This window comes from Papio anubis, chromosome 16 (assembly GCF_008728515.1).
Source record: "Papio anubis isolate 15944 chromosome 16, Panubis1.0, whole genome shotgun sequence".
Classification (NCBI taxonomy): Eukaryota; Metazoa; Chordata; class Mammalia; order Primates; family Cercopithecidae; genus Papio; species Papio anubis.
The window spans coordinates 31,681,639-31,940,699 of NC_044991.1; the positions used below are offsets into that span (position 1 = coordinate 31,681,639).

The 259,061-nt window shown below is 51.1% G+C and overlaps 3 protein-coding genes and 2 long non-coding RNA genes across 27 annotated transcripts in view; 3 read left to right on the forward strand and 2 right to left on the reverse strand.

Moving 5' to 3' along the window:
• The first annotated feature begins 3,341 nt into the window (after positions 1-3,341).
• Positions 3,342-236,566, forward strand: MICAL3 (microtubule associated monooxygenase, calponin and LIM domain containing 3). 20 transcript variants are annotated; one of them, XM_021921345.2, is made up of 39 exons: positions 3,342-4,461; positions 119,958-120,294; positions 121,890-122,097; positions 123,985-124,101; positions 124,754-124,855; positions 125,729-125,884; positions 127,193-127,293; positions 130,064-130,321; positions 130,685-130,800; positions 131,619-131,745; positions 133,156-133,252; positions 135,458-135,605; positions 138,184-138,380; positions 139,992-140,104; positions 140,195-140,257; positions 141,056-141,229; positions 142,775-142,858; positions 145,811-145,909; positions 147,909-147,965; positions 150,773-150,880; positions 153,336-153,443; positions 154,164-154,350; positions 160,033-160,121; positions 161,037-161,124; positions 183,254-183,449; positions 192,974-193,224; positions 196,743-196,880; positions 201,430-201,543; positions 202,318-202,458; positions 202,979-203,061; positions 205,043-206,861; positions 207,356-207,450; positions 212,389-212,439; positions 214,114-214,224; positions 215,788-215,881; positions 230,478-230,543; positions 232,951-233,050; positions 233,169-233,242; positions 233,324-236,566. In XM_021921345.2, exons 2-39 carry the CDS (start codon positions 120,031-120,033, stop codon positions 233,506-233,508), a joined length of 6,579 nt encoding a protein of 2,192 aa, XP_021777037.1. In that variant the 5' UTR covers positions 3,342-4,461; positions 119,958-120,030; the 3' UTR covers positions 233,509-236,566. The 20 variants fall into 20 exon arrangements, 17 of the variants coding, with proteins under 17 accessions (XP_021777037.1, XP_017800600.2, XP_003905245.2 ...); XM_017945111.3 differs by lacking the exon at positions 3,342-4,461 and adding an exon at positions 4,721-5,036; XM_009216746.4 differs by lacking the exons at positions 3,342-4,461; positions 230,478-230,543 and adding exons at positions 28,002-28,581; positions 220,804-220,854.
• On the reverse strand, positions 146,448-159,308 carry LOC116270767. 2 transcript variants are annotated; one of them, XR_004178959.1, is made up of 3 exons: positions 159,218-159,308; positions 159,010-159,083; positions 146,448-146,534 (listed from the first exon to the last, which is right to left on the reverse strand). It is a non-coding gene; the product is annotated as an uncharacterized LOC116270767 (long non-coding RNA). The 2 variants fall into 2 exon arrangements; XR_004178960.1 differs by lacking the exon at positions 146,448-146,534 and adding an exon at positions 158,771-158,841.
• On the forward strand, positions 235,388-236,566 carry LOC103888213. Its single transcript, XM_009216754.3, has one exon. The coding sequence runs from the start codon at positions 235,656-235,658 to the stop codon at positions 236,247-236,249; it is 594 nt and encodes a 197-aa protein (XP_009215018.1). The 5' UTR covers positions 235,388-235,655; the 3' UTR covers positions 236,250-236,566.
• Positions 236,567-250,122: 13,556 nt separating this feature from the next.
• Positions 250,123-251,097, reverse strand: LOC108580691. The gene is made up of 2 exons (XR_002515291.2): positions 250,998-251,097; positions 250,123-250,477 (listed from the first exon to the last, which is right to left on the reverse strand). It is a non-coding gene; the product is annotated as an uncharacterized LOC108580691 (long non-coding RNA).
• Positions 251,098-251,101: 4 nt separating this feature from the next.
• Positions 251,102-259,061, forward strand: part of BID (BH3 interacting domain death agonist) — a 37,524-nt gene continuing 29,564 nt past the window's right edge. The window contains exon 1 of one of the 3 annotated variants that reach the window (XM_031656495.1): positions 251,102-251,230. Coding sequence is in view for 1 of the 3 variants with exons in the window: in XM_003905195.5 (XP_003905244.2) it covers positions 251,930-252,006 (77 nt within the window). In the remaining 2 variants the exon portion in view is untranslated. Of the gene's footprint in view, positions 251,231-251,574; positions 252,007-259,061 lie in introns of those variants that run through there. The other 2 variants (XM_031656496.1, XM_003905195.5) reach the window with 2 other exon arrangements.

The window sequence follows — 259,061 nt, forward strand, 5'->3', positions numbered from 1 at the left end:
GGCAGCCATTCCCATACATAAAGTCAGTAATCATGTCCTTCAGAAAACTCCAGGCTAGACATGCTCAACTGCAGTGGCCCCTCATCCTGCTGAGCAGTGCCCAAGGCCTGCAGCCTCCTCCTCTGGTGGATGAACTCTAGTTTATCAAGGTCCCTCTTGGAACCTTGTGCTACAGAGTGGTACAAATATGACCTGGCCAACACCAAGATTCCTGGGCCAGTTGCTCCCTGAAACATCAGGTTACTCTCTGTCTACTAATAGAGCTCTGAGGTTGCATTAGCTCTTTCACCAGCTGCTTCCCACGTGGGGCTCTTACTGAACCTGTTGGTTGACTTAACTCCCCTATCTTCTGTTTCACATGCACAAGTCAGGCCTCTACTTTGCAATAGATATTTTCAACCAAAAGTGCAGGCCATTATATTTATTCATGTTAAATCTGAACTTATTGGTTTTAGTCTAGCAAAAAGTCCAGGAAGACCTTTCTTTCTCTTTTAGAGACAGGCTCTCACTCCATTGCCCAGGCTGGAGTGCAGTGATGCAGTCATAGCTCAATGTAGCCCCAAACTCCTAGGCTTAAGGGATCCACTCTTGTGCACCACCACAGCTGGCTAATTTCTATTTTTTTTTTTCATAGAGACAGGGTCTCGAGCTGGGAGTCCTAGTGCACACCTGTAATTCTAGCTAATCTCAGGAGGCTGAGATGAAAGGATCCTTTGAGCTAGGAGTTCAAGGCTGCAGAGCTATAATTGCACCACTGCACTCCACTCCAGTCTGGATGACAGAATGAGACCCCTAATTTTAAAAAAACAGGTTCTCGCTTTATGTCAGCCTAGGGCTGATCAAATCCCCACCCGGATCCTTCTGCCTCAGCCTCCGGAGTAGCTGGGATTACAGGCTCATTCTTAATGTTTATCCTATCAACTATAGATTATAACTAAATTTTCATCTATTTTTGATTAGCTGTCTATTCTGTCACTTGCAAATGTAGGCAGCCTGCCTTCAGACTTCAAGATTACTAATGAGATGCAGAGTGACCTTGAACTAGTCAGTTAACCTCTGTAGAGCTCAGTTTCCTCATCTGAGGAAAGCAAGGGAGCAGAGAATGACCTCGTAGGTCCCTAGGAATTTCAGTATACCTTACGCAAATAAAATGGCCAGCTGGTAAAAGACAGGGAAGGGGAAAAAAGCATGGACTGACCCCTTTCACTCATGGCATAAAGTGGTCAAATAAATGTTCTGTGTTCAAATATACGTATTTCAACTTTAAACCTCAGGCATTGTCTTCAGGTAATTAAACTCTGAGAACAACATGGTAGATACCTTCATTCATAATTAAACATTCAATTTTTGCATAGTGCTAGTCTGTGGGGGAGAAAAGCTGTAAAATTTACAGGTATTTTGTCAATTTAATTGCAATACATTCGTTCCTAAATTCAGTTTGTTATCTAAAACTACTTGATGATGAAATATTAGTCTTTTTTTTTTTTTTTAGACAGAGTCTCGCTGTGTCACCCAGGCTGGGGTGCAGTGGTGTGATCTCAGCTCACTGCAGCCTCAGCCTCCCAGGTTCAAGCAGTTCTCCTGCCTCAGCCTCCCGGGTAGCTGGGACTACAGGCGCGCACCACCACGCCTGGCTAATTTTTGTATTTTTAGTAGAGACGGAGTTTCACCATGTTGGCTAGAATGGTCTTGATCTCTTGACCTCGTGATCCACCCGCCTCGGCCTCCCAAAGTGCTGGGATTACAGGTGTGAGCCACTGCGCCTGGCCTGGAATCGCTTTAAACTTTTTCAGCATTTGTTTTTTTCCCCACTGAGAAAGTTAAGTGTGGTGGGAGGGAATCTAGTCCTTTTGACTATTTTAAAATAGTCCGTCTCAAAACAAACCAACGAAAAGGGATTCTAGAGTTGATGTTGCGCCCCCCGCCCCCACCTTCCGCCCTGAGCCCTCCCTCTTTGCTGTCTTCTCTCAAGGAAGAAGACAGCAGCATTAGGCCTCATTTCATCTTGGAGGATGAGATCACACAGCCTTATTGCCGACCTTTGACCCGTCTATTACTCTAGTTGCTTTTCCTGAGGGGTCTCCCCCACTCCACCCATCCGAGCCCAACCCTCTCTGACAACGTTTTTAAATTTATCCAATCATCCATCAGCAGTAAGCCCATCAGCAGATAAAAACGTGAGGATCGGAGGGACCGGGCAGCTTTTCTATAGCAGGGCTGGGGCTGAGGCCATCAGAAGGGTCACTATGAAGTGAGCTCCAAGCTCCAGCATCCCTGGCTTAACCCAGGGCCTTGGAAAGCTCACCCCTTTCTCTTCTTTTCTCTCCCTATTCTTACTTATAGAGGATTTTAAAATAGTAAAGGAGATACTGTGTTTTTCTGAGTAAATCAAAATAATCAACCAAAAAGCTACAAAGAACTAACCCTAGTTTCCCAAAGGGTTTGTGAGCTAAATAATTTAAATGCCACATGCCAGGTGAGAGCACAACAGATGTGTGGAGGGCAGTGGAGTGGGACCGTGCAGGCCCTGTGGGGAGCGGGGCTCAGTGAGTTGGAAATCCCCATTGGAGAGGATTGGAGTGTCTTTAAAATGTTATTACCCTTGGACCAAATATTCCACTTCTGGCACCCAACTGGAAGGAAATTATTCACACACGGGCAAGATTTATGAAGAAAAAATTTTATTGCCATATTTACAATCAATAAAAATTGGAAATATTCAATAAAAGGGAAATTATGAGATACTCATATGATAAAAATATTGTATGACATTTAAACTAATGTTTTTTAAAAGTCCTCAAAGGAGGAGGAATTTCCCACAAAGTTATTTTTAACAAAAAGCAGGATGCAATTTTGTGTGTGTGTGTGTGTGTGTGTGTGTGTGTATGGTTTTATCTCAACTTAGTTTAAAGCTAGAAAGCTAGAAAAAAGACTGGAAAGAAATACGAATATTACACATGGCTTTCTCTAGGTGATAAGATTATGGATGCTTTTATTCCTTTTTGTTTCTCTATTTTTCAGTTTTTCTAAAGTAAACATTTTGGCGGAGTGCAGTGGCTCATGCCTGTTATCCCAGCAGTTTGGGAGGTTGATGAGGGCAGATCGCTTGAGCTCAAGAGTTTGAGACCAGCCTGGGTCATGTGGCAAAACCCCATCTCCAGAAAAATTAGCTGGGCATGGTGGTGCATGCTTGTAGTCCCAGCTATGCAGGAGGCTGAGGCAGGAGAATTGCTTGAACTTGGGAGGCAGAGGTTGCAGTGAGCTGAAATTGCGCCAGTGCACTCCAGCCTGGGCAATAGAGCAAGACTCTGAACTCAAAAAAAAAAAAAAAAAAATCTCCAGGGTCAAAAATAAAATAAAATGAGAGGTAGGAGAAATTATTAGAGATTCTGGACCTTCTAGGACATTTTTCCCTAATATCCACCCAGGCCATGCCCAGAGGGCCTTGCATCTTCAGCTGTGGCATCAAACAAAACTGGGAATTGCAGCTTTACCACTTACTTAACTGTATAACCTTACACAAGCAAGTCACTTACTCTCTGTGCTTTTAGGTTCTTAATATGTAAAACAATGTTTTACATTAAAAATTAAATGAAATAGCTCCTGAAAAGCCCAGGCACATTGTCAGAGCTCAGTAAAATGTGTTCCCTTATTCTAGTACTGGGGCAGAGCACCTGCAGGTTTGTAGGCGGGGAGACATTAGTGGACACAGTGACTGGGTGATGAAGTGGGGCTCCAGAGGATGAGCGGAGATTGCGTCTGAGCCAGCACCCTGGCCTTGTCAGTTCCCCTCCTCACATGATGGACATGAGGGGAACACGAATGAGGAACACGGTGAAGGAAATACCACCTGGGACCAGCGAGAGTCCCTCCCAAGGAGTCACCAGCCCAGAGTCGGCCCTCTTCTGAGCCGGCGGCCGGAGTCAATCTGCTTTGGACAACACAGCTTCAGATGGAGATATACTGAGGTCAATGATCCTTGAAGACAAAATAATCTCTGGGTTACTTTCTGCTCTGATTATAATGTTGCAATTATAATGAGCAGATGCTGATAGGAATGTGGTCAAATCCATTCCGTCTTCCATCTAACTTATTTTAGTGCCTGGTAGATTTCTGTCCAGCTCCACCGGCTGTGGCAATGCCGGGCCTGGCTGGAAGTGTGGAAGAGGCTGACCGGGCTCCAGCAGCAAGAGGTTTTCTCCGGTGGGGAGCCGGTGTGCGACCTGATCATTGGAGCGCTTGCAACTGTAGCTCTCCCCCAGGGCTCTGCGCTTATCTCCAGGGTCAGCATCATAGTAAGAACTTCATTTTATAGCATTTTTCAATCGATAAGACAACGTCGTATCCTTTATACCGTTGAAATTTTACGACTCCTCAGAGGTTACGCGACTTGCTCAGTATCCTACACTTAGTTCCTCCTCTGGCTTCCGGAGACCTGGGTGCCGAAGCCACTGCAAGGAGGTATGTGTTCGATTGTGAGCCCAGCGAACACTGGCTGTGTAGTTAGCAGAATTCGCTGGGGAAGTGGCCTCAGGAGAGTGCTGGAATTTCCACCCTTAGAGGTGCTAGCAACGTGTGTCGAGAGAAGGGGTCGGAGAGGGGTAGAAAATGAAAAGATGGGGAGGAGGAGAAATGGTTCGCTTTTGGTTTTGGCTTGAGCCTCACCCGAGCGTCCCACGCCGCAGCTCTGCGGCCTCTTGGGGGCGCCAGCTCGCGTTGCCATGGCGCTCACGCGGAGCAGCAGCCCGCCCAGCTAGCAGCGCGCGCTCCTGCAGCCCCGGCAGAGTCCCGGCGCGGAGCGCCCGCGTAGGCAGGCGCCCGGGGCAGCCTTGCGTCCTCGCCGCGCGGCTTGAGAACCCCCTGGCCCTGGGCGAGTGGGCTGGGCTGTGCAGCCCCCGAGGCTAACTGGGCGGGATCGCAGCTGCAGGGGTTGTGCGAGCAGCCACGGCGGCACCTGTGTCCTGCGGGCACCCACCCTGCCCCTGCCGAGGCAGGCGCCCACCGCTGGCGGTGATGCGGCTGTGAAGCCCTAGTCGGTGAGTACCCTCCAGTCCCCCTGTGGGCGAGCGAATCTAAATGACAAGGTTAAGCGTTTTGATGGATGCCTTTAAGAATCACTTATTTAGATTGCTTATGACGGGGAAGCGTTTCCTTTGTGACATCTTTGGGTTTCTCGGATCCATTTCGTTTCCCTCTAAATGCTGTCCTCTCTCCCCTAGTGGGAACGACACCCTGTCTCCGTGTCTCGATCACCGCACGACACCCACCAGTGCGGATACCACGTACCACACACTCCCCAGAGCCTGCCGGAGAGCAGAGCTGTCTCCCAGCCACGTCCGCCCCATTTTCATTGTGCTCCTATCCCGCAGTCAAAGGAAGGGCGTCCCCAGGCACCCCCGAGGTAGGCCAGGTGTGTCAGGACAGCCAGCAGGCCCCTGGCGAAGCCAGGTCCGCTCTGGCGAGCTTAGCGCGGTGAGCCCATGAACTCATTAGGAGCAGCGGCTGCTTCGCGCGGGGGACGCCGGTTTCCCTCCCGCAGAGGGGCCCTGCGCCAGCCCGCGGCGCGCGGTGGTGACCCAGGACCAGTGGCGTACCCGCTTGCGCTCCCAGACTGCAGGGCGCGCTGCGCCGGCGCAGCTCCCGGGCGTGTGCAACAAAAGGACCGCCAAGTTCATTCCCTACTGGAAGCAGAGGGAGGGGCCGCATGACTTCTGGAGGCGGCATGTGTCTTAGAATCAAATGGTTATGACTCCATGGCAAATGCTTTCTGTGTGTCAAGTCCTCTCCGTGCCTGCCAACCTCTTCCCTCCTCTCTCCTCCCTAAAATGCTTTCTTATTGGTCTGGCACTGTGATCAACTGTTTAGAATTTTCATTGTTGTAAAGAAATGAAAAAAGAGTGAAACCAAGACAAGCTGTAGGCTGAAACGCTGGACCCAGTGGTGCTATTCATTAGCTCTCCGACCTGGCTGCTGCGGAGATTTTTAAAAATCCTGCTACCTGGGTCCCATCCCCGGGGATTCTGACTTCATTGGTCTGGGATATGGCCCAAACACTGGGATTTTTTAAATTTTCTTTTTGTGGGGAGGTGTGGTGGGGGGAAAATTTGGAGTGCATACTGGATTTTTTTTTTTTTTTTAATTTCCCAGGTGTTTCTAATGAGCTAAGGTGGCCACCCATCATTCTAATCAATCAGGGTGACATTTTTCCAGGTTAACTTGGTAATGGTTTCGTCTCTCAGGCTGCTGTTGGAGGGCAGGGTATGCAACTGTCATAAATGCCTACAAGCTGCAGGCAAAGAGAGCTGGCAGGGCCTTGGGCTGCTCCAAGAAGCTCAGGATGAAGGCAATGTCTCAAACGAGGGAGGGATCATCACTCTCAGAATAAGTCTCTTCACTAAATGAAGTGTTCTGATCTATATTCCAGGGCAAGGGAAAGCAGATGCATACCTTTGCAAGTCTGTAGCGTGAAAGCTGTGGCCCCCTGTACATTTGTGGACTTCATGGCTGCCTAGGTACTAACCAGAGTCACATGTGTGTGTCCCCCCACCATCCACCCACTACAAGGAGAATGGACACTTAGAAGAGGGGGCCGGGCGTGGTAATCCCAGCACTTTGGGAGCCTGAGGTAGGCAGATTACTTGGGGCCAGGAGTTGGAGACCAGCCTGGCCTACAGAGTGAAACTCAGTCTCTACTAAAAATACAAAAATTAGCCAGGTGTGGTGGCGCATGCCTGTAGTCCCAGCTACTTGGGAGGCTGAGGCATGAGAATAGCTTGAGTCGGCCGGGCGCGGTGGCTCAAGCCTGTAATCCCACCACTTTGGGAGGCCGAGACAGGCGGATCACGAGGTCAGGAGATCGAGACCATCCTGGCTAACACGGTGAAACCCCGTCTCTACTAAAAAATACAAAAAACTAGCCGGGCGAGGTGGCGGGCCCCTGTAGTCCCAGCTACTCGGGAGGGTGAGGCAGGAGAATGGCGTAAACCCGGGAGGCGGAGCTTGCAGTGAGCTGAGATCCGGCCACTGCACTCCAGCCTGGGCGACAGAGCAAGACTCCGTCTCAAAAAGAAAAAAAAAAAAAAGAGGGGTTAAGAATGCGGTAGTCACTCTAGAGACAGAAGAGGCAACAAATAAGATCACCTAGAAATTATAAAGTGTTATTCTTCTTAGGCCTAAAATCCTTCCAAATGGCGAGTCCCTCCTAAGCCTATATGGGAAATCCTAGACACTTCCTCTCCCTGAAAATTGGAGCCCCGGGGTAAGATCTTCCCCACAGGTACTGTTGCAGACTGGGGGTCGGGGGCAAAAAGTTTCCTCTAACCCTTGCCTTCTAAAGTTACCGTGAATGCTCATAAATACCAAGGCAGGCGGACGCAGACACTACACTACACAGCGAGTTCACAATGACTAAGGGGCTCAAAGAAATTAGGTAAGGCCTTAAAACTCGGGGCCTGAAATGTTAAAATTTTACATACACTAGAAAATGTGATCTACCCACCCGGTGTCGGAGCTTCACCAGGCACAGCTTCCCAATGCCCTCGCTTTCATTTTGGTTAAGTAGAGAAAGGGTTAAGATCTTCTGGAAGATAGGTATAAATGATGGTACCATATCTTCTGAAACCCTTGGGCATGAGAGGATTAAGATGTTGTTTAAAGCACATACAACCCACCCGATGTGGATGACAAAGCTTGATGTGCCAGGGCCACTGAGGGAGTGGCCGGGAAGGGTGTCCCTACCATAGAATGGCCACAGTCTCCCACGTGGCCTACCAGATTGCTCGTCTCTGCATACTCCTCTCTGCGTTCCCACACATTGACTATATTCCCTCCCTCTCCCGTGCCCCACTCCCTCCAAGCAACCCCAAACAGTTAGAACAACTTCCATCCTTCCCTTTAGTCTTTGCTTTTCTAGTCTGTGCATAGCCATGCACGCATCATTTTGTTCCTTCCTGGAGTCAATCTGACCTCCTGAGACAATGCCTTCATTTCACCTGGGCCTCCCACAGGTTTCCCTAGTACTCACCTGGCTGAGCTGGGCGATGGGCATGCTTCAATCTTTCGCTGAGCCGGAGCTGCCCCTGACTAATTCTGCGTGAAGGATGGCTCACAGAGGCTTCTGCTACTTCCAGCCCAAATGTCCTTTCCTGACAGGTCACCTCAGGGCTGATCCATCTCACGAGACAGGGCAGGCCAGCCATGTGAGGGCTGCCAGCCCAGTAGATGGCTAATCCAGGAATAGCAAAACCATGTCTCATTTCTTTTTTTTTTTTTGAGACGGAGTCTCGCTCTGTCACCCAGGCTGGAGTGCAGTGACCGGATCTCAGCTCACTGCAAGCTCCGCCTCCCGGGTTCACGCCATTCTCCTGCCTCAGCCTCCCGAGTAGCTGGGACTACAGGCGTCCGCCACCTCGCCCGGCTAGTTTTTTTTTTGTATTTTTTAGTAGAGACGGGGTTTCACCATGTTAACCAGGATGGTCTCGATCTCCTGACCTCGTGATCCGCCCGTCTCAGCCTCCCAAAGTGCTGGGATTACAGGCTTGAGCCACCGCGCCCGGCCACCATGTCTCATTTCTATTACCCCTCCCTGCCACGACCACCAATATCTATTCTCTGAAAAGGGCAATTTACTGCACAGGCTACTGGGGGGAAAAGGTCCAGTTGATCCAGCTTAACCCATGTAAATCAGTTCATCTGTAGGGCGCTACCTAAACTCAGAGTGGGACTACTGGAGACGTTGTGTGGCTTTAATAAATTCCCTTTTCACACTTTTTCAAACTGTGGATTGTGACTCATCAGTGAGTCATGAAATCAACTTGGTGGGCCATCTTATTTAATTTAATTAATTTATTTTATTTATTTGAGACAGAGTCTCACCCTGTCTCCCAGGCTGGAGTTCAGAGACCAGATCTCGGCTCACTGCAGCCTCCGCTTCCCAGGTTCAAGTGATTATTGTGCCTCCCAAGTAGCTGGGACCACAGGTGCCCACCACCACACCCGGCTAATTTTTGTATTTTTAGTAGAGATGGGGTTACCATGTTCGCCAGGCTGGTGTCGAACTCCTGCCTCAAGTGATCCGCCCGCCTCAGCCTCCCAAAGTGCTGGGATTACGGGTGTGAGCCACCGCACCCGGCCTATTTATTTATTTATTTATTTATTTTGTACATTTTAAAGGTTTATAGCTGTTTTATTTAAAAGTATACATTTAACACAATAAAATAAACACTGATATATTGAAGCCTGGTTAATAGTAGTGTGACAATATATGTCATTTTGATGATTACATTATTTTAAACAACAAACTACACTGAAAAATTAATGCTGATAAAACTCTTGGTCATAATATTAAGAAATACCATATATAAATTGAAAATATGATTGCTTAAAAATTGAAAGTGGAAGTGCACTCGTTTGGACAGTCAGAGTTTAACATAATCTGAAGGGAGAGGACCTCTGACCCAAAATGTATCTTTCAGGTCAAGAGAAGGAAAAAGAAGCGTAGTTTGTCTGAAAGGATGACAGGAGTTTGTTTCTTCAGGTGGAATATTTTCCCAGTGTCCTCAGGTTTTGCAGTAGAATCATATCACTGAGCACGAAGATTTTCCTTGGGAAGCTGCCCTGTCAATTTTTTTTTTTTTTTTTTTTTTGAGACAGAGTCTCGCTTCTGCCTAGGCTGGAGTGCAGTGGGCTGTGATCTCGCTCACCGTGCCTCCTGCCTCCCTGGACCATTCTCTGCCTCAGCCTCCTGAGTAGCTGGGATCATAGCTCACCACTCCTCGCCCGCTAGTTTTTTGTATTTTAGTAGAGACGGGTTTCTAACTGCATAGCTAGGATGTGTCTCATCTCCTGGACTCGGTGGATCCTCCCTTCCGCCTCGCCTCCCAAAGCACAGGTTGAGCCACCGTGCCCGGCCTGCCCTGTCAATTTTATCTGCCTCCAAAATTGTTCTCTTAAAAACATCAGCAGCAGTCTCATTTTCTCCAGCAGAAAATTCCAAAAAAGCTGCCAAAGCTTCCCTGATTACTCTTTTTTTTTTTTTTTTAAATTTTTGAGACAGACTCTTGTTCTGTCATCCAGGCTGAGGGGTGTTGCTGCATTCTCACCCACTGCAACCTCCGCCTCCCGGGCTCAAGCAATTCTCCTGCCTCAACCTTCTGAGTAGCTGGGATCACAAGCACACGCCACCTTGCCCAGCTAATTTTTGTATTTTTAGTAGAGACAGGGTTTCGCCATGTTGGCCAGCCTGGTCTTGAACTCCTGACCTCAGGTGATCTGCCTGCCTCAGCCTCCCAAAGTGCTGGGATTACAGGCGTGAGCCACTGCGCTCAGCCTGATCACCCTTTTCATATGCAGGTCTTTCTTATTTCCAACCGACGCAAGAGATATTTCCACTTTCCCCACCATATCCAATGATTTGCCATGGATAACTGTAATCACTTCAGAACTTTTCATTGATGTGACTGAATACCCAATAATACAACCATTAATGCCTATGGAGTTTGTCTGAGGAAAAATGGAATAGTTGTCTTGGGTGGGTTCTTTTTTTTTTTTTCTGAGGCAGGGTCTCCCTCTGTTGCCCAAGCTGGAGTGCAGTAGTGTCGAGATCTCAGCTTACTGCAGCCTTGAACTCCCAACTTAAGCAATGCTCCCACCTCATCCTCCTGAGTAGCTGGGACTACAGGCATGCATCACCATGCCCAGCTAATTTTTGTATTTTTTGTAGAGACAGGGTTTCGCCATGTTGCCCAGGCTGGTCTCCAACTCCTGGGCTCGAGTGATCCACCCTCCTCGGCCTCCCAAAGTGCTGGTATTATAGGCGTGAGCCACTGTGTCCGGCCAGGTGGGCCATTTTAAAAAGAAAGAATAGAAAATACCAGAGTGCATACATGTAGTGAAGGGAAGATTTGTGTCCTGAAATTTGTGTTTCAGTTTTTTTTTTTTTTTTTTTTTTTGAGACAGAGTCTCGCTCTGTTGCCCAGGCTGGAGTGCAGTGGCACAATCTTGGCTCACTGCAAGCTCTGCCTCCCGGGTTCACGCCATTCTCCTGCCTCAGCCTCCCGAGTAGCTAGGACTACAGGTGCCCGCCACCACACCCAGCTAATTTTTTGTATTTTTAGTAGAGACGGGGTTTCACTGCGTTAGCCAGATGGTCTCGATCTCCTGACCTCATGATCTGCCCGCCTCGGCCTCGCAAAGTGCTGGGATTACAGGCATGAGCCACTGCACCTGACCTGTGTTTCAGTTTTGTATACTGTGTGTGTGTGTGTGTGTGTGTGTGTATTTTTTTTTTTTTTTTTTGAGACACAGTCTTTGTCGCCCAGGCTGGAGTGCAGTGGTGCAATCTCGACTCACTACAACCTCCGCCTCCCAGGTTCAAATGATTCTCGTGCCTCAGCCTCCCAAGTAGCTGAGACCACAGGCGCCCACCACCATACCCTGCTAATTTTTGTATTTTTAGTAGAGATGGGGTTACCATGTTGGCCAGGCTGGTCTCAAACTCCTGAGCTGGGGTGATCCACCTGCCTTGGCCTCCCAAAGTGCTGGGATTACAGGCGTGAGCCACCGCGCCCAGCCTGTATATGTATTTTTGTGTGTGTGTACTGAATTGTGATGCAAAATATATTTCTTGTTATGAATCATGGTGAAGAAACTTTTAAAGTCGTTACCTTAAGCAAATACTGACAGAAACTGGAGTTGAATCAAAATGAAATATTAAAAGGTCAAATTCTTCAAGAGCTAGCAAAAAAATAGAATTCAATATATTTTAGATTTATGGATAATTTTCAAGTTAGAAGAATCCATGGGGAAAAAATTGTGTTCATTTAAATTTAAAATTTCTATCGGCTGGACGCAGTGGCTCACGCTTGTAATCCCAGCACTTTGGGAGGCTGGACGAAGCAGGCGGATCACGAGGTCAGGAGTTCAAGACCAGCCTGGCCAACATGGTGAAACCCCGTCTCTATTAAAAATACAAAAAATTAGCTGGGTGTGGTGGCGGGTGCCTGAAATCCCAGGTACTCGGGAGGCTGAAGCAGGAGAATTGCTTGAACCTGGGAGGCGGTGGTTGCAGTGAGCCGAGATCGCACCACTGTGCTCCAGCCTGGGTGACAGAGTGACACTCTGTTTCAAGAAAAAAAAAAAAAAATCTATCAAATGAAAAAGGAACAAAGTGGGGGAAATATTTGCATTATATATTACAAATTAAAAGTTAACCTCTGTTAGGCCGGGCACGGTGGCTCATGCCTGTAATCCCAGCACTTTTCAGGGGCGGAGGCAGGTGGATCACAAGGTCATGAGTTCGAGACCAGCCTGGCCAACATGATGAAACCCCATCTCTACTAAAAAAAATACAAAAAATTAGCCAGGCATGGTGGCGGGTGCCTGTAATCCCAGCTACTCGAGAAGCTAAGGCAGGAGAATCACTTGAACCCCGGAGGTAGAGGTTGCAGTGAGCTGAGATCACACCATTGCACGCCAGCCTAGGCAAGGAGGGCAAGACTCCGTCTCAAAAAAAAAAAAAAACAGTTAACCTCTATTAAACCAATAATTTATTTCAGAAAAGGAGAAGGGGCATGGGAGCGTGGACAAGGGAGAGGCAGAGACTCGAGAATTGACTCGGGCCTTTGGAAGGCCGGGTTCTGGAAGGCTTTTTTCCTGAGGGTGGTGGTGCAAGAGAGTTAGTGGTAAACTAGTTACAATTTCTGTTCCCCCGACTACATACTGCTCTTTTTATGTTGAACCACATATTTAATAAAGCATTTTGAATACTGCAGAAAGAAAAGAAACATTTTAAAGAATTTTAAAGCATTACAATTCTATGCATAACTGTCTACTGTATGATTCCATTTATATAACACTCTGGAAAAGTTGAAACTATAGGGAAAGAAAATAGAAGAGTGATTGCCAAGGGCTGTTTGGAGGGAGAATGGGACTACAAAGGCCCAGCAGGAGACTTTTCAGGATCATAGAACCATTCGGTGACCTGTCTATAGTTGTTAAAAGCCATAGAACTGTACACGAAAAAGAATAACTTTTTGATATGTGAATTATACCTGAATAAACCTGATTGGAAGACAAAAAACAACTCCCCAGGGATAAATTCACAGTTCATAAGAAGAAATTCATCTACATGAGGCAATGCAATGAACAATACATTGGTATGTGTTCACTGTTGATAGCAATCAAAAGTGCAAATTACAACACCATTATACTGTTATGCTTCTTGCTAATGGTTAATAATTTTTCAAAACCACAACATAATGCTATTGAGGTTGCAGTAAAATTCCATATTTATTGTGGGTTGCATTATAAATTGATAACATTTGTGGGGAATGCAACATGATAATATATGGGAAAAGTCATAAAATTACTACTACTGTGTAGGAAAAGCCATACAATTACCAGACCCAGGAATTTATCCCAATAAAGTTAGTTAACAAAGATTTTTTAAATTTCAGATGCATAAAAAATACTCTCTACTGTGTTGGCTGTAATAGAAATAAGTAGAAATCACTGAAATGTCTAATATTACAGGGACGGTTTAAAATTTTGTTGGTACGTTGATACAGTGGAATATCTTGCATTCACAACCAAAGCCTAAATCAAAAGGCATGTAGAAAGAAACATGGAAAATACTTCTGATAAAAGGAACAATAGCGAATAGAGCCCAGCAAGCACATCATGTTCGTAACTGTAATAATCTGTATGCATGTGCCATATTTGTGCTGAAGTGATGGATTACAGATGAGTTTTAGGGTCGGGGGTGGTGGGAGGCCATGGCAGGCGGATCACCTGAGGTCAGGAGTTCGAGACCAGCCTGGCCAACATGGTGAAACTCCGTCTCTACTAAAAATACAAAAATTAGCCGAGTGTGCTGGCAGTCACCTGTAATCCCAGCTATTTGGGAGCCTGAGGCAGGAGAATCGCTTGAGCCAAGATCACGCCACTACACTCCAGCCTGGGTGACAGAGCGAGACTCCATTTCAAAACGAAAAAATGAGTCTTAAATCTTAAATTTGCAAAATTATCTTGCTGTTGTTATACTGCCTTTTCAATAACAAAGAACCCTCCAATAAAACCTTCAAGATTGGAAGAAATGAATGTAGAAGAAAAGAGAAATCCCAGAAATTATGATATATTCCAATGTAGAATGTTTTTTCTTAGCCCCAGAAACCGGAAGAATCCCAAGAGTCACAATTATGTTGAATAAATCCAGGCTGTGTGGGTTTTCTTTCACTCTTGCTGTCATTTAACTTTGGTGAAGTCCTTGTTTATGGCAGGTAGCTTGTGAATATCTACTGACTGTTGAATCAATGCCAAGGCCATCTTTTAGTTGTACTTTTCACAATCACAGGCCTGGGAAAACTTGAATTTATCTATGAAAAAGCATCAGAAATCTTAGTACAAGTAACACTTTCTCTCTCTCTCTTTTTTTTTTTTTTTTTGAGACAGAGTCTGACTCTGCCACCCAGGCTGGAGTGCAGTGGCGCGATCTCGGCTCACTGCAAGCTCCGCCTCCCGGGTTCACGCCATTCTCCTGCCTCAGCCTCCTGAGTAGCTGGGACTACAGGCACCCGCCACCGCGCCCGACTAATTTTTTGTATTTTTAGTAGAAATGGGGTCTCACCGTGTTAGGCAGGATGGTCTCGATCTCCTGACCTCGTGATCCGCCCGCCTTGGCCTCCCAAAGTGCTGGGATGACAGGTGTGAGCCACCGCACCCGGCCTAACACTTTCTCTTCAACTGTTTATTTTTAGGACTTTAATTTTTCCAGCATAGGGAACATAGCTTTGGGGACTTTTTCCCCCGTTAAGAGAATTGTAAGAATATTTTAAGTAGGTCACAACTCCTAGGGGAAAGAAGGGTATGTAATGAGCAGAGCTGTGGGGCGGCTTTTTTAGAAGTGTGCCTGATGTGGATGTTTAGGTGATGGAGCTTTTTCTTTGGACGTGGGAAAGAGGGAAGGGGAAGACGGTAAGAGCAGGAACAAAACTAACAACTTGGAAAAGCTGTTCTCTTCCTTCCAGGCTCTGGTATTTTCAGATCGAATGGCCTAATATACAGTTCCTGGGTTCTCCTGAACCTTTGGTTTGCTACATAAACTCGAGATAAACATTTGGTGTCTCAGTGCCTCATTTTCATCATCCTTCAGAGGAATGAAAATTCTTACTCTCTTCCTTCTCCCAGGGCATGTTGGATGGGAGAGTTCGATTGTATTATGCAAACCCTATGCTCTTTTTCCTAAGGGTGTCTGAATTTTCTGGTAGGACTTCCACAGACAAGAAACCAAGAAATGTCTCTGTGTGTGTGTGTGTGTGTGTGTGTGTGTGTGTGTGTGTGTGTGTGTGTAAGAGCGGGAGAGAGAGAGGCCAGGCATGATGGCTCGTGCCTATAATCCCAGCACTTTGGGAGGCTGAGGTGAGTGGATTGCTTGAGCCCAGGAATTTGATACCAGCCTGGGCAACATGGCAAGACCCCGTTTCTACAAGAAATTTGAAAATTAGGTGTGGTGGCACACACCTATAGTTCCGGCTGCTGGGGAGGCTGAGGTGAGAAGATTGCTTGAGCCCAGGCGTTCAAGGGTACAGTGAGCTGTTATTGTACCACTGCATGCCAGCCTGGGCAACATAGCAAGACCTTGTTTCTATTTTTAAAAAAACAGAGGGGGAGGCTGGGCGTGGTGGCTTACGCCTGTAATCCCAGCGCTTTGGGAGGCCAAGGCAGGCAGATCACGAAGTCAGGAGATGGAGGCCGTCCTGGCTAACACAGTGAAACCCTGTCTCTACTAAAAATACAAAAAATTAGCCGGGTGTGGTGGCAGGCACCTGTAGTCCCAGCTACTCAGGAGGCTGAGGCCGAAGAGTGGCGTGAACCCAGGAGGTGGAGCTTGCGGTGAGCCAAAATCGCACCACTACACTCCAGCCTGGGCGACAGAGTGAGACTCCATCCCAAACAAACAAACAAACAAAAAAAATAGAGGGGGAGAGAGACAGAGAGATCGTATTTGGATCAACTCAGAAGCAGTAATCTTTGGACGAAAGATGCCAATTGCTTTGTTTAATTTACTATGCAGATAAAATAATTTCCATTCTTAGGGACGGGTATTTCTGTTTACTAAGCACATACACTAGGCCATGTGCTTTCCTATGCATCACCTATCCATCCTCAACAGCTCTGTGGCTTTGGCATTGCTACACCCATTGTGCATTTGTATGCGGGAAGTGGGGATTTGAAGTCATTTTGCTCTCCCAAGAAAACCCATGCTCTTGTCATGACTCCACATCAGACAGACTTGGGTTCAGATTCTAACTGTGGCACTCATTAGCTGTGTGACGTTGGGCACATCTTTTAACTTCTCTGAAGCTCGGCTGCTTGTACTAAAACAGGGGTAATGACAGAAAATGAGGTTATTAAGAGAATTAAGAGAGTACACCTCGGGTGGGCGCGGTGGCTCATGCCTGTATTCCCAGCACTTTGGGAGGCTGAGGCGGGTGGATCATAAGGTCAGGAGTTCAAGACCAGCCTGACCAATGTGGTGAAACCCCCATCTCTACTAAAAATACAAAAATTAGCCAGGCACAGTGGCAGGTGCCTGTAATCTCAGCTACTCAGGAGGCTGAGGCAGGAGAATCACTTGAACCTGGGCAGCAGAGGTTGGAGTGAGCCGAGATTATGCCACTGCACTCAAGCCTGGGTGACAAAGTGGGACTCTGTCTAAAAAAAAAGAGAGAGAGAGTGAGTATACCTCCAGGGTTTTTTAATTGTAAACAACAGATATATACTCTAGGGCTAACTTTGGAGAGGGATGGAAGAAATTTATTAGAAGGCTATGAATTAGCCAATATAACTGAATGCAAAGCAAACAGCCAGGTCTTGGAAAGGATGAGAGCCAGGCCAGCTGAAAAGATGTCGAGAACAGGGAGGTAACTGCCTTCCTTCTTCAGGGGATTCTTGACTGCATGAAGCAGCTCCGGTTTTCAGTTCTGTGGTTCTCTGCTTGACACTCAACTTCCAGGAAGAGAGGTCAGACTGGACAAGGCTGAGCCATGTGCTGCCTTCCTCATGGATGGAGAGCAAGGTGCCTCCATCCCCATGCCCACCGGGCCTGCATGCAGTGGGGGAAAGGTAGTTTCCACAATAGAAGCTAAGATGTAGGCACTGTTACCAAGCAGGGGGATCTGAATGCCAGGCAGGCAAACGCCACAGTTATCCACCGTGGAGCTGACGCAGTCAGACGTCCCAGCCCAGGACCTGGCATAAGGGAGTGGCTCCATAAATGCTTGGTTTTGCTGGTGGTGTTTTCACATGACCTCCTGCGAGGCAGCAGTTCCAGACCAGTAAATCACCATGTAACAGTGCATCTAGAAATCCTAGCTCAGCGTTCTTTGTAGGCGTGTCATGTTGTGATACACACAGAAGATGGTATTTGAGCAGCGAATATCGGAGGTAAACTGACAAGGTGCTCCTGCAGGAGGAGACTGGCTGGGAGGCTCTGGCCACCCCAGACCTTTCTGGCAGCGCTGGGAGCTGAGGGAATCAATACGGCACTTATGGGCGATGCACTGGTGAAGAAGCCCAATTAGATGATAGAACTTCAGGCCCCCCGCCCACCGCCATCGTTTTGGTCTCAGCTCTGCCTGGCCCTCCCTTACCCCTCCAAAAGTTTGAAAGAGGGTCCCTCCCCATGAGGGCTGAGGCCTGAGGCCTGAGGCCCAGTAGAGTCAGCAGTGGTACCTCTGCCTTTGCCCCACAGATGCGTGCCAGCTGTCTTCTGCCACTCGCTCCTTAGGGCTTTCATTGTCAGGAAGTCAAACTTTTCAGGAAATAAAAAGTAACCTGTCTTCTTATTTATTTATTTTTTTTGAGAGAGTCTTGCTCTGTTGCCCAGGATTGATGCAGTGGCATAATCTCTGCTCACTGCAACCTCCGTCTCCCGGGTTCAAGTGATTCTTCTGCCTCAGCCTCCTGAGAAGCTGGGATTATAGGCTCCTGCCACCATACCCAGCTAATTTTTGTATGTTTAGTAGAGACGGGGTTTCACCCTGTTGCCCAGGCTGGTCTTGAACTCCTGACCTCAGGTGATCGACTCACCTTGACCTTTCAAAGTGCTAGGATTACAGGTGTGAGCCACCAGACCCTGCTGTAAGTTCTTTTTATAATTTTTTAAAAATTATTTTATTTTATTATTATTAATTTTTTGAGACGGAGTCTCGCTGTGTCACCCAGGCTGGAGTGCAGTGGCACTATCTCGGCTCACTGCAAGCTCCGCCTCCCGGGTCCACGCCTTTCTCCTGCCTCAGCCTCCTAAGTAGCTGGGACTACAGGCACCCGCCACCTCGCCCGGCTAATTTTTTTTTGTATATTTAGTAGAGATGGGGTTTCACCATGTTAGCCAGGATGGTTTCGATCTCCTGACCTCGTGATCTGCCCGCCTCGGCCTCCCAAAATGCTGGGATTACAGGCGTGAGCCACTGCGCCTGGCCTTTATTTTATTTTTTTTTTAGATGGAGTCTCACTGTTGTTGCCCAGGCTGGAGTGCAATGACTTGATCTCAGCTCACTGCAACCTCCACCTGCTGGGTTCAAGCCATTCTCCTGCCTCAGCCTCCTGAGTAGCTGGGACTACAGGCATGTGCCACCATGCCCGGCTAGTTTTGTATTTTTTAGTAGAGATGGGATTTCACCATGTTGGTCAGGCTGGTCTCGAACTCTTGACCTCAGGTGATCCGCCTGCCTCAGCCTCCCAAAGTGCTGGGATTACAGGCGTGAGCCACTGTGCCCAGCCAACTTCTCTTCTTGATGAGGCCGGGAACATCTGGCCCAAGGGGCCTAGACGATTTTAGAGCATTTATCTCTCTGCCTACTTGTCAGTGACAGCATTGATTATGAAAATCAATGATTGTGCTGTGATACACTCCCTGGAGGCCGAGCTGCAATTGCTGGTGCTCACATGGGGGTTTCCAAGCAGGGCCAAAAGCAGCAGTGCAGGCCTGTGATCGCTGAGGCTGCCAGAGCACAGAGGAGACATTCAGTCTCAAAGAGATACGCATGTTCTTCTCAATCGCTTTTCTTTTCTTCCTGTTTGTTTTTTTCTTTTGGTTGCCGGGGGAGGGGGGCTGCTGTTTTAAAATTGTGTTTATTTTTTCCCCATATTAGAGTATGTTCCGTGCTCCATTCTCTTCCCAAATGAAAAAGTACAAATAAGCAAAAAGAAGATAATTTCAACACACCCAGCTACCCACCCATCCCTCTATTCACCTGGCTGTGAACATGTTAGTATTTATCCATCTCAATTCTCCTTCTTTCTAACCCTCCAAGCCTCCACCTCCCGGCAGTGAGCTGCTTTGACTGAAAAACCCTGGCTCCAGGTGGAAGGAACTCTGCTCCTTTTCTGCCAGTGGGAACTACGATAAGAAAAAAGGAAGCTCACCTCTCAGAATACCTTTTTCATCTCCCCATGAAATCCTACCATTCTTTTGAGCGACCTCTCAAATACCCGCTCCTCCATGGAACGTTCCCTGCTCTCTTAGATAGAAGCCTTCTCAGTCTGAGACAGCACTTTCCACCTGACAAAGACTCTCTCTATCCAAGTCTCACTTTCCCTGCACTATCATTAGCTCCTTAAGGTCAGACCCTATGTCTAATTGTCCTTGGTACAGCTCTCAGCAACCACACAAGTGCCTTGCCCATCACAGACACCAAGGGATGAATGAAAGAAAAATAATCAGACGCTTAAATCAAACAGGAGTTCACATGATCTCAAATGCGAGTGAAGAGAAGGATTTGGAGTCTGTCCTGTGCACAGGACAAAGGAAGGCTTGACATCTTTCCCTTCCCTACGAGAGGCTCCTCCCCTCAGGTGCGTCTTCTCTGAAATCTGAAAATGCCGATGTGTATACTGGCGGTTTCAAGCTCATTAGTTCCATTCTGAGGCTTTATTAGGGCATCTTCTACCACTATTCCACTTCCTAAATGGAAAGTATGTATGCTTTCTCCCCACTTCCCTCCCTCCCCTCCCCTCCCTTCCCTTCCCTCAGTCCTTTCCCTCTGTCATTTTCTCTTTTACAATTGAAAACAGAGCTGTGTAAAATAAGTCATATTCAGATAGAACCCAACTGGGCTGAATTTGACCACATGTAATTTTGAAGCCAATGTTTTAATTTTATTTTTTATTTTTATTTTTAAAGACAGGGTCCCACTCTGTTACCCAGACTAGAGTGCAGCAGCGGCATCATCATAGCTCACTGCAGCCTCCACCTCCTGGGCTCAGGTGATCCTCCTGCCTCAGCCTCCTGAGTATCTGGGACTACAGGTGTGCACCACCAGGCCCAGATAAGTTTTGTGTTTTTTATAGATAGGGTCTTGCTTTGTTGCCCAGGCTGGTCTCGAACTCCTGGCTTCAACTGATCCTCCTGCCTCGGCCTCCCAAAATTCTGGGATTACAGGCGTGAGCCACTATGTCTAGCCTGCTGTTTTTATCTTTAACAGCAACGTGTCTGAGCAGTGGAGGAAGGCAGGACTAGAAAGGCTTCCCCTCCTCACTGTAAAAGGAACCAATGACAAGGGCAAGTTTACTTGTTTTAGTTCTGCAGAGGTATAGCACTTATTCCTGTCTAGTGCAGAGCACAGAGCCCTAAGGTCAGTGTTCAAAGAATCAAGTCCTACAGAATGTGTGTGTGTATTTTAATATATATTTATGTATATAATATATATATTTATAAGTTTTTCTTGGATGTAGTGCATACGAGAATATAAGTCCAGAAAAACCCTGTTTATAAAATTTGCTGTGTTTCCCAGAGACTTTCAAGAATCCAGCCCGAAATCGCTTAGGGAAGGAGTCTTCCTGCGAGTTACAGAAGGACTCTAGAAATCCCTGTTTTGGTGATATTTGTGATGTGCAATTGCAGACTTTATTTTGCAGTGCCTTAGTAACTAGAGATTTCTTCTGCATATTCCCATCTTGGTTTTGTCTGTTTTCACTACATAGTATTTCTGGTTACTGCTGGTTGGGCGCTGTGGCTCATGCCTGTAATTTCAGCACTTTGGGAGGCCGAGGCGGGCGGATCATGAGGTCGGGAGATAGAGACCATCCTGGCTGACATAGTGATACCCTGCCTCTACTAAAAATAAAAAAAAGCCGGGCGTGGTGGCAGGCGCCTATAATCCCAGGTACTTGGGAGGTTGAGGCAGGAGAATGGCGAACCCGGGAGGTGGAGCTTGCAGTGAGGCGAGATTGCGTCTGGGCGACAGAGCAAGACTCCATCTCAAAAGAAAAAAGAAAAAAAAGAAAAAGAATTTCTGGCTACTGCTGAACATACATATGGCAATCAGTTAGGGGAAAAACCACCCAATTTTTAGCCATTGTATTGTGAGAAATTGATGCAGAAGTAGATTTGCAACTTTGTCAAATTGCATTTTAATTTCCTTTTTTTTGTAGAGACAGCCTCTTGCTGTGTCACCAAGGCTGGAGTGTAGTGGTGCTCACTGCAGCCTCAAACTCCTCAGCTCAAGTGATCCTCCCACCTTGGCCTCCCAAAATGCTGGGACTACGAGTGGAGCCACCACACCCAATCTTAATTTCCTACTTCCTGGCAGGGTGAAAACATGCAAATCAGTCTGGAATTAGTTAAAAAGTAAAAGATATATAATTTTCTTAAACCTCACTATAAGATATTAGCCTAGAAATAAACCCCAGAACCTAGGATGATGTCTTCCAGCTCTAGGACATCCCAATCCATGGATCTCCCTAGCTTTTCTCCAGAACACTGGGTAGGTTCCAAACCAGTCCCTTAGTATAGAAGAGGGGCAAGAACATTGAGCCTTTCATGTCTTCAGTAGGTCCACATGACTATGAATGCAGCCCAGGAATCACATTTGTTCTAAACCACTCTGTTCTTCCTTCTTGACTCTCTTATCCAACGGATAGATGGGTTGGGCTTTTAAGCCAGTTCAGGCATCCTGGGAGCCGTTAGGCTACACATGGCTTGGGATTTCCCTGGAGATTGCCTAAAGCTGAATACCCTTGGGGGTCCTGATAAACTGAACTGGTGGCAGTCACGGGTGTGTTATTTGGAATGCTTGGAAGGGAGGGACTGAGTTCCTATTGACCATGTTTTTTTTTTTTTTTTTTTGAGACAGATTTTCGCTCTTTTTGCCCAGGCTGGACTGCAATGGCACGGTCTCTGCTCACTGCAACCTTGGCTTCCTGGGTTCAAATGATTCTCCTGCCTCAGCCTCCTAAGTAGCTGGGGTTACAGGCATGCGCCGCCATGCCCGGCTAATTTTGTATTTTTAGTAGAGATGGGGTTTCTCCATGTTGGTCAGGCTGGTCTCAAACTCCTGACCAGCTGTAATTCCAGCTACTTGGGAGGCTGAGATGGGAGAATCGCTTGAACCCAGGAGATGGTGGTTGCGGTAAGCCGAGATTGCGCCACTGCACTCCAGCCTGGGTGGCGCAGCGAGACTCTGTCTCAAAAAAAAAAAAAAAAAAAAAAAAGAAAGAAAAAAGAAATCAGAATTTTTTTTTTCCTTTCTTTGAGATGGAGTTTCACTCTTGTTGCCGAGGCTAGAGGGAAATGGCACAATCTCGGCTCACTGCAACCACTGCTTCCCAGATTCAAGCGATTCTCCTGCCTCAGCCTCCCAAGTAGCTGGGATTACAGGCATGCGCCACCACGCCCGGCTAATTTTGTAATTTTAGTAGAGATGGGTTTTCTCCATGTTGGTCAGGCTCGTCTTGAACTCCTGACCTCAAGTGATCTGCCTGCCTTGGCCTCCCAACGTGCTGGATTACAGGCGTGAGCCACTGTGCACCGCCCAGAAAATATTTTTTAAATTGAAAACAAGACAGCGTACTCCACAAATCTTCTACCGGCTCCATTGTGGATTGAATGAGATGATTCTCCCTGTTGTTTGTGATGTGTCCAGTTATTTCTGGGCACCCTCCACCTCCCCAGGACACTGCCCATCTCCCCAACCCAGGGCCATTTCTCTTTTTTTTTTTTTTTTTTGAGACGGAGTCTCGCGCTGTGTCACCCAGGCTGGAGTGCAGTGGCGCGATCTGGGCTCACTGCAAGCTCCGCCTCCCAGGTTCACGCCATTCTCCTGCCTCAGCCTCCGAGTATCTGGGACTACAGGCGCCCACCACCACGCCCGGCTAGTTTTTTGTATTTTTAGTAGAGACGGGGTTTCACCATGTTAGCCAGGATGGTCTCGATCTCCTGACCTCGTGATCCACCCGCCTCGGCCTCCCAAAGTGCTGGGATTACAGGCTTGAGCCACCGCGCCCGGCCGATGGGGCCATTTCTCAACCCAGTGCTCCTTCTCCTACTAGAGGGGTGGACTTTCCAACATGAGCACCTACATTTAGCCGTGGATGGGATCCACTTGCACTCTCTGAGGGGCTCAGGCAGATTCCTTCCTTATGGAAGGGGATCTGACATTTAATCACCCCATGCACTAAGTACACACTTCATGTGCGATCCGTCAGGATAACCCACACAACCTGCCAGTTCTTTGCTTGTAGTGGGTGCCCAATAAATGTTTGAATGCATAAAGAAAGCACTCAGATAAACGGAGACATTTTAGAGCTCTCTGGGGATGAGAAAAGAGAGCACTATGGGAGTGAGAATTAACTTGATTGACTATGGCTGGACCTGGCAAAGAACAACTCAGAAGTATTGGCCTCAGAATTACCTTGTTCAGGCTGCTTAATCCATATTAAAAGTTTGCAGCTCCCACACAATTTTGCTAGGCTCTCCAACCCTGTGAGGATGTCAACAGTTGAAAAAGAAGAAATAATGAGCCCAGCCTGTATTTGCAGGGGAATGTTAAAACTGCCAGCGGAGCAGGATAGTTTGCTAAACAGCCCCTGAGAACTTTCCCAAACTGGTCGGCAGCGGCATTGCACACAGAAGTTCCTTCTTCCTTGACACGGAGCTAATTCTAGCCACCAGCACTCCAGTGCTACGGGGCAGTTTTGTGGCCGTTTGCTATTGAATTTGCCAGATGTATCCGAGACAGTCTCACGGGCAGAATATAAACAACAAACCAGTATAAAGAAGTCCACAGTGATTCTCCCCCTTCACCGAAGTCTTCTTTGGCTTGTTTTCTGACCCCTGTGAGCGCTCCTTGTACCACACTCCCTAAACCCTGCAGCTTCGGTTTTGCTATTTTGTATTTGTTTCCTCTCTGGTTGTTACATGCAAAAAGGTTGTGTTCATGCAGGGAGCAGGAGTTGCAGTGGAAAGAATGCAGTGTGGAAAGCCAGGCTCAGTTACTTACCAGCCTTGCTACCTTAGCCAAACGGTCATGCTCTCTGAGCTGTAGTTTCCTTCCTCATCTGTGAATAGACTCCTACCAACTCTCCTCACATGACTGTTTCGAGACTGAAATGATATTGTAGGTATAGAAATAAATGTAAACGTAATATAAATGTATGAGGCCTGGTGCAGTGGCTCATGCCTGTAATCCCAGCACTTTAGGAGGCTGAGGCAGGTGGATCACCTGAGGTCAGGAGTTCGAGACCAGCCTGGCCAAGATAGTCTCTACTAAAGATATCTCTACTAAAAATACAAAAAATAGCCAGGCGTGGTGGCACAAGCCTGTAATCTCAGCTACTCAGGAGGCCGAGGCACAAGAATCACTTAAACTCAGGAGGCAGAGGTTGCAGTGAGCTGAGATTATGCCACTATACTCTAGCCTGGGTGACAGAGTGTGACCCTGTCTCAAAAAAAAAAAAAAAAAAATTAAAAATGAATAAGTAAATATATGAGATTATCTTTCATCTGGCATGCAGTAGATTCTCAAGAAACTCAAGACAGCATTGTGTTGTGGAGTTATGGCGGGGGGGGCACTAGATGTCAGACCTCTGTGTGCACTTGGGCAGATCAGTTTCACTAAGCTCTCGTGTTTTCCTCAGGAGGGCAAAACGGTACTAATGGGAATAATAATGGAACATCACAGAGTTGATATGAAGGTGAAATGAAATAATGCAGGCAAAGCACTTCCCAACAGTACCTAGCACATAGTGAGCACTTAATAAATGTAAGCTGTGGCTGCTGCTGCTGCAGCCAGCAGGGAGACAGGGAAATTTGTCAATAAGAAATGTATATTGGCCGGGCGTGGTGGCTCCCGCCTATAATCCCAGCACTTTGGGAGGCTGAGGTGGGCAGATCTACCTGAGGTCGGGAGTTCGAGACCAGCCTGACCAACATGGAGAAACCCCCGTCTCTACTAAAAATACAAAATTAGGCGGGTGTAGTGGCGCATGCCTATAATTCCAGCTACTCAGGCGGCTGAGGCAGGAGAATCGCTTGAACCCAGGAGGCGGAGGTTGCGGTGAGCTGAGATCATGCCATTGCACTCTAGCCTGGGCAACAAGAGCGAAACTCAGTCTCAAAAGAAAAAGAAAAAACAAGAAATGTATATTGGGGCAGAGAGCATGGACAGTTGGGTTATGGCAGGGCACAGAGTAGAAATGGGAGCTCTGTAAGCTAGCAGCTTCTGGTAATCAATCTGGAAGGCTTCATGGAGGGATGCACTTTCTGGAACTCTTTCGATTATAGTTGGAAGATTAGTTATCTGGAGCTATTAGAAAGCGTATCCCAGGGGCTGGGCACAGTGACTCATGCCTGTAATCCCAGCACCTTGGGAGGCCGAGGCAGGCAGATCATGAGGTCAAGAGATCGAGACCATCCTGGCCAACATGGTGAAACTCCATCTCTACTAAAATACAAAAATTAGCTGGGTGTGGAGGTGGATGTCTGTAGTCCCAGCTACTCGGGAGGCTGAGGCAGGAGAATCACTTGAACCCAGGAGGCGGAGGTTTCAGTGAGCTGAGATCGCGCCACTGCACTCCAGACTGGCAACAGAGTAAGGCTCCATGTCAAAAAAAAAAAAAAAAAGGAAGGCCAGGCGTGGTAGTTCATGCCTGTAATCCCAGCACTTTGGGAGGCTGAGGTGGGCAGATCATGAGGTCAGGAGATTGAGACCACCCTGGCTAACACGGTGAAATCCCATCTCTACTAAAAAAAACAGAAAAAATTAGCCAGGCGTAGTGGTGGGCGCCTGTAGTCCCAGCTACTCAGGAAGCTGAGGCAGGAGAATGGTGTGAACCTGGAAGGCGGAGCTTGCAGTGAGCCGAGCTGCGCCACTGCACTCCAGCCTGGGCAACAGAGTGAGACTCCATCCAAAAAAAAAAAGAAAGGGCATCCCAGACACCCTACATGATTTGGAAGCTGGTTGAGTGGGGGTGGGGTGACCAGCTGTTGGGAAGTTGTGGGAAGTTGAAAAGTTCTGAAATAAAGAAGGTGGAGCTGAAGCTTGGTAGCCAAACTGTAAGCCTAGCAGGCTGGTGTAAAACTCTAAAACCAAGCAGGCCCCAAGGAATGGTTAGAAAGTCTGAAATTTGGCTTGTAGTGAGCTTGAAAGCACAATTGGCCATGTGTGGTTGAATGGCGTGTCACAGACTGAGTTAGGGACGAGCACTTTGGCAGCTCTCGGAGGGGTGAGCAGTGGGGTTTGTTGCTGAAGGCAGGAATTGTGGATAGCTCATTGGGTGGATGAATTATTAATCGAAGCTCTGATTATGAGAAGGAAGGGAGAAGGAAGAGAAAGGGGTGCCTCTTGGAGAAGTAGAAATTATGAACTACTTGGAGGTGGGCTCCACATATAACAAGAATATTCTTCTCTAAGAGATGAGGGGCCCGGAAAGCAGACTGGCTTCGCCTTTACCAAAGGTGGGGTAGATACTGTCGCTGAAAGTAGGTATCAGAGAGTCTATCCACTTTCAACTAAAGTTCTTTTTTTTTTGAGACAGTCTCGCTCTGTCACCCAGGCTGGAGTACAGTGGCACGCTCTTGGCTCACTGCAAGCTCTGCCTCCCGGGTTCACGCCATTCTCCTGCCTCAGCCACCCGAGTACCTGGGACCACAGGCGCCCGCCACTACGCCTGGCTGATTTTGTTTTTGTATTTTTAGAAGAGATGGGGTTTCACCGTGCTAGCCAGAATGGTCTCGATCTCCTGACCTCGTGATCTGCCTGCCTCGGCCTCCCAAAGTGCTGGGATTACAGGCGTGAGCCACCGCGCCGGGCCTAAAGTTCTTTAAGATGGTGGATTGTGCCCAAAGTTGAAGAATATTTGCAGGTATTGCTATTCCCGTGCAAAGGATGATAGGATCCCACATGAAGTGAGTGAAGGCTGTGAGACACCAAGTGCAGTCCAGTATCCTTACTGGACCAGATGATGAAACTGAGGCCGAGGGTTGGACTTACCTGCTCAAGGTCATACAGATATATTTGGTTCAATTCGCTCTATATTTTCTTTTTCTTTTAGTTTTTTAGACAGAGTCTCGCTCTGTTGTCCAGGCTGGAGTGCAGTGGCACGATCTGCGCTCAGTTCAACCTCTGCCTCCTGGGTTCAAGTGATTCTCCTGCCTCAGCCTCCTAAGAAGTTGAGATTACAGGCGCGTGCCACCATGCCTGGCTATTTTTGTATTTTTAGTAGAGATGGGGTTTCACCACGTTGGTCAGGCTGGCCTCAAACTCCTGACCTTGTGATCCACCCGCCTCGGCCTCCCAAAATGCTGGGATTACAGGCGTGAGCCACCGCACCTGGCCTCTGCTCTGTATTTTCTCTTAGCGCCCTTCTCCAAAAATATGAAATTTCCCCTAACCTCTTTGCTTCCCATCTGTACAGTGTCAGAATGAAAATTCTAGTTTCACTTTGTGGCCGCTAAGAGCAACAAACAAGTCTCCTTTATTATTATTTTTTATTTCTTTAGATGGAGTCTTGTTCTGTTGCCCAGGTTGGAGTGCAGTGGCACCATCTCGGCTCACTGCAACCTCTGCCTCCCTGGTTCAAGTGATTCTCCTGCCTCAGCCTTCAGAGTAGCTGGGACTACAGGCCCATGCAACCGCGCCCGGCTAATTTTTGTATTTTCAGTACAGACAGGGTTTCATCACGTTGGCCAGTCTGGTCTTGAACTCTTGACCTCAAGTCATCCGCCCGCTGCAGGCTCCCCAAAGTGTTGGGATTACAGGCGTGAGCCACCACGCCCGGCCGACAAGTCCCCTTTAAATACATCCTGTCTTCTCTCCGCTGGCAGGCTTTGATATGCCCACCGGGTTTCTCCATTGGCCACTTCATGTGGCTTCTCGCCCCTTTCAAGATTCCCAACCAATCACCTCTTTCCCGTCTCCCGTTGGGCTTTGAGGAATGTACCATATGGACCCTGCGGGGGGACGGAGAGGACGAAGGGCGTGGCGACAGCTTATTTCTTTTCCTTTTGCACATATCCCGTGAGATTCTGGCAAGACCGAGCGTGCAGTTAGCAACAGGGTCCCTCAAGACGGGGGCCGCCTGCCAGTTTTCGAGGTGCGCCGAGATCTCTCGCCCCCGAGGCTGGGGTCCTGTGGTCCGGTCCGAGGGCCGCAACCCCCGCCCTTCCATGTGCCCGCCCATCCCCCGGCTGCGCCGCTGCTCCGGCTGCTGCTTACCGCGCCGGACGCCGGGGCTGCGGGACAGGGCAGCACTGCCCGACCACGGTGACGCCGGCGCTGAGGGACACCGCAGCATGAGGCAGAGGTAAGGACGGGGATTCGGGACTCCAACTGCCCCCGGGGAGCCGCATCGTGCTCGCGCCCGAGCTCGGGGTCTCGGGCCCCGGGCTGGCCCCGGCAGGCGGCTCTGGAGCGGGTGGCCCCGCGAGCTGACGCGCGCCGAGCCTCCCGCCGGGGCAGCGCTGAGACCGGGACCCGCCGCGGCGCGGGCGCCTCCTTCCGGCGGCGCTTATAGCCCTGCGCCCGGCCGGCGGGCCGCGAGGAAGCCCCCGCCCCGCGTTCCCGTGTGGTCGCCTCCCGCCGGAGGATGCGCGGCCAGTTGCGCCGGCGGGTCCCGAGTTCCCGGGCAGCAGACGCGGGGAACCACGGGGACGCTGCCGCGTCAGGCGTGAGGCGGAGGGAGGGGGCTTAGCCCGGCGCTGGATGGGGGGATTTTTGGGGCGGGGGAGGTCTCTGTGTTTACCGGAGTCCGCAGGCTAGGGACCGAGGCTCCGTCGGGTCCTTCCTCCGCGACCCGGCCCCCGGGGCCTCCCCGTCCCGCTGCCCCGGCCTGGCGCTGGCGTGTGCCAAGGGTGGGCTCCTGCGACCCTGGCAGGTAGGTGGCTGAGAGGACCCTGGCGCGCCTTTCGATTTGTGGGGGCGGTGGGTGCGGCCGGGCAATGGCAGCCGCCTGCGCCTCTGGTCTCAGTGACACCCCTTCCCTAGCTGCCTTCCGAGGGGACCGCACTCTTGGAGGTCTCCGGGGCACATTGGAAATTCCCAACTTAAAAACCACCTTGAGGGGCCCTACACGGAGTCGGGCTTGCCTGGCCTAGCAGAAAGCCAGCTGCAGCCAGAGCCTCCGCCTGGCATGGGGCACTCGTGAGCCGCCACCCCACGTGCTCAGTGATTAGCGGGGAAGAAGGGGTCTGGCAGGCCCCTCAGGCAAGGCCTCTGTGCCGCATCCCGTTAAGGGGCGGGGACCAGCCCCATATCTTGGCTGATTTTCCTGACTCTGAATGCAGAGAAAGTATGTCCAAGAGTTCAAACCACATTTGTGTTCTTTTAATGGTGTTTAGTGCAGATGTTAACTGTGATTTATGTGAAACGGGTTGATGCAGAGGAATGAAGGTCAACTGTGGACAGGTGGACAGCTTTTGTTTGTTTGCCTTTTCCCTAAGCTTGTTTTTAGTGGGATGTGCATGGAGAGGATGACATTTGAATATTGGGCCACCAATGTGTATTTGGCCCCATCTGACACTTTGCTCCATAGACAGTCGTTGTACTCCAGGGATGAGGATGAACTAGGTTTTAAGCTGAGAAAGACATCTTCCTACAGTCGCTGCCGCCTGCGGGAAAGCTCCGCCTTCTGGTTCCCTGGCCGCGCACAGGCCAGTTCACTGTGGTTGCCTTCTCCCGTGAGCACATCTCTGCAGCCCTCCCAGGGGATGCCGTTCATTCCGTATGTGATTGCCAGATGTACTTCTCAGGTCAGAAACCCGGCCCCAGATTGTTCGAGTCCTATAGTGAGTTCTTCTTGTGCTCCAGGCTTTAAAAGTTTTAAGTCTTTTTGATAGTGTATTCAATAGCATGAGCCAATTGTATAGTTATAGGAAAGACATGGTTTGGGTGTTCCTCCTGTAAAGGATGTTTCGGAACTTACATCTAGTTCCTCAGTCAAGGCTGTTTATTTGTGTTTACGACGCTAACATTTGAAACGTCTTAAGCTTGACTGCATATTGTGATTCTTCCCCCCACCCCCCGACCTGGGATGATCCTGTTCCGTGATGGTTATTCTATGGTGTTACTAGGTGTGGAAGAGAAAATGGGCTTTGGAAATAATGTGCGTGATGAACTTAGCACAGTCCTTGGCACATAGCAGATGTTCAACAAGGTCATTTTTCCTCTCTTCCTTGGGTTTGAGAGACCTGGGGATGATGACATCGGATGCAGTTTTGGTTGCATGCCTGTTTTTAAATTAGGGAGTTGAGGTGCCCCCCATTCCTCCTCCTACTCAAACTTCCAGCTCTTCAGACATTTCCGTGGTAGATTAAAAATGAAACTCACGTCTTGGACCTAGAAGTAAAAATAAGGAAAAATTGAGCTCTTCCTCCTGGATCATGCGTTGCGCTTTAAAGGAAGGATGGCACATGCCCTGGAAGAGTGGTGCACCATTCAGTACAGAAGAGCAGAGGGTCAAAGTGGACCCTTTCCTGTGTCTGTGGAGTAGTCCTGCAGGTGAGGATTTTGGTTGTCGTTGGTTTCACGTGTCCAGGTGGAACCAGATGAATCACCTAATTTCTCCTGGCACTGGCATCTGAGAAGTGGCCCAGGATGGTCGAAGCCTGACCATTGGCAGAGTGCTAGCTTTGCTGGGCCGTGCCTCTGAACTGGGATCTGCTGGGAGCAGCCATTTGCCTCCTCCAGCTTGTAGCAGATTTCATGTGAACAGACCAAAGGGCCATCAAACCTAATGTTCTAGAAAAAGTAAGAGTCATCACTGACTTATTTTTGTTCCATGATATGGGACCTGGCATTTTAATAATAATTATGCTCTGGGCCCGGCGCAGTGACTCACGCCTGTAATCCCAGCACTTTTGGAAGCCGAGGCGGGCGTATCACAAGGTCAGGAGTTCAAGACTAGCCTGGCCAACATAGTGAAACCCCGTTTCTACTAAAAATACAAAAATTAGCTGGCCGTGATGTTGCGTGCCTGTAACCCCAGCTACTGGGGAGGCTGAGGCAGAACTGCTTAACCGGGAATCGGGAGGTGGAAGTTGCAGTGAGCTGAGATCATGCCACTGCTCTCCAGCCTGGGCTACAGAGTGAGACTTCATCTCAAAAAAAAAATATATATATATATATATAAAATTATTATTATTATTATGCTCTGGATTTACTACTTGTTGCTGTTTATTTGAGGAAGTGAAAACTTTTTCGTGACCTGTTATCTAATTGATTCTTACTCATCTCTGAGGTCGTCAAAGTTTAGTAGGGTCTATTATTCCCATTTTATAGGCAAAGAAATGGAGGTGACATGATTTGCTTTAAGTTGCAAACGAGTTGGTCCCTGAAGTGGGATTTGAATTGGATTTTTCTTCCTTTTTTTTTTTTTTTTTTGAGACAGAGTCTCTTGCTCTGTTGTGCCCAGGCTGGAGTGCGGTGGCGCGATCTTGGCTCGTGTACTCTGCCTCCTGGGTTCAAGCAATTCTCCTGCCTCAGCCTCCCAAGTAGCTGGGACTACAGGCACCTGCCACCACACTCGGCTAATTTTTTGTATTTTTAGTAGAGATAGGGTTTCACCATGTTGGTCAGGCTGGTCTTGAACTCCTGACCTCAGGTGATCCGCCCACCTTGGCCTTCCAAAGTGCTGAGATTACAGGCATGAGCCACTGCGCACGGCCCAGGTTTTCCTTCTTAAGTTTCACTTCACTGGTACCTTTAGGGGGAGAAAAATCCACACATCTTTTTCTTTTTTCTTTTCTTTCTTTTTTTTGGAAGCGGAAGAAGTTAAAGATCCCAGATCATTGTGCTTTTCTGATGACTAGATAGTGGATGATAGTTAACATTTATTGAGTGTTTATCTGCAGGAATCTGTGTTAGGTGCTGCGTAGACATTACCTCATTTATTCCTCACAACAACATTCAAGGTAGAACTTACTATCCCCAGTTTTGCACATGACAAGGTTTTGTGAGGTCCTGAGTCAATGGAGTGATAGTGAGTGACAAAGCCTTGAGACGACTGGGCTCAATCCTGGACTTTCTGATTCCAGAGTGTGTGCTCCTCCTAACCCGTGTGCTAATGGGCCTTAGGGATGACTAATGGGCAAGCCTGAGAGCCCCGATGCCTGCTGCTGCCACCACCTCAGGTCTGATGGGTAGTGGGGGTTGGACGGAGCTTTATGTTATGTTCTATTGCAGTACAGTTTTCACACCCTGGTCTTTTCCTTTGCTAGAAGCATTCGTCTAGCCAGGTGGAGGGTCATTACTTTAGAAAAAATAATCAGAACTGAGAAAACATCTGCATTTGCAGAGAATGAAGTATTTAATAAGACCAGATGGGCCGGCGCAGTGGCTCATACCTGTAATCCCAACAATTTGGGAAGATGAGGTGGGCAGATTGCTTGAGGCCAGTAGTTTGAGAGCAGCCTGGGCAACATAGCTAAACCCTATCTCTACAAAAAGTACGAAAATTAGCTGGGCATGGTGGTGTGCACCTGTGATCCCAGCTATTCTGGAGGCTGAGGTGGGAGGATTGCCTGAGCTCAGGAGGCCGAGGTTGCAGTGAGCTGAGATCACACCACTGCACTTCAGCACTCCAACCTGGTGACAAAACAAGACTGTCTCAAAAACAGACAAACAAACAAAAAACTAGATGGGAGATTAGGGACAGAGAGAATCAGAGAATCAAAGAGAATCAAAGTGGTTTGTGGACAGAGGAAATTAGTGATACTCACACCCAGAGACCATCTTTAGTGTCCAGGCCATTTTGCTTAAGCTGCTGGTGAAATTGTGAAACTGGAGGCACTTGTGCTAAAATCTGTGCAGTAAATAAGGTTCTCGGGTTCTACTTTAGGTGGCAGAGTTGGAAATCTGATTCCTTTTTGGTCTTTAGCTTCTAATGTACTTTAATGCAGTACATTGTGGGCATGGTGGGAATGTGGTTCAGAAATTTACCTAAACTCTGTGGACTTCCCCTTCTCTCCAGCCGCGCACTCTGTCGTCTTTGGTCCCACTCTTCAGATTTCAACTCTGATTCCATGGAGTTGGGGGGTGATGGGTGGTGTCAGACACTCAAGTGCTTGGGTTGCTCCGGTGGGGAGAACAGCATTCTGCCCCCCATGGGCCTCAGTAGTACATGACTTGCTGTTTTCTTGGGGGTGGGCTTTAGTCATCTCTAGCTATAAAGGCACCGCTATCAAGAAACTGGGAGGAATGACCAGGAAACTGTCACCCCAAACCCTGCAGTTGGTTGCATTTTTTTTTTTTTTTTTGTATTTTTTAGTAGAGACGGGGTTTCACCGTGTTAGCCAGGATGGTCTCAATCTCCTGACCTTGTGATCCGCCCGTCTCAGCCTCCCAAAGTGCTGGGATTACAGGCTTGAGCCACCGCGCCCGGCTGCATTTTTTTTTTTTTTTAATTGAGATAGCATTTCACTCTGGCGCCTATGCTGGAGTGCAGTGGTGCGATCATGGTTCACTGCAACCTTGACTGCCTGAGTAGCTGAGACTACAGGCGTGCACCACCAAGCCTGGCTAATTTAAAAAATTTTTTGTACGTGCACCACCAAGCCTGGCTAATTTAAAAAATTTTTTGTAGAGATACGGTTTTGTGACATTGCCCAGGCTGGTCTCGAGCTGCTGGGCTCAAACCGTTTGCCTGCCTCCGCCTCTCAAAGTGCTGGAATTACAGGCGTGAGCTACCACGCCTGGCCCCGTTGACTTTTTCTCATTGACGAGTTCAGCAGAGGAGAGATGATTGCCACAGTTTTAAAAAAGAAAGATGCCAGGTATGGTGGCTCACACCTGTAATCGCAGCACTCTTAGAGGCCGAGGCGGGCAGATCACCTGAGGTCAGGAGTTCCAGACCAACCTGGCCAACATGGTGAAACCCTGTCTCTACAAAAAAAATACAAAAATTACCCGGCTGTGGGTGTTGCACACCTGTAGTGCCAGCTACTCAGGAGGATGAAGTAGGTGGGTCATTTGAGCCTGGGAGGCCAAGGCTGCAGTGAACGGAGATTTACCACTGCATTCCAGCCTTGGTGCCAGAGCAAGACCCTGCTGTCTCAAAAAAAAATTAAAATAAAAGGCTGAGTGCAATGGCTCACGTCTGTAATCCCAGCACTTTGAGAGGCTAAGGTAGGAGTATTGCTTGAGGCCAGGAGTTTGAGACCAGCCTGTGCAACACAGTGAGACCCTATCTCTACAAAAATTTTTTTTTTTTTTTTTTGAGACGGAGTCTCGCTCTGTAGCCCAGGCTGGAGTGCAGTGGCCGGATCTCAGCTCACTGCAAGCTCCGCCTCCCGGGTTCACGCCATTCTCCGGCCTCAGCCTCCCGAGTAGCTGGGACTACAGGCGCCCGCCACCTCGCCCGGCTAGTTTTTTGTATTTCTTAGTAGAGACGGGGTTTCACCGTGTTAGCCAGGATGGTCTCGATCTCCTGACCTCGTGATCCGCCCGTCTCGGCCTCCCAAAGTGCTGGGATTACAGGCTTGAGCCACCGCGCCCGACCAATCTCTACAAAAATTTAAAAAATTAGCCTGGTGTGGTGGTGTACACCTATAGTTCCAGCTGCTCAGAAGACTGAGGTGGGAGGATCACTTGAGGACAGGAGTTCGAAGCTGCAGTGAGCTATAATCACACCACTGCATTCCAGCCTGGGTGACAGTGAGACCCTGTCTCTTGAAAGAAAGAAGAAAGGGAAGACAGAAATCAGATTAAAGAAGAGAGAAGAAGTGAGACTGTTGGCTTGTACCTTGATGAAAGGTGGAAGTGGAAGGGCAAGAACTTCTGCTAAGCAGTGAGTACCTTGGCAAGGACAACAGTATCTTTTTCGTGTTCTGTTAGGCCGTGCCTCTCTAGCGCCCAGCTGAGTGCACGTGTGTTATGTGTGAGGGAATCTAGCAGAGGAGTCTTCCTGCATTAGGCACATCTGCAGGTGTCTGTTGAATTGTTTATCTGCTGAAGGATTCAGTCTGGTTAACTCTGGCAGGAGATTCGGTCTGGTTAACTCTGGCAGGAGAGGGACAGACAGCACAGCCATGTGGTTAACTAGTAGCTTTAATGGACAACAAAGCAGTGTTGGAAGCTTGGGAAGAGAGGAGGAGCAGCTTGGTCGGGGGGAAGATGCAGAGTACTCACTCCTGGCACCTGCAGCCCCTGGGGGAATGGCAGCTACCCTTTAGCATGGACTGTCCCCAGCCCACAGAAAGTCAGCTTACAAAGGTTCTAGCATATTCCTCCCTCCTCCACCAACAAAGCCCCTTGTTGTGGCTGAGAATTGTTGGGCTGTGAGGGGACAGGGACGGGGTGGGAGAGCAGCACCTGGCACTTGATGAGCACTGCAGCGATGGCAGCAGCAGAGATGCTTAGAGACCATCGGCCGTGCCACGCTCTGTCCTGAGTGCCCACGTGTCTTAATGCGCTCAGTCCTCACCACAGCGGACAGGCTGGGTGCTGTTATGATCTCTACTTTTCACACTAGGAAGTGGGGCACAGAAGGCTAAAAAACGTGGTGGCGTCAGGATTTAGATGAAGACATTGGGTTTTGGACTCGTGCTCTCGCAGACCAGTTGAGGGCAACTGACTTGGGCATGTTCCACAGGGTTATCTCCGTCCTGGGGGTCACCCCTTGCTGTCTTCAGACCCCTCCTCCATATTTCCCTCTCTTCACTCTGGAGTTATCTCTGAAATGCCAGGAGAGGTGCATTGAGGTGAATTGGCATATTCCTTGAAATATTCCTGGCCTGTTTCTCAGGGGGTGGAGTCAGGAGGTAATTCTGAAGCACTGGGAGGAGAGCATGGGTGCAGTGGGGCTTCCCAGGGGGGCACTTAGGACACTGTGTGTTCAGGGACCTGGGGCTGAGTGTGCTGAGGGCAGCTCTGCTCCTGGAAAAGGTGAGGAAGCCCTTCCCTTCCTTCTGATTCCCAAGTTGTGGAACCCAAGCAGATCTATTATTGCCCCAGCTAAAGTCCTTTATGTATGGTTCTTTTAAGAGAATGAGCTGGGCCGGAGGTGGAGGAAGGCAAGGGGAGGGAGAGCATTAGGACAAATACTTAATGCATGTGGGGCTTCAAATTTAGATGACAGGTTGATAGGTGCAGCAAACCACCGTGGCACGTGTATACCTGTGTAACAAACCTGCACGTTCTGCACGTGTATCCCGGCACTTAAAGTAAAATTAAAAAAAAAAAAATTTAAAAAAAGAGAAGGAGCCACCTGGGAATCCTCATCACTGTGTGTAATTGGCACGTGAACTTATGGAACAGAACCTTTTACCCAGTTTGGCCATGACTAGTCAGAGTCATCCATTTTCCTGAGAAAAAGGAAAAAGGAAATATTTTAACTAGTGACATGGGCTTGGGTCAGTTTCTTTCCAAAACAGATAGGCTTTCTCAAAACCACCCTTGCAGGGGTAGGAAAAACAAACTTTCTGCTTTTGGTATTCTAAGCACCTTTAGACAGTGGGGTGTGTGGACAATTATATAAGAGAGTCGTAACAGTGACCACTTCACCTTCCCGTGGCCAGACTGCGCACACTTCATTTCTGGTCTTCAGGTAGGGTCCTTTCACCCCGTTTTATGCAGGGAAACTGTTCCAGTGAGGTAAAGGGCCATAAACCCAATAATGTGCATAGCTAATGACTCCAAATCCCATGAGATAAATGTTGAGGGAGCAAAAGGAGAAGGAATGGGGCAGAAAAAGATAATATGAGGCAGGGAAAAAATTCACAGGTGGCAGCTTGAATCGGCTCTCAGGGTGTAGGAGCACTGTGCTAGGCCCTAGCGGAGGGTGGGAACACAAACAAGCCCCTGGGCCTCAACCACCCCCAGGGAGCTAGGGAGCAGAGGGGATTCCTACTTTAGCGATCCTTTACACACTGACTTTTTTCAGCACATTGATTGAGCACCTGTTGTATGTAAGTGCCACGTGGTAAGACAGCCTGTGTCTGCAAGAGGTTGATATTTCTAAGAGGTTAGATGCATTGTCAGCCATGCAAGTGCAGTAACCTGGATGTAACTGGCCAGGAAGCCCTGGACATAGAGTGCTAAGCAAATTTATGCTAACTAGTAAAATATTCTTGATTTGGTTTTGTTTATTTCTTGCACATAAGATTGAGAATTTCTAGAATTTACCTACCCCCTGTGGCTGCTGTTTGTGGAGTGTTTGTGTTTTGCAAACAGGATCATTTTGCAACTCCTTCCTGAGGACCAGCCCTGCACTTTGGCTGCAGGAAAGGCTGGGACCATTTCCCTTGCCTGCAGGCTGCCCTCGGGCCCGTCACCACTTTGGACCTGGTGCTCTCAATGTGCTTGTCCTTGCCCAGCTACTCATCGAGAGGTGTAGGTGCCCCAAGTGGACTGGGCAGCCCTTCCTAGAGGAGCGTTTTTTTTTTTTTTGCGGGCTGTGCCCTTTCCTGGGTGCTGTAGCAGCGGTGGATGGGAGCAGTCCTGGGCATGGAGGCGCCTCATCCATGCTTTGGGCATTAGATTGTCCATGCTGTTTCTAGGGCTCCTTTCTAACCCTAGGACCACGGTGCTGTGTCTACCACGGCCTCGGAGCTGGTTGGAGCCTTGTGATAATGTCATCAGCCAGCATGGTAGCAAGCTTTCCTGAAGTATTTCTTTGTCATGTGCTGTATTTGGAAGCTGATGTATTGTGGGAAAAGGCCTAACAGGACTTCTTACTACTGGATATGATGAGTGAGATACCGTTTTGCTTGAGTCTTAACTTTTATTTTCTAAGACCTTTGGTTCCATTTGATCAGTTCCATTCAAATAGAAATTACGTATATCTTCTAGAAATGAGTTAAACACCTAATCTCTGCTTCCTGCTATATTAATATAGCTGACTGGCTAACATGAAGGACACTTTACATGCTGCTAATGACAAGTTCCCTCTGTGCATGACCACCAGCCCGGGGGAAGGGTTCATGGCTTAAAGGTATCTCTTACCCTTCAGGCAAAGTTAATGTATGGAAACGTGGATTTATCTTCAAAATAAACCAGTGTGTATCTGTACTTCTTGGCTTGAAATTAAATTCTTCACAGTAAAGGAATTTTGCAACAGAGTTCCTTCTGTAGGAATTTAAAAATTTACCTTGCTACAGACAATATTTTAGGCAGTCTGATATCCCACCACTGGTGGGAATGACTGTCACTTTCACCTGCCTGCCCCTCTTTGTCCCCCGACAGCACTTACACACATGCAGGCTCAGAGGCACAGGTGCTCTTGACTGCCTGCAGCCTCCCAGGCCTGTTATCTGGGCCTGTTGGTGCGGCACATGGATCTAGGTGCTGTCACAGGCTGTCAGTTGTGGAGTGTCCTGGCAGGGCCCGGCTGGCCTAGTGTCTGCTCATGCAGTATTCATCTGCACGCCAGGAGCCGTCTGGACCATCTCTGCTGCGCTGCCCCACTCAGCTCCGTGTGCAGGTGCTTTCCTTTCTTGCTTGTCTCCAGGCCATTTTTCTAAGCTTTTATGAGGTCCGGATGCTTAGGCACAGGCAGTAGGCAGGAAAATCCAGCAGGGCATATAGATCATTCCCAGTAGTAAAAGAGGTCAAGGGGTTTGGCTAAAAATCTCGCTTATATTGGGATATGGGAAAAGTGAGAGGGAGCTGATTTCTCAGGAGTCCACTTCATAATATATGTCATGGCATGTTTGCCTTCAATCCTCATGACAGTCTCACAAAGTTACCCATGTGAGGCCCACTTGAAAGATGAGGCACAGTGAGGTTAGATGACTTGCCTGAGATCTGTCACCTGGTAAATGGTGGAGCTAAATCAGAGTAAGACAGTGAAAATGCGTTGTGGTTAAGAGCTTGGACTCTGGAAGCAGATTGTGCTGTACTATACCAGTTACTAGAGTGTGTGACCGGGAGTGTGTTCCTTATCCTCCCGAGACTCAGTTTCCTCATCTGTGCAATGAAGGGCGTAACAGTCCTACTCACCTCGTATGGTCGTAAGCACTAGAATCCTCCCAGGCACGTGGTAAGCACGCAGCGAGCACCCCAAGCATCAGCTGGTACTGTCACTGACTGGTGCTCCTGAAACTTGGAACGGAATTCTGAGGCTTGGGGCTCCCTCTCCTCCAGAGACAGTCTTCAGGGGAGCGTGCTGGGTCCAGACTATCCAGTGATCAGCACAGGTTTCTCTGCAGTGTTTGGATGGGTGAGAATGCACAGTACTACCTCCAAGGGGGAGTTCTTTCCTGTCTTGCTGGTCCTCTCTTCATCCCACTTGCTCTCGCTCTCTAACTGCCTATCTCATCAGTGTGAAAGCATCTGCAGAAGCCTGTTCTCTAGCTCACTCCCGATCCCCTGGGGCTTTGCATTTTTTTAATTAGCCATTCTTTAAACCTCCTGAAATAACTTATTTATTAAAGTTGTGTCCGTTGGTCCCTTCCTCCACGTGTTGTGTTGTCCTGGGTTTTAGGGCAGGGCGGCTTCATGGAAGTGTACTACGACCTTGTCTCTGCTCATGACACACCCGCCTGCTTCAGGAGAGCCAGGAGTAATATACACAACAGTTACGGGGAAGAAAAGGGACGAAATACCCAGATGGCATAGACAGTGTGGTTCGGGAAAACAAGCGTGCTGTTACTTCTTGAAAATCTATTATATGCCAAGCACCAGTTCAGAAGATTTATATGCATCGTCAGCCCTGCAAATTAGGGGATACTGAGTCATTCCCTCTTTACAGATGAGGACCCAGAGACAGAAGCATCTTGTGCAGGGACACCCAGCACATGGGTGAGAGGAGCTGGGGGTTTGAACCTGCGACCGTGTTGACTTCTGTGGGCCTACGGAGGAGATGCAATTTGAACTGTGCCCAGGCCATGGTAGGATTGTCTAAGTGAGATGTGGGGGTGCTGGGGTGAGTGCAGGCTCAGGGCTGAGAGTGAGCAGCATGCGTTCAGGGGCAGCGAAGAGGCCAGCTTGGCCAGGCTCGGTTGCGTTCAGCGTTGGTTCTGTCTGTGTGAGGAGAGGTAAGTAAGATGTGTTCCTTGCCCTCTGGGATCTTGCTGCAGCTGGTGAGACAGACACACAAATAGATGATTTCAGTGCTGTATGGTAAGAGCTGTGATGAGGGTAAGTATGGGGAGCTGTGGGAGCAGAGCAGGGGGAGCCGGGAGCGTTCTCAGAGCCTTGCCCTGACTGCGAGGGCGAGGTAAGGTAGCGGCAGGCTTAGCGGTGGAAGGCAGGAAGGGATTCGAAAGGCAGAGAACAGCATGAGCAAAGGCATGGCCTTGAGGGCTTTTCTTGTTTATTCTCATGGTCGAATGGATGTCAGGGTACAGTGTGGGCTTTATGGACATCGGGGAATCTGTCGGGGGTTTGAACACACAGCGACGGCATGGAAGTCGAGTTTTAGGTCAGTCTTGTGGAGGCGGGAGAACTGAGTCAAGCAAGATCAGCCGGGGAGGAGTCAGCAAACTTTTTTCTGTAAAAGGCCAGAAGGTAAATGTTTTAGGTTCCATGAGCTGGTTGGACTCCGTGGCTGCCTCCGTCTGCTGTTGTGTGAAGGCAGCCACAGAGAGCACAGAAGTGGATGGCTGTGGCTGGATCCCAGTAATGCTTTTATTTGTGGCCTCTGAAATTTAAATTTTATGTCATTTTTACATGTCACAGAATAGCCTCCTTTTCATTTTTTCCCCAGCCCTTTAGAAATGTAAACACCATTCTTGGCCTGCAGGCTGGATCTGGTGCGCAGGCGGTGGTGTGCCCACCCCCGGGTCTGGCGCGTGGGCGGTGGTGTGTCCACCCCTGGCAGGTGGGGATGATTCAGGTGTGACACGACAAGGAACTGGAACAGGAGGTTGGCAGTGGATGTGGAGAGGAAGGGACCTGATGCCAGATACATTTTTGGGAAGAGGACACTGATAAGATAGAAGGGATAAGGAAAGGGCAGCACCCCAGATAATGCTGGGCAGGTGCCTTCCCAGCCCCCTGTTGGTAAAGCTGGCCTTGTTTTCCAAGTGTCAGCAGTATGACTTGGTTCTGAAGAAAAACCCAGAGATGCTGGATGCCGCAGACTTCCCTCAGCATTGTTAGCTGTCCCCATCGTCTCCCTGGGAGCGGTGCTGTGCCAGTTTCTCTGCTGCCTTGGCCTCAGGTGTGCTGGGCAGCAGGTGCCCCCTGCTGTGACTGGGGCAGCATGCCCACCTGTTTTTGGGGCCACAGGTAGTCATCTTTAGGGCAACTCTATTTTGATATAATTTCCTGTTTACAGAGAAGTTGCAGAAGGAGTACTAGGCACTCCCCGTCTATTACCTGGATGTATTAGATTGGATTGTTTGACCTCATTTGCTTTATCATTCTCCCCATGTGTAGACGCATTTTTTTCCCAGACCAATTTGAAAGTTGAAGACATTGTGCCCCTTTACCCTAAATAATTGAGTGTGGGTTTATCAAGAATAAGGATATTCTTGTCCACACCACAGGACAGTGATCAGGAAAGTTCCCAGTGACAGTGCTGTTTCTGTCTTTGAAGCTAGCATCCCTCCAATTGCCCTTGCTCACAGAGTACCTGCCGTAGGTAGTGACGTGGCAGCTGTTCCATACAGGTGGGAAGGTACCTGCCCGTCTCTGCACACACACGTCTGCAGCGGTTCCCCAGCACCCATGCTAGGCTGCCCGGGGGGCAGCAGGCCCAGCAGTTGACTAAAGGGAGAGCAGGCCTAGGGCTCATGGATCACTTGTCTTGATCGTCTGAGCTGCAGAGGGTGGGGACTGTGCTTTCCTTCACATAGCTCCTGCCAGTCCCTGCTGCCTCCAGGAGGAAGGCCATCTTCTGAACGGAACAGCCACTCAGTTACAGTTTCAAACACCTTCTCTTTCAGCTTTCCTCTCCTCCATTGCCTGTCAGTCTATGGAAAATGATTCTTCTTGTTTCTTTTTCTTTTTTCTTTTCTTTTTTTTTCGAAACAGGGTGTTGGTCTATCATCCAGGCCAGAGTGCAGTGGCATGATCATTGCTCTCTGCAGCCTGGAACTCCTGGGCTCAAGCAATCCTCCTTCCTCAGTCTCCTGAGTAGCTGGGACTGCAGGTGTGCACTCCTATGCCTGGCCAATTTTTCTTTTATTATTAGTAGAGATGGGGTCTCGCTGTGTTGCCCAGGCTGGCCTCGAACTCCTAGTCTCAGTGATTCTCCTGCCTCAGCTTCCCAAAGTGTTGGAATTACAGAGGTGAGCCACCACACCCAGTCAAAAATGATTCTTCCAGGATGGATTTTTTGTGTGCTTACTCTTGAAAATAAAATGGAATTAAATTGGTGTAATCTATTTTGGAACTAAATGGGAAAAAGGAGGTATCCTACCATTTCTGACGTAGGACAAAAAGGCATTTTCTTTTGGCTGCTTAAAAGACTGAAACTAGAAATAGGGAAGTGTCTGATGCATATTCCGTAATTCCTTATGAGTAGCCTGCATAGTTCAAGGGGAACCATGGGAAAGAAATCTGGGCATTCTGTGCATGATGAGACAGGGGTAGAGGGATGCATTTTTCTCTGTGTGAAGTGGATGACTCACTGCGTCGAGCTAAATTCTCTGTGACTTAACTAAGTGCTCAGTCTTTGCCTTAAACCTACTTAGATGGGATCAAGACCCTGTACTGTTCAGTCATTACCTACCTCTTTTTTTTTTTTTTTTTTTTTTTTTTGAGACAGAGTCTCACTCTGTTGCCCAGGCTGAAGTGCAGTGGCACCATCTCGGCTCACTGCAGCCTCTGCCTCCCGGGTTCAAGCGATTCTCCTGCCTCAGCCTCCCGAGTAGCTGGGACTACGGGCGTGTGTTACCACGGCTGGCTAATTTTTGTATTTTTAGTAGAGATGGAGTTTTACCATGTTGGCAGTCTGGTTTCGAACGCCTGACCTCAGGTGATCTGCCTGTCTTGGCCTCTCAAAGTGCTGGGATTACCGGCACGAGCCACTGCGCCTGGACCAGTCATTACTGACCTCTTAAGAGTCATTCTTGTGGCTGGGCGAGGTGGCTAACGCTTGTAATCTCAGCACTTTGGGAGGCCGAGGTCAGGAGTTCAAGACCAGACTGGCCAAGATGGTGAAACCCCGTCTCTACTAAAAATACAAAAATTAGCCGGGCGTGGTGGCGGGTGCCTGTAATCCCACCTTCCTGGGAGGCTGAGGCAGATAATTGCTTGAACCTGGGAGGCGGAGCTTGCAGTGAGCTGAGATTGCCGCCACTGCACTCCAGCCTGGGCGACAGAGTGAGACTCTGTCTCAAAAAAAAAAAAAAAAAAAAAAAGAGTGATTCCTGTGTCCCAGCATATCTGAAATTCAAGAGTCATGAGTTCTGCAGGGCCTGGGGCTGGGCCTGAGAGAAGGCGGGTGGGTCCTAAAGGAGGGTGAAGATGCGAGTGGCCTCTGCAGACCCTGATCTCCCAGTCTAGATGAGAAAGCCTCCGTTCTGCTGCTGCGCAGTGAGCTCAGGTGAGTTACCTGATGGTTTCGCCTTTGTCAAGTAGGGTGGAATTGGCTGCCTACCAGTTTAAAGGGGCCTGCTGGGAATAAAATTTGAATATAGAATTGGGCAGGCATGCTTTGAAAATATAGAATACAGCCGGGCGCTGTGGCTCACGCCTGTAATCCCAGCACTTAGGGAGGCTGAGGCAGGTGGATCACGAGGTCAGGAGATCGAGACCATCCTGGCTAACACGGTGAGACCCCGTCTCTACTAAAAATACAAAAAATTAGCCGGGCCTGGTGGCAGGCGCCTGTAGTCCCAGCTACTCGGGAGGCTGAGGCATGCGGATCACGAGGTCAGGAGATTGAGACCATCCTGGCTAACATGGTGAGACCCCGTCTCTACTAAAAATACAAAAAATTAGCTGGGCGAGGTGGCGGGCGCCTGTAGTCCCAGCTACTCGGGAGGCTGAGGCAGGAGAATGGCGTGAACCCGGGAGGCAGAGCTTGCAGTGAGCCGAGATCGCGCCACTGTACTCCAGCCTGGGTGCTGGGTGGCAGAGTGAGACTCCGTCTAAGAATACAAGTGCCATTTACTTACTGCTGCTTCCCCCCCCCCCCCCCGCCCCAGGCAGAGGCTACTGCTCACTACTAGTGTAGGAGGACCAGTGACAGAGGTGTCAGAAGCTTCCCTGGCAGGACCTGCTTATCCTCCTGGACTTTGTAGTTTTGTGGAATCCGCAAGGCAAGGCAGACAGATCCAGCAAACACCAGCTTGAAAGTACCAGGGACAAGTAGAGGGAGTAGATAGAGGTCATGGGCTCTGTTCTCAGAGTTCACAGTTCACTTTGGAAGTCAAGGTGAATACTAAAAGAGCAATGTGGGCACCAGGGAGGCAGGGAATCAGGCATGCAGCACGCGTGGGCATTCTGCTGTGCAAAAGGCAGGGGCTGTTCCCTCCCTCCTGGACCTTCCTCCCATGCTCCAGGCACACCCTGCGTCAGGGCTGTGGGACAGACTCCCCCTCCCTGAAACACTCTTTCCTGCAATATTGCATGCGAACTCCCTCAACCCTTCATGCCTTCGCTCAGATGTTACCTCCTCTGGGAATCCTCATGCCCCCCAGTGTAAAATGTCAGTGTGTCTCCTTCCCTCAGTGCTCCGGATTCCCTGTACTCTGCTTTACTCTCCGTTTTTCCGGAGCACTGACCCTCTAGCATGCTGTGTTGCTCGCTCATGCTTACTGAGAGGTGGCAGGGCCCGGGCTCTGGAGACAGGCTGCCTGGGGTTGATTTGTGGCTTCACCACTTGCTACTCATATGGCTTTGGGTGATTATTTAACCCCTTTGGCCTTGGTTTCCTCATGTGTATGAACAATACCTAACTCAGAAGTTTTGTGAGGATCAAGTGAATTTATATTTATAAAATTCATAGCATTAACACCTGCCATGGAGTCAGAGCTGTATTATGTAAGTGTTTAATAAATACAGCTTTTATTGTCCGTCTTCTTCCACAAAAATAGAAGCTTCATGAAGTCAGAAACCCTGTTTGTTTTGTTCTCTGACAGATCCCTAAGCATTTAGAGCAGGACATGGGGCAGAGCAGCCCATCTGTGTTCACTGAACAAGTGACTGGGTGGGGGGTGGGGGGGTGGTCTGGGAAGGCGTCAGGGAGCGGTGGGGTATGGGTCAGTGCTGTGGATGGCGCAGGCCACTGGGTCCCTGTTCCAGCTCTGCATTGGTGACCGCGTAATCTTGGACCACTGTCTTCATCTCTCGGAGTCTCTGGGGAGGCCCTTCTCGCAGAGGCATACGCAGGATTAGGTGAAACACTGTACAGTATGTGCCGAGTGCAGTCTTGGCCTGGCTGGCAGCAGATGGTTGGGGAATGTTAGTTCCTTTTCCTTTCTCAGCACCCCTGGAATAAATGAGTTGGGAACTGGCTCTCCGGGCAGTGGAGGAAGTGGGTTCAAGGGAGGGACCGGGTAGGCCGGGCGCGGCGGCTCAAGCCTGTAATCCCAGCACTTTGGGAGGCCGAGACGGGCGGATCACGAGGTCAGGAGATCGAGACCATCCTGGCTAACACGGTGAAACCCCGTCTCTACTAAAAAATACAAAAAACTAGCCGGGCGAGGTGGCGGGCGCCTGTAGTCCCAGCTACTCAGGAGGCTGAGGCGGGAGAATGGCGTGAACCCGGGAGGCGGAGCTTGCAGTGAGCTGAGATCCGGCCACTGCACTCCAGCCTGGGCGACAGAGCGAGACTCCGTCTAAAAAAAAAAAAAAAAGGGAGGGACCGGGGAAATCCTGAGTCTAGGTGTTGAGCAGGGGCAGAAACAAGATGTCGGAGAGATGGAACTTGCCTGGCAGGAGTGGTTTCTAAGAAGAGCTGTTGATTGTTGAACTTTGATGCTAAGGTGAGGGTTTGGATTTTGGGGGGATAGCTTTATTTTGATATAGTTTCAGAAAAGTTTGAGAATAGTACATGAGTTCCTATTTACCCTTCACCTAGAGTCACCAGTGGTTTGCGTTTTACCCCATTTGCTTTTTCATATTTTTTTCTTCTCTTTGAATTTTTTTTTCCCAGAACAATTTGTAAATTAGTGAAAATGTCCCTCTTAACTCCTGAATCCTTCAGTATCTGTTTCCTGGGAACAAGAATATTCTCTCGGAGTCTGATAGGGCACCCTAGCATAGGGTGCTTCCACAGAAAGTGGCACAGTGTGAAGGTGTCCAGAGAGGATGAAGGTGTGGCGGGCAGTGTGGAACAGTGTCCACTGAAGGGTGGGGTGGTGAGGACAGGGTAGTGACTGGGCACAGAGAAGAGACATGGACCAAGAGACCTGGAGTGGGACAAGCAGCGCTGTCTTCTGGGGAGGAAAGCTGCGTAGAGACTCTGAGGAGGCAAGTTTAGCTTCAGCCTCGTGCTTGGGAGCATAGAGTCAGAGTTCGGAGGTGCAGCTGAGTCTGAAGGACGCTGCCGGCCTCCATCCTCGGGGGGCACAAGGTTCTGTCATGAGGATAATAGGTAGAGATGAGCGTGCTGTAGTCCCGTGTGGACTTAGGAGTCACTAGTGACAACAGCAGGTGGAATTAAGACCCTTGGTTGTTAAAGAGTGGGAAGGATGGTGGGAAGCCAAGGGCCAAAGCCAGTCTAGGGGGGTGCAGGAAGGGTCCCAGGGAAACGGGGAGGGGTGAAGACCCAAGGAGGTTGAAGGGAAGGTGGTGCAGCAATGTAAGAAGAGACAGAATTGGCCACATGCGGTGGCTCACAGCTGTAATGCCAGCGCTTCGGGAGGCCAAGCCGGGAGAGACCAACCTGGGCAACAAAGAGACCCCTTCTCTAAAAAAGAAAAAACAAGAGAGAGAATGAGAGAGACTTACTGAGCTAGAAGAGACCCATGGGGCCCAGAGGCATTCCCAGGCTGCATCCTCAGCCCAAGGTTCTCTGGGTCTGAGGTACTTTTTGGACTCTGTCCTTTCCAGATCAGGAGCCGAGCTCACAAGCTTTAAGGAATACTCTATGACTGACGCCACCCAGGGTGCTAAACCCAGTCAGACTGTTGAAGGATTTAAAATGCACTTCCCCGCTGCCTAAGTGTTTTTGTAGAAGAAATACCTCAGGGAGAATGTATTAAAGAAAACTTTTAAATTTAATTTTATTTTCTTTTTTGAGACGAAGTCTCATTCTTTCGCCCAGGCTGGAGTGCAGTGGTGCCATCTTGGCTCACTGCAGCCTCTGCCTCCCGGGTTCAAGCGATTCTCCTGCCTCAGCCTCCCGAGTAGCTGGGATTACAGGCGCCTGACACCGCGCCTGCCTAATTTTTGTATTTTTAGTAGAGACAGGGTTTCACCATCTTGGCCAGGCTGGTCTTGAACTCCTTTCCTCTTGATCTACCCACCTCTCCCAAAGTGCTAGGATTACAGGCATGAGCCACCGCGCCTGGCCAAGAAAACGTTTTCTATTTCAGCTTATGCTAAGTTTTAAAAATGGCATTTTCCCCCATTTTTGAAAAGATAGCGTGTTACATGTGTGGTTCCTCCAGTGCCCGGCTGTGGGAAAGCCTGGATTCCCTTTGGAGCACAGACTTCAGGAGTGCAGCCACTGCAGGGCTGCGCTGTGTTTCCACAAGTGCCGTCACCACCTTTCGTGTGTTGAATGCTGGGAATTCAGTAGTGAGCCGTGGACTACCAGAGCCAGCCCATACCCTGTTGTTACTTTTTTTTTATTTTTTGAGACAAGGTCTTGCTCTGTTGCCCAGGCTGGAGTGCAGTGGTGCAGTCTCGGCTCACTGCAACCTTGACCTCCAAGGCTCAAGCAATTCTCTCACCTCAGCCTCCTAAGTAGCTGGGACTACAGGCAGGCACCACTACTTGCTGCTAATTTTGTTAATTTTTTGTAGAGGCAAGGTCTCGCTGTGTTACCAAGGCTGGTCTCCAACTCCTGGGCTCAAGCGATCTGTGTACCTCAGCAGGTGTGGGCCACCTCACCCGTCTCTTAAGGAATTTTGCAAGTGGGTTGTTAACTGCCGCCATTATAATTAAATGAATTATAATAAAGACAAAGGTAATAAATACTCAAAACTCATCACTTCCTCGTGACCTTAGCATCACCTGTGCCATCCCATCTGCGGTGTCTGGTAGAGACATGTAGTGATGTGCCGTACGCATCTCTTCACAACTGTGTCTGCACTCAGATATGTCACGTTGGGGTCTGGACATTAGCCTCGGTGGGAGCATTTACACCATGGACACTCGAAAACATGACACATTAGGGCTGGGTTTATTGTTTTGTTCGTTGTCTAAGAAAGTGATGAAGAAAATGTTGACATTGCAGTTTAAACTTACAGTGTTTTGTGTCTATAGCCATTATATTGTGAATAGTACAAGAAAATTGAGTAAATATTCTTCTGGTATTTGAAACTAGTGTCCAGTTCAGCAGAGAAGTTGTTTATATCATGATTGATCTTTATCTTCTTTCAGTTTTGTTTTATTCCTTAAAGTAGAGTAAATGGCCACAGATGTAACAGTTGGACCAAATTTTAAAAAAAAATCTAGAAAAGCCTTCTGGAAGAATCAGTTGGCTCTGTGGAATTTACAATGAAGAGTATTATAGATTTTATTCCTATGTGCTTTATTATAGTATATAATTGTGTATTTTATATATATTTATTACTATATTGTATATTTTATTACCATTGTGTATGGCATATCTTTTATATCATTAAAATTGAAAATAAATGTCTGTCCATATAAATACATGCACATGTTTTTGGAGACCAGTCTGTTAAGCATTTACTAGCACAGTACCGCAGTGGGTGAAATAAATACTGCCCTCCTGCAGTTCACAGTGTCTGGGGGGGACCGATAGACAGATGAGCACAGACGCCTCCAAGTGTGCAGAGCACTGATGGGGGCCAGGACAGGCCCAGCCAAAGTGCAGGAGCTGGCACTTAGTCGGAGGCGAGGGTGGAGTTGAGCAGGAACGGAAGGTGACTGGCCGGCGCAGCCGCATCTGGGCGAGGCTGAGGCAGCGGAGCAGACGGGCAGATGGTGTGCCGCCGCGGAGTGATAAGGCGGAAACCATGGCGCTCTGGAGAAAGTGGGTGTGGCCGGAGTGCACAGCTGCTCGTTGGAGGTTGCATGAAGGGCACGTTGACAGCCTGAGGATTCTGCCGTCAGGCGGGTTGTCCCCTCCGTTGCCACAGATACTTTTAGGCTTCAGACAAGGGGTGTTAAAGTAATAATTGTTGTGAAGTAAATACTTAAGTTCAGCAAATACAGACTGTCCAATTCCTGTGTTCAAGACTCTGCTGATGGTTTTCCGGGAGCCGAAAGGTGTCCTTGCCCACTAGGAATGTATTCCATGGTAGGGAACCAGACGTATGTGCAGTCTGCTGTGGTAGCAGGCAGATTTGAACAAAGTGCTGTGGAGGAGGCCATTAATTCTGATTGCTGGATGGGAAGGCAGGAAAGTAGTTTGCAGCAATTTCCTTTTGGAAGCTCAGAAGGATATCCTACCTTTCACCAAAGGCCCTTACCGTCTTTATTTCCCAGTTTATCTCCGTTCCCCTGCCCTGAGCTGCTGCTGTTTCAAGAATGCTAATTCTGCCTCTAGCCAGACTGCTAGAGAGGACCACATCCCATGCTTCCTCCTGTTCCTCAAGAGCTCGTATTACGTACTTTCAGAAAGACTTGCTAGGGGCCAGGTGCGGTGGTTCACCCCTGTAATCCTAACCCTTTGGGAGGCCAAGGCGGGAGAATCCCTTGAGCCCAGCAGTTCCAGACCAGTCTGGGCAATATAGCGAGACCCCATCTCTATACAAAATTAAAATATTAGTTGGGTGTGGTGGCATATGCCGGGTGTGGTGGTGGGTGCCTGTAGTCCCAGCTACTTGGGAGACTGAGGAAGGAGAATAGCGTGAACCCGGGAGGCGGAGCTTGCAATGAGCCGAGATTGCGCCACTGCACTCCAGCCTGGGCGACAAAGCAAGACTCAGTCTCAAAAAAAAAAAAAAAAAAGAGTGCTACATGGCTCAAAGCCGGAGCAAATAAGACGGCCAACAGAACATTAGTATGTAAGTTAAATGTTTTATTTCTTTGTAATCTTAACTGAACAATATAGGCAGAGGTGGATTGCCAAAATATGTTGTGGAGATCAGGGTAGAAGGCAGTGTAAGTTTTTCATTCTGGTAACTTGTCCACATAACCCAAATTCACTTCTTGCTGTTAAATTCCATGTCTTATACTAGAGTAAATAAAGCTGAAAATCTAATTAGATAACACAAGGGAGTTAAGGTTACAGTGGGAAACAGCACTGCCCCATTTTCTTGGCTTTTGCTTAAATATAACCTCAACGCACTTGTATCCAGCCTCCAGCTATTCCCAGAAGCCTGGAAGCAATCACTGTGCTCAGCAGTCATCAGTTTATGGCTGGCTTTTTATTTTAAATCAGTGGCATGCTGGATAAAATACATGTATATATAGAGTTTGTTTGTTTGTTTTGAGACGGAGTCTCACTCCGTCACCCAGGCTGGAGTGCACTGGCGCGATCTCGGCTCACTGCAAGCTTTAAAGAGCTTTTGTGACTTAGGCTCTGCTTTCAAAGGATTATAAGTTTCCAAAAGCTAGAACAGTCACCAAACATAAGTTCTGTGTGTTAAAGGTTATGAGAGTGTTACAGACTACTTAGCTGTAGAGACTTCTTTTTTTTTGAGACGGAGTCTCGCTCTGTCGCCCAGGCTGGAGTGCAGTGGCGCGATCTCGGCTCACTGCAAGCTCCGCTCCCCGGGTTCACGCATTCTCTTGCCTCAGCCTCCTGAGTAGCTGAGACTACAGGTGCCCGCCACCACGCCCAGGTAATTTTTTTTGTATTTTTAGTAGACATGGGGTTTCATCGTGTTAGCCAGGATGGTCTCGATCTCCTGGGTGAATCTTCAGTCTTTTCTGTTGTGATAATTAAATAGGAGGAGGAGCTCAGGGGACTTGTCTTTTATTTATTTATCTTAAACATTTTTTAATTTACTTTTTTTTTGAGACAGCTTCTCACTCTTGCTGGAGTGCAGTAGTGCGATCACAGCTCACTGCAGCCTCAACCTCCTAGGTGCAAATGATCCTCCCACCTCAGCCTCCCCAGTAGCTGGGACCACAAGTGCGTGCCACCATGCCTGGCTAATTTTTTGTAGAGATGGCATCTCACCGTGTTGCCCAGACTGGTGTCAAACTCCCGGGCTCAACTCATCTTCCTGCCTCGACCTTCCAAAGTGCAGGGATTTCAGGTATGAGCCATTGCACGTGGCTGGTCTGTCTTTTAGAAAGGGCCCATGAAGGCCGGGCGCGGTGGCTCAAGCCTGTAATCCCAGCACTTTGGGAGGCCGAGGCGGGCGGATCACGAGGTCAGGAGATCGAGACCATCCTGGCTAACATGGTGAAACCCCGTCTCTACTAAAAATACAAAAAAACTAGCCGGGCGTGGTGGCGGGCGCCTGTAGTCCCAGCTACTCGGAGGCTGAGGCAGGAGAATGGCCTGAACCTGGGAGGCGGAGCTTGCAGTGAGCCGAGATCGCGCCACTGCACTCCAGCCTGGGTGACACAGCACGAGACTCTGTGTACGAGACTGGTCTGTCTTTTAGAAAGGGCCCATGATTGCCTGCGTCTAAGCCTGGCTCTGGTTGGTCTCCCTTCTGCACGCAGCAGACACGGAAACTCTGAACTGCTGCCCCGGTTCCACAGTGGGGCTGGAAGGGGTCGGTTGTGGCCATCAGCTTTACGCCCTGTGCTGCCTCCACTGTCACGACCTGTGTGTGGCTCCATCCTGGGCCTCATGATGACCAAGCCTGTGTCCCAGGCCTTCTGGGGAAGAATCATATATATGCTCAGTTATATACCCTACAGAAGTCTCTTACCAGATTTGAGACTGGTAGAAAGTTTCTCCCATTTGGTGAGCCATCTGTTCTGATGTCCTTTGAAGTACAACATTCCCTCCCCAGGCCTCCCCCAACCCTTGTTTTCCCCATGGTGAGGCTTGGCAAGCATTGATGCCACAGGACATGAGTGAAGAGGGTGGCAGCAGGCCCTCTGTCTGCATGCACAGGCCTCTCTTCTCCCGTTTCCTCCCATCTGAGTGGTGAAGGAGGCTTACTCACCCCGCGGAAGAGTCAGGAGTAAAGACACACAGCAGGCAGGCTTGGAGTCACAGGACGCTCCTTAAAGAACTGAGTACTACTGGGCATGGTTGAGGGCCCCCTGTAGCTGGAGGTGGGCAGCCCATGTGGGCCCAACTGGGCAAGGCGTGACATGCCTGACGCACAGGGGCCTGAGGGCAGGTCTGTGTGGGCATTGTCGGGACTGCGGGTGCTTGGGGGCTGGCAGTGCCAAAGGCTACTTATGCTGACGGGTCAGGTTACAGCTGCTGTGGGAACTGTGGCCTCTGAATTTCCTGGCTTATGCGTGGAATTTCAGTTGCACAATACTACAACAACTTGGATTCTTTTTCCTCCCTTTCCTCTCCCTCCTTGGCACTTAATTTTTTATCACAGTGAATAAGATCCATATCTTTCTGCCCTTGCCCTTTTTCCTGGGGCAGACAGTCTTACCCACCTTCCTTCTCCTGCTGCCCCGAAGTGTGTCTGCTGGGAGACCAGCCCAGGGTCCTGACCTGTGGGAATCTTCCTTCTGCCTCCAAGGCCCTGAGGATGGGGGTGAGCTGCCCGGGATGGGCTGTTGTGTGTTGTAGGGGGGGTTCAACCTTTCTGTGTGCTTACACCTCCCCGATGTGCCTTGCTGTCCCTACTCCCGTATGTCTATTCACCTGTTCCGTGTGCCTGGCCCACCCTCCCAGGTGGCTTAGCCCGGTTCGCCCCAGACTTCAGTTTCTACCTGGAGTCCCGCCCTCTTTGGGAAACGCGTCATCACCAGCTTACCTGGGAATTATTTCCCCTTCCAGTGGACCATGTGACTTGAGCATTTCATTTGGTGTTTAATCAGATACTGCCTCAGGATATATATTTTCTTGTCTCAAGATTTTTTGTGTTTTGTTTGAGATGGGATGGGATGGTCTGGTTCCTTTTTTCTACAAACCAAATTATAAAATTTGAGGGCCAAGATTTTAACAGTACCTTGCTTATTAAGTAGCTATTGGTTTGTAACTGATTTGCTGAATGAGCACATGTTCTTAGTATTTGCCTTGAGGAGCACATTGGGCTTGCAGACAATGAAAGATGGAGAAAAAAGCGAGGCCCTTGCATCCAGATTCGTTAAGAGGCCTTGCCTGGCCTTGTGTGGAGTGGCCTGCCTGCCTTGCCATCTCCTCTTCCTCTCTCACTGAGCCCTGAGCCCACTGGCCGGTGGTGCTGGAAGGCCATGTCTGTTGTCACCTGCCTGTGCACCTGTGCTGCTTCTCCTTGCAGCACAGCTTGCAGGAGCACCTGCAGGCTCCTCCTTTCCCTGGGCATCCCCCCTCCCGGGTCGGACTGGATACCACTTCATTACCACCTGAAGGGCCAGGGGGCCCCTTCTGATGTTTTCTCTTACGCCGCTGTTCTTTTTCTCACAGTGTGTCAGTATGGACGTATCTGTGTATTGATGTTTTTACACAAATGGTTGTGTCCACCACTGTGCTTCCATCTCTGGGGCACAGGAGACATAGGAGTTCTGTTCACATTCTGTGCTTAGCCCCAACACAGTGCCTGGTGCCTGGTCGACTCAGTCAGTGCTAGATGAATGACCTGTTGTTTGTTTGTTCGTTTGTTTGTTTTGACATGGAGTCTTGCACTGTCACCCAGGCTGGAGTGCAATGGTGCGATCTCGGCTCACTGCAGCCTCCACCTCCTGGGTTCAAGCGATTCTCCTGCTGAGGCCGAGGAGGCTGAGGCCTCCTGAGTAGCTGAGAATACAGACACGCAACACCATGCCCAGCTAATTTTTTTGTATTTTAGTAGAGGTGGGGTTTCACCATGTTGGCCAGGCTGGTCTCAAACTCCTGACCTCAAGTGATCCACCTGCCTCAGTCTCCCAAAGTGCTAGGATTACAGGCATGAGCACCCAGCCCCCCTTTTTTTCCTGACACAGGGTCTTGCTCTGTTGCCCAAGCTGGAGTGCAGTGGCGTGATCTCGGCTCACTGCAGCCTCCGCCTTTGGAGCTCAAGTGGTCTTCCCACCTCAGCCACCTGAGTAGCTGGGACTTACAGGCATATGCCACTATGGCCAGCTAATTTTTTTGGTATTTTTTTGGTAAAGACGGGGTTTTGCCGTGTTGCCCAGGCTGGTCTCGAACTCCTGAGCTCAAGCAGTCTCTCCACTTCGACCTCCCAAAGTGCTGGGATCACAGGTGTGTGCCACCATGCCCGGCCTCCAGAAGACTTTTTAACAGGTCATGGAACACAGTTTAGAAAATGCTGCCTGCAAGCAGGGTGGGGTGCTGAAATCAAGGACAAGATAAATAGAATAGGAAAGACATAACAGATAAAAAAAAAATTCCACATTAAAAAAAAATCCTGCCCAATTAAATGGCTTGGAAAGACAGTTGGACTTAGTGCCTTTTCCCACCAACCCCAATTCAAGGACCTATTTAAGCCACCTACTGTGTGCCAGGAATTACAGGTGTTAGGGGAGGGAACACAGACAGGAAGTGGTGGGGAATTACTAAATTCTGCTTCCGATTTCGGATTTTTAAAAAATACATACGTATTACTGCTAAAACCTGATGCTTCTTAGGAAATGAGAACTAAAAAGCACAGAAGCCCATCTGCCACATCGTGAGTCGGTCACAGCCGTGACTGCAGAGTTCTGTTATCTGACTCCCAAAGGGGCCTCCGACCAGTGGGCCCTGGGGCAGAACACGAAGATCCTCTGAGCATGGCGCCGCAGCTGGTCAGCCGCTCACTCAAGGACCAGTGGGCCCTGGGGCAGAACACGAAGATCCTCTGAGCATGGCGCCGCAGCTAGTCAGCCGCTCACTCAAGGATGGACGGAACGGCAGATTTAGAACCTGGCGTCCACTCTCAAATCCCATTCAACAGCGTGGGCGGGGGACAGTGGAGGGGAAGCCATCTGTTCTCCCTTCTCACCAGGCTGAGAAAGGTGGATGTTGAAGGCGGGGCCGAGAGAAGAGCCCACAGACCCCGCTCAGGGAGACTTTGCTGAGGACAGTGGCACAGAGCCTACTAACCTGCTGGAGGGGCTGGAGCAACGGCCCGGTCCCTCCACACACTGTGAATCCTGGCAGCCAGGGCAGAGATGTGGACCAAAGGGAAGTCTGATTACCAACTATACTATGACCTCAGAGCACCCTTCTCCTCTGATGAGCTCCCAGTGCTTTCATGGACGTGACCTCACGAGGCCCTCACACTCCTTCCATAGGCATTTTCTCAGGCAAGTCACAGACAGCATCCTAGCACACAGAGCTGAGAGCCGCAGTCCTCTCTAAAACATGCGGAAGCATGCACCCATCCCAGGGTGTCGGCAAAGAGGCCGTCCTAGACGCTGCGCTTCTCCCAGCTGTTCTGGCTGGCAGCATCGGCTGCTTCTCAAAAATGATTCTGAGAGCTTAGGAAAAAGTGAATACCTCCAAAGTCCCAAAATAAGTTTCTAGAATTCCACAGAACAGAGTAACAGTCCTGCCTCACCCTCCTCACAGATCAAGGGCCCGTGTTGCCTTAAATCATTTCTAAGATAAGCCAAAAAAGGAGTAAAGGCAGCAGGGAAGAAGGAAGAAAGAAGGAAAAAAAAAAAGCATGTGTCTTGCCTAGATCAAAGGAGTTCTCATTTTAATCTCAAGACGGACACTGTCATTCCACAATGCCTGTCGGCTCCAGACCAACCCAAGCAGCATGATCTATCTGCAGGCTGCTCGTCATTTTACATTTCTTTTTTTTTTTTTTTTTTTTTTGAGACGAGTCTCGCTCTGTCGCTGTGTCGCCCAGGCTGGAGTGCAGCGGCGCGATCTCAGCTCACTGCAAGCTCCGCCTCCTGGGTTAACAAGCTCCGCCTCCCGGGTTCACGCCATTCTCCTGCCTCAGCCTCCTGAGTAACTGGGACTACAGGCGCCCACCACCATGCTGGCTACTTTTTTGTATTTTTAGTACAGACGGGGTTTCACCATGTTAGCCAGGATGGTCTCGATCTCCTGACCTCATGATCCACCCGCCTCGGCCTCCCAAAGTGCTGGGATTACAGGTGTGAGCCACTGTGCCTGGCCGTCATTTTACATTTCTTTCTTGTCCTTTAGAGAAAAGTACATATATTTTTCCAAGAGTCCTCATTTGGCCAGGAATGTGAATTCTCTCCGTTTCCTTTCTTTCCTCTTCCCACTGGTGAACTTGGTCTCATGCTTCAGGATCTCAGATCCACCCTTTCTTCTGTGAAACTTGCGCATCTATTTACCTACTTTTACAAGCATCATTAAAAATTTTTTTTTTAAATTTTTACTCTTTTTTTTTTTTGAGACGGAGTCTTGCTCTGTCGTCCAGGCTGGAGAGTACAATGACGCGATCTTGGCTCACTGCAACCTCCGCCTCCCGGGTTCAAGCGATTATCCTGCCTCAGCCTCCTGAGTAACTGGGATTACAGGTGCACGTGACCACACCTGGCTAATTTTTGTATTTTTAGTAGAGACAGGGTTTCACCATGTTGCTCAGGCTGGTCTCAAACTCCTGACCTTGTGATCTGCCCACCTCGGCCTCCCAGAGTGCTGGGATTACAGGCGTGAGCCACCATGCCCAGCCAATTTTTACTCATTTTTACAGTAGAGAAGGGGTTTCGCTGTGTTGCCCAGGCTGATCTCAAATTCCTGATCTCAAGTGATCTTCCCATCTTGGTCTCCCGAAGTGCTGGGATTACAGGCATGAGCCCCCACACCTGGTCCTCATTTTTATTATAATATGTACATAAATGTTTATTGAACTGAATCTTTTAGAAGCCTGTCCTTAACCTTTGCCTCTCTTCTGAGCTGTTGTCAGTGGGATCCCCATGCTGTAGGCTTGAGTGTGTATGTGTGTGTGGTTTGCACGCACACTGCCCGGTGGCCAAGACTGTGAATCCATAGGGCAGATTCATCAAATATTGTTGCTTGAGTAAATGCCTCAAATATATGTGTTCCACTTTTTTTGCAGTGTACGTAGATGCCGTTGTGATGAACAGAATACAAATGCACGGGAGAATGTTGAATTCTTAGTAACTTTTTGATTGTTAGGCATTATTTTCAACCAATAGGTCGTATGGAACAGCCTCTATCACATAAAGATAACAAAATCACTGATGGTGAAAAGGAGTCGTCCTGCCAGGATAGACCAGGGACGCTGGCCATCCTGTTCATTTGCATCTGTGCTGCAGGTGTTCTGTTCTTTCAGTGTGTGTTGGTTGACCGCTTAGCTGGATGGTGGCCCTTGTCCGTGGAACCTCTGTCTCACCTACCCTTGATGTCCCTTGGAGTGCGTGCACACATGAGTGCCCAGGAAGTACTTACAGATTTGACTTAGTCCTTGGATCCGATTTCCCCTGTTCCACTACCCATTCCCATCTGCTATTTTACTTTCTTGAAATCCCTCTTACTTTTCTTCCTTTGTCTACTTTTTACAGGTAACCCCTGACCTCCAATAATTTTCTGTCAATTAATTGCAGCTGCTTCCTGAGCTCCTGCTGCACATTTAGTAGGCCTCAGGCTACACTGGGGGCAGAGACATAATCATTGAAATAATTACTCGTGGACCATTTTTGCCAGGTATCATGGAAGGTGCTTTAGAAATGCATTCTGTCATTTACTTCCTGGAAGTACCCTATACAGTTGGTACTGTCTTTATCACCATTGGCAGGGGAGTTAACTAGGAATTGAACAGCCAAGTGTGTGGCAGAGTCAGGATTAATCTCAGTCCAACTCCCAAGCCTGTGCTCTGAAGCCCTCTGCTACCCTCGTCTCCTGAGGATTGGTCATGGTTCTTCCCCTGAGGAATAGTCCGTTGGAGAAACAGAAACAACACAAACAATACTGTCTGGATATGAATAAGGATTGAACTGCGGGCCGGGCGCAGTGGCTCAAGCCTGTAATCCCAGCACTTTGGGAGACCGAGGCGGGTGGCTGATCACGAGGTCAGGAGATCGAGACCATCCTGGCTAACACGGGTGAAACCTCGGCCTCTACTAAAAAAATACAAAACTAGCCGGGCGAGGTGGCGGGCGCCTGTAGTCTCAGCTACCGGGAGGCTGAGGCAGGAGAATGGCGTGAAACCTGAGGCAGAGCTTGCAGTGAGCGTGGAGATCTTGGCCACTGCACTCCAGCCTGGGCGGCAGAGCGAGACTCCGTCTTTTAAAAAAAAAAAAAAAAAAAAAAGGATTGAATTGCTTGGAACTGCAGAGGAGTAAGGGGGTGGAGGGGCTCAGAAAGAACGAGAAGAGATGGAGGCTTCGTGAACAAGGCATGTCTTCTGCGGGGTTCTGGAATAAGGCTGGAGAGGGGAGGAGGAGCGCTCAGGTGTGGGGAGCACACCCAGGCCTGAGGGAGTGGAATGTGCCCACGGGCAGTGAGGCCACCTTGGAGGGCAGTTATTTCAGGGAAAGTGGGATGAAGCTGGGTGACCAGAGTCAGGGACTGGAAATTGGGTGGGAGGCATGAAGCAGTGAATGATAAGGAAATGTGTATGGTTGTCAAGCAGGACGTGGCAGGATGAGGTTTCTGTCTCAGAATGATGAAGCTGGCAGCAGATGGCAGATCCTGCATGGCATGGAGTTGCCTCAGACTCCTCTCTAGTTTGTGTTTCTTGACTCTTCATTGCCTGTGTGCCCCGTGGCCCGGTATTATTTCTTCTGGTCCTGGGAACAGCTGTCTATACGGAAGTTCCACGTTGGTTGGTCAAACTACCCGGGAGTGCAGTGCGGTGAAAAGGCAGAGAACGTGGAGGTTGGAGACCTGGATTTTTGACTGCTGGCTTTATAGCTTACTAGTTGGATAAGTGACCTGACCTTTCTTAATTCTGTTTTCCCCCTTATCTGTAACTTGCAGAGAATTATAACTACTTACAGGGTGGTTTCTGGATTAAGATGATAGCAGATATCACTATGGAGGCTATTAAGTGTGTATGGTTCCAGATTTCCTGGGATCAGGTGTCAGCTCTTACTGTGTGACTTTGGGCAAGTTACTTAGCCTCTCTGTGTCTCCTTTTTCTTGTCTATCACATCAGGCTGATCATTGTATTAAATACTTAACTCACAGTGAGAATCAGTATCTCAGTAGTAAGTGATGAATACATTATAGCTGCAGTTATTCCTGGGAGCCTCATCTTCATCAGCACCAGCACCGCAGTCCCTGGGATGGAGTCAGGGCTTTCTCGAAGGTAGGAGACCAAAGCATGGAGACTGTCTGATGTGTGGTAAGAAATCATCTCTAATCACTGTGTTAGTGACCTTCCTTCAGGGCCTCTCTTAAGCATTGAAATTATAGGTACCCTTGTGCCAGTTCTAGGGTCTTTTAGGGGTTCCAGGTATTATTGCAATCCTGTAAAAAGTCAGTAATTGCTTTCTGATACAGAAGGACTCTCGTAAGCACAGCCATTCTTAGGCACAGAAATAGTTCCTTTCTTTTTTTTTTTTTTGTAGAGACAGAGTCTCACTCTGTTGTCCAGGCTGGTCTCAAACTCCCTTCTTTTTAAATAGAAGGGGAGGGAGGGAAAGGAGAGCAGAGGATGCATGGATTTCCTTTGGCCCAGTTTCCTCCCTCTGTCAGAGGACTTCCTACCGCAGGGAGTGGGAGACACCTGGGCGGGGCAGGGCCAGCTCTGCTGGATCTGCCCTGGGACTGAGTGGTACCAAGCCCCCACTGGGAGCCGCTCACCTGCTCTGTGCCCCTTCAGCGATGGCGTTTCTGTTTGGGAGTGTTTGCTTTCCCCTTTTCCCAGACCTCCACCACGCTTCACTTTAGCGATGCACTTACGGTCCGCAGTGCTGTGCGGCTGCTGCTTCTGAAACCCTCAGCCCCTCGTTCCTGAACCAGCCAGTGCCCCAGCATTTATCTGTGTAGAGCAGTTCGGGTTTTTTGTTTTGCTTTGTTTTTTAAAACAAGAGTCAAAATCATTGGGCTTTATCCCTTGTAGATGAAGTGAGAGTTGCTTTCTGAGGACTGGCTTGTACCAGAATCCAGCTGGTTTTCAGTTGCTGCAGATCTTTAAAGGGACAGCTTATTTGTGGACCAGATTTCTCTACCCACAGAAACGTACTGTCAGCAGGTTCTCGTGTGGAGGTGGGTTACAGATGACAGAAACGCCTGAGTTTGATTTTAAATTTTTAATCTCGCGTAGGGTCAAAGTCCTGTGGAGCTCATCTCTTTGACATCCCACCCTCGCCTGGTTAGGGCTGGTTGGTGATACACTGGACGTGTGTTGTGTGCGGAGATAGTGCCAGGACCCAAAAGAGTCAGGGCTCTTCGCTGAGGCCTCTGGTGTTGGCAGCAGCGTCCTCAGCCAGCAACTACTGTGTACATGGCTGGGAGACGGGCTTTGCACATTTGGCCTCAACCGTATCAGATACGAATGTGAGGGAAGAGCCCGGTGCTGTGGAATGCAGGGACAGAGGGCACCAGCAGGCTGGCCTTCCTCCTCTTGAGCTGAGGAGAGGCAGATTTTTTTGGGTCTTGATCGGCTCTTTTCTTTATTCTTGTTAGAACACGGAATTCCAGCTCCAGTAGTAACACCATTTTGAATCCTTTGTAATGTCGTGGAGACTGGGATTAGGAAGCAAACCAACCTTTGTCTGCCTTTGGGGAAGGCCCAGAAGGAAGTCTTTCTGTTATTACCTTAATGGTACCAATTAGTTGGTAACCAATAATGGTGGTTATTGCCACTGTGTTACAAAATTTGTAAGGGTCTCAGATTATACTATGTATTATAAATGCAACGAGAGTAGGGACCGCGTCCTTAAAATATGTCCCCACGACCTTGTGTCTATTTGAACCTGAGCTGGTAGCCTGATGGGTAAAGCGGCTCCTTGTCTGCACCAGGGCATCTTGCCTTGCAAGGCGATGCTCGTCCTGTGGGATTCATGTGGGTGTGGAGTAGGAGGAGATGCAGAAGCGACCCTTCTGGCTGGATCAGCACCGGTGGCTGTGTCTTCAGTGGAGCCTGACTTTATTATCCACTTGCAAAGTTTATGGTGACTCCTGTGGCTTATGGAGCACTTTGATGGGGGTACGGGCTCAGAGGAAGGGTCTCACCTCAGTGCCAAGGGGTGTCAGAGATGCTCACTGTCCTCCTCCCCTTGGGGTCGCATGGAGGTAGGATGGCGCTTGGCCATGGCAGGATAAGGAACCAGCGACGGAGGCCCATCACGTGTTCACAGCTGTCCTGCCTCAGTGCTTGGGAGATGGGGACTGTCAAGTCCTTCCCCTGCATTTATGTGAAGGCAAGGGGAGGAAAATCATTGTCATTAAAGAATGGAGATGGCTGTCATTTCATCTCACGCCATAGGTGTCCCTGTCTTCCTTTAAACATCCTGTGTCCAGCTTGGGCAACATGTGGAAACTGTCTCTACGAAAATGCAAAAATTAGCCAGGCGTGGTGACACGCCTGTAGTCCCAGCTACTTGGGAGGCTGAGGTGGGAGGACCACTTGAGCCTGGGAGGCGGCAGCTGCAGTGAGCTGAGATCACCCCACTGCACTCCAGCCTGGGTGACAGAGTGAGACCTGTTTCAAAAAAACATGAATAAATCTGTGTCTAGAAAGGTTGTAGCTGAAGTTACATTATTGATTGGAATAGAAGTGTTTCTCACTGTCTAGGTGTGGTGGCTCACACCTCTAATCTCAGCACTTTGGGAGGCTGAGGCAGGAAGATCACTTGAAGGCAGGAGTTTGTGACTGCCTGGGCAGCATAGTGAGACCTTGTCTCTAAAATTAAAAAAAAAAATTTAGCTGCGCATAGTAGTGTGCTCCTGAGGCTAAGGCAGGAGGATTCCTTGAGGCCAGGAGTTCAAAACCAACCTGGGCACCTACAAAACAACAAGTGTTTGTGACCTTCCTGCCCCTTCACAGGATATAGATAAGCAGTGAGTAACACCAGCAGCTGGTGTTTATGCCGCCCTGTGTAGCTCATTTGCTTCCTTTCTCTTCAAAGGGTCTTTGGAAATTGCTTATCCCCAGCACCTAAAACTACACCTGCCATAGTTAGTGCTCCAAATTTGCCGAATGATTCTCCCTTTTTTTTTTTCTTTTTTTCTTCTTTTTTTTTTGAGACGGAGTCTCGCTCTGTGGCCCAGGCTGGAGTGCAGTGGCGTGACCTTGGCTCACTGCAGGCTCCACCTCCCAGGTTCACGCCATTCTCCTGCCTCAGCCTCCTGAGTCCCCAGCTGGGACTACAGGCGCCCGCCACCACGCCTGGCTAATTTTTTGTATTTTTAGTAGAGATGGGCTTTCACCGTGGTCTCGATCTCCTGATCTCATGATCCGCCTGCGTTGGCCTCCCAGAGTGCTGGGATTACAGGCGTGAGCCACCGCGCCCGGCCGACTCTCTCTTTTTAAATTCTGGTTCTCACTACCACAGTTCTAACCTGTCCCCTTTTTTCTTGTGCTCGAGCGCCCCTGGAAGTGGCCTGGCCACAGTTCCATCTTCCTTGATGCCACCCTCCTGGCTGCAGTCGGGCGGTGCTGCTTTGAAGGCTCCTGTCCTCCCCCCAGGTCCCACACCAGCTCTCCTACCTGGCTCTGAGAGCCCTGGGTCAGCTGCCTGCCTGTGCAGTGCCACTTCTTTGCCTCTGCCCAGCCTGCGAGTGCCTGCTGAGTGCGCGCCTCTGGTGGCACTGTGCTTCCTCTCCCTGAGTGGCCCTCTCTGTTCCTTCCCAGAACCCAACCCTGTACCCCGACAGCCCGGCTGTGCAGTTTAGGAAATGTTTGCTTGTTCGCTTTCACACTTACGTTAGTTTTCCCCTTGAGTTCCAGGATCTTGAGCTTCTGGAGGGTTGGAATGATGTCTCGCTTTCCTCTCCCAGCAGTCGTCACATGATATGTACAGTCAGCAAGCACTTGATTGACAGACCTACCCCTCTCTCCAGCCTTGAAAATGATCTGTAAGAGGCACTTTTCTATCTTTGCCTCATTCTGAACCTGTTTTTCTGTAGGTCCTATAGTCTCTCTTAGTTTGAATGTTTAGGAAATAGATTGTATGGATTCGCCTAGGAAAGGAAACCCCAAACAGATATTTTCAAAGGCTAATCTTGTGGTACTGCACAGCCCCGCCGCTTGCCTGTTGGAAGGTGAGGTGGTGGTGAAGAGGAGCACCTGGAGGCAGGCAGGCCGTGGTGCTGGTGGCAGCAGCAGGGTGGGGGTGGGGTGGGCCTGCCTCGGAAGGGGCGCTAATTCTAGAATGGCTAAGGGCAGGCCCCGCCCCAGAGTGGGTTAGGGGTGCAGGCCCTGTTTTCCCACGCACACCCCAAGTCTGGGCCACCTCCTGCCGTGTTGGAGATACAATTGCTTCCTGAAGTGGCACCCAGGAGTGTGTGTGGGAAGGAGACTCCAGGAGCTCTGTGGAGCTGTTCTAGACCTGTTCAGGATTGGCAAGGGGCTCTGGGAGCAGATCCCATGGGTGTGAGACTAGGTGTCCATTTGCTTGGGGAAGGACCATGGGGTGAGAGGGCTGGGGGAAGGAGGCAGGTTTGGAAACTGACCACCCCCCGGGTCAGATCTGAGGGAGAAAGGGGCCTCCACTAGGTGACCATTGCCCGGGGCTGACGCTCCCCCAGTGAGAATGGCCACAGGTTTTTCAGTCCTTTCTGCTGCCTCTAGTAGGACCCAGCGGGAAGGAGATTGATGTTTGTGCTTTGTTAGCTTGTTTTTCACTTATCTCTTCAGTTCTCAGACCAGAAATCTTTGCTTTTCCTTTTGGTTCTCACACCTCTTGTTTTATCCGTTAGCAGGTCCTGTCATTCCTGCCTTCATGTTTGGCTTCTCATTACAACCTACACTGACTCTTAGGCCAGGCCGCCGCCAGCCATCCTCTGGATTTTTGCGGGCACTTCCGGATTGGCTTCCCTATGCCCACCCTGGCATCCCAAGGTGTGCTAGCAGCTGGCAACCAGGAGCCCTGGTAACACACGGTAGCGTCATTCTTCCCTGCTCAGACTCCTACAGTGGTTCCCCTCGCACCCTAGTCAAAGCCAAAGCTGCCAGGTGGCCTACCAGGTCCTGCACATCTGGTTGCCCCGCTTACCTTGTGTCCCAGCACGTCCTGCTGAGCGTGTGCTCTTTCTGTGCCTGGAGGACTCCCAGCGACCCCGTGCCGGCTACTTCCGTCCTTGCTCTGCTCTTGCTCACTTCAGAATCTCCCTGGCACAGCCTAGCACTTCCTGTCCTCCTTCCCTGCTTTGCAGGCCCCCCAGGTCAAATCTGACCTCCTTCCCCCCACCCTCTCACCCCCATGGTCCTTCCCTAAGCGGACGGGCACACAGTCTCACACGCACAGGATCCGCTCCCGGAGCCCCTTGCCAATCCTGAACAGGTCCAGGTCCAGAACAGCTCCGCAGAGCTCCTGGAGTCTCCTTTCCACACACACTCCTGGGCGGGGTGTTCCAGGGCACGTGTTTCCTTCCCATGTGCTGGGTTCACATGTGTGGTACCTGTCCCCTCACTAGAATGAAGCTCCATAAGGACAGGAATGTTTGTTTTGTTCACTCTTCTGCCTTCTGTGCCTGGCACGTAGAGTGAACAGTAAGTATTTGCCGACTTCATTTGTTCTGCATCCATTACGTCCTAGGACCAGGCTTCAGGGCACATGCACATGCATGTACACAGAGGCCTACACACTCAGGGAAGAGGACATGAATCGCTGGCCCCTAGTGAGCTCACTGCCTAGTGCGGAGCACGCAGCAACAGTGTAGGGAGAACAGCACCCGTGAAGAGATGCTGCGGAAGCTGCTGTGGGAATGGGAGCGAGCTAGCCGTGCTGGGGCAGGGAGCCGCAGCCTCACTCAGCCTGGAGGGAGGACGCCTTGCCTGGAACTATGGTGCTGCTTTCTGTGCACACCTTCTCTCCTGTGTCCCCATGAGGCTGAGAGAGAAGCCTCCTTTTGCTCATCAGTTTATCCACAGACTAGTGCCCTTTGCTTACAGAGTCCACTCCTAGGCATTGGAATACTATTGAGTCTTGAAGGTAGGGAAGGTATCATGAGCTTTTCATCTCATGTCAAATGAGTTCAGTTCCTTCAGCCTTGCCTTATAAGGTCTGTCTTCCATTCAGTTAATCTTTTTTTTTCTGTACCCTTTCCAGGTTCTCCCCCGCCCCCGCCTTTATTTGCCTTTATTTTTCTGTCCCAGAAGGATTCTGTTCTTATGGGGAGAATTAACCTACTTAATTCTTTACTAACAAAAACAGTCTTGCCCCCCCTCAATCCCACCCTTTTACACACATAGGCCATCATCTTTGTAAACCTCCACTGGTGCTGGCTGCGTTTAGAATATACTCCATATAAAACAGGCCCTGAGACTGGGTGTGGTGGCTCATGACTGTAATCCCAGCACTTTGGGAGGCTGAGGCAGGCGGATCACCTGAGGTCAGGAGTTCGAGACCAGCCTGGCCAACATGGTGAAACCCTGTCTCTACTAAAAATACAAAAATTAGCCGGGCCTGGTGTCTGTAATCCCAGCTACTTGGGAGGCTGAGGCAGGAGAATCGCTTGAACCTGGGGGGCAGAGGTTGCAGTGAGCTGAGATTGCACCAGTACACTCCAGCCTAGATGACAGAACTAGACTGTTTCAAAAAAATCCAGGCCGATGGCCGGGCGTGGTGCTCACACCTGTAATCCCAGCACTTTGGGAGACCAAGGCGGGCGGATCATGAGGTTGGGAGATCGAGACCATCCTGGCTAACTCAGTGAAACCCTGTCTCTACTAAAAATACAAAAAATTAGCCGGGTGTGGTGGTGGGCGCCTGTAGTCCCAGCTACTTGGGAGGCTGAGGCAAGAGAATGGCGTGAACCCGGGAGGCGGAGCTTGCAGTGAGCCTGGGCTACAAAGCGAGACTCTGTCTCAAAAAAAAGCAACAACAACAAAAAACCAGGCCAGGCGCGCTGGCTCATGCCTGTAATCCCAGCACTTTGCAAGGCCGAGGTGAGTGGATCCCCTGAGGTCAGGACTTCAAGACCAGCCTGGCCAACATGGTGAAACCCTGTCTTTACTAAAAATACAGAAAAAATTAGCTGGGCGTGGTGGCGGGCACCTGTGATCTCAGCTACTCAGGAGGCTGAGGCAGGTGAATTGCCTGAACCCAGGAGGTGGAGGTTGCGGTGAGCCGAGATGACGCCATTGCACTCCAGCCTGGGCAACAAGAGTGAAACTCCGTCTCAAAAAAAAAAAAAAAAAAAAACACACAAGCCCAAAAAACTAAAAAACAACAGGCCCTGAAACTAAAAAACAACAGGCCCTGAGACCGGGCTGCCCCGCTTCAGCCCACTTCTTGTGGTCGGTTCTGTCCCTGCTGGCTGCTGTGTGGTGGTGCTATGGTCCACGCCATGGATGGATGATTCAACTTACCCTGCTGAGGGCTCCCTCTGGTTTTTGGGATAGGGGAGCCAGTTCTCTAACTTTAACAGGGGATGAGGGTGAGATGGGGTGCAGCTGAGGCCCAAGGCCAGTGGAGGGGATGCCTTAGCAGGAAGGCAGATCTGAGCTGTGGCCCCACTGTCTTTTCTTTCTTCCGTAACTGCCTCTGGCCATCTGCCATCATCATCAGTGTGTTGAGTGCATTCAACTCAGTCTCTCTGACCGTTTTTAGGGAACAGAACACAATTAACAACATGGCCTAAGGACCCAAAGTGACCCTAGCAAGGGTGAGTCTTGGCGGATGAGGTAATGGACAGAGATTTGTTGAATTCTACATAGGGAGGGTTTTTCTGCAGGAGGTAGTAGAAGATAAGCTATCCAAAAAGTGTCATAGGTTAATTGTAATGGGGTCCACGTTATTTTAATTGGTGAGGAGAATCTATAGGTTTATACCATCTGGGGTCCACTAAAGAGATCATGTTATTCCAACTCACTGGGTATTTTCCTAAGATTTCAGTTACGGGTAATGTGGAATTTTTAGGTTTTTTGGGATGAATCTTCCTTGGTCTAACTCCCCGAGGAAAGCTCTGCTCTTTTCTTAGTAGCAGGGCTTGCCACTTAAGAAACTCCAGCCACCACAGCTGTCTTCCATATACAGGCACCATTTAACAAGCTGCCGTGGTGGGGTCTCTCTAGGCTCCCTGTGACTCTGTACCATTTCATCTTCTTCAGAGCTTCTCTTAGTAAAGAAAGTCTTTTCTTTCTTTCTCTTTCTCTCTCTCTCTCTTTTTTTTTTTTTTCCTTGATATAGTTTCACGCTTGTTGCCCAGGTTGGAGTGCAGTGGCTTGATCTCGGTTCACTGCAACCTCTGCTTCCTGGTTCAAGTAATTCTCCTGACTCAGCCTCCCGAGTAGCTGGGATTACAGGTGCACGCCACCATGCCCAGCTAATTTTTTGTATTTTTAGTAGAGACGGGGTTTTGCCATGTTGCCCAGACTGGTCTATAATTCCTGGCCTCAAGTGATCCTCCCTCCCAAAGTGCTGGGATTACAGGCGTGAGTCACCGAGCCCAGGCTCTCAGTAAAGAAAGCTTTCTATTCAGATTTTTATATCAGTTGAGATTAGTTTCAGTTGAAAATTGCAAAATGTGGCTTAAGCGTGCAAGAAGATTTTCTTTTTATGTAAAAGGACCCTAGAGGTGGAAAGGCCAGAGCTAGTATAGCCAGCTGCATGGCCATCAGGATTTTGTCTCGTTCCTTCTACCTGGACTTGCCAGCTAAAGTCTGGTGATTGTGTGGTCCACTCTACGGATTGACAGGTAAGAGTTCAACTTGACCTAACTCCACTGCCATGGCACATAGCTTCCTCATCCTTAAGGTTACCTCATGACAAAGCATGGCTGCTGGAGCTCCAGCCATCTTTCTTTTCTTTCTAGGTCAAACACCAAAGGGAGGAAATGGAAAGAAAGACAAAAGGTTTTTCTTTTTTCTTTTTTTGGAGACGGAGTCTCACTCTGTCGCCCAGGCTGGAGTGCAGTGGCACGATCTCAGCTCACTGCAAGCTCCGCCTGCTGGGTTCACGCCATTCTCCTACCTCAGCCTCCTGAGTAACTAGGACTACAGGTGCCCGCCACCACGCCTGGCTAACTTTTATAGTTTTAGTAGAGATGGGGTTTCACTGTGTTAGCCATGATGGTCTCGATCTCCTGACCTTGTGATCTGCCCGCCTCGGCCTCCCAAAGTGCTGGGATTACAGGCGTGAGCCACCGTGCCCGGCCGACAAAAGGTTTTTCTATGCGAGAGACTCCTTTAAAGGAGTCTTTCAGGAAGACCCACACACTTATGCTTATATCTCATTAACCAGAACCTAGAAAACATGGTCACAGCTAGCTTCAAGGAAGGTTGAGAAATGCAGTTTTGTAAACGAGTGCATCACTGGCTCTAGTAAGACTGGGGTACTGTTACTAAGAGAGAAATCTTTCTCCAGTTGGTGTCTGACTTCGTCTCTGTAGTGTCTCACGTGAGCACCTTCTGCTTCATGTGAGTCCACTTCTGCCTGCCCTGTCTCCTGTGGCCATCAAGAGGGGCTGAGCATTGTATGCATGTAGCAGTCCTCCCTCCAGACACAGGCTGGCTGTTCTCGCAGCTCTCCTTTGCTCTTCTTGGAGCTAAGTCGTTGTCACAGTGCAGGAGTTGGTTAGAAGTGAGTGGATTTCTTTTTTCTTTTCTTTCTTTCTTTTTTTTTTTTTTTTGAGACGGAGTTTTGCTCTTGTTGCCCAGGCTGGAGTGCAGTGGTGCGATCTTGGCTCACCACAACCTCTGCCTCCTGGATTACAGCAATTCTCCTGCCTCAGCCTCCCAAGTAGCTGGGATTACAGGCATGCACCACCACGCCCGGCTAATTTTGTGCTTTTAGTAGAGATGGGGTTTCTCCATGTTTGTCAGGCTGGTCTCGAACTCCTGACCTCAGGTGATCCACCCGCCTCGGCCTCCCAAAGTGCTGGGATTACAGGCGTGAGCCACCACGCCTGGCCGGAAGTGCATGGATTTCTGTAGGTACCATAGCAGTGTCAGTGCGAAGCTTGGCATACCTGGGAGGTTGCTGCCTCTGTGTTTCTGGGCTCTTTTCCCCATCCCCTTTCTGAGTCCGGTTCTGTTTGGAAGTTGTGATCTTGACATGTAGCCCTTTTAGCCCCATGTCTTAGCACCGTGGGGCCCCGGAGTAGTGGGCTCTGGATGAGCACGCAGCACCCTTGAACATGTTGGGTCCAGCCAGTGCAGATGTCGGCATGAGATGCTGATACAGGCATGTGTGTGCCCTCTGTGGCTCCCTTCTGCAGCTGCCTCTCCTACGAGACCAGGAATTTCAGAGGACACTCTCTCAAGAGCCCCTCTTCCTGGACATTTTCTTCCCTTGTGCTCGTAAACATTCACAAACACCGTTTAATGGTCCAAGATTTTGGTTTATGACTAAAAATCTGAAATTCCTAAAATCTCTGTGGATTCAAGTCCTAAGGAACCCTGGAGCAAACATTCAGCTGAGTGAGCTAGTCGATCTCTCAGATCTTTTCCAGGTCCAGGGCTCGGCAGCTCTGTGATGCTGGCTGGGGCTTTTCAGGCGTGAGATCTATTTCCACCTCTCGCTCTAGGCTGGAAGTTGTCCAGGAAATTGTCACTGACATATTGAGATGCATAGCAAATGCAGCTGTCAAGAGAAATGTGGGGTTCATCTTAGAAAATGCTGTTCCAAGGATCAGCTTGAGAAAGTGTTAATTTGTAAGAATTAAATGAGCATATTATGGGATGTTGGAAGGTGGGAACAAGTGTGTAAGTGAGTGTAGGCATCTCTTGGCTTTTCAGTGGTTCTCAGCCAGGGCCTTTTCTGGATGCAGTCTGCTTTCCCTGCCACACACAGCTTCCTCCAAGGCCTTGGCTAAGTACGGCCTATTCCTAAGCCTACTGATAGCTACGTCCCCTCCCAACGGGGAGGACACGAGGAAGGTTCCCTGTGGAGAGTGGGATGGAGGAGCATGGATTTTACTGGAACAGAGGGATAAGAGCGGGTGTTGGGGGCAGGGCAGACACACCTGTGGCAGAGGGTTAGGCTGGAACAGGCTGCAGCATCTCTCCCGGACAGATCCTTGGATTCTTTATGGTGCCTGCTTTTCTCTTCTACCCTAAACCAGGGAGATTTTGAAGGCGTGGAGCAGGAGAAAGGAGGTGATCACAGTGAATAGCCACCATTTACTGAGAGCTTGCTGTGTGCTGGACATTCTCAGTAGCTAAATGCATTGTCATTTAATCCTTAACCAGAATTCTGCTGTGTGGGTATTATCAGAGAGGCTGAATAACTTGATTAAAGTCACACAGCTAGTAAGTAATTAAAAGACTTGAAGCTGGGTGCAGTGGCTCACGCCTGTAATCCCAGCACTTTGCGAGACCTAAGTGGGAGGATCACTTGAGGTCAGGAGTTTGAGACCAGCCTAGCCAACATGGTGAAACCCCGTCTCTACTAAAAATACAAAAATTAGCTGGGCGCGGTGATGTGCGCCTGTAATCCCAGCTACTCGGGAGGCCGAGGCAGGAAAATCGCTTGAACCCGGGAGGGCGAGGTTGCATTGAGCTGAGATCACGCCACTGCACTACAGCCTGGGTGACAGAGAGAGACTCCATCTCAAAAAAAAAAAGGGAAAAGACTTGAATCCAGTTTGTTTGACTTGCTTGCCTCTGCCCTTAACCACACTGAGATTCTGCTGCCCTGTTTCATTTGTTCATCAAGTGTTGGCGTGTCCATGGTGTTTGTGGCATGGTTTAACAAGGCTGCCTCTTTGCCTGGCCAAACTTTAGCCAGCCTTTTGAATCTTTCGCTAGGCCCATCTATGTACTTCCTTGTAAAATCAAGTTTTAGCAAAGAACATTGCTGAGTTGGTTTAGCCAGAAACCCTCATCTTCTATATCTGATGTATTCCTTACCCTCCCCATGCCCCAGGGGATGTCCGATCACCCTGGCCCGTCTTCAGCAAGAATCCTGTTAGGTTGGCTGAGCCAGAATCTCCTTCCCCCGATGTTCCTCTTGGTGATTTTCCATGCACTGACCCCACCTGCTCCTTGGCTTTGAATTCCCACTGGTCCATGCAGTGTTAGGAGTTGAATCTGGTCTCTGTCCCCGACTGCAAGGCCCTGTTGCAATGGTCCCTGTACCTGCCATAGTGGTGCTTCCTTACTGTATTCTCACAAGTAGCACCAAATAATTTTTTCTTTAACAGGTTCTAGGTGCTAAGGATGATAGCAGTAAGCCAGACGAGAAAAGCTTCTATACCCATGGAACCTCTATTCTAGCAGGGGGAGTTTCCCATCTTCTTTCACAGTTTCCTGTATTACATCTGTCTCACCTCATATATTTCATATATTTCATTTCATATATTTCACCTCATATATTTCATATATTTCATTTCATATATTTCACCTCATATATTTCATTTCCCCAGAATGCCCCTTACATGACTCTTCCTTTTCTTTTTCTTCCTTTTTTTTTTTTTTGAGATGGAGTTTTACTCTGTCGCCTGGGCTGGAATGCAGTGGTGCGATCTCGGCTCACTGCAACCTCCACCTCCTGGGTCTAGGCAATTCTCCTGCCTCAGCCTTCCAAGTAGCTGGGATTACAGGTACGCACCACTGCGTTCAGCTAAATTTTGTATTTTTAGTAAAGACGGGTTTCACCATGTTGGCCAGGCTGGTCTCAAACTCCTGACCTCAGGTGATCCGCCCACCTAGGCCTCCCAAAGTGCTGGGATTACAGGCATGAGCCACCGCATCCAGCCAGTCTTCCTTTGCTCAACACTAGAGCGAGGAGTTTCTTGTCTGTTGGACTTTGGGGTATTAATGTCCCACACCCTGATGTCCCCTGTAGCCCCCATGTCCCAGAGAGATCATGTCCAGACAGCAGGACAGCCAAGGTAGAGTGCCTTCTAGGGGGCTTGGACATTCCCCCAGGCCTTACTCCTGGCCTTTCTGGACAGATTGTGTCCCATCTTCCCAGGGAAGGGTTCTCCTGGCTCACATCCAATTGCATTGCCTACCCCACTCCCCAGAAGTTGTTTCAGAGGTAGGAAGGAGTAAAGGGCGTGCAGTCAGCCCTTAGTTGGGAGCTGACATTAGGGCTGGTTGCAGAGAGGTTCTTGTGCTCAATGTATTTTAGTGGAGTAATTTATTATTTTTCCTTTGGAGTCTGGTTCAGGCCCGACAGGTACAAGAGAAACTTGGCTGAATGTTACTGTCTATCTTCAGACCAGATTCAGGGGCCTGGAGAGAGATGCCTCAGTCTGATCGAGGAAGGATATGGGAGAGTGCTTCCCGCTGCAAACCGCGTGTGCAGGGCTGGAGTGGCTGTGCACACCTTGTGTTCCTGAGCTCCGCTGGGCAGAGGATTTTGGTTGAAGTTGCCAAAGGGATGGGAGGCAGAGTCGCTGTTGTCGTCATCTCCAGCCTTTGTTGGATAGTCTTCTTTTGCCCGAAAAGGAAACAGAGAGGTTAAGAACTCCCCAAGAGCCACATGGACAGAGCTGGGGTCGAACCCAGGCTCCAAGTCCCAGTGTTGTTTCCGGGACTTCATGCACAGACCAATCTTTTCCACATCAGGCAGGTCCTGCAGAACTGGCGCCCGGGTTGTGCTCAGTGGCCTCTCTGAAGCCCCGCCTGTGTGGACTGCTCTACCCACTGCCTTCGCAGCAGGCCGTGGGAGCTCGGATGGCATGTGATTGGCTGCATGGTCTTTTCTAGCATGTGATTGGCTGCTTGGTCTTTTATAGCGTGTGATTGGCTGCTTGGTGTTTGTTTTATAGCTTTTGATTGGCTGCTTTGTGTTTTATAGTGTGTGATTGGCTGCTTCCTGGGCCTCTTCCCTCTTTCTGTTGCTACTTCTCCCCCACACAGTGGACCCAGGTTGACTTAGTTCTGCCTCTTCAACTCCAGGCCTGTGGCGAGGGTGAGGCTGGGAGAGCAGGGGCAGTGGAGCCAGGCTGCTGATATGCCACATTGTACAGGCCTATGGGCTGGATGCTGCGGATTTCCTTGGAGGTTTCTCAAGGAAATGAAAACACAAGGTTGTGTTGGAGGGGTCTGGCGAGGAGAAGGGGTTGCTGGGAGGTTGGGGGCACCTGCCCCTACTTAGAGCAGTGCTTACTTGTTCCAGGTGTTAGGGATAGGCTGCTAACAAAAGGTTGAATCACTTAGTCCAGTACTGTCTTTGTACAGAAAAGAAAACCAAATCCTTTCCCAGGATGGGTTGTCCAGTAAGCATGGAGCCAGTGCTACAGCCTCGTTCCCATCCTTGCAGTTCATTCCACCCTGGGTGTTCATGCATCACATAGCAGCACTTGAGTTCTAAGTGATTTGGCTCTTGTGGGGCACTTTTACGAAATTTTAGGCCGGGCGCGGTGTCTCAACGCCTCTAATCCCAGCACTTTGGGAGGCCGAGGTGGGTGGATCACTTGAGGCCAGGAGTTCGAGACTAGCCTGGCCAACACAGAAATACAAAATTTGTACTGAAAATACAAAAATTAACCGGGTGTGGTGGCGGGTGCCTGTAATCCCAGCTACTCAGGAGGCTGAGGCAGGAGAATCACTTGAGCTTGGGAGGCGGAGGTTACAGTGAGCCAAGATTGTGCCACTGCGCTCAAGCTGGGATGCCTGAGCCGAGACCTGTCTCAAAAAAAAAAGAAATTTTAAATACTGTTTTTTTTTTTGAGACAGAGTCTCGCTCTGCTGCCCAGGCTGGAGTGCAGTGGCGTGATCTTGGCTCACTGCCAGCTCCGCCTCCCGGGTTCACGCCATTCTCCTGCCTCAGCCTCCCGAGTAGCTGGGACTACAGGCGCCCACCACCTCGCCCGGCTAGTTTTTTTGTATTTTTTAGTAGAGACGGGGTTTCACCATGTCAGCCAGGATGGTCTCGATCTCCTGACCTCGTGATCTGCCTGTCTCGGCCTCCCAAAGTGCTGGGATTACAGGCTTGAGCCACCGCGCCCGGCCTAAATACTGGTTTTTAGAGGCAAGTTAATAGATTATTCTCTAGTTGTTCCGTAACGGAAGAGTGTTTGATTTCATGGCAACCCTGAGCAGTCATTTTATTCCTCAGCAGTCATGGATTTGGTGTTTGACCTGAACAAGGTCATGTTTCTGCTCTGTGCCCTGAGTTTTTCCTTTGGGGAAGCAGGGATAATGAGTACTAGATCCAACAGCAGCAGAGTGTGTCATGAAAGGAGGAGCGTCATACAGGGACTCGTATCTCTCAGAGCCTTTATGATACTTGCCAGTGTGTGAAGCACTTTCCATTGCTGAATTTCACCCACAATAGTAAGGTAGATGGAGCTCGGGTCATAGTTGTCATCGTGTAAGCATGAAGATGGACATGGAGAGGTTGTGCAGCTCACTAAATGATGGACCCCGGGTCCAGATCCCTGTCTCCTGATCCTGATCCAGCGCTCCCGGCTGTGCCACCCTGCCTATTCACAGTGGGCACACTGCAGGGTCGCAGGTGACCTTTCCTTACAGTCTGGGCATTCATTTCTGTCTGTGGAGGAACTTGTGGAGTAAGGGCAGTGCCACTTTGAGACAGTGGAGGAAGTGGCCCAGCCAGGAAGCCGGGCCACATCGCCAGATGCCCAGTTGGAGAGAGCACTGCTTTGGCCCTTCTCCCGGAAGACCCGTGGTAGGAGACTGGCCCAGGGTGGGGCTGACAGTGGGACCAGGGTGGGGCTGACTGTGGGATTTCCTTTCCTGTTCTTTATGGGATGGTGGGTATTTAGAAATGTCTCATGAAGCATTCTTTGGCTAGAGGCTGTGGTGTGCAGAGTTCATGGCTTTAGCCTCTGAGCCTTTACCAAGTAGTGGCACTGGTGGGGCTGCCCTCCGCAAGACATCTGTGGTGATGTGACTCTTCCTCAGAGCAGCAGCAGCAGTCGTTCCCTCCCCCGAACTCATTCCCAAGCTAGTCAGTAAGACTCTCTTCAAAGGGAGTTGTCCTGTAAGTCCTGGCGACAGAGTGGTGCAGTTTAGGGGTGCTGTTACGTGTTTTTAAACAGACCGCTGGCCGGGCGCAGTGGCTCATGCCTGTAATCCCAGCACTTTGGGAGGCTGAGGCGAGTGGGTCACTTGAGGTCAGGAGTTCAAGACCAGCCTGGCCAACATAGTGAAACCTCGTCTCTACTAAAAATAAAAAAATTAGACAGGCATTGTGGTGAGCACCTGTAGTCCCAGCTACTTGAGAGGCTGAGGTACAAGAATTGCCTGAACCTGGGAGGTGGAGGTTGCAGTGAGCCAAGATAGCGCCACTGCATTCCAGCCTGGGTGACAGAGCGAGACTCTGTCTCAAAAAAAAAAAAAAAAAAAAGGCAGCTGTACCCCGTGAATGACCTGTGCGTTTGTGCTTCTTTCTTGCCTGAGTTTTTCCCTCCTTCTGAAATACTGTTTCCTCTCTTCCTGATGACACACTGCCCCCACACTTCTCCAGATTCTACTTAATCCTCTACAGGCTGTTTCTGATCACATCTCTCCTTTTCTAGACCACCCCAGGGAGTCTCTGGAAGCACTCTAGCTCCCATCGATCAGCAGCATGGGCTTGGCCCAGGAGCTTGTTAGAAGCACGGCATCTCTGGCCCCACCCAGACCTGCTGGACCCAGATTCATATTGTGCCTGGCTCTCCCGGTGCTTTGTGTGCACACAGGGAGTATCTGCCCCTGCGTCGTGTATTGTCCTTATCACGTTTTATTAGGGGTCACTGCCTGGCTGTTTCGTCCTCTGCTTTACAGATCCATCTTTTGTTTGGACCCCTTTGTAGCACCTGATGCATCCTTGGCATTGAGCAGGCACTGTGGTATTTGAGATTGACTGACAGTCCCCATCTATTTGAAAACTTGTGAGATCATATAGGGAATTGCAGGAGAGATATGGCAGGCACACTTACAAAAGTTTATGACAGAGAGGGCAAGAAAAAGTAAGAGAGGGCATAGTGAATACATTTGAATCCCCCCGGTAAGGCACTGTTTGGGGAGGGGCACAGGTGTTGGAAGCAGCCCACCCTTAGCCAAGCAGTTCCCCCTGCTTTGTCACTCACTGTGTATAAGCTTCCTGAACCTTAATGTAGTTGCCTGATTTCTCCAGTGGGGTAACATTATACTCATAATGTTGCTTGGAAGATAAAATGAGATAGTGCAAGTGAGTCATGTCACAGTGTTTGGCCGTAAGGGGTAGCTGGGTGTATGTACTCAGCCAGAGCTAAGTGTTCAGATACATTAGCTGGATTTTTGTTAATCTTTGAGAAATCTTGATTGATTGATTGATTGATTTGTTTATTGAGATAGTGTCTGGCTCTGTCACCCAGGCTTGAGTGCAGTGGCATGATCTTGGCTCACTACAACCGCCACCTCCTGGGCTCAAGCCATCCTCCCATCTCAGCCTCCAGAGTAGCTGAGACTACAGGCACATGCCACCATGTTTGTATTTTTAGCAGAGATGGGGTTTCACCATGTTGGGCAGGTTGATCTCGAACTTCAGACCTCAAGTAATCCATCTGCCTTGGCCTCCCAAAGGCCTGGGATTACAGGCAAGAACTACCGTGCTTGCCTTTTTTTTTTTTTGAGGCAGCATCTCGCTTTGTCACCCAGGCTGGAGCGCAGTGGTTCGATCTTGGCTCACTACAACTGCCACCTCCTGGGCTCAAGCCATCCTCCCACCTCAGCTTCCCGAGTAGCTGGGACTACAGGCACACGCCACCATGTGGGCACAGCGAATTTTTGTATTTTTTGGGAAGACGGGGATCTCACTCACCATGTTGCCCAGGCTGGTGTCTGGAACTCCTGGGCTCTGAGATGCCCCAGACTCAGCCTCCCAAAGTGCTAAATCTTGTTCTTAAGAGGGACAAAATAGACAACCTTCTGAGACCCATATTCTGTCTTCCCCTGTACTGCTCCCCGATTTCCAAGATGAGCCCCAAGCTTCTGAGGAGCAGGGTCTGTGTCTTGTGGGTGCCTGGTGTCAAATGCTCTGTGGCTGGTAGGTGAGGACTGGGGAGGGGAGGAGCAGGAGCTGGGCAGGGAGAGCACTGCTGCCTTGGCACATCCTGCCTTGGGACACCGTCGTGGCTTCCAGTGTCCATGCTGCACAAAACAAACTACCAAGAGGTGGAGTCTACTAAAGTAACCGTCCTGGGAGCTCTTGGGATTCCAGCTGGAGAGCCAGCAAGATTGTGGCGGCACTGTGGAAACTTCCTCCCCAGCTCTCATGCATCCTCCTGCGGGGGCGCTTGCAGATTGCTGTGGAGGGAGGAAGGCCACGCCAGAGCAGGGCAGGCAGTGGGAGTGGGGACTTGCCAGACTGCAGTGTGATTTCTTTTCCGGTGGTGGGGATAGGAGGGAGGTGGATGACACAGGCATCTGGTAGATCAGCTCTGGAGCTTTCAAGCTCTCGTGCCTTGCTTTACAGGAGCAGAGGCTTGAGAACACAGGACCTTAGAGTTGATATCCTATATCTGTACTGGCAGTTTGGTGGGTTTTTTGTGTTTGTTTTTGTTTTTAACCTTTTGCTGTTAAACGCATAATGTTTGTCTGTCTGGTAGAAGGCACAGTGTATGTAGATGAATCCATTACTGTATTTAAAGCAGTTTGAAGATGAACATCATTAAGTTAGGGCCAGGTGCAGTAGCTCATTACCTGTAATCCCAGCACATGGGGAGGCTGAAGTGGGAGAATCACTTGAGCCCAGGAAGTTTCACGTGGGTGACATAGCAAGCCGCCATCTGTACAAAAAATTTAAGAAAATATCAGCTGGGTGTGGTGGTGCGCACCACCACCTGTGGTCCCAGCTACTCGGGAGGCTGACGTGGGAGGATCGCTTGAGCTCAGAAGTTGGGAGGTTACAGTGAGCTATGATGGCACCACTGCACTCCAGCCTGGACAACAGAGCAAATAAAAATAAGATCACAGTTTGTTCTTGAGGGGATTGAGGCATCTTCTTTTTTTTTGTTTGTTTGTTTTTTTTTTTTTTTTTGAGACGGAGTCTCGCGCTGTGTCACCCAGGCTGGAGTGCAGTGGCGCGATCTCGGCTCACTGCAAGCTCCGCCTCCCAGGTTCAGGCCATTCTCCTGCCTCAGCCTCCGAGTAGCTGGGACTACAGGCGCCCGCCACCGCGCCCGGCTAGTTTTTCGTATTTTTAGTAGAGACGGGGTTTCACCATGTTAGCCAGGATGGTCTCGATCTCCTGACCTCGTGATCCGCCCGCCTTGGCCTCCCAAAGTGCTGGGATTACAGGCTTGAGCCACCGCGCCCGGCCGAGGCATCTTCTGATACTTGTGATTTCACAATGCAGGTTGATGCAAAACCAGAATGAGCAGAATTCACTGTTCAGTTCGTGTTGGGAATTCTGTCTTAGTGGCGCGGACAGAACACTGTGAAGGTGAGGGAAAGCAGGGCTGCAAATTGGTGTTTGGAACGAGGCAGGCACCCAGGTCGTTTCCTCTTTCCTTAAGGGGTTTCCTTCTCCCAGTTACCTCTTCATGAAGGGAAAACACCGTCTCTTTGGCAGTTTGGCCATGCTGGGGGGCCCGCTGTCCTCTGGGTGTGCAGAGGCTATCTTGGCGGGCACAGCCTTGCTGGCAGGGCCCAGGCTGCAGGATGAACGCGTGCAGGAGCCGTAGGCTGGCCTGGGAGAACAAAGCGGGGAGAGGGTGCCAATCCAGCCATGCGGCCTTGCGGCCGGTTCTGATCTTAGATGGGCAGCAGACGTTTGATGTGCTGCATTTCTCTTCTGAAGTCTCACTCCTCCTTTCTTTGTGATTTAAACAATTTCTTCCCTCCCACTTTTTGTCCAAATTCCGCAGTCCATAGTCTTTGAAATCTGAAGTATGGAGAGGCAATACCAGGGCCCTCCCCACCCACCTTCCGGCTTGGCAGGGGTATCGTGTGGTTCAGCTGGGCCATTTGCTGGAGGGCAGAGGGAGGGGTGTTCCCCAGGGAAGAGGGCAGGAAAGACCAGAGGTTAAAAATAGGCAGCTTGTAGGAACCTGCCCACCACTCCCTCGGGTCACATGTGGTCCTCCTGTGATGCGCACACTTGGGGGTAGGCTGGCTTTGGAGCAGAGAAGGGGAAAATAGATCAGCCAGCTCTCACTTAAACATCACACTAGCAGCTGGCTTTTCCTCCGTGTTCCAGATAAGGGGAACTTTCCCCAATCACCTGGTGGCTTTGGATTTGTGTCCCCTGGTACTCTGGGGATGTGTCCACATGTGTGTGCAGTGCCTGTGTCTGCGTGTGTGTGGCAGTAAGATGACTCAGTGTCGCACGTGCTGAGACATTCCGGGGCTGCAGGTAGGTGTTCTCACAGAGGCTCGCCTGAGGGATCTTTGCACATACAAACGTGTCCCATTTATAAGTTAGTTCCCTACACTACATGAGAGAACTCTCCTGGGCCGTGTGCGCGCAGTAAATACACATGTGGGTTGTTGTTTCACAGGGCAGTGTCCTGGTTGCAGGGCAGAGTGTCAGAATGCAAGCTGTGCTGGCTGCTCTAAGATGGTCCACAAGCTGTGAGGCAGCTTTTGTTCTCTTTTTGTTCTTTTAGGAAGTAGGGGTGCCTGCCCACCCCCGAAGCCAGGGAAAGTGCCGTCTTCTCTGGCCTCCTGGTCAGGTAGAGCTGCTCTGGTTAAAACTGGCAGGAGCATCCTGTCTCTGCTGCCTGCTACAGCCACAGGGGACTTCCAGGAAAACCCAGCCAAGGACTTGAGATGCTGCCTGCTTTGAGTCATCTGTACCTGCTTGCCACACTCTCCTCCACTTAATACCCTGTTGTTACTAGCAAGGATTTCCTGTCCTGACTTTCAGTCTGGATTTTGAATAACTTGATAAGGTGATTGCTTTTAGATCCCTCTGGGCCTGTGTCTGCCCCTCCCTGTAACCTGAGAGGGCAGCTGGGCCCTTCAGCTCCTGTGGCCCTTCCGCCACTGAGTGAACATGCTCCTGTGGGACTTGGCCTGTGTGACCCACCTCATCCCTTTTATCTCGGTCTTCCTGCTAAATACAGCCTCTTCTCTCCCTCATCCCTTCTTTCTCTGCTCTCTGGGCAGAAGAGAAGCTTTGGCTGCAGTCTTTGATGTGGGAGGCTAGACTGGAAGGCATCCTGGGTGGGGGAGGGAGGTGCGTGGTGGAATTGGGGCATGCGGGGGCTGTGTGGAGGGGCCCGCTGCCTTCGCCGAGCCCTTCCTCTCCCTGGGCAGTAGTTGCTCGCCACGTCTCGGGGAGAAGAAGCCAGGTTCTCCTGTGAATCCTGCTGTTTTCCTCGGGAGCGTGGGGACCCGGGAGTGTGAATGATTGAAGGTCTTCTGGCTGGTGCCTGAGTTTCGGGTTGTTTTTCTTTGAGGTGCTTCTCCTGCCCCCACAGGGCCTGTGCAGGGGTGCTCAGAGCCCACAGCGGATGTTGGCAGCACGTGTGTGGGGAGCTGGCCAAGGACCCTGCTTTCTGTCTGGGCCAGCGCCCAAGGTGCCCTCTTAATTTAGATTTTCATGTGCATTAGTGGACGAGGGCGAAGGAGATGCAGGCCCTCAGGTGCTTTTCAGACTTGGGCCCTCGGCTGGCAGTCGCCTTACGCCACTGCTGGCTAGGCTGAAATGCAGAAAGAAATATGGGGATGGGGGCTTCCTTATGGGGAAGGGTAAAGGCTGAAATGGTGTGTGAGAGAGGACTTGAAGCTTTTTTCCTGGGAGTCAGGGAGAGTTGGAGTTGACAGCACTCAGCCCTAATGGGTACAGACTGAGTCCAGCCTGAGGTATTAGACCCTATATTTATTGGCTTAATCTTAATTTTACACCTGATCATACTGTTAAAAAACAAAAACAAACAAAAAGGTCCCCTGGTGTCCCGGTGTCTGAGTGCGAACTTCATATTTAGTGGCATTTGATAGTATATTTGTCATTTCTAGTAAGTTTGATGATCTCAGAGGTGTCCAGTAATGTTCCTGGAACTGAATAGTATAGTGGTCCCAGGAACTGTGGGGAGAACCCTGCTCCGCCTCAGCCTCTTCTCCCATCTGCTGCCGTGGCCTGCTCCACCCTCAGATGGCTGTTGGAGGGCCCAGCAGCCTGTGCTTCTGTTAACATGTTCAGTTGTAGCCTATTTTCAGTTAAAAATGCAGTTTCTCCCGCCTGCTTTCCCCTGGAGCTGTGCGTGAAAGGGTGTAGTGCCCTCCTCTTGACACCTAGCCTGCCTGTCCCTGCAGTCCCGTCGTCGGTGGGTGCTTGTGCTCCCTGCTGCCTGGCACTGCTGGGTTCTCAGGAGGCCCGCACACCGAAACTTTGCATGGAATGTTGCCCTTGTGCCATTAGCAAAGCGGAGGCTGGGTCGGCTCTGCTCTCCCTGCCTCCGACTTCATTGTTCGGGACTTAATGTAATAATATGCTTGAACAGGCGGGAGATCACATTAGCTTGGCTCTGCAGTTGTAAACAATATTTGCTCTGTGAGCGTTCTCCTTCACCCCCTGCTCTCCTGGGACCCTGCGCCCTCTCCTACTGCCACCCCCTCTCTCCTTGCATATTCTAACCTTGGCTAAACAGCTTCATTCATGAGATGGCCAGTGTTTTCTGGGAGGAAAGTGGCTGAAAATAATGAAGTCCCAAGAACCTCTGGCTGTGACGCACAAGTAGACACTGATTAGTTAGTTTCTGGGTATAGGTTTTAACTGATGTCCATATCAACCAAAGTCTTTTTCTGTCTCTTCACTGGAGTGGAACCCTGTTTGAAAACACACACACACATGCACTCAGGTAACAAAAACAGCTTTCCTAAGGCCCTGACTCTGTCCTTGGCAGGGAGCACTGGGCAGATGGGACAGAGGCTTCCACTGTCAGTGTTGGCAGGGGTGGGAGGTGGAGAGGGGCAGGAGTGCAGGTGCATCCCTGGGGTGCCTGTTTTTTTCCATAGAAAGGTTTTTGTCCTCTGCTTCTCACTCTCTTCTATAGTTTGATGTAGAAAAAGGTAAAAGAAAAACTCCACCTCCCACCTGCGCTGCCCTTTCCAATGTAACGATTGCAGTGGTTGGTTTCACAGACAAAACGTGCTCCACCTTCTCTGTGCTGATTGGTGGCCAATGATGTCATGGCATAAAGCTCAAACTGATTGTTTTCTCTATGGGACAGGTCCCAAAACAGCAGACAGCAAAGCTGTTATTGCTCTTTTGTTTCCTCCAGTTCACGCTATCAAACAAGATGGGAAAGGTGGGAGCAGAGCCACAGCTGCACATCGCCTGAACTGTTCGTAAAGCTCAGCCTCGGGCACCTAGAGTAAGGAGGGCTTCTCACATCAGGAAAAAGCCTTTGTTTTTCACGAGAGCAACAGTACTTTTTGCACTGGAGATATTTTGCCTGTCTGCTTTAATCTCTGTTAAGAGAAGGATGGATGTAGCTCAGGGTGCGGTGGCTCATGCCTGTCATCCCAGCACTTTGGGAGGCCAAGGCAGGTGGATCACCTGAGGTCAGGAGTTCAAGACCAGCCTGGCTAACATGGTGAAACCCTGTCTCTACTAAAAATACAAAAAATTAGCCAGGCATGATGGCAGGTGCCTGTAATCCCAGCTACTTAGGAGCCTGAGGCAGGAGAATTGCTTGAACCCTGGAGGTGGAGGTTGCAGGGAGCCAAGATCGCGCCATTGTACTCAAGCCTGGGCGACAGAGCGAGACTCCATTTCAAAAAAAAAAAAAAAAGGATAGATACAATTTCAGAGAAATCTCTTCTGGCCCAAGAAAGAGTAGGAAGAGGAGTTGCTTTCAGAGAAATAAAAAATAATCAGAAAATGTCATTCGGTTCCTTGCAGAGCTTGGGAATTCTTCCTGCCGTCAGCATGTGTCCATCACAGAGGTGAACTGTAGTTCTGTAGCAGTGGCTCTGGTGTGTTGAGTTTAGCATCGCCTGTGTTCTGAAGGGCCTGAGGGCAGAAGCTACTCAATGAGATCTGCTTTCACCCTGAGCTTTGCTGTGCTGTAGAGAGGACAGTCGTGCTGCTGAGAATTCAGTGGAGCAGGCCTGGCCCAAGTCTCTTAGGGCAGCACCCATCAGGCCGGAGCCCTCTGGGACTGCCCTGGTTGACACTGTGGGCCTGGCCCACCGGGTGCTGCCCAGCAGCGTGACGGGCATCTCTAGGTGCTTGCCATCTATAGCTGGTCAGACCCTCTGGAAGCCTGGTGTGAGGCCAGGCTCTGTCAGAGGGCTTCTGCAGTGGCCCGACAGCAGTCCCCCACAGGAAGCTCTCTTTTCATCAGGGGTCTGCGGGCGACTGTCTTCAGACTCGGTGAGGTCTCTGAGCATCTGAAAGCCACCCTCCTTAGATTTTACGTATGATCATTGCCACTTCCTGCCCATGGATCTGCACAGACCTTCACGGCCGCTTCTAGAAAGCTTGGCTGTCAGAGCCACACCACTCCGCTGAGTGGAGGAGGTGAGGCATGTGTGACAGGAGGCGGTACGGGCAGAGGACTGGACGAGCCTCCCTCCCCACCCACAGAGCTGTTCTCAGTGGGGCTGGGCTCCATTTACCCTTCTGGAGCACCCTGGGCTTTGATTTGTTGGCTGAGAGGAAACTCCGCAGCTGGCTGGACAGCCACGGTCACTTGGTGCATGGACTTCCTTCGCCCGCTTGGCTGTGTTTAATCCTGTGCCTCCCTGCAAGCATACAATCACCGGGCTATCTTTAGCCGTGTTGCGGTGTGGCTGCACCCCTGGAGAGACAGAGTGTTATAGCTGGTTCACATTTTCCTGAACAAAACAGACACACTCCGAGATTAGGCAAGTCGTTTCCTTGAGTGCTGTGGCTGGGCGCCTCTCCTTGTTGTCTGAAGGCTGGGAATCGGAGGAATTTGCCACACTGGTGGTTGACGTGCAGGTAGGGGAGAAGGCCCGCCTGACGGTAGGTGAACCTCTGCCTGGTCCTCTGCCTGTGCTATAGCCCCAGGCCTGCCTTCAGCTTTCCCCCTCCTGGTGGCACTTTAGAATGGGGGTGGGAGGGAATGAATTACCATGCCTGCCCCAGGCCACCACAGATTCTGATTGAATTCTGATTGAATGGGTCTGGAGCGGGGCCTGAACATTGGTGTAGTTTTAAAGTTCATTGGTGATTCTAATGAGCTTTATGTATACCCTGTGAAGGCCGACCAAACAGCTAACCTCACAGTACAGTAAAAATATATTTTTCTTCTTCGCTTCTCAGTTCCTGTATCCCAAGAATGGCATATTGAAAGCATGTGGCAGTTTTTTCTCGAACTGAGAACTGCCTGAATTTTACGAACAGTGACAGCTGTTGCTCTGGTGTCGCATTTGAAGCTCAACCTGCTTCTACTTTCCGTCTTTTGACTTCCGTCTTTGCAGGGGGCCCCTTGTCTCCTGGGAAGAACCCAGTTGCAGGGTCTCGCAGGTCCTCATAATCCACTGGCCTCTTTCCAAGCCCCGGGCACTCTTCTTCCAGAAAAGCTGAGAATGGGAATGAGCTCAAGACCACACCTGCCGTCATCATTATCCACTGATTGACAGCTGTCATCTCCACCCCAGAATGACTAGTTTTCAACTTGGCTTACATGGGTGCCGTGTTGCCATTGTTCTCATGATGGAATCTCTTTGGGTAGGAGTCTTTCGAGTCTGTTAGGGCAAATGCAGGCTGAGAAAAATGATGTGGAGCAGTTCTGAGTGAACACTTGTTACGAGGCAAAGAGAGCAGGTGAACCGTGGGGTCCTGCTGTGTCTGGTATGGAGTGGAAGCAGTGCTCTGCTTGGTCTATTCATCCTGTGGCCTGGGCATAACTGGCTGTCTCGTGCTTGCTTTAGTGGGTGGGTTGGGGAGGAGTGGGTGGGCTCATAATTCTACCCAGGGCTCTGATACCACAGGACTTTACGTGGCATTTGGCTTGTTTTGTGTAAATCATCCTACCCTGATTAAATACCTCTTGAGCTATTTGATGCTGGCCTGTCCTGTGAGGTAAGGCTTGTAGCCTTTCCTGTGAGAAATTAGTCCACAGATCTGGAAAATGTTCTTTAACTGCTTGAGTATTCTCTGCCTGATTTTGACTGCATCCTCTGCCTGGTTTCCCTTTCTGATCCTCTCTCTGGCTGCCATTGCTTTTGTTTTTATGCTACATCGTTGGATTTATCCTACCTTTGCCTCTTTGCTTGTAATGAGCTTATTTTTTTATTCTTTTACTCTCAAAGTTGTCATATTCTTCCCTGTATTCTGCCACTAGACTTGACTATTTCATGGAACTAGTCCTTCCCTATTCCCTTTCATCTTTGGGTTTGATTTGGCTTTTCTGAAGTTGTGATGTATGGGTTTAACAGCCTTCATCAGAATCAGTTTCCTTCTTCCTCGTCCTTCCTTCCTTCTTCAGACAGAGTCACACTATGTTGCCCACGCTGGAGTGCAGTGGTGCGATCATAGCTCACTGTAGCCTCGATCCCCTGGGCTCAAGCGATCCTCCCACCTCAGCCCCGTGAGTAGCTGGGGCTACAGGTGCTTGCCACCGTGCCTGGCAGGATCAGTTCTCCTCTTCGTAGGCTGACTCACAAATAGTTTTCACCGTTAACAAGTCTTATTTTGGAAGTTGTATCCAACTGGCCCTGAAAGGGCAGATAGTAAAATGACAGTTGATTGATACCTTGAAAATAATCAGATGGTGGCATCTCCTTGCCTAGGTTTTTGTTCTTAACTTCGGAGGTATGAAGTCCAGGGGCCTTCTCTGGTGATCTGAAGGCATGTTCTGGCCTAGGAGTGGTACAGGACTGCCGACTGTGATGCTTTGACTCTCAGAGATTATTAGTACCTTCAGTAAATCCAGTGTGTACGTACTCCTGTGCCTGCGGAAAAGGGCTCAGGTCATCAGTGTGCAGTAGTGTTGCTGGTCCCGACGTCCTCTGAATTGGTTGTCCAGGTTTCCATGGTGTCTTGCATAGAGTAGCTCTTTCTGGCATTAGGTAGGCAGAATTGACTGGGACTGTTTGCTGTAGAGGAGGGCAGTTGCTCTGATTTAACATAAAGATAGCAGCCTGGTTTCCCAGTCACTCTCCAGCCAGGGAGGACTTTTCATGTCTGCATGTGGAAAGAAGTGTTTGTCTAGCTCCTTTGGAAATAATTGATGTCATCTTAACAGAATTGCAGAGAGAGGCAGGTCTGTTCTTCATAAGGTATAGAGGGTTGAGTCAGAGCCCTTCGTGTGGCCAAATTCACTATTCAGAATTCAGCCCAGTCTCCCAGGCTTCCCGCCCTGCCTCTGGAGTTTGGCCTCCTGGGGGGGATGGCAGGGATACGTGGCTACTGCTTGCCCCTGCAGCACCTTTGTGAGATGGCAGGGGGTACAGCCCTTCTTCTCTGTGGCACTGGTCCTCAGCTGGTGTGTGGCTTGCTGAGTGGAGTGCCAGCTGAATCTCAGGCCCTGTTCCCTGACCTGCTTTGTCTTAGTCTGTTTTCTGTTGCTTGTAGCAGAATGCCTGAAACTGAGTGATTTATAAAGAAGTGAAATTTGTTCTTAACAGTGATGGAGGCTGGGAAGTCCAAGGTTGAGGGGTGGTGTCTGGGGAGGGCCTTTTTACTAGTGGGGACTCTGCAGGCGGTACAGGGCTGATCACATGGCAAGGGAGCTGAATGTACCAACTCAAGTCACTTTCTCCTCTTTTGAAGACACCAGTCCCACTCCATGATAACCCATTAATCCACTAACCCATTAGTCCATGAATGGATTAGTCATTAACCCCAGTGGCTTCCTGAAGGTTCCACCTCTCCGTACTGCCACATTGGAGATGAAATGTCTACAAGAACTTCAAAAGGAACAAACATTCCAACCACAACACCCCTTTACTGGGAGCTTGTGTACTGTACATGGTAGCCGGGGCGGGAGCAAGAGCCTGGGACTCACGCAGGTCCTGAGCTCTGACGCCTGTGTAGATGTGCGCTTCGCCTTCACTGCGTGTTACCCAGATGGTTTTTGCTGCAGGTGCTGAGTGACCTTGAGATGTCAGCTCGAGCCAGGAGCACTGGTGTGGAGAGTGGTGGGCCGACTTTCACAAGTGAGCAGCAGCCTCACCCTCTGCCACACTTCCATTTAGTTCTTTTAGACTCTGGGTAACAGAGCATCAGCTTAGACTGAGGCACTCCTCATTCATTTCCACACTCAAATCTGTTGTCCAGAATTGAACTTGGCATCAGAGTGCAGGACGGTGGTCTGCCAAGTTTAAGCGCAGGAATGCACAGAATCCCAGCGGCCGAATACACCCTCCTCCGTTGGTAAGGAGGAGCGTTGGTAACACAGCAGCGTAAGGAAAAGGCAGCTCACCCCTACCAAATCTGTATTGCCTGTGGAGCTGTGTTCATGGCAGAACCCTGCTGAGCTTGACCATATGTCCAGCTATTGAGTGATCTGAGTTCAAACCTACTTCCCTCCCCGTTGGTTACTCTGGTCGCCACATGGAGGTATTAGTTTGTGTTTTTCATTTTTTTTTTTTTTTTTGAGACGGAGTTCCCTACTTGTCAGCCCAGGTTGGAGTGTGCAGTGGCCGGATCTCAGCTCAAAGCTCCGGGCCTCCTGCTCACGCCAGCCATTCTCCTGCCTCAGCCTCCCGAAAGTAACTGGGACTGCATGCCCCACCTCACCTGGCTAATTTTTGTATTTTAGTAGAAACGGGTTTCACCTGTTAGCTAGCATGGTCTCGGGATCTCCTGACTCCTGCGGATCCGCCTGCCTCTAGCCTCCCAAAGTGCTGGGATTACAGGCTTGAGCCACCGCGCCCGGCCTGTATTTCATTCTTGACACCTGTGAGTTCTTTGTGGGGAAGTGGAATAATTAGGGCTTTAAAGTGAGGCGCTCCTGAGTTTGAATGTTGTCGTCCTCTGCTTATTAGCTGGGCAAGTTAATTACCCTGTGATCCTGAGTTTTCTCATCTGTACGGTGAGAATCATGAGTTCTTACTGGATTGTTGTGAGGATGAAATGAAATGAAAAGACTTCTGTGAAGTGCCCAGTACCATGCTTGACACTTAAAAAAAATTAATAAATGGAGATAGATACTATAATCAGCAAGACACGGCCGACAGACCTCTCATGCCTCCTCCTTGCAAAGAAAGGAATGTTTGTAAAGTCTCATACTGAGCTTGAAATCTGACCTTGAAATATAACTGTTTGCCAGAAGGCGAAGAGAATATGTGCACTTTCGCAAGTAATTTGTTGGCTTCATTCATATCTTGACTGCTTCAGTGCTGAAAATGAGATGAGACATGGTCCTCACTCCCAGGAGCTCATGAATCTGGGGAGACAATCACGTAAACTGGTTATGAGAGAATCATTAAACTTCCAGGTGTCATGATAGAAGTTAGTTTGAGGTATGGTGAAGTCAGCAATCTGTCTTTGATAGCAATCCATCTTTCTTTTTTTTTTTCTTGAGACAGAGTTTCGCTCCTCTCTCCCAGGCTGGAGTACAATGGCGTCATCTTGGCTCCCCGCAGCCTCTGACTCCGGGGTTCCAGTGATTGTCCTGCCTCAGCCTCCCAAGTGACTGGGATTACAGGGATGTGCCATCACACCTGGCTAATTTTGTATTTTTAGTAGAGACAGAGTTTCTCCATGTTGGTCAGGCTGGTCTCGAACTCCTGACCACAGGTGATCTGCCTGCCTCGGCCAAAGTGCTGGGATTACAGGTGTGAGCCACTGCGCCCGGCCCATCTTTTTTGTTAAATAAGTATGGGACTGAAGTAGATGGGGGAAAAAGCTAGACTTTGGCATTATCCAATTTAAAATAACATCCTTAGAGAATTGATGGGTCCTCGGAAGGACCTATGATAGAACAGTTAGGGAGTATTGCTTTGGCCTACTTAAAAGCAGTAATGATGGAAAGAAGCAAAAAGAGATAAAGCAGGTAATTTACTATTTAAGCAAGTACCATTGGTAGCTTGCTGTGTGACTCAAGATGTTATTTCATCTGTCTTGACTTCTGTTTCTGCGTCTGTCAAGAGGAGACATCAGCGTCGGCCTTCCAGACTCACGGAACTACAAGTTGTAAGTGGGATAATCTGCATGGAAGTACTTGGAGAACCACAAAGTGCTACCTACCTACGTGGTGGGGTTGGGGACACGTGGGTGGACGTCACTGCACTCTAGCAGAGGAAGGTGGCATCAGAGAGGAGACCTACCAGAGGAGTCAAGACCGAGCACGTGCTCTTCCCTCTTGTCCTGCAGACCTCTGCTTTAAGTTACTCCGAAAAGCTTTCCTGACTTAGGGCCTCTTTTTTTTTTTTTTTTTTATTGTTAATTAATTTATTGGTTTAATGGTAATTTCTTTTTACAGTAATGACTTTCAATTCTAGAGAAAACATTTTTTAATTGAGGTATAATTTTCATGCAAAATAATCTGCAGATTTTTTTAACTCTTATGGTTAGGTGGGCATTGACAGATGAATATATATCCACATAACTTCCATAATCAAGATACAAACTCTTTCTGTTAACTCAGAAAGTTTCTTTTTTTTAAATTATACTTTAAGTTCTAGGATACATGTGCACAACGTGCAGGTTTGTTACATAGGTATACATGTGCCATGTTGGTTTGCTGCACCTATCAACTCGTCATTTACATTAGGTATTTCTCCTAATGGCTAACCCTCCCCCAGACTCCCACCCCCTGACAGGCCCTGGTGTGTGATGTTCCCCTTCCTGTGTCCAAGTGTTCTCATTGTTCAGTTCCCACCGATGAGTGAGATTGTGCAGTGTTTGGTTTTCTGTCCTTGCCATAGTTTGCTGAGAATGGTGGTTTCCAGCTTCATCCATGTCCCTGTAAAGGACATGAACTCGTCCTTTTTCTGTGGCTGCATAGTATTCCATGGTGTATGTGTGCCATGTTTTCTTAATCCAGTCTATCATTAACAGACATTTGGTTTGGTTCCAGTCTTTGCTATTGTGGGTAGTGCCGCAATAAACATACGTGTGCATGTGTCTTTATAGTAGCATGATTTATAATCCTTTGGGTATATACCCAGTAATGGAATGGCTGGGTCAAATGGCAATTCTCATTTTAGATCCTTGAGGAATTGCCACACTGTCTTCCGCAATGGTTGAACCAATTTACACTGCCACCAGCAGTGTAAAAGTGTTCCTATTTCTCCACATCTTCTCCAGCATCTCGTTTCCTGACTTTTTAATGATTGCCATTCTAACTGGCGTGAGATGGTATCTCATTGTGGTTTTGATTTACATTTCTCTGATGGCCAGTGATGATGAGCATTTTTTCATGTGCCTGTTGGCTGCATAGATGTCTTCTTTTGAGAAGTGTCTGTTCGTATCTTTTGCCCACTTTTTGATGGGGTTGTTTTTTTCTTGTAAATTTGTTTGAGTTCTTTGTAGATTCTGGATATTAGCCCTTTGTCAGATGGGTAGACTGCAAAAATATTCTCCCATTCTGTAGGTTGCCTGTTCACTCTGATGGTAGTTTCTTTTGCTGTGCAGAAGCTCTTTAATTAGATCCCATTTGTCTATTTTGGCTTTTTGTTGCCATTGCTTTTGTTGTTTTACTCATGTAGTTCTTGCCCATGCCTATGTCCTAAATGGTATTGCCTAGGTTTTCTTCTGGGTTTTTATGGTCTTAGGTCTAACATTTAAGTCTTTAATCCATCTTGAATTAATTTTTGTATAAGGTGTAAGGAAGGGATACAGTTTCAGCTTTCTACATATGGCTAGCCAGTTTTCCCAGCACCATTTATTAAATAGGGAATCCTTTCCCCATTTCTTGTTTTTGTCAGGTTTGTCAAAGATCAGATGGTTGTAGATGTGTGGTATTATTTCTGAGGGCTCTTTTCTGTTCCGTTGGTCTATATCTCTGTTTTGGTACCAGTACCATGCTGGTTTGGTTACTGTAGCCTTGTAGTATAGTTTGAAGTCAGGTAGCATGATGCCTCCAGCTTTGTTCTTTTTGCTTAGGATTGTCTTGGCAGTGGCGGCAGTGGTTCCATATGAACTTTAAAGTAGTGTTTTCCAATTCTGTGAAGAAAGTAATTGGTAGCTTGATGGGAATCACATTGAATCTATAAATTACTTTGGGCAGTGTGGCCATTTTCATGATACTGATTCTTCCTATCCATGAGCATGGATTATTCTTCCATTTGTTTGTGTCCTCATTTATTTCGTTGAGCAGTGGTTTGTAGTTCTCCTTGAAGGACTTCTTTATTCCTCGTAAGTTGGATTTCCAGGTATTTTATTCTCTTTGTAGCGATTGTAAATGGGAGTTCACTCATGATTTGGCTCTCTGTTTGTCTGTTAATGGTGTATAAGAATGCTTGTGATTTTTGCACATTGATTTTGAATCCTGAGACTTTGCTGAAGTTGCTTATCAGCTTAAGGATTTTGGGCTGAGACGATGGGGTTTTCTAAATATACAATCATGTCATCTGCAAACAGGGACAATTTAACTTCCTCATTTCCTAATTGAATACCCTTTATTTCTTTCTCTTGCCTGATTGCCGTGGCCGGAACTTCCAACACTATGTTGAATAGGAGTGGTGAGAGAGGGCATCCCTGTCTTGTGCCAGTTTTCAAAGGGAATGCTTCCAGTTTTTGCCCATTCAGTATGATATTGGCTGCGGGTTTGTCATAAATAGCTCTTATTATTTTGAGATATGTTCCATCAATACCTAGTTTATTGAGAGTTTTTAGCATGAAGGGCTGTTGCATTTTGTCGAAGGACTTTTCTGCATCTATTGAGATAATCATGTGGCTTTTGTTGTTGGTTCTGTTTATGTGATGGATTACGTTTATTGATTTGCATATGTTGAACCAGTCTTGCATCCCAGGGATGAAGCCGACTTGATTGTGATGGATAAGCTTTTTGATGTGCTGCTGGATTCTGTTTGCCAGTATTTTATTGAGGATTTTTGCATCGATGTTCATCAGGGATATTGGTCTAAAATTCTCTTTTTTTGTTGTGTCTCTGCCAGGCTTTGGTATCAGGATGATGTTGGCCTCATAAAATGAGTTAGGGAGGATTCCCTCTTTTTCTATTGATTGGAATAGTTTCAGAAGGAATGGTACCAGCTCCTCTTTGTACCTCTGGTAGAATTTGGCTGTGAATCCATCTGGTTCTGGACTTTTTTTGGTTGGTAGGCTATTAATTACTGCCTCAGTTTCAGAGCCTGTTACTGGTCTATTCAGAAATTCAACTTCTTCCTGGTTTAGTCTTGGGAGGGTGTATGTGTCCAGGAATTTGTCCATTTCTTCTAGGTTTTCTAGTTTATTTGTGTAGAGGTGTTTATAGTATTCTCTGATGGTAGTTTGTATTTCTGTGGGATTGGTGGTGATATCCCCTTTATCATTTTTTATGTGTCTATTTAATTCTCTCTTTTCTTCTTTCTTAGTCTTGCTAGCGGTCTATCAATTTTGTTGATCTTTTCAAAAAACCAGCTCTTGGATTCATTGATTTTTTGAAAGGTTTTTTGTGTGTCTATCTCTTTCAGTTCTGCTCTGATTGTAGTTATTTCTTGCCTTCTGCTAGCTTTTGAATTTGTTTGCTCTTGCTTCCCTCGTTCTTTTAATTGTGATGTTAGGGTGTCGATTTTAGATCTTTCCAGCTTTCTCTTGTGGGCATTTAGTGCTATAAATTTCCCTCTACACACTGCTTTAAATGTGTCCCAGAGATTCTGGTACGCTGTGTCTTTGTTCTCATTGGTTTCAAAAAACATCTTTATTTCTGCCTTCTTTTTGTTATGTACCCAGTAGTCATTCAGGAACAGGTTGTTCAGTTTCCATGTAGTTGAACGGTTTTGAGTGAGTTTCTTAACCCTGAGTTCTAATTTGATTGCACTGTGGTCTGAGAGACAGTTTGTTGTGATTTCTGTCCTTCTACATTTGCTGAGGAGTACTTTATTTCCAATTATGTGGTCAATTTTAGAATAAGTGCGATGTGGTGCTGAGAAGAATGTATACTGTGTTGATTTGAGGTGGAGAGTTCTGTAGATGTCTATTAGGTCTGCTTGTTGCAGAGCTGAGGTCAAGTCCTGGATATCCTTGTTAACTTTCTGTCTCATTGATCTGTGTAATATTGACAGTAGGGTGTTAAAGTCTCCCATTATTATTGTGTGGGAGTCTAAGTCTCTTTGTAGGTCTCTAAGGACTTGCTTTATGAATCTGGGTGCTCCCGTATTGGGTGCATATATATTTAGGATAGTCAGCTCTTCTTGTTGAACTGATCCGTTTACCATTATGTAATGTCCATCTTTGTCTCTTTTGATCTTTGTTGGTTTAAAGTTTGTTTCATCAGAGAGTAGGATTGCAACCCCTGCCTTTTTTTTTTCTTTGCTTTCCATTTGCTTGATAGGTCTTCCTCCATCCCTTTATTTTGAGCCTATGTGTGTCTTTGCATGTGAGATGGATCTACTGAATACAGCACAGTGATGGGTCTTGACTCTTTATCCAGTTTGCCAGTCTGTGTCTTTTAATTGGGGGCATTTAGCTCATTTACGTTTAAGGTTAATATTGTTATGTGTGAATTTGATCCTGTCATTGTGATGTTCGCTGGTTATTTTTCCCGTCAATTGATGCAGTTTCTTCCTAGCATCAATGGTCTTTACAGTTTGGCATGTTTTTGCAGTGGCTGGTCCTGGTTGTTCCTTTCCATGTTTAGTGCTTCCTTCAGGACCTCTTGTAGGGCAGGCCTGGTGGTGACAAAATCTCTCAGCATTTACTTGTCTATAAAGGATTTTATTTCTCCTTCACTTATGAAGCTTAGTTTGGCTGGATATGAAATTCTGGAATGGAAATTCTTTTATTTAAGAATGTTGAATATTGGCCCCCACTCTCTTCTGGCTTGTAGGGTTTCTACCGAGAGATCTGCTGTTAGTCTGATGGGCTTCCGCTTGTGGGTAACTCACCCTTTCTCTGGCTGCCCTTAACACTTTTTCCTTCATTTCAACCTTAGTGAATCTGACAATTCTGTGTCTTGGGGTTGCTCTTTTCGAGGAGTATCTTTGTGGTGTTCTCTGTATTTCCTGAATTTGAATGTTGGGCCTCTCCTGTTCTAAGTCACCATCGCCTGTGCATATCCTTCCCAGCACCCATAAGTTGTAATTATGTGCTTGCTTGCTTGCTTGTTTATAGTCTGTATTTTCCACTAGACGGTAAGCTCCCCAAGGGCAGGCACTGTGTTTCCATTCACCACTGTCAGTTTAGTTGCAAGTGTAGGTCTTGACGTATACCATGCACTCAATAAATAATGTGCCAAATGGAGTGAAAGGTAGCAAGACACGTGGGTCTCTGCCTGACACACAGCTGCTCTGGGGATTCTCAGGTGCACACCTCATTGGTATCTTCTCCTACAAAGCCGTGTGCACATCTGAGAAGGGTATCTAAGAACCCTGCTGGTGCAGGTTCTAAATGCCACAGGCTGGATCTGTGACTCATCCCTGCCCTTCCCCCTACATGTCCCTTTCTGCCCATTTAGGGATGCCAGACTCAGCTTGCATTCAGGGTACACATTGAATTCGATCAGTCTGTCCCTTCAGAAGGGACAAGTCACTCTGGACTTGGTACCATGGAGTTGGTAACTTGCTGGTAGCTTGCCAGGCAGGGAGCATGTGTCCTGTTGGCTATTTATATAGCACACAGCCCTGGTCCTGGTCAGAAGCCACACCCCACTGGGCTCCCAGCTGTCTGCCAGATCTGATGCCAAGCAGTAGTGTGTGGGTGTTCCTTAGGATGTGAAGCCTGGTGCAGATGCCATTCACAGGTTGCTGGGCCCCTCAGATCACTGTTTCTCAGACCACTTACGCAATACCCTTGTGAGGCTTTTGTTTTTAGTTTCTTTCCAAATGGTTGTATAACATACATTTTATAAAGTGCACAAAGCTTAAGTGTGCAACTTGAATTTTTATGTATGTGAACATCTGTGTGTACCCAGCAGGGTTTAGTCAGCGGAGTTAGGGATAAGGGACTTATTGCAGAGTTAGGGATAAGGGACTTATTGCGGAGTTAGGGATAAGGGACTCTGCACAAGTTGGGGGACCAGGGGATGTGGGGGTCCAGATGGTGGGGAGGTCAGAGAGGAGTCACTCCCTGGTCGCCTGAAGCACTGGTGTGGGTGGACGCGCCCGAGCTCACAGGGATGCCCGGAACCCGGTATGTTGCGGAGGTGGAGCCGCTGGAGGGGAGTGTGTGGGGAGGTGCGGCCTCTGAGGAGCTGCTGTCCAGTTGGGTCCCCTGCCCAGTGACTGGTGGGAGATCTGGGGCCTGTGACTGGCCAGCAGGGTCGGCGTAAGGAAGAGGAGCTGGCCGCAGTGTGGAGGGCGGGGCGGGCTGGGACCTCCAGGTGCCCATGTCTCTGTCCTTCACCTCATGGCCACTGCTTCAGTTCACCTTCCAAGCTTTAGGAAACTTCTTGGTGTGGCCAGTTCTAACTCAGACTCTAACTGGGGGTCCTGGGAAACAGTTCCCAGCTTAACCAAGTCGACACAGCACCCCTGTCCAGATCAGGGTCCCAAGTCCCAGCCCTGCCCAGGTAGCTACTGTATAAGCCAACTTCTGTCTTTGTTCTTGTCTTTGTGCACATGGAGTCATGCAGTATTTTCTGTCCTGTGTCTGCCTTCTTTTGCCCAGCACTAATCTGTGAGTTTCGTCGGTGTGGCTGGATGTTGCAGTAGTTCATTCCTCTTTCCTGCTGTGTGGTATTCCATTGTGTGACTGTAACTGCACCGTATCACTTTGCTGCTGTTGGTCATTCGAGTGTTTCCAATTTTTGAGTATTATGAATAAAGCTGCAATGAACATTCTTGTACTTGTCTTTTGGCTAACATAAGACATTCATTTCTGTTGGCTGTATCCCCAAGAACAGAATTGCTGAGTTTTAGGGTAGATGTATATGTAGCTTTAAGAACCACTGCTGAACAATTTTCTATAGTGGTTGTACGGGTTCACACACGCATTGTCTGAGTGTTCCAGTTGTTCCCTATCGTTGCCTACTTGTGGTATTGCCAGTCTTTAATTTTAGTTATTCTGATGGGTAATTGGATCTCGTTGTGGTTTGGATGGACTTCCTGGTGACTACTACGTTGAACACCTGTTCACATGCCTTGGTGATTTGAGTGTCCTCTTTTGTGATATGCTTGACCAAATCTTCTGCCTGGTTTTCCTTTGGTGTCTGTTTTTTTTCCTTACTGATTTATGCAAAATTTTTCTACATTCCAGATATGAGAGTTTTCTTGGTTACACATAGCCCTTTTGCTTTAAAGAGGTTTGTTCCTTCTGAAATAGAGCACTGAGGCCGGGCGCGGTGTCCCACGCCTGTAATCCCAGCACTTTGGGAGGCCAAGGCGGGTGGATCACCTGAGGTCAGGAGTTCGAGACCATCCTGGGCATCAGGTGAAACCCTGTCTTCTACTAAAACTTCAAAACTTAGCCAGGCATGGTGACACATGCTAGTAGTCCCAGCTACTTGGGAGGCTGAGGCCAGAAAACCGCTTGAACCTGGGAGGCAGAGGTAGCAGTGAGCTGAGATTGCGCCAGTGCACTCCAGCCTGGGCGATGGAGCAAGACCCTGTCCAAAAAAAAGAAAAAGAAAGAAAAGAAAAGAAAGAGAAAGAAAAATGAAATAGAGCACAGATGGCTTTCAGGCCTGTTTACAGAGGGAAGCCTTTGGGTAAAATGTTGTTACTTACTGGTCTTTTTTCAGGAATTGGAAGTTAAATAGCCCAACTTATACATGGTTTTAAAAACAAAATATTGAAGGCTGGGCATAGTGGCTCATGCCTGTTAATCCCAGCACTTGGAGAGACCAGGACAGGAGGATTGCTTGAAGCCAGGAGTTCGAGATCAGCCTGTGCCACAGAACTAGACCGTGACTCTGCAAAAAAAAAAAAAAAAAAAATTAACCAGGCGTGGTGGTGTGCATCTGTAGTTCCATCTCCTTGGGAGGCTGAGGTGGGGGAAATTGTTTGAGCCCAGGAGTTTGAGGTTACAGTGAGCTATGATGGCACCACTACACTCTAGCCTGGCAGACAGAGGGAGACTTTTTCTTTGGGAAAAAAAAAAAAGGGCCAGGTGCGGTGACTCATGCCTGTAATCCCAGCACTTTGGGAGACCGAGGCGCATCGATCACAAGGTCAGGAGATCAAGACCATCTTGGCTAACACGGTTAAACCCCGTCTCTACTAAAAATACAAAAATTAGCTGGGCGTGGTGGCTGGCGCCTATAGTCCCAGCTACTTGGGAGGCTGAGGCAGGAGAATGGCGTGAACCCGGGAGGCGGAGCTTGCAGTGAGCTGAGATGGTGCCATTGCACTCCAGCCTGGGCGACAGAGCGAGACTCTGTCTCAAGAAAAAAAAGTTCTAAGGGTGCCAGTCATCAGGGTAGTGTCATTACAGTGATTGTGTTCACCCCCCATGGTGCATGTAGCACAGTATATAAAGTCACAGTGTAACATGTCTTTCTAAGTGTTCTGGTTGTTCATCGTATCAGGGCAGTGTTATTTCCAGGAGTGAATGTGTTCACCAAAGTGTGGTGCATGTACTGCGTTACGTAAAGTTGCCTTTATGTTTCTTAAGTACTCCTTGCACGTGTGAATCACAACAGTCTTACTTCAGCGAGTGAATGTGCTCACCACAGTAGATATGTCTCATACGCTACACGAAGATGCATGCAGACAGGTGTTTCTTTTTCTTCTTCTTTTTTTTTTTTTTTTGAGACAGAGTCGCTCTGTCGCCCAAGCTGGAGTACAGGGGCACAATCTCTGCTCACTGCAGGCTCCGCCTCCTGGGTTCACACCATTCTCCTGCCTCAGCCTCCCGAGTAGCTGGGACTACAGGCACCTGCCACCACGCCAGGCTAATTTTTTTTGTAATTTTAGTAGAGATGGGGTTTCACCATGTTAGCCAGGATGGTCTCGATCTCCTGACCTTGTGATCACCCACCTTGGTCTCCCAAAGTGCTGGGATTACAGGCGTGAGCCACCGTGCCCGGCCCGCAGACAGGTGTTTCTAACAGTACTATTCCTCGCATCAGGTCATGTTCCTGCAGTGGGTGAGTGTGTCCACCCACAGCATATATGCTGCATATAGTAATGTGAATGTGTCCACCCTCTGCATATGTGCTGTGTATAGTAACGTGAATGTGTTCACCCACTGCATATATGCTGCATATAGTAATGTGAATGTGTCCACCCTCTGCATATGTGCTGTGTATAATGCGTGAATGTGGTTGCCACTGCATATATACTTGCATAATAATGTGAATGTGTGTCCACCCTCTGCATATGTGCTGTGTATAGTAAATGAATGTGTTCACCCACTGCATATCTTATATAGTAAACTATGGGCATGTAAATAAAACTAAGAATTTATCTGCAGTGCTCAGAGTGCCTGCATGAAGGCAAACAGCATTCCTCCTAAACATCTGAGTGTGTGTTGGGGAGTCTGCTTTTTACTAAATGCTGAGGAATAAGCCAGACGGAGACACTTCGCAATGTTCTGAGGCCCAACACCTGTGGGAGGAGAGCAGAGGTAAGATCTGTGTGTAGGAAGAAGGGCAGGGCAGAGTTGTTCTGGGAAGGGCTTGGAGATGTGACCCTAATGCCCTGATGGATGAGTAGGTTCATGTTCGTTATCTGCCTTAGTTCAGAGAAGACCGAAGCAGCTCAGAGGACAAGCAGAGGTTCAGAGAAGTGTGTGCACAGGCGGGGAACGTGTGTTCTAGGTTGTGAAAACAAACCGTGCCGGAAAGAACATGGGTGTTCCTGGAGCAGCAGGCAGACGTCAGGGGCTGAGCACAGGGGTGTTGGGAGGTTAAGGTGATGAGGGTGGAGGTGAAGCAGGACCTGCAACCCCAAGCTTAGCCTGGCAGGAAAATGGTGTCTTTCAAAGTGTAAGCAAGGGGTGGCTTAAGTAGATTTGTTTAGAAAGATCACTTTGGAAGAAACATAGTATGGGAATTGCACACTGGAGCAGGGTGTATTTGTGTTACACCCCATGTTCACGGCAGGCTTATGCACAGTAATCAAAGGTAGAAACAGCTCAGCTCTCCATTGATGGGTGAATGGAAAAAGTAAATGCAGTGTGGACTACAATGGAATTATTATTCAGCCATGAAAAGGAATGAGGTCATGGTATATGTTACAATGTGGATGAACCTTGAAACCCTTATACTAAGTGAAATAAGCCAGACACAGAGGGACAAATACATGATCCTACTTATGTGAGGTACCTAGAGTAGACAGATTCATAGAGCCAGAGTAGGATGGTGATCACCATGGGCTGAGGAAGGGGGAAATGGGGAGCCAGTGTTTAATGGGTACAGAGTTTCTGTTGGGGATGACAAAAAAGTTCTGAAGACAGACAGTGGCGATGGTTGTGCAACATTGTGAATAGATTTCATACCACTGAATTGTGCCATTAAAAATGGTTAGAAACAACTTTTATATTGTATATAGCTTAACACGTTAAGAAAATAAACCAAAATTACCTTGAGGAAGGGTCTACATTTAGGAGACTATTGCAGGAGTCCAGGTGTAGACAATGAAGTCCAATGCAGTGACGTTAGAAAGGAAGGAATAAATGGGCGAGGAATTTAGGAAGAGCAAATGCGAACATACCCTGCACTGCACTGCGTCCCTACCATGCTTAGCATGGTACAGTCGCCTGCACGCCCGCGCCCCCAGCCTTTTGCAGTGGGAAATGAGGGTGGTGTGGAGGCCAACACCTGGCGTTCTGACTTAGGTAGACAGCAGTTTTACTAGAATTGTGATTCAGGGAGAGACATAAGTTTGGGAGGGAAGATGGGGTTCTGTTTTGAGTAACCTGAGTTGGAGGCGCCCTGGCATATTCTGATGGAGATGTCCAGGGCACAGTTACAACGATGGCGCTGGAACGAAATGGAAAGAAAGAGGGCCAAGGACAGAGCCCTGAATGCCCTCTCTACTTAGAAAGTGGCGTAAAAAGCCAGAGGAGCATGCAGAGAGAAACCAGGGCAGGAGAGTTCAGCTGTATAATCCTTCGTTCTCTGTTGGCTTTTTGGTTACTCTACAGATTCACACTTCTCCCTTGGGATATTCCTTTTCCAAGCCAGGCTGTTGTTGGGAGGGCACAGACGTCCTGGAATGCCAAGGTTGAGGATGGTGAAATGGGCTCAGGGAAGGGTGTTCCTCTCTGAGTTGGACTGTGTATCGGGAAGTTGTAGACCTTTAGTCTTCTAACCATTTCTGCTTTGTTGATTCCACTGTCCCTTCATTGCATCTTTGCTCATGTTCTGCATATGAAGCAAAATTGAGAGCTTTGACCAGCATCAATGTCAGGATGAAAGACATCGGTAAGACCTTACAGTCCCATGGATACCATCAATTAAAATGCCTGTGCATTTATGTTTTCCAAGGTCAAAACATTTTTTTTCACAAATTTTATTTCTTTGATCAGTGATTTAGAAGATTTTTGGGTTTGGGACTCACAACCCGTCGTTTTATACAGTATTTTTGAAAGCATCCGGGAGGAAGGGACAGTGCCTGTTTGAGGATTTAACTGAAACGTGTTTGGTTCCTTGGCTGTAGTGCTGAGATCTGTCATGGTGAACAGAGATTTGTGCGGTAGTACCGTTCCGGCACTGTGGAAGGAGGGGTGCCGGGAAAACATGGACAGATGAACGGCTTCATTTTAGCTTGGGGAGCACTATTCTCAACAAGAGTTACTTTAAAAAAAAAAATGTTTAGGTTTCCAGGTCCTCCAGCCAAGCCCAGTTGAATGCTTTTCAGGCAGAGGCAGGATAGCTGTGACCTCCTCAGCTTCCTGCCTGCTCTGAGCTCCCTTCGTGTTGCTGAATGGGCAGCAACAACAGGTAGATATCAACCTCTTTTTTCACATTCCTCGTAAAACTGACTGAATCATAATCGTCTTCAGGTTTGGGAGATATTAAATATCCCTTCCAGGGTGATAGAGATATTCTGATACTAGATTGTGGTGATGGTTGCACAAGTTGGCAAATTTACTAAAAATCACTGATTGTACACTGAAAACGGGTGAATCTTATTGTCTGTAAGTTATACCGCAATCAAGTGGTATAGAAAAACATGCCCTCCAGTCCTGAGAACAGTATGTTTTTCCAGCCTGGTGGTGCTTTTGGGGGAGCCAGAAGCCCTGCTCTGAGTCCTTTGGCTTCCTGGCCGAGCCCTCCAGAGGTCCTGAAGTCAGGAACTTGGTACAGCTTGTGGCTCTCACCTGGCTCTCCTCCCCTTGCTCCCCTGCCCTTGCTCTCCCAGGTTCTCGGCACCTAGCGTGGTTGGAATATTTACCAGGAATGAGAAAAGCCCATTTTGGTTTCTGGCCAGAGGGTAGCTCTCCAGGATCCAGAGCCGAATATCCAGTTTGTGGCTTATTCGGATCCCATGACTCTTCCCGCCCCGTTGCTATTTGGTCAGTTTCATTGCTCTGTTGACACCCAGTTTGCAGGGTGTGTTAGGCCATTGTTGTGTTGTTATAAAGAAATACCTGAGATGGGTAATTTATAAAGAATAGCAGTTTAATTGGCTCATGGTTCTGCAGGCTGTACAGGAAGCATGGTGCCACCATCTGCTTCTGATGAGGCCTCAGGAAGCTTCCAATCATGGCGGAAGGTGATGAGGAACTACCATGTCACCTGGCGAGAGCAAGAGGGCGAGGTCCCAGGCTTTTAAACAGCCAGATGTGAACTGAGCAAGAACTCACTTATCACCAAGGATGGCGCTAAACTGCTCATCAGGGATCCACTCCCATGATTCATTCACCTCCCACCGGGCCCCACCTCCAGCATTGGGAAACACATTTTAACATGAGATTTGGAGGGGCAGACATCCAAACCATTTCACAGGGCAAGCGGGGAATTTTGGGGAAACTTCATTTGAAGTAGGAGAGGAGGTTGCACCTGTGGTTAAAGAATGATTTCAGTTGTCTATGCTGTCTAACTTTTTACCCTCTTTCTACTGCTTTCTTCCTAAAAGTATCTAGGTGATTGGAAATCAGGTGACACACTTTCCCTGCCCTCGTCCCAAATGCCTTTTATGCATTGGATTGTAGTGGTAGAAGGCAAGGTTGTTTCAGTATTTGATTGTTTGTGATCTTCTCTTCAAGAGTAGTAGCCTCCATGATGGCGAAGGTCTTGTCTGCCCCCACTGCCGTGTGCCAGCTCTTGTCACATACCAGTTTGCTAATACACTGATTTGCTGTTGCCAACAGGGATGGAAGCTTACTGTGAGCGGTGGGTTGAGTTGCCCTGAGGAAGGAAGGTCAGAGCACTGGAGCTATTGTGGGCATGTTACTATGTCATCCTGCAGCAATACTTATGAAATACCTGCTGTTCTCACACTGTGGCTTGAGATGCTCTGGGGCTTCTGGTTGGATGTCTTCTGAAATACAGGGTTGCTTAATTAAAGCCCTTTAACAAAGTCTTTATGTCCATGGCGTTTAGCACAGGTTGAGTATCTCTTCTGAAATGCTTGGGATCAGATGTGTTTTGGATTTCATATTTTTTTCAGATTTTAGAATATTTGCACTATACCTACCAGTTGAGCATCCCTAATTTGAAAATCTGCAATCAGAAATGCCCCATTGTTTCCTTTGAGTGTCATGTTGATGCTCAGAAACATTCAGATTTTGGAATATTTCCAATTTGGGATTTACAACCTGTATCTATATCAAATATTTATTTAAGTTGAACAGAGTACATTGGCTTTTCCTTGCCCCAGTGAGTGGTATTTCTCAAGGTGGTATATTTAATGTGTGCCCGAACTGGTCTGAGGGGGTGAGACGCGCCTGATCTGCTGGCTGTGCCCTGGTGAGTTGGAGTCTGTGGTGCTTGGCTGCAGACAGAGAGCTGTCCAGGATTTGTGAGAGGGCTGACGGTGTCCTTTGGTGGCATTCCCATAAGGATGGTGATATGGTTTGGCTGTGTTCCCACCCAAATCTCATACTGAATTGTAGCTCCCATATTCCCCACGAGTTGTGGGAAGGACCTGGTGGGAGGTAATTGAATCATGGAGGCCGTTACCTCGATACTTTTCTTGTGATACTGAGTTCTCATTGGATCTGATGGTTTTGTAACGGGCTTTGCTCCCCCTTCGCTGTGCACTTCTCCTTGTTGCTGCCGTGTGAAGAAGGATGTGTTTACTTCCCCTTCCACCATGATCATAAGTTCCTTGAGTCCTCCCCAGCCATACTGAACTATGAGTCAATTAAACCTCTTTCCTTATAAATTACCCGGTCTCAGATATGTCTTTATTAGCAGCATGAGAATGGACTAATACAGATGGCTTCCCTGGAGTTAGACTTGTGGAAGCCACAGTTGGCAAGAGGGTCACAGCAGTAACACTTTCTAATATCCCTTAGGGAACACTTCAGATTTTAGGTTTCAGTCCTTGGAGCAAGCCAAAGAATATGTATCCCAGAGCCAGCAGGCCAATGAGTCCTATGCCTGTAGCAAACTAGACAGACAAGTGCTTTAGAAAACCAAGGGGTGGGTAAAGCCCAGCTCAGAACCTGAGACTGCCACTTGGCCCCAGCAGGGACCGGAAGGTGGCCTGGGCCGTTTGGCCATCACGTCTTAGGCCAGGGTAGATGTGGAATGGAGCCGGTAGGCCCCTCTGGCTCTACACTGGCTAATGTTATTGGTGCTGAATTGAGTAAAGATTAATAAGTCTTCTGTAGAAAAAAAAAAAAAATGTGGTAGGTTGCTGGCTTGGAGCCCAGAGCAGTTGGAATTTTGGAGCCCAAAGAGATCATGGCAGTTGGTTTTTGGCAACTGGTTTTTGGGAGAAAAGAAACCACAGTTTTGGCTATAGTTCTATATGCCCTGGACAAGGTAGGGTCACCCCTAGAGCCAGGGATGCATAAGTGGGGAGAAGTTGTGGGCTGTCAACTTTCAAGACCCTGCCTGAGTGTAGCTTGGGGAATTTGCAGTATTCCTTGAGCAGAAGAAAGTAAGCTTGTGACTCACTTTCTCTGAATGTTTCATTTCCAACCAAATGCATCTCCTTCCCGTGGAGGTGGTGTGGTGAGGGATGTAGCTGGGGGAGTGATCTCAGAGGTCAGTGGCCATCAGCAGAGGGAGAGGTTTGGCTTGGAGAAGCATTTGATCCACTGATTAATTGTGCCTAAGTCCCATCCTCTTTTAAGCTAATTTCAAGGGAAAACACATTCCACTGAGCCAGTTGTCTAGATTTATTTCTGCTTTGGAAAGAACAAGAGATTTTCTCCATGAAAACAGGAAGAAAACTATGGCCTTGGAGCAGGCTAGCCCTGGTTCCCCATTCCTTTCTGTGCTTGGGTTTGAGCATGCACAGCTACCTTACTGGAGAATAAAGACCCTCCTGTGCTCACCATGCTGCGCCCTGGTGCATACACTTGAACCTGGTTTTCTTCCTTCCCGAGCCATTTGCATCTCTAAGAAGCCTGTGGGGCATGAGCCTTCCCTTCAGCCAGTCTAATTCTTGGAAGCTTCAACATCACAATACCAGTGACTTAGTGTCTGAAAAAGGTAAGGATCATCCTGGAATGTGAACGGAAAACAGCAGTCCTGTTCACAATCAGGAGCCATTCAGACATGCCTTAGGGAACTCAACTTTGGCTGCTTCCTGGTCCTTCTTATACCCCCTAAATTGCAACAAGTTAGTAACAAATTAATCATCATGCAAATGCCCTTTCTCCTTTTGTGTAGTTCTGTGACATTAGATGTTATGGCCCAGGTGAGCCTTCTGTTTATCTTTTCCCTTCTTTCTTGGCGTCTGCCCGCATCTGTACTACGTGCAAGCATGAACCTGAATTCCTCTACTTAGCCAGACCCAAACACAAAGGGGTAGGCAGACCTGGACTTAATTCCAGAGCAAGTGAGGAGTGTTGAAGGGGAGGCACGCACCCAGGTGGGAGGGAACACAGAGGAAAAGGTGATTGGTTGCCTGGGGCTGGGGTGGGCGGGGTCACTTTAATGAAGTCCGGAATGCGAGCTGCAGTCTCCAGCGCAGGAGGGGCATTGTAGGCAAAGGTGCGGAGGCGGCGGAGGTGAGGAACGCCTAAGAGCGTGGTGCATGCCGGGAACCTGAGAGAATGGGTTGCATCTATTAATAGTAGTGAGAGAGGTTGGCTTTTTGAGCCTTGCTGAGGGTTTGGATTGTTTCCTAGTGTCAGCGGAGGCAGCAACGGGTCACGTTGGCTCCTACGAAAGACCCTTCTGGCACTTCTGGAGTATGTTTTGGAGCAAGTTTAGATTAAGGGGCAATTGGCCGGGCGTGGTGGCTCACACCTGTAATCCCAGCACTTTGGGAGGCCGAAGTGGGTGCATCACTTGAAGCCAAGAGTTCGAGACCAGCCTGGCCAACATGGTGAAATCCCATCTCTACTAAAAATATGAAAATTATCCAGGTGTGGTCGCACACGCCTGTAATCCCAGCTACTAGGGAGGCTGAGACAGGAGAATCACTTGAACCCTGGAGGCAGAGGTTGCAGTGAGCTGAGATCACGCCATTACACTCCAGCCTGGGCAACAGAGCGCACACACACACAAAGATTAAGGGGCAGCTGCGCTAGTCCCAGCTGGTGTCAATCAAGGAAAATGACCAAGACAAGTCTCAAGTCTCAGTCATTTTAAGAGGTTGATTTGCCAAAGTTAAGGATGCATGCCCAGGAGACGGGTCTATGCCTTTCTCCGAAGATGATTTTGAGAGCTTCAGTATTTAAGGGAGAAAGTGGGATATTGAGAAATACGCAGTTTTCATGTTGAGGGAAGGGAGAAATAGTCATCAATGCCTTTGACTCTGAATCTGCATTTTTACATGAGATAACGTAGACAGTAGAGCAGAGGAAACAGATATGCATTTGTCACAGGTAGGCAGAGGGGTGACTTTGAGTTCTGTCTTATGTCCCCGCACCTGTGAAGATAAGCTGTCAACTCACATTGCCATGGTGAATTTTGACAGAAATGCTTTAGGGTAAAGATCTTGGCACCCACAAGGAATTTCCCTGTGGGCAAAATGTGAGGGAGTCGTCTTTGTAGTCATCTTATTCAGGAACCAGAATGGAAGGTGGGTTTGCATGACACTTCCCAGCTCAGGCTTTCCCTTTGGCTTAGTGAGTTTGGGGCCCCGAGATTTATTTTCCTTTCACACTAGGAATCTCAGGGCTTCCACCAGGATCATGGTAGGGAGATGAACATTGTAAAGTTAGAATCAACAGGTTGGGTTGAGGAGTGGAGAACAGAGAAGGGTCTGAGATGACCCCAGATTTCCATTTGGTGGGTGGCGGGTTTGACTCCATGTGTGGTAGGTAGACTTCCTTGGTGGGAGGCACCTGTGGATGGCTAAGTGGAGATGTTTAGTAGCTTTGGATCTCCAGAGCAAGGTCAGAATGATAAAAATCAAGGGCCATCCAATTTTACGAGAGCGGCAGATGAAAGAATTGCAGCTGAGAGACTGGAGGCCGGCGAGGAGAGTGGGCAGAAGCAGGAGGCAGAGCACAGCCAGGGGAGGGCGGGTTCCAGGAAGCGCTGCAGCCAGGGAGCTAGCCAGATAGGACTGGAACGCATCTGAGCCTGCCTGGCTTGAAAGCCACCGTCACCGTCAGTGGAGTGTTGGAGACAGAGGCCAGATTGGAGAGGGAGTGAAAAGATGACCGGAAGAGGGTTATTAGGAGGGTGGGGATGGGGTGGAGGAACCAGTGGGGGTATTGTAGAAGGCAGTATTGGGGCCCCACCTGTGTGTGGAGATGACGGGGCAGGTACGGCCACATCAGTCCTCACTGTGGGGACTTGCAGAAAATATGCTTTTGTCCCACCCCCATTCTACTCCTGAGGCTGGCGTTTCACGTGTGCAGCTCTCCCTCTCACTGGGCAGTCTCCTCGTCGCCGCCCAGCAAGTATCCATTGAGTCCTGTGTCCTCCTGCCTCAGACGAAGAAATGTTGCCTTGTCTGACACCTGGGCTTGTGGCAGCTTCGTGGCTTTCTCGTGCAGATGTTAGCCATACAGGTAACTTGGAATCAGAAATATTATGGGTCCTACTCGTCTCTGGGGAAGTGGGCTGGGCCTGTTCCATAGCATTTGCTGACACTGATACCGCAGTTCTTTTCTCGAAACCAGTTTCTTTTTATAGGGGACAGTTACACTGAAAGTGTTTGGCTGTTGAAACAAAGCTGCCTCCAGGTCCTGGCTTCTGACAGGCTCTCTTCTCCTGCTGGCAAGAACAGGTCCTGAGCTGGATGTAGGGCCTGCTGGGCAGAGCCTGTGTGAGCCATGTCCAGGGCCGGTTGTGGTCATGGAAAAAGGGCAGGTCTCCAGGGGAGCCCCTACCCCGCTGGGCAGAAGCCATCTGGACTCCCCTTGAAGGGTTCCCAATCTCTGTGATTCCCAGCCTGGTGACACTGCCTGAAAGCACACAGTTCATTTTCATTTGATACGACTTCTGTCTCATATCCTAACTCAGTTCTGCCTGGAGAAGTTCGTATACCTAGCTGTTTGTTCATCAAGTGGCCCTCACTGTGCACCACCTGTTGTGGTCCAGGGACTGTTCCAGGTGCAAGGACACAACAGTGAACAAAATGGCAAAAATCCTCACCCTTCCAGAATTTACATTGTAGCAGAAAGATAGATTGTAAGTAAATAATATTTAGAGGCTGGGTGTGGTGGCTTACACCTGTAATCCCAGTGGCAGGCCGAGGCAAGAGGATTGCTTGAAGTCTAGGAGTTCGAGACTAGCCTGGGCAACATAGTGAGACCCCATCTCTACAAATAAAAAACAATTAGCTATGCTTGGTGGTGTGCGCCTGTGGTCCCAGCGACTCAGGAGGCTGAGGCAGGAGAATCACCTGAGCCCAGGAAGCTGCACTGAGCTATGATTATGCCACTGCACTCCAGGCTGGGTGACAGAGTGAGCCTGTCTCAAAAAAAACAAAAACAAAAACAAAACAAAAAACCCCACAAAAAACAAAAACATTTGGAGTGTGTCAAATTGTGGTAAGTGCTTTGGAGAAAACCAGGGAAAGAGGATGAGCAGGTTTAAACAGTGTGGCCAGGGAAGTCCACATTGAGAAGCTGGCGTTTGAATATATGTGTCAGCTGCATTAGTAGAAGGTTCGTGGCCTGGAAGTCAGAGCTTGTTTTCTCTGTTCACCGCTGTTATTTCTGGAGCTAAGAAGAGTGCTCGGCCCATAATAGATGCTCAGTAATATTTTTTGAGTGAATGGATCGGAGGGAAGAGCATTTTTAGACAAAAGGAGCTGCAGATGGGAAGGCTGAGGTGAGAGGGTATCTGGTAGGTGGGGAACATGGGGAGGCCATTGCGGCCGGTGGGGATGGGAGAGGCTGGTAGCAGGAAAGGAGGCAACAGAGGGAAGGCATGTGTATGGGCACAGGTCTCATGGGGGCTCCATGAGGTCAGAACTGTTTTTGTAATAATACTGAGTGCTATTATGTGCATTTCCCGCCCTTGTTTGCCCAGGTGTGTACAGTGGGCTTTTCTAGAGGCTACGCGATATGTGCTGCTGCTGAAACAGAGCAGGTGGGAGAATCTGGCTGCCAGACATTAAAGAGATTTGCAGAAATGTAGAATGCTGTCACTCTTCTCACTAAATTTCTGTCTTGGAAAGTAATTTTTTTTCATAAGATACGTTAATTGTTATTTTAAAGTGAATTAATGTTGACATTTTGTCTCAGGTTTAATTTTACATATAGTAAATATTGATAGCTCTTTGGGTCCTCAATAATTTTTTTTTCAGAGACAGTCTCACTCTGTCCCCCAGGCTAGAGTGCAGTGGCATGATCGTAATTCCCTGCAGTCTCGAACTCTGGTCCTCCGTAGCTCTGAAGTGTGTAAAGGAGTCCTGAGACCAAAATGTTTATGACACATTTATAGGGCCTTGTAGGCCACTATTTTATATTTGCTTTTATGCTGGCTGAGATGGGAAGTCATGGCTGAATCGGCTGAGGAAATTTAGTGAAGACAGTTTACCAACTTCTGATTTGTCCTTGAGGACAAAGCAGGTGTATCCAGGCGGGTGGCAGGCTGTGGACGGGCACCTCAGCAGGAGAAGGCTCTGGAGTCACTGTGTGCTCATGCTCCACTCCCTTCTCATAGCTGGGCTTACTTCTGCCAGGGGAGATAGAGGGAAGGGACATGCTTTGTACACAGTGTCCACAGGATGCGGGTCGAGAGTGACGGGCAGGGGCAGGGCGTTCTTCCCTGGGTGTGGTCAGCAGAGCTCTCTCTGATAAGGTGAGCCAAGACCTGAAGAGCGAGGGGCACTCTGCATGACTGGCCAGGGCAGCCCCGCCCAGGGAGGCCTTGGTGAGCAGGAGAGAGGCCGTCTGGCTGGGCCTAAGGAGTGCTGGGGAGAGTGGCAGGACCTGACCTGGGGCTGAGGTGCGGCAGTCGACGTGTCTGATGCATGTTTTAAGTGGATGCTCTGGCTGCTTTGTGGAATATTCTGGAGGGTGGGTTTGGAGGAGCAGAAGTAGGGGAGGCTCATGCAATGAGCAAGTGAGAACTGGTGGTGTCTCGATGAGGATGACAGAGAAAACATGGTGAGAAGTGGTTGGGTTTGGCTGTATTTGAAGGCAGAACACAGAATTTTCTGAAGAACGAACTGTGGGTTGTGACAGAAAGGCAGACGGGGGTAAGGTTTTGGGTGGAGCTTCTGGGTATCTGGCGGTGCTATTTACCAAGACGCAGAACACTAGGGAAGGAACAGGCTCTGGCGAGCGGCATCGGGAGTGGGGCCTCCAGTGCTTCAAGTTAGAGATGCCTGTCAAACGTCCAGGTAGAAATGTCGCACAAGCGATTGGTTGTACAAGTTCATGAGAGAGGAAATAAATATTAAGGCACCTTTAGTTATCGCTACTGTGTAGATGAAGCTACGGGAGGGAGGATCCCCCAGGGCATAGCTTTCCCAGGGGGTTGTGTCTCGGTGGGTCACGAAGTCAGTACAGTGGGCACCAGCCATTTTCAAAAAATGAAATAGAATTGAAAACAGTATCTCAGTAGTAAGGGTTGTTGTAAAATGTTTACTTTTATGTCGACTGATGGGGGAATTTTGTCCTATGAAACTTTTTTAAAATTAAATTTATGTAAAAAGAGAGCTGTGTCCCAGATCACAGTACGAGACTTTTTTTTTTTTGACTGTAGATCACAGTTTAAAAGCCACTGATGTAGAAGGAGATGTAATTTCAAAAGAGATCAAAGACTGAGTTGATTCCAGGGCCATTTCAACATGCAGAGGCTTGAGATGGGTCTGGGACCAGCAAAGGATGCAGAGAGGGGCTATGAGGCCACAGCCGGACCCAGAGGGTAGTGTCCCCTTGTCCTGGAGGCTGGTGGGGTTGTGTGGGGGTGAGCTGTGACTTGTGCTGCAGACAGGTTGATGAAAACGGGTTGAGAACTCATCATTGGATTGGACAGCATAGAGGTCATTCATGAACTTGATGAGGCATTTCTGTGGAGGGCTGAGGACAAGGTCTACTTGTTGGAGGTTCAAAGATAGTGGGAGAAGAGAAAGTTGTGAACAAAGCATTGACAATTCTTTCAGCGAGTTTTACTGTCAAGGGGAGCAGAGTATGTTAGTTGGAGTGGGTGGGGTCTGGACTGGGTGTTGAAAGGCGTGTCCTTGCCGAAGACAGTTGAGTGGGGTGAGGGAGGATCACTGCAGGGAAGGGACCAGTGCGGGAGGCAGCATGCTTGATTAAGAACGGGGACAGGGTCAGAAGCACAGGCGGAAGCTGGCTTCAGCTAGATGTGCCAGATGTTGCTCACTGTCATTGGAGGGAAGGCAGATGAGATGGGCATAGACATTGATTATCGATAGAAGCTTGTGGAAGAATGCCAAGAAGGTGGAGAAACAGAACCATGGCGGAAGAGAAATGGTGTTTTTGTTTATGGTTTTTTGTTTGTTTGTTTGTTTGAGACTGTGTCGCTCTGTCCCCAGGCTGGAATGCAGTGGCGCAACCATGGCTCACTGCAGCCTCGACCTCCTGGGTAGCTGGGATGACAGGTGTGTGTCCCTATGCCCAGCTAATTTTTTAATTTTTTGTAGAGATGAGGGTCTTGCTATGTTGCCCAGGGTGGTTTTGAACTCCTCCTAAAGCAGTCCTCCTGCTTCACACTCCCAAAGGGCTAGGATTACAGGCATGAGCCACCACACCCGGCCTGTTTTGGTCTTCTACACAGAAAGGGAATCCTTGAGGAATGAACATTGATTGCAAGCTGCTCAGCTTGGTGCTGTTGACATGTCATCGATAGGCAGGTGTGGGATGGCTGGTGGGCCTAGATGACCTTTCAGATGGTGCTGAGCCTTGACTGCAGTGTATTTTGTGGTTCTGTGGCAGTGATGACAGGTAGGCGAGACATCTGAGAAACCCCAGATTCTGTTCCAGGTTAGTCTCCTGCCAGCTGTGTTTTGGGCCAGTGTTGGAAAGCCTTAGCTGCGGGCTCTGTCCTGGGAGAGGAAGGAAACGACCTGACCGAGTGCCTTGGTGAGACCTTGCCTGTTTTCTGCAAGTATTGGGTTGGTGCAAAAGTCAGTGCGGTTTTTGCCGTTAAAAGTAATGGCAAAAGTAACTGCACTGACTTCTGCACCAACCTAATAGATTGGAATCCGACCCTTGAGGAGAACAGCTTTTTCTTGGGATTCTCCTTTAGTTGTGTTTCCCCACATCCTCAGTGAGGCTTTCTCCCCACCCGGAGGCCTTTCCTCACCCCTGAGAGTAGGGTTCTTGGATTGGTGGGTCAGGAAGGTGTTGGTCTTTTGGTCTGTACTGTTGTTGACAGTGGGCAGGTTGAGGTCCACCTTCTGCCCTTCCCCAGGCTCCTACAGTAGATGGAGTGGTATTAGGTGGTTGGAAAATGTTTTGTAATTGACTCCTCGTAGGTGTTGCTGATGGCTGGGGTGCAGGAGCCTGCTGCAGAATGCTGACTGATCCGGACCGTGTTAGCACTGTTTTAGTTGCTTTGCCTTTTGGCAGCCCGTGAGAAGAATTACTGTGAAACCAGATTGCTCTCACTGCCATTTGGAAAGGGCTCCATTTCAAAGGAGCAGATGCAGTGATAAATCACGAGGAGAAAAATAATCCTGTATTGTGTGTCCTTGCTAAATTTACTTGAAACTGCATATCCATTGCTAGCTGGGCAGCTATCTTCCTGGCAGGCAAGTTCCTGCTCTCGGGTGGTTAGGGACTGGAGGCATGCATTCTCATGAACTTTTACTTCTCAAGCTGTATTCTCAGGTGGATTTTCATAATGGCTAAGGACTTAGGCTCTCAACTGGACAAGTCTGGACCCAAAACATGCCTGCACTGCCTCCTTCTTGCTTTGTGACCTTTCACCTTCTTTCAGCTGCACTTGCCCCGCCTGCAGAATGGAGGTCGTACATGCTGCCTCGCGGGATGGTGGCAAAGGTGCCATAGGCGCGGATGTGACACCAAGTAGTAACGACTCAGTATCTTCTGTCATGTTTAACACTACAGTTTGGCAGGAGTTACACAGATCCTACTCCTTTAGGCCTCCCCCCCGCCGCCCCCCACCCACCCAATGCCATTCTCACGCTTTCTAGAGCAGATGGAGGGAGAGGGGAAGAGTGATAATGGAACAGAGAAAGTTCCAAACCATTTTTCTTTCCTTCAGAAAACAAAACCATCTGAACCCAGTTGTTCCGTCGTATAGACTGAGTATACACTTTCATTGCTGGGGTTTATTGATAAACTGCTATATGATAACAGCGCTACTGTTGGTTGGGCCTTGCTCTGTTCCTGGCATGGATAAACATTCTACATTCATTACCTTACTTCCTACAGAATCCTGTGATTTTTGTTTTACAGATGAGGAGATTGAGATGGTGGGCCTCAGGCATTCTTCTTCATTACTTGTTTTGGGGGTTACTTTGAATGTGAACTGACATCATCATCGGTGATGATGTTTATTTGGTGCCTCGTTGTGATTCAGACACTTTAATGTGTGTTTGGGGTGACAGAACTGCAAGGCAGAGGTCAGCTCACTTCTAACTCACTTCATTTCTCAGTTGCGTAGATGTTCTTAACTTGGTTTTCATGAAGAAATAGGTTGTTAGCAAAGAATAGAAATGAAAAATTAGAAAAGATACAACATAAGGGTTAGGACCATATGGTCCTGCAGGATTAGGGACTTGGAAGAGAACCCAGAGGTTATCTGGGCCCGGCTCTTCTCAGATGCCTCTAGAGAGGGGTGGTCCACACGCAGCCCAGCAGAGTGCAGGTCATGAGAAAAGTGCCACACTTGTGTGTGTTCTTCATAGACTGTCACTGCCTGCCCAGGTTGACTGTGCACTCCTGGATACCGCTTTTTGGTAGCACATTGGAAGTCTCTCTCTAACATGTGTCCATTTCTCCTTCACCTTCTGCAGCCACGCAGGACAGGCTAGTGCTTTCCCCAGGACTGGTCCTTCAAGTACGGAGCTGCTGGGCTCCATCCTACCCTCATCACCTCCACAGAAACATGACCTATTTCTACTCCAAGTCGGGTTATAGCGCAGAGACCCAGTCCCTACCCTAAGAAGTTCACAGTTAGTGGAGGAGAGAGACATTTAAATAATGTCCTTGCAGAGTGGCAGGAGCAGATGAGGAGTGCAGCCGGGTGAGTGACAGGCAGGAGAGGGAGAGGGCACAGTGGTGGGGGGAGGAGCTGGCTTCATGTTTTCTCTCCATCCTGCCGAGTGTCAGCTTGATGATAAAAAGGATGGAGAGTCAGGATAGATCCCAGGATGCAATACATGTGGATTCAATACCTTCTCATGATAGAAACACTCACCAGACTAGGAATGGAAGAAAACTACTTTCGCCTAGTAAAAGCCGTATGTGAAAAACCACGGCACGTGTCATATTCAACAGTGAGAGACAAAAAGCTTTTCCTCTTGTGATCAGGAACAAGACAAAAATGCCCACTTTTGCCTCTTCTATCCAGCATAGTACTGAAGTTCTATCCAGAGCAATTAGGCCAAAAAAAGAAATTAAAAGGCATCTATATTGGAAAGGAAGACAGTTATCTCCATTTGTAGATGATATGATCTTATGTGTAGAAAATCCTACAGATTCCACCAAAAAAAACCTGTTCAAGGCTAATACATAAATTCAGCAAAGTAGCAGGATACAAAGTTAATACACAAAAATCAGTTACTTTTTTTTTTTTTTTTTCTGAGATGGAGTCTCGCTCTGTCACCCAGGCTGGAGTGCAGAGGCATGATCTCGGCTCACTGCAAGCTCTGCCTCCCGGGTTCACACCATTCTCCTGCCTCAGCCTCCTGAGTAGCTGGGACTACAGGTGCACACCACCACACCGGCTAATTTTTTATATTTTTAGTAGAGACAGGGTTTCACCGTGTTAGCCAGGATGGTCTCCATCTCCTGACGTCGTGATCCGCCCGCCTCAGCCTTCCAAAGTGCTGGGATTACAAGTGTGAGCCGCAGTGCCCGGCCAGTTACATTTTTATATACTAACAGTGAACAGTCTGAAAAGGAAATGATGAAAATAATTCTGTTTACAGTAGCATCAAAAATAATAAAACACTTAGGAATTAGCCAAGGAGGTGAAAGCCTTGTACAATGAAAACTAAAAAACATCACTGGAATAAATTACAAGATAAATGAGAACAAATTCATCCTTATGGGTTGGAAGACTTACTATTGTTAAGATGTCAGAATTACCCAAACAATACATGTTCAATATAATCCCTATCAAAATCCCAGTGATTTTTTTTTTTTTTTTTTGTAGAAATAGAAAAACCCTTGGCCAGGCGCGGTGGCTCACGCCTGTAATCCCAACACTTTGGGAGGCCAAGACGGGCGGATCATAAGGTCAGGAGATCAAGACCACCCTGGCTAACCTGGTGAAACCCTGTCTCTACTAAAAATACAAAAATTAGCCGGGCGCGGTGGCGGGCGCCTGTAGTACCAGCTACTTGGGAGGCTGAGGCAGGAGAATGGCGTGAACCCGAGAGGCGGAGCTTGCAGTGAGTGGAGATCGCACCACTGCACTCCAGCCTGGGTGACAGTGAGACTCTGTCTCAAAAAAAAAAAAAAAGAAATAGAAAAACCCATCCTAAAATTTACATGGAATCTCAAGGGACCCTGAATAGCCAAAACAGTCCTTCTAAAGGAGACCAAAGCTAGAGGACTCGTGCTTCCTGATTTCAAAACTTACTATAAAGCTGTACTAATCAAAACAGTGTGGTACTGGCATAAAGACAGACATATAAACCAATGGAAATACAATAGAGGCCCCAGAAACATACCCTAACATATATGGTCAAATGATTTTTTTTTAAAGAAATGGGGTCTTGCTGTATTGCCCAGGCTGGATTCAGGGTCCTGGGAGGATCAAATAATCTTCCTGCCTCAGCCTCATGCACCTCTCTTGTGGTCAAATGATTTTTGACAAGGATACTAAGACTACTTGGTACGAAAAGGACAGTCTTTTCAAATGATGATGCTAAGTTGCCTGTGTTGCAGGAAGACAGATCAGGCGCCCGGGGCATATTGGCAATTTGGGTGCTGGTTTCTGAGGGAAAATATTAATCCATAGTGCATTTTTCATCTAAGCTTCCTCCTGATGGCGTTCCAAAGCAAGTGTTCCTCTCCACCTACTTTTTTCTTTTTTTGGTTTTTGAGACAGGATCTTGGTCTGTCTCCCAGGCTGGAGTGCATTGGCATGATCATGGCTCACTGCAGCCTTGACCTCCTGGGCTCAAGCAATCCTCCCACCTCAGCCTCCCATGTAGGTGGGACCACAGGCGAATGCCACCACACCCAGCTAATTTTTTTGGTTTTTATTTTTTAAAGAGATGGGATCTCACTGTGTTGCCCAGGCTGGTCTTGAACTCCTGGGCTCAGGTGATCTTCCTGCCTTGGCCTCCTAAAGTGCTGGGATTACAGGCATGAGCCATCGCACCTGGCCTTCTACCCGCTTTCAAGATCTATTTAGATGAGACATATGTCTGACTGAATGGGCTAGGGGAAGGCGCAGTTCACAGATTGCTGTGTAAGATTCAGAGATTTGCACGTTCGCTGGTATGTTCATGGTGTATTGGTTAGGGAGAAAATGAAGCTTCACTCTGATGCCATACTCTCGAAGTGTCATTCTTATTTTGTTGTTTTGTTTTTTTCTTTTTCTGTTTTTAAAGATGATTCTCCTTTCTACTCCCCCAGAAACATCCAGCTACCTCTTCTAAGAACTAGAAATTTGAGTGTTCTCATAGCCAGCCAGAAGTCAGTGACAGCCTTCAACTCTTGTTGTAAATAGAAACATAACCGTGTCCTGCATGTGCTTCAGAGGCCGTCTCTGCAGTGCCGTCCTCCACAGACAAGGCCCATGCGGGGCTTCTGAGTCAGCAGTCAGCTGCCGTGGACAAAACATGCAGGCTGGAGTCAGCTGGCAGAGACTCACAGATGCCTGGAAACCTGGCATCACCTCCTCTTCCTCCCCGCAACCCCCCTGCCTGGCTCCGCACTTCCTCTACCCCTTCCTTGCACACCTTGGCTTTTCAGTTTCTGGGATTTCTGGCACCTTCCTGCCAGGTTTCCTGGTCAACAGGTTCCTGTGATTATGAACTGTACACAGGGTGGTGCAGGACAGGCCAGGGGGAGCATGATCTGGCTTTGACCTTCAGGAATGAGGGAAATGGGGGCGGTAACAGGAATAGCCCTGCTCCGCCGTGCTTCCCGGCTGTTGTCAGAGCCAGTAAGAATGCTGGGTAAGCCCCTTGCAGAGTGAGACAGGCGCAGCCCAGCAGAGCCACAGAGCAATGCTGTCACACTCTGGAGGAGTCTTTGCGCTGCAGTCATTCAGCCGCAAAGCAGGAAAAGTGAGGCAGCCCAAGGGAATTCATCTTGTGTTGTCTTACCTTGAGTGCCAGTCGTATTGTTCCAGGAGCCAGCCTGCCTCTGTTCATCTGTTGTCCCCAGTGCCCTGCAGGTCGAAATCTCTTCGGCCAGAGACTTAATACTTGCCTGCTGGTTGGCTCTGCAGCTCTCTGGGAGCTCTGGCTGACATCTGTTAATTTAAGTGTTTTTCACTAGCAGAAGGATTGGGGACAGTTATTAGTGAAGGCGTTCCTCTGTAGTGGGGTTTGATTTGAAAGTTCTTTATGGTGGTTAGCAGCTCTTCGGAAGTGAATTATTTCAAACCGAGTGGGTTATAGCTAACCAAGGGGTTGTTAGCTCACACGGAAGAACTCTTCTTGGGAAATAAGTGCCCAAGACCCTCTTTCAAGGGAGGTGTAAGCCAAGGCAGGCGCTATGACAGGAAGGGTTTTGGAATTACGGGTTGCAGGATCTTTAATGTCTTGACTTCAGCAAGAATGTCGTGGTTCTGAGCGCTCTGAATCCTGGCAAGGAGTCGAAAGTGGCTACTGTTTAGGAACAAAGAAAAGTCATTTTCTTCTTTGACATGAGGTAGCGGTGGATGAGACCCAGTGTATGCAAAGCTTACCAAACACTGTGACTCTGGTGTTTAGGTTGACTGAAGGCAGGCAGAGCATACAGACAGGGTCCGGATTGTGCTGTGCCGTGCCGTGTGCTTCTCAAAGAGCAGGTGAAGCCTCCAAAGTCCCCACAAAGAGGTCAGGAGGCAAAGAGGGCCCCTGATGTAGAAAATGCTGCGGGACCTTTGTTTCTAGTCATGGGCTGTCAGCTGTCACCGTTTCTCCTGCCTTCGCATAAGCACATCTGCTCTTTCCTGCCCTACAAGCCATCTTTTGACTTTCTGGCATTTCTAAGATAAGCCTTGACTTGTAAGAGAAACAATGGGCCCTTTTTAGGAACTGTAAAGTACTTATCTTTCTGCTACCTAGAATAAAACCTTTCTTTTTGGGGGAAACTGAATGTTAATTCTAGTTAGCTCCATTTCTTGCTGGCCTCCTAGCCATGTGGCTATTGGGAGAAGCTATATGTGTTAACAGTTTATTGTTTTTTCTGGATTTGTTTTGTTTTGTTTTGTTTTTGAGACAGGGTCTTATGCTGTCGCTGAGGCTGGAGTGCAGTGGCACAATCTCAGCTCACTGCAACCTCTGCCTCCCGAATTCAAGCAATTCTCATGCCTCAGCCTCCTGAGTAGCTGGGATTACAGGCGTGTGCCACCCTGCCTTGCTAATTTTTGTATTTTTTGGTAGGGATAGGATTTCATCTTGTTGGCCAGGCTGGTCTTGAACTCCTGACCTCAAGTGATTCACCCACCTTGGCCTCCCAAAGTGCTGGGATTACAAGCATGAGCCACCACACTGGGCCAACGGTGTAGTTTTTAATATCTAGAGCCAAGAGCGGTTGTTGAGTACGTGACATATTTGAAGCGAAAAGCCGAGCCAGTGTGTTCTGTCTGCAGTGTATCCTCCACATTATATGATGAGTGTTGTGTCTGTTGACATAGAAAACATAAGGCGGAGAGGGCAGTTCCTTGTATTTAGTTATGACTTTCTCTCATGAAACTTAAGATGCATCTCATTTGGTTTGGTTTAATCCCATGATACCATGGTGAGGTGCAGAGAGAAGTGGCATGTCATTTCTACTTCACACTGCTGCTCAGTGTCTTACCCAAAGTGACAGCTTCAGGGCCTCTCCTGTGTCATTCTGGAACATGGCGCTCGTCTTCCGAGAGTTGGTTTCAGCAGCACCTGCAGCTGAATAGTGGGCAGTTTCTTGCTTCTACATGCCTCCTGAACACAGTGCATCAACCACTCCCTTCCTCTGTCTGCGCCCAACCCCAAGGGTACATCTTTAGAGCAAAGTCCAGTCCAGTTGTGTTGGTCAGCCTCGTGGTAAATGGGTGATGTGCCTGTGCTGGACCGTTGTGATGTGAGCACCAAGAGCAAGTGCTGTGGGCATGTGGATTTCTCAGCAGGAGCCTTGGAGAACTTCAGAAGTGAAGAGTCTTAGGGGTGCTGTCTAACCTACTTGCCTTACACACAGGGAAACCAAGGGTTCGTGTGACAGTGCTCACCCCGGGTTGTGAGCGGGGTCATGCCGCTGGGGTCTGGCTGTGTGGGCTCAGCCCTGTGGTCACGCTTGCCTCGCCACCCTGACCCACTCTCCACTCTCTAGTTTTGTCCTTTGTCCTTTTGCCTCCCAGTACAGTTCCAGTGGCGAGGATTCACCAGATGTGACGCCAAAATGATTCCGCAGACTCACAGGAGCTGGTGGGTGCAGGTGGGGAAGGTGGCTCGCTCTTCCACCGGCACCGAGGAGTGCTTCTATTTTTAATCCATTGGCCTGATGTCTCCGTTTAATCTGGGGCCTGAGCTGGAAACCTGGGAGTCACCCTTGCCTCTTTGATCCCTATGAGTCACTCAGGCCTGCCTGTGTCACTTTCCCATGTCCTGCACCTCTTCCCTGCCTGGCTAACATTTATGCTGAGAGACTCAGCTGTCACCTCTCAGAGGCTCACCTTCAGTGGGGACCCCGCTTCACCACCAATAGTGACTTAGATCCTCTTTCTCTGTTTCCCAGCTCCCCTTGTGTCTCCCTCTTTAGTGGCACTTGGTACGGTCCATCAAGACATTCTGTGTCTGTGTCTGCCTCATCTCCTAGACTATCAGATCCTTGAGAGCAAGAACCATCCTGCTCACCTTTCCAGCCCCAGTGTCTCGTAGTGCCTGGAGTATTGCAGGTGTGCAGTCCATACTTGTGGATGGATGACTGCGACACTTGAGAACTCTGCTTTGAAGAGGAGTATGTCTCCTGGAGAATGTTTGTAGACAGAGAAATACTGACCGTCTTTTTCTTTCTTTTTGTCAGATTAACGTGCCAGTGTCAGGTGGACCCACAGCCATCCCACCGCCCCCTCTGGGAGTGCTGAGAGTGAGGCAGCATGGAGGAGAGGAAGCATGAGACCATGAACCCAGCTCATGTCCTCTTTGACCGGTTTGTCCAGGCCACCACCTGCAAGGGAACCCTCAAGGCCTTCCAGGAGCTCTGTGACCACCTGGAACTGAAGCCAAAGGACTACCGCTCCTTCTATCACAAGCTCAAGTCCAAGCTTAACTACTGGAAGGCCAAAGCCCTCTGGGCGAAGTTGGACAAACGGGGCAGTCACAAAGACTACAAAAAGGGAAAAGCATGCACCAACACCAAGGTAAGCTTTTATCCTGTTGGGCCCTGGGGTCACTGACATGAGGATTCATCCAGATGCCAAAGAGGAGGATTGAGTTAGAGGTAGGCTGAGTGAGAACCAGGCAAAGTCTAGCCACAGCCTAGCACAGGAAATCAAGCTTTGACCTGTTGAAACTTTGTGGATCTCTTACCTCTTTTTGTTTGACTTGCATGACCCAGACCCTATTTTAAGCGTATTTCATGTATTTACATATTGAACGTTCAAAGTTTCAAGTATTTAAGAACAACCAAAGTCAAGTGGCATGGGAACTTTTTATTTTGCCAAAGCTCTCTTTTGAACCTCACGTGGTTCGGAGGATGCAGGTCACTTAGCAGGGACGTAGCCAAGCCCTACTGGTATCCTGTCTGAACACGGCTTTGGGGTTCTTGGCATGTCCTCTTTCCAAAGTCATCGTTCCATACTCAGTAACTGGTAAGGTATGCTATTTGCCAGCTTGGGATTTGCCACAAGCTTCCAGCCTCTTCCCATCCATGTTCCAAAGGTCTGTTTTGATTCATAAGCAGGGACTTTGTGAACCAAAGTATTTCTGTTGCTTTCTTCACCACGTGGAGAAATAGGTAGGCCCTATTTCTCGAAGCAGGTAGGCCCAGGCAAAGACCTGAGTTATGCACTTGCCCTTGTTGGGGTAGCTGCAAGGAAGCGGCTATGGAGAGATACATTTCCTACTTCCCTCCTTAGAAGAACACCTAATGTGAGAAGTTTGGAACAAGCTAGCAGGGACACAAATTTGCAGATGACTTCATGGCTATGTTATGTTCTTTCACGAGCTTTAATTTGTGCAATAGGGGTTACCTAGAGCCCCACCCCCAGTGGATTTGCATTTGGGTAGATATTCATCAGCAAAATTCAAGAACTGTGAAGGTATGACATTCATGAGTGAGTACTGGACTCTACTAAGAGAAAAACAAAGCCAAAAGCATTGCACGTTTTCCTTCTGCACACACAGAGCGAACTACTTAAGATATGTGTCCAGTCTCCTGCTGAGTACTTCTCTGGAGTGTGGATTTTCAAGATCGTATTCCTGGACTTTCAGTCTAGAAATGGAGATTTTGGAACTCTTTTCAGCACATAAAACTTTGTCTTGAAAATTGCTTCCTGGGAATCATGTGTGTGGTAGATTTATTCCAGCAGGCTTGAGATTGTGTACATAGGACTCTGTATCTCTTTGGACAGAAATCTGCCTGACCTAGAAACCTTCCAAACGGTCCTCTCCTGTTGATGTAAGATTGCATTTGATTTTCATATCGTTTGTTGAGATGATGGCCACTTAAATATGCTGCAGATCAAGGGCCTTCCAGGCTGTCCAAGGTGAACAGGTGCCGGGCTTGTGTCTAGCACTGATGGTTCTGTCTTCTCCATTCATGGTGATCACTAGCTCTTCTCTTCAGCCATGGCAGGTGTTCTGCTGTGACCCACATAGGTGTGAAGGTTTCTTGGCAGTGGGGAGAATAGCCCTATTTCAGGGCTTTAGGGAGTGATGATCATACGATCATGAGACTTCTTTAGAATTGTTTGTTGGAAGTGCTGCCTGCCCTGAAAGCAGCTGTGTTTTTCAGTGTCTCATCATTGGGGCTGGCCCCTGTGGTCTCCGTACAGCCATCGACTTATCCTTACTGGGGGCCAAGGTGGTTGTTATTGAGAAACGAGATGCCTTCTCCCGCAACAACGTCTTGCATCTCTGGCCATTCACCATACATGATCTACGAGGTCTGGGTGCCAAGAAGTTCTATGGCAAGTTCTGTGCCGGAGCCATCGACCATATCAGTAAGTAAAACTAGCTTTCCTGTAAGGTTCCACCCTACCCCTCGCACACGTGTTCATTAGAAAGAGATAGGTGGATTAGCTGAGGAATTCATATGCCGCCAAATTTCTTCTAATCTCATTGCTGTCTTTCTTGTAGTAAGTGCACTCATCTTGAAGTAAAAACACCTGCTATGCAGTGGTTCTGTAATTTAGGACTCTTAAATGTGAGCATATCGGTAACCTATGAAATTGTGGGGTTTGACCTGAGGATTTCTAAGTTAGGTCTTGGACTCTTACTGAGCTCTTGCAGTTTGCGGGATGGGCACTGGGGCCAGGCACTGGGGAAACGATGACCAGTTTGGGCCCAGACCCTCTGGTGGTCCTTCTTGCAGTGGCAGAAGTACACAGGCGTGCAGCTGTCTGTGCTGTGACCTGATACGTGCTCTACTAATATAAGAACAAAGTGCTGTGGGGACAGAGTCCTGGGGGAAGCCACGCTTGCAGAAGGAGCAGAGCCCTGGCCGGGCCGCTAATGGCAAGGGGATAATGGCATCCCTCTGGTTAGGTGGTTCTTGTGTGGTCTGCAAGCCCTTGCTGTACTTTTCTCACCTCCAAGCTCAGCCCGGGGCTGTGCTTTTCTGAGATCCTACAGGGTATGAATACAAGTTAATGCAATCAGCGGTGTTTGACTGTAAGTGGCCAGAAAAGCAATTCAGAACAGACAGTGTGCGTTATGAAACTGAAGGCTTTTTATTGATTATCATTAATGCTTTCAGGAAAGCTTTATCAAGGAGCCTTTGTTCTGAGCTTCTCCAGATGTGTCCTGTAAACACATTCAGTCATGGAACCTTTTGCTGTTTGCAGCAGCTGTGCCAATTTATCAGACGCTGGCTGGCAGTCACCACATTCCACTGGCAGAGGAAGCGCTGTGCCCATCTGTTGGCTGTAGTTTATAAAGCATCTTGGAACCCATAGTTCTCTGCGAAAATACTATGCTAGTGCAGAGTTTAACAAGTCTTTGGGAGTGGGACTCAGAAGGGTGGTGGCTGTGGTAAACTGGGGAGAACAACCAAGATGACGTGAGGAGGGTTTGCATTGTTCCTGGCACATTAGACCCAGTTAAGTTTGGTCTTAAGAGAGGACCAAGGGTCATTAACTCAGTGGATTTGTCTGCCTTATTTGTGGCAAGATTCATCTTAGGGTTGAGAGGGTCTTCTACCAGGGCCTAGATCTTTATCTCTACACCTTAAGTCCCTGCCATGTCTGGTGCCTACAGGTGCTCATGGACGTTGAAGAAATCAATCAGTCTCACTATGAAAATAAGCAAGATTGTCAGTCATTCTGGCCTCAGTTTCCATAGCTGTAGACCAGGAGTGGCAGGGGGAATGGGAGGAGGATCTGGTTGGATTGTGATTTCCCTTCTTGCCTTGTAAGAATGTGTGATGATCAACCAGGGAATGGGCTGAAAGAGACGCCCATGGGCGGGGAGGTCATGCAGCAGCTCTGCATCTGACTGTGGGCTGTACCCTGTGGGTGCACCTCTGCCTCCTGACCTAGCAGGATCAGAGATGCCACCAATATGGCAGCCCCGAATTGGAAAGATGGAAAGGCATCTCCTGTAGGCCACAATCCCGTGTTGTCTCCAAGCTTTTGGTTGTTTAGAACACTGAACCCAAGAGGTAGGAGTGTCCTGTGTGTTGCTCTAGAACATCTTTTCCACTGGGTTATATTTGCCTTAAAGAAAGGAAGAAGTTACGGAGTGTGGCTTCGGAATGTCTGCTGCTACAGCAGGCTTTGGGAATCTGAATGAAGGGAGCATGGGTGGTGGGGTGGGAGCCTGAGCCGCGACACAGATGGATACCCCCTTCTCCATGTGTTCCCACCAACACCATCTCTGTTTTCTCCCAGGTATCCGTCAGCTCCAACTAATACTTTTGAAAGTAGCCTTGATCCTAGGCATTGAAATCCATGTCAATGTGGAATTCCAAGGACTTATACAACCTCCTGAGGACCAAGAGAATGAACGTAAGTTATACTGGAGGAGTGAAGAAGGCGTGAGAGGGTGTTGATGGATGAGGAAGATGAGATTGAGGGAGCAAACCAAAGGCCCCTGAGGGCTGCTTTCAGAGCTAGCCAAAGCCTGTGCCTGTGGGGACGTGGCCTGGATGCAGCCTTCGATGTCGCAGGTGCACATGTGGTGGGAAGGGCTTCATGGGCCCTCTGCAAGGCTTCTTTCCTTCTGTGGTTTGTCCCCACTGCTTTTTCTTTTTTAGATGAGAGCCTCACTCTGTCACCCAGCCTGGAGTGCGGTAGCTCAGTCTTGGCTCACTGTGACCTCTGAGCAGTTCTCCTGCCTAGGTCTCCACAGTAGCTGGGGTTACAGGCGCGCGCCACCACGCCTGGCTAATTTTGGTATATTTAGTAGAGACAGGGTTTCACCATGCTGGCCAGGGTGGTCTTGAACTCCTGGCCTCAAGTAGTCTGCCAGCCTCTGCCTCCCTAAGTGCTGGGATTAGAGGCGTGAGCCACCGCGGCCAGCCTCTGTCTCCACTGCTTCTACACATAGTGTTTTTGGCCCAGGGTTTTGTGCAGTTCACATGACTGGGTATCTAGAGATGGTCCTGGCTGTGAATGTGGTCTGGGTGGTGACCCCCATTTATTTGGTTTTGGTCCACAGGGATAGGCTGGCGGGCACTGGTGCACCCCAAGACTCATCCTGTGTCAGAATATGAATTTGAAGTGATCATCGGTGGGGATGGTCGGAGGAACACTTTGGAAGGTATTGGTCTGTGCTCCTCTGCCTGACTCATAGCAGAGGGGAAAGCGGATGCTGTCCTACCCCTGGGGTGAGACTGTGTGTGACCAGGGTCCTCTCTTTTGAGAGCCTGAATGTGTGCTTCCTGCCCTGATGGAATGGCGGGTCCTGCCTTCCTCTAGCCAGCTGGCACTTGGGCCGCTGCTTTTATTTTATTTAATTATTTCATTTTTGAGACAGGGTCTCGTTCTTTTGCCCAGGCTGGAGTGCAGTAGTATGAGCACGTTCACTGCAGCCTCGATCTGCCTGGTCTCAAGCGATCCTCCCATCTCAGCCTCCTGAGTAGGTGGGACTACAGGCGCGTGCCACCATATCCAGCTAATTTTTATGTTTTTTGTAGAGATTGGGTTTTCGCCATGTTGCCTAAGCTGGTCTCGAACTCCTTGGCTCAAGCAGTCTGCCCGCCTTGGCCTCCCAAAGTGTTGGGATTACAGGTGTGAACCACCTCACCTCGCCCAGGCTGCTGCTTACAGGGCACTCTTGCTGGGGCACTAGGAGACGAGCCATACCTTGAGTGGCTGGCACCTGTAGGACTTAATCTACATATTAATAAGCAAGTACTCCCCCAACACATCCCTTTTTTAAAGAGGAATCCCTGGTACTAAGTAATATTCCGGCCAGTCAGATTTCAAATTGTTTGTTAACGGAGACTTTGACTTCGTTCCTGAATTTTCATATTCCTAGGTAGGTAAATACCTTGTTTTCATCTGCAGAAGAGCTGCCCTAACTTTCCCATCAGTTCTCATCCCCAGCTTTCCCTGATGTCTTTATCAGCACCCCTACTTTCATTTGAAGTGATCTTCCTTCTCTAGCCAGCGATTTATCACCTCCCTCCAGGGTTTCGTCGGAAAGAATTCCGTGGCAAACTGGCCATCGCCATCACCGCAAATTTTATCAACCGAAATACAACAGCAGAAGCTAAAGTGGAAGAGATCAGTGGTGTGGCTTTTATATTCAACCAAAAATTTTTCCAGGAACTGAGGGAAGCCACAGGTTGGTGTTGATGTCTCCGGAGCCTAGGATAGAAACTTAAATAGTCCCTGGGGACGTTTTCTTGGGGGGTTGGTGGGATGAGTGGCCGTCGGGGTGTCTCCTGCACTATCTGCCCCTCCCGCTCTTTTCATTCCTGTGCCTTGTTCCTAGCGCAATGCTTCCTGCAGAACTTGTCTCCTCCTCGCGTATTCTTAACCTCCTCACAGTGACTGGGCTGCTCTGGGTTTTGTTTTTCATTTGAGACAGGGTCTCGCTCTGGTGCCCAGGCTGGAGTTCAGTGGCGTGATCTCAGCTCACTGCAGCCTCGAACTCCTGGGCTCAAGTGATCCTCCCATCTCAGCCTCCTGAGTAGCTGGGACTAAAGGCAAGAGTCTAATTTTTCATATTATTTGTAGCGGCGGAGTTTCGCCATGTTGCCCAGGCTGCTCCCAAACTCCTGGGCTCTACCTGCCTCAGCCTCCCAAAGTGCTGGGATTACAAGCGTGAGCCACCACACCCAGTCTGAGTTTTTTTGTTTGCTTGTTTATTTGTTTTAAAGCGTTCGTTCTGCCTCCACTGGTTCTTCCCAATGCCTGCCCTGTGCTGTGATGCTAAGTCATGCTGCTTGGTGTAGCTGCTGGCCGGTGGCTCCCTGGTTTGGTTGGGAAGCTGACTTTAGGCCTTTTAAGTATGTAGTCTTCCTGAGTTCCAGCTCAGGCTTGGAGGCAAACCATGTGTCAGATAGCAGTGAGATTGTTGTATGATAGGTTTTGAATAGATCAACGTGGATATTTTGCTAAATGTGCCTTCATTCTTTTGTTTTCTAGAACTTGATTTCTTTCCATTACATCTATTTTTTAGACTAATTGAATTAAAAAGTCAGTAGTTCACTCTCTGCTTCCAGGTGTCAAGTTGTCTATCCTGTTCTTAAGAATCTAGGAGATTCCTCCAGCTTCCTTGATGACTGTCCCGAGAGGCTTAACCCGATAACTAATCCAAGCCCTCTTTAGAGGTTAGCCTCTTTTTTTTTTTTTTTTTTTTTTTTTTTTTTTTTGCTTGTTTTGTTTTTATTCCCGTCCCTCCAGTTCTGTTTCCTAGCAGTCATTGTTTTTAGGATCGTTTGGGGTGTTGAGTGAATACGGAGAAACAAAGCTCCCTGTATTCCATGAACTAATGATGCAGGACGTGAGAATCTGGGCTTAGACACCTTTCCCTGCCTGGAGTCTCAGGCGCTTGTCTCTGTAGGCCTGTGTGTAACCTTTCAGGCTGCCCTGATGCACCTTCATCTCAGCAAACTCTTACATGCACACATTTGTCTTCTGGCCCTAGGTATTGACTTGGAGAACATCGTTTACTACAAAGATGACACACACTATTTCGTTATGACAGCCAAAAAGCAGAGTTTGCTGGACAAAGGAGTGATACTACATGTGAGCCACGGATTTCCTTCAAAACTCTTTCTTATTGAAGTGGTTAATATCACCAAGAGAAAGAATTGTCTGATGGGTTTTTCCTGCAAGGGAATGAAAATGAGTACTGAACGCATCTTCTGGTAACCCCTGATGTTTTCCAGTTTAGCGTGAACAACTCTTACTATGGCTGATTGCAAATGTAAATAAAAATGGGGGGAGAATAGTGTAATGAACCCTCACGTACCCACCATCCAGCTTTCACAGTTGTCGACACATGGCCAGTGTTCTGTCAGTAATACTCCAGCGCACTCCTCCTTCACCACGGGATTCTTGCAAAGCGAGTTTCAGATGGCATTTCATGCATAAACATTCAGTTTAATGTTAGGTGATGGGGTTTCTGGTTATTGTTAATTCCATATCTGACTGATGATTGCTTGGTTGAAGAATTATCTTCTGGGAGGGAGAGTGATAGAGGGAAGGGAGTTTGACCAAGAAGCAATGATTGGTGTTTATGGGAGCCTGATGAGGGTTCTCGTGTCACTGCAGATACAGCTTTCAGAGGTCCAGGCAGCACTGACAGGATCAGGCTACACTTAGGCCTCTTTATGACCACAGAACAGGTCTGAGCGTCCATCCTAGCCAGGTCCAGCTCACCTGTTTCTAGGTGACTGCATGGCATGCCCTGAAACGATGGCCTGAAATATGAAGTCAGAAGACCACCACGTGGATGGTCCCTGAAGGAGAGTTTTTTAAGTCTCGCCTGGTCTCATTGGTCTCAACGTGAGAATCACTGTGCTCATGTGATGAGAAGAACGGAAGCAGAGACACCAGTTGTGCTGATTCAGGCCTGTGCAGTTCCCACAAGAGTCTCACAGCTGAACTTCAGGGAGTCCTTTGTCTTTGCAGGGTGGTGTGAATGCAGTCTCTTTAGTCTGAGCTGCAGTACTATCTTATCTGACAGCAGAGCGGGGAGTGAGCTGATGAGCACGTGCCAGTGGCAGAGAGCTCCCTCTTTCTACCCAGGAACCTTGAGCTGTTTCTCAGCACAGCCATCCTGTGTGCCTTCAGGGAGAACCAGGACAAAGCTGTTTATACAGCCCACTCTCCCAAAATCATAAGCAAGACGTATCCGGTTAGATGCTTTCTAAGACTGTCTTGCTGGTTATCTGGGACTACATCAGGGTTGTATTGCTGTTAGTAAGAAATAGCCAGTGAAGCAGTTCGTACGCCTTGAGACAAGGTGAAGACTTAAATCTGCCACCTAGGCAGAACTGTGGTTATCAGTCAGCATTCGATAGGAACAGTCTAGAATGCCAAGACCTGGTTTACTTTGCCTTCGTGTTTCTTTTTTTTTTTTTTTCCTAAGAGGGCAGAGGCCATACCTTCGGTGTATGCTGTTAAACACTAAACCCATGTGGCTACTTAGTGTTGAACAAACAGTCTTTCTAGGACCAACCTGAGTGTTTGTGTTTTGGCTTTAACATCTTGTAGTGGTGGCTGAAAGGACCATCAGGGCCACTTAGAAACCGTAGGCCCCACTTTCAGAGAATAAAGACTTGGCTCAGTGTGCCAGGAACCTCCAAAACAGAAAAGGAGTTTTTCAGTCCTTTGTTCTTCTTTGTTTGTGGGTTTCTATGGAGTCCTTCAGAGTCTCATTTTACTATTTTGAAACCCTCTGTTTCATTTTCAACATATTCCTTCCCAGCCTCCTGAACTACCATTGCTCCCACCTCCATGTCTTTTTGGCACTCAAGCTTTTTTGGTTTCTTCCTTTGGGTGTCATGAGTTACGCAAGGCTGAGTGTTTCATGTGGTCCCATTTGACAAAAGCCATTTACTACCCGGAAGATAATGAAATGCCCTTTCAGTTCACAAAGTACTATCACGTATGTGATACTCAGAACAACCCTGAGGCAGATAGGATAAGATCAAAGGAATAGTAATTATTCCAAGCAAATGGAAAAGCCATGACTGTGTGTTTTAGGCAGCAAGGTCTATGTTCTCTTGGGAATAATCCAACCCCCCCCCCCCCTTTTTTTTTTTTTTTGAGGTGGAGTCTTACTCTGTCACCCAGGCTAGAGTGCAGTGGTGCTATCTTGGCTCACTGCAACCTCCGCCTCCCAGGCTCAAGCAATTCTCCTGCGTCAGCTTCCCGCGTAGCTGGGGTTACCAGCGCACGCCACCATGCTTGGCTGATTTTTATATTTTTAGTAGAGATGAGGTTTCACCGTGTTGACCAGGCAGGTCTCGAACTCTTGTCCTCAAGTGATCTGCCCGCCCCAGCCTCCCAAAGTGCTGGGATTACAGGTGTGGGCCATTGTGCCTGGCTGCCTTTCCCCTTGCCCCTTTTAATGGTATAAAATTTTGGTTTTGTTTTTTTGTTTTGTTTTGTTTTTGAGACAGAGTCTCGCTCTCTCGCCCAGGCTGGAGTGCAGTGGCGCGATCTCGGCTCACTGCAAGCTCCGCCTCCCGGGTTTATGCCATTCTCCTGCCTCAGCCTCCCGAGTAGCTGGGACTACAGGCGCCCGCCACCACGCCCGGCTAATTTTTTGTATTTTTAGTAGAGACGGGATTTCACCAGGTTAGCCAGGATGGTCTCGATCTCCTGACGTCCTGATCCACCCGTCTCGGCCTCCCAAAGTGCTGGGATTACAGGCTTGAAAGTTTTGGTTTTGGAATGTGGAGTCACTTCAGGGGGAAGGAGAAGCTGTGGCCCTGGGTCATATAGGATGGTTCTGGCCCAGTGCCAGGGTTTCTCCATCCCTACCCTCCTCTTTCTCTCGAGACAGGACTACGCCGACACAGAGCTCCTGCTTTCCCGAGAAAATGTGGACCAGGAGGCTCTGCTCAGCTATGCCAGGGAGGCGGCAGACTTCTCCACCCAACAGCAGCTGCCGTCTCTGGATTTTGCCATCAATCACTATGGGCAGCCCGACGTGGCCATGTTTGACTTCACTTGTATGTATGCCTCCGAGAACGCCGCCTTGGTGCGGGAGCAGAACGGACACCAGTTACTAGTGGCTCTGGTCGGGGACAGCCTCCTAGAGGTGAGTGCTAAGCATGGCAGCGCTCTGTGGTGGGGGCAGGAATAATTAGGAGTGAATCTGGGCATCCTAGGTCTTGGAATGAGCGTCTGCAGTGTTGTACAGCACAGGTAAACCCCCTGCAGGAGTCACACCAGGAAGTAGGGGAGCGCTACAGGCCACTGGGAGCCCAGGCTTATTAAGTATGAATGGAAATTCTGCACCTTTTTTGACTTGCTCCCTACCAATCGGGGAAGCAGAGCAGTTTGTTATTGAAACAGTTGCCAAACGCTACTGTCAACAGCAAACTCTTTGTTCCCTAGTTTATTTTTCCTGTTTTGAAAGGTGTTTTATTTTTTAATTCTTCGTTTTGTGTCTTATTTACAGCCTTTCTGGCCAATGGGAACAGGAATAGCCCGGGGCTTTCTAGCTGCTATGGACTCTGCCTGGATGGTCCGAAGTTGGTCTCTAGGAACAAGCCCTTTGGAAGTGCTGGCAGAGAGGTAATGGGAAGTAATCTGGGTTTCCTTTCATGAGAAAACTGGAAAGAAGGAGTGGTTTATTCTTCAGGCAGAGTGCAAGTTCTTCCTTCTCTTTCTGCTTTCTTAATTAAAGATGTTTTCATGTGGAAAAGAGGAAAGGCGAGATAGGATTTCATAAAGTCATAGAAACCTAAAGATGAGTCTCCTGGACTAAGTCTTCTCCTACTCCTTTCCAAGATAAATTTCTTACTGACAGAGAAGAAATTAAAAGTAGCTTTGAATTCAGAGGAAAAATGCCAAACTGCTTATAAATGTTTCTCAAACCCCTAAATGGGTTATGTTGAAGCAGATTTTTACAAATGCAATAAAAATCCTGTGATTTGCTTTCTGATAAGGAACTAATGCCTTGACCAGAATAATTGAGGCATAAGATTTCCCGGATGAAATTGGAAGTTGATACTACTTTATTTTGTCTCTTATTTAAGGTATTCTGACTAAATATAGTGATAATTCTTTTTTTGTGTTGATTATCTTTAAAACTGAAGTAAATATTGGCATGCTTGAAAAAATAAAAGAGTAAATGTGTGGCCTTTTGAGTTGGAGGCAGCGTCTGTGGGTACTGATGGTGTTGTGCCTGCTCTCTCTCCTCGGCTTTTACCCATGGGATCACTGCAAATGGGTGTGGGGAGCAGGGGCTGATGTAGGGCCCAAGAACACTGGTCAAGGATGAGGATCGGGCATGTCAGGTGACTTGCTGGGCTGTCAGAACTACCATGAAACGAGAGGGAGATGTTCGTGGTGCTGGTCCCGACTCCTAGTATATTGCTGTGTTATTGCAGGGAAAGTATTTATAGGTTGCTGCCTCAGACCACCCCTGAGAATGTGAGTAAGAACTTCAGCCAGTACAGTATCGACCCAGTCACTCGGTATCCCAATATCAACGTCAACTTCCTCCGGCCAAGCCAGGTGAGACCTTCTTGTCAGCATTTACTTCTGGGCCCATCTACAGGACTGATGAGAATGCTGATCTATTGAGATGTGTGCACCTATTAATACCACACATATAAGGATGCTTTTTTAGTAATCCAGATAGATGTCTCTCTGAATTGGTAGAAGTAGATACTATTTTGCGTTAACAGATTGAGAGCTAAGGCATAGAGTTGTTAAATGACTTAAGAGACAATCAAACGTGATAAGAATCCAGGCCTTCATGCCACGTTTCCTAATTCAAATTCTTATTGTAGGGAAGAGCACTTGCCCCATAGTGAGGAGAGGTAACTTCCAACTGTGTTATTGCTGCCAATCACCTGTGACTTACATTCTCTGAGCCTCAATTTCTTTACCTGAAAAATGGGAATAATAATCCCTGACTACTCAAAGAATTATTGTGAGGACAAAAGAGTTTGTTCACTTGAAAGAATTTGTTCTAGTGTAATTCTTTTTTTTTTTTTTTTTTTGAGACTCTCGCTCTGTCACCCAGGTTGGAGTGAGGTGGCGCGATCTTGGCTCACTGCAGCCTCTGCCTCCTGGGTTCAAGCAATTCTCCTGCCTCAGCCTCCCGAGTAACTGGGATTACAGACACCCACCACCACACCGGCTAATTTTTGTATTTTTAGTAGAGACGGGGTTTCACTGTGTTGGTCAGGCTGGTCTTGAACTCCTGACCTCGTGATCTGCCCACCGCACCCAGCCCCTGGTGTAATTTTCTGTTCACCTTCTACTTGAAGTTTCCACCTTTAGGCCTCCTGTTAGAGGCAGCGTCATTAGTCCAACCGAGACTCTTAGAGGGAGCCTTCTGTTAAGTGGCAGCATCCGTCATTAGTCCAACCAAGACTCTTTGAGGGACCTCCATGGCCGAGTAACTCATTTTTTTCTCTTTTTTTTTTAAAGACAGGGTCTTGCTTTGTTGCACAGGCTCTCTGGGTGTGGTGGCACTATCTTGGCTCACTGAAGCTTTGACTTCCTGGTCTCAAGTGATCCTCCTACCTCAGCCTCCCAAGTAGCTGGGACTACAGCTAATTTTTAAGTTTTTTGTAGAGACGAGGCCTCCCTGTGTTTCCCAGACTGGTCTCAAACTCCTGGCCTTAAGCAATCTGCTGTCCTCGGCCTCCCCAAGTGTAGGGATTATAGGCGTGAGCCACTGCACCCACCCTGCGTAGCTGATTTGTAGCACAAAGTGCCATAGTTAAAATGTATTTGTTTTTCTTCAACCCCACCTTATTTCATAAAGGATTTAAAGGTCATCATCCTAGCTTCTGTCTGGACTTTGCCCAGCCTGCTATCCCAGACTTTCCTTTCAGCCATTCTTCTCTTAGGTAGGAATTTGCTGCTTGATATTTGATTTTCCTTCTGTTTGACTTTGTAAATTTCTGCCAGGTGCGCCATTTATATGATACTGGCGAAACAAAAGATATTCACCTGGAAATGGAGAGCCTGGTGAATTCCCGAACCACCCCCAAATTGACTCGCAATGGTGAGTTCTGGCGGTGGCTTTTTAAGATGCAGGCAGCCCCTTCAGAGAAGTCTGTACTCATTCACTGAGCCATAAGGTGCGGTCCGAGGCCATGGCTGAAGCACTGTCTGAGACAGTGGCTGTCAACCAGGGGTGATTTTGCCCTCCAGGGGTTACTTGGTAGTTGTGTGGGGACATTTTTGATTGTCATGATTGGGAGTGGGTACTCCTGGCGTCGAGTGGGCAGGAGCCAGGGAGTGGTCAGGAGCCAGGGATGTTGCTAAACATCCTGCAATGCACAAGACAGGTCTCCATCACACAGAATTACCTTGGCCTGAGGTGTTATGAGAGCATAGAGAGAAACCAGATACAGATGCTGGGCAGAGGGGAGAGAGGAGAGAGTGTCAGAGCTAAGGTTTTGGGGGAAGACTTTGTGGAAGAAGTCTTTGGCTGGGTCCTGCAACATTGCCAGGATTCAGTGACAGGTGAGGACCACTCCAGATTTTGTACGTATTGAAGGCCCTGAAGACTTTTTTGGAAGAGAATGACATGAGCGCACACCTGGTCAGCCACATGTGAGAGGGGATGGAGGAGGGAAGTGCCAGAGGCAGGGAGACCAGGTCGAAAAACATAGCCATGGTCAGGCTGAAGGTGGTGAAGGCCCAGATCTGGCCCTGATGCTGAGGATGAAGAAGAGAGGAGGTAGTGGAGGAGACCTCAGACTTTGGCCCAGATGCAGCTGAGTCCTGGGCCAAGCTTTGCCATTGGTGAATTGTGCAGCCTCGAAGAGGTGATTGAATAGCTCTGAACTTCGGTTTCCTTGTCTGTGACATGGGGGCAGCAGTGTCTACCTCACATTGTGATCATGAGCGCCAGGCCTCCAGTGGATGGTCATTCCCATTGTTCGTTATGTGAGAGAGAATGGTAAGGAGGTGAAATCGATGGGCAGGGCCAGCTGATCGCCTTGTGGGGCGAGAGGTGGGTGTTTGTAGATGGTGCTACATCAGTGTAGGCAAGGCAGAGGGAGGGCTGAGAGGGTTGAGTCATTTGGACATTGTGAATTTGATGTGCCATTGGGATGCCAGGGTGGATGTGAGGACCAGCAGGCAGTCGGAAACATTTGCATTTTTCTCCCCTGGAGCGTCTTCTCTTTGAAAGCAGAGAGTGTATCTTTATTCACTGTTTTTATTTTAGAGCCTGGAATACTGAAGTTGCCTATTAACATATTGGATGGTTGGATATACACATAGGAGACAGATCTGAGTAAAAGCTCATTTCTGAGCCAAGAGATGGCACCAGAAAGTGGTTTTATGTGTTATTGCAGAATACATTTTCGCGGTGAAAAACCTAAATGAAACAGGATTTTCATGATACTTGGCTTTTGTCTTGTGTTCACAGATTACTAAATGACTTAGTGCAAACTTCAGTTGCCCTCGGTGAGGGAACAGACTTTCTTGGATATAAATAGTTCGTAGATTCTCCTGAATGGCCCGTATCAGAGCTCTTCTGATGTGGTTAATAATAGGAGTTTTAAAGAGGCTGTTCAGGTTTTAGAAGACGTTTCAATGAACTGTAAAAAGCATCCCAGCACATGTGTTTGCCTATTCAGTTTTTCAGGGTTGAGAATTCGTAGTACGAGGTGCCAGGCTCCGTTTGGGGACTGTCTGATCTGGGGCCCCAGTGTTGTCAGCAGAGCCCTGCAGGGCTTCTTCTCTTGGCAAGTTATACAGTGCCTTGGAAGTGCAGGGGCAGGGCCTGGTGCTTTGGGTTGAATGTGCCACCCTGTAGGATGGAGCCTTTTCTCCTCTCCTTTTCCCAATGCTACTTTGGAGGGGGAAGGCTTCCTCAGCCAGGTGCCGGCGACTACCTGAGAACTCAGAGCTGCTGCAAGCCAGGCTGGCCACACAGTAGGTGGCGCTCCTCCACCTCAGTGCCGCAGGGACAGCGGGCTGTGGCTGTCAGGCTGTGGTCCCTCAGGATGCTGGGGGGTGGACATTGACCTTAGAGTCTGGATAAACTAGTAGTTTCTTTTCTTAGAATTCACTGTCATGATACCATTTGCATAACCTTGTTCCTCACTGTTTTCTTTGATTGGAAACTAGTGTTGACTGTTTTGTCCCTACCCTCAGTAATTTTTCAAAGTGGACGTGTGTCCTGCAAAGAGGATTCTCTGTCAGTGTTACCAGGTGACCACACCTCCAAGAATAATGTGTTTTGTTGTTTTAGAGTCTGTAGCTCGTTCAAGCAAACTGCTGGGTTGGTGCCAGAGGCAGACAGATGGCTATGCAGGGGTAAACGTGACAGATCTCACCATGTCTTGGAAAAGTGGCTTGGCCCTTTGTGCAATTATCCATAGATACCGCCCGGACTTGATGTAAGTTGTGATCAAACTTTATGTTTTTTTAATATTCCCCAAGGATCTCAGACCACTCTGTTATCAAGTAATATTTTGTCCTTTTTCCTAGAATGAGGTTCATAGTATACTTTCTCTAGAAGGCAGTGATTTTGATTTCACTATATTTGAAACTCTGCATGTCATGTATTATATAGCTCAACCCAGGAATGATTTTTATTTTTATTTTTTTCCAATAAGTCTTTTGCGCTCCTATAGCTGAGTTTTAAAAATCACAACACTGATAAGTCAAAAATGGGTTTTGATACCCACCTGGGCCTGTTAGCTTCACACAGAGGAAAACTCTGTTTATTGACCCCGATTGAACTCTTTGTTTCGGCCAGCTATCTCTCAAAATCTTTTTTTTTTTTTTTTGAGACGAGGAGTCTCGCTTTGTCCCCCCAGCTGGAGTGCAGTGGCGCCATCTCGGCTCACTTCAACCTCCACCTCCCGGGTTTACGCCATTCTCCTGCTTCAGCCTCTGGAGTAGCTGGGACTACAAGCACCCGCCACCACGCCTGGCTAATTTTTTGTATTTTTAGTAGAGACGGGGTTTCACCATGTTAGCCAGGATGGTCTCGATCTCCTGACCTCATGATCCACCCACCTCGGCCTCCCAAAGTGCTGGGATTACAGGCATGAGCCACCGCGCCCGACCTAGCTCTCTCTCAAGTTCTGTGGGTCACAGGGGAAACCTGGCTAGAACATTTGGCCAGCTCAAGGCAAATGTGTCACTACTAACAAAGCAAAACATCATGAACACTTAACCAATTCATGATGGTTCATTGGTATTTTCTCTGTGTTAAAGACTGCATTTTTTACAGACATATTCTGTTGTCCTACCCACCTATCCCAGTGACATCTCCTTTGGCCATTCTCCACTCACCTGTCTACAGAATCAGCACTCTGGGGTGACCCCAGGTCAGCTGTGGGGGCCAGCACACTCAGGTTCCCCCATTGGCATTTGTTACCATGGAAGCCAGACAGAAGGATTCAGAAGCAGAGCATGTTGCGTTATTTTGGTTTCCTGTCCTTTCCATCATGAGGTCCACTTAAGAGGCCAATTTCTGTTTGTTTTGTTTAATGATTGCTTAAAGAATCCTGCAAGATATAGTTGCTATTTATATGATGGTTATAAACTGACGAGGCAAGAGCTGGTAAAAATAGCCTTGTGCAGTGTGGATTACCAATGGGGATTTCTGGTGTGCTTGGATGGAGGTAAGTGACCTCTGCTGCTCCTGTCACTTAGCTCACCCAGAAGTTGATAACAAGTAAGTAAGAATAGGGCTTATTCACTCCCGCCAAAGAAAGGGGGTGGGGCAAGGAAGAGCAGCTTGGGAAAGATTGTAGTCAGTGGCAGAGGATGGGCAGGTGAGTCAGCTGTGTTCCGAATGGAACAGGCAGAAGTGGTTGAGGGAGCCTAGCAGGTGGGGTGGAGGGGCACCGGGCGAAGGTTAGGGGACCGTCTTCTGGGAAGGCAAAGCAGCACAGAGACAGCGCGGCACTGTTCAGTAGCAGTGGGGTCATAGTTTCAGGGCTGAACCTACAGTGAGGGGGAGTTTGAGAAAGTGGAAAATGCTGTGGGGTCCTAGGTTAACACAGAATAAGGGCTGCTGGGTTAGCCTGAAGTCATGTAAGGAAGAATGCGATCAGTCTTCTGAAAAGCAAGAGGCTTAAACCCAGTAGGAAATGGCCATTAATCTAAATAGGAAACTTAGCAATGGAAACATTTTTTGAGGAGGATTTTGGAATTTCCCCTCCAGGAGAAGGCTAAGATTCATCAGAGCTGATTTAGTACCTTAACAGCTGGTCGGGTCTAAGGGCCATGGTGGGTGACAGTCCCGGGCCTGTAGGGGTAATCTGATTCAAATAGGAGATGTATCGTGTTTTCACATTAGTTTAACACGGATGGGCCATATGCAAGGATCAAGATATGTTAAAGATAAGATAGTTCCTATTATTTTTTATTTTTATTTTTAGAGACAGGGTCCCCCACCCTATTTCTCGGGATAGAGGGCAGTGGCACAGTCATAGCTCATTGCAACCTTGAACTTGCAGGCTCAAGTGATTCTCCTGCCTCAGCCTCCCACATAGCTAGGACTATAGGTACATGCCGCCATGCCTAGCTAATTTTTAATTTGAATTAAATTTTTAATTTAAATTGAGCTCCGGGGCTCAAGCAATTCTGCTGCCTCACCCTTCCAAAGTGTTGGGATCACAGGTATGAACCACTGTGCCCAGCCAGTTCCTATTCTCAAGCTCACATTTTAGTGGTAAATTTGTGTTACCAGAGAAATGAGAGTAGTTTTTCGACTTTTTCCCTTTTTTTTTTCTTTGGTGGGTAAACCTTTCATCACTTCCTGAGGTTACTTTGCTTTTCCTTAGTAAAAAGAAAAAGAACAAGAGGTGAGATAAAACAGGTTTGTTCTCAGGCGTCCACAATGCACAGCACCCTGGATTTTAGCTGAAAACAGAGAAAGGACGATGACTCCAGGATACCGTGTTTCTGTTTAAGGACAGTCAACCTATCTTGATACGTTTTCCTTGTCCTGTTTCTCAGAGATTTTGATTCTTTGGATGAGCAAAATGTGGAGAAGAATAACCAACTGGCCTTTGACATTGCTGAGAAGGAGTTGGGCATTTCTCCCATCATGACAGGCAAAGAAATGGCCTCCGTGGGGGAGCCCGATAAGCTTTCCATGGTGATGTACCTGACTCAGTTCTACGAGATGTTTAAGGACTCCCTCCCCTCTAGCGGTAAGGCCCGGGAGGAGCTGCTGCACCACCCCCGCTGCTGTGCTGTGGCCCGGCTGTTCCTTCCTTCCTCTCGACTGTCCCGCAGCAGTGCCACCAAACACAAAGTTATTCTGTGTTCTTACCAGTTAGCTGTCAGGGAAATCTCTGGAGCTTTGCTTCATTATTTTTCCCTTCTCTAGTAGTATGTTCTCAACCCCTCATTCTTTCCCAAATCTTTCTCGCTGCATTTATAAAAATGCAGAAATCGTTCCTGTACCAAGTCTTTTTCTATGACTCCACCAGCTTCTAGTGCTCGCGCTCTCAGAGCCAGCCTTTTTGAAGAAGTGGTTTGTGCTTGTGGCCTCTGCTTCTGCACGGCCCAAACTTCGTAACGGGTTATAAGCCGGCTTCTCCTCACACTGCGCTACCGCAGCTGTTCCCCAGTGAGGAGGATTCCCACCTCCTAACTCTTTTCTCAGTTCCTGTCTCTCACGCACTTGCTTTTCTGCATTGTTGGGCGCCGGAGAACGATATCCCTTTTCTTGGAATTCTCTCATCTCCTCCATGTCTGTGATCCTGAACCACACTTGTCCCCCTTCTTTCTCCTGTCACTGTGCCTTCTCCGGCTTCTTTCTACTCCTACCTCTTAGCACTTCCCAAAAGTCTTTGCTTGGCCCTCAGCTTGCTGCCTCAGACTCTCATAGTGCTACAAAAAATATTCCTGTTGTCATTAATTGTCACTTAAAGTAAGTGTAGCATGAGGCTAGAGTGTTGGCTGTGGGGTCTGACCTGGATTTACAGTATCCCAGGCTTCCACTCCTGGCCTTAGGCAAGTTACTAAATTTTCCTGTGTCTCGCTTTCTGTCAACCTGTCTTGTAAAATGGGATAATGGGTGTAAAATGGGGATAATATGTATAATTACATTGTGCTGTGCCAAGAAGGATGTTCGGCCAGTGGAAGTACTTAACAAATGTTAGTGATTTACTATGAATTAATGACTATTTTAAAAATTACTGTTGTTATTAATGAAACATTGAAATCCAAAAAACTTGTGTTACCACCTTCCAGTACTTTCCAGCCCATGTATTCTTGTAGGGATCGGTGGCTTTTCCTGGTTAGCCATGCCATTCTTACAACAGAAAGCCACAGCTCTAACACTGATGTACCCATTCAGTGCCACCCCTGTCTGTGTGCAGCTCAGATCGTGGCATCTGCATACACTAAAATGAGGAACCCTGAGTTCATCGCCTCTCTGCTTTTCTCTCTCCCTCCCTCTCTGTCTGTCCCAAAATTTTTATCACAAAAACGAGCCTTCAGCACTCTGCTGTAACTAACAATCACAGCCAGCTTCCAACTTCTGAAAAGCAAAAGTGCAGGTTTTGGTAACTGAAGTAGATTGGGAAGAAGAGTCATTTTTGTTGATGTGGATGAAAAAAAGAAGGCTCAGTGTCCATACCCAAGTATGCATTTCCTCCGTGGAGTTTCCTGCTGAGGCCACGTGTTGTCATAGCTGGTGAACCTTTAGAACTTTCTGAGGCTCTGCGAACCATCCATAAGGGAGAGTAGTTTTGGTCGGGATTTTGCGGTGCCCTCAAGGGCTGTGCTTGAACATCACTGGTTTCTGTTCCCAGACACCTTGGACCTAAATGCGGAGGAGAAAGCAGTCCTGATAGCCAGCACCAGATCCCCTATCTCCTTCCTAAGCAAACTTGGCCAGACCATCTCTCGGAAGCGTTCTCCCAAGGTATGTGGAGGAGTCTCTCGACCAGCTGCAAAGCTAATGGCAAGGTATGTGTGGCTAGAATAATGCAGTTTCCCTTCTCCCTTGGTACAGGATAAAAAGGAAAAGGACTTGGATGGTGCTGGGAAGAGGAGAAAGACCAGTCAATCAGAGGAGGTGAGATTCACTTGGGGAATTGCTAGAATGGTCATGTGGAATAGCCCTTTTTGGTTAAAATCATTCATTTCCACAATGGTATTGCCAGGTCTTTTCCTATTCATCCTTTATGAGAATTTCTGCTGGGCTTTTTTTTTTCTTTTTTTCTTTTTTTTTCTTTTTTTTGAGACAGAGTCTTGCTTGTTGCCCAGTGGCGTGATCTGGGCTCACTGCAACCTCTGCTTCCTGGGTTTGGGCTCCTGCCTCAGCCTCCCAAGTAGCTGGGATTACAAGTATGTGCCACCACACCCAGCTAATTTTTGTAAATTATTTATTTATTTATTTATTTATTTTGAGACAGTTTGGCTCTATTACCTAGGCTGGAGTGCAGTGGTGCAATCTCGGCTCACTGCAGCCTCCACCTCCACTGTTCAAGCGATTCTCATGCCTCAGCCTCCCAAGTAGCTGGGATTATAGGTGTGTACCACCATGTCCTGCTAATTTTTGTATTTTTAGTAGAGATGGGGTTTCACCATGCTAACCAGGCTGGTCTCAAACTCCTGACCTCAAGTGATCCGCCCACCTCGGCCTCCCAAAGTGCTGGGATTACAGGCCTGAGCCACCACGCCCGGCCAGGTCCCAGTACTCTTTATATGGCCCTAGCTTCAGACTTGCTGTCCCCTTGTGGACATGGGAGCTTTGAGAGCTGAGCCAGACCACCAGCCCCCGTGCCAGGTCCTGAGCGCACTTCTGTGAGGGAGGGACATGGGGGGAGCCTCCTGTCACAGCGCCGGGTTCTTTGGGGTTGGTATTGATCAGGAGGAAGCTCCCCGGGGCCATAGAGGAGAAAGACCGACCCTGGTGAGCACTCTGACAGACAGGAGGATGGACGTTGCCGTTGGGAACCAGAACAAAGTGAAGTACATGGCAACCCAGCTGCTGGCCAAATTTGAAGAGAACGCACCCGCACAGTCGGTCGGCACACGGAGACAGGTAAACCCAACCCGTGCCTCGCCCACACTGATGTGGTCAGGCCACACAAGAAGAGGGGATCTTTTCTGTCCATTGAGATGGGCTGTGTCACAGACCCTGGGGTTCATGGGCTCGAGACGGGCGTCTGGCTTTCCCTCGCCTGACTGCAGCAGAGAAGAGCCCTTTATCTGCTTGCTTCAGGCTCTGAGGGTCGCTCTGTCCTCAGCATTCCGACCTGGGTTGTCCCCTGACAAGAATCAGCAGCGGGATCTAAAAAAATCTGTATTCATATACCTGTACATCTGTGCACGTTTGCAGATATATTTAAATTTAGAGAAGTACACACTTACTGAGGAACATGCTGAGAAGTACAGTAAAGGTAATGAAGCCACCTGTGATTTTATTAATTAATATCCTCCTGCCCTTCTTTCTGGTCTTTTTTTTCAGTGTATTCTTGTTTTTGTAGATAAGGTCATTCTTAACATATACTTGTCGATTCTCCTTTTTTCATTTCACCTTAGGCGTTCCCATGTTGTCCCTGACTCTACAAGCACCTTCTAGAATGTGTGGGCATCAGGCTTCTCTTAGCTGTTGCTCTAGTGTTGGATGTTCAGGTTATTTCTCATCTTTCATGATAAGATACAGAGATAAACGTTCTCATGATAAACCGTCTTTTGTGTGTTGCAGCAGTTTCCCGGGATATTTTCCTAGGACTATGAGCATTGAGTGCTAAGTGGCACTCCCACACACCATGCATGAGAGTGCATGGCAGCAGCTTGTGGCTTGGGGTGTCTTTGTTAGGGTGTGTCTCTCCCCTTGCTTGTCTAAAAGTCACTCTGACTTCTTACAAGAGGTGGGCCTGGGATTTTGGAGATTCACACTGCAAGTGTCTCATAAATCTCCATGATAACTGGAGAGAGCAGCCGGAGGGCAGCGGCCCCTTCTCTGAATTTCCCTTCACTCTCTTCATCTTCTCCATGCCCATCAGCCATTCTTCCTATGGACCAGATGGGTGGGAGCAGCTTTGCTTGGAGTCTGGCCGTAATTAACTACCTGCCACATCTAGTCTTTGCACGCCAGTCTTTTCATGCTGTGGCTCACAGAAAAGGTGATGATATTCACTGATAAACAGTTGAGGTTGTCTGGAGGCTCTGGCAGCCCCAGGTTCCCCTGCCTTGGGAAGGCTGGAATGCTGCCCGTTAGAGGAAGGTTGCCTCTAAGAGAAGGTTGCTTTCCTCATTTTGGATGGGAATATTAGTTTTCCAAATCAGAATTAGTGGTTTCGACTCAGAGAACATTTAGCTTGGAAAAGAGATGATGCGTATTACAGCTTCTGTTTTCCTTTTTCTGTTCTTTTGCATTTGCTTTTGGTTTGGGGGAGGCTGTTTGCTTTGCTTTAGAAGTGTAACTTTCTAAGAATGAATGAATCCTCCCTCTTCCCCACAGTTCACAGGTGTGGGGCTGTCCCCTGTGAGTTCTTTCTGTTCTTCTCCCACCTTAATGTACTTTTATTTTGTTTTGTCTCCATGTCCTGTCCCCACCCACACTTGGCCTGTGTGTCCCCAGCTGACACAAGAGCGTGGGGCCAGCCAGCCGTCCAGCTGCCTGCCCGGGCAGGTTCGCCCTGCCCCCACCCCGCAGTGGAAACAGGTAAAGGAACTGCCAGGGCCAGGATGGGTGCTGTCTCTCCAGGCCTTCCTGCCCCTCCTCCTGAGCCAGGGTTCAGGCCTGTGCTCTGGAATCCTAGCTCATGAGGGCCGGAAGTCTCCGCTCATTCGAGTAGTAGCTTTGGGAAAACATTGAACAGGCAGGGCTGATTGATTGCACGATTTCTGTAACTCCTGGGGATTTGAGAAAGAGTTAACAGGGAGACTGTTGATTTGGTTTGAAACTCGCTGAAGCGGTATGGTAGGCAGCTCACCTAGGGGTACCCGAGCTCTTGGGTTTGCTGTTGTCCATTTGTCTCAAGCTGACTTTTTTCCAGCATGTCTCCTCGTGACCCTGGGAGAGAGAATTCTGAGTATGTCAAGCCTGAGAGTTGGGGCGTGGAGCCTTTTAAATGGGAAAATGTTATCCAGGAAAATAGTCTGGAACTGTGAGTTTGTGTTTGTTTTAAATCCTGGATGAAAGTATTCCTGGATGTTTTATTGGTGTTCTCTCTACATTTAAATGAATGTTTTTGGAAATTTTCACTAAAACCTTGGCAGGATCTCCCGGAAAACTGCGTATCCTAAGTGGTACAGAATAGGGCAGGTGATGGCATGCACTTTCTAAGAAAAAACCCAGCAGAGGAATTGGGAGCCCTGACTGTGGCTCCTCCATGTCACAGATGAGCAAGTCCCTGCTCTCGAGTGGAGCCAGGGTTGGCTGCCTTGTAGTCTGATATCATTTAGGTCTGCTGAGATGCCGAGAGGGCCGTGAGCTGGTCCTGGATGCCGTCAGCGCCTTCCGTAGTCGATCTCCCCAGCCTCCTGTGCTGTAAAGTGACTTTATGGTCAGGAGATGCTGAGGGGTGGTGAGTTGGGTTTTATTTAAGTTACTTACATTCCGGCAAAAACGTTCCTTTCTAACCATTCTTTTGTAACATAGCACATTAAAGACAGGGCCCAAAAGACTGAGATGGAATTTTGGGAGCAGTGTCCAAACTCACAACAGAAGACAAATTCACCCTTTCTCTGTGCATGAGGGAAGTCTTCTGAAAAATCTAATTGGAAATTTACTTGCATTTTATTTTCTTAACCTTGGCCTTGATGTCTTGGTGGAAGATATGATTTGAAAGATGATGTTTAGTTGAGGATCTGTTGAAGGGGAAAGTGAACTCTAAATTGGATTCCAAAACCTCTTACAGTATCCATAACAGGTGCCTGAGGTGGGAGGAGCAGAGGGAGAGGGAGATGAGGAGTAACGCAGGCAAGTGGGGGAACGGGTGGCTGTGGCTGGAATGGTGCTGAGGGGCCGCTGGAAGCATGCTCCCTGGAGAATGTTGGTAGTCCCTGCCAGTGCAACTTGTCACCTGAGTCAGTAGGGTCGTGGCGGAGTAGGAGACTGGCAGACTGTATGGGCAGTGGAATAGAACCATGAAAGTCAAACGCAGGTTCTGTGGGATGGGCACCAGATTACAGTTGGAGACAGTAGCTGGGCAGATGTATAAATGAGACTTGATTGGTGAGAAATTGTTAGCGGTGAGAACCCCGTTAGGTTCTTTGGTACCTTAGGGGATATCCAGTAGGGATCTGCGAATTTACCAGGTGGCAGGGAAGTAGCACTGTGAACCAAAACTCACAGTTCTTATGTCCGTGTGAAATGTGTAGTATTCACATAGAACTTTCTCAGCTCTAAATCATGAATTTGGGCCTTCTAAATTTATCTCCTGAAAGAGTTGGAGTTGCAGTGTCAGATACTTGCAGAAACCTGGGACAGGGGAACCCCAGTGGTACCCGGACCCTGCGTCTGATGCCTCCCATGGCTGGCCCTCCACATCTCCCTTCAGGAAGCGGGGCTGACTGGCAGCACCCCATTGTGACTCATAGTGCTTCTCTGGAGGTGGTTCAGAGGCAGGAGGGCATTGCCTGGCAGGGCAGTGATAGCTGAGTTGACAGAAGGGTCACTTTCAGCCTAGGTCATCGTATGGAAGAGGGAAAATAATAGCAGCTCAGCCTGCCAGTGGCTTCCCTTCATTTCCTTCCTTTGTAAACGCTGTGGCTCTTCCCTTCCCCATCCTTTTGCCTTTTGATCTCAGAAACACATCCTGAAGGCAAGCTCTGTGCGATAACCAGCCCTAGTTTGGAAGTAGATTGTCAGGGGAGCTCTGAGCGAGTACGGGGCTGTTTCCCCAGGCCTCGTGGCTTCCCTGCTCCCCCGCTCCCTGCATGCTGCCTGGGCACAGGGAGATGAGAGTTTCCCTGGAAGATATCAGAGAGGCCTGGGAATGTGTGATTGTTTCTCAAATACCAGGGACTTTGGGGCTTTGTAAATTGTAGACAGACTCTCGAAGGGAATATGGTGGAGGGGGCAGAATGAGAGAAAAGCCAGGGACGTGTATATGGCATTGGAATGTTAGTGAGACACCTTTAATTTTGACATAATGCTCCTGCCTTTCTTGCATTTCCTTGTTAGTTTCCTGAAGCCCTTTGATTGCAGGGACTGAGGGGAGGGCAGCAGTGCCAGCCACTGTCACAGCTGTGCCCTGAAGAGGCTGCTGCTTCGCTGTATTGGATGCACATGACCAAGCCCTTGAGAGGGGGTCTCTGTGTCCCCTCTTGGCGGTTGGCCTGTTTGCCCTTTCTCTCTACTCATCAGCAAGCCTATTTCTTATATCCCCAGCTTCCCTGAGAAAACCGTTGTTCCCTGGCACCTGGAAGGTGCTGCGCTGCTGGTTCTCCCCAGTCCCGCAGATCACCTCTGTGGCTGTGCCCAGCAGAGGGTACACGTCCCACCTGGGGGCCCACGGGAGACCACTGGGCTGCCCTCTGAGGATGAAGGGGCAAGGAAAGGCCTCCCTGGGGTGCTTCTGACAAACGCCCTTCAGTCCTCCCAGAACCAGCCTCCACGTGGCCACTGTTTGAATAATGTTCTCTCTGTTTGTGTCTGTTGGTGTAAAAGCAACGGGAAAAGGAGTGTTCTCGGACCTGCCCCAAAAAAGTGATCACCCTGTCTCCTCCCCCTACTCCACCTCCCTGTCGGGCGCATGGCAGCCAGCAGGTGATCCTCTCTGCATGCTCCGTGGTCCTGTCTCTTGTCTCCCTGCCTGTCTGTGTAGGTGGCTAGTGTAGGGACCAAGTCAGTTTCCCTCTTCTCAGCAGTAACTGTCAAGAAGAAAGGCCATGCGTAGAAACCATTTATGGTGGAAGCAACTTTTATGGCCCTCAGGATGGTGCATCCTACGTTCACACCTGACCCTGGTCAGTCCCACCCACACCATGGAAACATGACTGTCCCACCATGAACTAGAAGTTCAGCTGTAACTGATGTTTGTCACGCATCCGAGGCCCAGAAGCCCTAAGAGCAGCCTGTTTTTCTGAAACCCCACTGAAGGCAGCCCTTTTCTCTCGCTGCACAGTGAGGTGGGGTGAGGCCTTCGGGCGCTGCCACAGGGCTTCTCCACGTGAGTTTTGTTCCTTCTGATTCTGGGAGCTCTGCCTCTTGCCCGTTCAGCGTCTTCCAACAAACACTCCTCCCCCTGCACTCGCACACCAGGCAGAGCGTTCAGGAGCGGCCCCGGAGCCAGCTGCAGCCGTGGCTGGTGAGAACAGCAGGCAGTGAGGACAGCGGGGATGTGTCTGTGGCATGTTTGTAGGATGGCATTGTTGACCTTCATGGTATGTTTCTATAAAATGTGAGTTTCAAGAGCAGAATCTATGGAAAGACATTTTCCCACCTAAGGTGGCCTATTTAAAGGGTGACCGTAGTAACGAGACTGATTTTGAAGGCCCCACCTGTGTCCATGGCTCTCAGAACTGAGTCGTTGCAGGTTGAGCAGCTGCTGGGTGCCTTCATCTATACGAGAGCTAGCCGTCCTCAGCACCCGCTGTCACCTGGGAAGCATGCTCAATGCTTCTCAAGCCGTGTCTCCATCAGTTCTCACAATAACACTGTGAGGCAGGTGCTATTATTGGCTCCGTTTTACCAGGGAGGAGACTGAAGCATAGGGTGGAGAGGCCGTGTCACGTGTCTGAGTCACATAGTAAGCGCTCACGTGTCTGAGTCACATAGTAAGCGCTCACTGCACAGTGAGGTGGGGTGAGGCCTTCGGGCGCTGCCACAGGGCTTCTCCATGTGAGTTTCATTCCTTCTGATTCTGGGAGCTCTGCCTCTTGCCCGTTCAGCATCTTCCAACAAACACTCCTCCCCGCTGCACTCGCACACCAGGCAGAGCGTTCAGGAGCGGCCCCGGAGCCAGACTGGAATCTGGCTTGTGGGACCGGGGCCACGCTCTGGCCTCCCCCTGCCCACAGAGACATTATGCTCACGGGTGCTGGATAGGAGCAGCCGTGTCAGAGGCCTTGGGACTGTTTTTCCACCGGCTCATGGCTGTAAGGCGAACCCTCAGCCAGCCAAAGAGTAATGCAAGCAGCCTTCCCTGGTCCTGTGAGTGCAGCTCCTGGCTCCTCAGATGAGCAAGGCCATGTCCCTACCTACAGGTCTCTACCCTCTCACATATACCTTCCCGTCCATTCACCAAAAACACATTCACTTCTCCCTTTAGTAGATTATTCTTTGGCCCGATGCTCCTGTTCAGGGACCACTCCCCACTCTGGAGTTTCCTCTGGACTGCTGTCTTAGTCCTTTATTCTAGCCAATTTCCACCTCCCCACCTTTCCTTTCTAAAATGTCTTGTTGTGGAATGTGTCACCCTTTTAACCTGCCTCTCCTTCTAAACCTTCCATTTGATGCCTCTGATCTTACACCACTGTGTGAAAGAAGTATGCTTGTTCCACCTTTATACTAACCGTAGTTCGTTATTGATCTGTGTAGCTGGCCTCACTGGAGGCCGGCGGGGGCAGAATGGCTGTGCAGAAGGTCGGCCTTGTGTCATGGGATTTGATATGGATGGGATTATGGTTACCTGGGAATGGGGTTAGTAGGGGAAGGGGATATGTGTTGAACTCTGAATTTCTGCCCCTGAATTTCCCACTGTTGCTTAGTATATCCAAACAGAGCATTATGCATGGAGCTTAAGTTTCTACTTTATTGCCAACAGACATACAGGGATCTTGATGCTGACAACCGTGGCAAGCAGAGCCCCCACCATGAGAGGGTAAAAGAGCATGAACCCGTGGCATGGGATGCTGAGAGCCAAACAGATGGGGCACGCTGTGGTGGTGGGGCAGCGGGAAGGGATGTGGGGGATGGCCTCCTCCCCTTGCTTTTTGCACACTCTTGTCACCCAGCCAAGAGCCAGAATTCTTTTTGCTAGCAGTGTTGAGCAGTGCAAATAGCATTCGCTGTAAAGCAGGCACCCATCTGGCATTCAGATGGGATGCTGACCCTAAGTGTGTGTGTTCTGGTAAAGGGCCTTAGTGACTTCCCGTTTCTGCCCACTGTTCCCCTTCCAAGACCATGCTATTTCTACCCCCGAAATATGTGCCAGTGGTAGAGTAGTAGCATTGGACCGTCAGATATGACTTCTTAGGGAAAGAGTCTAGATCAGTATTCAAGTGGCATTCAACAGTCACGGATCTTGAAGTGGAAATCCTGAGAGCCAAAGCTCTTACCAGCGTGAGGATTTTTCTAGTAGGGTGAGAATGAGGGGGAGCAAGGTAGGTGATGGCAAAATGGGGCTGTACCCGTGGAAAGCTTTAGTCTTTTCTGAAAACTAAAGGGGAAGTTACTGATTGCAGCTGGCCGTCATATAATGTGAGGGATAGCCGAGATGCCCAGTTAAAGAAGCTGGCTTACTTTAGGAAACTTTTGTTCTTGTTGTTCGTACCCATAAAGATCTCCGAGTGGCTGTAGCTCTGCAGCTACTGGGAAGAGTCATCTCTAGTTGTTAATCTCACAAAAGCCATTTTGAGAAATGCACTTATGGCCAAGCAGTAAATTAGGTTACCCCTCGGACCTGATAGGAGCTAATCATAGTGCCATCTTCCTGCACCCTCTCACCGGGCTAGCAGCGGGCAGTGTGTGTGCTGCCTGAACCTGGTGCTGGGTCGGGGAGAGGAGACTGGGCTGGAGGTGAGCGTCTTTCCCATCCCCTTTCCATGGCCTCGCCCCACTGTGCTCACCCTTTTTGGGGCTGCCCCCCCCCGGCACTGTGTGCCCAGCCTCTTTCTCCCTTCTTCCCAGGCTGTGTCCCCTCAAAAAGGAAAACAGCCCTTTTCATTGAGCAGGGCAGTGCCCTCCATTTTGGGGATCAGATATTTAATGAGAGACTGATAATGTTTAATGAAACAGTGCCTAAAAGAAGCGAGGGGAAGGCCGGGCGCGGTGGCTCACGCCTGTAATCCCAGCACTTTGGGAGGCCGAGGTTGGCGGATCACGAAGTCAGGAGATCAAGACCATCCTGGCTAACACGTTGAAATCCCGTCTCTACTAAAAATACAAAAAATTAGTCAGGCGTGGTGGCGAATGCCTGTAGTCCCAGCGACTCGGGAGGCTGAGGCAGAAGAATGGCGTCAACCCAGGAGGCGGAGCTTGCAGTGAGCCGAGATTGCGCCACTGTACTCCAGCCTGGGCGACAGAGCGAGACTCTGTCTCAAAAAAAAAAAAGAAGAGAGGGAAGCATGTTGAATAGGAGAGATTGGCAGTGAGAAACAATTTGAAGTTTAGGGCTGCTGTGCAGAGAGGGGAAGAGGTAGGGTTTTGAGCTCAGGAGGCAATAGTTTGCAGAGATGATTCTCTCTTTTTCCCTCTGAGCTGGTTTCTGCACTCCTCGGTGCAGGGCTCCAGACTGGATACTTTTGAGGACTTAAGTTCTTTTCTTGGACTTTGCCGCCGTCCTCCATAACCCTGCATGTGTACTCACCTGCTCTCTGCCCACCTCTACCCAGCCCCCCACTCCTCCCCTTGGCTGTGACCGCTCTGCCCCCCAGGAGGCTACTGAGTCTTCCTCTTGCTTCCTTCTGGTGGGTGGTGCTTACAGCCGTCCTCCCCAGCTCCCTCTGGGGCCTGTGTTGCTGAGCCCAGGGCCAGGGAGCTGGCGAAGTGTCTGAAGCAGAGGCTGTTGAAGTACCAGGTAACTGCCGCTCCATGTTGCCACTCCACGGAGCTATGAAGTGCACGTGACTGAGGTAGAGAGTGTGACCGATCTGGCTTGGAGCTGGAGGAGCAGAGGGCTTCCTCGTACCATGAGTTAATGCTGTCCTTCCCACCTGTAAATAGTTCATTCTGAACCTGGTGGGAAACTCAGCAGTTACTGGTTGCCAAAGCTTTCAGTCACTGCCTCACTCTCTGGGGACTGGGTTCCTAGCTGCATGGGCCCACGGCTAAGGAAGACCCTTGCTCAGTTTTGTTACATGTGCTATGTGCAATCTGTAGAGGACTTGGGCTCAAGCCTTTTCTCCTCATCTTTGCTTGGGATTCAGCTGCCTCCTTGGCAAGGAGAGCCTCTCTGAGCACTAGTGGAAGGAAGAGATGCTGCATTTCTGGCCCTTCTGTAGAAGGAGCAAGCTTCACTCTAGATTTGCTGTCTCCACTGCCTGCTACTTCTAAGGCCAATGGAGTGATGGGGTGGTGGGAGAATCTTTTTGCCCAGGAGAAATCCCAGCTCAGGCCGGGGGTTGCTCTCTGCAGAGCACAGAGCATGTGAGTCAACAAGACCCCCGCTCCCTCCCCCCCTTACCCACACAGAGGGAGGGCGAGGCTGTGCTGGGTGGCCCACAGCTGCGGGACTGCGTTCCAGGGCGTGCTCTGCTGCAAGCATGAGGGAAGGACAGATAAAAGCAAAACGGAAGCCTTGCATGGGCCACTTATGCTTCTGGGAGCTACTTTTTTTTAGTACACATGGCATTTAGATAAAGGTCTAGAGTAAAAGGCTGTACAACTGCCAATCATCTTATGTTCAGAGGTCAGTGTGTGACTTAACATTTCCTTTAATTTTGTTTTTCTCCATCTTGTATTTTATAGCCAGAGCCCGAACCTCCTCGTCGATTTTTTGTCGACCAGTGGGAGCTTTCTCTTAGTCTCCGCTCCTCTGCCCGCCCCGCCTCTCCCTCTTCCGACTCCCTCCGACAGGTAGCATGGCCTAGGACTCACTAAAACTCTGCCCTCTGCAGCCTCCACTCACTTCACTTTTGCGAGTGTCATGTGCCCCAGGAGGTTGCAGGGCTCCTCACTTGGGCCTGTCTCCTGTAGGGAGCCGGCTGCATGTGTCGCTGTCTGCGTATGTCGGTCTGGTGTGTGAGGGCTGTGGCACACTCCTCAGCTAAAGTGGCTGCTGGCTTTCGTCCAACTGTATTTGACACATCCAGGTCTGTCGATGTGAACCGGCTTTGATGCTGTTTCAACTATATCAAATAATAATAAACGTTTTTCGGCCACTGGCTTTTTTAACTTCACATGTCTTCCAAAATAGTGTGTGTTACAAAGTAGGAACCGCAGTGTAACTAAATCACCTCAGTGGAGGGGTAACCGTGCAGTGTTCTGGCTGCCTGTTGTCATCATCTGAGGAATGAACGCGGCTGTCACCTGAAGTAGCGCTGGTCCAGTTGTGGGGAGTTTCTAGAGAGATTGGAAGATCTCTTTGCCACTCCTGTTGGTATTTCCCATCCTGGGTTGACGCCGGACCTCCCGGCATATGTGCATGGTAGCATATGCACACATGTGGTGTGCAGCCGGATGGATCTTGCAATTGCTACATTTTCTGCTACTTTTTAAGAGGGATGAGAAGGAAACCATCACTTTTCATGCCAGAAACAAGTAGAACTTGAGCCTTCACCTCTCTTGTAGGGATGCTCGTCAGTGCTGCCGACTTGCTGAGAACTGAATGTGGCAGATGCCTTTGTGTGGGCAGCCCCAGACTGTCACTGCTGAGGTTGATGGTTTAGTTCAGGAGAGAAAGGTCCTGGCTGAGCAGTGAGGGCCCAGGGCTGGCTTGGTGTCCTGGCCTCATACTTGGCATCTGGCCCATACTCCCCTCCCCTGTGTCTGCTGCAGAATGAGAGAAATGCCATTTTCTGCTCCCTCAGTGTCAGCTATTAAGTTATCTGCTCAGCTCTGCCTGGTGTCTGTCGGTCCCAAGCCTAAGCTTCCTTAGTGTGCCTAAAGAAGGTTTAGATCTAAGAGCCACGCGTTTGTCTTGGCCGCTAATAGGTATAATCTGTGAAGTTAATGGGCAAATGGCACCAATCCTTGGGAATCTTATTTTTGAATTAAAAACTATAATTGCTTCTTCAGCTCAGCTGAGCCTTGAGCTGAACCACAAGAACGGCTTCCTCATGTGTGCATCTGTGAGTCCCCCGAGCGCCTGCTTCCCCCTGCCCGGTGCTTCTGTGATTCTTCCTCACACGAGGCCTTATGCGTCTGTCCGTTCAGGCCATGCCCTAAGGGGGCTGTTGGCATCCCCAGGATAATGGCTCGTGGTGAGTTTCTGAGTCAGAATTAGGATCTGACCCCCGGGGGCAGGGAGCCCCCTTCCTCCTTGAAGTTCATGAGAGGAGTGCCACCCACGTGGTGGCGTGACCATCTCCACATGGAAGGGTGACCTGGGTGTGGGAGTCTCTAGAGGACTTCCTCTCAGGACAGGTCACGGCAGGGCTGCCTGGGCACCCAGCTTAACTGTGAGCAGGGCGGCTCACAATGGAGACCTGGAAGTTTCTCTTGTGGTTTCTTCAGTGTTGCCAGAAAGAGGCTTGAGTTGGTTGGGTTTTTTTCTCTTACCTTTCTTCGGCCTCTAAAGTAATCCCTCCTGGCCTAGAACACATTCCCACCTCCCTGGGCTGATGGAGCAGCTTGGCTGCACGGCCACACCTCGTGGCCAACACACCCAACCCAGTCTAGAAGGCTTTGGCCTCAGCACCTGGATGGGCCACACGGGCCTCATCATGCTGCCCTCAGACCCCCAATACCATCAGCAGGGAGAATGGGCTGAGAAGGCTTCTTCCAAAACAGCCTGGGAGCGTTGGCTGCCTGTGGCAGGCATTGTAGGGTCAAGCATCAGGAAGCAGGAAGAGATGGCGACGTCCGCTACCCACACGGAGGCGGCCTGTGCAGGAGCGAGCATGGCTCCTTCTGAGTGAGGAGATGGCCTCCTGGACCGTGAAAGGCGGCGTCAGCCTGGGCACCGCTGCATGCATGGGGGTGCCCCTCGAGTTCTGTGAACACAGCCCAGCTGCGCAGGACCCAGGCCCTGCCTGCCTGTCTCTGTGCGCGTTCGCCCTGCCTTCTACCACTATTGCCTGGAATTGTGCAGTCCACAGAGATGGGAGAGACCCAGTTCTTCCCGAGGAAGACGCTTTCCCTGCAGCGGTCCTGTCTGTGCTGGTACCCCTGTGTGGACACTGACACGATGTTTTTCTTACCACCCGGTTTCCCTGCCTGTGAGCACTGTGTTGGCATGGTTTGCTGCTGCACCTTGTATTCAAATTGCACTTCCCAGAGATTTCTTTTTTTCCCATGTCTTCTTAATATATGTATTTTTTTCCTTCTCATTTCTCTTCATTCTGGTCATTTTGTAACCTTCAACCAATAGAAGTATATAAAGATGTACACGGGCGGAGTGAGCTCATTGGCTGAGCAGATAGCCAATCAGCTTCAGAGGAAAGACCCACCCAAAGCCCTTCTAGACAAGAAGGAACTGGTAAGAGACGTCTCCAGGCACTGTCTAGCTAGACGCAGCACAGCCGTGGGAAACACACCTGTGTGCTTGAGTCGCTTGTAACTTGTGTAGCCCGTGTATGCCATGCAGTAATCGCTTTTGAGGTTGTCTGGATTTTGATAACCAAATTTCTAAGACTGCAGTAGTTGTTGTGTGAGTCCAGGGACCTACATATATTCACATGAACTACGTCAGCACTGAATAGATACAGATACAGCTACCCTCAGAACAGGACTCTGCCAGCGTTTCCATTTGAGCTGGGGACCCTCGGGCCCCTTCTTGCCTTCTTCCATGTGCGTCTTTTCCATCGTGTCCCTCCCAACCCTTCTCGCCCCTCTCCTTCCATTGCTGTTTCTCTAAGACTCTTTCTTATCAGTATTTCCCAGCGTCGCCAGGCTGTATCATAGCATTACTCAAGTCTGGTGTGAGGCACTGTGATGCTGGCTCCCTCGTCCGCGGCAGCCTGACCTGGGCTTTCGCGGTTGTGCCCAGTGTTCCTTGTCAGCGCATGGAGGCAGTGACCGTGGTGGTGCCGTCACTCTGTGGCAGAGCCAAGAGCACGGTTGACCATAGCCAGTCAGTAGTCTGTCTCAAAGCAGACCACTTAGCGAGGGTTGGCTTTGTCTCGCCAGGCTGTGCCTCTAGGAGGGCCCGTGCGGCACTCCCTGAGGTGCTCCCCTTCCTCCCGACCGCCACCTGCAGGGCTCCATGAAGAAGGAGTTCCCGCAGAACCTGGGAGGCAGCGACACGTGCTACTTCTGCCAGAAGCGGGTCTACGTGATGGAGAGGCTGAGCGCCGAGGGCAAGTTCTTCCACCGGAGCTGCTTCAAGTGCGAGTACTGCGCCACCACCCTGCGCCTGTCGGCCTACGCCTACGACATCGAGGATGGTGAGACACCCCACGCCTCAGGTCCCGCGGAGAAACTGGGCTTGGACAGTGTTTCCATCTGAGCTGGGCGCCTTCAGGCCCCTTCTGCCTTCTTTCATGTGCGTCTTTTCCATCGTGCCTCTCCCAACCTTTCTCACTGCTTTCCCTCCACCGCTCTTTCTCTAAGACTCTTACTATCAATATTTCCCAGCGTCACCAGACTGATGAGAATGGCATGCGTTTATCCAAGTCATTTCCCTGACTTCAGGGACACTTACTTGTGTTCTGACCTCAGGCTGTGAACTTGAGATAAAAGGAACACAAGATGAGGTTTTCGTCTTTACTTTACAGAAGGGGACTTGCACATCCATAGAAGTCACATATTTTGCCTCAGGTTGATGATGACAGCAAGTTGGAACTGGGTCCCAGGCCCCTGGGTTCTCAGACATTTGCTCTTGGAGATGCCTGCAAGGTGGCCCGTGTTAACGCCTCTCTGGCATCCGTCTGATCTCTCTTTGGTGGGTTGTGAACCATTGCACAGGGCCTGAATCTGATTTACTGTGGTGTTCAAGGCCTGGTCTTTGGCAACATGTGCCAGTTTTTACAATGAAAAGACCTTGAGGTAAACAGTAGAGAATTCTGCACACAGATGATAGAGCCGTCATGATGGGCAGAGGCAGGCTGGCCGCCATCTGAGGACCCTGCATTGATGACCCCCATCCCCATTCCTATAGGATGCTGCAGGGACTTCGTGGAAGGCAGTCTTATAGATTCCAGAGTAATGAGGGGGCCTAGATTAATAGGAGAGGCAGTAATCTTTATAAGGTGGCATAAAGACCCTGACATTGATAGAAGATTGCATGGCTGTGAGATCATACAGTGATGTCATCTAGGAGAGGGATGCCATGCAATTAGGACCTAGTCACTTCAGCTGTCCCGAGGATGAACAGACAGGCACCTCTGTCAGAAGGAGCAAGGAAGGAGCCCGGAGAGGTGAGCCGAGACAGACTGACTCCTGCATGCTGCCTGGCCCTTCTACTGTGTTGGTAAAAAGCACTCCGAGTCGGGGAAGAGTGGAAGAATTAGAATGCTGTTTAGATAAGGCAGGCAGATGGTTTGCTGTCAAGTCTTCTGTTCTACCTCTCCCACACACCTGCTCTCTGGATGGCGCGTTTGATCTCAAGGATGGGGCCTGGCAGAGGGAGCCACCCAACCTCGCTCAGCTGTCCCTGATGCTCAGGGTGTTCTAGTTAGCCTCTCACCATGGAGTCTGCCCGGAAAAAAGATGCTGCAAGGCACAGCTGATTGATCTGCGGGTACTTTTGCCCATGGGTGTGTGTGCATCTTTGCTGCCTTCTGTGAAAGATGCGGAAGTGTAATGTGTGCCTCCAGGAGCTCACGGTCCTGTGGAGATGGGGCCCATGAGGAGTAGCAGGCGACACGAGTGCGTGCAGCGAATGGCTCGGTGCACAGCCTAGGTTGTGGCTTTGTAGACGCGCGGGGAGGAGGAAATCTGTGAAGTTCAAGAGCGGCTTGGAATGACCTCGCTGACCTTTGGCTAGACTTCGAGAGAGAAGGGTATGGTGGCGGAGTAGAGGGCAGATGTGCGCACCTGGCAGGACCTCGGGTGGCAGCGAGAGGCCGGGACAGGATGAGGCCAGCCTGATTGAGTGCAGTATTCTTAACACTGGAGCAGAGAAGACAGCCGTTCTAAACCAGCTCCCCAAATTTTAACCCAGCTAAAATTTTCATCAGCTTAGCCCCTCCACAGACCTCCCCCTCATCTGTCAGAGGACAGATGGACTACAGCCAGTAAGGAACTTTAGGGGCACTGAAGTTTTAGCCTGTTTTTTATCCAAGTTGCCGAGTGTCTCAGAAGTCTAACTGAAGAGGCTCAGAGAACAAAGAATAAGCTGGGGAGGTTGTGGCATGAGGAAGTAACCGAGGCCTTGTGCTGGGCCCCAACTCATCACGCCCTTTGTCCTCACAACAACCCCATTAGGTAACTCTTTTTATTATTGTAATCAGAAGTCAGGAAGCTGAGTTCAGAGAACTTACATGTTGTTTGTCCAAGTTGACACAACTAGTAATAGCTCGCTTGCACCAAATGACACCTAAGATTCATTCCAGGGCAGAGATTCAGGGATTGTGACTCCAGGCCCGCTGCCAACTCCATACTAGTAAATTAAGAATCATATTTGAAGATGTCCCCGTGTTTTACTTGTGGTGGTATTTGTTCTGTCTTCAGCTCTTTCTCGAGGATGCCGTCTGCTCAAACACAGAGCTGTGCTTTTTTTTGCAAAGCACTAGCTCATTTGTGATCGCTGCCAGCTCTTAAGACAAGGACTCTAAATTAGTGTCAGGCCTTCCCTGTCATCTTGAGAAGAGACACACACCACTTCCACAGGTGGTGTGTGCAGGGTGGCCCTCATCAGTGACGAGCCTGAGACTGTCTCCATGCCTGCCTCTGTTACACCCCAGTCTGTTTCCACAGAGCAACTGGAGGGATTTTAAAAGGTGTGACTTGGATCTCACCAATGTCCTAGCCACTGCCGTGCAGACAGAGCCCACAACTTTGTCCCAGGTGGAGAGAGCATTGCGTGTCCGCCCCAGCCTCTGCCGTCAGCTGCCCCCAGTGTGCTGCTCTCTTTGCTCCAGTGTCTTTCCATCCCGTAAGCGTAATGAAGCCACTGCTCCTTAGGACGTGGCTCTGCTGTGTCCTCTCCTGGAGTACACCCCCTGGTCTCCACAGAGTGAGCTGCACGTGGCCCACATCTCCATGTGGCGCTCCTCAGAGAGGGGTCTGGCTCTTTTGAAAGAGGGCAGCTGCCCAGGCACCGGTGCGCCCGTGTGGTTCTCCATGCAGGGCTCGCACTGTGTCATCTTACCCATGCATCTCGGGAGAACAAGTCTGCCTGCCTGGGGCTCTCGGTGTTCAGATCGGTGGCTGTCATACAGTGGCACTCAGGCCTGGGTGAGTGAATGAATGGACGGCCCACTTGACCTTGGGTTTGCCCTGTGGCCATCTGTTTTCTCCATTTCCCTTTTCCAGTCACTCCCGTATTCAGTTATCAGGATCCTTAATTTGGACCATTGAGAATCAAGTCACTTGACTGAATCACCCACAATTCGTAGCTAATTTTTAAAAACATAGCAAGGCTGGGTTTACCACTGAGGCAGGCATGGTAGTGTCGTGGTAGTGCAGGCTCTGGCTCCAGCATCCTGGACCACATCCGCCTCTGCGGTTCACTGACTGGGGGACACGCTGGGCAGGTCGCTCGGCCTTCTGTGCCTCCCTGAGGAAGAGGTGGATACTAATGGCACCTGCATCACCGGCTTGTTTGAGGATTAAATGAGTTGATAGATGGAAAGCAGTTAAAGTAGTGTCTGGCACTTGGCAAATGTTAACATTAAAATTAGCTTCTTTTTTTTTTTAAATAAGCAAAAAGTGCCATCGTCTTGAGTTTGGGAAGGGATATGGGGAGATGCGCATGATTTGTGCCACCTCATTTAATATCTCCACCTATGAAGTGGGTACTGTGTTCATCTCCATGGGAGGAGACATGTTCCAAAAGACAGATGAGTTCACACGGCTGCTGAGCAGTTGAGACGGTGTTGGAACTGAGATCACGCTTAGCGCTCACGTTCCTCGCATCGTCTGTACTGCCTTCCTAGAGAACACAGGTTGCTGGAACTTTCTGATTAGCCTTGGAGGTCTTGTTTCTGAAATGTAAACCTCCTTTCTTTATTAGTTGAGGATACCAGAGCAGGGTTCAAGGAGGATTCGGTTGAGTTCAATTGAGTTAGAGTTTAAGATCTGGGATTCCACTTTTGCAAAAACAAGCAAATTGATGTAGGAAAAAAATAGAAGGAAGAAATGAAAGCCATGATAGCATTTTAGTTTTCTGATACTGTAAGAAGCAATGCTCTTGGTTACAAGTAATAGAAACCCAGTGCAGATTACAGTTGCAGCCTTAGCTTTACAGCTTCTGGCCAGATAGCAGTCCTCAGAGAAGGGCTGCCCCTTCCCTCACCTCCCTCAGCATCCCCATAACGTCTCCAGTGAGCCTGCCTTTAGCCACATGCCAGTCCCCAGAGCACCCTGTCCTGGGTGGGGTGGAGGGAGTGAGTCGCTGAGTGGCCTGGGTCATGTGTGACTGGTGGTGGAAGCTCAGGCCACGTGGTTGCCAACCCCTGTCAGAGTCTCATGGAGGAGGGAAGGGTATTTCTTAAAGAATGAGATACAAAACAGACCAAAACAAGTAGCACATGATCCAAGCACTCGTACATCTTATCTTATCCTAATTATTGGTAGCCAACATGTACAAAAGCTGAGTGGCTTATTCAGATGGAAAAGGAAGTTGTGGCCAAGCTCCAGGCGACAACCCATGGCTCCATCCCCCTGGTGGAGAAACAGGCGGTAAGATTGGCGGGCGTTTGGCCGTCAGGGTCAGGTGTCACCACTGTAGAGTCTCTGCATCCTGACCAAGTGCCAGTAGCCAGTGAATCGTTCTGAGAAAGTATACTAGGCATTATGAAAAGTATTTAAAATCTGTGTCTTCCTAATAGATTTATTCAGCATTGGATAGGGAGTGCAGGTAAAACAAGTCAATTTCTCTGAAGGAAAAGAAGAAAGAATCAGATCATCAGGGAAAAGGAAAGGGAAGAATGCCATCTTACCCTTATTTTCTTTGACATTTAGGTCCTCTTGTAGCTTTGAGATCAGGGAAGCTCATTTGTCTAAGAAGCAGTCTCTACAAATGAGGAAAGTGAAATGAGATTACTTCTGTTTCAGCAGTTTTTATAGTAGGGTTTATCACTTGAGATTCAAAAGTCTTCACTCTTTAAGTGAGAGTAAAAAAATGACTCTGTGGGTTAGTTCCATTACCAAAGTCATGGGGAAATTCAAGTCCAGTGTTGTTCATATTTTTCTGACCACACTCCCCATGGGGATACACATTACATTGAGACCCAGACACAGCTGCAAGTTCCAAGAAGTAATGTTTTATTCTCATCGCGCCACAGTACACTCTAGTTTCGTTTCATTTCTGTTCTATTCTGTTCTGTTCTGTTCTATTCTATTCTATTCTATTCTATTCTATTCTATTCCATCCTACTTATAGTCCATTGCAGTATTTTTTGTTTTCTAATGTCCTTTCCTGCTGATCCTGACCCTCTGAGGGGACTGGGAGGGGGTGAGGGATAGGGTGCAGGAGGGGGAGCAGCAGAGATGGGCCTGTCAGAGCCGATGCCTAGCGATGCCACACCCCTGCAGCCTCCACGCCTCCACCCCTGCAGCCTGCACCCCGCACTTGTATTCATTCTTGCTTTCCCCAGCAATGCTACTCCCAGCGTTTCATGTGACCACATCTTTGTTCCTCACACACTGCCACTTTGTTTGCTGGCCCTGCCACACAGGCCTCACATCTTCGCTCTGGGCACTGATTGGGTGATGGCTCAATGGCCTTCACATTCCCAAAGGAAAAGACCCCGTTCAGGCCAGGGGAGAGGAGGGCTAGAATCAAAGTTTACTGGGAGAAACTGGCTTCCCAGTAAACCAGAAAGCTGAGCCCAGGGAAGGCTGGGTGGCTTGATGGCCTCCTGAGGCTGGAGGAGATGGAAAGGAGTGGCTGAGACCAGGGAGGCATGTTCAGGATCGGTGCCTGGCTCATCGCCTCTGTCCCTGCCTCTTGCTGTCCACAGGTAAATTCTACTGTAAGCCACACTACTGCTATCGACTCTCTGGCTACGCACAAAGGAAGAGACCAGCGGTGGCTCCCCTGTCTGGAAAGGTAATGGTGACCGTCCTGTAAGTGGGGGAGAAGCAGTGGGTGTTGCAGCAGTGTGGCTATGGGCCAGGGGCGGCCAACGTGCAAAGACCCCAGCGGCCTTGCCTCTCCTGGGAGTGGGGAGGGCCCAAGACGCAGTGGCACCCCAGGTGGGGAGGGAACCAGCTTTTCATGGATGATCTGAGGTTGCCTCGCTAAGGTGAAGGCTCCACCTGCCGCCTGGGTGGGACCCAGGAGATGATGCAGCTCTCCGTCTCAGCTGCGTAGACATCTGCCTTTGTCAACACACATCTTTCTGAGAGGACACCCTGCCACTGGGGTGATGCCCACTCATGTTCCACATGATTAAAGCCTCCCCCAGAAGGGCAGAGTGGGAGAGAGACTCTGTCCGGAGGATCCCTCTGCTCCTCGGTGACCCCACCCTCACTCCCCACAGCCAGAGGGCGCCATGCCTACGGGGCCTTTCACTCATTCCGTGAGTTATTTGAGAACTTTTTCCTTTCTTATGCTCTCTTTAATGAGGGTGGCTTCTCCACCTCTCTCTGCCAAGGTGAACCCAGCAGTCTCTTCAGCATGGCTGCCACCTTGTCAGCACGCCTGCCTGTCAGTCCCCCTTGAGGGCTTCTGTTGCCCGCAGAGGGACTTGCAGGAAGAGGTGCACCTGGGTGGAACTAGACGTTGATTCCCGGTGACTCAGGAGGCTGAGGTGGGAGGATTGCCTGAGCCCAGGAGGTCGGGGCTGCAGTGAGCTATGATGACGCCACTGCACTCCAGCCTGGGCGACAGCAAGGCCTTGTCTCTTAAAAATAAATAAACAAAATTTAAAACCAGCCTGTCAGATTGTCAGTGTCTCTGGGGCTTTGAGGATTTGAGTGCATCAGTCAGAGCCACTCTTGTTTTTCTCATGAACTTTCCTAGGAGGCCAAAGGACCCCTGCAGGATGGCCCCACCACAGACGCAAACGGACGGGCCAACGCCGTGGCCGGCTCGACTGAGAGAACCCCAGGTAGCCTCACTTCCTTGTTTGGCTGGGTGGCGCGTCACTCCCTCGGCCTCTGTGACAAGGCCAAGGGCATGAGCCAGCACCTCCAAAGCAACATTTCTTCATTCGGGCATCAAGTGGCCCAAAACCCTCTGGACTCCTTTTTCATGTGCCAGCTGCTTGCGTTCGGAGTCCCCTTTCTCTATGGCCTGTCGGAGGTGCTGGTGCAAATCGGAGGGGAGTTCCACTGGCAGGCTGTGGCCCAGTGAGGGGGCCATCCGGTGGGCGGCAGAGCTGTGAAGTGCGATCCCTCAGCCCCGTCCCGCAGCATCACACATGAGGGCGGCCCTGGTCCTGTGTGGGTAGACAGGAGCTTGCAGGCACTCAGACACTGCTCCCATTACCACTCCTGATGAGGCCAAGGCCACTCGGCCCCTCATGCAGTTTGCTTCCAAGCTCCTCTGACGGCCTGGAGCTGCGTTGATTAAGCCCCGTGGTCTGGCTTTGCATTCACCTTCACTTAAGATTCTGCGTCCTGTTCCGTGTCACTGTGTCTGGATGAGCTGTGGCTGCTCTCCTGTCTGCCCTGCACCGTGATGGGGCATGCCCTGTCCTGACCCCGTGGCCACTGGGCTTCTCATGAGGTCCCAGCCCTCACCTGTCCCACTTTCATGACCACTTCCTTGTGTTGGGAGGTGAACAAAACCATCTCTACCTCTAAAAACACATTTATTCTTGTCATAGCATGGCAGGACTTGCCGGGTTTGTGGGTACAAGGCCTGTTGGGAAGAATTATGTAGGTTTTTTCCTTAAAATGGCCTCTCTCGGCTCCATGTAAAACTTGCCTGTGAGATGCGTCCGCAGCTCCACAAACTGCTGGGTGTTCTGAGTGTCCCACATGCAGCTCCAGGTGGTTCACAGCCCAGGGTCACTGGGGTAAGAGGGGGCCAGCAGGGCTGTGTTTCTGTCTGTCACACTTTCCTCTTGTTCAAAACACATGTATCTCAAGCAGCTATGTACAAAACTCATAAAAATTGAAGATGGTCAGCCAATACCAGGAACCGTGGAGGAGTTGGTCATAGAATTCCTGTGGTGGGACAAGAGAATTACCCATTTGGCCCTCACTGAGAGGTTCCAGAGATGCTTCCTTTCCCTTCCCTAAGAGCTGGTTCATGTAGGCCTTGTGGTGCTCATTCTGGGAGGGGGAAAAGTGCCCAGAGGCCAGGCGGCACACCCTGGGAGCAGTGAACTGGAGGCCGAGACCCAGCAAACCCCAGCCAAGCCGGGTGAACTCAGCTTCTGCTACTGAACGTGCCCTTATTATAATCTGAGCAAATTGTTTAAGTGCCCTGCAGGTGGGACCAACATTTTAGAGCCATGTTTCAACCATTAATGACATTTAAACCTTCTGCAGTCTTGAAGATCTTTATAATCTGTCTTAAGTACCAACAGGCCTTTGCAGCTGACACTCTCAGAGCATGGGCAGAATCACTGGTAGAGGAAAATAACCAAAGGGGTCTAGACAGAGACTTCGGCTTATGCTATAGAATGTACATTCGTCTGGGGAGAGCGCCACCTTGTTAGTCTGGGCTCTGTTTCAGCAGAGATGGATTTTCTGAGGAACCCGACTACTCAGTAGAACAACTCAAAAGAGATTAAACTTTCCATTTGGGTTTGGAGTACAGAACATTCTTTAAAAAGAATGAAACACAACGAAGTTTAGGTTATTCCTGAATGAAGCCAGGTTTGCTGACTTTCCCATCTGGTTCAGGCTGCCATTCTTGCCGTCTAATTGAAAGTATAATGGGTTTCAGGTTTTTGGGAGTTCTAAAGAATTAAGGGTTCCATAGAGAAGAAGAATGTTCTACGTAGTGGGGAGAGAGGGTGAGAGCTGGCAGTGTGGTTAAAGAACAAAACCTCCAAGAAAGAGTCAGAGCCCTGAGGACGTCTCAGTCCACGAGGCTCTCGATCCTGAGCCAGAAGGTGACTTGGTATAGCACGGGAGTTCACAATGTGGTGTCCCGAAGGAATCACAGTGTGGACCCATACAGTTAATGACAGGCACTGTCCCCCAGCTTAGGCGGCAAAAGTCAGTGAAGCTCAGGGCTGAGGGGCTCACCCTCCAGCAGCTCAGAGTCCGGAGCACCTTCCCGGTGAGCTCCCTCTGCTGCTAGCCTCGGTCGGAAAGGAACAGGATGATGGGCGGTATTTTATGGCTGGCGTGAAATAGATACCTTTTTCTCCTTTGATAGAGATTTCCTTTTTTAAATATGAAACTGAAGCTTTGATGACTTAACTAGACTTCCTTTTGAAAAATTTCAGAAAAGCTCAGGTGTGGCCGGGCGCGGTGGCTCACGTCTGTAATCCCAGCACTTTGGGAGGCCGAGGCGGGTGGATCACGAGGTCAGGAGATTGAGACCATCCTGGCCAACATGGTGAAACCCCGTCTCTACTAAAAATACAAAAAATCAGCTGGCGTGATGACATGCACCTGTAGTCCCAGCCTTTCAGGAGGCTGAGGCAGGAGAATCTCTTGAACCAGGGAGGCAGAGGTTGCAGTGAGCCAAGATCGCACCATTGCACTCCAGCCTGACAATAGAGCTAGACTCCATCTAAAAAAAGAAAAAAGAAAAGGGAAAGCTGAGGTATTTCAGGGCCCCAGAATGTATGTGGTAGAGACTAGTCATTAGTGCAGACCCATGGTAGCCGCCTCTGCTGTGTGCTCAACCGGAAGAGGCCATGATGAAGGCCTCAATTCTCTTGTGTGTAACTCAACCATCCTCCCTAGACCTACGTCCCCAGGAGGCAGGGCTGGTAAAGCTTTGACTGGGCAGTGTTTGACCCAGCTGTGCTTTTACTCTGTGCCTCCTCTTTATATTGTGGCATTTCTTCTCCTTTATGTTCTTTTTCTTTCTATGCCAAAATTCTTGCTATTGCCAAAACAAAAACAAAACAACACACCCGTACCCAATTAAACCCACAGTTCAAAGAAGCCACACTAGGTCGGCTTTAAAGTGTTGTCTTTCTCTGGTAACCAAATCTGTACCTGCTGCCTAATTTAGTGTTTGGGGGCATTGTTTACAGTATTTTTGTTTGTAATGTGCTTTTAATATAGAAATTCTCTTTTTTGTTCTTAAATCTATAAATGCTCTGTTTCCAAGCTTATACTTACTACTGCATATTAGTGGTCCTGGCACAGATTTTCTTACCCTGGCCTCGTACTATCCACCATGACTTTAGAAAAAGTTTGAACAACAATAGGCAGAGAAAGGAAATCCCCAAATGGGATTATTTCCCCCGGGACATAAGAAGTTTAGTTGCAGGTTTCTTGAATTCGTTTTCGTCCAGAGGAATCTTTTTTTTATCTGATATGGTCGATAACCAAAAATGAAGCAGGGCAGCCGAAGGCATAGCCGGAAGGGAACAGAAGAGCTTTTTCCGCCGAGTGCTCATCACCGGGTTCATTGGCAGTGCCGGCCAGAGATGGAAGGGGAGAAACAGGTTAGTTTCCTCTCATCTTATGAAAAAGATGATCTGGAGTTAAAAAATGAAGGTCACAAGTGGCAGTTGCCTGACCCCTGTCCCCAGACACTCCTTTCCTGATAACCATGAGGTTCCATAGTTCAGATCCTGAATGGGCTTTTAGGAAGTGCAGGCCTTTCCCATACCAGCTAGAAGGGTAGCCAGGCAGTAGAATTTCATTCAACCCTGGGGTTCCCACCTGACAGAGGGAAGTTAGGAAGTCTTACTGCTTCCCAAGTCCTCTTCCCTTCTAGGCATTTATGGAAAGCCTTTTAGTAGAGCAAGGGAATTCTGCAATCCAGCTTACCTCCCGCCTGACCCCAGGAGCCACAGTTGACAGCGATGTGTGAGTGTTTATGTTTAGGTACACGTTTATATGTATATAGATCTAATTGCACATAAATGGGTAGATATTTATTTATATATTGCACCCTGAATTACAGTAAGAATAATAATTGTGAAGCTGTTTCTAAAGCTTCTTGTTCTGGTTCTGAGAACCACGGGAGCCTCACACTGGGGAGCCGTACCCAGGTCAGGGCTTTGAGGACACACAGCAGCCTAAGGGCAGCATGCCTGTAAGGAAATGAGTGGGTGGGTATCTCAGAAAAGCAGCAGCACACACCCCCAAGAAATGGCCCCAAGAGCAAACTAGGACAGCAGGGGCTGCTGCCGCCGGGGCACCACGGAGAGCCGGGCACCCGCCTCACGCGTCTTCTGTCTGGCTTTCATGCTGGCTCCACTGAGTTAGCTGTGTGAGCTCACTCCTGTCTTTTGGTGGTTAGTGCATCTTCAACTCTTTTCTGCAGGACACTGGAAGATTCTTAGGCCGTCCCAGAAGGGGTTCCCCCATAGCCTTGAAGGTCTGAGCAGGGCACCAAGGGGTTCACTTTTCTCCCGAGGCATTCAGCTTGGAGTGCATGCGGGAGGGGCGGACAGCCAGCCGGCTTCCCGGCGGCAGTACGAGAGCCCAACAGGAGAGGATTAGCTGTGCCAAGGAACACTCCGCTGCTGCCTGTCTACTGCCCACCTTCTCTCAACCTTTATTTTTGCCCGTGTTTTTAACCTGTGCTCTTGTGAGTTGTTGGTGTGTTTCTTTGTGAGTTTTTATTTAATTGTGTAACTTTGTTTTTGCCGTTTACTGTGAAACCAAGGTGTCGTGCTTTTATTTATTTTTTTAACAAATGTTACATTCTTATTTAAGAGAATAAATTCCAAACAATCTTTGGGTTTCTGAGTTTTTCTTTTCCTTCCCTTTCTCTTGACCAGAGGGTGGGAAAGGGGGAAGCTCAGGCAGGTCTTGGGAGTGGGCTTGAGGCCGCTGTGGCTCAGGACTCCCCCTCCGGGGGTCAGCAAGACAGCAAGGTGCAAAGTGGGGAAATAGGTTTTTATACCTGACATAGGTTCCCGTTAACAAAGGACTCCTGTGTAGGGGCTGGAGTGGTGCGAAGTTTTGCTTTGCAGCAGCTGCAAGTGGAGAAAAGCAAGACGGATGCCACCTGTGCCCATGGGCCTCGGGTGCAGTCCGCCAGCAGGAGGGCCCGCTGGCTGGGCAGATGGAGGGGTGGAAATGCCACACAGAGCCTGGTCAACCATAGGGACATAGAGCTAGGCACCTTCTTCCTGCCTCCAGCTGTGGCAGGGAGCTGGGGCCAGGGGCGTGTCTGTCTTCTGCCTGGAGGCTCTGCCAGGCATGCCCGCAGGCGCAGCAGCCTTGCTCCTGGTGAGGTTGAAAGTTCTTGGTCTTTCCTCCCAAGCTGATTTCTCTCTCATGCTGTCTTTGGTGTGACCTGGACACTGAGCTGGGATGTCTGATTCTGTTTGGCCCTTCTCCAGCCTGGAGGGACTGGCCTGTAGTAAAAACAGACTGTTCCCTTCTCACACACATTGCTGCTGGTTTTAGCAGCCATGGCACTGTTCCCACATTTTGCCACCTGCAGTGGGCACAGGCCTAGCCTCATGCTGAATTGGCCCAGGAGAGGGCACTGTGCTGTAGTGGGCAGAGCACTCAGCCCCAAGTCTGCACCTGCCAGGCCCTAGGCACTTGGGTGTTTTCATATGCAAGAGCCCTCGCTGGCCCCCGTCCCCCCAGAGCAGCTCTCTTGGCTTCCCCATAGATCAGAGCAGCAGGGCCCTAGGGTCTGCTGGCATTCTCGACAGTCCAGGTCAGGGAGGGCCTCACCCCCCAGTCGCTCACAGCTCTGCTGTGACACCGTCATTTTCCTCAGAGCCTTGCTGGTTCCGAGAGTCTGGGCAGTATCTCCTGGCCTACTTGTGGCCTGCCCTCTCCTTAGCCCTGAGGTCCGTAGCCTCTTGCTCCCCTTTCTCTGAAATAAGTCATTCGGAATCCTGGTGCCTGCAGAAAGGAGAGAAGGAATTAGGGTGTGGGAGGCGCAGTAAGTGACAATAAATTAAGAGTCAGTAATAAGGATGGATACATAGATGTGCATAATTTTCAAATCTTAGCCCCTGGCTGCTGCTGCCTTCCCATTCCCCAGCAAAAAAGGGGAGGGGATGTTTAGAGCAATGCACTGAAGCTTCCAGCAGGAAGGTGGGGATTGTGTGGAATCAGAAATGGGATTCCGTGCTGCCCATTGGGAACACCCTGGAAAATCCCCTTTGGATCTCAGTTTCCTTCTGAAACTTCTTGAAATCTGTTCTCTTTTCTCAAAAATTCCTTGTCAGTTTCCCTAATTAACACACTGCCTAAGAAGAATGCCGTAGAACAGACATGGAAGGAGAGCAAGCTTTGAAAATGGGCCACTCTATTTTCATGCTAAAAAATAGGGCAGGATGATGCCGTATAGGACCCAGGTCCCACAAGTGCCCCCCGAGATAAAAACACCCATTTGGGGCTCTGAAAGGCGGCAGCCAGGCAGAGAGTTCAGGACGAGTCTCTCCAAATTCCAGCCCCTTTCACAAAGCCCTGAAACCTCCTTGAGACTCAAAAACCAGCGCTTGCAGCTCACTCAGCCAAGCTCCTCACAAGTGCCAGCAAGTAGATTAGTCATAATGAAACAAGGGGTGGCGAGGCCCATTGGCACTTCTGCCCAGGTCAGGTCATGGCACTGTGGTCTCCTCTCACCACCGCCCAGAATTCTCAGCACCCTGTTGGCTGCCAACACCTCTTTCTTTATAATTGCTCCTTGTCTCCTCACCGCTTACCTTGGCGGGAGGGGGTGGTAGGCTTGTGCGCAGAAACACCTTTCATTGCCCGGGAGGGGACGCGGGCCTCCAGGCAAATGGGACTCTCCATCAATTACTTCCGGGTTTTACCAGCCACGTGAACACCAGCTCCCTTTTACTTCCCGTGGGCCAACTTCCAAATCGCTTTGCAAAAGCAGTTTATGGACACTTTCTGAATATTTGGGGGGCACTTTAATGGGTCTCCAAGAAGGACAGTGGGCAAGAGGGTGAATCACTGCCAGCATCCTCACCCTAACTCAGGCTAGCTAAGCCCAACCTTGTCACTGATGTGCTTGTCCTCCCGACAGTAAGAAGTGTGCCATGCACAGGCAGAATGTGCCCAAAACAGGAAGAAGGCACGTGCCCCTCAGAAGGCCCTCGTTGGCATGAAAGGGGAGTTTTGGAACACCCTTCCACAGACGGGGAGTCTAGGGCCCCAGCTCCGCCTCGCTGCAGACTCTTGGGGACGTGCAGGGACAGCTACTAGAAAAATCCTTACAGAACTTCTCTTGGCCTCTTGTGTTTTCTTTACCTCTATTTCTTTCTGTACTTACCCAGTTCTTTGTGCTTCTACATTAATCACATGAGACTGCCCAGGTGTGACTGTTAAGTGACTGATTTCCTTATTCTGTGTTCTGTCAAACATCAGAGTTACTGCCACTTGATCACTCTTATTTCATAGACAGTGCAGCCTGATTTCTTTTAGGTCCATGCTTGGAACTGTTGGTCTTCAGTAATTGTTTTACATTGAGTAGGCCCTGTCCCCAGAAGAACCCAAAGCGTTTCAGCCCAGTGCCTCCTTCCTCGCTGGGATTCTGGAGCCTTCTGCAAGGTTGGATTGTCCCTGCACCTGCATCTCAGTGTTACCCCACCTCGGCCAGTGCCAATTCCCCAGGAAAGGAAAACCAGTGGAAGGGCACGGGCCCTGAGTTGTTCTGGTGACAGGCGCTCCTTAAGGTAGAATTAATTCCTGAAGACCAACACCAGGCAAGGTCCCAAGGGCACCGGGACTCAGGGCTTTCGTGGGTCTGGGTTTTCCTCAACAAAAACCTGGCGAAACCAGCGCCGTTTTCCTGGCAGAGGCCTAAATGAGTATGTTTTCATGCTGTTCTGATGCTTTTCCGAGGCTAATGAAGCCGGGAACACTGTATAAGAGAGTTCCAGAGAGGGGCGTAGCCCTGGCGTTTGGTTGCTTCTCAGAGCTCAAAACTGAAAACCAAAAAGCATAATGAGCCGACTGTCCTGTCCTGCACCTGAGGGAGAAGAGCCAAGCCGCAGGGCCGTGTTCCCCAATCTTGCTGGCACCGGGGTCTGGCTTCATGGAAGATAGTTTTTTCACGGACCGGGGTGGGCAATGGTTTTGGGGTGAGACTCTTCCACCTCAGATCATCAGGCCTTAGGAGCATGCAGCGTGGGTCCCTCACATGCTCGCTGCACAAGAGGTTCCCGCTCCCGGGAGAATCTCGTGCCGCCGCTGATCTGACAGGAGGCGGAGCTCTGGCTGCTACACTCACCAGCCAGCCACTCCCCTCCTGCTGTGCGGTCTGGTTCCTGAGAGGCCGTGGGTCTGTGACCCAGCCGGGGCCACGGCACAGGGGGTGGGGACTCCTGCCAGAGTAGTTTTCGTGGACAAAGTACAACCCGGTAACCAAGGAAGAGCTGGTATCAATTAACAGGATTACAGCGGCATATTTATTTATGGTTGCCCTTTTCCCCAGAACTAAGACTCTCAAAAGACCAGGTTACAGTGACACCAGCTATAAAATTTCTTTCCCACCATTTTAGTACCAAGAGACTAGGTCAGCAGGTTATTTTAAAAGTAAACATTTTCTTCTAGAGTTTCATCTAATATGAATTACTGTGAACTAGCTGCTGCCTGCCTTTTGGCCAGTTCAGCTTTCTTGGGGCATTGGCGTTGGTAGAGGCACAGGAATGCTGGGGTGGAGGGTGCAGGGACGGGGCTCTGGGATCTCAGAGAAACAGGAAGCACTGGGTGCTCAGTGAGGAGAACGAAGGGCCGGGGAGGCAAGAGCCAGTCTGCACTGGTTTGCTGTGTCGCCGAGAGCCAGCAGCCATCCTTCGTGCTGCTGAAAAGACCGTGCTTAGGGCTTGTCTGTGTTTGCAACCAAGAAAGCCCTCTTCTCTACTGAAATACTTTCCCCAAATAAAAACAGACAGTAAAACTTGCAGTGCCTTCACGCCTGCTGTTTTCCCCACGGGTGACTGATGTTGGTCAGTTAGCCATGGGGGCCCTCGCCATGCTCACTCACAGAAGACGATGCTGGGAGACACAGTAGCGGCAGCAGCAGTAGCTAACATGTAGCACGCGCTGTGCACAGGCCCTGAGCAGATGCTTCATGTGGCTGACCTTGGATCCTCACAGCAGCCGTAAGGGAGGCCCCGTGTTGCACATGGGGAAACAGGTACACAGGAGTTAGGCATGCTTGGCCAAGGCCACGTAACCAGTAAACTCAGAGTTGGGTAGAGGCTGTGCAGAGGACACAGGAGCTGCCGTTGATCGTTCCCTGCGCCCGGGCTCGGCAGCGTGGGCGAGAGGCAAGAGCTCTTTGCATAGATGCCCTGGAGAAGCCAGTGGGTGTCCATTTCATTACTCCTGGAAAATACAGTCTCCCAATTTATTTGACAACCATCCCAGAGTTGGGAATGTGCCTTTGGAAAGACAGCACATGAAGTAAAGGCAAAGGATTTCATCACTGAGGTGCAAGGGAGGAAGTCATCAACAGAAATGGAGGAGAATGCAGCCATCCGAATTGACTGTAAATAATATGAAATGGACCTTCTCTTCATTTTCTCTATATCATCCCTTGTTTTGGTCCTCTCAAATCAAGCCTGAAGTTTTGTTGTGAAGAGTAAGCCCTTCTTCCTTCATCCGTCCGCCCTGCCGGTGATGTGGAGGATGGGGGAACATGTTTGGGGGATGTTTTTTCTTCAAGTTCCAGTGTCACTGCTTCTAGCTTATCAATCTGTTGGCTTTTCCTCTACCACCTCATTTTCTGATACGCTTCAAAGGCCTGAGTGATGGTGGAGCTGACCCTTCCATTGTGTTACAGCTTCACAGCTGCCATTCACAGTCCTCTTACGACATTGCCTGCCCTGGGCCTGTGTGGGGTTTGGGATAGGGGAGGATGGGATGATTTTGTAGCTCTTTTTGTGCTGAATATGGACGTTCTGATCTACTCAGGTTTGGGCCACTCTGTACTGAACTCACACGTAAAGGAACTGACTCTTCAGTCTTTGGGCTAAGTGTGCGTGGGAAGTCCCGGTTGCGCCTGCCAACCGCAATGTGGTTCAGCACAGAGAGGTTTTCAAGAAGCCGCCTAGGCATGCGCGGCACAGCCTGGCCTGACTTCGGCAAGGCACACTGTGGCAGGGGCCCTCAGAGCTCTCAGGTTGGAGGTTTCTGGAAAATGGGGAGAAAGAAGAGTTGAGAACAGAGTAAAGGTAGACGTGTTTTTCCATGCCATGTTCTCCAGTGAGTTTTCTTCCTGGGTTTAGTGAGGCATCCTGCTGTAATGTCCAAGTAGAACGTTCTGTCTGTCAGAAGCTTCTAGCATCCAGCCAGGAGAAAGTGAGTGAGAGGGCGAGAAGCCCATCAGATTCATCTCTGTGGTCTCCTTTAATTCCTGCGGCCTCACGCACATGACACACATGGACGGAGGGGTAGGGGATGTGCAGGTGTCCTCCAGGGGCATTGCTGGGAGGAGCAGAGTCGCCTTCCGTCAGTGGAGTTGTGCCTTGAGACAAGGGGAAGTTCGGGCGGCTCATGCAGCTTCTTGGGGTACAGGTGCCCAGCGAGTGGCAGGGACCACATTTGTCACAGCATGCACCTCTGTTGTGGATTTCCTGTCTGTGGATAGCAAGCCCAGAGCTACCTGTTCACCAGGCAGTCCTCGGTTGGTCCTCCGTGTACTGCACTCCTGCTGGTCAGGCATTGCACCTTGGCATCCACGGTGAAGGGTCGTGAGCTCACCACTCTGAATGCAGCTGCTCAGATCAAGCCCCAGTCAGAACGTGCGGAGAATTGGTTGGTCGTCCTGTTTGGTGAGAGATTAGAAATGACTTGATCTAACTTGTAAGCCAGGGCTTCTCCAGCCCAGCACTGTGGACGTCTTGGGCTGGATCCTGCTTTGCTGTGAGGGCTGTCGTGTGCCTCGTGGTATGCCGGGTATATCCCTGGCCTCTCCCCGTCAGACATCAGTGGCACCCCCTCCCCAAGCTGTGTCAATAGAAAATGTCTCCAGGCATTGCCAGGTGACCCAGGGGAAAAATCACTACAGTTGAGAACCACGGATCTAGACTACAGTTAGAAGAAAGGACATGACCTTGACATGCTATCGGCCTCAGTTATATTGTGGGAGGAGTGAGAGTGGGATAGAGGAGTCCATCAGGATAGAGGGCGGCGAGAATCAGAAAAGTGATCCAGAATGGCGTTGCCAGCTCCCAGCCCAGGCCTCCAGACCTGTCAGCCCCCACAGAACCGTGAACGCACTTCCCGGTGGCTGTGCTTCCTGGGAACATGTCGGGACCCCATACGAAGACTGCATGCTGTAGAACAGACAGTGCAGATCGTTTTAGAAGGCAGACCTACAAAATAAAAGCGGAGATCCTGTGTTGTTTTCTGTACCCCAGTGGATGGGCACACCCCTTGGTGGTGGTCCCAGCCTCGGAGAATGGAGCTGGGTCTCAGTAGAACCAGCACAGATCTTGAAACGGAAGATGTTAGTTTGAGTTTCAGTTCTGCCACCTGTCCTGCTTGCCGTCATCACCTCTGTGGGCCTCAGTTTCACCACGTATAAAATTTTTAAATGAAGAAAAATGCTACCTGCTCCTCTGTCTGCTAAAGTTGTTGTGAAGAGCACATAAGAGGTATGAAACTTGTTTATTTAAAAGCATTACAAGAGTATCAAATATGATTGTCATTGGCAGGGATTCCAGGAAATGCTGGAAGAATTGGAGTGAGGGTGAATTAGAATGGTTTCTACTGGCTGTTTACAGGTCTCCCTCTCTGGCCTGTGCCTGCTGTGGGGTTAGAACAAGGTGGCTCATTGAGCCAACAGAAATTGGGGGAAGCAGAAGAGGTGTGAGCTTGGCTGTCTCCAGGCTGCAGCAGAGTGGGCTGGGGGCGTTGACCTGCGTTGGGTGCCAGCTGTTTGAAGCACTATGAAATCTCTATGGGCTGCTTGGCTAGATTTGGCATTGCTTTTTCCCCCAGCCTGCGTGAATGGGATGTGAAGGCACCTCCTGATTCCATGACACCCTAGGGGCTCTTCACTATAGTAACAAAAGCACAAACAATCCTACACAGGATTTACATTAAGCTAAATACTCTTTTTTTTTTTTTTTTGAGACAGAGTCTCGCTGTGTCACCTAGGCTGGAGTGCAGTGGCATGATCTCGGCTCACTGCAGCCTCCATCTCCCAGGTTCAAGCAGTTCTCCTGCCCCAGCCTCCTGAGTAGCTGGGATTACAGTCACATTCTCCCATGCCCGGCTAATTTTTGTATTTTTAGTAGAAACTGGGTTTCATCATGTCGGCTAGGCTGGTCTCAAACTCCTAACCTCAAGTGATCCTCCCGCCTCAGCCTCCCAAAGTGCTGGGATTACAGGCGTGAGCCACCAAGCCCGGTCTTCATGAAGCTAAATTTTCAACTCCTAACCTGAAAGTCGGAAATGTGCGTGGGAGCCAGGTAGCTTTCTCTTAGGCAGAGCAAGGGTTTATGTGTGGTCCCAGGGCTTGTCTGGGGTTGCTGGTTAGACCCAGGAGCCTCGGTGTTACCCTGTGGCCCATTTGGAGGAGAGGAGGGTACCTGATTTCCTCTTTTGGAATCAGTGCGTGATTGGGTGCTTTATAGGTGATGATAGACCTGCAGCTGCTCAGCTGCTGCTGATGCTGCAGAAAGGGTGCCCCGAGCCTGGGCTGTGCGCTCCTGCACCGTCAGCCTTTGTTCTTAGTATCTGTCTGCTCGTTAAGAGCTTCTCCATCCCTAGACACTAATGATTCTCTTCCAGGCTAGCCTCAGTGATCCCCTGACAGGTGAAAACAGAAGTGTGACTGTGATCGATGTTTCTCTTCCAGGCTGGCCTCAGTGGCCCTCTGACAGGTGAAAATAGAAGTGTGACTCTGATAGATGTTTCATAGGGTAGCCTTGGACACTGCTGCAGGCAACTTTCATTTCTTTCCAGAAATCCATCTGCAGCTAGCCAAGGGAGTATGTATATGTGATTTTATGTCTCTGAAAGAAAGGCATCTGAACCTATTTATGAGAGAGCCTTTTGTTGGAACGTGGGTTTGTCTCTGTGGATCCTGCGATGGAGACTGAGCCTGCCTGAGGCTGTGCGGCTGCTCACTGGAGGGTCACATCAGAGCTGGTTTTGGAGGCATTCTGGACTGCGAGGGCCAGGGGCACTCTGCTCTGGAGGACGGGAGGGTTGGAATAGAGCCCGGAGTCTCGGGAAAAGCACGTCAGCCTGGACTTGCTCGTGCTGATCCGTGTCCTCCTCTGCCCTTCCCCCGCCACGTGTCAACACTGGGCCCCTTTCTGGTGAGCAAGCTGCTTCCCAGAACCAAACTCCTCTCTACTGTGAAGTCAAGTGCTTGTGTCAGGACATCAAGCCATTCGAGGTAGTCTCTTTTCAGAACTCTGATGCCCTCTGTGCCATTGGCATCTTCACCAGAATTTCTCTCTTGAGTGCTATGAGAACTGTTGCTGTCTCAGTAGACTTGCCCTTTCCATGAGTTGGCAGCTCCCATTGGTTCTTGGGGCCCTGCATAGCACCAAGCGACCTGACAGGCATAGTGGTCATAAAGTCTCTGCGTTAAGATGAGGAAACCAAGGCCAGAATGTGCTCAACATTACAGTGAAGCGAAGCTCAGACACAGGATTAGAACTCTTCAGCCTGATCACCTACTCAAAACACTTTATGGACTATCTACCCTGATGCACTGATGGCTTCAGGAACACAAAGATGATGAGAATAATCGCTCTCCCCAGCGGAGCCTCTGGTTTTGGAGTCCATTCAGACCTGAACAGAAGGGGAGGGATGCCCTAATAAAGATGCGTGTAAGAGCCCTTCAAGGGTGCGAAGTGGAGCCAGAAGTAGGATCCGGTAACGACAGCAGAAGTAGGGGAGAAGCCATCCTTCCTGTCTTCACCTGCCCCTCAGGATTTGAGAGGTCAGCCCTGCAACTATTGACTTGACGGATTACTTGTTATTTAACTGTAGGGAACCTCCGGTTCATAAGCCACATATTTGAACCAAAGAGTTAAAATATTTCAAACCCCAGTGCATAACCACTACCCTTTCTGAGATCTTACCCGGCTACATCCGGGTGGGCAGATAAGGAAGATAGACAGCTAGAGCACAGCACTCATGCAATTTAAGAGGAGACCCAGCTGAATTCCAGTGCTTTAGATATGTCCACAGCCTCCCAACACCAAGAAGCAGCCATCAGGAAGGATGGCCTGGCCAGCTGATACGAATCAATTCAAGGTTTACCTGTGAGATAGTATAACACACGAAAAATATGTTTTCAGGAGAGCTGCATGACACACCGGTGAGTTGTATGTTACTGGAGAATTGGGTGTATAGCTTAAAAGAAACCTCTTTGCCTTGACCAGATACATTGATGTATGCCAGGATTTCCATCTGCCAAAAAGGCACCTTGGGAGATGATGTAGTAATAACAGTAAAAATACCCTAACAGTAACAAACTAACTTGGTCAGGCACAGTGGCTCACGCCTGTAATCCCTGCACTTTGGGAGGCCGAGCCGGATGAATCACCTGAGGTCAGGAGATTGAGACCATCCTGACCAACATGGTGAAACCTCGTCTCTACTAAAAATACAAAAATTATCTGGGCATGATGGCGTGCACCTGTAATCCCAGCTACTCGGGTGACTGAGGAAAGAGAATTGCTTGAACCTGGTAGGCGGAGGTTGCAGTAAGCTGAGATTGTACCACTGCACTCCAGCCTGGATGACAGGGTGAGACTCCCTGTCAAATATATATATATATTCCATTCTGGGCCAGGCACAGTGGTTGACACCATAATCCCAACACTTTGGGAAGCCAGGGCAGGAGGATCACTTGAGGCCAGGAGTTTGAGACCAGCTTGGGCAACATAGCAAGACCCTGTTTCTTAAAAAAATTCAAAAATTAGGTGTGATGGCACACACCTGTAGTCCCAGCTACTCAGGAGGCTGAGACGGGAGGACCACTTGAGCCCGTGATTTCGAGGCTGCAATGAGCCATGATTGCGCCCGGGCACTCCAGCTGGGACAATAGAGTGAGACCCTGTGTCAAAAACAAACAAATTCCTGCATGCTCAAGTGAAAGGACTGTTAGAGACTAGGGTTAGCCTTGGCTCTGGCTCAAGTGAGTCTTTGGACATGTTATTCAACATCACTGACTCAGAACCCTCAGTGTAATCACAGGGACTTGTGGGATCTTGTGACGTTCAAGGCTGCGTGTGTAACCTGCCCGTCGTCGTGCCCGACACAGGCAGTCGCTCAACAAACACTGCTGCTTCTCCCTCATCACCCGCTTCACAGGCAAGAAACACCTCATGTCATGTGATCTTGGAGAACTCTTGTGAACACACACTCCGTGCCAGTAGGAAGCCACAGAAGTTGTTTGTTGGAGGCAGCGTGTGAGGACAGAAACCACTCTGCCATAGCAGTGGCTTAGAAACTTGCTTTCCACACACAGCTCTGGGGCTTGCCCTCCTGGAATGAGAACATAGCTGTCAACGGTACAAAAACGTGAGTCCCATCAAGCAGCCTGCCAAGGCAAGTGACTGGGGCAGCAGAGGAGAAAAGCCCAAGTTGGTGGCAGCAGGTGTCTGAGAATGAGCGCAGGAAGACCTTTTGTACACTGTAGGTCTCTTTAACAAACCCTCTGAATCTCTCCTCACCGGGGGTGACTTCTCCTAAAAATAGGCTAGAGCCCTTCTCCTTCAGATACCAGATGACGTGCAGCTTGACCGGAGGAACAGTGAAGTCCCCGAGGCAGGTAGTGACCCATCCCACTGCTTCAGGTTTCTTTTTTTTTTTTTTTGGAGATGGAGTCTCGTTCTGTCGCCCAGGCTGGAGTGCAGTGGCCGGATCTCAGCTCACTGCAAGCTCCGCCTCCTGGGTTTACGCCATTCTCCTGCCTCAGCCTCCCAAGTAGCTGGGACTACAGACGCCCGCCACCTCGCCCGGCTAGTTTTTTATATTTTTTAGTAGAGACGGGGTTTCACCGTGTTAGCTAGGATGGTCTCAATCTCCTGACCTCGTGATCCGCCCGTCTCGGCCTCCCAAAGTGCTGGGATTACAGGCTTGAGCCACCGCGCCCGGCCACTACTTCAGGTTTTTAAGTCAGGATGGCACCCATGTTGCCAATGGGATCTCCTGCGGAACTTTAGCTCAAAGCAAGATAGGAGCGAACCAGTATCCGAGCTGATTCTTCACTGTATTTTGACCAACCCAGATCAAGGCAGCGGGGTCCTTCTCAGCTTCGTACATTCCGTAGGCCTGGCCCTAAACAGGAAAATGTCTGGGGAGACATGGTTCCGAACGTTTCAGAACAGCCGCACTTCACGTGGTTTCATCCCTGTTTCCCAGTGTGTGAGGACATGTGGGGGAATGTAGGGACTGTATTGTTTACAACTTGAATGCGGTCAAACAGATGGAGGCATGGGTCCCCCTTACAGCCCTGTCCATGATCTGGGCTCTGTGCGAAGAGGGCATCCCGATTTCACAGGGTGATTTTGTGAGTTTCTGAGAGCAGTGGATCAGGCAGCACGAACGTGACTGTGACCAATTTTGCTGTGGACTTGGGAACTTGGACTCATGCTGCCAGCCTGGTCATCTCTTCAGGTTTCTCCTCCTTACATCTCCCCTGAGACTTTGCAGTTCAGAATGGGTTCATGGCTTGGTGCTTCCTTTAGTTCAAGAAGATCGGGGCGGGGAAGGCTTTGGGTGGACATGTGGGGAAGGCAGCTGAAATGACGTTAGCTGGGCTGGGCGTGGTGGCTCATGCCTATAATCTCAGCTACTTGGGAGGCCGAGCTAGGAGGATTGTTTGAGACAAGGAGTTCAAGACCAGCCTGGGCAACATAGTGAGACCCTGTTCCTACAAAAACACAAATAAGAGAAATAACCAAGATGAAATGATGTTAGTTGATCTTTCTTCAAAGTCACAGCAAAAATACCCAGTACCGCCTGGTAAAAGCAGCAGCAGGAGTGACAGGGACTAGCTTAAGGAGAATCTCTGAATTCCACAATGGCAGGAGCATACTTCTCAAATGGACGAGTCATTTCAAATCACAGCTCCATTCTTGCCGGAAGGTGACCACAGTGGGCCCCTTTTATCTCCCTGGGGTCATCAGCCTCTCTCAGCAGATGGGTGACACCCATACCGCTATCCAAATGTGGGCCGCCCCAGGGCACAGATCTTGTCTGCTGTGTCACTGGCTGGAAGCAGGCGGTCAGGAAACATTTGTTGAATCAGTGATGGGATGAATGAACCCCTGCAGCCATCCTACTTACAGACATGGGAAACAGGACGGGAATCAGTCTCTGCACACAGCACCTTTCCCTCAGTCCTTGTCAGACTCGGATTCCATTCAGACTTCCCCAAGCTTATAAAGAAGGAAAAGAAAAAGGAATGGCAAGACAGGCCAGAAAGAGGCAGAAAAGGCCCTTGACATCCTGATTTCCGATGTGACACCCTTCTCGGTGGCCCAGAGCCCTGAAGTGCCCTCAGCAGCTGCCCTGCCGAGTACGGGGGCTTTGCCACCACGGCAGCGGGGAGGAAGAGGAGCTGCCTGCTGAGGCCCTGGGCAGACCCTGCCTGTTTATATCCTCTGCACCCGCCTATGCCTCTCCAGGAGTCAGGTGGAAGCAAATAAAGCTCCCTGCCAGCTCTTGCCCGTCAGCCAAGAGCAGGTTGTCCTGTTAGGAGAAACGTTTCTTCCAGAATGATGTATGGAGCTCGTGCAGGCAGTGACATTCCAAAACAGAACCTGAGGTGAGGCCCAGAGCCGCCTTCCTATTTAGGATGTGGCCCAGATCCTGGGAGCTGTTTCCTTGTGGTATGTGTGGGGCTGTAATTGGCCTCCCGGTGACCTGAGAGCTGCCTACCCTGACCCAGTGAAGACTTGGCCTTGGAAATGATTGCGGATCTCACAATCATTTGTGAAGTGATCCCGCGTTGAGCTGGAAAGTCTGGAAAGTCGCTGTTGGGTGGTTGCTGCACTAAGGCATGTGAGGTAGAGGGCTGGGGGTGGGGCCCGCTAGCCGGACAGGCAGGGTGGACTTCGGCTTTGCAATCCAGCACCTTGCAAAGCGCGTCATTACATCTGCACTCCTGCTGTCTCCTGGGCTCTGCCGTTAGTTGAGGAGGGAGGAGGTCACAGGGCCGTCTTCGCTGCCCAGGCCCCCACTGTTACTGCTTTCACTGTCTTGGTTTCTCATCACTGTCTGATTCATCTGACAGACAGCCCCTTCCTCAGGACAGAGAATCCGGGATGCTGATTATTTTGATTTGTTTGTGCGTGTGGTTTTGTTTTTTGTTTTTGTTTTTTTTTAATTTCTCATGGCACTTTGAGATGAAGGGCTGGGAATGTGGAGCATATTTTGGCAGTTGGTGAGTTTGGGGTCCTTGCCCAGTGTCCTCTGAGTGCCACCTTCCCTCTGGCCTGCCAGTGTGCCTCCGTGTCCCTGTCTCGCCACAGGGTGAGCCGGAGCTCCGTGTGGACCTGCTCAGTGGCCTGGTGGGTCTGGCACAGGAGAGGCAGCTGGCCTCCCACCTCCCCTTTTCCACCGTCCCCCGCGCAGCGTTTCCGCAGGCTTTCTCCGGGGACTGGCGTGGCTGCACGGTTCCCAGAGCTTCTGGTTTCTTTTTTGTGGGTTGTAGCCAAGCCCCAGATTAAATCAGCGTTTCCCCTTCCAGAGCCCCGGCCCTGGGCTTGGACTGCCACGTGCCGTTGCCTGACAAGCCATCGGTCTGCGGGGTTTGCAGAATCTCCAGGGCAGTAACAGTGGGAAGACTGAGTGCCTGTCATTCCAGATGCCAGAATCTCTGCTCCAAGAAGCCTGCGTGAAGTGCTGTGTCCCTCACCTGGAAAATTACAGCGGGGAGGAGACAGTGGTGAAGATGCCCAAAGGGGAAGGCTAGGGCTGTTATCAGTCTAGGGACAGCATGGTGATCTCCTGAGTGATGCCTTTCCTCCTCAGGTTCAGATCTTGGCTCCAGGGCTCACTAGCTGTGTGAACTTCAGTTACTTCATTTGCAAATGACAGTGCCTCACAGAATGTATTTATCTTGCAGCTGGCTAACTCCATATGCCTCCGGAACACCTTTCTTGACTCTACCAGGCGTGCTCACTCACCTTCTCTGTGTTCTCCCTTGGGACCACGTGCATACTTGCTCATGGTACTTGACACGTTGGACTGAAATGATTTCTACAGGACCCTCTGCTAGCCTGCAGCTCTTTTAGAGTAGAGAGTGTTTTAATCTGCTTTGTTTTCCGTGGTCCTAGTAGCATGCTTGCCAGACAGTATGAGTTACCCACGCCAAACAGACATCTCTTGGATGTTTTCCTTCCTGAGTGTTTGTTCACTCTACTGTAAAATCGCTTCCATCTGAATTGTTGCTTGTTTCCCGGAAGTGATGGTTCTTACCCTGTTTTTCTTCTCCCATCTGAAAGAAATATCCCTTTTTATTCCGTGTTTATGGAATTCCCAGAAAGCTGATTCTTGGGTAGTTGCTTGATCTCCCTTTCTCATCTGCTTTCCGTTGAGTGGCAGTTGTCAAAAATAAATGATGGAAAGAATCGAATGGCGCCGCAGTCAGGGTATCCTCAGGCCTCTCCCCTTCATGATGGGGAGGCTGTGGATTTTGATGAGAAGGAAGGATGGGAAGACTGGTATTTGGGGATGAGGAGCTGGTGCAGTTAGGGCCTTTGCTCTCCCGGGGCCTGGGAGGGCAGGTCTGGAGAAACTTGAGGCCGGATGTGTCAGAGTTGCTCTCTGCCTGTTTTCTGCATTACCTGTAGTGCACATTCCCTCACCTTCCAGATGCCCTAGCCCAGCATCATAGCATATTCTTCTGTGCCCTGAGCTCAGTGTTGGAGAATGGAGCAGTGATGTTTAGAAAAGACCCCCACCAAGGAGCCAAAGGCTCAAACAGGTGGGCACAGGTACAGGGCACCAGTGAACCCAGGTATTCGTGTTTTGCCCCTTCATCACACCGTTACCTGAATCTGTATATAAATACGCCACTGGATCTTGCTTTTCTAGTAAAGATTCTCTAGTAAATTTGAAAGATGCTATTTGCTGGAGGATGCCAGTAATTCCAACAGATGTGCCAAGACCTTATCCGGTGACTGCCGGGGTTCATTAAAAGCTCTTTCTGAGGCCGCCACAAAGACGTTCAAACACTGCACACGACAGAAGTGCAGGCCTTCAGAAAACACTTCACGCACAGCCTGTCACAAAAATTGCTAAATCACCCGCTGCTTTCCTTTAGCCGGTTTTTGCCTGATGGACCACCTGTCTCTCAACACTGGCTTGTATGATGTGGCATGCCAAAACCCAGCGTTGTCTCCTAGAGCTTAGAATGTTGTAGGAATCGGTAACCTGCCCAGCCAGGATGCCAGGCCAGTCATGACCTGCTCCCTCCGGCACCTCTGCCCCTTCTCTGCCTCCTTAAAGGTCTGGTAACACGGCCGGGCGTGGTGGCTCACACCTGTAATCCCAGCACTTTGGGAAGCCAAGGTGGGCGGATCACGAGGTCAGGAGATCGAGACCATCCTGGCTAACACGGTGAAACCCCGTCTCTACTAAAAATACAAAAAATTAGCTGGGCGAGGTGGCTCACACCTGTAATCCAGTACTTTGGGAAGCCGAGGTGGGTGGATCACGAGGTCGGGAGATAGAGACCATCCTGGCTAACACAGTGAAACCCCGTCTCTACTAAAAAACAAAAAATTAGGCTGGGCACAGTGGCTCATGCCTGTAATGCCAGCACGTTGGGAGGCCGAGGCAGGCAGATCACGAGGTCAGGAGATCGAGACCATCTTGGCACCACCTCGGCTCACTGCAAGCTCCACCTCCCAGGTTCACGCCATTCTCCTGCCTCAACCTCCCGAGTACAGGACTGTAGTACGGGACTACAGGCGCCCGCCACCTTGCCTGGCTAATTTTTTGTATTTTTAGTAGAGACGGGGTCTCACCATTTTAGTCAGGATGGCCTTGATCTCCTGACCTCATGATCCGCCCGCTTCGGCCTCCGAAAGTGCTGGGACTGCAGGCGCCCGCCACCAGGCCTAGCTCATTTTTTGTATTTTTAGTAAAGACAGGGTTTCACCCTGTTAGCTAGGATGGTTTCAGTCTCCTGACCTTGTGATCCGTCCGTCTTAGCCTCCCAAAGTACTGGGATTACAGGCGTGAGCCACTGTGCCCGGCCAGAGTGATGGGATTTTAAAATCACCTGGTGTGACCCCCGCGCACACAAAGGACTCAGGCCGAGGTCGCCAATGATGCTGAAACCACAGGGTGAAAGGACGCAGCCAGGGCACCCCGTGGCTTCTGGGCATCACCCACGGAGGACTGATGGGGAAGTGTGCCTGTGCGTTGGAGAGAGGCCTGGGCGCCACCTCCGTGAGTGGTCAGGCCTGGTGTCCTTCCTCTGAGCAGCGGTGTTGCAGTAGGGGCAGCATCACCCACGTGGCCTTATGAAACAGAAAGTGCCTTATCTAACCGTGGGGAGACAGATCCGCAGTGTGAGACGTTCTGCAGGCAGCTGGCCAGGCCGCCTCAGTGGCGGGGCACGTACCTGGTGGGGACTTGGATCCCGGGGCAGGCCACAGTGGGGGATGCACCTGATAGGGGCCTGGATCCCTGGGGCAGGCCGTGGCGGGGGTATGAACCTGGTGGGGGCCTGGATCCCTGGGGCAGGCTGTAGGGGGGGAGCGTGAAGCTGGTGGGGGCCTGGATCCCTGGGGCAGGCTGTGGTGGGGCGTGAACCTGGTGGGGGCCTGGATCCCTGGGGCAGGCTGCACCGGGGATGCCCTTCTCAGGCAAGGCTGCTTCAGGGGCACCTGGCTTCTGGCTGCCTGCAGTCTGTCCCACACCCCTCACCACCAGTCACCCTTGCAGGGAGACTGTGTCTCCCCTCTGGGGGCCGGGGTTCAGGGTGATGAAGGAGAGAGAACGCCCTGACCTAGAGGGCAGACAGGGCTGCTTTCCTTCCTCCTATGTAGCGAAATTCCCCCTCTCACGCCAGGGTCCTCTTCTGGCCTGTGGCAACTCCGTGAATGCTCTGGCCTTCGGCCTGCCCCATGTCCTGGCAGGAGGGCCCGCAGCCTGGGTGTCAGCCCCCACCCCCACTCCCCGTCTGTGGTTGGAGCTCAGTGCGGTGCTTCTGTGCTTGTCCTGCAGGTTCAGGCGTGAACGGCCTGGAGGAGCCCAGCATCGCCAAGCGGCTGAGGGGCACGCCAGAGCGGATTGAGCTGGAGAACTACCGCCTTTCCCTGAGGCAGGCCGAGGCGCTGCAGGAGGTGCCCGAGGAGACTCAGGCCGAGCACAACTTGAGCAGCGTGCTGGACACGGGCGCCGAGGAGGACGTCGCCAGCAGGTCAGCGCACAGGGCTGCAGGGTGCCCACCCACCACCCGGCCCTAACAGCCTCCTCACCGCTGCGTGCCTCAGTTTCCTCTCCGTGAAGGGAGGTAACGTAGTTGCCTCCTCACGGAATTGGCGTGCGGGGAGAGTGAGTCCATGCCCTGACTGTTGAGAGCAGCACTTGGCTCACAGAGGCCTTGCAGGTGGCTCTGCACAGTGGCCTCACTGGGTCCTCCTCACAGGAGCCCCATAAAGTAACCAAGACGCTGACAGTGACCACGGCTGGGGTCACAGAGGCTGGAGCCGAGATTCCAACTCAGGCTTCCCAGGTGCCAGCCCAGGAGGCCTGCTGTCTTCCCTGCTGCCCACAGTCCATTCTCCCCAGTCCCTTTTAGGTTCTTGGCCTCATCTTGCAGTCAGTGAGGACTCCTCCATCAGACTCAATTCAGAGATTCAGGAAGTATTTATTCCTTGAGGACCTGACATGTCCCCAGCTCCAAGTTTGTCATTGGAAAGGGAAGTAGCAGGCTCCGCCCCCCAGTTATTTACAGATTCAGCAGAGGGAACCGGGTGATTCAGCCGCCAGCGCACCGCCAGCGCACTGCACGGGGCCATCTTGAGGGAGGCCAGCCCATCTCCCCAGGCATCTTTTTTTCTCCTGTAGGTAAAGAAAGGGACTGAAAATTTGTGCCCCAGGGGCCACGTGCAGCACCAGTGGATGCATGCTTAGGCAGTTCCTGAGCTATAATCACTTCCAGCTGGCTGATGCCTTTGGGGATGTGCGTGCTTTAATTCCAGGACTCCTTGTATCTGCTGCCCTTCACCCCAGGGCTCCCAGTGTCAGCGGAGAAGGCTTCAAAGTGCTCAGCCAATTACAGATGATCACAAGAGCCAAGAACCAAAAGGGGGGCCAGTGTCCTGCAGGGCTTCAGGACAGGAACTCAGGCTGCAGCCCCAAGGGGCGGAGGCCCCAAGTCGCCTTGGAGAGCGTTTGAATCACACACTAGGCACCTTGATTTAGCCACGGTGAAGGGAACATATGGGGATAAGGAGAGCAGAGCAGTTTTTTTTTTTTTTAAGGTCCAAGAACACTTTCCAGAAGGTGTTTGCTGGGCCAAGCTGCTTTCAGCTGCACCCACCACCTCAGCCCTCGTGTCAGACACCCTCTGACTAGACGCGTTCTTGGGCTGCCTCCCAGACGGCTCCTCCATGCATGCCAGGGGCAGCCTCTGCCTTGGCGTCTGCAGTTCCAAAGCTGTCACCGATGACGCATCCTCATCTAGAATTCTGCTTCTCTATCCAGGGCACCCACAGAGGCCCCACCGTCCTCACTGTGCCCAGATGAAGGGGAGCCCATATTCTCTCTTCACTGGCCCTGCAGTGATGGTGAGAGATGCGTGTGTCAAAACGCATTTAGAAACCCTTGAGCAGAACTACTGGCTTGACCTTGGGCTGAGTGTGCTTCAGCGCCTTTTTCTCCACTGTAATTTATAAACTGTGAGAGGCAGGGGGCAGCAAGTTCATGTAATGTAGCAAGGACATTCCAGGAAGGCTAACCCCTGGCATTTAGAGCAGGCACCTGTAATCCCAGCACTTTGGGAGGCCAAGGTGGGCCCATCACTTCAGGTCAGGAGTTCAAGACCAGCCTGGCCAACATGTTGAAACCCTGTCTCTAATAAAAATACAAAAATCAGCTGGGCATGGTGGTGCACACCTGTAATCCCAGCTACTTGGGAGGCTAAGGCACCAGAATTGCTTGAACCTGGGAGGCGGAGGTTGCAGTGAGCCGAGATCACGCCTCTGCACCACTGCACTCCTGCCTGTGTGACAGAGCGAATCTCCATCTCAAAAAAAAAATTAAGATTGAAATTAAAAATTAAAATAAAGGCCAGGCACAGTGGCTCACACAAGAGAATCACTTGAACCCAGGAGGCGGAGGTTGCAGTGATCTGGGATTGCACCATTGCACTCCAGCCTGGGAGACGGTGAGACTCCACCTCAAAAAAAAAAAAAAAAATTTAAATTAGCATTCGGTGCTATACAGAATGAAAAATAGTCTCTTAAAAGTGAAGAGCTGGGCGGTGGCTTACACCTGTAATCCCAGCACTTTGGGAGGCTGAGGCAGGTGGATCACTTGAGGCCAAAAGTTCAAGGCCAGCCTGGCCAACATGGTGAAACCCCGTCTTTTCTAAAAATACAAAAAATTAGCCTGGTGTGGTGGCCATCGCCTGTAATCCCAGCTACTTGGGAGGCTGAGGCAGGAGAATCACTTGAACTCGGGTGGCAGAGGTTGCAGTCAGCCAAGATTGTGCCACTGCACCCCAGCCTGGGCGACAAGAGCGAGACTCCATCTCAAAAAAAAAAAAAAAAAAAAAGTGAAGAGCCCAAGCTGGTGCGGTGGCTCATGCCTGTAATCCCAGTAGTCTGGGGAGGCTGAAGCAGGCAGATCACCTGAGCCCAGGAGTTTGAGACCAGGCTGGGTAACAGGATGAAACCCCGTCTCTTCAAAAAATACAAAAATTATCCGGACCTGCCTACCTGCCTGTAGTTCCAGCTGCTCAGGAGGCTGAGGCAGGAGAATCACTTGAACCTGGGAGGCGGAGGTTACAGTGAGCCAGGATCATGCCATTGCACTCCAGTCTGCGAGATAGAGCAAGACCCTGTCTCAAAAAAAAAAAAAAAAAAAAAAAAAACAGCACCCCGGGGAAGGAGCTATACATGTTGTCTTACTTCCCTGGGTGGCCGTAGGACACAGGACGGGAAGTGTGTGGTGGTTTTCTCTGTCTTCCCTACAGCACCAAGCACAGAGTTGGGTGCCCTTCCAGCCCTCGTCCTTCCTTGCTGAAATGTTAGACTGGAAGATGAGAAATGGTATCATTTTAAGGCATTAACCATTCCAGCCAAGGAACTCTCATTTCACAAGTTTAGTGGAACTCTTAACGTCGGCCTCTGCTGCAGGGGACAGCAGCGTGATGTTTCAGAACCTGACTTTGGAGTCAAAGCCTGGATTTGAAGTCCAGCTCTGCCACCTGCTAGCTGTTGGCAATTTACTCAACCTCTCCATGCCTCAGTTTCCTCATCTGCAAAGGTGCTGCACTTGATAGGTTTGTTTTGAGGATTAAGTCATATGAAGCACGGACAAAGGCCGATGCCCGGAGTTACTGCTGCTGTTCCTCTCCTGGTGCAGCACAGGTCTCCCTCACTGGGAGGGGCAGGGCCAGGCAGTCGTCTTGTATTGGTTTCCTTAAACAGGGGGTTAATGCCCGGACGTGGGCTAGGCTCAAACTCACCCTGTCCGAGAATGTTGGTAACCAAGCTTTCCCATGCCAGAGTCACCCAGGGCTTGTGATGAAAGCACAACACGTTGGGCTGAGTTTCTGATTCAGTGCCTCTGGGGTAAAGCCCCAGAATTTTTAGTTCTAAAAAGTTCCCAGGTGCTGCTGTGGTCCGAAGACCACAATTTGAGGAACACCCCTTTAATTTTTCTAAATTTCTCTGATGATAAACATCACCTGGGATGCTTGGTTAAAAATAAAATTGCAGCCAGGCATGGTGGCTCACACCCGTAATCCCAGCACTTTGGGAGGCCGAGGCAGGAGGATTACTTGTGTCCAGGAGTTCAAGACCAGACTGGGCAACAAAGCAAGATCCAGTCTCTACAAATTAGCCAGCGTGGTGGTACGCTCCTGTGGTCCCAGCTCCTCAGGAGGCTGAAGCGAGAGGATCACTTGAGCCCAGGAGTTCACTGCCTGGGTGACAGAGTGAGACCCTGGCTCAAAAACAAAACAAAACAAAACAAAAACAAATGTAATTTCTAGGCCCTCCCTGGAGTATCTAATTCAGTGGGTTTGGGGTGGAGGCCAGGACTGTCAGTGTCTAACAGATCCCCCAGGTGAGTCTCATAATCGATTCATGGTTTAGTCACACAAGCGCCTATAAATCCTAAACCTTGTCACAGACCCTTGGCCCAGGCCTAATTCGCTTCATGCCTCTACCTTGCAGTCAAGGTGGGGCCTGTCTCCTGGAGGAGACCCTGGAAATAGCACCTTTGTTTTCACTGGAAAGGTCAGTTGGCCAAAGCCCGGGGAGAGCTGGCTTTGTGATGTTAGTGGTGTTTTTCCATGATTGCCTTCCTTTCTGGAAGAATGTGCCCCAGGCAGCAAAGGCAGCTGGTGCAGTGCCCGTGTGCTGAAGATGTTCAGCGTTTCCACATTCTTGGCTCTGGGGAGAAGTCAGGAGGGCTAGCACACACAGACGTTTTCTGATGAGACAGGCGAGGTCACAGGAAAGTAGATGGCACGCGTTGCTCTCTGTCAGAATAACACGCAAGTGAGAGAAGGCTGCTCCTTCAAGGCTGGCCGTGAATAAGTGGGGATTTCTGCCTGTTCTCTCCCTCCCGCCTCACCCACTTTTCCTGCAGAGGCAGTTCCTGAGCCATTGCCGAGCAGGATGCTAGTTTTAGCGTGGATTACATTTCCACCGGGTGAAGCTTGCCGCATGATGTCCATCTTCTCCAGCCACCTGCTCAGCATTAGAGTGTTTGCACAGTTGTCAGGGAAGGGAAACCCAGGGGCACAGCCCAATAGGACAGAGGATTGCCGAGTCCCTCTGATTACGAGTGGGTTAATTTAAAAGTGAAAACCATGGTTCCCCGTTGCCCTTTGAAAACCACCCAGGAACTTCAAGTGGTTCCTGGCAGCAGCCTGTTCATTCGTGGTAGGGTCTGCTTGAATTCCTGGTCTGCACTTCTCAGGTTACATCCAGGCAGTCGGGAGCTTGATCGAGACCTTCTCCCTGGTCTTGTCACTCTGACAGAGGCTACTGGCTGGGAACGCTTGGGTTCTGGGAGAACCACCCAGGAAGGCACAGTGTGACACCGTGTGGGCCCTGGTGGGAATCCCAACTTCTTATGCAAATGACCCGACTTCCTTAGGCTTCAGTCTCATCATTTATAAAAGCAGAGCAGCCCCGGGACCTACAGCATTTGTGTGATTAAATGAGCTACCCAGGGAAAGCAGCTTGTGCTGCGGGCACACGGTCAGGGCCGCCCTCCGTCAATCACTGTCATCCTCGGATCTACCCCTCTTGACACGCAGAGGGCTGCAGAGCACATCAAGTAGGTCTAACCTTGTCTGTTTAGAATCAAGTGGGTGTGCCCGTTGGATTTCTTTCCCATGCTAGGTCCGCCAGTGTCTCAGTGAGAAGACAGCTGGGGGGAAATTCAGAGCAGGTGCTTTGAGTTGAGTAGCTGGGTATAAACTGAGGCAGGGAAGGATTTTGCTGGACACTGTTCTAACTGGAACAGCCAGCACCTTCTGATGGAGGCTTTTCTGGGGGACAGTCGGGGTGCAACCTCTGACACCTCTGAAAGTAGCGTAAGCCTGCCCTGGCTTTCACTGCAGCCCCTGGCACATTCCTGCTGTCCTGGCCACGCTTGGCCCTGTGAGGAGGACAGTGGGGACCCGGCACCTGCCCTTGGAGAGAGTGTGGCCCTGGGGGAGGCAGACTCGAATCAAGCAATCTCACAGGGCAATACGTTGTCACCAGTGCCAAAACAGATCCTGTGAGGTGGGAAAGGTGATCCTGATGACTAGATCTTCTGACCCCGTCTCTCCTGGGAGGCTCTGTTCTGAAAAGTCACCCTCTCCCCAGAGGGAGGGTGAAGTTGGTTGTCTGTGTTGCATTTGTTTCTGGTATAGTGATCTTCTGTGCTGAAGAAGTTTCCAGGCTAAGGTCGGCCGCACTGCAGGTTCCTCCCTCATCTTGCCCTCTCCCTCCAGATTCCTCCCTTGTTTGCCCCTTCCCTCCTGGTTCCTTCCTCCTCTGCCCCTCCCTCCAGGTTCCTCCCTCCTCGGCCCCTCCCTCCAGATTCCTCCCTGCTCTGCCCCCTCCCTCCAGGTTCCTCCCTCCTCTGCCCCCTCCCTCCAGAGACGCAGGTGCTCGGAGCTTCGAGGCACTGAATTCACACTGCGAATCTTGTGTGTGACTTGCAGGACCTGGGCAGACCCAGAGACTGCCCCAGTCCTTTGAAAATGATGGACTGAGCTGGGCGCGGTGGCTCAAGCCTGTAATCCCAGCACTTTGGGAGGCCGAGACTGGCGGATCACGAGGTCAGGAGATCGAGACCATCCTGGCTGACGTGGTGAAACCCCGTCTCTACTAAAAAATACAAAAAAACTAGCCGCGTGAGGTGGCGGGCGCCTGTAGTCCCAGCTACTCGGGAGGCTGAGGCCGGAGAATGGCGTGAACCCAGGAGGCGGAGCTTACAGTGAGCCGAGATCCGGCCACTGCACTCCAGCCTGGGCGACAGAGCGAGACTCCGTCTCAAAAAAAAAAATGATGGACTGGAAAGGAGTTGGAAACCCCCGCCCGGTTCCTCTGTGTCCTTCCCAAAGAGAGGGTGGCCTGTCTGGGGGCGGCATGCAGAAGCAAGCGCCAAGGTCTCTGGGAGGCGGGCTGGGTTTGCCGCTGGTGCGGAGGTGAGCGTTGCTTTCTGCTGTCTTCTGTGCTCCCGTGGTCCTTGAGCTGTTGTGGAACCAGCTGATGCCACACTAACGGCTGTGGGCTGGCCTCGCTGGCCTCATCTTGGGACATTTCTTCAGTGCCCACATTGTGCCTGTGCAGCTGTCCTCACGACGTGGCGCAGGGTGAGGAGGCCCCTCCCAGTGAACTGCAGTGCGGCCCTGCCCTGCTGCCAACTGCTGGGCCGCCTTGCATAGGCCCCGGCTGCTCAGCTGGGAAGGAGGAACCGGGGCCTGCCCTTGGCCCAGCGAAGATTTGAGATGAGCATAGATGCATCCTGAGCTTTGCTTTGTGTTCAGACAGTGTTAAATGACATGCACTAGGTTGTGTATTGTGTTCATTAATAAGAAAATAATGAAAACACCAACGTAAGGCAAAAGAATACCAGTAAAAGTAATGCCGAAAATAATCAAAATCCAGATGCCAGGTTTTCCATGGCCCAGATTCTTAGGTTCACCCACTTTAGACTTCTCCTCCCGGCCCTCCGCCCCCTGTGCTTGTGTTCTGCTACGCTTTAGCATGGCTGTGCGTGCACCTTTCCTCCCCTTGAGAATAAGGAGCTTTTGTTATTTTTATATTATTTGTATCTTTATTTTTTGTAGAGATGGGGTGTACCCGTGGTTGCCCAGGATGGTCTCAAACTCCTGGGCTCAAATGATCCACCCGCCTCAGCCTTCCACAGTGCTGGGATCACAGACGGGAGCTGTCGGGCCCAGCTGAGCATAAGAGTCTTTTCTGTGTCACCTTTGTGTTCCCTGCAGTGTCTAGCAAGTGCGTTGTAAGGGGAAGATAATTGAGTAAGTTTTATTCAGGTAAATGAACAGGTGAAGCCAATTCACTACCTGAGCTCCTCGCGGCATATTCCTGTGTCCGCTGGCTGAGCCGGAGGTGCTCAGAAATGTTCGCCAAGTGAATGAATGAGCAAACTCAGAGAGCACAAATAATCAACTCACAGTCCCGCAGCCAGCCAGTAGCAGAGCTGGTGCGGCACAGTGAGAAATCGGCCAACTGGAAAGAGGGAATACAGCCCACAAGACTGCCCCACTTCTGACCCCAGTGGTGAGTTCCGGAGTCTCCCAGAATCACCCACAGGTTTGACAGTTTGCTAGAACTCGCAGAAGTCACTGAAAGCGGTTGTCCTCATGGTTATGGTTCATTACAGGGAAAGGGCACAGGTGTCAGTGAGCCAAGGGAAGAAGTACGTAGGGTGAGTCCAGGAAGGAACCAGACTCAGTTTCCGTTGTACTCACTGTGGGGCCAGGACGACCGTACTCTCTCGGTATCGATGTGTGATAATACGCCAGGAGTATTGCTCACCTGAGGAATACTGAGACTCTGTGTTTGGAGTTTTTATGACATAGGCAATGATTGATTGATTGATTGTCCATATGGTTGATCTCAGTCTCCGGGTCACTGGATACCGTGCAACCCAAAGCCTCATCCTAGTCACATTACTAGACTATGCAACATGACCTGAGGCCCCCGGCAAACAGTGACAGCCCCATCGACAGGGCATCCCAGGCATGTCTGGTTTACCTTCTTGAAGCCAAGACAAGGGCTGGGGTGCTGTCTTTGGACAAGGCGAGCTTCTTCACCTGGCAGTGGTCGCCCTGGCAGTGGTCGCCCTGGCAGTGCCCCTCAGTGCTCATCGTGGCGTATTCGCTGGTTCGCCCTCTCACACACAAGCGGGCTGTGGAAGAGCCTGCCTGGGCAGAGAGAGGACACACCCTCGCAGGAGGTCAGGGCAGATGCCCCCTCGTGCCTGATGCTTCTTGGGTTTTGTTGGGTCAGAGGTCAGGCTGTGGCTTTAACGTGAAAGCCGATTGCCCCCAGCCTCTCACTGCAGGCAAGGCCTCTCCTGAAAAAGATGCTTTGGGAATTATCAGACCACGAAACACTCAGAAACAACTCCATTTATGCAGCAATGTTGGGGGTTTTGCGCGTATTGGAGCCCCACAGGTTGCAGGGAACCCGGTGTTGTTCCTGTCCTGCCTCCCTCCACAGGGCAGGAGTGGGGTACACTGCTGCAGGAGGGTGGCCAGAGTGAGGAGCTACGGTTGGGGTAGTGTGCGTTGTGGCGTGTGCGTTCTCACGGGGGTGCAGCTTCCTATGTCAACCATGCTTGCCTGCAGCTGCGAGGCGAGTGCTTGGCAGTGCAGCAGCCGACAGGAGCGACGGCGCTGGGGTTAGAGGTTTGTCCCCACCCTTTCCCTGTCATCTCTGTCCTGTGGCTTTGCAGTGAGCAGTGCCTTTGCCGTCATTTCCCTGTGTGTCCCGACGGCACATGGTGGGTTCTGAGGAGTGCTGGGAAATGGAATCTGTCGCCCCACCCCGGCACACGGACTTTGATCATCAGCTGGTTCAGTCCAGGCCTTTCTGGGCCCCGCTTCCCCCACCACGCCCACAGCTCTCCTGAGAGGCTTCTGACAGGCCTCAGTCACACAGAATTGAGTTCCTCTAACTAGGCAGCAGGCCAGGACCACCATTCTCGATTCCCAGTGTCATGGGTTTCTATCAGAAGGAGTCCACTGCCCTGCTTGTGCCCTCAAGGCCCTGTGAAACTTAAACCAGCGATCTCGGGGTTTGCTGGTTGAAGCACCCTGAGGGATGGGGCCGTGCCTTGAGTTTGCGCCACTGCAGTCAGGAACTTCCATGGGCTCCCTAAGGAGCTGCTCTCCCAGTTCTGCACGCTCCCCTCAGCGGGCAGAGGTTGGGCCAGACCCACAGGCAGCCCTCGGTGGGCCCCTCCCCACCCCATCCACCTGAGGAGAAGCGCGCGAGGTCTATGAGCAGGAGACATTCTTCCCTTTGTGCCCTTAGTCGGGCTTGGGTAGGTGGCTCCTCATGCCCGGGTACCCTGTCCTGCTGATGTCGCTCTCTCTGCCCTCCCGTCTCTCTCCACCTGCTCAGCAGCCGCTGTGCCTGGGACGCGTTGCTTCTGACGGTGGTTCTTCCCTTTCCCCTTCTCGGTTTTTCTTCATTCCCTCACTCTGGCCGTGTGGTTATTTCCTCACAGTAGTTCCGAGTCTGAGATGGAGGAGGAGGAGGACGAGGAGGAGGAGGAGCCTCGCCTGCCCCCCTCTGACCTGGGTGGCGTTCCGTGGAAGGAGGCCGTGCGGATCCACGCGCTTCTGAAAGGGAAAAGTGAAGAGGAGCTAGAGGCCTCGAAGAGCTTTGAGCCTGGGAATGAAGAGGAGGAGGAGGAGGAAGAATATGAAGAGGAGGAGGAGGAGGACTATGACGAGGAGGAGGAAGAGTCCAGTGAAGGTCAGAACAAAATCTGTGCTCCTAACCCTGCCCTGTCTCCCAAGGTGATCTGTTTCATGCGTGAGTGTAAGAGGTTTCTGGGGCTGACGTCACACGGACGTGCCTCCTGCACAGCCCAGGGGCCACCCCTCCCGACCTTAATCATGGGGGACAGAGGGAAGGGCACTGTGGCGTTGAGCAGACGGTTGGCAGTGGAAATAATGTCCCTTGTGCACGTTGGTTTAGAAATTGGAAGTAGAAGGCAGAGAGCCAGTCTGAGGACTCACCCAAGTTAGGCCACTCGTTCTTGTCTCCTCCTCGTTTTCTCTTTTTGCCCTTTAGTTTCAGTTGAAAAAATTATTTAATAAAGAAAGGGAATTTAGCTTTCTAGAGGATTCCTTGATCCTAGTCTAGGGTTTCAGAGGTGGCTATGAGCTTAGTGCCTCAGTTGATGGCATCCAGGGCAGCGTTTGGGGGACAGTGTCCTGAAGGGAGACTCAGGCTCAGGGGACAGCTGCTCTGAGATTTTTCTATTCTGCCCCTATCTCTGGCTGTGTGTGGCCTCAAGTGATGAGGAGGGACGTGTTGGGCCTGTGCAAGAGAGAAGGCCATTCTTTCTCTGCTCCGGCAGCACAGAAGCCTGGGGGATGGGGAAGACGGAGCTAGGGCAGTGGAGATCTGAGTCCCCAAAAGATAGCTGTGGAATGATCAGGAAGGACATGACCTTTAACTTCTGAGCACCAGTGACTCCCTGCAGTGGTCAGAGGAGCGGTTGCGTTCTCAGTGGCCCCAGGCCCCACAGAGCTGGCACTGAGCTCGTCTCTGCTTCTCCCGGGTCCTGTGTGCTTGCTGCCCAGTCTCATCCAGGGATCTGTTTTCTCTGGCACACAGGCCTAAGCCCATCCCGGACAGGGCTCATGTTCCTGATCCAGTCCCCCGGGAGCTGTGCAGCTCCGGGATGCTGGCCCCAGTGAGGTGGGTTGGACCAGAAGGAACTGCACCCTTGGGCATCCGCCTGAGCGGTCGGGGTCAGGGACTTCCTCCGGCTCCCTAAGGAGCTGCTTTTCCAGTTCTCTACTCTTCCCTCCAGAGGCAGAGGCTGGGCAGGACCCACAGGCAGCCCTTAGTGGCCCGCACTCCACACCCAGTCTGCTGTAGGAGAAATGGGGTCTGTGGACCTGGGCTCTCCCTCCATGCCGCCGTGTCTGCAGAGCCAGGTGCCGGTGTGGCCTCTGCTAGCCAGCGGAGTGAGCATGCACCGCTGGTCCAGGGCACGGTGTTTTGTTTGCACTGTTCCAGACATCATCATCTCCATGTGATGACGATCACTCGGCAGCTCTGAGCCCCGGCACAGCTTAGGGTCGAAGCGTGTTCCCTTTTCATTTCCTGTAGGAAATGAGCTTTAACTACACAAACACATACTGACAAATTCAGCTGAACTCTGAGAGTCCCGGACAGGAGCCTGTGTCCCTAGCCCAGGTGCGAGTCTGTTGGGCAGCCGACCTCGGTGCCTGTGCAGGCAGTGGCTGGACACCGCTGCTCCCTTCTCTTCCCTCCGACTTATCCCCCTGTGGGATTCCGGATGCTGTGTGGGTTTCTGGCTCCCCCTGCTGTAGAAGGGGAGTACTGCGCCAGGACACACATCTGCAAGGCCGGTGGCCATGCCAGGTACCTCCCACAGGAAGATTTGAGGGCATTGAAAGGTACCCCCTTTGCCCCGTGCCCACCTTCTACCACAGCTCCCTGGCAGCCATCCAAAATGTGCCTCCAAGAGCATATCTCACAGACAAAGGCCTGGAACTGAGCTCTGCACACACCTCGCTGGGCTCCTCTCCCTGGTCCCAGCCTGCCCAGACAGCCAGGTGCAAAGTAGCATGTGAGTCAGAAGAGATTCTGGCGGAAGTTGGAGAAGGCTCCAGAAGTGGCCTCATGGAATGCGGCCCCACCTATGCCCCATATGTTTTGCTGCAAGCTCCTCATCTCCAGCCAAGACTTGGCTGCTTCTCTGATGCAGGAAACCTCCTGTCACCAGCACAGGTGACTTTAATGTCTCTCTAAGAAAGGAAGAAATGTTGGCTTGTGCTGTCGATACGTCCCCAGGGCTGCGTGTATTAGCAGGAAGCACAGCAGGACTCTGAGAGAAGAATGCCTCTCTTCTCTTTGTTGCTGAGGAGGTAGAGAGAGTCCTGTGACATCCAGGCTGTTAGGTGACTCTGCTGTGACTCAGTCCCACTCAGCACCATAAAGAAAGGCAAATTGACCTTAGAAAAAGTCCACAAATCTATAAGACCAGCAACTCCAGCAACGGGCTGATACCCCACGTACAGCAGAGCTCATAACACTGGGCGGTCTTGCTGGTCCTTTCTGCTCATTTCACATTCCCTGTTGCTTGAAGAGACTGTCATAGTGATTGAAGCCACAGCCAGATTGTCTGGTTAGACTCAGAGGAGGCATGTCACCCGTTCCCAGATGGAAGCTGGCTCCTGGCAGGAACACAAATCCTTCAGATCAGGTGGCACCTGCTCTTGCTGCCTGAACAGCCACCTTCCCTTCCCAGTTGCTGGCTGTCCCTTTATCTTAACCTAACTGCGTGGCACGGTCCGACACTAAGTACAGGGATCCCACAGGGCAGGGATCCGGAGGGGCCACTGGTAAGTTTCCATATAGCTGAGAAACCAGGCCTTGTTTCCAGAGGTGATAAGCAGGGCACCACATGGAGTTTTCAGGTAAGAGCTTTGACCTCAGAGAGATGTTGGTCTCATTCTCGCCTGTGAACTTCCAAAGGTTTGGAAATGGACATGAAAGAGCTCTGCTTCCCTCCCAGTCATCGCCTCCCCTGACTCTGCCCTCCACTGGGATCCATGTCCTTGCCTCAGACCCAGCATGCAGCATGAGGCCCGCTAAGGGAGGGGGACTGTTTCTCTCCAGCAGCAGCTCCAGCTGCAGAAGATGCCAACCAAAGTGCCCGCAAAGTCTATCTCTGTCCTGTGTGAGCTGGCCAGCTGGTGGCAGAATGACACAATCTCTTCCCTCCTCTGTCGTCACCCAGCCATCAGCTGGGCGAGTGGTGCTGGGCACCTTGCTGTGTGACCAGCAGGGGCAGGGTAGTGCATTCCTGGGGTCTCACACTGTGCTAGGCACAAAGCAGGTCCTTGTGGCCCCTGGGGGCTGAGCCTGCAGAAGCAGGCTGGAATCTGCTCTGTTTCCATCTTGGCACATGGGTCGCCTGAATGCCGCTTAGAATGAAAGGAGTCTCAGAAAGGAACGTGTGATTCTCTTCACTGAATTTAATGGTACACATATGGCTGGAAATGACTGGGTCACACTGAATGAGCAGCAGGACTGTGCGTGTGTGTCTGTGTGTCCGTGTGTCTGTCTGTGTGTGTATACTTGTGCATACATGTTCTTAATTTTTACTTCTTTCTGATTCATCCTGATCCTGGCCAATGCTGTAACTTCTCTTTCTGTTTCCTTTCCCGTGCTATTTCATCACCTCCTTCCCCACCTCATTTCTCCACCCCTTGACCCTGGGACACTAGCCGGGAACCAGAGGCTCCAGCAGGTCATGCAGGCGGCGGATCCTCTGGAGATCCAGGCTGACGTGCACTGGACTCATATCCGTGAGAGAGAGGAGGAAGAGAGGATGGCGCCGGCCTCTGAGTCCTCTGCTTCCAGAGGTAAACGCTCCCAGCCGCAGGCTGCAGCGTGCCCGCAGCACCACTCCCCTGCTGCCTCTGTCGCCACAGGGGGCCTTTCTGTCAGGGCAGAGCCTCGTGTGAGGTCACACACGGGAGCCGGGCGCATCCCGCTTTGCTGCTGTCAGTTGTGACACCTGCACTTTTCATCTGAGGATATGTAAAGTTCTCTGTGGATTAAGAGGTTGTGGACTCTTTCTCCGTTGATGCGAAGTGGTAAAACGAACATGATCTTGGGTAAACCAAGAATTTCCTGTCTTTCTCTCATGTTTCTGGCCACGGCTGCTCTTTCCTCACTTTGTAAAACGTTCTGGTCCTTCCCTCACAGAGTGTGTCTGGACGTGAATGTGTGTTGGCAGGAAGGGGGCGGGAGGGGCGTGTTTGGAAGTGAAATGAAGTCTTGGGAAGAGATTTCTATCCAGGAGGCCTCTAGAGTAGCATCATCACCAGCCCCAGGCTTTAGGTGGGACGATCTGTGTCACACAGTAGGATGAAGATGCACCTTATTCTGGTTTCTTTTAATAAAGAAATAGCAATAAGAAGAACCGTGGAGACTGTTGAGGGACGTGGTGGCCGCTGTGCCATCCTTCCCAGCGTGCCGTCTTCCAAATACCTACCCTCGGTGTTACCTCTGCTGTCACTCCTGTGTGTTCACATTTTCATTCAGCACCGGTCACGGGCCACACACCCTGCCAGGCTCTGAGCATACAAAAGGGGCGTTTCCTGCCATCATGAAACAGCATTTAATAAGACGTTTGTTCCTCCCTGGCCCCAAATCTTCACCTCTAGGCAAGACCAGCCTCCATTTCCAGCTTGTGATGGCGCTGTGAACACCTGCAGCACTGGGCTGGCCTGTGAGCTTGGGAGCGCTCTGCAGCCCTGGGCCAGCGGCGGCCCTACCTTGGGTTTTCCCTCTTCTCTTCGCATCCCGATTCTCCATCACACAGGCTAACAACAGGGCTCGCACCCCTTGTTGGTGCCGGACAGGCCTCTGTCCTGAACGCCGTCTCAGTTTCTCTTCGGTTTGGGATTTTAAGGATGACCTCGGCTCTCCTCGTGGGGAACGCATATTGCTGTGTAACTTTGTATTTGTCGTCTGTTTTAAATTCAGTGCCCGACCTTCCCTCCATACGCCGCGCGGCGGTGCAGGCCTGGCTGGAGACGGTCTCCGGAGGTAGTCTGGTGATGTTCACTCTCTCCCCACTCACCGTAACCTCTCTCTAGGCGGCTCTGCTGGTACCTTAACACTAGACTCCTGGGCCTGTTGCAAGTGCATGCCAGGGCGGCGGAGGCGGGTGGGGGCACCTGCATGTCTTGCCAGACAGCCCGCCCTTGCATGGATCAGACGCACACCCCCTCCTTCAGGGCAGCTCAGAGGGAAACAGGAGGGCAGGCAGGACAGACACAGGCAGGTTTGTATTGATAGAGTCGGGTAAAAAGGCCAGAGCCAAAGGAACGTTTTTGGCACTGAGATGTTTAAAGTGTGTTGAGGATGAGGTGGGTCCTGATTGAGTGTGAAAGGGGAGGAATCAGAAGATACTCCACATCCTACCAAGGTATCAGAGAAGGAGGCAGTCAAAACCAGGGGTTTATGGGAGGATGACGGTGGAGAGGGATGGGCAGAGGATGGGTGGATGCTATTCAGCTGACAGGCTGGGTGTGACCAGGGGTGACACCAGCCAAATCCAGCCTGAGCTGCAGGCGTCTCATCGAGTGCAGGAGATCGTTGAGCAGCCTGAGTTGTCCTTCCTAAACGTTTCTGGAACTGTGTGTTTCTCACCAAGGGACTACCAGCATTTGGGGCAGGACAGCTCTTTCCCTCACAGAAGGTTTAACATTCTGGCCTCCACCCTTGCAATATCCGTGCAGCCTCCACCACCCATGAAGACACCAAAAATCTCTCCACAAGTTGTGAGACACTGCCGGAGGAAGGGCAGCGGTGCCCCCAGCAGCACCACTGTCCTAGCGGTCACTTCTGGGATGCACACATGGGAGCTCATGGGGCTTCACTGGCCTGTCCCTGTGTCCTCCCGGCAGTGGGAGAAACAGGCACACAGCCACAGGGGAGGGCCACTGCTCTTTGTACAGAGACGGCCAGCTCCCCTTCTAGACAGTGTGGGTCCCTAGGGCAGTGGGGCAAGAACCCCCCAGCTGGCGGCTGAGGGAAACCAAGAGCTGAGCGGGTCAGTGGCTCCTGGCTTTCATAGCGCGTGGCTCATCAACCTGCGTGGCAGCTTCTAGCACCCTGCACTCCGTCTTAACCTGAATTTCACCCCCAGATCCACCCCTCAAGCTGTGTCTCTTTCAACACCGCTGCTGCTGCGTTGATATTTCTCACCTGTTTTTTGTCTCTGTGACGATTGTTCCTTTCAAGGTCCTGCCGAGGAGTGTAGACCTCTCACCCACCTGACTCTACCACAGGCATTTCTTAGTAGAAAGTCTACAGGAGAGCCACGTGAAGGACCAAGGCACCAGGGCGGGTCAGGCTAACCCAGGGTGCCCTGGGCTGTGCCCGGCTGGGAGGCCTTTGTGGGTCTCCTTGGTGCTGGCCTCCAGTTCCCTCGCCAGCAAGAGTGTAGGGTTGCCATCTGGATCCCTGGGCACCTAGATTCACCCCAACAAATCTGTCAGGCGTAGTGGCCGTCTCCATGGCGCGGGCCGGATTCTGTTCTAAACGGGGCTTTCGTTCCTCCTTTTCAGAACTGGTGTAGTGCAGCCAGGAATTCTTTTGTCTTTGCCTCAGAAGTCCCACTCCCTGGTATTTGAGGAACTGTCTTCCTTGAGTGGCCAAAAGCAGTGTTCTCACACCGAGGTTGTAACCCATAGAAATACTTGAGGCGTCTCCCCCTGCTTCCCAGCAGGTGCCGTTGCTATAGGATAGCATTTGGCACGGCCAGCTCCGTGGGCCGCTCTGGAATCTCAGGGAGGCACGTGGCCCTAACTGTCAGCTAGTCTGGGAACCCACCCATCTCTCCCTGTGGCGTGGCCCGTCTGTTCCCTTCCAAACCTGTTTCATGCAGTTCTTCAAACACTAGATTTGAACCGTCCTCTTACAAACTGTGCATAAAAGATAAACATAAGCTTAAGGAATTATTAAAGAAACAAAAACTCATATAACTGCCACCCTGGTCAAGGAGTAAAACGTTACCAGCGTCTTCTAAGTGCCTGGCCTGTGGAGAGAAGACGTTGCTTCCGAGGCTTTGCCCTCCCATTTCCACACAGTTTTTTAAGAAATCCACCTAACCGGGCGCCGTCGGTTCCCTGCTCCCCAGCCTGGGGCTTTGATCTGTGCAGACTCTTGTGTATGGACATCAGAGCATAACTCCTTTCTCCTGAAATTAAAACCCTTAGGGGTAATTTGGGAGTGGCTGGGCTTGAACCCTAGGAGAGCCTGCAGACCGCCCCGGTCAGTGGTCCTGTGGGTCTCAGGTGGTGCGGGTCTCAGTGTCCTCAGAGCATAGCGTGCCGCCCTCTTCCTGCCGGTGCAAGTTCTGAGTGTGGGAGGTGGGGACAGGGTGTGTGCGTGCTTAGGGGCTGGCTCCTGGGGAGGGGAAATTGTCGAGGGCTTTGCCTCATTTTGCAGCCCTGAAGGGCCACTTGGAGTCCAGAGGATGAACTTTACATACCCTCAGCCCCCAGTGCTCTCCCTAAGTATTTCTCTAAATTATTGCAAGGGAAGCTCGTCTGGTGCCCCTGCACGCGGCACTATGGACAACCCCCTCGGCCGACTGGACCTCAGCCTTCTCGCTGAAGAAACAGTCCCTCTAATTCTATTGCAGGCTGAGTGTTTCTTATCCAAAATGTTTGAGACCAGAAGTGTTTTGGATTTCGAATTTCTTTCGGAAGTTGGAATCTCTGCATATACATAATGAGAGATCTTGGGGATGGCACCCAAGTCTAAACACGAAATGTATTTATGTGTCATATATACTTTGTACACGTAGCCTACAGATAATTTTATACAATATTTTTAATACTTTTGTGCATGAAACAAAGTTTTGGCTGTGTCACCACGTGAGGTCTGCTGTGGAATTTTCCGCTTGGCCTCTTGTCAGCACTCAGAAAATTTCAGATTTTGGAGCATTTTGGATCTTGGATTTTCGGATTCGGGATGCTCAGCCTGCGTTATGAGGGCTGAATGGCTCCTGGTGTGTGAGGCGGTCAGCACATGGCCAGGCTTTGGTAGATGCTGTTGGGCCTCGGCCCAGAGAAGCAGTGTTTCCCCTTCCACCCTCCTCCAACTGAGGTTCCTACAGCAACGTTTGGGGAAAGAGGAACAGTGCCCCCACCTTCAGCCGCTCTTCTCTTCCCACTTGGCCCCTAGCACTGAGAAATGCCAACCTCCTGTGTTTGGGGGCCCTGGGCCCCCCAGCAGCCGTGCTGCGTGTGGAGAGCCCCCTGGGCCTGGCAGCATCTCCCTTCTGGAGCCTGCATGGCACTGCCCTGAGAAAGGCAGTACCTCTCACCCCCATGAAGATGCAGCCTGTCTGTTCTCCTTTTCTTCCTTCCTTTGAACCTTTCTGCTTTGCAGCTCCGTTGGATGAGAATGACCTAGAGGAAGATGTGGACTCGGAACCAGCTGAGATAGAAGGGGAGGCAGCAGAGGATGGGGACCCAGGAGACACTGGTGCTGAGCTGGATGATGGTAGGGGTCCACCCTCCCTGCCCCTGTGGTGGGAGCTCAGGGAAGATGAAGGCAATATGCTTTCCAGCAAAATCAAGCTCAGTGAGGCCGCCATTGGGCCTCCTGGTTCCTTCTTGGCTCCGCCATGACTGGAATGCATCTCATTCCACCCGACCACCACCTACCCACGAGCCCCAGGCGACTTGGCCTGCACTCGTCCGGCTGGGGCTGGGTGCCTGAGCCAACCTGCGGCTTTACACAAGGCCTTTAATCCAGCTGACTGGCTCCCAAAGCTAGATACCCGGAGGTGTGTGCTGCAGCGCAGTCTGGTTGTGAGGGCCTGACGGGGTCAGGGGCGAGACTGGGAGGAATGAGAAGAGCCCAAGCTTGTGAGGGGGCGCAGGCCTCAGCTGTGGAGTTGGTGTGGCAGTCAGGGCTGCTGAGAGGAGGAGGTGCCTAGAAGGGGGCCTGTGAGGCCAGGCCTACCCTCCACAGGCACACCCTGTCTTTCTCTGTCGTAGTCCATCATGTGTGACTGTTGCTGTATTTAGAAAGAAACAGCCCCACAGGCTTTGATGCGGCCCCGCTTTGCCAAGGCAGGAGGGTGCTTTTGGCCAGACCCCTCAGGAGCCGGGGTGGTCTGGTAGCCAGGTCTATCCCTGCATAAGAAGGGCCTCCTAGTCTGCACCTGAGCAGTTGTGTTGCAAATGAGCAAGTGGTGGGGCTGCTCTCAGGTGGAAAAGGAGTCGGCCTCACTTAGGGTGTGCACCTGCTTCTGCCCCTTCCCTCTGCCAGATCAGCACTGGTCTGACAGCCCGTCGGATGCTGACAGAGAGCTGCATTTGCGGCACGCAGCTGAGGGGGCAGCAGAGCCGGAGCTGAGGGTATCAGAAGATGAGGAGAAGCTGCCCGCCTCACCGAAGCACCAAGAGAGAGGTGAGCCTGTCACTGATGGGAGAGACAACTTCAAGAATTCCTGCAAGAGCCGTGTGCACACGAGAGTGGCTCAGGGGCCAGGTGCTTCAGAGCAGAGCCACGGTGCACGCCAGCCTCCGAGGTGCAGGGAGCTCCTTGCCTTTTCCTCCTGTGTCCACCCTCCTTGTGCCACAGGCTGCTGCAGATGCTTTGGCCAATGGCCCTTTCCTTGTGTAGTTTGGGTCTGGGAGAAGGTAGAAGGTTTGTCCTGAAGCTCTGCGTGCAGAGCCTGCACGTGGAGGAAGCCCACACTCTGACCTGGTGTTGACAGGAGCACCTGCAGAAAGTGCCGGGCAGCCCCGGGAAGACGCTTCCAGGACCCTGGCCTCTGAGAGAACCTGTGCTTTCCAGAAGAACTGGGAGCAGACTCAGCGACCTGCCCTCCACCCTCCTCTCCGCCCTCTGGGGCTGGCTAATAGGGGTGCCCTCCTAGCACATGGCGGGGCTTCCTCTTGTAAGGCCCTGTGTTCATTCTTTTCAGGTCCCTCCCAAGCCACCAGCCCCATCCGGTCTGCCCAGGAATCAGCTCTTCTGTTCACTCCAGTCCACAGCCCCTCAACAGAGGTAAGGGTTTCGGGCTCGCTGTGGGGTACAGAGAACTAATGGGACCCCAAGGACACATATTAACCTCTGTTTCGGGACCCATGGTGTGGGTCCCACCAAACTGGGGCTAACATAGCCTGCTGGCCTCCTCATTCTGAGGAAGACTGAAAACTCTCGTCCTCCTTGTAGTAAGTGGAGCTGTTGGTGACAGGAGTGGCCTTGGAGTTCCAGCTCAGTACTCTTGGGGATGAGGCTGTCTGGGTGGCATGGGTGGCACCTACTAACTCTGCCCCACTCTGATCCCAAACCTGAGTCGTCTACCCCATGTCACTGTGTTAGGTACACATACCACATACCACATGTTTAATTTAAACATAAATTTATTAAAAATAAATAATGTATTGTACATAACAAATGTATAATAGATATATTAAAATTATGTTTAAATATGTTATAAATTTATTTTTATAATAAATTTATAATAAATTTATTAAAAATAATTATTTGTTTATGATAAGTGGTATAATAAAATATTTGATATTTTATTCAAAATAAATTTATGTTCAAATTAAAGCAATAATATTGATGGGATGATTGGTTTGATACGACAAATGCATTTTTAACATTATGTTAAAATAAATGTATAACCATTGAAATTTACAACATCCAGCCAGGCGCAATGGCTCACGCCTGTAATCCCAGCACTCTGGGAGGCCGAGGCGGGCGGACCACGAGGTCAAGAGATCAAGCCGCATCCTGGCCAACATGGTGAAACCCCGTCTCTAATAAAAATACAAAAAATTAGCCAGGCGTGGTGACAGGCGCCTGTAGTCCCAGCTTCTCGGGAGGCTGAGGCAGGAGAATGATGTGAACCTGGGAGGCGGAGCTTGCAGTGAGCCGAGATTGCGCCACTGCACTCCAGCCTGGGCAACAGAGCGAGACTCCGTCTCAAAAAAAAAAAAAAAAACGACATCCATGCAGACAGCCTGTGGTGTGTGAACCACATGAAGAATGCTGCAAAGCCAACTGTGACAGCAGGTCCTGTGGAACATGGTTTGAGAAATACCGTCTGCAGGCCATATGAGGGAGAAAGCTGGAATACAAAGCCTACATCTGCTTGAAATAGTCTTTGGGATTCTAGGAAGCATGGAACTATTCGGTGATTGATTGATTGATTGATTTTTTTTTTTTTTTGAGACAGGATCTCACTCTTGCCCAGGCTGGCATGGGCAACAGTGCAGTGGCATGATCATGGCTCACTGCAGCCTCCAACTCCTGGGCTCAAGCAATCCTCCTGCCTCAGCCTCCTGAGTAGCTGGGACTACAGGTGCCTGCCACCACACCCAGCTAATTTTTTGTGTTTTTAGTGGAGACAGGGTTTTACCGTGTTGGCCAGGATGGTCTCAATCTCCTGACCTCGTGATCTGCCCACCTCAGCCTCCCAAAGTGCTGGGATTACAGGCGTGAGCCACCGTGCTCAGCCATCTGTGAAATGGGGAGGCTTTGTTTGAGACTCTTGGATGGGGTGATTTAAGGACTGGTGTAGGAATCTCTGCACATCTTTGGGCTTCCTGGGGAGGACAATTTGATCATAATGCACCGTGATAAGTAGCTATTGTAAGTTTTCTTACGGTCCTGGCCCCTCTGTATGTATGTCAGGGATCTTGGTGCTCTGGGGCCTCCTGGAGGGTGAGAACTGCATTCATCCGTGTTCTTTTGGCCTGTGTTCCTATGAGTGAACAAAGAATATAGGATGTATTTGAGATGAACCAAACCCTGAAAACCCAGTTTGTCTAAACTAAGCAGAGTGGTTCTAAACACTGAACAACTGGGGCAGAAAGTGAAAAGTGTTCTCCTGGAGCTGTTCTAGTAACAACTGGAAGGATGGGGAAGTCCTGCAGCAGGCACAGGTGCAGGCGCTTTGAGCGAGAAAGCTCCATGAGGATGCTGCTGGCCGTGAAAGCCCCCACTTCTCAGCGGCTTCTGTCTTTCTTCCCTGCAGGGGCCCCGACTCCCACCTGTCCCTGCCGCCACCCGGGAGACATTACCTGAGGATCGCCTTTTCCCTGAGCCTTTGCTCCCCAAAGAGAAGCCCAAAGCTGATGCCCCCTCAGATCCGAAAGCTGTGCACTCTCCCATCCGATCGCAGCCAGTAGCCTTGCCAGAAGCCAGGACTCCGGCCTCACCAGGGAGCCCGCAGCCCCGGCCGCCCGTGGCAGCCTCCACGCCCCCACCCAGCCCACTCCCCATCTGCTCCCAGCCCCAGCCTTCCACCGAGGCCACTGTCCCCTCCCCTACCCAGTCCCCCATACGCTTCCAGCCTGTCCCAGCCAAAACATCCACCCCACTGGCCCCTCTCCCTGTCCAAAGCCAAAGTGACACCAAGGACAGGCTGGGCAGCCCCCTTGCCGTGGACGAGGCCCTCAGAAGGAGTGACCTGGTGGAGGAGTTCTGGATGAAGAGCGCGGAGATCCGCCGCAGCCTTGGGCTCACCCCTGTGGACCGCAGCAAGGGGCCTGAGCCCAGCTTCCCCACGCCTGCCTTCAGGCCAGTGTCCCTCAAATCCTATTCCGTTGAAAAGTCCTCCCAGGATGAGGGACTCCACCTTCTCAAGCCTCTGTCTGTCCCCAAAAGGCTGGGCCTGCCAAAGCCAGAGGGTGAGCCTTTGTCCCTGCCAACCCCCCGGTCCCCGTCGGACAGAGAGCTGCGGAGCGCCCAGGAGGAGCGCAGGGAGCTGTCCAGCAGCTCTGGCCTGGGCCTGCACGGGAGCTCCTCCAACATGAAGACACTGGGCAGCCAGAGCTTCAACACCTCGGACTCCGCCATGCTCACGCCACCCTCCAGCCCGCCCCCGCCCCCGCCGCCGGGTGAGGAGCCCGCCACCTTGCGGAGGAAGCTCAGGGAGGCCGAGCCCAGCGCCTCGGTGGTCCCGCCGCCCTTGCCCGTCACATGGATGCGGCCCCCCCGGGAGCCTGCTCAGCCCCCCAGAGAGGAGGTGCGGAAGTCTTTTGTGGAGAGCGTGGAGGAGATCCCCTTCGCTGACGACGTGGAAGACACCTACGACGACAAGACTGAGGACTCAAGCCTGCAGGAGAAGTTCTTCACGCCCCCGTCCTGCTGGCCGCGCTCGGAGAAGCCTCCCCACCCACCCCTGGGCAAGGAGAACGGGAGGCTGCCTGCTCGGGAGGGGGCGCTGCAGCCACAGAAGAGGGGGCTGCCCTTGGTCTCAGCGGAAGCCAAGGAGTTGGCCGAGGAGCGCATGCGAGCCCGAGAGAAGTCCGTGAAGAGCCAGGCGCTGCGGGACGCCATGGCCAGGCAACTGAGCAGGATGCAGCAGATGGAGCTGGCCACGGGCGCCCCCAGGCCCCGCAAGGCATCCTCAGCACCCTCCCAGGGCAAGGAGCGCCGGCCCGACTCCCCCACACGTCCCACTCTCAGGGGCTCCGAGGAGCCCACCCTGAAGCATGAAGCCATCAGCGAGGAGGTCCTCTCCGCGCCGTCGGACTCGGGGGGCCCAGATGGCTCTTTCACTTCATCCGAGGGCTCCAGTGGGAAGAGCAAGAAGAGGTCATCACTCTTCTCCCCCCGCAGAAACAAGAAGGAGAAGAAGTCCAAAGGCGAGGGCCGGGCCCCAGAGAAGCCCAGCCCCAACCTCCTGGAGGAAGCTGCCACCAAACCCAAGTCCCTGTGGAAGTCGGTCTTCTCTGGGTACAAGAAGGACAAGAAGAAGAAGGCCGACGACAAGTCCTGCCCCAGCACCCCCTCCAGCGGGGCCACGGTGGACTCTGGCAAGCACAGGGTGCTTCCCGTCGTAAGGGCAGGTGCGTCAGCGGCCGGGCCCACTTGCAGGCAGAGCGGGAGGGGCTCGGGTCATTGGGGCTCTCAGGATCCATGCTCCCACTGACCTCCCAGGGGTTCTCAGGAGCCGTGCTGACCTAGAGAAGGGACTGAACCATGGGTTCACAGGGCATAGCACGCTGCGTAACAGAGTTCTCAAAGCCAACTTGAAACTGTATCAGGAAGACTATGGAGGTTTGTGCCCTTCCTAAAGTCAGATGACCCCAGAGGGGCCCACTCCTGCACAGGGCAGAGGGCAGTGCTGCCAGGAGGGGCTGGGCAGGCCCGGGTGCCACCTGCTTGGGGTCAGCTGTACCCTGCCCAGGCAAATGTATCCCCCAGGATGGGGGAAGGATCCCTTAAAGTAAAATGAATGCAGCCCCCTACCCAGCCTCCGCTGCATGTGGGAACGTAGAATCAGGAGAGCGCTGCGCCTGCTGTCTGGCACCATCCTCACGTGACCTCCCTCTCTCCACAGAGCTGCAGCTCCGGCGCCAGCTAAGCTTCTCCGAGGACTCAGACCTCTCCAGTGATGATGTCCTTGAGAGGTCCTCGCAGAAGTCACGGCGAGAGGTGGGTAGTCAGGCAGGGGGGCTTCACGGGGCCTGGGCCCCTCTGCTCACTGCTGGGCTTTGGTGGGGTAGAGAGGAAGAGCAAAGCTGAAGCCAGGGATGGACAGCTAGTGGCGCACAGCCTGCTGACCGTTGACCCCTACACACTGAGGCGGTCACACTGGGCTTTCTACATAGGAGCTGGGGCCGTTGGCATCCACAGCAAGGGTTCCTGTTTTCTTGTGAAGAAGTGAAGACTGGAGCCATTCCTGCGTCACACTCCTCTTCGCTGGAGGAGGCAGCCTGGCATTGTCTATTTCTTCCTTGTCTGTTCTTCCCCAGGGCCTGGAGAACACTGCCCAGTCCAGGGCTGCTGGCAGGAGCTGGGACCTCAGGCACTGAGCATTGTGCCTGGTCCTGCCCACTTGGTGGGTTTGATAGTTAGGGAGGGTTTGTCGTCTTAAAGGACTGGTCCAGGAACTGACCTGCAGGGCTGCTAGGTCTGACTCCGTCCCTCGCTTTCCAGAGCCCAGGACTTTGGGTGGATCAGTGAAGGTGGAGGGGAGAGGAATCAGCACACTCTAATAGGCACCTGTCAGCATACAGGGTGGGCGGAGCCCTGGGGCCTGTGCTCCTCCTCCTGGCTGGGGGCAGCCTGGCTGTCTCCTGCTTCCTGCCTCCCTTTTGCGTGAAAAGCTTCCCCAGAATGTAGCATGCCTTCGTTGCAAGGCTTCTGGGGCTTGGACTTGAGTCTGCCCTCTCCTGCTGCCCGGTAACCCAGTCAGGCTACATGGTGCGCCTGAGCCCGTCACATGCCCATTCAGTGAAGGTGGCTCCTGCAGCCTGAACCAGTTCCTCTTTAAATAGCTCAGCAAACTGGACGCTTTATTTCTCATCCCCTCCTTCGTCTCCCTTGGCCTTGCCAGCTCTTTGGCCGCTCTCCTAGAAGATTCTAGAGAGCCAGACCTCTCCTCCTGCTCCACCTTCTGCAGAGCCAGGCTTCTTTGTGCCCCAGCCAGGCCAGCTACTGAGTTAGGGTTGGGATCTGCACCTTCTCAGGGACTGGGAGAGTGTGTCTTCTTCAAGGCTACCTGTCGAGCTTTCCTAGGCGGTCGCACTGGGGCTGAGCTGTAATTCCCCTGGGTTTCTGTGTGGGTCCCTAAACACATCCCAACACTGGTGACGGGTGCTGCCTTCGGGGGCAGCAAAGAATGGAGAATGTGGTCCCAGGCTCACTGCCACAGTGGTGACAGTGTGGACATTCAACCTATTGGGTCAGGTTGGCCACCCACCTCCACATCCCTCACGTTGTTGTGGTGGGCAGTGTGCCCACTGCTTCTCCATCCGTGAAGCTGCCTGGGCTGGCTGTGCCAAGGCTAGTACTTGGTGAGCCTCCCCAGGGCCCAGCAGGTGTGAGGAGCAAGGGAGGAACAGGAACAGGACCCCAGGAACAAGCCATGGACACCAATCATGGAACCCTGGAGCCAGAGGGTGGCCTCTAAGGCCTCATGCTCCAGGGGCACCCACAGAGGCAAAGTCATTTGCTAGAGGTCACATAGGGAATACTAAAGTCAAAGTCAAGCCTGGGGGACAGACAGGCTAGTGGATGACTGACCTAGAGGACGGCCAACCTAGGGGACGGCTGAGGACCAAGGAGACGGTCGAGCTAGGGGATGGATGACCTAGAGGACAGTCAAGTTAGGGGATGGATGACCTAGGGGACCGTTGAGCTAGGGGATGGATGACCGAGGGGACAGTCAAGCTAGGGGATGGATGACCTAGGGGACCGTTGAGCTAGAGGATGGATGACCTAGGGGACAGTTGAGCTAGGGCATGGATGACCTAGAGGATGGCCAACCTAGGGGATGGATGAGAACCAAGGAGACGGTCAAGCTAGGGGATGGATGACCTAGGGGACAGTCAAGCTAGGGGATGGATGACCTAGGGGACTGTCGAGCTAGGGGATGGATGACCTAGAGGGCGGCCAACCTGGGGGATGGCTGAGGACCGAGGAGATGGTCGAGCTAGGGGATGGATGACCTAGAGGACGGCCAACCTGGGGGATGGCTGAGGACCAAGGAGGTGGTCGAGCTAGGGGATGGATGACGTAGAGGACAGTCGAGCTAGGGGATGGATGACCTAGAGGACAGCCAACCTAGGGGACTGCTGAGGACCGAGGAAACAGTCGAGCTAGGGCTTGGATGACCTAGGGGACAGTCAAGTTAGGGGATGGATGACCTAGGGGCTGTCGAGTTAGGGGATGGATGACCTAGGGGACAGTCGAGCTAGGGGTTGGATGACCTAGGGGACAGTTGAGCTAGGGGATGGATGACCTAGAGGATGGCCAACCTAGGGTACGGCTGAGGACCGAGGAGATGTTCTTGCTAGGGGATGGATGACCTAGGGGGCAGTCAAGCTAGGGGATGCATGACCTAGGGGACCGTCAAGCTAGGGGATGGATGACCTAGGGGACCATCGAGCTAGGGGATGGATGAACTGGGGGACCATCGAGCTAGAGGATGGATGACCTGGGGGACCATCGAGCTAGGGGATGGATGACCTAGGGGACCATCGAGCTAGAGGATGGATGACCTAGGGGACCATCGAGCTAGAGGATGGATGACCTAGGGGACCATTGATCTAGGGGATGGATGACCTAGGGGACCGTCAAGCTAGGGGATGGATGACCTAGGGGACAGTCGAGCTAGAGGATGGATGACCTAGGGGACCATTGAGCTAGGGGATGGATGACTTAGGGGACAGTCAAGCTAGGGGATGGATGACCTAGGGGACAGTTGAGCTAGGGGATGGATGACCTAGGGGATGGCCAACCTAGGAGACAGATGACATGGGAGAAGGCCAAGCCACAGGCAGCTGACCTGACTCCCACATGGTGTGGAGTCAGCCTGAGTGAGAGCTGGGTGCTGTGCCTTTTCAAGACATGGATGCTAAAGTGGAAAGCAAACTGAACAAAAACAGCCATAAAGGACATTTTGGAAACAATTAAATTTAATAGAGGACTGGATGGTAGTATAAATGTGTAATATCATCAGATTGTTAAGTTCCTTGCAAGTGATAAAGGCACTGTTAATGTACTTTTATGTCGGAAAGTTATATAGAAAAACGTCTGAGTTCTCGGGAAGTACATCTAAAATGTTTAGGGACGAACGATCATGATATCTACCAATGATTCATTACAAAAGGTCATATAAAAGATGACAGATGAAGCATGTGGCAAAATGGTAACCTCTGGCAGATACAGCTGAGAGGCTTGTGGGTGTTCATTGTCTTCCTCTTTCAACTTTCTTGTGGGTTTAAATTTTTCAAAATGAGTGTGGGGAGCAGGGGCTCTAAAGCGAGGATGGGGTTTGACCTGCCTCGGAAGGAGGAAGCCGCTTCTGCCAGGCCGGGATCCCAGGGCCACTCCAACGGCACAGGCGCCTCCTCCTGCCTCACAGCGTCTGTGAAACAAGAGCCTGGGTTTTGTTTTGTTAGAAATTTTTAAACCGGTCAAAATAACTTATATTTTTATTTAAAATGTTTATTATAGAAAATTTAGGATAATTCAGACTTTTAAAAAATCACCTGTAGCCCAACCTACAAGAGAGAACTTGTGTTTACCTCTTTTCTTTGCTTCCATTTGACTTTAAATACAAGCAACGCAGCTGCCTCTTGAGCCCGGCAGCCCACCAGAGTGTGGCCTGGGCACCCTGCCACGCCGCATCCAGTTTCACAGCAGAACTCCAGCGCCTGTGGCTGGCCACCACAGGCACACAAGGACGGGTGGTGACTTCACCCCTCCCAACCCGGAAAATGGGTGGATTGTGGGAAGGCAGCCACTGCCTCCCATTACTGTTGACATCAGCCACAGGCAAAGCTGTTAGTGCTGTTCCTTAGGGTGCGGTGTGTAGTTCCTGTGGGCTTTTTGCAAGCCGCTTTGGGAAGTCATCTGTCTCTCTTTTTTTCTGAACCAGCTTGTTCTTATAACAACATTCTTTTGCTCTGATTTGTGGGAGAGGTGGGTCCACCTGAGGCAGGCGGGACACAGGTGCTCAAAGTCGAAGGAGGCAAATTTATTCTTGGGACGCACAGCTCCGCACAAGGCCGCCCCACAGATGGGATGGACGGAGCAGCAGGGAGCATGGCCAGGGTTGCAGCAGGCCTGGAGCTCTCAGGACTTCCCTGTCTTGTGTGCCACCACACACCCTGGTTTTCTTAGTGCCTTTCAGCCGTTTAATATGGCTGGTGAGACCAGAAGAGCAGATGGGACTCACCTTGGCCCTCAGAGCAGCTCTGCGCAAGGTGTAATAGAATGAGAAGAGGCTCCTGCTGCTGCCTGACGTGCTTTTGGTGAATAGCAGCTACTGATGCTAGTTCACTTCCCTTTACTGGGCACAGTCAAGAAGTGGCAGCTGAGTGGCACACAGGAACACTGCCAGCGGAGAGCCTATCGGGGAGATGGTCGGCTTCCTTCCCAGTTTTGCTACGTCTGTTTGTCTCTGAGAGCAGGACCCCCTTTCCTCCTTCCCCCCCATTCGGCTCCCCCGGAGCATTCAGCAGGGAAAAGTGGACTGAATTTCCACAAGCACATGGTCACTCGAGGAGAAAAGCATCTAGAATCACATATTTTAACGGCTTTGACTTTACACAAGGGACATTGGGATGAGGCGAGTTTTGGGGGAGGTGAGGAAGAAGCTGTTTCTTCCCAATAAAAGAGTGAACCCCGGCTGTTTTCAAAACCGGGTCCACTCAGATGCCGCCACTAGGATCTTCACACCCAGATTCCTACTTAGGCAGTCCTGTGTGACTTTGTGAAAAATAATCACGTGTTTTAAGTCTTGTGTGTTTGTTTTAAACTTCTAACTTATTTTGCTCCATTTCTGTGTTCTTAATTTTTAATTTGTTAATCATTATTATTATTACTATTCTGTTTTGTTTTCTGATGCCATCCCCTTAAAAGTCGATTTATGTACCACACGCCTTGGCATTCAGGAGATCACATGCATCAAAGGTAGTGTCTCATTCCTGTCAGCTGGTCACTGTTGCATGCATGTCTGTGATTAACCACCTGTCGCCGGCCCCGGCCCTCCAGCCACATCCTCACTAACTCTGTTTGTGCGTGCATGGGGCAGTGGCACACACTGGCAGCAGTACTTCCGTTAGGCGCGTCATGAGCGGGAAGGAGGATGAGACACCTGCTCCTCACCGGCTGGAGTGCATGTGGTCATTTTGCTCTAGGTTCCTCGGGTCGGGACCGAGCTGCTCCTATGTGGCTGGGCACCCCAGAGAGGGGCAGTTCAGCAGCCCTCAGCTCTGATCAGCAAGGTGCAGTGCTGAAACGCCACTCATGACCCTTCAGGACTGCCTGTTCGGGGGACCCTCTGTCGTTTGAGCTCTTCGAGTGAAGATTATGAGTATAGACCCCAAGTCACATTTGTCATCTTTGAAGTCTAGGATAAAGTTTTCTTGTTGGCCAGGTGTGGTGGCTCACACCTGTAATGCCAGCAATTTGGGAGAATCACTTAAGCCCAGGAGTTTAAGACCAGCTTGGGCAATATAACAAGATCCTGTCTCTACAAAAAAAATTTTTAAACCCATCTGGGCGAGGTGGCACACGCCTACAGTCCTGACTACTTGGGAGGCTGAGGCAGGAGGATCACTGGAGTCCAAGAGTTTGAAGCTGCAGTGAGCTATGATTGCGTCAGTGCACCCCAGCCTGGGTGACAATGAGACCCTCTCTCAAAAAAATCTTTTATATAGTCTCCTTGTTTCATTTTCTTAGAGGCAATAAAGAGAGTCTTATGAATAAAGGCAAATCCCTAACCTTTGCCCCTCTGGTTGCCCACGGTTTGTTCAAAGTATTTGATGCTCCCTTGAGCCCTTGGCACCCACGTAGGCAGGGGCTGTGGCCATCCAGTCCATGGACTTGCACTGGATTGGCCCATTACCTCCTCTGTTCTTGATGGCACTGGGTGCAACAGCCCTGGCCAGGCCACAACCTCTCTTCTTCCCAGTGGCCAGCGGCTGCCTCTGCAGACCCCAGAGTCGGTCCAGGTGCACCTCCACAATTCTTTCTTCAGACTATACTTGACTTAAAAGAGAAGCATCCCTGTTCTCTCTACTTGGGTGTCATTTCTTGGAAGACTCTCATGGATACTGCTCTTCTGAAGGAAGTGGCCCTTGATACCAAACAGGAAAATAAAAGGATCCTGATTTCTCTCTTTCCTTCCCTTGTAAGCCTCCTAGAAGCAGGAGGCTTGGTGAAACAGCCTACCAATGTTTTTACTCCCACAAAGTTTTAAAGACCAGACATCTTTATTGGGGAAGCAGGTGATCTCAGTGATAAAGCAGTGTGTGTCCCTTTATTGTTCTAACTGCCTAACAGTCGGTCCCCACTCAGCCTCCTGTCCCTGTGCAGAGGTGGGCAAATGTCTCACTCTGTGGATCTTAGGTGTGCCCGTGGCACTGAGGGCTGCTGCAGGCTGGGGACTCTGCAGACCTCATGCCCTCTGCCTATCAGCACCCCCGTCCTGCTAGCACTCTACAGAGGACAGCTTGTCCTGTCTGCCTGGGCACCAACTCCAACATGGGGGACAGACCTCTCCAGGCCCCCGCTGGTCTGCCGCCCACCCCTGTCCTAGGCCTCCGTGCACCTGACTGAGGAAATTTCTCTTGTTCTCTCCAGCCAAGAACCTACACAGAGGAGGAACTGAATGCCAAGCTGACCCGGCGCGTGCAAAAGGCAGCTCGGAGACAGGCCAAGCAGGAGGAGCTTAAGCGGCTGCATCGAGCCCAGGTAAAACCATGGAGGATGGGACCAGGGCACATGCGCAGGAGGGTTGGGCAGCATCTTCCTCTCCACCCAGCTGCTCCCTGCCGCACAAGCCAGTGCAGAGCAGAGCAGAGGTAGACAGGCCGCCTTGCCATCCGGATCACCTTTGGCTGGTGCAGCCACAGAGGCCCTGCCTTGGTGGAGCTGTCAGTCAAAAGGGAAGAGCAGGCCAGGTGCGGTGGCTCAACGCCTGTAATCCCAGCACTTTGGGGGGCTGGGGCAGGCAGATCACTTGAGGTCAGGAGTTCGAGACCAGCCTGGCCAACATGGCAAAACCCCGTCTCTACTAAAAAAACAAAAATTGGCTGGGCGCGGTGGCTCACGCCTATAATCCCAGCACGTTGGGAGGCCAAGGCGGGTGGATCATGAGGTCAGGAGATCGAGACCATCCTGGCAAACACGGTGAAACCCCATCTCTACTAAAAATACAAAAAATTAGCCAGGCGTGGTGACGAGCCCCTGTAGTCCCAGCTACTCGGGAGGCTGAGGCAGGAGAAAGGCGTGAACCTGGGAGGCAGAGCTTGCAGTGAGCCAAGATCGTGCCATTGCACTCCAGCCTGGGCGACAGAGCGAGACTCCATCTCAAAAAAAAAAAAGGAAGAGCCCTGCATTGAGTTTCCCAAATCCTTTGTTGTGGAACAATCATTGTAAATAAATCACCTTGTTCAATTGTGAGGACTGTCGCCAGGATCCTTTGTGGCCCCTCAGCCTCTGATAGGCCTGGAATTTTTGTGGGAAGAGGTCAGAGCTCTCCTCCTGTTCTCCAGCTTGTGTTCAAGCTGCACAGACCCTGAATCTAGACCATTGTAGATTTCTCTTTTTTTTTTTTGTTTTGAGGCGGAGTCTCACTCCATGGCCAGGCTAGAGTGCCGTGGCGCTGAGCTCACTGCAACTTCCGCCTCCCTGGTTCGAGCAATTCTCCTGCCTCAGCCTCCCGAGTTGCTGAGACTACAGGCGCCCGCCACCACGTCCAGCTAATTTTTGTATTTTTAGTAGAGACGGGTTTCACCATGTTGGCCAGAATGGTCTCAATCTCTTGACCTCGTGATCCACCCGCCTCGGCCTCCCAAAGTGTTGGGATTACAGGCCTGAGCCACTGCACCCAGCCTTCTCTTTTAAATTTTTCTCGTAAAGATGGGATTTCCACTGCACTCTTCAGGAACCCCCTCCAGCACTCTAGCAGTCTTGCCATGAGAACAGTCTGAGGTTCTGGTACTCAGGCCCCTCCTGCTACAGTTTACATCCACTTCATGTCTCTGCAACACTCCTGGGAGGGTGGTCACGACTACTTGAGCCATGTCCATACGCTTTGGTGCTGACTAGCAAGGCCCGGAGCCTAGCGTCTGCACAAACTGGGTGGTTCTGGTGCAGGTGGTCTCCACACCACACCCTGAGCGCACCGCCCACAGATTACAGCCCTTTCCAGAGCGGCAACTCATTTGTTTCCCCTCATGCGGGTGTGGAGTTGTGTGTCCTCCTGAAGCCAGGCTGGAGAGCCGGGTGCTCAGGCTGTGCTGTCTGTCGTAGATCATCCAGCGGCAGCTGCAGCAGGTGGAGGAGAGGCAGCGGCGGCTGGAGGAAAGGGGCGTGGCTGTGGAGAAGGCGCTCCGGGGCGAAGCAGGTACTGCCGGGCTCCCTCCTAAGCTCTGCTCCTGTAGGAAACCCTCCCTCCCGCCGTGGTAGGCTAGTTCTACTTCACCTCACCTGGAATTCAGCTGCTTTTCCAGCAGGATTTTCTGGGGCCCTTCATCACTGAGATCTGGGGCTTCCTGTTAAGCAAAAGAAAATACCCGTCTGAGACAGCCCCAGGCCCATCCTGCTCCGCAGCCCCCCTGGGCTGCCGTTTCCCGCAGAGCGAAACTCAGTCCCCAGCATGTTGATGGCGAGCGCTTCCCACTCCTTCCCACCCCTCCATTTACTCTAGGAGGGAACAACTGAGAGTGAGAGAGATTGAACCGCAAGGAACCATCACAGAACTGCACTGAGCAGGTCCCCAGCCTGCACCCCACAGGCTCCCTCCTATCGTTAGTTCCCTGGGACCCTCCTGCCCACAGAGCCCTAGGCACCGCTGGTGGGGGAGCATGTGGCCACCCTCGGCACACACAGATTTCCAGAGGGCACCCAGGCCCTGTGTCCGCTGAAGGCCGGCCACTCAGGGTAGGGCTGGAGAGGCTCAGGGCATGTGACTAGCCGACGTGGAGCAGACTCCGGGGAGTGACTGGCAGGGCCCTGTGCTTGTGACTGCTGCTCCTGGCAGGGAAACACTGGAGAGTGTGGTGCGCTCATTCCTGCCCTTCCACTCAGGGAACCCGCGGGGCTGCACTCAGCATAGTTGCGCACAGAGAATGCAAGGGAGTATCTGAGGCGTCTCTGGCCCAACGGCCCAGGAAGTCCTGTTGGTTCGGGACCTTGAAGCTGTAGGGCCAGCCCGGGGAGTGCAGTGGCCACTCTGCCTTCTCAAGCATCCACAAATCTTCGTCTAGTCTCTGGATGGGGAAACTGCCATCTCTTTATAGCCTGCAGGTTCAGCGTTCAAATCGTGAGCTGGGGATGAAGAAAAGGAGTGTCCTCTGACTTCCTCACTCTAGTGTGGCAGAGGGGAGCAGGGTGCCTCTGCTGACAGGCAGGCCGTCTGTGAAACGGAAGAACTGGGAGGAGGCGGCCAGGAGCAGGGCCAGCTGCTGCCATCTGATCTTGCTCAAAGACTGACCCATGGGTTCCTGGGAAGTGCCTGGTGTCAAGATGAATTCCTATGACCTGTAGGACTGAAGTTTGTGCGGTGGGGAGTGAGGGAGTCGAGAATGGAAGTAGGTCTCCTTTGCCAGGCCCTTTAAGGCCTGGAAATTGCAGCTTATCAGTCTCCTCAGTGATGACCTTCAGGCAAAGAGAGGGGATGGGGAGAAAGGTGAGGATGCGGATGTTTTTGGTTTGGGCTCACCTGATGCTGTTAATGCATGAAGCCTGGGCTACCAAAGGAAATGCAAAAGCTTGAAGCACTTAGCGTCCGATAGGCCAAGACGACTGGGCTGTGTTACTGTGAGACAAGCACAGCAAGGCGATTTGGGTTCACCTGAGAGGGTCCGAGGTTTCCCGGCGAACCTGCGGTACCCCTCCCCCCTGCCCTCCTCAGTTAAGCCTGAGCCCAGATGGAGTTGGCCCCAGCCCACCTGTGCCCGACTGCGTCCGGGCCTGCGGGGCCCTGCCCTCGTGCTGTTTCTCTTCTTGCAGAAGATATCAGGAGAGAGCCTAGGCCCATCTTCATTCCTTCTTGCCCTTCTCCGCAAATTACTTCTGCCAGGATGGATAGATCTCAACACACAGGCAGAATAACTCAGCAGTGTGTGCACCCACAGTTCGTGGTTTAAGCCCTTCAGGAAGAAGACAGCACTCTGCCCTCCTTACTCACAAGGTGGAGGTGGTGGTGCCATCGAGGTTGGTGGTTTCTGTAAAGCACTTGAGTGCCCGTGGCCTCCGAGAAGTCTGAGTGTAAAACCATGCTTCAGTGCCTCTGTCACAGGCCCTGTTATTCAAGCTTCTGCCAAAGGGCTGGAAAATAACATGCTGTTGAAGATTGGCGTAGGATTTTGCCAGAATTCTTTCTTCTAGTTGTTAGATACATCTCCTCAAACATACACAACCCGGATGCCATCTAAGTCAGTGGTTTTCAAGCTTGTTTTTTTAGCAGCAGAACCCTTTTTACAAGATTATAAGTTCAAGTTTAAAGTCAGAAAGAAGCACTCTAAAATGTTGATAATTAACACAGATTTGAAAATACAGGTTATAGCAGAGAGTTGTGGACATGACTGAGTCCCAGCATCCAGCCAGTACACACAAGAACTGTAGTTGCTTTAAGTGAAAACAGGGCTTTTTTGTTTGTTTGGTTTTTGGATTTTTTAACAGCTTACTTAGAAATCTCAGGATATTCGCAGTTTAAATGATGTAGATACTAGACGTTTAAAATGAGGCAAGAGCTTTTTTTTTCACAGTTGGATCGTAGCAGATCTAACAGCAGTTCCTATTCCTCATGACAAACAAGAGGCTCCCAAACAGTAAACAAAAACCCAGCTACGCTGGAATACCACAGCAAAACGTGTTACCCACCTAAATGAAGGGACTCGCTGACAGGCGTGCATGCTGTCACTGAGCTGTAGCTCTCCTGGACAGACCCTGAACGATGGCAGGTGAGCACGATGCTGCAGGCCAGAATTTAAATAATGAATTAAATGTCCTCTTCACTAACACATTCCCAAGGAGTTCAGTCACTGACACACAGAGAGAGGCGGAAACTTGATCCTGAGGGTACCACAAACTCAAGCTCACCTGGCAGCACAGATTATTGGGTTGATGGTCTCCAGTGGGTGAAAAGTTGGCATATAAAACATGTGGGCCGGGCACAGTGGCTCACGCCTGTAATCCCAGCACTTTGGGAGGCCGAGGCGGGCGGATCACCAGAGGCCGGGAGTTTGAGACCAGCCTGACCAGCATGGAGAAACCCCGTCTCTACTAAAACTACAAAAAAATTAACTGGGCGTGGTAGGATTACATGCCTGTAATCCCAGCTACTCGGGAGGCTGAGGCAGGGGAATTGCTTGAACACGGGAGGCAGAGGTTGTGGTGAGCTGAGATCGCGCCATTGTACTCCAACCTGGGCAACAAGAGCGAAACTCTGTCTCAAAAACAAAAATATTTGAAGGTGGTGTGTCTTATTTTAATAAGGTCTCTTAAAAGAGCTACAAGTGTTTGTACATCAGGTATTTGGGAGACCCCTTGGAATGCCTTTGGAAGAATCTTTAGGGTTCCACAGAAGCTTGAAAACCACTGTCCTAGTCCAAACTCCTTCCTTTATCTTCAGCAAATATCTCTATCCAAAGATGTTTCTGTTCTGTTTTTCAAGATGGGCCTTAGTAGGTCTGTTGGGATATTTCCTTGTGATGCATTTGAGAAAGTCTCAGGAATTTTCGGGAATTATGGTTCCTACCATAAGAATATAAGAATTTACAAATATATCATGTTCCTTCTCTTACGTGAATTGAATACATCCCTTCCAAGGCTGGTCTCACGTCACAGTTCCCCATGGCCCTGCTCCTCCTTGGCCGATGCCGTCTGGGAAGCCCAAGTGTGCGTGCTACTGCTGCTCTCTCTCCTGCTTCTGCGTCCCATTCCTCTCCTTAGTCTCTTGGCACCTGGCTGAGCCCTGAAAAAGGCAGTGGCAGCTGGGCATGATAATAATCTGGAGTCTTCTCATCATGGCAGTCCACCCTTCCCTGGGGACTGTAGTAAACTGGCTGGAACCTGCTACCATCTCACTCGGTGGTCTCCAGCTTCCATCGCCGTCTGAGGGCGTCAGACTTTGTTAGCCAAGCTGCCTTTCCAGAGAAGGGCTCTGGCGTGGACCTGCCGTCCCGTTCTCCATTTGTCTAAGGTATGACAACGTATGGCCAGGCCGCAAGGCTTAGCTTCAGCCCCTTCGATCCTAGGGCCAGGCCACGACTTAGGTAATTTCCAGTCCTGGGGCACCTGGGAAAGCTTTTTGTTACAAAACCATCGGCTCAGCCTTGAGCATGCGTTGAAAAGCTGGGGCAGGACCGCATTCTACTACTGTCTGCTGTGTCACTCTCAAGGGGAGGCCCTCAGGTGGGACCGGAGACTGTGAGGATCTGCATTCAGAATGCGGGGTTTGGAGAAAAGGCAACACCATGGCGGCCGAGTGCTGTGCTCTGTGTGTGTTTATGATTCTGGGGAGATGAGGACCGCCCGCTCAAGCCCAGCCTCTTGGCAGCGCCCAGTCTGCATCTCAGGCATGGAAATTACATAGCGCTCTTGACCAGACAGCTGCGGAACTACCAGGCTAGGAGTGCCCTGGGCCGGCAGACCTCCAGGAGCCTTGGGGCAAGTGCCTGGGGGAAGAACTCTGCATCAATCTCTGCTCGTTTCCTGTTTTTAAGAAGGCCAACTGAATTTGGAGGCCTAAGCCTCGAAACAGGATCCCCTTCCTCTCAAACCCATTCGGCAAAAGTGGGTGTGCAAGGCGTTTGATAGAGTCAGCAGTGGGGTCGTGGGAATTCCTGGGAGAGCACCGACTGTGTGAAACCTAAGGATTGCAGAGCTTCTGTAGGACGTTTGCCTCCTGCCTGCAGCTTCCTGAGGCTGGGGCTTCCAGTATCACAACTGACAAGCAGGCAGCCCCGCACTATTAACCCTTAGTTAGAGAAGGTTGAGTCCCAGGGGCGGGAGTTCCCAGCAAAGCCAAAGCCTCTGTCCTGGATGTTCCCTGGCGTGCGTGGGATGTGTTGATAGTGACTGTTGACTCCCCGCGGTGGGTTTGACTTACTGCCCTCCTCCCACAGCCACGCAGTATGCAGATACGGCATGTGTGGACATGCGGTGTGTGATGCGCTTAGGCACGCATGCTTTCCAGCCGTTCCTCTGCTGCCTCGCTGTGTCTGCGTTTCCTACGCTCCGTATCATTGATTGCTTCGGGTGTGGGGGGACAGGAGGGTTACCTGATGGAATAACTCTCTCTTCACCGATTCCTTGTTGTAGACTATTGGGGAGAGTCTTATTACAGTGACCTCATCGACTTGCATCTGGGTGGTATGTATGGCAGCATCCGCGCTGACACTAACCCCGCTGACACCCTTTCTCCACCCGCGCTTCCCAGCCCCTGCTCACAAAAACAAGGAGAAATCAACCCAGTAACCAAATGGCAAAAGCACAGACCCTTTTCCAGCTCAAAACAGCAGCGTGCTGATCTCCCCGCTGCCCACATGTGCTCTAGAGGAAGATCTGAGCTTGCTTTTGCCGCCTGGGGTCGTTTTCATTTTTTATGATAAAACTTTGGCCACCCCACTCCGAGGCCAGCCTTGCGTCTGCATCCTGGTCCCCTGAATACACACACTCCAACACAGCTTTTGCCCTGAATCTCATCCCTCACTGCTTGTAGGAGTCATATCTGCTAGGGAGCTCACTGCCTGCCACCCTTACGCAGAGAAGAAAACACGCCAAGATCTCAGCCTGACCATTTCCACTGGGGTGTGCTCTCATTTCTCCCCGAAGAGCTGAGTGCCAGGGAAAGGCTTCTCTTTGTGATTTCTGCCCAGATTCACCAGACTCAAAGCCAGGTTGACAGGTGCCCATAACAACATCCCTCCCTCCTTGCTCTGTCCTGGGGCTCACTTTGTACTTCTTTTCATTGAAGACAGGAAAAGCTCAAGGCCATGGTTCTCACAGTGTGGTCCCTGGACCAGCAGCAGCATCACCTACGGGCTTGTTAGAAAGGGACAGCCCTGCCCCAGACCTGCAGAATCAGAAACTCTGGGGTGAGGCCTGGTTATGTGCTGTCACAGACCTTCCAGTGGGTTCTGATGCCCTCTAGAGCAGGAGAACCACTAGCTTAGAGGTTGCAGTATGTTTGGCATCTTGCCATTTGTACTAGTTCAGAGGAATGACTGATCCCTGTGTCTCATTTCTAAGCTTTGGACAGCTTTTCCCTGGGCAGCTGCCATTGTGTCGAGGGGAATGCTGGGGGCTCTGGCTCCTCCTCCCTGTTCCTGTGTGCTTGATGTGGCAGTCTGCCCACTTCCTCTCCCCGTGGAGGCTCCATGCCTAGAGGTGGCCTTCAAACAGAAGAATGGCAAAGATCATTGTCTCATGTTTTACCCTGACCCCATTCTTTTAAGAGGGTCACTTCTTGGCCCATTCATTTAAAAACCAATGTCATAATTCTGTGATTCCACCTATCAGACAGTGCCACATCCAAGGCGGGGCTCTCGCCTCCCTGGGAAGATAGACTGTTGCTGTCTGTGCTTCCTATGTTCTCCGATCCCGCGCTCCCGCGCACCCACCCCCTTGGAGACTCCATCGGTGTCCCAGGGCTTCCGGTGTGTTCCCGGACCTCCACACTCAATGGCCACTGGTGCTGCAGAAGGGCCGGTGCTTACATTCCAGTTAACAGACCCTTTTCCCGTCTAATGCCTCTTGCCTCCTCCTAACACCACCTCGGGAGTGTTCATGTCCATGCTAAGCAAATTTCCGTGTGTGAAAAAATTCACACCTGTTATCCCAGCAATTTGAGAAGCCAAGGCAGGTGTATCATTTGAGCCCAGGAATTTGAAACTAGCCTGGGCAAGATGGTGAAACCCCGTCTCCATAAAGAAATTTTCAAAATTATCTGGGCATGGTGGCGCGTGCCTGTAGTTCCAGCTACTAGGGAGGCTAAGGTGGGAGGATGACATGAGCCCAAGAGTTTGAGGCTGCAGTGACCTGTGATTGCACCACTGCACTCTAGTCTGGGCAACAGAGCAAAACGCTGTCTCTTAAAAAAAAAAGAAAAAAAAAAAGAAAAAAAGATTTGTTTACATTCAGAATCTCCTGGAAGGGGCTGTCAGAACGCATTTCTTTAGGATTGTATCCACCCTTCTCTCGCAGTTCAAGACGCCATTAACACACCCATCAACACACCCATCGCATCTCCTGCTTTGTTTTTTGTTTTTTGTTGGTGGTGGTTGTTTTTTGAGATAGAGTCTCGCTCTGTCACCCAGGCTGGCGTGCAGTGGCACAATCTGGCCTCACTGCAACCTCCGCCTCCCGGGTTCAAGCGATTCTCCTGCCTCAGCCTCCCAAGTAGCTGGGATTACAGGCGCCCACCACCCCACCCGGCTAATTTTTGTATTTTTAGTGGAGATGGGGTTTCACCATGTTGGCCAGGCTGGTCTCGAACTCCTGACTTCAGGTGATCCGCCTGCCTCAGCCTCCCAAAGTGCTGGGATTACAGGCGTGAGCCACCGCACCTGGCCCGCATCTCCTGCTTTCTTTACCCGCCTTGCTTGAGAAGAGGTAGTGAGCTGCTTTCTCCTCTGGGTCCCCAGACTCCAGCTACTAGCTTTTTGGATTTAGAATTCCAACAAGTTCCAGGAGGAATTGAAGTAAATAGAAAAAGGAAAATCAGGGTGCCTTGTGAAGTACAGCGCCCCACCACTGACACTCATAACCCTTTGGAGGTGAGCGCGCCAGCCCATCACTTCCCCTTTCCCAGACCGTTATGCTGCGTAAATTCAAGCCTTCTTGGGTTCTGCTCACCACATGGGGGCTGCTGCTAGAATGGGACATTCCCCTCTGCAGGGAGTCTCTTGTGGACTTCAGGCCCTGTTCTCGCCACGCCCGTGAGGATGACGGCAATGCCAGAATTAGGTTTCTTTTCTGTTTCTGCTGTTTCATTCTTGGAGCACTTGGTAATGTTCGTTAATTGAAAGGAAAATCACCCTTTTGAGATCTGGAGCCTCATATGTGAAACCCGGTTGCCCCTCTGTTCCTGCATCCCCAAAAGGTCACCCCGAAGCCCCATTTCTGTGCCATAGCACCCGTCTCATTTCTCCTGTGGGCAGAGCAAAGCTCCAAGCAGCCCTCAGAGCGTGAGGAATGCCACCTCCTGCCCAGAGGGGCCGACTCCTACCCCTGCCCTGTGCTCTGCGTGTCATACTCCAGGCTCTTTCCGTGGTTCTCAGTGAACTACCTAAAGGCTCTGAAAGTCTCTTTTTTCAGCCACAGAGTATAAAGAATGAAAATTTCCCTTCTTCGTATAGCTGGACCTTGTGATTTCCAAAGAAATCATTAAAAAGACTCAAAACAACCTTTGGGCCAGAGAGGAAGGGTCCCCAGGTGGCCACTCCCCTTCTGCCTTCTTCCCTGGGACCCTGAACAGGCCCAGCCCAGCCTGCTCTATTGCACTAGAACAGACAGATGACTGGAAATCTAGAAGAAAACCACATTTCTTCTAAAACCGATGGAAAATACACACACATAATTTCTAGTTTTTGGGGACCTCATCTCTTGATTTATGCATCTCAAAGGAAAATTGAAAGAACACGAAAGGTTTAGAAATGTAACATGAAGGACTGGAGGGTGGCCTCTTGCTATTGTGAGATGGGGGTGCAGGGGTGCCTGCCCCTTGCCCTTCTGAGCAACCATCTTCTTGTTCTGTCTGCTTCTCTGAGTTTCATGTTGATAGATTCTTGGTTTGCCTGACCAGTCCACCGTCAGCCTGGCTCTGCTTTGCTTAGGAACTTTGGAACCTGCGCAGTTTCCCAACGTACATATGTGTGTGTATGTGTGTGTGTGTCTGTGATTGTAATTCTTACATGCATTTGTTTGGTTTTTTGCTTTCACTTTTCCTCCCAACCTGGAGCTTTATCTCTGCACTAAGTCTGTGTAGCGCCAGGCGTCTCCCAGCCCCGCTATGTGTATGCTAGACTGGGACTGCCGAACCGGCCTCACCCTGTCATGACAGCTGCTCGCACGTCTGCAGTATTGCACACCAGCCAGCTGGGACCCCTGTCAGGGCCATGGTGTTTGTCGTCACTCAAGGTTTTAGACTGGACCTCAGCCTTGCAGTGCCAAGGCTGCCCCCGGCCAGGAGCATGGCACTGGTGGTGCCCACCAAATAGGCTTCCTGAGTTGGGGACTCAGAATAGCCGAGTGCCTTCTTAGTCAGCAAAACATTTGGTCAGTCTTCCCTCACACTTCCTAGGCTGCATAACCTGAGCAAGGCAGAGCGGAAAATCTGTGGCGGCCCCATTCCATAAACCTGAGCCGCCAAGGAATTCCAGCCCTGAGCACTTTGCTTTCTGAAAGTTTTTGAGACAGGGTCTGGCTCTGTCACCCAGGCTGGAACCTACCCAGTGGCGCCATCTCAGCTCACTGCAACCCCCACCTCCCGGGTTCAAGCAATTCTGCATCAGCCTCCTGAGTAGCTGGGACTACAGGCGTGCGCCACCACACCCAGCTAATCTTGTGTTTTTAGTAGAGACGGGGTTTCACCATGTTGGCCAGCCTGGTCTTGAACTCCAGACCTCAAGTGATCCACCGGTCTCGGCATCCCAAATGCTGGGATTACAGGTGTGAGCCACTGCACCTGGCTGCTTTCTGAAAATTTAATCCAGTCAGTTGGGCATAGCCGTGACAAGTAATTCCCCTGGTGTTTCCTAGAAAAAGGTGACAAAAGCTCTTTGGTGTCTGTGACAGGAGTTAGATAAAAAGGCATTGCTCCAACAGTGTATTTATCATAATATTTGTTATTATTTATAGTGGTACTATATTTAGCAGTCAGTACAGTGGCATTACCGCCAAAATAAGTGTGAGAAATGGGAGTCCACCCTGGTAAGTAAGGGCTGCACACGGCTGCCCAGAGAGGAAGGAAAGTGGGGCCTCAAAATATGCCTGAGAAATAAGTGAGCCGCTTTCCTGTTCCCGACGCCTTGGAGTGTGATCCTCAGAGACCAAAAGGAACTGAAAACCAAAAATGATCTCTGTCTATGCAGGATGTTCCAAAAGTGTGGCTGAAAGGGGAAGACGCTAACCTTGGGGCTCTGCGGAGCTTGTGTGCATGAAACACACAACAGCGTATCAGAAGGGAGGGTGTGGGGCCAGCCTCTAACGCTTGCAAGGCTGGTGTTCCGGCTGGGCGCGGTGGCTCACGCCTGTAATCCCAGCACTTTGGGAGGCCGAGGTGGGCGGATCACAAGGTCAGGAGATCGAGACCACAGTGAAACCCCGTCTCTACTAAAAATACAAAAAATTAGCCGGGCGCGGTGGTGGGCGCCTGTAGTCCCAGCTACTCAGGAGGCTGAGGCAGGAGAATGGCGTGAACCCGGGAGGCGGAGCTTGCAGTGAGCCGAGATCGCGCCACTGCACTCCAGCCTGGGCGACAGCGCGAGACTCCCTCTCAAAAAAAAAAAAAAAAAAGAAAGGCTGGTGTTCTAAAGCGCTTGCAAGCTGATTATTTGGAATTCTGTATTTTCATGTGGAAATACAGTTGTAAATGGTGGCTCAGTTCATAAAAAGCCCATTTTCCTCATTACACCTCTGTGTATGGTACTAGTCTGGTGACATGCCACAACCTAACCCGTGTTCCCTGGGGAAATGCAACATTCCAGGCTGGGACCTCTGGGCTCTAGAAGTCTCCCTAGTGGGCCCTCGTTTGGTCTGCTGAACACTGCTTTAGGGACCTCCCCAGCTCTGTGGTGATGGTGCCTTTGTCCAACCAGGGGGAGCTGGGAGCCTGTCTAGTGGGCAGAGACGGATACTGAGATGAGGCCGGTCCCTAGGGCCAGTTGTTCCGCAACCTTGGAGAACAGGCCACCAACTGGCCTGCCTGCTGTGGCTGTGCACACCTCTGCTTCCCGACAGAAGCTCTTTCCTGCTTTGACTGCCACGTGGTTAGCATTGGTGGCTGGTGCATTTGGGGTGCTCAGTAAACATTTCTGGTATAAATGATTAGTCGCCCACATTGGCCTTACCACAAGCCATGATTCATGTATGACATTTCTGTTTTTGATATCAGCATCCATGTAGAAGCCAGTGGGTTAAATATAACCAGGCAGAATTGAAGGATGGAGTTGGAAATGCAGAGCGTCAAGCCAGCACCCACCACCACACAGGTTGTCACTGGTGGTTGTTGGGATGTGAACAGAGTTGGGCCTTTGTCTTGGCCTCTCTGGGTATTACTTACTTATTTATTTTTTAGAGAGAGGGTCTCACTCACCCAGGCTGGGGTGCAGTGGTGCAATCATGACTCTCTGCAGCCTTGACCTCCTGGGCTCAATCAGTCCTCCCACCGTAGCCTCCTGAGTAGCTGGGACTATGGATACTCACGCTACCAGCCCCAGCTAATTTCTGTAGAGACAGGATCTCACTGCATTGCCCAGGCTGCTCTCAAACTCCTGGACTCCAGCAGTCCTCTCACTCTGGCCTCCCGAAGTGCTGGGATCACAGGTGTGAGCCCCCGCACTTCTGAGCTTTCTGACCATATCCTCACCAATCCTTGCGAGCAAGGCACTCAAGCTTCTTGTCCCCCAGTCTCAGGGCTATGGCTCTTGGATTTTGAGTACCAGAAGGACTAGAGTAGGCCCTGCCTGCGTGTCAGATGACCATGGAGGCTCAGTGTGTGGGCTCATCTGCTGGCTTGTTTTTCCAGCTGCCCAGGTGTCTTGATGCAGTGTGCAAAGGTGAAGAGTCTTGGTTGGAGAGAACGTGGGAATATAGAAGGACAAGTACAGAGAAGGGGACCTGCCCTACGGCTGGCCACTCTTTCCCCCACCCTGTCGGCCGTTCTACCCCACACTGGGTCCTGGGTCCATGAGAGGCAGGGCTTGGAGTGAGGTGCTCAGGTGCACTCAGGGACAGGTGGTAGTATAGGGGGCACCCTGACTGAGGAATGCCAGGCCTGGATTCAGGTCCTGCCTTCACTATCTCCCCAGGCACAGACAAAACAGCCTCTACTTACCCTCTCAGGGCCTCTTCAGAAGACGAGGCAGGAAGGGACATCGGGCCTCCCTCTCGGGTGTGACATTCTGATCAGAGTCTGTGGGACTGCTCTTCCTTGAGCTGCCTGAGACGCCAGCATTTGTTAGATTTGCCTGGAGCCCGTGCTGGCCTTAAAGAGGGCAAGCTCTGAATTCAGAGTGGGCAAGAAGATTTGGCTTCTTTTCCAGGCTCTGCCACACTTAACTCCTTTGAGCCTCAGAACCCTCATTTGAATTCGCCCCTCCCGGCAGCCACACCTGGCCGGTGTGAGGATGAGGATCATGTGGGTGGTGCGTGCAAGGGCCCCTTGAAACCAGAGAGCGCCGTCCGTGCTCATCTCACGCACCGCTCTGGACAGGCCTCCCTCCCTGGTGGTATATTGTTGCTTTTTGAAATCTGGTGACAGGCACTGCCTGCCCGCCACGGGTCAAGCGAGTGGCACTAAACAGCCAACCCCAGGTCACACGTCCAAAGGAAGTGCTGCTTCAGAGGGAAGGATGGAGCAGATGTGCCCACGAGTGTTGGGTACTCAGCAGAGTGCTACAGGGAGGAGGGGTCCTCTGACCAGGACCCGCTCACTGCGCGGGAGCTCGGGAGGGGTGGCCAGCGTCCAGGGCACGCAAGAGTGCTTTGAGAAGTGGTAAATTGTAGCACCTGTTAGCAACAGATGGAAACCCGTTACCCTGACGTTAAGAAAAACCAAAAAACTTCCATTTGCCATAAGCTTGACAGCATCTTTGTTCTTAGAATCAGTGAACCAAATCTTCTGTTTCTTACATCCCCCTAAAAGGCAAAGCATTTCCTATAACCCCCCACCCCGGCCCCATGCACGCTCAGGTCGGGTTCCAGCCGGGTGGAACTCCCCTTGTTTGATTGGTTTTTCCCTTCCACTTCTTCTTTTGAAAATTGTATTGATAGGGCGTTTTTTCTGGTTATAAAAGTAGCCTCGTTCGTTGTGGAAGTGGTGGAGCGTACAGGGAAGTCCGAAGGTAATCAGTGCAGCGTGGACTCACCGCCACTGACACGCGCTTCCGCCTCTGGCTAGGAGAAAGCCTTTTTGGTTTCTTTAAATGCTTGCTTTACCTGATGCTCCCTTCCCCTAATTTCATTTCGTAATTTCTGTTCCCAGTACTCTGTTAGATTGTCCTCTGTATTGGGAAGGGCGTATGCGGATGTGGCCTACAGAAAAACAGCTGAAAGCTGTATTTTGTGCTGTCCAGAAAGCAGAAACACATGTTGTCATGTACACCCGTGCAGGCGCCGGCCCCTCCCTTTTGGATGTGTTGTGGACGTGTATCACATAGGCGCTGTTCCACTCCACAGCGTGGCCTATTCACCTGTGACACCAGTCGCAGGAGGTGGCAGGGAGTGTGCACGGACGTATTTGATGGGATTCATCCAGGTGTTCCAAGCCTCAACGCAGACTACACTTTGCAGCCGAGGTTGACTGTAGGTCGGCTGTAAGGCAGAGAATATTGTTGCGGAAAGAAACCCTCCCTCGCACCCATGCGTTGGGCTGGCTGTGCCGTGTGTATTGAGCGCACTGGGTACAGTCAGCATTTCACACGCATGCACGCTGTCCCTGGCTTTGCTTTCGAAGTTGTACCCAATAGCAGATTCAGTGTGCCCACAGCACTGTGCACCACCCTGGAAGGGTTCAAAGGCAGAAAACACCTGTATTCATGCAGCGGCACCGCAGAGGGGCCTCCCAGCCAGCCGTTTGTCCTGTTGGCCTTCTGTTGAGTCAAGGCCATTTCTTCAACCCTGTTCTCTGTAAACCACACACTGCCCTCCCCGTGGGCCGAGGCCCCGTGTCTTCCTGGGCTCTGTTGTCCCTGTGTGTGCTCTGTGGTTCTGTGATGGTCCCTTGCCAAACTCCTCTCCCTCGTCCTTGAGTAGGCATGAGACCCCAGATCTAGAGATGTGTGTGCACACTGGCTCTCGGTGCCCCGCCAGCACTCCTCCCAGCATCGTTCCTGTAAGTTTCGGCATGTCCTGTCAGCCCACCCCTTTGGTCTCACAGTCCAGAGTGTGGCAGCCCCCAGCTGCAGCAGGAGGTCCCCGCACAGCCATAGAAGGACCAGAAGGAAGAAGGGGGTGGCTGGCTCTCCCCGTGCCTGGGGGAGAGAGGGGACAGTGACACGGACGGGTGGAAGTCACCTCTGTATGTGTACGTTTCCCCAAAATTGTTCTGGCTCAGAATTTGAAGCAGCGCAGGTGTGAGCGTCCTGGAGGCCCATCGCAGGATGGGGTGCTGCCCCCACAGACTCAGAGGCCCCCCTTGCCCTGCACTTGTCAAGGCCAGCTTTGCCTCAAGCACATACCTGTGGTGACATCTTAGAGGATTCCACGTGGGTCTGGGAGGTGACCCCAGGTTGTCACTTGCAAGCCTGGAAGCCGTGTTGGCCACTTACTGAATGCAGCCTGTCTGAGAGCCAGGCAGACCTATCCAGGGGCTTCGAGGAGGGGGCCCAAGGCCGCAGAGGCCACTGTATGACAACCCAGATGCCACTGCCCTCCTGATAAGGAGTAGAGGCGGGAGGGCCCTGTGGCCCAACTGCAGCCATCATGTAGGGAACACGTCATCCCTCTTGGAGGAACTCACACCGCTGCTCTGAGCCCACGCCCCGTCTGTGATGCTGCCCGGAGCTGGGTCTGCTCTCGTTCAGTTCCATGCTGAAAAAAGGACTTAATTCATTTGTAGACTTTGTTTCCCTTGTTTCTGCTTCTCCATTTCTTGTATTTTTTTCTTTTCCTCCTGTTGTTCCTTTCTCACTTTTTATGCTTTTTGTCCTCTGCTTGTTTTTATTCCACCTTCTCCCTGTCCCTCTCCACTTCCAAATTCCTGCTCCTCTTCTCCTCTTCCTTCTTGTCTTTCTCCGTCTCCTCCTCCTCTTCCTTGTTTGGTCCTTTTGAAGTTGAGCCCAGTGGCGGGACTCCACGACGTAGACCTCTCTCCTTCTGCCCTTGCTGTGTCCAGGAAGGTAACGTAACCTCGCCAACCCCATCCCCGCTACCTCGGAGGGGGTGTAGCCACAGTAGTCAAACACAGAGCCAGAACCCACCTACCTCTCTCTTTCTCTCTCTCTCTCTCTCTCTCTGACCCTCAATGGTCCTGTTACAAAGTGTCATGAGTCTGTGGCAGTTTCTAAAGGTACAGTATCCCTTTGACTGTCTATGGGGAGGACCAGGGTGCAGAGTGAAGCCAGAGAGCCTCCAGGTCTGGGCCCTTCAGGGCTGCAGCATTGGCTGGCCTTTCATGGCTGGGGCCTTTAAGTCTCAGATCCAGATAGAGGGGCAGGGAAGCAGGTGAGGAGCCTCCCGCCTGTGTGCAGCGATTTGGATGGGAGCGTCAAGGAATACTGTCCTTACAAAGACTGGTCTACACAAGCGCCCTCGGGCCCCTTTCCAAACCACCACTGAAAGCAAACCTCTCTACCTCGTGTCTTGCCGAGTGTGTGTTTTTTAAGTTTGTCTGATTTGAAGTCTGTTGTGGTGATAAGATTGTCGTTGAAAGGCATGTGGGGGGTGTGGCCATGACTAACCCTGCTAACTCTTACCTGCCATCCACAGCGCTCACCCGACTCTCGCCCACACACCACAGCCCCTGCCTGGCGGCCGTGGGCGAGCTCGCCGTAGCTAGTGAGCGCTGTCCGCACGTCTCCAGTGGCATTTTCTGTGTCTTCACGGGGAGGTGGGCAGCGGGAGAGTCTCCCTGGTGCCGCCGCGGCCGGGCGCACTGGACAGCTTGCATGCCGGGGCCCCTCCTCCACGGCTGTGTGGGCACATTGTGCAGAGACGCTCCGAAAGCAGTGCATGGAACTGAGTGGGGACTGGCTTAAAAGCCAAGACCCAAGCCTATTGGATTGGGTGAGGAGAGCGCTGGTCCCCTGACCCTCAGGCAGGCACTCCACAGTCGCGGGCTGGACAGGCCGGGGGGTTTCGTCCTTCAGATGAGGCTCAGGGGCAGGAAACCCCTTGGGAGCAGAACCGCATGGGCACTAGGGCACGGTACAGACACTAACCCCTGCTTGTTGAACATAGTGCATTTCTGCCTCCTCGGTGTGGCCACTGGGTAGAGACTAACTGTCTAGCAGACACCACTGCAGATAAGAGATGTGTCTGTGTACCATGTGCCAGAAAGGCAGCTAGCAGTGAGGGAGGGCTCGGGCTGTGGCTGGCCCTTCAGAGGCTGTGTTCCTCACACTCCTGGGCTTGTCTTAACTGGCCTAGAACACACTCTGCCAAGCGACGCAGAGAGTGCAGGGGCCTCTGAAAGATGTCCCCGTCTAGTGCCCCTTAACCTGAAGCCCACGGATGGGCCGCAGGAAGCCCAGGAGCAGCCTGGAACTCTGCATCAAATGGTTTGCTCTGCACACATAAGCATTTTTCTAGGAAGAGAGTCCCTAGCTTTTATGAGATTCTCAAAGTGGTTTGTAATCCAAAAATATTGAAGAGCCACTGACACAGCATGTATTTTAGGCGGGACCACACTTTTACCATGAACTTCCGTGCTCCAAGGAAAAGGACCTTGTTCCCTCCTTGGGTGGCCTGGTCCTTTGGAGACTTCTTCCTTCTGTCCTCCTGCCACAGTGAAGCCAGCGGTCAGGCCGCCCCGGGGGAGGTTTGGTATGGGCACCTGTTGGTTCAGGCAGCCTGAGCTAGCAGGCAGCCACCAGCCACAGGCATTCTATTGGATGGACCAGGGCAGGGCGTGGCCACCTCCTTCCATCCCCAGGGGCTGCTAGTGTTTCTCTGCTCTTGGTGAGAAACCCGGTGGCCATCCTGAGATCCCTACCTCGACCACAAGGGATCCCGCGGGAGGCATCCGGAAGCTTGATAGGCCACAAGTTAAGGGGTAGTTTCTTCTCTGCCTGGTCAGGAGGTAAACAAATGACAAGGCATCTATTCTGGTAGCCCCTGGAGAGGGGAGTGGCCCAAGAAAGAGCTGAGTTAATGAGCATGACCTGAGGGCCGGGTGCAGTTTACAAATTCACTTTGCATTGTTTCCCAGAGTGGTTTCCTCCAAGGAGACCTAGCACATGGCAAGTGCTAAATAAACATTGAGTGGGAAGAAAGAGGGAAAGCGACATAAGTCATCCTAGGAGAGCACAGGGAGCAGGAGAGGCAGAAACCAGCCCCGGGGAGGGCAAGGTCCCCACTGGCGAGGTCGCTGACGGGAGAGCAGGGATGGCAGGACACGGGGAAGCGCAGGCCCCGGGGAGGGGTCGCCGGGGCGCCAGGGCTGCAGGCAAACCTTGGGCCTGGCTTGGGAGTGGAAGTTCCGGCAGCATCTTGCTCGGCCCTCTTTGCACATTTGCCCCGTGTGATTCCTGCGGGCCAGGGTGGGCACGGCACTCCCTGCACCCGACACGAATGTTCCCTCGGCAGGCATGGGCAAGAAGGACGACCCCAAGCTGATGCAGGAGTGGTTCAAGCTAGTGCAGGAGAAGAACGCCATGGTGCGCTACGAGTCGGAGCTGATGATCTTGTGAGTGGCCTTGGGTAGGGGGTGTCAGTGCCATGCTTGTCACAGCAGGCATGGAGGTCCTTCCGGATTTGGGGGTGAGGGGTGGTCCCCAGTCACTGTGGCTTATCTCCCTCCTCAGTGCCCGGGAGCTGGAGCTGGAAGACCGGCAGAGCCGACTGCAGCAGGAGCTCCGGGAACGCATGGCAGTGGAAGGTGAGTGGGGTGAGGCACCCATGGAGCCCAGGGTGGGTGCCACCTCCAGGCCCCTCACCTCATGCCTTCTTCTCCTTCAAGATCACCTTAAGACTGAGGAGGAGCTGTCTGAAGAGAAGCAGATTCTCAATGAGATGCTGGAGGTGGTGGAGCAGAGAGACTCACTGGTGGCGCTGCTGGAGGAGCAGCGGCTCCGGGAGAGAGAGGAGGACAAGGACCTGGAGGCTGCCATGCTGTCCAAGGGCTTCAGCCTTAACTGGTCCTGAGCTCACACCCAACGCTCCATTTTCTGTTGGCATCCGCCTGGCCGGGTAGTGGCCTCCAAACCACCTGGAGCCGCGATCTGAGGAGGCCTGGCACCTCCTTGGAGTTTACGCTCAGATGCCCGTGTGCTGCTTGGAAAGTGGTCGAGTCCCGCGTGCAGTGGGGAGCCCCAGGGGACAGTGGTTATCTGAGATGGCGCCACCTCCTGGGAGGAGGCCCACCTGGACCTGCCGCTCAGAGGAGGAGCACGGTGCGTATGGCATGACGCAGGGGACCACCCCGCACGCCCCCTGAGGATGTGCCGGCTGTGCCCCTTTCTTCCACTGGCACATTTGGTAAGAGAGGGAAGCTGCTCCCGTCAGAACCACAGTGCGCCACCACAGCCTGCGAGGGGCACTGTCTTCTTCATGCTCCCTGGAGCACCACCAAAGAGACGTACACAGTACCCCACGAAAGCAGGGTGCGATTGAGTCCCAGGATGGGGAGGTGTCCAGTCATGCCCACCCCAGCATCACAGAAGACATGGAGGTGTGGGCAGGCTCCGGAATTGATTATGCAAATTAGGAGGACACAGGCGGGATCCGCTCTCCCGCCGAACACCACACACTGGACCCTAAGTGGCCAAATGCCGGGGCCTCTCGCTGGCTGCGGCCTGAGGCCTGTGGGTTGCTGCATTTTGCTTGTAGTTCACCACCATTTTGACACTGGAAAATGCTGACTTTGGGGGACAGGATGAGGCCCTACATTCTGCGCCCCCAGTTGGCAGACAGGCATTGTCCCTGTTCCACATTGATGTCGGGGCAGGAGGTGGCCTCTTCCTCGGTGTTTTTCCTGTGTTTGCACATTGAAATGAAGCTGACAACCTGGCAGGACGCTCAGCCGCTTCAAACCCTTTTTGTCAATTAACTTATTTTTTTAATACTTGAAAAGAAGTAACTTGGTTTGTATATCTTTACTAGAGACACTGATCACTTGATGCCCGGGTGCGGGAGCCACAGCGGCGTCTGCTGCGTCCCACGCAGCCTGGTCCGGGGCTGCCCAGCACTCACCACGTGCATCTATTTATTAGCCTTTCTCTTCGTATCACTGGCCTGGCTGGCATCAGGGAGCTGCCCAGGACCCCCGTTGGGTCCTGCTCACAGCTTTCTGTCCCCTACTGCACCTGGTGCCTGCCTCACCCTGGTCTGGACCGCTCACATGATGAGGGGGCATCTCCGTTCTGTTTTGGACCAAGCTAACAGCAGAGCTGCCACTCTCACCCTCCCGATGAGAATTCTGGCTCTGCAGAACTCACCCTTTTCTCAGTTTGGGTGCCAGGGCATCACCTTCCTCCACACATGTGTTAAAGAAGGTTTCAGGATGGGCCCTCGTCCACACTGGCCAAGAGGATGCAGGGTGGGACCCTGGAATCGTGGCTGGTGAAGTCCCTCCTCCCAGCCTAAGATTCACCCAGACGGAAACGCGAGAGCTGTAGTGGATGCTGGGATGCAGGCTGGCCTCTCTTGAGCAGATAAGAGACTCCCGCCCTCCCTCCCTCCCAAGGGCGACGAGCACCTGCCTTGTGCCGGATCTTCATGGGGCCATAAAGGGTGGCAAGCCCCGAATCACTAGCTCCTATAGCCAAACCGTTCCTTTCTCACGGTTCTGCACCAGCCTGGCTGTGTACAGCTCATCAAGCCACTGAGCTAATCGGGGGTGGGGTCCTTGTCCATCAAAGCAGTTAGCGCATAGTCCAGCCAGGAGCCCCCCGGGCTAGACCCACCTGCCCCTAGGGGTGCTCCAGCCGCCTGCCGCCTCCCTGGGCTGGGGCCAGCTGGGAGCAGAGGCCTGGCGCCTCCAAGGCATCCCGTAGCGGAGCAGCCCGAGGGGCCATGCTGACCTTGGGCTTTCCATGGGAACCACACTGTGCCTCAACTTGAACATTCATCCCAACTGCAAAGGAGCAAAGAACCTGTGTCATCCCTGTCCGGAAGCTGCCATCTCTCTCCCGTGCACATCCAGGAAGTACGCTGCTAGTGGCCGCCACAGCTCTGATTCTCCTCCACCTGCTCTCACGTGAGGCAAAGGTCTCCTTTTCTCTTTACTTAAAAAAGGGGAGAGGAGGGTTCCTAGATTCCATCTTCAAACCCCAGTCTTCCCATAAAATTGGATGTGGGAAAAGACCTTCACTGCGGTGTGGCCTGTCCCAGACCTCTCCTATCGAAGGCCACAAAACCAGTCCAGGCCCGGCAGAGCCGCCTTTGGCCCTTGTAGCTCCTGCTGGCCCCACAACGGGGAAGCAGTTTGCAAAGTGGCTCGGAAGGAGTGTGGCCTAGGAATCTGCTACAAGTGGCTGGGTGTAGCAGGAGAGCCCAGCGTCACCTCCTGGTCCTGGTCAGCCTTAACACTGTGGCATCCTCCGCAGCACACACAGCGGCCTGCAGTCTGGAAAGCGGGCCCGAGCCTTTGCAGAGAGGCGCCATGGAGCCGCAGGCCCGCACAGCAGCCCCAGCCTCCCACTCCTGACTGTGAGGACATCGGTTCTAGGAGAGCATTTTGTTTAAAGCTCCCATTTTGTAACCACTCGTTTGCAGTTGACTTGAGTACTCTGGTGACTTGCTGCGTGAAGCGATCTCCAGGCAGGTTTTCTTTCCAAGAGTTAAGTCTTCCCTTGAAGGCAGGGAAGCAGGATGGATACACATGTATCATACACATAAAGTACCAGGCGCAGGAGCAGCCCGAACTCGAACTCGAGGCTGACTAAACTGGAGGCTGCACCGTGGAGGTCTGCATGCAGCCTCCCTGGAGGGCAGGGAGGGGGCGCTCCCGCCCCTGGGCTTGAGGGTGCCGCTCCCCATGGGCTTCCAGGCCTGCCCAGGTGATGCCTTCAGGCCTTTGCCCCTGGCGGCCATCCTCAGGCCGATTTTGACCAGCAATGATAGACTCTTCTTAACCCTTTCAAAAAATTTTTTTCAGTGGGACAGGAAGGAGAGTTAAAAAACATTTTTTTTAAAGGTGGTAACATCTGACCCATGAAGGGTATGGGTCTGTTTTACGCTAAATAAACGTTTTTCAAAGAAATAGTGTGTTTCTTACGTCATTGTACTGTATTTTTCAGGTGGATGGTGTAGGTGCAAAGTATTATACATCTAGCTTTTGCCTGGGTGTGTGCAAGACTGTTTAAAGAATGCATCTTTTTTTTTTTTAAAGTTTGTGCTTTTTTTAGTCCTCCATAATATCCTGGCTCAGCCACCAACTGCTGTCACTTGAGTAAATGTCTTAGGCAGCCAAGTTGGAGAAGCAGCCACTCTTCACACAAAGCCCCAGTAGCCTCTGGAAGAGACGTGGGCTCTTCACATTGGAGATACTCCAAGTCAGGGCGATGCTGTGGTCCTGGCAGCCCTCCTTCCAGCCCTGCCTGGCTCTGTCCTGCAGCACAGCTGACCCGGGAGCCCATGGCATGCGTGGGGTCTGCAGCACCCACGCCGAAACCTTTCAGATGTTTCAACAATCCCGAGGTCACTCAGTAGGGTCCCTCCTCTTTAGCCTGAAAATTGTCCCCAGGAGATGACAGGGAGCAGGAGGCCAGCTCCTCTTTGTTCTGAGAAGCCTCCGAGGCACCTCCAGCTCTCTCTCTAACTGCTCCCTTGGTGTGTTGCATTGTTGGGAGCATGGCTAGCCCCTGACAATCCAGAGGCACCGTGCGGGGAGGGAAAGACCGCAGCGGCTGTGTGCACACCAGCCGCATCGCCCGCAGGCCGGCTGGAAGTCACGCGTGGAAGCTGGCTCCCAGTCCTTCCAGCTGCGTTCCCACCGAATCCAGAACAAAGGCCTGGCCGGGACACATGTGGGCATGTCGGGTAGGACAGAGAACAGAAATGAATGAGCAGCTCAAAGTGCATATCCTGTGGCCCTAGAGGACATCCTGTGCGAAGAGAGCTGGGTCACTTGCCTGCTGGGAAAGGAAATGGGGCTTGGTAGTCACCTGACCCCCAGGCTCTCGTTCCTCAGAAGGGCTTGCTTGTCGGAGCTGCACCAGGCAGGCTTGAGCTGCAGTTCACGGCCACCTCAGGTAGCAGGAAACGATGAGTGTTACTTTAGGGAGGACACCAGAAAGGAAGGCTGCTGGGCCAGGCCAGTGCCACTGTCAGAAGCACACGAAAAGGTCACACGCTGTGGCGCACGCCTGTAATACCAGCACTTGGAGAGGCCGAGGCAGGCAGATCACCTGAGGTCAGGAGTTCAAGACCAGCCTTGCCAATATGACGAAACCCCGTCTTTACTAAAAATACAAAAATTAGCTGGGTGCGGTGGCACACGCCTGTTATCCCAGTTACTGGGGAGCCTGAGGCAAGAGAATTGCTTGAACCTGGGAGGTGGAGGTTGCAGTGAGCCAAGATTGTGCCACTGCACCCTGGGCGACGGTGAGACTCTGTCAAAAAAAAAAAAAAATGTATAGGCTTTATCATTTTTTAATTTTAAAAATTATTTTAAAACAACACATAAGATGCTCTTCTTTCATGAACCGCCACATCTGACAGCTCCGGTGTCCCTCCTGAACCCTGAATCCTCACACAGTCCCGTCTTCACAATCAGCCAAAAAAGATGACAGGACAAGACGTGCCATTTGATTCCATTTTATAAGCTGGCCACACTGGCCCACGTACTAGACCCTCTCCACTTCGTGACCCCTGCTCGGATGACCCTCCCCAGTGATGCCCAGTGAGGAGGGTGAGAGGTCATACTACCCAAACACTGGTTGGGGACCAGAGCCACCTGCCACACAGCCCAGGAGCCTGTGAGACCAGGCCTATGGCCCCTTCAACAGCCTGTGGCTGCTCGGCTTCACCAGGAGCTTTTTGAGCAGCCCCCTTGTGTGCCCCCTGCCCCAAGCAAGGACTTCCTGCAGCTGGGGCTTTGCTGGGGAAGGTGGACTCCAGTTGCTGTGGGTAGGCCACGTGTGCTGCACCCACAGCCCCTTTTCTGCCCGCGTGGCCTCCAAGCCACAGAGGGCACATCCAGTACTGGAGCAGGCTGGGTTCCAGCCGTGGGGGCCAGGGTGGGGTGGCCCAGGACTAGGTGGACAGGGCTGAGGGCCTCCCTGCACAGTCAACACCTGAACCATAGTGAGGCTGCCAGCACTGCGTGGTCCTCAAGCCAGGGGCAGCATCCTCCGGACCCGGTGGGTGCGTGTGGAGCCACCTCGCGCAGCTGTGTGACACGAGACCGACTGCAGCTGCTGGTGTCTGCCCACCTGCAAGAGGGCGGCAGGGAGCACAAGTTAGGTGAGCACCAGCTCAGGGTCCTGGCGGGATATGTACCTGTCTCTTCCCCCAGCGTCAGCCTGGTCACATCGCTCACCTGGCCGGTGCCTTGAGTTCCTCCCACCAACTTGGGACTGGTGACCAACTTAGGATGAGGGAGCACATAGGAAACCTGGAGGTTCTGGAGTCGGGGCCCATGCAGATGCATAGATGCCTCGTGATGAGAGAACCCTATGGCCGGGCGCGGTGGCTCAAGCCTGTAATCCCAGCACTTTGGGAGGCCGAGACGGGCGGATCACGAGGTCAGGAGATCGAGACCATCCTGGCTAACACGGTGAAACCCCGTCTCTACTAAAAAATACAAAAAACTAACCGGGCGAGGTGGCGGGCGCCTGTAGTCCCAGCTACTCGGGAGGCTGAGGCAGGAGAATGGCGTAAACCCGGGAGGCGGAGCTTGCAGTGAGCTGAGATCTGGCCACTGCACTCCAGCCTGGGTGACAGAGCTAGACTCCGTCTCAAAAAAAAAAAAAAGAGGGAACCCTAGGAGGACTCGGGAGGCAGCCCCCTGCAGCTCCAGGCCAGCCCCCCTGTTTCACGAACTTACTGGGCCCCTGTGGAGTCAGTGTTCCCAGAGCGTTCGGGCAGCCCCGTTGCACCCAGCCACCCCTCCACCCAGGCAGCAGGTCAGAGCTGCTGTCCCAGCAGCTCCAGGACAGTGAAGCCATGGGGTCCTGGAGCTCTCTCACAGGGCCATCATCAAGGATGAGGATTTGTCCAGATGGATGCTGGAGCCGAGGGACTGCTCAACCACAGGCTTAGGGTCCAGCAGTACAGGAGGGCCCTCATGGCCAGCCCCCATGAGTGTCCCTCTCCCGCCTTTTCTTTCTTTTTCTTTTTTTTGAGATCTGGAGTCTCAAGGCTGTGTCACCCAGGCTGGAGTGCAGTGGCCGGGATCTCGCTCACTGCAAGCCCGGCCTCCCAGGCTCCCACAGCCTCCCACCCCACCCAGTAGCTGGGACTACAGGCTCCCCTCAGCCACCACTGCTGCTTTTTGTATTTTTAGTAGAGACGGAGTTTCACCATGTTAGTTAGCCAGGATGGTCTCGGACTTGGATTCCGTGGATCCTGGGCCCCGCCTCGGGCCTCCCAGTGCTGGGATTACAGGTTTGTTTCACCGCTACCGGGCCTCCTCTTTTTTTGAGACAGAGTTTGATCTTGTTGCCCAGGGTTGGAGTGTGTAATGGCTGACCTCGCTCACCACAACCCTGCCTCCTGCTCATGGATTCCCACCAGCCCCCAGCTGAGATTACAGGCATGAGCCACCATGCCCGGCTGATTTTGTATTTTCAGTAGAGGTGAGGTTTATTCACGTTGGTCAGGCTGGTCTTGAACTCCTGACCTCAGGTGATCCGCCCACCTTGGCCTCCCAAAGTGCCAAAATTATGGGCATGAGCCACTGCACCCATCCCAAACCTGCCTCTCTAGCCCCTGGTTGTCTCCCCAGCAAAGTGGCTGCCAGGTCTTTCTTGGGAGAAAAGGAGAAAGAGGCACCTGGCAGCCAGCAGCTCCCCTTCCCTGGAGGGTCTTACTTCTTTTAAAAATGTTTTTAGAGGCTGGGCGCAGTGGCTCACACCTGTAATCCCAGCGCTTTGGGAGGCCGAGGCAGGTGGATCACGAGGTCAGGTGATCGAGGCCATCCTGGCTAACACAGTGAAACCCCATCTCTACTAAAAAAACACACAAAAAAAGCCAGGCGTGGTGGCGGGCGCCTGTAGTCCCAGCTACTCAGGAGGCTGAGGCAGGAGAATGGCGTGAACCCAGGAGGCAGAGCTTGCAGTGAGCGACAGAGAGACTCCGCCTCAAAAAAGAAAAATGTTTTTAGAGAATGAAATACCTTTCAAAAATGTATCTCGGACCAAACTTGTTCCCTCGGGGGGCTGGGATGTGCCCACGACCAGGGCTCTGGGACACCTTCTGCCCGCAGGCCCAGCACAGGGACCACCTGCCCAGTCAGGCCACTTCAGCTGGCAGCTCCTGCGGGTCCCGGCTCCTCCACGGCCAGTCATTCCCGACCGCCCCCGCCCTCTGTGTCTGTAGCTACTGAGTTGCCGCTGCTGGCTGGTAAGAGAATTCTTCCTGTCCTTCCCCTGGTTGTGGCCATGTATTTTGACAAGAAAAGACAAGCAGGAAAATTGTCTTTTTCCCCAAGCTTCTTGCCCACGTCAAGGGCAGGCCTGCTCCACCAGCATCTGCCAGTGCTTTTTTTTTTTTTTTTTTTTTTTTTTGAGACGGAGTCTCGCTCTGTCGCCCAGGCTGGAGTGCAGTGGCCGGATCGCAGCTCACTGCAAGCTCCGCCTCCTGGGTTCACGCCATTCTCCGGCCTCAGCCTCCCGAGCAGCTGGGACTACAGGCGCCCGCCACCACGCCCGGCTAGTTTTTTGTATTTTTTAGTAGAGACGGGGTTTCACCGTGTTAGCCAGGATGGCTGCCAGTGCTTTTTCATCTCAGAGCGATCGCGTGCGGCTAATGGGAGGGGTCGCTGCTGTTGGAGAGGGTGGGATGGGAGGAGTCTCAGAATCAAGATGCAGGGCAAGATCAGGGATGGAAAATCAGAAACTCACTTATTTCAAGCCAGGACTGTGATAAGAAGGACTTCGGTGAACAGCCCTAGGGCGAGGCCCACAAGCAGAAGCAATCCGATGGCACCAAAGAGAGCACCAGCCCCCAGAACCCTGCAGAGCCCCGAGCGAGGGGGGAAGGCCTGCTGGCGTTCCCAGGCACGGGCATCCTATCCCTGGCCCCAGGGAGGGTGTCGTCTCTGCTCCCACCAGGTCAACGTTTGGAAGAGGGTGAAGAACTTCGTGCATGAGACAAGGGGCATGAGAACAAGGTCCACCCCCAGCCTCCTCCCCCCAGCACCGTCCTCTCCTCCTCCCTGGAGAGTTCTCCAAGGCCCTGGGGAGAACTAAAGCACAGTCACGCTCTTGGCAAGGCACCGTGGCAGCAGAGCACGTAGGCGTAAGCGCGCACAGTGGAGAGGAGATTCGGTGTCGAGAAAGAGATTAAGCGGGGCTAAGGCAGTTATAAACGTCATAATTTTGATGCATTTTCAGGTGCCAAAGAATCGCTCTTGGCTTTGAGAGCTGGATGGTGAGCTCGGCTGGGGCTGGGAGCCAGTGGCACGTGTACTATTGAAGCTGGCTTTTCCCACACAGGGCCTGGGGTGGCAGCACCCCACTCGGGGAAGTCCTCGGGGTGGATCCACCATTCAAAACTTTTGATCCAACGTTCAAAACTGAGATACAGGCTAAGGATCCCTAATGCAGGATTGCCTTTGAGCATCATGTCGGCAAAGATTCCAAAATGTGAAAAACTGAAACATCTCTGGTCCCAAGCTTTCTAGATAAAGGGATATGGCCGGGCGCGGTGGCTCAAGCCTGTAATCCCAGCACTTTGGGAGGCCGAGACGGGCGGATCACGAGGTCAGAGATCGAGACCATCCTACAATATGGTGAAACCTCGCCTCTATTAAGAAATACAAAACTGGCCGGCGCCGTGGCTCAAGCCTGTAATCCCAGCATCTTTAGAGGCCGACGCATGGATCACGAGGTCAGGAGATCGAGACCATCCCATAACACGGTGAAACCCCGCCTCTATTAAGAAATACAAAACTAGCCGGGCGTAGGTGGGCGGGTGTCTGTAGTCCCAGCTACTCGGAGCTGAGGCCGAGAATGGCGTGGAACTCCGGGAGGTGGAGCTTGCAGTGAGCTGAGATCCGCCACTGCACTCCAGCCCTGGTGATAGAGCCGGTAGACTCCGCCTCCCAAAAAAAAAAAAAAAAAAAAGATAAAGGGATACGCACCCACCTGCAGCCCCTCCTTTCTCCATCAGCATCTCTAAAGATGATCCCAAGAGCCTTCCTCCCTCGCTCCAGGAAGATCCTTTACTGGAGGCCACATGCCTGTGAGAACCAAGCACTAGACCAGACCTCTGCCTGGCTGGCTGATGCTGGACGTGGCTCTCCAAGCCAGTTTCTACCTTTGAACCAGGAAAAGAACATCCATTTCTCTGCCCCGTAAACAGTTCCTAGACGCTGTGAACTTTGGGTTTTGTGGGGTGCTGAGCCATCCCTCTGTGGCTGCCTGAGTTGGTCCCATACAGGCGTCCCTTCCCTGAAGGCTGATCCGGCCCTGCCCATGGCACGCGTGGGAGCAGCTCCTGCCCAGGCCAATGGCCGGAAACGCCACAGTGGCTCCTCTGGCTGGAGGAGGATGACACCTGGGCCTCAGTGCAGTTTGTAGGAAAGGAAGGATGCCACGGGGTCAGATCGCATGTGGGGGACATTTGGTACAGAAACTAACACAGGAATTAAGGTGGCAGAAATGTCACGTAAGGTGAGGCATGTGTCTCCTGGCCTCTCATCTATCTCAGGTCTGAACTTCGCATAGCATGAGGCTGCAGTGCTGAGACTCAGCCCCTCCCCGGGGGGCCCACAGCCTACGCCACTCACTCTGCACGTGGCATTCTTGGTTTCTGCATCTTTGAGCAGAATGCTAGACACATTGGTTTACCCTCTGCTCAATATCCCTTTAACAAATCACCATGCAAAACATTCCAGCCGGGTACAGCTCCCCCGACGCCGCCGGGACCCCATACCGGGTCCTCCACTCCCTTCCCTCTGCCGGGTTTGATTGACCAACATCCAGAGTTCACTTCAGAAAGGGCAGGGTGAGAGGAAGGATAGCATGGGGGTCCCTGGCCTGTGCCAGCCCTGGGGCAGACGCCAGAGGGTCCAGCCCCCCCTGGGAAATCCTGCTTGCCCTGCCCCAGCACCCATTCTGAGCCACAGCCAGACTCTGGGAGGGCCGTGCTCAGAGTTTTCCAGCCCCTGGGCCTCAGGAGTGAGCCCTCCAAAAGTTGGTGGCGAGGGCTCACTAGCAGCTGAAGGCTGTTGGCATTAGATAGAGCAGTCCCAGGGAAAAGGCTGCTTGAAGCAATATGGGAAACCCCAGACTGGTCTTTCTGCAAAAGCTGAGTCACGCCAGCCTCCCAGAGCTTCTGCGGGGCCACACCCGCCCCAGCACCGGGGCTGGGGAATCCCTGGGGTCTACTTGCTGCTCCGCTCGGTGGGTGGGACTGGTCTTCACCATGGCCGTGAACATGATTTGCACCCCCCTCCACCCCACCCTGCCTGGCTCTGGTCCTGCATCTTGCCATCTCTCCCTTCCCCTCCAGCAAGACTCCTGCCCTCACAACCCACCGGCCCTTTAAGTCCCAGCGCCTGGGAAAGGCACCTCCTGGGCAGGGAGCCACACAGCCAGGCACCACCAGCCAGGCCCTGCTCTAGGCTGTCAGGGCACAGAGCTGAGTCTAGGCAGAGAGGGGAGCTCTGTGGTCGGTGCTAACTTGGCCAGGAGCCACCAGCCCCTGTGCTGTGGACCTTTGATGTTGGCTGAGAGCCCTGGGCCATCCCTGCAGTCCCAGTTCCTGGGGTACTAACTGCAGGGAGGGCTCTGTGCCCCTGGCCTCCCTGCCACGCGATGGTGTGCGTTCGCTCTGCTTTTCCACCCCAGGCCTCGGGCAGGCATTGTCACTTTCTGTCCCAGGGATGAGGGGAATAGGGTGGCCAGGAAGAAGGAAATCCTTCACTCCAGCAATCAGATTCCCACCAGTACTGGGGCGGGCTCCAGTTCAGGGACCAGGAGGCACCATGGAGCCCATGGGCTTGTTCCCAGGGGAGCAGAGGCCTTGTGCAGACCTCGCCTCTGCGGTGTGGGGGGATGAGATGCCTGGAGGGGCAGGAGGGAGAAATGGCCCACTTGGTAACAGACATTACCGCGTGTCAGCCCTGGCCAGCAGGGTACAGACCAGCTCTGCCCCTGCCTTCCCAGCCCTGTCCTCAGGCCAGGAGGACACTGGCCCCTCCACCCCTCATTCCTTCTGCTTCCGAGAGCACCTGAGCTTCAGTGAGAGCACAGCGGCCCGGCCGGGGAACGAGCGGCACCTGGAGTGAGCCCACCATCAAGAAGAGCGTGGAAGTGTCCGGGGCGGATGGTCGGAGTAGGGGCTTCAGGGCAGGGGGAGGCGGTGGGGGCAGCTGGCGGGGAGGGGTGAAGTTCCAAGGGTGCACTGAGAAGGGGGCTGGGGTGGAAGGGGAAAAGGGCAGTGTGTGGCAGCCCCTCTGCTCTTATCTTTCTCCCCATGCCCCTTGGGAGCCGCCATCCAGCCCCTGGCCTGAAGCACCCACAGGGAGTCCATCCACCCCACTCCCAGCAAATGGAGCTGCTAGGGGCCTCCGACCGCACTGCCGGCTAATCACAAGCCACGCTTCCTGAGCGCGTGCTGGGTGCCTAAGACCTCGCGTTTCACGTATTCACAGCCCGCCTCTGAGGAATGTACTATCATCTCCTTAATGACAGGACATCGGGGCCCAAGAAACTTGCTCTGGGGCCTCAGGAGAGGGGGAGCTGGCGGCCAGCTTTTCTGGGGGCAGCCCTTGCCAGTTACAGCCATGAAGCTCGTCAGGAATAGAGCTGAGAAAACAAACTCTGAAGGCTGAGCTCTTAACCACCAAGCTAGAGGCCTCCCGCGCTCCTGCTGACCTCCGCCTGGGAGGCCGCCCAGACCCCCGTGCCCATGCTCCCTCTGCCCTCCAGATGCACAAATGCTTGTGGTCAAAACCACGCCCTGCTCTTCAGTGCACTAGTGTCCCTTGTAGAGTTCTCTGTCCTGACTTCTGCCCCGTCACTTGGGAGTGAGTTCTGTGCACGGTCTCTCTGTCTTCACCCAGGGATGTGAAGGGCTGATGACTGCAGAGACGCTGGATGGGACAGCATCAGTCTCGGCACTCTTGGGAGGAGACCCTCAGAGGAAAGCCGGGACCCCGTCAAACTGAGCCAGCGATACACCAGGCCCGGAGCTCCCAGTCTGTTACTGCAGCGTGCCTGCAGAAAGAGTCTGCCATCAAGACGATGGTGGACGTCTTCTTTCTCCAGGTGCTGCTGCTACTGCTTTGGAGCCGTAGGAATGCTGCAATCTCCTTCCACAGACAATGTGCTCTCCAGGTGCGTGGAGTGCCTCAGCCAACAGGCTCGGGCTGCAGCCACAGAGGCCACGTGCTCCAGGCACTGAGCCAGCGGTATGGGGGTCTGTCCCTTGCTCCTGTAACAGCATCCTTGGCCCTGAGCGGCTGTTGGTGTGGCAGCAGGGCCCTATCAGATCTGCTTCACAGCTGACCAGTTCTCCTTCCCTCTCTCCCCTCCCAGGGGTCCGATCCCCACTGTGACCTGAAGGCTGTCCCTGTCCAATCCCGCCCCTTCCTCTTGGGTATCACCTCCCACCCAGCTTTCTCTCAGCGCCTGCTTGCCTGAGGATGGAAACTGACACTCTGTCCTGTGCTGAGTAATACCAAGAGGAAACCCAGAGGACTTTTCTTTTTTGTTTGTTTGTTTTCATTTTAGAAACAGGGCCTCACTCTGTTGCCCAGGCTGGAGTGCACTGACAGGATCACAACTCAGCACAGCCTCAACCTCCCGAGGTCAAGTCATCTTCCCACCTCAGCCTCCTGAGGAGCTGGGACCACAGGCACACATCACCATGCCTGGCTAATTTTTTTAATCTTTTTTATTTTTTGTAGAGATGAACATCTCACTGAGTTACCCAGGCTGGTCTTGAACTCCCAAAGGACTTTTGAACAAAAATGCTCAAACTCATTGTTCACCATGGAAATGCAAAGCCGAAATAACGCCGAGGTGTCGTTTTGTACTATGAGACCGGCAAAGCTTTGGAATCGTTTTGTACTATGAGACCGGCAAAGCTTTGGAGGCTAGATCTGCCCGGTGTTGGCGGGGATGCAGCAGGGTGGCCAGCAAGCCCTGCTGTGGGATTAAAGTGTACCGCCGGGAAGACCTCACCACAGGCCCAGCTTAGACAGGAGCTCTGTCCCTACGGTTCGGTCCCCAGATCTCTCTCTGAGGAAACCCTCATTTAGGCTCCGAGCACCGTGTTTGAGGATATGAATGAGAGTGGTTTGTCATGGCGACAAGTTGGAGGTCACTGGGATTCCATATTTTGGGAAGCAGGTGGGCGAAATGCGGGGCCGCCCACAGTGGGGGACCCCAGGGCACCGGAGCCACAGGTGCAGCAACTTGGGGCGACCCAGGATGGAGCTGGGTGGAGAAAACGTGCCAGCTCACATCTCAGTTAAAACACGCACATGACAACAGCACACTCGCCCGAGACTGCACAGGAGCCAGTCCGTGGCGCGGAGGGAGCCAGCAGTGCTGTCTCATTCGCCTTCCGCAGTCCAGCTTCCAGCCCTGCGCTGTCCTCACACGAGAGTCCCTCAGGTGTGCGGCAACCTCGACTGTGCACACCCCGCCTTGGACACCTACAGCGCAAACAGGGACCCTCCTAGAGCTGTCCCCAAGCCCCTCCCCTGGCCTGTGTGCGGGCGTCTGAGCGGGTGGAGGCCAGCCCCAGGCTCTGCTTCCCTGTGAACCGGGGTCTGGGCCGAGTCTGACCTGGAGGCCCGGGGCCGGGGCCAGAGGAGAGGTCACATCATTCCAGGAGTTCGGAAGGACCCAACACAGCTCCCCTGAAGCTGGCTGTGACCTGGGCCTGTCAGAAGCAGCCTGAGAGGAGGGTCGCAAGTGACCCAGACCTGGGAAGGAGGGAAAGGTTTGAATTTTGCAAAACAAAACAAAACAAAACAAAAAAACAAAAAACCTTTGCCCTTTTCCCTTGACCATGGGGGGACAAGATGGTCGTGAGGCCTCCCAACCATGAGAGGAAGGCCACCTGGCGAAGCTGCAGTCCCAGCATTATCTGTATGTTAAATTGATGTTTTAAATCCGAGTTGCATATCTGGGTAATTGAAGAATAAATAACAAGCACAGGGGGCTGGTGATGGGCTGGGCCAGATTCTCTGCAACCCCCTTTCCAAACCTCTGGTTCCGTGAGGACCAAAAATGACCACCCCAGACTATTCCAGAAACAGCCTGGGGATTCTGAAAGTTTCCCAGAACACAGGCAGTGAAAGGGAGAGAAGCTCTGCCCTTCCGGTGGGGCCGGGTGGCTCAGAGCAGGAGGCGATGCAGATCCGGGGGCGCCACGGCCGAGTACCACAGACTGGAGGCTTGCACAGGAGAAGCGGGTTTCCTCACAATTCTGAGCCGAAAGGCAGAGCTACATGCGCAGGCAGGGCTGGGTTCCCCGGACGCCTCTCTCCCTGGCTTGGAGACAATGTGTTGTTATCCCCGGGCCCTTTCCTGTGCGGGTGCCCATGTCCCCATCAGGACACCAGTCAGATAGGAGCAGGGCCATCCAGTGACCTCACTTAACCTTAATCACCTCCGGAAAGTCCCTATCTCCAAGCACAGTCACGTTCTGAGGTCCTGGGGGTCAGGGCTTCAACTTACGAATTTTGAGAGCACTCAAGTCAGCCCATAACAGTGGACTTTGAAATTATCTTTTAGGAACTGGACTCCCCGAGAATGCTTTAGAAAATGCCAGCCTCGTTCTGTTGCAAAGGGGGAACTGAGGAAGAGGGGGCTGAGTTTTCACAGGGGGAGGAGCCCAGTGGCAGGAAGCGACAGTGAGAAACTGCAGCAAAAAGCAGAACCAAAGGCCAAAGGTGACTATGTGGTCGCCAGTTCGCCTTCCCCGTCAAACCTTGCTGGGTTTCATGTTTCATTTTCATTTTCAAAAACATCATTCAGGCCGAATGCAGTGGTTCATGCCTATAATCCCAGCACTTTGGGAGGCCGAGGTGGGAGGATTGCTTGAGCCCAGGAGTTGAAGACCAGCCTGGGCAACACAGCAAGACCCTGTCTCAAAAAAAAAAAAAAAAAAAAGGCCAGGTGCAGTGGCTCATACCTGTAGTCCCAGCACTCTGGGAGGCCGAGGCAGGCAGATCACCTGAGGTCAGGAGCTCAAGACCAGCCTGGCCAACATGGTGAAACCCCATCTCTACTAAAACTACAAAAATTAGCCAGTCATGTTGGTGGGTGCCTGTAATCTCTGCTATTCGGGAGGCTGAGACTGGAGAATCACCTGAACCCGGGAGGCGGAGGTTGCAGTGAGCAGAAATCGTGCCATTGCACTCCAGCATGGGCGACAAAGCTAGACTCCGTCTTAAAAAAAAAAAAAAAAAAAATAGCCAGGCGTGGTTGTGCATGCCTGTAGTCCCAGATACTTGGGAGGCTGAGGCATGAGGATCACTCGAGCCTGGGAGGTCGAGGCTGCAGTGAGCTGTGATTGCACCACTGCACTCCAGTATGGGTGACAGAGCTAGATCCTGTTTTAAAAAAATAAAGTCATCATTCTGTCATGTATGTGTATATGGTTTCATGTGTTAATTAAGGTATAATTTTACATACAGTAAAACTCACCATTCTTAGTGCAGAGTTCTCACAAAAGTGTACAATTGTGTGGCATCCACCACAATCCCTACATAGAAGAATCCCATCATCCCCGGAATTTCCCTGGGCCCTTCCATAGCCCCCCAGTCCCTCACCCCCTGAATTGTTTTCTGACACCCCGCCACCCTTTCTTTTTGAAGTGGTGGTTTTGCAGGAAACATCACCTTCTCTCATTTTACAAATACTGCAGATAGATTTTGAAGCCCAAAGCATCATAGAGGCAGCAAATCAGGACAGGAAGGATTGAGGTGGGGGGACTCTACCCTGACTGTAAGAAGCACTTGAGAGACCTGCAAAAAGCGAACAGGAGAGGCAGAGACTGGGAGCGCCAGTTGGTACAGGTCCTGCCCTGCATGACAGGGCCAGTGGCCCCCACAGTGATTAGGACAAAATCCAACTGCTCACCCAGGCTGCTGGAGCCTCCCTGCCGTCAGGCCGCCCCACTGGCCCCTTGCCCACTGTGCCCCACTGTCCAAGCGCTCGCCTGCCCTGGGAGGGACCCCTGCAGCTTCCTGTGCCCAGGTGCACGTACCTCTCTTTTCCCATCTGGGCGCCTGCTGACTTTGCACCATGAATTTGAACACCACCCTGCAGATGACCTGGCCTCAGCCCATGAAGTTTCCCTTTCGTCCTCTGCAGGGCACCAGCCCCTAACGCCGTCTGACCGTTTCCCTGCTCACAGGATCTTCCATTTGCTTAACCCCGGAAGTGCGAAGCCTGAGTGAAGAGCGTGCAGGAAACAAGCCCCTGTCCTCGTGGAGGCTACATTCCGAGAGGGGAGGCAGGCAACACACACACAAACGACCCCATAGTATGTCATGCTGCGATGCCGGCTGTGGAGGAAAATGAAGTGAGGCCCGGGGAAAGCCAGAGGCCATGGGGCTGCCGAGGAGGAGCAGGGACGGGGCAGAATTTGCTTAGAGCAGGGCAGGTCACGTCGGACTCTGCGGGCCACTGAAAGGAACTTGGCTTTTATTGGGAGGATGTTAAAGGGTGAGTGACATCCTCTGACCTTTTATAAAAGAAGCAAGAGTCTAGAGAGCCCAGGTAGAAGTGAGGGCAGCAGGTGGAGGCCCCACAGCAGGCTCAGGGAGTGAGCCCACGCCAGGGCGTGGAGCAACTGGAGGCTCCAACAGGGCTGGTGGGCGTGCCGAACGGTGTGCATCACCTTGGAAAGCAGGCAGTTTCTAATACCATGAAGCTCGTCCAGCCCTATGTTTCGCAGTTCCAGTCCTAGGTATCACACTCAAGAGAAGTGAAGACGCCCACAAAGGGCTCTGCAGCAGCGCTGTCCGTGAGAGCTGCATCTGGGGATGCATGAATTGGCCTGTCATTCCAGCATTTTGGGAGGCCGGGGCAGGAGCATCGCTGGAGCCCGGAGTTCGAGACCAACCTGACGCCTCCAGAGGTGGAGACACCTCCCCCCCACCCCCGCCTCCACCTCTACAAAAAAACTGAAAAAGAAATTAGCTGGGTGTGGTGGTATGCGCCTGCAGTCCCAGCATTATCTATATGTTAAACTTCTGTTTTTAATCAGAGTTGCATATCCAAATAATTAAAGAATAACAAGCACAGAGACTAGTGAGGGGCTGGGCCAGATTCTCTACAACCCACATGGCTTCACCCATTTTCCAAATCCCTGGTTTCGTGAGGACCGAGAATGACCATCCCATACTATTCCAGAAACAGCCTGGGGATTCTGAATGTTTCCCGGAGAGTCATTAGGAATTATCCCAGCGGCGCTGGAGTTAAGTGGCTAACTTAAAGTTGGACGACACTGTCTGGAACAGTCGCGTAAGGGATAAGGGTGGAAACTCCGGTACTCACTGCGCTGCCGGCTCCCCGCCCCTCTCCACCGCCCCGCGCGGGCGCGGGCTCCCCGTGTCCCCGCAAGCCGCCGGGGGCGGGCCGGGGCGGGCCGGGGCGGGCCCGGGCGTGGGGGGCCGAAGGAGGAAGCGCGCGGGGCGCCATAAGGAGGAAGCGGGTATTCGGCGGTGTCCGCGCGCCTGGGAGACGCTGCCTCGGCCCGGACGCGCCCGCGCCCCCGCGGCTGGAGAGTGGTGAGTGCCCCCGCGCCCCTCCCGAGGTACGCGCCGAGCCCCAGCCCGGGACCCCTGCCTGCTCGCCTGCCCCGGCGTGGAGCTCAGGGCCCGCCGCCCGCCCTGGGCCCGACCGCGGTGGGAGCCGGAGGAGGGGAAGAGGGGAGGAGGGGGTCAGAGCCTGGCCTCAGCACCGACCCGCGGGCCGCGCCTCGCCCGCCTCCCCTCCGCCCGGGCGCCCTCCTCGGCGCGGCCCGCAGTGCTGAGGGTCGGGTCCGCCTCGGAGGCGGGGAAGGCTTTGTTGTGTCCTCTCCACGTGGCCTGGGGACTCAGGGGAGGGGTACGGGGCGCGGGGAGGGTGGGGGAGGGGCCGAGGCCAGCCCCAGAGAGGAGAAAACCCGCGGGCCTGGCCGGGCGCAAGCCGCCCTTCCCGGCGGATCGGAACCGCCGCCCACACCGTGGTCTTTCCAGCACCGCAGACACCTGCCGGCTCCTCCCGAGCGGAGCTCAGGGCTGACCAAGCGCGGTCAGAGTGGCCGCCCACGGGGACTCGCCCGCGCCTTAGAGCGCTGGCAATGATGTGCGGATCCTCGCTGCTGCTGCTGCTGGGACGCTGCTGAGTGGCTGAATGACCTCAGGGGACCCTGGGAGAGCCGTGAAGCCCTCAGCCACCAAGTGGCTGGGCTGGCAAGGGTTCATTCATTCATTCAACAAATACGAATGTGCAGCTTGTGCTGGGGTCATGATGGCTCTGGTGGGCAGCGAGGGGCCGGCCGGAGGAGCACAGTGCGGGCTCTGTAAGTGGGCTGAGGGCTGGGCCTTCTGGGGCTGGACCGGCCTTCACCTGCAGGCGGGGTTGAGGCAGGTGAGCAGATGGACCCGCCCGGAGCTCTTCCACCTTCGCGTGCTTACACCCCCTTCCTGGAACCTTATCCACACCCCTCAGTCCTCGCTCTTACTGTGGGTTTGCTGCAGAGGATGTGGTTCTTCCACATTCCATTTCCACCCGCGCTGGGCAGGCTCTGAGATGGGGAGAGCTCTCCTGGGCCTGAATGTGTGCCGTCCTGGGGCCCTGCAGTCCCTTGGGAGTGATGACTGAGACCAGATTCCCTGAGCTGGGGTCTTAAGGGCTTGGGGAGCGCAGAGGGATCCTCTGGCATCAGGAGTTGAGGTAGACAGCTCCAGGGAAGCACTGCTGGGAGGAGGACCCTGGCCAAGCCTCTGCCTGCGGCCCGGAGTGTGTGTCCCTGCCCTTTCTGCCCCTCTTGCCCGGGGAGGGAAGAGGAAACCAGAGGTCAGCAGTTCGTGGCTGGGGTTTAAAGGCAGGGATCTCCCAGGACGGGCACAGGGAACATGAGGAAGCAGCTAGTGTCTCTGTTCGTGAGATGTGAGAGTGGCGACTGGGGTGAGGGGTGCAGAGACCTGCCGTGGCTGGGGTGAGGTGCTGTTGGTGCTTCTGGGGAGGTTGGGCAGGACTGACAGGACTGAGGAGGTTGGGCAGGATAGACGGTGGCTATCAGGTGGTCTCAGGGTTGTGCAGGGACTTGCCAGAGAGGGAAGCGGGGCGTGTTCCCAGGATGGTATGGGGTGGGGGGTTCTAGGGGGAGGGTGCCTGAGTGGGAAGAGGTGTCACATGCCCAGCTCAGAGGCCTTGCCTAGGGGTGCGCACAGGCTCAGCTGACGTGAGGATGTTGATGGAAGGACTGAGGGTCCCACTCATTTGCAAGTGAGAATTGCCTGCCCAGCAGCCCCAGCAGTGCCTGGGCCCCTGGACTGACAAGGATGGATGAGGGTGATGGAGGCGGATGGACATTTGATGCTGGAGCCTGCCTTCCAGGCAGAAGGGCCGTGAGTCATCCTCTCTCCAGTGCCAAGTGGAGGGGCTGCGTTATTCGTTTTCAGGGCTGAGCAGGTCCTCGACGTGACCAAGGACTGTGCACGTTGTTTGAGGCGACCCGGAGCACTGGCTCTGTCAGCCCATGAGAGACCTCCCTCTAGAGCTGTGGCCTCTGGAAATGCCTCCTGTGGTTGACATCTGGTCACCACTTGCTGACTGGGGTGTGGAGGGCAGCGCAGGCCTAGAGTGTCCCCGAGAGCAGCTGGGCATCTGCCCCTGCCCATCCCACAGGGCCTCCCACTCACAGGGTCTACTTAGCAGCTCCATGGCTGCCATACCTTGCAGACCGCTCTCCGGCCACATGTATCCTTGCCCCAAGCCAATGACAGGTCTGAAGAAGACACTGATGGAGCTGAAGCGCAGGACAGAGACAAGCACCGGTGTGCCGGACGCTCATGGAGCACTTGATGTGTGCTGACTGGCTCATTTGGACGTCACGGTGGTCAGACTAGGGTAGTATCCCCATTCTCCAGATGGTGAAACTGAGGCAAGGAGAGGCTAAGTAACTTGTCCGAGGTCACAACCGAGGGAGTCGGACTCCAGGGTTTTGGCTCCGAGCATCATGCACGCTGCCCAGACTTCCCCTCCACATGTCACACCTATTAGGCCACCGGGGCTGAGGAGCCTTTCTGTGGCTTCGCTCCCCTCTGAGCCTCTGGGAGGGAGCCCAGGTTCCAAGGCAGCGAGTGATGTGTGCGGGAGAAGGGAAGCTTCCGGGGCAGGGGTTCAGAACCCTCCCAGTGGGGTTTTCCCCAAGAGCCACTGCTGGCAGGTTCCTACATGCCCATCCAGCCCCAGCACAGCCTGCCTCTTTTCCTTCTCTTCCTCCTTTTCTCTTTCTGCCTGCGTTGGTCCAAAATGGGGAAGTTTCACATAAAAGGCAAACGGGCCACAAAGTAGCTATTTCTAGAGGTGCTGCTGCCTTGCAGATTGAATTCTTGGTTGGCTTTTTAGGTGTTTGTTTTCGGGGTCCTTTTCTGTAGAAGAAGCTATCAACGGCCAGGCACAGTGGCTCACGCCTGTAATCCCAGCATGTTGGGAAGCTGAGGTGGTGGGTTACCTGAGGTCAGGAGTTTGAGACCAGCCTGGGCCACATGGTGTAACCCTCTCTCTATTAAAAACACACACACACACACACACACACACACACACAAAATTTAAAAAATAAAATAAAATAGAAGAAGCTATCAACTAAGAAAAGGAGGAAGTGACTTTGGGAGGCTGAGACGGGAGGCTTGCTTGAGTCCAGGAGGTCGAGGCTGTAGTCAGCTGTGATTGCACCACTACACTCCTTGAATCCTATCAGCTTGGCCAGGGCAGGGGTGGGAAGTGGGGTTTTAAAGGGGAAAGACCACCATCTGGATCACAGACCAGACCTGAAAGGGGGCTGGTCACTTTTAGGCACGTAGAGTAACTGGTAAGACACGCTGTCCTAGTGGAAGCCGTGGGTGGCCTCTGTGGCTGCTGTGGCCCCCGGGGAGGAGGAGATACCTGTCTTCTGGGGCTGGGGCTCAGTCTGGCTCCGGGTCCGGGTCACCAGGGAGCTTTCCGCAGAGCATCCTGCCTGGGCTTTGCCTGGTCTGCATGGCACCCCCAGCCTGTGGCTCAACCCGCTTCTGTGCCCACAGCCATGCTGGCGCTGGGGGCAGTCCTTGGCTTCCCTCCTCATTGGCTTAACAAACCCCCTTTCGTCAGAGGAAGGAAAGTGTGTGCTGTGGCCTGGTGGAACAGGCTGGGCTTGGGGGTTCCAAATGCCCCGTGTGCTTGGGGACAGCTGCTGAACCTCCCCACCGCTGTCATGGCCCTTGGCCAAGAGCTTTCATCCGAGGCAGGCAGTAGTTGCTCTATTTCTGTTACGGGGTACCCCTGCATCTGTGTTTGGTTTAATTTGTGTAACTGAATGTCTCATTTTATTTCTCACATTCATTCTGTGAAATTCCCCTGTATCTGGGTGAGTGTTCAGGTGACTACAGCCCTGGGTCCGGGATGGGCGGTGTTCCAGGAGCTCCTGCTTGGGCCTCTCCCATCCTCCCCCAAAACCAAAGAGAAGGGAAAACCCTCTGTAAGTGGATGTCACATGTCAGGTGCTTTTTCTGACACTGCATGTGATCGCACAAGGCAGGGAGTGTCCCCTTTTACAGATGGGGAAGGTGAGATCACATTGCAGGTTCAAAGTCTGACATGACCCGTCCATCTTTACAGCTTCCTTCTCTGGGCTGGGTGTGCCTGAGGGCTTCTTAAAATGCAGATGGACTTGGGGGACTGAGCTTCTCTGGGGTTCCAGTGTTTTTCTAGGGAGAGCCATCTGGGGTCAGGGCCGGGGTGGGGACAGCAGGAGAACAGGACAGGAGTGGCGACCCAGGGCCAGGGAAGGGAGTAGGCAGCGGCAGCATATGGGGGTGGAAAGAAAGGGGCCAGTGGCACGAAGGCCCCTGGGAGGCAGCAGCGCGTCCCTCCTGGGGGTAAGTCCAGGAGGGTGGCCATCCCTGAGGAGCTCTGGTCCTGTGACAGTGAGGCTGGGCCTGAGAGCACCGGAGGCCAGCGGGCAAGTGTACCATCCCCCCAGCCCGGTGGGGCACCACGTGACCAGGCCTCACGTGAGGACTGGGAGTGGCTTCTGCACCGGCTGGCATCTCCCTAGAGACAGGAAGGTGGGGTGCCTCCTGGGTTCAGCTGGGAACTCTGAGCTTTGGGTGCTGGAGGTCACTGTGCTTGGGCTGGCTGCTGCCTGGGCCCAGCTGCCTCTGTGTGTGGAGTCAGTAGAGGGACCACAGCCAGGCCGGGCACTGTCCTGGCCCCGGAACCGAGGCAGGCGTGCTATGAGAAGATAACATTGCCTTGACAACTGTCCCCAGGATCCTTTCAGCAGGCACTTCCTTGCTGTGCCCTGGAAAGGTGGGGTGGCACTCTGGATGACAGCACAGCCTCAGGGTGCTTCTCTGTGGCCCACACGCCCTTCCGGCGCGATGGCCAACTCCGTTCCTGTTTCCCCAAGCCCCACTTCCCCTGAAATCCAGGCAGGGAGAGATGGGGCCTGGCTGTGAGAACCCTGGCCCCAGGTGTCACCATTTCCCCAGAAGCCTTGTTTCTCCCTCTGGGTATCCCTGAGGACCCCTGCAGACATCCAGCCCCAAACCCGGCCGGCTGAGCAGGGAGCCCAGCTGGGGGCCTTGGTGGAAGGGTCGCCCGTGTACTCACACCGGCAGCCAGCCGCTCCTGGGTCATCAGCCCCTCCCTCCGCAGGAGAGGCGAGGCGTTTCTGCCAGGGGCCAGGTGGCATTTCTGCCAGGCAGGGGCACGGCGTTGGCGTGGCACAGGCCCTGCTGTGCTCTGTGAGGGCTCTGCCTGACTTGGACTCTGTCTGGGACGTGGTGACAGGCTTGTTCTTTATTTATTTATTTTTGAGACAAGTCTCGCGTGTCGCCCAGGCTGGAGAGCAGTGGCACAATCTCGGCTCACTGCAAGCTCCGCCTCCCGGGTTCACGCCATTCTCCTGCCTCAGCCTCCTGAGTAGCTGGGACTACAGGCGCCCGCGCCACCTGCACGCCTGGCTAATTTTTTTTTTTTTTTTTTTGGGGGCGGAGTCTGGCTCCGTAACCCAGGCTGGAGTGCAGTGGCGGGATCTCAGCTCACTGCAGCTCTCCGCCTCCCGGGTTCACGCCATTCTCCTGCCTCAGCCTCCCGAGTAGCTGGGACTACAGGCGCCTGCCACCTCGCCCGGCTAGTTTTTTGTATTTTTTAGCAGAGACGAGGTTTCACCGTGTCAGCCAGGATGGTCTCGATCTCCTGACCTCGTGATCCGCCCGTCTCGGCCTCCCAAAGTGCTGGGATTACAGGCTTGAGCCACTGTGCCCGGCCATCAATTTTTTGTATTTTTAGTACAGACGGGGTTTCACCATGTTAGCCAGGATGGTCTTGATCTCCTGACCTCATGATCCGCCCGCCTCAGCCTCCCAAAGTGCTGGGATTACAGGCGTGAGCCACCGCACGGCCCAGCCTTGTTCATTATGACAGAGTCTACAGAGAGTTCAGGGAGGGGCGGACCAGGGGCAGACAGAGGCTCACCAGGGATTGTGGAGTAGCTGAAGGACACCTGCCTTCCGCTGCCAGCCACCACGCCCCACCCAGAAGCCTAGGGCCTGCACACGGGAGGGAGGCAGGACTCCCGGGTCACGGAGGCCGGGAGCATCGGGGTCCACTGACTTCCGGGGCCTGTGGTGGAGCCTCAGACCTCTGGGAGGGGGCCCCAGTCACCCGAAGAGGCCCTTGCCTCCTCATGCCCCCTCCTGCTGGCTGCCTTTTCAAAAACCATTTGTTTGAGACATACTGCACATGCCATAAAATTCACCCATTGAAAGTGTACAGTTCGGTGGCTTAGTATCTTCACAGTGTGCAACCATCACCACCACCTACAGGGAGAACATTTCAGTGCCCCAGAGAGAAGCTCCACGCACACCAGCGAGTCCTCCACAACCCTGGCAGCCCTGATCTGTCTGTCTGGATTTGCATGTTTAGCACCTTTCGTGCTAATGGAATCACACACTCGGTGGCCTTTTGTGACTGACTTCTTTCATGTAGCATATTTTCAAGGGTCGCTCATGTTACAGCAGGTGTCTTTGTTTCATTCATTTTTTATTTTGTATTTTTTGTAGAGACGGGGTCTCACTGCATTGCCCAGGTTTGCCTCAAACTCCTGGGCTCAAGTGATCCTCCTGCCTCGGCCTCCCAAAGTGCTGGCCTTCTCTTGGCTACCAGAGGCAAATTCAAGCAGCACTGGAACTTTTCACTTCGTGGAGCCTGTTTCTCCGTTTTCTCTCTGTGTCTCGGCTTCCCCCGCCCCTGCGTCTGTGTTCTCTTGGTTTCTGGCTTGTCTGTGGCCTGGTGGCATCGGTGATTGATCCTTGGTTTGTGGTCGTATTGTTGCTCATCTTTGTAGGCGGATGACAGAGATGAGTCCTCTGTGGCCAGATTCGGAGAATCTGGATGATTGCACTTCGTTCTCTGTGTCCTTAGCGTCTTTTGAGCTCAATTCGATTCAGAATTTTGTGTCCACCAGGAAGAACAACTCTTTGATACCTGGTGCAGGGAGTTTTCCAGTTTCCGTGTTTACTCTTGCCCTGGGGCTGAAGTTGTAATTCAGAAAGGCCTTTGCCTCTCACTAAGTTAACTTTTCTTGAGTCACTGGGTAAGGTCACGAAGTGTCTTGAATTGGAGGAAATCTATTCTGATTGGTTTGTGATTAGTTTATATAAGTAAATATTTCGAAGATTTGCAGAACATAAGAAAATCCTACTTCTAATAATTTATTTATTTATTTATTATAATTTTTTTTTTTGAGATGGAGTCTCACTCTGTTGCCCAGGCTGGAGTGCAGTAGCGCGATCTCAGCTCACTGCATCCTCCGCCTCCTGGGTTCAAGAGATTCTCCTGCCTCAGCCTCCCGAGTAGCTGGGATTACAGGTGTTCGCCACTACACCTGGCTAATTTTTTTGTATTTATAGTAGAGACGGGGTTTCACTGTGTTAGCCAGGATGGTCTCGATCTCTTGACCTTGTGATCTGCCCCCCTTGGCCTCCCAAAGTGCTGGGATTACAGGCATGAGCCGCCGCGCCCAGCCTATTGTAATTTTTTTTGAGACGGAGTCTTGCCCTGTCACCCAGGCTGGAATGCAGTGGAACGAAACTTGGCTCACTCCAACCTCTGCCTCCCGGGTTCAAGCGATTCTCCTGCCTCAGCCTCCCAAGTAGCTGGGATTACAGGTGTGTGCCACCACGCCCGGCTAATTTTTGTATTTTTATTAGAGACAGGGTTTCACCATGTTGGCCAGGCTGGTCTTGAACTCCTGATCTCAGGTGATCCTCCTGCCTTGGCCTCCCAGAGTGCTGGGATTACAGGCGTGAGTCACTGCGCCCGCTGTACTTCTAATAATTTTAATGCATTAGACTTTAAATTTAA

Excerpts from the sequence above, each read along its gene's own strand:
- LOC103888213 (XM_009216754.3), top strand. The coding sequence starts at position 235,656 with ATGTGGGAAAAGACCTTCACTGCGGTGTGGCCTGTCCCAGACCTCTCC.
- MICAL3 (XM_021921345.2), top strand. The coding sequence starts at position 120,031 with ATGGAGGAGAGGAAGCATGAGACCATGAACCCAGCTCATGTCCTCTTT. Across the intron at positions 215,882-230,477 it reads GGCGCTCCGGGGCGAAGCAG|TTGAGCCCAGTGGCGGGACT; the intron begins GTACTGCCGGGC and ends GTCCTTTTGAAG. Across the intron at positions 233,243-233,323 it reads GGAACGCATGGCAGTGGAAG|ATCACCTTAAGACTGAGGAG; the intron begins GTGAGTGGGGTG and ends TTCTCCTTCAAG.